Genomic DNA, 288,358 nt, shown 5'->3' on the forward strand with positions numbered 1-288,358 from the left:
CAAATGTTGTTCCATTTGCTTGATTAGTTCTCGAGTTTCGAGGAAATTTGTGTTTCATTTGTACAGGAGCCCCTCCTCTTACGCCATCCTTAGAATTGCTCTCTTACCACCCCATAAAATTGATGGTCATTTTGACGTAGGACTACGTCTTACGGCAAGTTTTGAGATAGGGTGTCATTCCAAAAAATCAAAAAATGCGAGCGTCACGAAAAATGAAAGGTTTTGAGCGCTAATAGCTCAGCGGTTTTCCGACCGATTTTCAATATTCTTACACCAATCGATCGGAAAATCTTCTAAGAATTGACCCAAATGAAGAAAAGTATGGATTCTTGACGTTGAACTATTGAAAAATTGAAAATAATGAACCTATGTTTTACCAGAATTCTCGCTTCGTGATTGGTTGGAAGATTCTTTACGATGATGTAAACCTATACCAATTTGATATCTGTGCTTGGGAAGTAAGCCAAAACAAGTGACAAAGTTTCCTCATTTCAACAAAATTTCTTAACACCGCGGTTCAACCTAGACCATTTTGATGTCCTTGCTTGGGAAGTACGCCAGAGAGAGTGACAAAGGCCCCTCGTGCCAACAGATTTCTTACGAACGCGATTAAACCTAGTCCAATCTGATGTCTGTGTTAGGGAAGTGTGCCAGAAAAAATGACACAAGCTCGTTGTCCCAACAGATCGCAAATTCTTTACTGCGCGACGATTAAACCTCGACGAATTTGATATCTGTGTTGGAAAAATGTGCCACAGCTGTAGTGTTCGGTTAATATACGGCTCTGTATGAATAAGCATGCTTGCCGTTTCATTAGAAGTGTAGTGAAAAGATGTGCTGTTGATAAAATAGGATTAAATTGGTAAAATCCTTTCATCGTGGGAAACCATGGATAATAAAAACAATCTTTAATTTCAGTAAGGTAGTAGGAAAGCAATAGTTTGTGTTCTTGATTTTGTTAAATTGTTTTCAAATGCACAATATTTTGAGAATTGAACGTATGCAATGTTACTACTTTGATAAATGTTACAAACAACACATGTAGCATGTATATATGTTGCATATAGCATGTATACATGAAGAATCGAATGATTACAAGCATGAATACATGCTACTATCGCTACAAAGAGACTTACGTAGTCCTGCGTCACCTATATATGCGGTCGTGTCTTGTACACAACCCCTCTGATTTTTTTTCTATCCAACGACATATAAATTGTTTAGTTTCATTCAGTAGTTCAGTAGTTATTAGCATTTGAAATCTTTCATTCAAACGTTGCACTTCTATTTTCGTTTTCACAAAGTGCTACCCAGTCCCAGTATAATAAACAAAGATGTAGTCCTACGTTAAAAACAATGCCTTGCGTTATAAACCTCTTTAAGACTAGACCCTTCGCTATCGACAAACTTCGCAGCCGGTTATTAGAGTACAGAACAATAAGGGTTATACAAATTTGAAAAAAAGTTTATGTCGCCCCCCCCCCACCTTCCAAAATGTTTGAAAATTGAAGGTGCAAAAAAATAAAGTGTAATACATATTATGTTGCATTCTTTAGTGATAAGCAGATTTTTGCAGTTCACCGAGTTTATATCTCTAAATTACCCAATACGTGCAAAGTAAAAGTAATTGAATCGTTTGTTTGAGAAACTTGACTCATGTCAAATGGCGCTTGTGCGGTTTCTCAAACAAACGATTCAATTACCCGCTTAGTCTCGATCAACTTTCCTTCACCAACTAAGTTTGTTGATTCCTGCTACAGGTCGCAGGTGGTCCCAAAGCCGAAAATTGGATGTGCTTGAAATCAGACTTTTGGCTCCATTTACTATAAATCTTATTCCATTTTATTTTAACTTGTTTTCAAAGAACCGAATTAGATTGAGGCATCAATAAACTAAACAATATATTAGTCAAATTTGGTATCGCTTTTGACGGATATATTCCAAATTGTAGGAGGGTTATTTTATGCTGAAATCGTAGTAGATAGATTAAAATAGAAATACAACAAATTAGATACTCTGGGATATCAGCTTTCGGTGCTTTCGGGGCTCCAATTGGTCGTTTTACTCCGTAGCGTCCAAGAACTTACCCTAATTTTTGATGTTGGGGAAATAAAGCTTACAATTTTACCTTACAAATACAATATTTTCCCATGCATTGAATGCATGCAGAAAGGATGTTACTGAATTGTTCGAAACTTGTCGGACTATTGTCATGTTGTGATTATCATTGGAATCAATGGTGGCCCCGACATTAACATCAAATCAATTCATGTTAAGTTATATTGCTTTTGTACTGTGCATCTTCTTCTGCTTTAAAAATGGAGTTTTAGTATGGATTATGGCAATGCGCGAAACTGGAATTAAATTGGAATAACATTTTCATTGCTAGGCAGTCGTAACGGTTTATCTCTCCAAACATTTCAATGATTGGTTCGGTTTGAACTAAAATTTAAGTACTGTACAACATTTTTATATTAAATATGCATTAATATGGAAAAATAAACACTGGTTTCTACTCCTTTGTTTCGGTTTTGAAGATATTTTTTTCTAATGCAAATGTCAATTTTACACGGGCCCAGACCTGAAGACGCTTCCCGTTTTCTCTATAAAATTGTATGTAGAAATGCTTTCGAAAGGTCGGTGTCCCACCTTCTGTTTAGATCTGGGCACGTCAGTGCACATTCATACACACACAGATACTCGTCGAATCAGTTCGTCGAACCTTACTGATTAATATTTCTAAATGTGTGTTCGTATAATATTACTTATAACAACGGTAGTTTCAGATTTTAGAGCGAATAAATGACTACAGCAATCCACCGAATAAGAACGCTAATAGGGACCGTGTTAATGGAAACCATCTTAATGGAGTCTAGGGAATTGACTTGATTGGTTCCAACATGGAATAACTCGTGATCCTGACCGTATAGAACGTCGGTGTCTTCGACAAAGTTGCTCAGTAGATCAAGGGTTTTTCGTTGGATTCTAGTATTTCAAAATTGTGTCACTACGTAGCGCTAGCGTATATGTAATCCTATTTTGTAGGCTGTATCTCGCGCTGCTGACTATCTAGCAAGTAGCGGTCTTCGGGGAAGTTATTCATATGGTTGCCACATTCAACAAAAGATGAAAAACAGTGCCGAATTGTTTCACTACTACAAAACTATGAGAAATGACTAACTTCAAGGCTCTCTCACTGCGTGCAAAAAAAAACCATCATGCTAATCTACTATCTATTAATGCTACTTCCTCAATGGCCAGAAAGTCCCACCAACTCGCTTATTTCATGTGTCTTAGTCACGTGAACATATTTCCAACTACTTTCCAAACATTCTTAACGATTCGTGAAAAATTATATAAGGCCATTGCAAATTAATTTTAAGATTTTTGTCACCCATACCTCGCCCCTTCGCCCCTTGAAATTCGCATGAAAAATCGAAAGTTATGTGGGATATAAGTCAATTTTTTTTTTTTTAAAGTCAAATATCTGTGGGCTCTACAGCCAAAAGCACTCGCGAAATTGATGTACGGAGTATTAACGATTAACATAAACAGTACTTAATGGAAATTCAAACAATGGAATTTCCGAAAACGGACAAAAAAATTCGATTTTGTGTTTCTTTTAGTCGGTTTTTGCATGGAAAATAATAAGCAAGAACAAATATGGTTGTCACGCTTTAAGTTTAAGAAAAATTGCTTAAAATACATTTTTTCGTCGATTAATAAAATCTACTTGTTCTTTTTTCACCCCCAACCCTTCAAATGCCCAAGACTTCATAACGTTCTATGCAGTCTGGATCACGAGTTTTTCCATGTTGGAACCAATTAAGTCAAATCCCATATACTGCGTAGACTCCGATAAGTACGACCGACCGCCTTAATGGAATCACTCGAGACCGTCCTTATTGAAAACGTTCTTAATCGAAACCGCCTTATTCGGGGGGGCTGCTGTATATCAAAGGCAATTCGGGCGATACCTTTGTAGGGCTTCGAATTACAAACGCTTATGAACAAATAAACACATTAAAATTTCACAATAACTCAGCTATAATTTAATGGTCTAATATTTGTCATACCAATTGCCCTTGTGATTCAGTTATTACCATCAACCACCGATTACAAAGTTTTTATCACATCTGTAAAATATTTTATTTTAAAATCGATCCTTTCAAAACCACGCGTGTGAATCTGGACGTGAACTAATAGGCAATCTGATTGTTGACGGTTTAATGTCAAATATATAAATAAATATTAGCCGACTAAAACACATAATGGTTCACGGCCAATTAAAGCCTTTTACCGGTGACCTTGGTGCTGGTTCAGTAGTTCCTTATTTTTATGGCTTTTGTTACGGTCGATGAGATAGATTGAAATGGAAGTGTTAGCTGGCGAACCATTAAACTTGCTAACATTTTCGTTCAATACCATTGAAAGCTCAACAAATGAATATTTCGGTTCAAAATTAAATACTGCTGTATACTGTTGTCAAATTTTACTTGTATAAGGCTTTTGAATTCGTTTAGGTTAGAGTATTCAACAAATTATAAAACTTTAATTACTATAATAACATTCACTTTCACTTCGGCTTGGAACAATTCCTGCCGTAGAATTTATCCGTCGTTTCCCGTGCGCGCTGCAATCGCTGGATTCGCTCCGTCGCTATGTAGGACTTGTACGTGGTGAGGTCTGCCAGGGCACACTCCCTGCTGATTCCGTTGGTTTCGTGCAGCTTCAGATAGATTTCCTTCAGCTGTTCACTGGAATCAATGGGAAAGCCTTCCAGTGCCAGGAACATCCTAGCGCTGGTGTTTGTCATTCCATCGAAACAAACCGAACTTGTCGGTTGGTTGTGTAAAAACGCTAAATAAACCCGCAATGCGTGCATCACTTTAGTATCACGAAGCCGTGCTTTGTAGGGATCCAGACTGTCGCCTGTTGGGGTGTTATTGACTGCCTGAGCCTTTGGTTGCTGCCCGTTCGGCAGTTGATGAGGTGCTGGGTTACTAGCATTTGAATTAATTTGAGATTTTTGATTTGATGCCATGCCCAAATTACGATCTTCACGGTTTTGTTTGGTATTTTCAACGACTTTAGGTTGGACTAGTTTTGACTCATTTGGGATCACTTTTGACTGTTTAGAACCTTGCGAAATAGATTTAGAGGAACTTGACCGTTTTACGAAAATGCTACCCAACCTTCGGAGGCCTTTCGGCGTAACAGTTTTGCTTTCAACATTTAATGTCCTACAGTCTTTCTCTTCAGCTATCGCTTTGATTTCATTTTCAATGTGATTTAATCGCCGTAGCATTTGATCACACTTCATAACAATTTGGTCAAGTTGAATGTTGTTTTCCTTGTAGCTTTCATTCAAACGTTTCGATACTTGTTGCTTTTCAATTAGGTCTAAATATACTTTGAATTCGCTCAGCTTTGAATCGATTGCTCTAATCATATTGTCAACCGTGTATAAATCTCGTCGAATGCAAACCGACAGTAGTTCAGCTCGATCGTTGAGATCTCCCACACTGGCCGCCTTCCGTGTGCGGTTGCCGGGAAGCGGAGATGAATCACAGAGTATGGAAGAGTCGACGATTACGTCATAAGCGCCACTGTCGATGTTGGAGCTGTTTGGAAGCGTTGCTGGTGCCGCCGGCCATAGCGGATGTTCGCTAAACGAAGGCAGCTGAGGACGGTCACATAGGCACACCGATAGTAAGCTTTCGTTGCGAATCGTTCTCTGGCAGTAGTGGTGGTGGTACTGGTTTCGGCTTGTCATCTCTACTCATTAGCGGACACGCGTTAAAAGTGGCAAGTGAAACGACCCGAACTACCGGCTTTGCTACTCGGAGCCACTCGAAAAACACATCCACTCGCGGCGACGGCACGACTCAACTTTGTCTCAGCTCGGTGCGCCAGCTTTACAGTGCGCCCCTACTGGAACCGATTATATGGCGACTTAAATGCATCATTTGATTGAAACTATTTGAAGGTTTAATGTATGTGTCATGGGTATGTAAGTCCGTATTTGATACGGCTAGGTCTCTTAAAACTGAGCATTTTTGACTAATGGTGTAAACATGTACAATCCCATATTTTGTTTAATAATAATTGTGTGTTGGACTTACTTCATCAACTATATTACGACGTATCATTGAGGTGCATACTAATGATGCGTAATTGAGATATAAAAAGAAATTGTAAGATAGCTATGTCATGAAACAGCAATGATCGGGCATCATGCAGAACACGTTTCAAGGGAAACATTAGTAGGATTGTTTAGTAAGTTCTATAAACTTTAATTTCTTTGTAATTAAGATTCACACTCAATATAGCACATCACTGACATTTTAATTTCAATTAATTATTCAAAGTAAACAACGAACAAGATTGCCTCATATTCTTTGTTTTTCGGTGGGATATCCTGAGTTTATTATGCATCTTTTTAATACTACTGTGTTCTTTTTACTATATCTCTCTTTCTCTTGCTTTTTTTCTGACAATACAGTATATGCTCTCATTTCTTACAATACATACATAGGGAAGGTGTACCAGCTATGGCGAAGGCACCAGTTATTGTTATAGTGTAACAAAAAGTGCAAATATAAGGAAATGAAACATTTTTGGGTGGTCAAATGTAACAAGTTACGAAAAACAATAGAACATTCATTGCTCAAAATAATAATAATGAGTTATTATGAGTGAATAAATAATTAGTTATTGTTTTTCTGTACTCGACTATCACGTTGGTCATATTTTTATCGTTTTGCTAACGCACATGTCTTTTAAAAATAGTCACTTACAACAGAATGTTCGGAATATCTATCAATGAATTTCACGTAAGGCATTAAATAGAGTTGTATTTTTGCATGAACAGTGAAATTCTTTATTATTTTGTCTAATTGTCGAATTTATCGCTATAACTGGTGTAAAAAACTGAATGTTCCATACTTGACATCTTGCAAAGTGGAACATGGCGCACAAAAAAATGTTATAACACCAGTCGTCGCCATAGCGAACATAAGTAAACAATGTTGTCGGTTCAAATCGGGTATTTCAGTTGCATTTTTCCGTTATTCAGGTTTGTAAAATCTATTAGGGTAGACGCACCATTAGTGGTGGTAGTACCAGTAGTGGTGGAAACTTGAATTATTCCATTATTTTTGCATAATTTGGTACAAGTTTGATAAGCATCGAACTACCAGTAACAGTATTATTTGATAAGTATCTAACTTGTACCAAAATCTGCAAAAATAATGAAATAATTCGAGTTTCCACCACTACTGGTACTACCACCACTAATGGTGCGTTTACCCTACCATTCGTAAACAATAACAATAATTTTATTCTTAGGGTGGAAAAAGTGTTCACGTGCACCTTGCTGTAATTGGCTCTTGCAATATCTACGAGGTAGAGTTTCAACGCTCCTGGAGGATCATATCGCTGGGAAAAGGTATGGTGAGATGATGACATACGCTTTTCAATGATAATATATTCAATAGAGATCAAGATGTATTGGCTAGCCAGCTGTCCACTCATAACGAGACCAGCAGCACCACCCAAGTCGATGCCCAGTTAAACACGTCATTACAAACGAGTAAGATTTACAGTGTAAGTTTGAATAATTACATTAAACTCCTATTATTGATCATTCCCATTGCAGGCAGCAGAATTATGGTTCCCAATGGTTTTGACCATTTTAAATATTATGTCTGGCAGCTAACCGTTTCCCGATGATGTCAACTGCAGGAAACAGCTGGATTTAGCTAACAGAAAACTATTCGGAAGTGTTCCATGTTCTACAGTTGTCAGATTTTACAGCTTCATCTGTGCTAACGATCAAGAAAAGATTTTTAGAATCAAATGATAGAATAGTTTTAATATATGTACTTAATATAAACTAATACGACACATTATAATAAGCCAATTTCTTGTGTATTAAATATAAATTAGAATTGACGACCTGCTATTTTTTACTTTTGATTTTCGTTCACTGTGAAAAAGCCTGCACAATTTCTATGAGTCATTAAAATTGCTTAGAGATTTGAACTGATTTACTTGCAACAAGTTTCAGTTGCATGGTACTAATCAGGAACACATTTTATGCGGTCTCTCAGAACTCTTTTAAATTACATTAAAATTTTCAAACAGGTTTCGGAGATATAACCGGAACAACTTCCGGAATCAAAACCGAGATCCAAACCGACTCAAAACCAATCAAGCGTGTTGTCAAACATGTTTGCAAGTTTTTAATTTATTTTTTAGGTCACTTGGACATGTTCCCAATTACATATGTACTACAGAAGAAGTGGCAACTTTTTGGTATGAACCAAATCAAGTCATGCGGAATGTCAAACTTTATATTTTTCTGTATTTATCACTTTGGTGGTAATTTCAGGTGTTTATTTTCACTTTGGAGTTCGCTCGAACATATTCCGGACTAGGGGCAAGCATTAAAAGAAAGGCATGTATATATCTAAGGGTGATTTAAACAGGTTTATTGACCTATTTGCACATCTTCAAGAGTATTCCTTCACTTTATGAGGAAAAATTTACCTTATTTTTACTAATTTCTGGTATAACCATAGCTGGTACACTTTGATGGCGAATAAAAGAACACTATAGCCATAACTGGTACGTTAGAATGAAGTTTTTGGATCGCATTTAAACAATAAATTACGTCCAGATCAAAAGTTTTTCAATATACAACGAATTAAAACCGTTCAAATTTTGCTATAGGTATGCTAAGTAACAAATAACAGCATTTTATCATATTGAAATAGCTTAAAGAGTGACATATCGTGTTAACTATAACCATGACTGGTGCATTTACCCTAACTAGACTGTTAAAGGTCTAGTTTATAAGATTTATGATAATAATATTGAATAATTCATAATTTCCTGTAAAGCCATTCTATTTGATTCATATCAATTAAATTTTTGACGTAGGACTATGTCTTTCAGGAAGGTAGCTGGTATTGGGGGTAATTCCAAAAAAATCTTTCTCGAAAGGTGGTCAGGTTTTGAACGCTAATAGCTTAGTGGTTTCCCCATCGATTTTCAATATTCTTACACCAATCGATTGGAAAATCTTCTAAGAATTGGCCCAAATGAAGAAAAATACGGATTCTTGATGTTGAACTATTGGATTTCCAAGATATTTACGCCAATTAATCGGAAAATCGATTTGGAATATATTGAAAATATAGAAAACTATTGAATTTCAATGCGCGTCATTGAAAAATTTAATTATTTTCATTTTCTGCCTCCCACGTCAGTGCTTCCCTAGCACGGATGACGATATGAGCTATGGGTTAAGCTTCCTTACGCCCAACAGAATCCGATCGAAAATTGTTGAGCTTCAGCTGTTGCTGCTTCCCCGGATAAGGCAACGAAGACATCCAAATTCAGCAAGCGAGACGCCAACAAACCGAAGAATCTATCGACTCATCCGCCAGTGAACGATATGATTTTGGCTGCTATGCCATTTACTGCGCATCGTCAGTCGGTCAGCGGCTTTCGTTGGCAACACATCGGCAAGCAGCTAGCTTGCGATACATCGGGCAGGCAGCTTTCAAGTCACATCCGTGGCATAATTTTAAAAGTTGTATTTGAAACATTGTTTGCTTTACTGCACATCGCCGTCAGTTGGTTGTGTTCATTGGCTGCTGAGGAAAGGAAAGTATGCTGAGTGTGTTGGAGATGGGGCACTCGTCTCACTGCCGTTATGGAATATCTGGCTGCTGAAGTTCTAATATTGGCAGGAAATATGCTGCTCGCGACAACAAAACGACCAGAATTATGCCAGATGCCACGTTTCTTGCAGTTGGCCACCTGGACTGGTATTTCTCCGTGACTCATGACCATACACGAACGGCTTCGTCGATCGCATAGCTGCTGAGGCTTTTCGGCTGGTCCGTTGCAACAAGCCGTGCCTGGTTAGCGGTTATCGATACTCCAATTTACTTAAAAGAGAATTACGTTAGGTGCGTTAGTGCAAGTTTATTGCAAGCTAGAGTTATGATAATCAAATAACCGGTCCTTTTAAGGATCACACAACGATTGAAGAGTTTTTTTTATATTTTCTTGCCCAGTTAATACGATAATAACACAGGCAACGAGGGAAAAGTTGCACATTTCGCCGTTGTGGACGACCAACACATGGCGGGAATACATTTTCTGGTCACGGGCGACATTTTCTGCCACTTCCAAAACGTCTGCAGCTTGTTAATGCTTTATTATCAGTGTTCTTCTTTTGTATACTGCAGAAAAATGTTACGCAAATTTTTCAGCTTTTTGAAAACTCGCGCGTACCGTCTACCGATTACCAGAGGAAAAGCATTATTCAACGTAGAAATAGATCGTGAAAATTTATTTACTGTTTGGTTGTGACTTCAATTCGTTTTAATAAAATAGATTCAATCAATTCATGGATATAACGGGTGACAACTAAAATTTTGGAATTTTTTTCTCAAGCTGTCAAAAAAAAAACAAAGATACATGAAGGAGATCTGATTTACCGAAATTAGAGATACATTATCAATTGTTGAAAAAAATTAGTGTACATTTAAAAACGGTCCGCAATCGACTGTTCGACGAAGCTTCCGTTTGATGTCCGAATAGGAGCGTTGTACGGTCGTCATGTCAACTTTGCGAATGCATCTCTTGATTCTACCAATCAACTGTTTGCAATTCGTGGCTCTCCAGTTATTTTTGTACACCAACGAGCTCAAAATCCGGAAGAATTCTTCGATTGGGCGCACTGAGACAGATTTTTCGGGTCGTGGTTTTTGGGTAGAAATGGGATCGAATGGGTATTCTGGAACGATTGTGTTTTTTTGGCGTAATGCGAGGATGCTTCATCCAGCCAAAGCACGTGTTGTCCATTTGCATGGTGTTTTCCTAGAAACGAGATTAAAATTTTCTTCAAACATTCGTCAGGCACACCTTAATTGATAGCCAAACCAGAGGGCTTGATTTTGAAGGCACGAGAAAGACCACGACGCCCTCCTGTGTCCATAATTTCGGCTGGTCTTGCACTACCTTACCTACGAATAGTTGGTGGGCATCTTAGGATATGGTAAACAGTCGAAGTCGCAACATATTCGCTTTTTAAATGTTGTACCGTATACTTTTTGCCGAGATTTCTGTGACAGTTCGTAGAAGTGAACAACGCGCTCCTGAAATGCTTTTTGTTTCGACGTCATTTTAAGCAAAGCAGGGCATATATAAACAAATAAAAAAATAACGACAAAAAGAGGAGAGAGAGAGAGCTACCACATACATACTTTCATATCTCTCTGAGCTCGTTTGTTGTTGAGCATAGAAGCCTAAAAAAAAATCCAAAATTTTAGTTGTCACCCGTTAATTCCAAAATCGGTTGAGGATTGAACGTACACTATGTTACTACTTTGATAAACGTTGCGTTTGTAGGTTGTATACATGAAGAATCGTATGATTACATACATGGATACATCCCACTATCGCTACAAAGAGGCTTACGTAGTCCTACGTCACCTATGCGGTCGGGTCTTGTGCACAAACCCTCAGATTTTTTATAATCAAGGTTCTACAGTTCCTAAACAAGTAAACATTGAGGTATACTATATTCAGCAAAGTTGTGTATTTTTACTACTTGTACAACTTTGTAATACATTAATATGCAAGGCAGATACGCCTGAAACTCTTCTATCGTGTTGACATAGCTAGGTTTTGAGTGACAACCACTTGCTTCTGGTGCTAGTGTATATGTTCGATTCAATGATACACTAGCGCCAGCAGCAAGCCGTTGTCACTGCAAAACTAGTTAACTTCAATGAGCCGCTATCTAGGCAATGCCGACACGTTATTCATCGGTCTCTCTTTTGATCTGTGTTTGAAAAGCATCTAATCCTTGTGCTGGCTATTTCAGGCGCTCGGATTTAAAAAACACAGACACCACTATAGAAAATGGGCCCAATTTATCCGCAGTGACTACATCATTTCTCGCGACTGTAACTCAAATTCAGTAGCGTTTCATTAAGACCAAAATACACGCCGATATTCTGTAAATATTATTCTATCAACTGGTATAAAAATCTTGTCTCGAATGAATATAGTTTCAACGTAATTCCTGAACATTGTTTAGGCTACCGCTTAATGGGCTGAAAATACCCTCCTGTACCCTAAATAGTTGCTGGCAAGAAACGTGGGAGCCCAACTAGCACTAATGTCAAAACGGAGCTGGATGGGGAGTAATGCTGGGAAATAAGTTTCGCATGGATTACGTAGCCAATTGAAGTCTCGTAATTTACAAATTCTTGCATTTGCATTAATTCTCCCGATGGCCCATTACGGACATGACCCGTGAACGCTGAAACAAACTGATCAATGAGTGCTTTGGGGGTTTTCAGCGTCAATTTCTGCGATAAATACTTGAAGGCACAGAGGAGAATAAAGTGTGACGCAGACGTATGAATGAACCGCGAGCTGCATCAAGTATACAAATATGTTGATATAATAAGGGTAGTACAATGTGGCAGGCTGCGGTGGGCTGACCACGTAGCCAGAATGCCCGATGAATGAGTAGCCAAAATTATTTTCAGCAAACATCTCTGCTGCTGCAGAGCAGAGCAAAGATGTTCTCTTTGCAAACCATTTTGTAGGAAAATTTTGATCTGTAGATGTAAAAATCTGACCAGTTTGGTGATAAATCTGATAAATAAATTATTATCTATTTATATAAGAGGCTTATGTCTGTACCGAAAACCAGGTCTGTGACAGGACGTCCTAAGAGGCTTATCGGTAACTTAAAACAGATCCCTGATAGCTCATGCTTTCGTAGCATTGTGTTGTATTCTCAGTCACCTCACTGGTCGACTGCTGGACTACTCGATTGCTCAACTGATTGACTAGACTGCTCGACTGAACTGTTCGATTCAACTGCTCGACTCAACTGATTGATTGGACAGATCGACTTGACTGTTTGACTGAACAGCTCGATTTAACTGCTTGAGTGGAATACTCGACTTAACTACTCGATTCGGTTGCTTGACATATTTGCTTGACTTACTACTCGACCCGAGTGCTCGACTTAACTGCACGAATGAACTGCTCTACTGGACAGTTCGATTCGACTGCTCGACTGGACTGCTTGACTGGACAGCATGATTTATCTGCTTGACTAGACTGCTCGACTCAACTGTTCAATTCGACGCTCGACTCAACTGCTCGATTCAACTGCTTGATTTCACTGCTCGACTGGACTACTCGACTTAACTGCTCGACTCGATTGCTCGAATGAACTACTTGACTCAACTACTCGTTTGGACTATTCTAATCGGCTGCTCGACTCAAATGCTCAACCCGATTGCTCGACTTGACTGGTCGACTGGACTACTCGACTCGATTTCTCGACTCAGCTGCTCAACTGGACTACTCGACTCAACTGCTCGAATAAACCGTTGGCCTGGACTACTCGACTCAACTGCTCGACTCCACCGCTCGACTCGACTGCTTGACTCGACTGCTCGAATGAACTGCTCGAATGAACTGCTCGACTCGACTGCACGAACGAACTGCTCGACTCAACTGTTTGACTTAACCGCTTGACCCGACTGCTTGACTAAACCATTCGATTCGACTGCTCGACTCAACTGCTCGACCAACTGCTGCTTGACTTAACAGCTTGATTTAACTGCTCGACTAGACTGCTCGATTTGGCTGCTCGACTTGACTGTGCGACTCGACTGCTCGACCCAACTGCTTGACTCAATTGCTTGATTCGACTGCTCGACTCGCCTGCTCAACTCGATTGCTTGTTGCGATACCATATGGTCGGTGTTAAATCAGACCGGACCAAGTCGCAAAATTTTAAAAAATGAGTTAATTATAGCAAGAAACAAGAATCTTCTAAGCAAAATTTTACTCTGATCAGACAACATAAATGTCGCAAACAGCCAGAAGTCTTTATTCAGTTAAATAAAATCCAATACGGTCATAAAACTATTTGTTTCAGTTTCCGGTTATGACTCTTTTATGTACATCTTAGAGCGATAGTATGCAATATAAAAACTCAAAGAACTAATACAAAGATTAAACATCTTCGCAAACACTGGCCAATGGAATGTATCCACCGTTTTCGGAATTCTGAACAGACATTTATATTTTCCGGATGGTAAGATTCGGGCTCAACTAGTATACTATAAACATATTTAGTTTAAACAGTGCCTGGTTTTATAATTTTTGCTTCTCCAAGTTTAAGAGAAAATATTGTTGTTGTTATTTAAGGTGGTTTTAACCAATTGGTCATTCACCACAAACAGAAAATAAAAAATATCAACAATTAATTCTTTCTATGGGTTCATCTCATGCTAGCCGATATAATATTTTTGTTACATCTATAAGCTAGGGTATTTTTATGCACTTCAAAAGGAAATAAGTCGATTTTATGATACTGTAGCCATAGCGGATGCCTTGTATCAATACGGAAAAGTAATTTAATGTAGAACCAAAAGCTGAATTGCTCGTCAATTATAATTAACGCTTCTTTGGTTTCTATGTCGATAAACTTACAAGCACTTAACAGCTTGTATCGGTAGTTCGATTGGAACATTCCGAATCTATCCCGAACTAGCATAAACCTAGTTACCATTCGAACTTAGCACGTACCTACGAATGTGTACAATAAATTTGATTCCAGCTGTTGAATTAAATCTGTTTTTCTCCTATGTGCGTGTGCCAACCGATTCGCGCTGGAGAAGAAGAAGGTCACATTTACGTTACGACAGCAGAAACAGAGTAAGCATCACAAATCCCAATTACGACTGTAGCATAAGCAAGCATAAAACAATCCAATTATTTTCGACTACATTGTTATCCTGAGCGTTTGCTCTATTGAATATACATCGGAGAAAGCAAAACAAACCCATTTATCGATCTTTATTAGTTTTATCTCACATGTCTGTTTATGGAAGTTTCCCCATCGCTTCCTTATCTTCCCAATTGACTCATCAGAAGCAGTGCAGTATAGTGAAGGGGAATTTTCCAGGAAACTACTGTTCCTCGCTACGGCGTACGATAGATACCGTAGCGTAGTGTAGGAAGGTTTCCCATGGAAAACCAAACAAAGCAAGTTCGTCTTTCTGAAGTGGGGTGTTGTTTTGCAGCGATATTATCGCCGGGACCGTTTTTCAATGACTGTATCGAACGGAACCTCACCGTCGTCGTCGTCGTCGTCGTTTCTGTTTGGTTATTGTTGAGGAAAACCGCAGAACCGTCATTCAAGACAAGTGGTGATATGCGGAGATTCCTTTCTCGCGGTAGGTCAGAAGGCAGTCCGTGCAAGCGGTTTGCTGGTGCAATATTGTACTGAAAATAATTTGACAACAGAAGACGGTTTTTGCTTTATTGGCTATTGCCATATGGCCTTTTTATACAGCCGACCGCTCCGGTTTCGATTCTGTTTCTCTAGATTTGTTTACATGTTTTCAAATATCCTCTGATCGTCTCACGTTTTTTCATGACACGCTCGACACTGTTTATTTAAAACTTTTGACCTTTCAAATGAAATCTAAGGTATTTTATTTGTTATAGGTATATCAACAACAAAATAAAACAAATTTGTTGAAGTGTTGCTTTTGCTCAAGAAATCACACATAAAATAACACCTTTATACATATTCTCAATTATTCATATGTCTTTTGTATTCTTATAAACAAAACAGATACAAAGAGTTTTTTTCTGTCAAGAAGACTAGTGAAAAGTAACCGTAAGTACATCATTAAAAAGTTTGCAGCATTTTACTTCATAGGAGAGGGGAGTTGATAGCAGGTGTGTCAAGTTGAACAGTTTGAGCAGGAGTACGGAGTACATGTACCTACTTCGTTGTAAAGTATGGTGCATAACAAAGTCCTTCGCATCACCGGTTGTAACAAAAAGCGACTCCAGTAGCCTATTATGTATATTTCTTTTAGGCACTGTACTCACGTGCTCGTATCAGAAAAGAAAAAATTAACAACAACTAAGTAGCATTTTCTCAGTTCTTGAAAACTGAGTGAAGTGCAAATGCTTGAAAATCACAAGCTCCACAAAAACATAACCAATTATCTTCAAAGAATAAATGAATCTCGAGGCCAACCATCAGATAAATATTTACAGGTTAACAAAATGACCCCGAAGCACCGGTTTCACCTCGGTTGGTTCGCAGTTACAATTACACCTCCAAAGAGTATCGAAATTTTCCAATGCCAGGTTGAAATTTTATCTCATTATTCTACGTGGATTTCCGTGATGGAATCAGACGGACGGTACCTATTGCCTGGGAGAATGTTGAAAAGAAAAAAGTTGAGCAAAGTGCTAGCATTTTTATGGCCACTGTTTTTCAGCGTTTCTAAATGACACACCATTCGTTTTGCCAGCCAGCCAGGCACACAGCCAGCAGGCAAGCACATTGGCGAAAGCAAAAACAGAAACGATGAGCATCTAGCTAGGAGCAAGCAACGGCTATGACGTCGAAGAAAATAACCAACCAAGTAAATGTACATATAAATATTCGCTGGGGTGGTAGCTGCAGGCGTTCGAGGACCCAGCGTGAGGGCGGCCGCGTTAAATCGTGCACATTGTGTGTATGTGTGTGAAAGAAGCAAGGATGCGAGGATCGGAAGTCTCTAACGTGCCTCGGTCAGATGTAGTGAGGCTGGATGCTGGTGAGCCTCGACTGACTGGAGTGCGCTGTATAGTGTCTCTTAACTTCTGCGAACTCGAGTAACATTCTGCACGCACCACACATACATACACACATACACGTACACAATGCAGACATTTATAAGCATTAATTTCATAATGTCGAGTGTATATGAGCCAATTAAAACGGAAAAGCCATAAAAATAGTCATTTTGCTTTGTGCATTTCTCTTTAATTAGAAGTGTGTATACTTTAGTATAACAATGCTTTGATTTGATATGATTTGTGTGGTAAGGGTAACACGACCAATGTGAACGGGGAAATAGACAATAAAAAATTAATTAAGGACAACATTTACTTTGCGGCTAGTGCCGTCGTCAGAGCAAGTGTAAGGGTTTGTTTATGGTGTCTTTGAATTTAGAGGTTAACTATCTTATATCGTTGTAAGAGAAAACAAAATTGATTCATAGCCCTAAGAATTTTCTGATGCAGCCATAATGTTAAGTAATTACATTCTCTATCTCTATACAACCCCAATACGATTTCAAAAGGTCACTTAGGCGACTAATGTTATCTAGGTGATTAGCAGAATCAAGCAAATGTTGCTGATAAATTTCCACTTTGCTTTCGATTTGTGGATTTGCTTCCACCTAATCAAGTGAGGTGATGTGACTGTGACAATAAACCACCGTATCTAAAAGCAGCATATGATCAAATCAGGCGGAATGAGGTATGCCAAATAATGCTAGAACATGGTTTCTTAACAAAACGAAATATTGAGCAGCTATCAATGGTCCCACTTTGCTTAAATAAAGTACATGCTGACTGGTACAAGGCTAGGTAGTCCGTTGGAGAAAACACCGTCGTCCTAGTCACAGATTCCACACTCATTGAATGGTTGTTGTACATGGCATGCGTTAAAGCTTGCTTCAATTAGAATTGGAACAAACTTTTGCTCATATTGTGGCGCTCTTGGTGGGCGAATTTGAAAGTTCTCGGCGCCCACGTGTCGAAAATTTACTTAGCTTCACCTACGTATTTTTGACATTCCGCAAAACGACTGTATTTTGTAAACAAACAACATGGAAGCCGAAAAAAGGGAAAAAATTGTGCACAGTTATTTGGAAAATCCATTATGGTCTGCATCTAGGCTAGCTAAACAGCTGAAATTGCCAGAAATACCGTATGGTGCGTTATCAAACGGTATAAGGAAACATTGACGACGATTCGGAAGCCTCAAGCTAATCATCGGAGTGGAACTGTCGACCGGAAATTGCGTGGTAAGATTTTGAAGACCATCAAGAGGAATCCCAATCTGCCCGACCATGATTTAGCTAGAAAACTCGGTGCTGCCCATAGTACCGTGAGGAGATTTCGATTCCGGGAAGGAATCAAGTCGTATCGAGCTAGCAAACTGCCAAACCGAAAATAAACCAGAATAGTGTGGCCAAAATCCGTGCTAGAAAACTATACGACCGGGTGCTAACCAAGTTCGACGGGTGGCTTCTGATGGACGATGAAACCTATGTCAAGGCTGACTTCGGGCAAATGCCAGGTCGACTTGTTACTTGACAACGGCTCGGGGGGATGTTCCAAACAAATTTAAATTTGTTTTTACCGACAAATTTGCACGAAAATTTATGATTTGGGCAAGGCATTTGCAGCTGTGGCAGAAAAACGAAAGTTTTCGTTACATCGTATTGGTTTCGACTGTGGATGGTATTTGGGTTGGGTATTCGGCTTATGCAGTCTCAAAATAATATCAAATCGATGGTTTGTTGTAAATCCGACGTATCCGCCGTTGTCAAAGACATCGATCAGATGAAGACCTGGTGGAATAAGATAGCCATATTACAGGAAAAGTCCGAGAATTCCTTCCAAACCGTGACGAATGATTTTATCTGTATTTTTTCTTAAAAGTATGAGGAAAATGCTACATTTGTGTAGGAAAAGATCTTGAATTCAATAATTAATAACTGAAATACACGTAATTGTTTTTGTTCCAATACTATCTGAAGCAAGCTTTAAGTATCAGGGTACACTGAAAGCAAAGCTTGAAGCGATGATCCGATGAACGATTTTTAGCAAATGTAGCAAACTCCTAAGCTTCGCATATTATTTTGAAACGGAGGGTAGAAGAAATCGGCTTAATTTTTACTTACTTATGTGTCCATGTCCGCCGGTCCGGCAGAACAAAGGGATGAAATCAGAGAAATCATCTACACTGCTTACGGTTACCCGCCATGGCTTTTACCTGTCGCCAGGACAGGTTCTCGTCTACAGCTCGGATGTCGTGGGCTAAGCTCCGTCGCCATGAGCCTCTGGGTCTGCCTCTTCTACGCTGTCCTTGTGGATTCCAGTCGAATGCTGCTCTGCAAACCTCGTTCGCTCCTTTCCTCAAGGTGTGTCCGATCCACTTCCACCTACGTTCACGAATTTCTGTGGCTATCGGCCGTTGTTGACACCGACGATGGAGTTCCTCATTGGATATCCAATTATCAGGCCACCAGGCACGAATAATGTATCGCAGGCACCGGTTAATGAATACCTGCAGTTTTTGCGTTGTCTCCGCTGAGACGCACCACGTTTCGCAGGCATACAGCAGTACGGATTTAACGTTTAAATTAAAGATTCGGGTTTTCGTACGTAGAGTGATCTGGCTTGAGCGCCAAATGTTTCGCAGACCTGCAAAGGCACCCCTGGCCTTCCTGATCCGTGTGACTATATCAGTCTTGGTACCACCATCGGGTGTTTTTTGGCTACCAAGATATTGAAAGGCGTCTACCTGTTCAACTTGTTGTCCCGCTACTGTGAAGTTGGTGGAATTGTCAGTGTTCACTACCATAGACTTAATTTTCGCTACATCGACTGTGAGATCTGCTGCCTGGGAGCTCTAACTGCTAACTTGCTCTGCATATCGTTTCGGCGTTGTGCGAGCAAGACAATGTCGTCGGCTAAGTCGACGTCATTTAGCTGCTCCATCGTAAGAGGATTTCAAGGCAATCCTCGATTTAGTCTACTGTCAATTGCTCCAACTAATATCTCAGCCATAACGATGAGAAACAGAAGCAATGATAAAATGCAGCCCTGTCTCACGCCAGCAGTAACCCTTATGGGGTCGGACAAGACGCCGTCGTGCAAAACCTTGCACGAGAACGCCTCATACTGAGCCTCGATGAGATGGACTAGCTTATCTGGAACCCCTCTACGCCCAAGTACGCCCCAGATGTTTTCGTGGTTGAGTCGGTCGAACGCCTTTTCGAAGTCAACGAACACCAGCAGAAGAGAGTCCTGGAATTCGTTGATCTGCTCCAATAGAATGCGGAGCGTTGTGATATGGTCTACACATGATCGGCCAGCACGGAATCCAGCTTGCTGCCGCCGGAGAGTAGCGTCGATCTTTTCCTGGATCCGGTTGAGGATTACCTTACAGTGTACCTTGAGAGTAATACAGAGCAACGTGATGCCACGCCAGTTACCGCATTCAGTTAGGTCGCCTTTCTTAGAGACTTTGACCAATATGCCCTGCATCCAGTCCACCGGAAAAGTTGCGGTTTCCCAAATATTTCTGAAAAGCTGATGCATCATCTGGGCTGACAAAGATGGGTCAGCTTTGAGCATTTCGGCTGAAATACGATCTATCCCTGGCGCTCTATTGGATTTTATACTCTTGATGGCTGCTACAATTTCATCCAGCGATGGCGCCTCCGACTTCACGCGATTGATTCGACGAACTGTAGGCGTCACACGCTGCTGGTTTTGTTGGTCTCTGACATTTGAAACTCGGAAGAGTTGTTCAAAATGTTCAGTCCATCGCTTAAGCTGTTCTGTACGGTCAGTCAATAGCTGGTCAGCTCTGTCCTTTAGCGGCATCTTTGTATTCATCCTGGCACCACTAAGGCGGCAAGAAATATCGTACAACAAACGGATATCACCATTAGCGGAGGCGGTTTCTCCTTGTTCGGCTAAGGAGTTAGTCCTGGCTCTCTTGTCCCGCTTACAAGCACGTTTAACAGCCCTCTCCAGTTCGGTGTATCGTTGACGGGCAGCTGTCTTAGCCGATCTGGTCCGCGCTCGTTCAATGTCGGCTTTCGCCTCTCTCCGCTCGTCGATATTCCTCCAAGTTTCATCCGAAATCCACTCCCTTCGCCTGCTGCGCGCTTTGCCGAGGGTTTCATCACTGGTCGTGATGAAGGCATTCTTGATGCCGGTCCATTGCTCTTCGCCGGTTCCACCAGGTGGCAACTCCGAGGCTCGAGATTCAAGTTGTTCGACAAAGGCCCTTTTCACCTCAGAATTCTCCAATCGGCGGACGTTGTAGTCGCTTCCAACTTTTTCCTCCTTTCCTTTTTCCTTTTCGGATGCAATATCAGCGCTGCGTTTGTTGCGTACATCAAGAAGGCTCCTTCTCCATTTCCGGCTGATGCAGATGTGGTTGATTTGGTTTCCTGTTCGGCCGTCGCGGGAAAGCCACGTGACTTTATGTACTGATCTATAGGGGAAGAGCGGTCCACCAATGACCATGTCGTTATTACCACAGAATTATGTAAACAGCTCCCCGTTTTCGCTCATCTCTCCTAAACCATGGCGTCCCATGACGCGTTCAAGGTCCGCGCTGTTTGAGCCAATCTTCGCGTTGAAGTCGCCCATGTGAATTTGGATATCCCCCTTCGGGATTTTCTCAACCACGCTGTTCAGCTGGCTGTAAAAACTCTCTTTCTCCTGCAGGTCGGCAGCATCTGTTGGCGCATAGCACTGGATTTCCGTAAGGTTCCTAACCCGTGTTCCGAATCTGGCAACAATTATGGGCTCAGTAGAAATCCAACTCCTCTTTCTCGAGTAGCGTTTTCACCTCGTATGCCAGAGTAGAGCAAAACTTGCCGGATGATGTCCTGTATTCGCCAGTATCCGGCCAGTGGACCTCGCTCAGCCCCAGGATTTCAAGCTTCAGGCGGCTAGCTTCCCTTGCAAGTTTGCCCTGCTGGGCAAGGGTCAGTATACTCCATGTTCCGATTCGTGTCCGTGTTTTCATGCTAAAGGTCGTTGCTAATAATCCAGAGAGATTTCTTTCATTTTCGGTAACTTTTTTAAGGTTCTGGTACAGCAGGCTGTTAATCTAAGGTCCTTATAACGCTGATGGGGCTGCCATCTTAATGTGGGCGGGAGCCACTGTGCCCCCTTTCCTGTTAGCATACGACAACCGAAGTTCCGTACCCAAGCCGGCACCTCGTGGCTTAATGCTTCCATGAAAATATGAGCTCTACAGGATTTAAGGAGACAAACCTGTGACTCGGACGGACGGCAATCGTAGACGGCGACAAACAAGAAGTCATAGATGAACACGTGTATTTGGTCGGAATGTATTTGGGATTGTTTGTGATCGCGGATAACAACATAAGCGAGAAAATCTAGCGGTGCATTCCAACAGGAAATCGGGCATTCTATTGCTGCTCCGTTGTGTTTGTCGCTCCCCCTCCGATGCGGCTGTCGAGACGTGCTAACCGGCGTCTTTTGTAGCAGCTGCAGCATAATCTGCGCTACCACGCTGTAGATGACATTCCACAGCCTCTTCTCTCGGCACATTTCATCCGCTATGCTGTCCATGTTCAGGAGTAGGATCCCGCTTCATATCGCGGTAAATCTTGGACACTCGCGTACTCCGTTGTTTCTACCGTCCCTTTGCATTCCGGATAGACTGGTGTCGCGGCGTGCCCGAACCGGTGCAGGTATTGCCTAAATCAACCTTGACCCGTTAGAAACTAGGTTAGGTGAAAGCCGATTTCTCCATGTTTCCTGGTCAACCAGATCGACTGAACCTGTATAAGTTGGTGCGTCCATCCACCGTTCTCGGCCGTGTCCCAGTCTTGCTGCCACTCGGTCAACGATTCTTCCCTCACCAGTTTCCGGACTCCTCTAGTACTACTTCGTCCGTTATCTCCTACAAGCATGATGCCAATGGGGATCATTCCAGCGATAATGCATACTGCCTCCGATGATATTACTCTGTACGCACGGATGACTCTCACGGCAATAAGCCCGAACGTCCTATTTAGCTTTTCTCGATTCCGTTTGGTTCGTAACGCTGTGATACAGACTGGACCTCCGTAACATAGTATAGACGATAATACATTAGCCAGCAGTTGCCGGTTGCTACTACTAGCTCCGTAGCAATTCGACATGACTCTAGCCACCTGATTGATAGTCTTCGCTGCCATTTTACAGACGTAGTCGATGTGGCTGTTGAAATTTAACCGGTCGTATATTACTCCCAGATGCTTGAGCACACGTGTGAAGGTTATGACGTGCTCTCCGACGGTGATGACTGCCCGCGGTACCACTTTACGGTTACTAACCAACAGGACCTCCGTTTTATGGTGCACAATTTGCAGTTTCGCCCCCTGCATCCAGTTTCCGATCGTTTCGATGGCCTCGGTCGCGACCATTTCCAGTTTCTCCAGTGTTTCGCCTGTCACCAATAACACGACATCATCAGCAAAACCGGCGATAACAACACCACTAGGCAGCTTCAGCGTTTATACACCGTTATACATACCGCTCCAAAGCGTTGGGCCGAGGATGAAGCCTTGTTCCGCCGCCGTAATATTCATCGTCTTTCGCCTCTTAGAGGTTTTGTACATAAGCGTCCGATTCTTAAAATAGCTCCTCAGAATTCTGCATACCTATTCCGGGACAAACATCCTTTGCAGCGACTTGGCGGTTGCCTCCCAGCTGGCACTGTTCAATGTATTTTTTACGTGGACCGTAGACGGCGCAAAAACGATCTCCCTTTCGTTTCTGTTTCGACTCGTTCGACTACCGTCCGAATAGCATCCACCATGGACGTTCCTTTCCAAAGCCCGAGCTGCATGTTTGACAGGCCATGTACACGTTCCATGAACTACATCAACTTGTTAAGGGTAATCCTCTCCAGGAGCTTACCGCTTGTGAAACGCAGGGATATTGACCTATATGATGCTCAAATCACGGCTGGCTTTCCTGGCTTCGGCAATAGCGCCAGCTTTTGAATTTTCATCTGTCCAGGAAGCTGCCGTCTTCCAAGTATTTCTACAGCACTGTCCTGAACATGTTCGGGTACACTTGTATTTGTATCGCTACCTTTAAGAATACATTAGGTATTCAACCTGGATCGGGTGCCTTGTTGGTCGTCAGCTGTCTTGATATTGCTAGTAGTTCATAGTTAGAGTCTTTCAGACCGTCAGCGTTGTCTTTCTCTTTTTGCACCGTACGGTGGTGGTATGTGTAGGGTCTTGCATAGGCAAAAGCACTTCCACAATAGCCTTCCGCTTATCCGAGCGCAACTCCCTAGCTGTCGCAGGTCCTTTGACCTTTGCCATCACGATGCGGTACGCGTTGTCCCAGGGGTTGGCGTCAGATTCCCGGCACAGCTTCTTGAAGCAGTTATGTTTCCTCAGCTTTATCTCATATTTCAATTTTATGCAGCCCTGACTACTCTGAACACTGCGCTACGCTTTTTCCGATCTGCTGCAGTTCTGGCTCTTTGGACGCGTTTTCTGACTCTAAGACAACTAGCACAAAGGTTGCTAATTGTATCATTCCACCAATATGGTCGCATGGGCATGGTAGCATCACATGCCGTGATCAACGTATCCGTCAACTCGTTCGCATTCAAGATCGTTCTTCTGCCGTCCACCCGGAGTTTTTTTGTATGCCAGAAGGGCATACTATATTTAATCGTTTGGTGATCGCTGTGGGTATAACATTCACAGACCCTCCAATTTATGTTCGGTATCAGCGATAGACTGCCAAAAGTGTTATCAATAATGGATTCGCGATCGGTCTTTACGAAAAGTTCTAACGGTAACTTCGTTGAACAATGCAACTTCCGGCTTAGTTGGGGCTTCTAACAGACTGTACCCTCTGGCGTTAGTGCATCTGCTACCACACTCCGCAGCCCATGCGTTGATGTCTCCCGCAACGAAGATCGCCCTTCGCCCGTTGAATTTCTCAGTTAGCGTGTCCAGCAGCTGGCAGAACTGCTCCATGGTCCATTTTGGGGGTGCATAACACATCGCACTTATGCCCCGCCCTACTCAATAGAATGGTTTCATTGATTGCTTCATTATCTCTGATATCATATTGAATATTTTTGTAACACGAGAAATAACTTCACATTTTGAAGCTTGGCTCAAAACGGGGATTAGCTTCGTTTGTCTAGTTTAGGATAAAACATACAAAAACATGTTTTCTAATAGTTGTATGATGTAGTTAGTCATTAAAAACATTACTATACTCACCCTTTATCCGGCCCTAAACGTTAATGTTTTATGCGAAGATAATAAAATGTCATGTCGTTTAATCTATACTAAAGATCAATCAGTTTAGAAAATTTCACCAAACCTTTTACTTCGGTCAAGATTATATAGCTGAAAAAATAACATATCAAGCCAGAATTCATGCTACATAATAGCACGAACAATAAAGCTGAGAGCACTCGTTATCATTTCCATTGTCAGCTGGCTCCCTGCAAATTACTTTCCTTTTTATTTCCTTCCTGCCACATAGAGAAGAAATTTGCTCCCATTTACGACTATAACTTTGATGGTGGTTTCCTTCCGATTTCGTGCAAGTATCCACCAGTTAGTATCAACCGTAACGGTTTGTGTCCAAAGGAATGTGCCAATGCAGTGTTACAAGAACAGGCAAAGCCAACACCAACAGAATAGTTACAGAAGAAACAAGACAGTCGCTTTATGGCCCGAAAATTTCATCTTCCCGTCGTAAAAAGTTTATCATTTTCGTAGTACGTTATGCTGACAAAAATTTTATTCACGTCAACACACCTACTGCTACTCGGACTTCAGGCTTTATTGACCCTGATCGGCCAGACTAACACCTCCGATTCTAATTTGACGTCGAGAGCCGCTTGAACTCTGGTTACATGGTATCCGTTAGAATACGCCCAACAAATGCAGACTAGTTTTAAAAGAATCATGCACAAACCAGTTTTTCAACTAGGAACTAGGAATAAACACACTAAATTTGAACGAAATTGTAACGCTTTTACAGTTGCTCGTTTTTCCATCAATACTTTCTCAGATTTCGGTACAAGTTGAGGGTAAAACAAGGCAAACATTCCCTTGCCCGACATTTTTGTGAAAAGCTTGATCGTCGTTCGATCTTTTGACTTTTTCAACCATCCCAACAGGCATGCCTTCATGAAGATCTCTGGTAAAAGTATCGAATTGGCATTTCGTCTGTAGCACAACAATCTTGAGTAAAATGGGGCAATACAGAATTTTAGGTTATGTTGTACTCAAATAAAATTGTTCATTTACCTTCTTCCTAACATTCTTCTTCTGTTCCTTACCATATAAGCCCAAATTAGAAAGAGTTTCTACATGATTCTTTCAAAACTAGGGCTTTCAAAAATAGGAGTAAAAGGAGCAAAATAGGCTACTTCCCGTCATTTCCGCGCGTTGAGACCATCACCAATCGATTTGTCGTGATTTTTTACATACAATTTTTTACAAGCCACCTTTTACCCGTTACAAACAGCGGCAACAAAAAGTTCCGTTTTTTCGGTCGGTTTTGCCCACTGTGTATCGCTTCCGGAGAATAATTATGGCTCGCCATTATGCATATTGATTCGAAACTAATAATTGTATTTGATCCTTTTATAGTTTACATGTTAACTCAGCAAAAATCATAAGCTTAGTGATCATTAGGATATAATCATTTTATATTTGTATTGTTTTGCGAATAAAATAGAAACTGTAAGCGACAAATAACCATACGCATTGAGTGTGTGCATACAGTTTGACGAGCAATGTTATTTAAAAAAAACGGGAGTATTGTATAACATATGATGAACATTTCAGCTAAAGTCACGCGAGAGCTTAACACAAAATTCGCTGGTATTCTATACCCAACGTAATGTTGCCATATCTTTCGTTAAATTTCTTCGTTACATGACGAAAAAGCAACAATTTTAGTATTTTGTATGGCACCACTGGCTTACTACGAGCAAGAGGTAAACGAAAGAATACGAAAACCGTCCGTCTTATATGAGTAAAAGTCGCTGAAACGCAAATTTCAAGTGAAAAGTTCGGTGGATGAAAACTGCGCAAGTTTTTACGCCAGTTGTACGTACTAATTTATCATAGTGCTTTTTGCATGCCCAAATGTAGATTAGGTGCTCATGGGCTTTTATATTTTGTGAATTTCTGCCAACTGCGGAGATATATTGACGGAAAGTGAGCCAGATATTGATATGCTACAATTAAATGCTTCTAAATCCTGAATTTCAAGTGAAGTGAAGGGCCGGTTTTGTTTAAAATATTAAAGTAAAATGCGATACGCGATGAGGTTAGCGTTGTGTGTTTTATGCTTTATGTTTTATGTTGAGATGATTTTGAAGTGCATATGCTCATAAGCAGTTTTCTCGCCAGAAAAACATTTTTGTCGATGGAACTGAGTTGCATATTCAAGATTATCGATAATGTAAGACAAACAATTATTTATCCCAACGAATCTACAGTACAGTTGGATTTCGAATTTGGCATGGTTCGATTTTGGCATGCCTCGATTTCGGCAACAAAAGTATTCGTTTTTGGCAACACAAGATATTTCACTTCCAAAAATATGCTGAAATATCAATCAGTTTCCGCATACATGCTTTAAGGGGACATAAACGACTAAATTTTTTTAAAAAGTCATAAATTTTTTATTTCAGATTTTGATTCTGCAGTCTTTTCCGCTTATTTTGATACCAATTTTGTAATGATCCGACCACGGGAAGTGGCCGAAAAACAATCGAACACAAGCATTCCAGTGTGATGTGGAACGACCTCGTCGGAATAAAACGCTGCTCCTGTAAAACTATGATTTTCAAACTTTATGTACCTTTTTCTCAGAAACTACCCACCGTATCGGAACAAACTTTTTTTTTGTTGGTAGAAGTTTGGCAAATACTTTTATAACTTTTAGGCTTTGTAAACGAAACACAGCCAGAGAAATAGAACAAAAAAGACAAATCTTAGTTTTTTCAGTCATCTTTTTTTCTTCTTTTTCTTTTTTCTCAAGCTGTGTGTAGTTTACAAAGCTTAAAAGCTATAAAAGTCTTTGCCAAGCTTCTACCAACAAAACAAAAAAAAAGTTTGTTCCAATACGTTATCTAGTTTTTGAGAAAAAGGTACATAAAGTTTGAAAATCGTGGTTTTACAGGAACGGCGTTTTATTCCGGTGAGGTTGTTCCACATCGCACTGGAATGCCTATGGGTTCGATCGTTTTTCGGCCACTTCCCGTGGTCGGATCATAAAAAAATTAGTATCATAATAAGCGGAAAAGAGTGCAGAATCAAAATCTGGAATAAAAAATTTCCGGTTTTTTCAAAATATTTACTCGTTTATGTCCCCTTAAATGACGAAAAAATGATGCCCAGAGTATGTTCATGAAAAAAGTTATGTGGTTTCGAAAAATAATTTTTTTATTGCCGCAGGACTACGTAGGACTACTACCGCAGGGTGTCAATAACTTATTTGCAGCGGACGGATAGCTCTTGTCGGAGTTTTAAACATAAAATGGTTGTAATCGTTGATTAAAGCGTGTAGGGCGCTATATCTCTGCATATTAGCGTTGATAGGAGCAAATGCTTATCAACTTAGGGACTATATTGGCTCGTTTCGTTATCCCTGATTTTTATTTTCAGGTATAGATAATAAGTTCAAGTTGTCACGTTGTTTTCGAGCCGTAAATCTCGCATGTGCATAGTATTTTTCGACATATGAGTATGAGTATATGAGCACCATTGGTATTATATTAAATTTGTTAAAAGGGTATTCGTTATATCTTAAATTTCGTAATTACTGGCTTTACAAGAGAGTTTTCGAATATCCATGTTGGTCTTATATAACTGGTGCTTACATACTTGCCTTATCCATCTAGCTCCTCCCATCTACTAACAATAATTCCTTTCCCGAAATACTTGTGAAGATGCAGAGGATTCCCTGGTCTTTAGTAGCAACAAGTATTGGACTAACATTCCTTCCCATCCCACCAGGACCCGCATTCGGACGTGGCCGGCGTCGGTATTGATCAGCATGCAGGGACCAGATAAGGTTGCACAATGAGGAATAGCGTGCTATCCCAAGTATGTTTTTTCCAGCCATCATTTTGCAATTTTCATCGGTCCTGGTCAATAACGGAGTAGCAGCACACGGGTGGTATCCTATACTTATGCTTATGCTTATGCTTATAAAATGGTTGTAATCGTTGATTAATGATATTTAGCCAACATCTAAAGCATTTACATTAAATTTTGATTTGATTTTGGTAACATAGGCGACACGCATTTGTTGCCAAATTCGAAATCCTACTGTACTACATTTGTAAAATTGCAACTAAAGAGCTATTACGACCTATTTACTAACACACTCAAAGCAATCATGCTAGTCATGAATACATGATGAGGGCTAATTTCTCGTTAAACACAGGAAGGACAAAAGTTTTTTTGAAGTAATGAACTGCAAAAGAAAGATAAAGGGTGTCCTATATCAAATTGCAACACGGACAAACGCAGTAGAAAATTACTCAACTTTTAAATTGAAAAAAATGGCGTCACCCGAAAAGTAACGTCGCGAATTGATTTTGCGCAAGCACCTGGAAATTCCTCAACTCCCTCATCGGGACATCGGAAAACAACTCGGAATCGTGCAGTCAACGATGAGTCGTGTGACTAAACGTTACTACGAAACTCTGAGCATCGAACGGAAGGAGAAATGCGGTTAGAATGGATGTTTAATTAGTGATCAGGATCACAAGCGTGTCGTGAAAGTGTTTGAACGGAATTCCAATGCTTCGGTCAGGGATATGGGCAAAAATTGAATCTGGCCAAGCCTTTCGTTCAGAGAATCAAGGACCGGGAGGGACTGCATACCTATAAAGCGAAGAAGGTTCCATATCGTGACAAACGGTAAAATACGATGGGAAAGTCACGTCCCCGGAAACTTTACACCAAGATGCTGACGAAACGTCATTGTTTCATTATAGATGATGAGACTTACGTCAAGGCGGACTTCCCGCAGCTTCTGGGGCTGCTGTTCTTCATCGCCCATCACAAATTTGATGTTCCGGAGAAAATAAGGAAGCACAAACTTTCAAAGTTTGCCAACAGATACATGATTTGGCAAGCGATTTGCTCATGTGGCAAACGGAGTGCGCCGTTCGTGACTACCGGGACTGTAAACGCCAGAGCTACCTCAAGGAGTGTCTACAGAAGCGTCTGGTTCCTCTGTTGAAAAAACACGAGGGTGCTACGATTTTCAGGCCGGATCTAGCTTTGTGCCACTATTCAAAGGATGTCCTGGAGTGGTACGAAGCGAACGGGTTCACGTTCGTACCAATGGACATGAACTCCTCCATCCTAATGCACCGGAACTAAGGCCCATCGAAAAATACTGGCCTATTATGAAGCAGGTACTACGGAAAAATCGCAAGGAGGTCAAATCTGAGAAAGATATGAAGAAAAATTGGTTTCCGTACAGAAGCAGCTACAACCAGATGTTGTACAGAACCTTAATAATAGAGTTAAGCGTAAGGTGCGAGCACAGACTAACAGACGTAACACTTCGAACAAATTTTCTAACAAAACACCGTTCCAATAACACCCCTGAAACTTGGAAAAAACACTAAAGCATCACCTGGTGTAGTCTTCGCGCTACGCAGAGTTGATCGCTATAAATTTAGCAATGCTATAAATTTACTTGTATATTATCTCACAACAGCGCCAGCGCAGGCGAGCGGCGTTCTCGCTCTGCGACTGTTGTTTGAGTCTTGGCTTAAGTGAAAATTTGAAATGATCGTTTTTATTGGCGATGGAACGAGACTTCAGTGTTATGTCTGTTAGTCGGTGGTGCGAGCATACAGTTATGGTATTGAAGTTGAATGAAATAAATAAACCAAAAGCTTATTAGTCTATCTTCTGTAACCAAAACCAGGTCTCTGACAGGATATCATAACTGGCATATCGTTAACTAAAACAGGCCCTTGACAGGACATCATGCTTTCGTAGCAATGGGTTGTATTCTCAGTTACCTCATTGGTCGACTGCTGGACTGCTCGATTGCTAGACTGGTCGGTTAAACTGGTCTGGTCAACTGAACTGCTCGACTGGACCGTTCGATTCGACTGCTCGACTTACTACTCGACTCAACTGCTCGATTTAACTGCTCGACTAGACTAGTCGATTTAACTGCTCGACTTGACAGCTCAACTGGGCTGCTTGCCCAGTTGACTGGACTGCTCGTCGACTAGACTACTTGTTTCGACTGCTCGACTCGCCTGCTCGGCTCGATTGCTCGTCGCGATATCAACGTGTTGCTAATTTGAATCGATTCGCGGCAGAAAATGGACTGCTCAGAGCCACTCACACAAAAGAGCCATTCCCAAGCAACAATGTGAGTTTTATTGTATTCTTATGGCGGTTTTCATGACCAATTTTGGTCTTAAATGTCATCATAAGAGTGTAATAAAACCCAAATTGTTACTTAGGTTTTACCCACCTATAGAATCCGCACAATGGAGATGTTTTTATTCAGTTAAATGAAGCCCAATGCGAGCATAAAGACTACTTGTTTCAGTTTCATGCTCTCATGATTCTTTTATGTACAATAGCTTAGAGCTATATTATTGTAATCGTAAGATCTTCGCATGTCGTGAGTCAAATAGATTTAATATAAAGAACTAATACAAAGAACTAATACAAAGAACTAATACAAAGAACTAATGCAAAGATCTCCGCAAGAATCTTCGCAAACACTGGCAAAAGGAATTTATCCGCAGTTTTCTTGACAGACATTTATATTTTCCGGATCGTAAGATTCGGGCTCAACTAGTGGGTTATGATGGATTGTCTGAAAGTTTGAAAAGGATCGGCCAATTCACAATAACATTGCGATTCAGAGGGCGGTATTTTCAGTAGAAGAGTATTTTGTTGTTACGAAGCGCGGTATGAAACACTTGGGTGTGATAATCTGACTAAATTTTAGCAGCAATGTTCAAAGATGTAGAGATGTCTAGGTGCATTATTACGAATCAATGAGACAGTAATAGGTAGTGCGTTTTTCTGACTCGTGTATCTTTATTGAGATTTAGGTATGGGCGCTCAGCCTGGATGCTGGTCTTTGTAGTAGAAACCCTGTGGCACAGACTAATGCTGAACAAAACATTTCCAATATTACCCCCACCCCCGCCCAAATATCGATCTAAAACAAACGTTTCCTTTTAAAACAGTTCATATTATTTATGACGCCGCATGATGTCCATGGCAAACGACGTACAAAACGTATCAATATTAGAATGTAGACAATCAATTAAAAATAAGTTAAGAGTGCATTTTATGTAATTTATGTTATACGTTTTTATGTTAGTGATTTTTATCCTATGGATGAAGGGCAAGACCCATATATCCGGATTCCTGATAATAATAATATTTACCAGCTTTCATATTTTATTTGCAGGTAATGTATTATAAATTGTGACTCTTCTATAAAACAATGAGTTTTGTGAAGATTTTATAAGAGAGGATGTAGACCGAATATCACTTGAACTTCCTGTTCCAAGCTGCTGCATATATCCACCAAATTCTATTCGGTAATGTATGTAGGTATGTCCATTCATCGTCTTATGGATTAATAGAAGGCATAACCGTAGTAAGCGTAACCCTTTTCACACCTCAACTAGGCTAAGTTTTATTGCAGCCGGCGTCGCTAAGAAGCTTGCTAAGAAGGAACATTTCTGGATCACACTTTTCTTCCCACGATGATGTGAAGTTATAATGTTTCTAGGTTGGGATGTGACGCAATATTAGTTAAAAAAATTTGCCTTTTTGATTCACTTACAAATTTAAAAGCTTTTGAAAATATATTCCAATAACAGCTTTAGTTAATAAATCAGAAAATGTAAAGTTTGTAAAATTTTCAAGAACAGTATCGTGAGTTGTTGATATATGTATAAGGCCTTTATATAAGGTTTTGAGGTGTTGTTACAGCTTTACAGGATCTCATTGGTGTTCAAATCAAAGATGTTTATTCATGATAGGATATGTGATTCATTATGTTATGATGATGAAGTTATGAAAAAAAAGTTAGCGAACTCTAGCAAACTAAAGAACTCCACTATTTATTTTACACTAATACGTGGATGGAACTACTAATTTTTTTCTTTTCGTACATGAATAAAACGGAAAAGCAACGTACTGATTCGGAGTGCCATTTCCGGCATTCATCCGTACCGAACACAACGATTACCAGCCAGAGCCCAGCTTCTGCCTTTGATGGTTTCAGTTCGCGCACCTCGACTTCCTCTCACGGTTTGCCCTTAGGTATGGTTGCCTCTCTATGGTGGTGTGACTTCTACGGACACCACCAGTGCAGTATATGTGTCGTACCGTTCCTGTCTGAGTAGCCAGTTTACTTTGCAGACTCGAAGGATCGCAAATCCCTCTAACACTGGCGAGTGGTACGTTCAAGATATATTATTTTCCCTACAAACTAGGTCATTGATAAAAAGCTTAGCAACTTACCATCTTAATCCTTGGTATAATCGTTGCCATAGAGAATCGCACACATACGTATTGCACAGCTCACACCCTATGCTGGCGAAGAACCACTTCGGACCCAGTACGAGTGGTTTCGACTATGGTGGCGTCGGGAAAGACGGGAAAACTATAAACAGTAGCACTTCAAAAAACGATGAAGCTCTGCGGTTTGGAAAAGCGAGAAGCGAGTAAAAATCCGAACAGAAGAACAACAGCAATGGAAATAATTTTGCCGGAATTAAATTATTGAGGATTTTATTAATAAAATAAGATTATCCCTCAGACAATGAAATTAAATTTGCTTCCCTTCTCTCACACCATTAGAAGCTGAGATTCAAGAAGTGCTGAAAATGTCTCGTCGTCCGGATGAAAAAAATAGAAAAAAAAACAAACCAAGGTTCTTTCAGCTTTACCACAACGTCGTCGTGCCTTCTAGCAATCCGCTCACACAGACGCTTTGGTGTGTTTGCTATTATGCATGCCTCTTGCTGGCTGGCTTCTGTCAGGAGGACAAACCGGACGCAACGGCGAAGGACGGAAACGGCCCAACTACTGGTTCGTCTTTCATAGCATTTTAAAGTATACTTTTTATAAGATGCTATTTAGATTATAGGAAACCTTGGTGATGGAAAGCGTCGAGATCAAGACTGTCGGCTGCAATCTGATATCTTTGAAGATGGTTCAGGGTGCACACAAGTCGAGCCTCGTACCAGTCACCAATCCTTTTAACTGCGATGACCGAAAAAAAAGAAAGTAAGAAAGAAAGAAAGAAGAGAAAAGTTCGTAACTGCCGGGCGGACATAGTATAAGCATCAAATGGTGGGCGGAAATGTGCTTCGCCGTTATTTCGAAGCAATTAATTTTACATGCTTTATTTTTATGATTGCCAACTTTTCTGCTGGAAATTGTTTCGACGAACTTCCGGGAAATGTTTCTCTTCTTTTCTGGACTCTTTTGTGGATGCGACGTGTGTAGTAGACTGCACTCTAACCTTTTCTGGAAGTTTTTGACAGACCTGGTATGTGCGAGGATGTTTAAAATTAGATGCAACCTGGAGAATCGAGTTGATCTTGACTCCATGGGTTTGCGACGAGAGAAATTCTTTCGATGATGAATTCGGTACAATAAAAATTAATGCATTATGCAAGATGGTATCAAGTTTGCGTTGGATTTATTTAAGTAGTCTAAAACACAACACAAAACGGAAGAGAAAAAGTAACATGAGCATAAGCATAAGGATAGGATACCGTGTGCTGCTACTCCGTTATTGACCAGGACAGTTGAAAATTGCAAAATGTTGGCTGGAAAAACCATACCTGGGACAGCATGCTATTCCTCATTGTGCAACCTTATCAAATCCCTGCATGCGGGTCCTGGGACAAAACAGAAGAGAAAAAGTGTTGCAGAAGTCGAGAATAATCTGTTAGTTGCGAAAAAACGGCAATCGTAACTAAGATTCGAGCTAGAAGGCGACACAGGTCAATTAGATTATTAAGGTTACATTCCCTTCACTATAAGATTTGTATTAACAAAAAGAAAGACCAGTAATATAGGACCTATGCATCTTAACCGCTGCTCATCGATATCAAATGCATTTTGATTGCTGGACTGCGTTAGGGATAGATGACGAAGGCTAAGGAGACAGCGGTACTGACAGAAACATATTTGACGTTGAAGTGTTCCGAAACTACTGAATTATTCAATCTGTGAACTCCTCCCCAGCGTCTTCGGAGTTTTGTCACATCTGCAAAAAGGGTGATCGGCTTGACTGCTGCAACCGTCGCAGTATAATGCTGGTAAACGCCACCTACAAGGTACTTTCCCAGATCCTGTTACGTTCGCTGTCACCGGTAGCACAAGGTTTCGTAGGGAATTACCAGCCGGGTTTCAAGGGAGTTCGCACAACTACGGACCAGATTTTTACTATTCAAATAATCTTGCAGAAACATCGGAAGCACAACGTGCCAACGTATGACATCTTTATTAATTTCAAAGCAGCATAAGATACAATCTTGCCACAGACCAGCTATGGCAGATAATGCTCGAACACTGTTTTCTGGATAAACTGTCTCAACTGTCTAAACAAGTGCTGCGTTTTGTGCGCATCTCGGGGAGACTCTCGAGTCCCTTTGAGACGGGGCGAGACTTAAGACAAGGTGACGGCTTATTATGCATACTGTTGAACAGTATGTTGTTTGGGGGTGTTATCCGACGAGTGGACATCGAAACGAGAGGCACAATTTCCATCAAGGGTAGCCAACTCCTAGGCTGTGTAGATGACTTTGATAGCATAGCCAAAAACTTTGCGAAGCAGCTTCAATGAAACAAACCTGGGTCTCCCACGGACGGTAACCGTTGACGGCGACGAATTACAACTGGTAGACGAGTTCGCGTATTTGGGTTCGCTAGTGACCGCTGACAACAACACCACTAAGGAGATTCAGTGGCGCATTCAAGCGGAAAAACTCGCTTTACCCTTCGCAAAACGCTGCGATCATGAAGCATACTCCGCCGTACGAAGCTGACAATGTACCAACCGCTTATTAGACCCGTAGTTATTTACGGACTTGAACCCATTTGAACGGCTTGAATTCCACAAATTTGGCATCGTAGCACTGTAGCACATCTGTCACAAGGGAGAAAAGCTATGGAAGGTGGCGAAAAGGCCCAATTTTACTAGAACGACACTACCTCCAAGTATCTTTTTTCCTCGCTGAAAATATCCACAAAAACCACCTCGGATAACCTTACCTACGCAAAATGAACCAAGTTGACCACGTTCTCATAGATGACTAGTATTTCTTTAACATTCCGAACACTACCTGCAGGATGTATATATTTACTGTGACCATTACGTAGTAGAAATACAACTATTTGCGCTCAGAACTATCAATCCGCAACCCAGCTCAACAACTTGCAAGGTACCAGAAACTTTGAGTGAATATTGGATGAGACACTGCCTTTTTCAAAGGAGTTAGGTTCTTTAGCCCTAGAAGATGGTCGCAAAAGAATACATTTGGTCATCGAAGAGACCGCTACCGTAGTGCGTAGTTTTTACGAGTTTGGTTCCCCTTCTCGTAAAACTAGCACGTGTCATTACCCCGGAATAATTAATCTAGTTCTTCACGATCTGTGCCCTCCTTCTGGTAGTTTTTCCTCCCCAGGATCGTGGTCAACTCATTCCGTGCTCGTCGTAGCTTGGCCAAATTCTCCCTCGTGGCAATGCTTAGATAGTTTTTCCAAGCTCTTTTTTTCCTCTTCATCGCTTGTTGGCATTCCCCGTCAAACCAATTATTTGGTGTACTCGAGGTTTCCTCACCTAGCACCGTGGCTGCAACCTCATTGATGGTCGTGCGTACATATCTTAGTCCATCCGTCTTCGAGGGTGAATCATCAGGGTAGCTTCACAGAGGAAGGCAGAGCTTCATCCAGTACGCGCACGTAGTTTTCTGCAACCCGCGGGTTGTCTAATTGCCGAATATTTAACCAAGGACGACAACTTTGTCTCGTGGTATGTCGTACGTTGCCTCCAGCTGCGCATAGAACGCTTCCTCCTCGTCGTCAAGTCTACCTTCGTGTGGACAATGCACGTTTATAATGGTGTAGTTAAGAAACGACCTTTCATCCTCAACATGCACATCCTCTTGTTGACTGCTTTCCAGTCCATTACGCGATCCTCCATTTTGCCCATCACTACGAAGCCCGTTCCCAGCTCGATGGTCGCTCCTCCGCTCTGGTAAAATTGGGCTTTGTCGCTACGAATCCTCCACACCTTCTTGCCTTAGGGCTCGTACAGAGTAAAAGCGACTGCTGCGCGACGCGACTTCGCTCACATGTCGCTAAATGCACCGTCCTGCTTGGGCGAAAAAGGGCTGTGCGTATAACTACAGCAAGAAAGGTCGCGTCGCGTCGCAGGTCGCTTGTACTCTGGCGGTACCCTTAGAAACAGATCTCCTGCAGTGCCACGATGCCAAGCTTTCGGGGTTCTAACTGATCAAGCAGCACCCTGTCGCCACCGACGAAATTTAGCGATCTGCAGTTCCAGGTACCAAGTATCCATTCCATGTTCTCATTTTGTCGCCTTTGTTCATGCCGAATGTTCCGATTAGAATTTTCTGGATTCTTTTCAGTGTGTTGGATTTAGATAGGTGGCCGTACTAGGGCCTACGCTACCGAGTCTCGTTATGGGGCTGCCATCTTGCAGTGTCGAGACAACACTGTGTCTTCTTTCCTATTGGTATACGACCTTAGTTTTTACCCGATCTTCGCTAATGTTGCGCGTATTCGGTCTGGTACCACGTGAAGGTAGGTATAAGACCTACTGAATAAAAGGCTAAAGACCACTATGGAGTTTGTTTTGCGCATTATCCAACCATTTACCAATCTATTTATTTACCATTTACCAATCTAAATCTAAGCTGCAGACAATCACCTAGAAGAAGCGGCTGAAGAAGTTGGTGAAAAACTTCTTTCCGGCGCACAGTGAGGCAGATTGATTGGACGCTCGGACAAAATCTTATAACTTCTTTAATATGCTTCGTAGAGCTTTGTGATCTTCAACAATATTGTTTGTTAATTAATTGTCTTAAATAATGGCTTTACACATTTTGTGTCTTCACAAAAGTTGTTTGTACTATAAAGTTGCGTAAAGTTTGTGAAGACACTAAAATTGTAGGACTTATGGGAATTGAGTTATAAATATTTTAAATACTCACAGAGGCGCTGGACAAAGGTCAAGGACAAGGTTCAAAGGTACACGGGTACCAGTGAGCGACACGCCCTGGCAGGTGTTGTGGGTTCAAATCCGGTTATAATCTCTGATTACAGCTTGGTTCGACCCATGCACCTTCCAGTATTGGACAAAAGATAGGAGTCACAACGACAACTTGTAAAGCATAGGTACCTATTACTCCCCCCTTACTTTCCACCCTTCCCCTTCATTCCCGAAAAAATCCTTCTTCATTACTTTCCCTTACCGTCCCTTCATCAATTGTAGAATCATCGTTTCAAAAAAAATATGAATATATGCCTGACCGCATTTCAAGGTCATGACTAAAGTCACGAGTTTGGTTAATAATTAAAGTTATTTAAATGATTCAATATTTTGATGTTTAAATTTTTAGTTGATAACGACCGCCTACACAAATTGTATCCAAAGAGTTAGTTAGTATTACTATTCTGGCATAGGGCAAATGAACCATTAGTTGTCTTTCATGAATTTCCTTGAACTGGTTATGCTAAATACTCAACAGATGTCACTTACAATATTAGTAACTTTTGATTAAGCCTAAAAAAATATCAGTTTATGTTGTAAATTATTATATTCTACATATTTTTCAAAACAGGTTGGAATGTCCGTTTTCCTTTTATGGACCCTGTGGTTTACAATAGGATGACGACTGGGTCCATTATGGGAATTCTAGTGTATTTTGCAAGGAGAGAATCCACTAATGGAAACATTTTTGCATTATTAACCGTATAATGGACCCTCATTTGTTGAAATTGTTGATTTTTTTCTGCTTGTCTACTTCAATGTACCTCATATCTATAATAACGTCGTGTCTTACATACACAAGCATGGCTATTAGCGTACAGCAGGAATGAACTTCGTACTAGTGCGCGCATTTACTAATTTGTTACCTAAAATGCCAGCAAACATGCAATTCGGAAAACTTGAATATCTCCGAACATTTTTTGCCTATTACTAGTTAACACCTTGAATGTTGAGTTTATGGCAGTGTCAGAACGGAAATGTGTGGAAATCTTTTTCAACACACTATTAAAAATTGACAAAGTAATATATTTTTGGTTCCAAAACACTTAGTCAGAACGAAGCCTGCTAGTAAAAAAACTGTCTCAATATCACCGAAACTATTAGTTTATAATCCCTTTAATGCGTATTAGGCCGTATGAATAAAAGAATTAGAGCAAATGCTCCCATACGATTTAAACGGGAAAAGCAAAGCAAACTGTTTTATTCATACGGCCTATTGTCTTTTAAAAGTATAATATTTTATGCTACTGGTTAGCTAGATACTAAAAGATTGAATGACATTTATTTTTTCATTTTCCAATTTTTTTTACACTGTGTTCTGCCCCATAGTGCGGCGAAGCGCGACGTTATTGTGCTCATAATGGATGATGAAACCTACGGGACGGCAGCGACTGGCAAGGGACCGGGTACTTTCGTTCTACAGCAAGGAGCGATGACGTCAAATGTATCTACCATACCAAGTTCCCGAAGAGAGTCCTTCTGTGGTTGACGAACAACGAGAAGGGAATGTCCAAACCGCTGTTGTTTCCTTTGGACCTAAATGCCGGACCTGGCCTCGGCCAATTAAGTCAAGGTGCACTATTCCAAGATGACTCCGAGATCTCGAATATAATAGACGCGTTGTAATAAATATCCCGATATGTTGTAGCTAAAAGCGATAGGCTTGGTTTTACGGTGAAAAGGGGCAGCGAAGCACTTTGAGATACTGACAGCAGGCATATATCTTCAAATTTGTCTATTAGGCGTTGCAGTTCAATGCAGTAGGAGTCCGTTTTAAAAACCTTAAAGATTTTTACATCGTCAAGATAAAAAGAGCGACAGCCAGGTGGCAGCAGAGCGGACAGTTTATTTTTTAAGAGAGAAGAGAGCAGTGATTCAAGGTTGCTCCCCTGTGGTACGCCAGAGATGTTGCAGAACGAAGTCGGCAAACTCGGACCTGAGTTACGGTGTGTTTGATACGAGGGTAGACACCTGCAAAACGGTGCGGAAACTCCCGGCTTCTCAAGCCTTGAAGGATGTTACCGTGCTTCACACAATCAAATGCTGCTTTCAGATCCGTGTATACACTGTATTAATTTTCACTCCTTCGTTCTTGTTACGTGGGCTGAATGAAACAAAATCAGCAGGACTCATAGAGACCGAGCATTTTGAAAAAAAAAAAACCATGCTGGTCTGATGAAATGTAGTGTTGACAGCTCGCGAACAAAGCGTTGTCCAAGATTATTTGACTATCTCGAGCACTTTAGAGCTCTTTCCGTATGGTAGAGAATTTACCTCGCTGGATTGAAACATTGACCAATAATAAAAGTAAAACATAAGTAAAATAGTAAAACAAGATACTAGATGAAATAGAGTCAGGTTCAGCCATTATCGGGTGCATCGCTAAGATTCGAACATAGGACGACTGGCTTGTTCGATCAACATCGTACCTCGAAGCTAACTGGAAGGTGAAATTCAATGATGCTTCATCAATAGATAATACCGGTTAGTTGTTTTCGAGGTACAATACTTGTCTAATGAGCCAGTCGTCGTATGTTCGGCCGGTTAAGGCCCTAACCCAGCGAGGTTAAGGTGCCGAACAAAGACGCATTCGACTTTGCGCGTCTCTGTATAGCCAATAAGATGGGAGCGGGAACTCTTATCCCTACCTCCACGCGGTACCGGCGCGGACGCAACTGGGTCTAGGGTCGACCAAATACCAGTCTTTGGTTACACCCTCAGTTGTGTGCTAACAGGGAAAGGGGGGCACGTTGTGCTTGAGGGTAGCGTGGCGCAGTGGTGTAAAGAGGCGAGCGGGGCTTAACTCCTATAAGCCAGCTGCGGACGCCGTAGCGTCCTGTTAGAGCTCAGGACTTTAAGCAAAAAAGCCGGGTCAGGAGTGCCATGGGCACATTACGATCGGTTCCAGGAAGATCCTAATTATGGTGTACTGGACGGGCGGGAATAAACGTTTCGATTCGGCGCTATAGGGCTGACGGCTGTGCTATTCTACTACCTTAGGTAAGGAAGGGTGGTACCTTCCCGAAACGGCGAGTAGGCTAATGGTACAGCTGCCTTCCGTCCCGTTAAAACCGTGGCTGGTCTTTATGTACGTTCAAAACTCGTCACTCACGTCAAAGTGCGGTGGTGTAGGCTCAGATGATACATTCCTGACTAACGCTGATCGGATGCTGACATCCCTGCCCCCATGAAGGGTAGGGGGGAGTGTCCCTAGCCATGGCCTCCCTGCTTGCATAGATCACCATGGGATCGTTAAGGCGACTACACAATTACGAGTGGAGATAGCGGCCTAGAGTTGGGACCCATAAGCATGGACAAATTCCTAACTTTCAACGAGGATTCGAATGCGGGTGCTACTAGTGGCAAAGATGATATCTTTGCCAAAAGTAGTAAGTTGGCGAGATCACCAACGCCAAAGACAAGTAGCCCCCCGTTATCGGGGGCGTGACCCGAGAAAGGAAGCTCGCCGAAATCGGGGGCACAGCCCATACAGGGAAGCCCCCCGAAAACGGGGGCGATACTGAAGAGGAAGTTGACTCCACCAAAGTCTAACACCCCAGTTAGAACGCCGGTGGCCATCGCTGCTAGCTCAGCCAAGAGGGCGGGCGACAGCGGTAGGAAAAGGTCAACGGAGGGCGTGGTGCACCCTCTTGAGGCGGAAGTTGGGCTTCCTCCAGCCAGTAGCAAGCTGGAGGAAGCCAAAAGGTTGGTGGACGAGTTGTACTCGTTCATCAACTCTAGGTCAAATGTCCACCTCGACATTGAAAAGCTGGCGGTGAGCCTCCGCTCTACCGTCATAGCTGCCGAGGTGGAGAGGCAGGAGCTTCTGCAGCGATGCGAAATCGCCGAAGCTCTGGTCATAGCCGCTAAGGCTGTGGCCATGCCTAGTCAGGCGCGTACGCCGCTTGCCAAGCGCAAGGCGGCTACGCCCGACCATGAACCAACGTTGGTGGCCAAGAGGCAGCGGACCCTGGCTCGCGCCTCTACCAGCGAACGTGCGGAGGCGGTCCCGGAAGGTGCTGCCGGGACCGGGGAAGAGGAATCCATAAGGTCCATAAGGACGACGCCTTAGTAGTGAAGCTGACAGGTAAGCTGTCGTATGCTGACCTACTGCGTAAGTTTCGGGTGGACCCCAAGCTGCAGGAGCTTGGGGCCAATGTAGTGAAGACCCGCCGAACCCAGGCCGGGGATATGCTCTTCGAACTCAAAAAGGACCCAACGGTCCAGAGTTCGAATTACAGGGAACTGGTTGAGCAGTCCCTGGGTGAAGCGGGTCAAGTAAAGGCGCTGTCGCAGCGTGTTCTTATCGAACATCCTCGTGTTCTTATCGTAAAACCTCGACGAGATTACGACGGCAGTTGACCTGAGGGATACTCTGCGGGATCAGCTTAAAGTTGATGTGGCACCCGCAGACATCCGGTTGCGGAAGGCATATGAAAATATGCAAACCGCAACTTTAAACGTGCCGGAGGAAATCGCCAACAAATTGTTGGCGTCTGGCAAAATAAAGGTGGGGTGGTCAGTATGTACACTGGTGTCGAAACGGCGTATCGAACGCTGTTTCAGGTGTACGGGCTTTGGCCATCTGGCGGCCAAGTGTAAGGCCCCCGATCGGTCTAAGCTGTGCAGGCGGTGCGGCGAAGGTGGCCACTTCGCCAGGGGATGTAGCAACCCCCCCAGATTCTTGCTTTAAACAGCAGAAGCGGGAAATAAGCATGCCACAGGTGGCCCACTGTGTGCGGCTTATAGGCGGACCTTGCAACGATAATGGTGCAGGTTATACAGGTTAACCTAAACCACTGTGAAACGGCACAGGAGTTGCTTTGGCAAACGGCAGCCGAAACGGGGTGCGGTGCCATTATCGCGGATCCCTACCGGGTCCCCCGGGGCGGCGCAAACTGGGTAATCGACAAGGGTCGGATGGCAGCGATTGCCGTGATGGGTAGATACCCGATCCAGGAGGTGGTGTCGTCCAACCAAGAAGGGTTCGTGATTGTTGTGGTCGATGGCGTCTGCATCTGTAGCTGCTACGCTCCACCTAGGTGGTTGCCGGAGCAGTTCGACCGGATGCTAGACGTGCTCACCGACGAACTCACGGGCCGCAAGCCCGTTGTCATTGGAGGAGACTTCAATACTTGGGCTGTCGAATGAGGTAGCAGGTGCACTACCCCGAGGGGACAAAGCTTGCTGGAAGCTCTGTCCAAGCTGGATGTAGGTCTGGCTAACGTGGGATCCGTCAGTACCTTTTGCAGGGGGGTACAACAATCGATCATCGACATCACCTTCTGCAGCCCAACGTTGCTTGCCAACATGGGCTGGAGGGTGTCAGATGAGTACACGCATAGCGATCACCAAGCTATACGGTACACGATTGAACGACGGACGCTACGGCCACGCGGGTTGAAGTCGACAGGGAGGAGGTGGAAAGTGAAGTCCTTCGACAAAGACCTGTTCGTTGAAGCACTCAGTGCAGAGAGCACCCGCTCGAACCTGAGTGCTCGTGAGCTGACCAACGTTCTAGTACGGGCATGTGATACCACTATGCCCAGGACGGGGCAGCCAAGAACGGTCGTCGCTCGGTATACTGTTGGAGTGATACCATTGCCCAGCTTCGCTCCAGGTGCCACAGAGCGAGAAGGTTAGCGCAGAGGGCCCGGACCGATGCAGATGCTGAAGCTCGGGGGGTCGAACTTAGAGTAGCCAGTAGTGATGCCCGTTAATCGTTCGATTAATTCAACTAATCGAATAACTATCAAAATATTCGAATAATTTTTAATCGAATACTGCCAGCACGAGTAGTTGAATTAATCGAATAGTTCAAAGGAAATAATGTGAATGCGAATAATCCCCGAATAATGGCCGCTAATCGTTCATAATCGTTCGATTAATCGAATTAATGAAAAAATATTCGAATATTTCTAATCGAATACCACTAACACGAATAGTTGAATCAATCGATTAGTGCAGACAACGCTCGCCGATTAATCGGTAATCGAATAATTGAAAATTTCGGACATCACTAGTAGCCAGGTCGGTGTTCAAGAAGGAGGTTAGGCGTAGCAAGAAATCCTGTTTTCAGGAGCTAAGAATTACCTAGAGGTATGCGAATTTCCAGACAAATGGAAAGTCCAAAGATTGGTACTGCTGCCAAAGTTGGGGAAACCGCCTGGTGATCCCTCGTCGTACAGGCCAATTTGCTTATTGGACACGCCAGGCAAATTGCTAGAGCGGGTAATCCTAAACAGGCTGACGCCTGTGATGGAAAGTGATGTCGGACTGGCAAACACGCAGTTTGGCTTCCGTAAGGGGAAGTCCACTGTAGATGCCATAAAGTCGATGTCAAAAACGCCTTTAACAGCGCTAACTGGGGTGCAATCGCGTTAGCGCTGCATAGGATGAGGGTACCGGATCATCTATGCAGGTTGCTTAAAAGTTACTTCGAGAACCGGACGGTAGTGTACGACACGGCGGATGGGGCGAAGAGGTACAAAGTGACAGCGGGTGTTCCACAGGGTTCGATTCTCTGCCCGACGCTTTGGAATGCCATGTACGATGGGGTACTGAGGCTCGAACTACCCACTGGGGTCGAGATCACTGGCTTCGCCGATGATATCGTCCTTACAGTGGTAGGCGAGTTTCTAGAGGAGGTGGAAATGCTGGCATCAGACGCCATAAGCATAATAGAGGGTTGGATGGCGGGCGTCAATCTACGATTGGCCCACCATAAGACGGAAGCGGTGATGATCAGTAACCGCAAGTCGGCCCTAGAGGGCAAAATAATCGTTGGGGGACAGGTGATTGTCTCCAAACGAAGTGTGAAGTACCTGGGTGTCATGGCAGACAACAGGCTGAACTTCACCATCCGTGTGGATTATGCTTGTGGCAAAGCGTCAACGGCGGTTACTGCGCTGTCCAAGATCATGCCGGACGGCTACGGTCCTAGCAGCAGTAAGAGACGCCTGATGGCCAGCGTTGCCATGTCGGTGCTACGATACGGTGCACCGGCGTGGGCCCCGGCTTTGGAGAGTAAGCGCAATCAGGCATATCTGAACAAGGTGTTCAGGCTGTTAGCATTGCGCGTTGCGTGCGGCTACCGTACCATATCGTTGGATGCGATTGGGGTTATTGCAGCCATGATCCCCATATGCATACTCCTAGGTGAGGATATCGAGTGCCATAGGCAGAGGAACGTCAGGGGCGCTAGGGACAGAGTTAAGGTGGACTCTATTAGGCGTTGGCAGGCGGAATGGGATCGCACCGACCATGGTAGGTGGACCCATAGGTTGATCCAGAACATATCGTCCTGGATCGGTAGAGGACATGGTGAGGTAAACTTTTTCCTTACCCAGTTTCGGAAGTATCTACATACGCGTGGGCGGGTAGACTCTCCCTTTTGCCCCGTTTGCACGGTAGCCGAGGAAACGGCGGAGCATGTGATTTTTCACTGCCCGCGGTTCACGTCCACTCGCCGGGTGATGCTTGCGGTCGTTGGGGAAGACACCAACGCCGACAACATTGTACAGAGAATGTACGCTGAGTAGCGCGCATGGGGTGCCGTCGATAGGGCGGCAACGGTGGTGATAACGGAGTTGCAACGGCTAGAACGTTTGCAACGACAGGGCCTGACATAGCTTGCTAGGGTCAGTAATGGGCTGATTGGGCAGCCCAAGCCCTAGGTGAAGGGTAGTGGCGGTATGAAATGGCAAGGGTGTTGTGTGAACCCACACACGCAACGGACAAGTCGGAGTGCTTCGGCACGTCCTCCCTCCTGAAGTAAAACCTAACGGTAGTTCCGGGAGGGGTTCAGGAACGGGCAGCAGGATAGTTTTTAGTAGGTAGGCGCATGTTGGCACCATGTGAATCCTATTCGGCACCGTGAAGGTGCTGTCTATGAAGATTTTCTCCCTGCATAAACAATACAAAAAAAAGTCGTCGTATGTTCGAATCTCGGCTAGGTGGTGCAGCTAGATAGAGTCAGTAGGACTGTTGTACTAGCCTTGTAACTGTTCTGAACTCTAATAGCCGGCTGTGTAGTCTGTCGATAAAGACAAGTCCAGTCTTAAAAAGACGTTTGAGCCCACGGCATTGCATCTTCAATAGATTAGTGTCCAATTGTCAAAGTTTTTCAATAATACTTACGTTGTTATAATTCAACTGGGGTCAAAATTCAGTAACAAATATGTTCGGATATTGTCTCAATATTATCATACGCTTGTATTCACGTTTTATTTTTATTTTTCTTTTATATATTTTTCCATAGTTTTGTACATTCATTTATCATATATTGTTTTATGGTATTTCTCATAATTCATTTATAATTTCTCGTGTTACTATTTTGTCGTCATATTTTGTTTTAATATGAAAATATCACTCAATTACCAATACTCCTTTCCGTAACTGTTCAACGTGGCATTAAAAATGAATTCAGTATTCGTGTCTTTGGGCTATTTTTCCCGCGCTTCGATTTAGCTGCTTTCCTTCGGAAATAAATTTGAATTTCATTAACTTATTCATTTGATTCTAGCAATAGATACCTAAATCTTAGTATTAATAATAACAGATGACCTTAGACTAGATTTCATTTAAGTTTTTACTTTTAAGTTTTTCTGACCATATTTTTTTATGCTTATTAAATTTACAGTAACCATCATGATTGATTAACCTACAGCTTAAAATTTTCTCATCTAACTGCGAATCGTTGATTCCACAGGTCATGTAACACAAACTCAAATATGTGATCGTTAATGTTAAGAACCGAACTCGTCGGTTTGACGGCAGCCGTCCGCCGTCGCGGTAAAACGTGTGCTTCCAGTCGTAGTGTCGATATCCGTCGACGGTGATTGTGCTGCCATCGTGCAAGCAGGGATGGAGTGACGTGAATGGGCACCGACAGGACAGACCGCCGTGGTGCCCGTATGCTGCTATCGGGTAAACTGTTACACACTAGGCGAATGGGATTCGTAATTTGATTGATCAGTACTCGACAGATTGTGTGCGTTAAGAACAAAAACCATCTAAGAACTAGGCTCGCGTAGATATCTAGCAAAGCGGCTACGTCGGAATGTTTAGTTCGAGCCCGGTTACCAGCATGGAGCACAGCAGCAATGAGATAAGCACAGACAACAGCACTGACAACTGGTGGCCGTGGGGCGTGCGATGATACGGTTGGCCCGCGCGCTGCATCGCTGCTGGGAACTCCCCTGGAAACAGAATGGGAAACACCTGTCAAATTTTTCCCTCAAGCTGTCCTTTAACAAAGAGATGAACGGATAATTCGCATTCCAAGAGCATGCGACTGAAGTACTACTGGCTGGTAACTGTAGCTTAATACGGCAAGCGAAAAACTAAACTAAACTTACCATTCAGCACATGTACGGTCACACTTCTGCTTTTGGCGTTGGACGGATTGCAGGTATACTGTCCGGAATCCGCTGGATTGGCGCCCGTAATCAGCAAAAAAGATGTTGTCGTGTCACCTTTCTCGGTGACAACAGAGACGCCCCCACGTGTCGAATCATAACTGATAATCTGGAAGTAGTTGAAGAGTGAGGTAAACTGGGTTAGCGATGGAAAAAATTCGAAATCGAGTGGTCGTAAATGCACTAAGGCTAAAAGTTTGGCCTTGCGCTTTGTTGATAGTCTTTGCCAAGATTAGAATTACTAGATATTAACGTCTCTGTAGGAAGCATGGCTAGGCAAAATCGATTAGGGAGAGTTACAGATAATTATCTCACATGTGATGAATGACTCATAAAGAGTTTTAATAACCATTATTGTTCCATCACACAAACCTTTTCCACGGTTTAAGTTGCGTAAGAAAACTACAATTGTTCCTAGTACCAAGCACCAAGAACAAGAGGTAGAACTCCAGAGCACGTAAGTTTGAATAAGTGCAAGTGCATAAAATTGTAAGTTTTTATGGCTTGCATGCTAGTGATAGTGACAGACAGACACTAAGGAATATCTATGTCAAGTATTCATATATTTATTAAGTCCGATACACATCTTATAGTAAAGCAGCGCATGAAATGGTAAATTCTCCTGAAACATATAGATTCATCTTAGTTCATCAATAATTATGGAGAAAATATATGAACATCAGTTTCATTACAATCATAACACAACATAACTAAGAAGGAACTGTTTCCTGTTTATGGTTGCAACTGTCTGTCGACGTACTTCCAAATAAGCTATCAAAGCTGATCACAAACTCGTTGTTTACGCCACTGGAGAATTCCTTATCGTTACATTCTCCAATCGCATCCGAGTGGGGCTTTTATCATCGCCATATTTTGCTTCATATATGAAGGTCCCTATCGTAATATTCTCTAACAGGCGGAGAAAATACTGTTCAACAGTGTCAGATTGAGCTTCTGCAAGGAAGTGGAATACCTCGGAATCATTCTAGGCACAGACTATCAAGCCTCTATCTATAAAGCAACTTGAGCAATCTGGTCTTACAATTCATTGTTCTATCAAGAGTGGTGCGAGCCTGTTCTGTAATTAGTCCTCCCTTCACACACAGTAACTGCTCGGTCAAGAATTATTCACACGTACAGATGAATGGTCATTGAAAATAATTTCCAGTAAATCAGTGCAATATTCTGCGCAGCAATCAACCACTCACTCACTGGCTGACGTTATTCGTCCTTTCTGGAGTAGGTGGATGGGTTCGCTATGGGAATTGAGCGGATGAAAAATCATATCGCTATTGAAATTGAGCTTTGGAAAAACACGACATCGGATATGCACACCAAGGCGCAGTTGGGAGCTTGCTACCACACCGGAATAGATCTCGCATGCCCAGGAAAGTATAACAGAGTGGTTACAAGGCTCCGATGCTGGCAAATATTTACTCATCAATAATTCATGAATCGAAATAACATTACTGATCGGTTGCTCCTAGGTAGCTACCATTGCACTGCTGGGAAGATGCGTATACGTGGGTTCGGTCGTGTTTATGTACCTGTTTGTGCGCTTCTCCGAAGCGACGGTGCTACTGGAATAAATTCCACCAATCAGCCATATAACGAGGCAGCATCGAAGAAATTCTGATGCGTGTAAATGGTTTTCACTGATAGACAACTGCAATCGATCAACCGTTACTGATACGGGACACATATTCTCTCGACCGAATGGGAAACGCAGTAAGTACCCGCCCTTTTCTGTTTTATTCAGTAGCTTGCGCCAGTTGTCGATACAATCCGAATAGTATTGAACTTATTTATAAGCATGCAAAATAAGCACCTGAACGTGGGTCGCTGCGTGCTGTAATTGAACATCGTGAGAACCAAATTAGTTGGTTTTAAAATTAATTTATTTAAACAGGTGCTTTGAATAGTAATATTCGGTTCAATACGGTTCAAATCATTTTCCAGTTGGCCTAGAGGTACGTTACTGGTGCAACAAGCTAGCCGTCGTATGTTCGAATCGCGATTCAAAGTGACCAAGGTCAGAAGCAATAGAATCGTAACTCCAGTTCCCCAATTGTCTTATATACTTACTACTGGCAGTGAAGTCTGTCGAACAAAAGCAGGCATAAAGGGTAGTAGGAATAGCTACAAGTGTTAGTGAGCAAGTACACAACCCAACTGAAACCTCAAACAACAATCGACCGGGTGCTGACGAAAAGCGATGGATGTGTCTTGCTGGACAATAAAATCTACGAGAAAACCGGTTTCAACCAAATCCCGCGGGTCAAATTCTACATCAGGTATTTATTCAGGTTTGTTTTCGCGGATAAGTTCACAAAAATAAGTCATGATTTGGTAAGGGATCTGTTCATGTGGCAAGAAAAGCAATGTTTTGTGACAGATAAGATTAGGAACTCGGAAGTATACCAAAGTGAGTGCCCCAATAAACGGATTTTGCCCTTTATTAAGTCCCCCATTTACGTTTTGTGTAGGTCTATTCAGCTGTCATTACAGCAAGAAAGTGCTACAATACCAAGTTACAATGTGGGTTTTATTAAACTCTTATGGAGTCCCGTTTATCACAAAAAACTGAGTCCACCAAATTGTCTCTGATCCGTCTAATAGAGAAGTATCTGGCGATAATGAAGTGGAAGCTGATTATGAATGGAGTAGTCACAAGCGACATTGGTCGGATGAAGAATTCTTCGGCTGACCAAAATCGTGACTGAGAAGCTATAAATATAAGAATATATTTTACAGTCAAAAGTGGGCACCATAAATTCTTTGTGTACGGCTGCATAATGCGTAGGTAACATCGGTGCTTCGTATATCTGATGGTATAAAATACAGCCCATAGTGGTCTTTTTTGCATCTTATCCAGCAACTCCTCTCTCTATCTTCCCGAAACCGGAGTGGAAACAACCTTAGCGGGGCTCGAGTAACCAACCTCGGTAGAGACTAAGCTCGTTTAGTAAGGGAAGGAGACATTCGTGCGAACGCTGAGCAACGAGGAATAACCTTTTCAGCCTAGAGCGTTTGGTCCCATATCAAGGCGGCACCTTATAACTTAATGATTCTACAACCAAGTGAGCGGTTGGTGCTCCGTAGCCACAAGGTTACTGAGTCTATTTTGACAAGCGAATCGTCGACGAAATTTCTTTCGGAACATGATTGCTTGCTTCAGAGAGTATTTACACCGATTCGGTTACGCAAGGTCACCCTTCTGTCCAGAGTGTGATGGCTTGGAGGAAACACCGGAGCATGTGATCTTTGATGCCCCAGGTTTGAAGCGATGCGCACGGAGATGCCTACACTCAAAGTAGACAACATCATTGAGGAAATGTGAAATAGATGACTCGGAACGTCATAAATAGATCGATTTCATGAATTCTGGCCGAGGTGCAGCGAAGATGGAGGGCAGACCAGCAAGCCGGCAACGCTTAGCTTCGATGGAATGGTGATGAGTATATAGAGGATATTGTGACCCATTGATCGGACGTGTCCAGGCCGCATATGACACACAGATCAAAAGCAATGCGACTCTGGGCGCGGTAAAACTCTGGACGGACGCTTATGTGTGGGGGATGGGATCTTTCCCAAAATGGTCCTTTTACTTAGATGGACAATGTTCAAAGCGGCAGTTGAAGAAATCCTGTGATGGTGGATGTGACGGAGTGCGCGGTTTGTTGGAGGGCACTCTTGATTTGGCCCACATCTCGACGGGTACAGTTGTCGTGAATGCGGTTGCGACGCTATTTACACTCACGCAAAAGAAATCCTGCGATGGTGGCTGTGAAGGGCTGGATGTCAAGTTGGTCGCCATCCCCGTATCGGTATACGTCTCGACAGGTAATGGAGTAGTGCGAAGGCACATCGCAAGCAGTGCCGCTCCGTAGCCGCAAGGTTACCGAGTATGCTTTGATAAGCGGATGGTCGTGGGTTTGAATCTTAGTAGAATAAGACCACGCGTTGTCAAGTGACTTTAGCATGGGTTTATTATCAGGCCCCCTCATTTACCCTACCTTCATGCTGATTTCTATATTACCCACTGAAGCCTCTTGACAGTACAAAAGTACAGTTAAGTGTACTGATTAGAGAAACGAATGAATCCTCGCCAGGGATGGCTATAATATAGGACAGTGCTGGCAGCGAGGAACGAGCGGGTAAAGTAGATCAAGGTTTGAAGGAAGGGTATAACACCAGTACACACAAGCATGCATAAAAATTAATAAACATATCGCTCACTCAATAGCGATTACAATAGCTCAAAGAAGTGCAGTGCGGGTCATACAGCAACTACCCGGGCGTTATCACAATAGCTCAATGATACTGGTCGCAGCGATGAGTCCACACATGGAAAAAGTAGATACACCCATAATAGAGTTACGATCATCAAAAGTTATTGGCATGCGATCACCCGAGCAGGGCCGCCTGTCTGTAGCTGGCCCTGGAATGGGAAGAAGATCATGCAGTCAGTGGTTGGAAGTTGAAGTGCAAGAGCGGGCTTCCAACCGGGTTCAACCCGAAACGAAGAAAGCCTCAGCCATGAAAATCACTTAAACAACACTGAGCCTGTAAGGAATCTTGCGACTCGGAGACGCCAGCCGTACACTCCCACATGTAATCAAAGGCGTCGAATCATGTGGAGAGCGAAAATGACTAGTGATTCGTGCCTACCTCGCGGTCTGCTTCGGGTGCTGGAAATGTTCAACGAGGCTTATCCGCAGTTTTCAGATAACGGATCGTCACCACTAACGTAAACTAAGTGTCTGCTTATATTATTAACCGTTATGTGTACGGGAAATTTAACACCCATAAGTGTTCGGATGGGTACCCGGGTACCCACCGAAATGAAATGCTTCTAACTTTATCAATTCTTGACCGATTTTGGATCTTGAACCGTCAAAAGATTGGAAAATTTGTCTATTTTTAGAGCATGAGACTTACCAAGCCTGGGACCACGTCTGGTTCCCGTAAATCCGGATCTCCAGGACCATGTTCCGGATCCAAAATAAATGTGTACAATTGTCAATAAAACCACACAATATTGGTATCAAAATTCATGAAATCACTCCAGGAGTTGATGTTTATCCATTTTGAGTCCATTCAACTTATAGTCTTTGGAATGGCCACTCCGGAGCAGGTTCCTGTGGGGCCTTACGGGACCGCTAACATATTTGAATAGAAAACCCTAGCAATATGTATATCAAAATTCACGAAATCACTCCAGGAGTTGAGTTTTATCCATTTTGAGTCCATCTGATGATTTGTCCCCGGAATGGCCACTCCAGAGCTTCCTGTGGGGCTCTATGAGACCAGTAACGTGTTTGGATAGAAACCCTAGCAATATGTATATCAAAATTCGTGAAATCACTCCAGGAATTGAAATTTATCCTTTTTGAGTTCAGTTGATGACATGTCCTCGGAATGGCCATTCCGCAACAGGTTCCTCTGGAGCCTTATGAGACCAGTAAAATGTTTGGTTAGAACCCCCAGCAATATGTATGTCAAACTTCATGAAATCACTCCAGGAGTTGATTTTTATTCACTTTGAGTCCATTTGATGAGTGGTTCCCGGAATGGCCACTTCGTAGCAGATTCCCATGGGGCCCTGAGGCCACTAACATGTTTACGTAGAAACCCTAGCAATATGTATGTCAAAATTCATGAAATCCCTCCAGGAATTGATTTTTGTTCATTTAAGTCGATTTGACGAGTTGTCCTCGGAATGGCCACTCCGGGGACAACTTGTCAGATGGACTCAAAATGGATAAAAATGAACTCCTGGCGTGATTTCATGAATTTTGACATACATATTGCTGGGGTTTCTATCCAAACATGTTAATGGTTTCATAAGGCTCCACGGGAACCTGCCGCGGAATGGCCATTCCAAGGACATGTCATCAACTGAACTCAAAAAGGATAAATTTCAATTCCTGGAGTGATTTCACGAATTTTGATATACATATTGCTAGGGTTTCATTCAAACATGTTACTGGTCTCATAGAGTCCCACAGGAACCTGCTCCGGAGTGGCCATTCCAGGGACAGCTTATCAAATGAACTTAAAATGGATAAAACTCAACTCCTGGAGTCATTTCGTGAATTTTGATATACATATTGCTAGGGTTTTCTATCCAAATATGTTAGCGGTCCCGTAAGGCCCCATAGGAACCTGCTCCGGAGTGGCCATTCCAAAGACTATAAGTTGAATGGACTCAAAATGGATAAACATCAACTCCTGGAGTGATTTCATGAATTTTGATACCAATATTGTGTGGTTTTATTGACAATTTTACACATTTGTTTTGGATCCGGAACATGGTTCCGGAGATCCGGATTTACGGAAACCAGACGTGGTCCCAGGCTTGGTAAGTCTCATGCTCTAAAAATAGACAAATTTTCCAATCTTTTGACGGTTCAAGATCCAAAATCGGTCAAGAATTGATAAAGTTAGAAGCATTTCATTACGGTGGGTACCCGGGTACCCATCCGAACACTTATGGGGTAAAAAAATTCGAAGGCCCCCCCTTCAACCCCCCCTGCTGCTACAGGCAATCTGTTGATGACAAATGGTTTATTCCCACTAGTTAGGAGCATTCTACGAGTTTTAGCTGGCTGAGTTGTCGTAAAACTTGTTTTTCGAGGCTATAAAGTCTCAAAAGGTACCCGGGTACCCAGCCGAACACATAACGGTTAACCCATTTCCTCCCAGCGTTGCGAAAACGCAACGCACCTCGATTCTAGAGAAGCCTAGGTTGCATATATCAACCTGGACCCTAAGAAACAAAAAAAGATTGGAAAAAAATCTAATCGACCTGTTTTAGTTCAAAGCTTAGATGTTACATATAACAAAATTACAGCCGTGTAAACATAATAGGTCTTGTTATTTTCAGTCAGCTCAAACTAGTAACTTTGTCCTCGGATGGAAGTGGGAACGTCAATGACAGTATTTTTGGATTCGAATCTAATGTTCTAACCTATCCGCAATGGCAAAGCTATGTAAAACCTGCATACCACCCCTCCACCCTTCTGTAAATCCATACGGTTTCATTTTTTCAGCGTACCGTTGCGGGACATAGAGACAAAATCAAAAATACATCTCTGCGGTTTTTTCTTAGTCGATCTAAAACAAAACTTTCCTGAGAGTTTCAGCTTTTTATCTCTTCTGGAAAAAGTGTGGGGCTTAATGGTTAGCCACTCTTCGCAGATTCAATCGTCAGTAATATCAGTCAGTAGTAGTGGTACCTAGTACCAGTAGTGGTGGAAATATTCCATTATGTTTGCAGATGTTGGTACTTGCCAAATGATATTGGCACTGGTAGTTTGATACATCAAACTTTTATAAAAATCTGCAAAAATAATGGAATATTCAGAGTTTCCAACACTACTGGTACTACCACAACTACTGGAGCATATCCTATATCAAGCATACCACGGATTTACAAAAGTTTAAAACTTGCTTAAATTGTAATGCTTCAACTCTTTTCGTCGGTACAAACGAAAACAATTTCAAAATTTGAACTTTAACATTTAATGTAAACATTTCTGTGTGCAGTTCACAGTTGGTGTGGTGCTCCGCCGACCGGAACTTGTACAGATTAATTTTATGCAGAATATATGTACAAATACGTCCTTCATATATCCTTAGAGCATTACCGTGCCTGGCGTGCATATTAAATAGAAAAACGGTTTTAATACAAACGCTGGCTACAGTCGTTATGCAGCATCAGAGATGCTGCCATCCAATACAGTGACTGCGCTCTGGGGAGACACAACCGGCAAGCTCACTCCGAGAGCGATTTCATGCAGTCAGGACAGGTACAACCGTCCGCACAATATAGATGATGCAGTCTACTGTGCGGTCCCATCCCACGGCAGAATTTATAATTGCATGCATTCTATCCCGTTTCCTCCTGGCTGCCAGCAGCAGTCAGTGCAGTGGCGGCGGGTTTTGCTCAAGTCTTGCCCCGCTTTGACTCGCTGTTGAGCGGATTGGAGGTCGGTAGCACATATTTTCGTTTCCCCACTAGTCTGCGGCAAATTCCCCGCTGGGCCAACGGTACCACAGCTTTGCCCGCTTCAAGTCCTGACCGAGGCAGCTATCCAAGAGTTGACTGCGCTCCGAACACTTAATATTTCAATTTCAAAGTGAACAAGAAATGAATGATGATATTTGCTTGCACAGCATAGTTTTCCCTTTTCACTTGGGCTTTTTTGCCGTTCGAGTAGCAGTATGTTTGAAGCGACTTTCGAGTTGTTATATTAAAGTTTGGGAAATCCTTAGAAACTTTGCTGCAAATAGTCATTCGGTGCTGAAGGAAACAAGCTATGACACGACCGACGTCGTGATGATATCGCTTCACAGTTCTTAGCCTCGTCCGAAGATGAAAACGAGAGCCGAACGGTACCGTACAGTATAGGAAATGGGTTTTCAACTTTGAATCGAGAATCTAGGTTGCACCAGCAAGTGTGCCACTGCTGCCTTGGCTCCGTGAGCTGCACAGTTTCACCAGGCATAAGAACCACACTGGGTTTTGTTTTTGCATTTGTTCCATGAACGGATTGTGCATACATTGCAGCTAGGAGTTCATAAGATAGTTGTTGCTTAAGTTGTGCACAGACGGGTAAACAACTGTTCTGTTCTCTTTATGGCAATTTACTAATGAATCAAGGCAAGCTCAGTCTACCTTCTCTTAATTATAACATTTGATTCTTTTCTTCCGAACTGTGCATCTGTTTTTCGTTGTTTTCCTATGCTTTGTGCCAGTATCAAAACATTTTCGTTTTCAAAAGAAACTAACGTTGACAGACAGAGTAACATCGTTCGTATTTCTGTGTGAAAACATGTTCTCTTATGTAGATTTTTTCATACGATGTCACGACATAATCAGATGTGAATGGGAACACTATTTCTTCTAGAAATATTGAAGAAGTATTCAAGTACTCGAAAGGAGAAAAAATTAACTGTTAATAAACCAGTGCGACCAAACTAATAATGAGCACGCGTCTTTTTGTACAATCTATACCTATAAAGAAGGATTTCTGTCTGTCTGTCTGTCTGTATGTTCCTTATAGAATCGAAAACTACTGAAACAATCGGCATGAAAATATGCATGTAGAGGTTTTTTGGGGCCTGGAAAGGTTTTAGTGATGGTTAGAAACCCCTCCCCCCACTAAGAGGGGGGGGCTCCCATACAAATGATACACAAATTTCTGCATAACTCGACAACTAATCAAGCAAATAGAACAAAATTTGGCATGTGGGTGTTTTCGGTGACAACAATTTATTCTATGGTAAATTGAGACCTCTCCCTTCTTTATAAGGGGAATTATAACTCCTCTCCTCTTTAAAAGGGGGGGCTTCCATACAAATTTCCTCATAACTCGAGAACTAATCAAGCAAATGGAACCAAATTTGGGATGTGAAGGTTTTCGAGGGCAAGAATATTTTCTATAGTAAATTAGGACCCCTCCCCACTTTAAGAGGGGGGACTCTTGTACCAAAGAAACACAATTTTCCTCATAACTCGAGAAGTAATTAAGCAAATGGAACCAAATTTGGCATGTGAGTGTTTTTGGAGACAAAAATTTTTTCTATGATGAATTGGGACCCCTCCCCGTTTTAGGAGGGGGGATCGTATACACATGAAATACAAATTTCCTCATAACTGAAGAACTAATCAAGCAAATGGCACAAAATTTGGCATGTGAAGGTTTTCGAGGGCAAGAATATTTCTATGCTAAATAAGGACCCCTCCCCACTTTAAGAGGGAGGTCTCCTATACCAACGAAATACAAATTTCCTCATAACTCGAGAACTAATCAAGCAAATGGAACAAAATTTGGCATGTGAAGGTTTTCGAGGGCAAGAATATTTCTATGCTAAATAAGGACCCCTCCCCACTTTAAGAGGGGGGTCTCCTATACAAACGAAATACAAATTTCCTCATAACTCGAGAACTAATCAAGCCAATGGAACCAAATTTGGCATGTGGGAGATTTTGGAGTCTAGAATTTATTTTACGATAGTTAGAGACCTCTCACCCCTGTGGCAGGGGGATATGGACTCTCATACAAATAAAACAGAAATTTTTGCGAAACTCAAAAACTAATCGAACTCGAGAAATTCGAGACTCTTCCATAAAACATTAGTCAATACAAGACCACAAAAACTATCTATAGTAACACTAGATCATTCAGGACGAGACGGTCGCGAGTGTTGCCGGTGACCCGCCGTCGGAAGCGCCGCCCACTGGAGGGCTTGCAAAACTCGAGATTGTGACAAAGATCATCCGAGATTCATGATTTATGTACAACACAGGTTAATTTGTGGCAATACGAAGTTTGTCGGGTCAGCTAGTGTAAATATATAGATATATATAAGATCCTTACTCCGTCTGTAAAGAAAACCAGGCCCCTGATAGTATGTCATTTTTTTGGCAAGAATCGCAGAACGCTCTCCAAAGGCTTTACACAAAGCTGAAACTAATACATGTGTCTCCTAAACTACAGCAGGTGATGGCACCTCATGAACACTCCGTCATCCGAAGCAGGCTTTGTTGTGGGTCCGTAAGAGAAGGAGCGCAAATTTTGTGTACAAAAATAAAAATATTTGTGAAACAACTATGTACAAATGTCAGTATCCTGGTTAAACCCCCAGCATCACGGTTGACAATGGCAAATTAGTATATAAAATCATTATGTAAGCACAAACCGATCTTTCATACTCTTATAGAACTACAATATGGAAAGTTTGCGAAGATTTGTGCAAGCATTTCCAGTAATTTTTGCCTTTCCGACTGTTTTCTTCAAGGTCCTGCTAGGCAGCCATGTTTTTGCACTCAACATCTAACCATTTGCGTAAATGAAACAGTATGATACCGCTATACATTCTGTTCGTTTCACTCTGCAAAGCCGGTATGCTGGCAGATGGGTATTACAGTAATGTTCCGGTTTTGTCAGCTCCCGATTTTGTCTGCCCCCGATTTTGTCTACCCCCGATTTTATCAGCCTATAAATTTTGTTCAACTTTTGTGTCTTTAAACATGATTTATAAAGCTTTTTAGCCTGCTTGAAACTATTCTGATTCTCTGGGGAGAGGTTTTGAACTAAATGATGCCTTCTTGCGAGTAATTCGGGGTCAAAAGTAGGGTATTTTTGTAGTAAAAGTTCTAAAGTTCCCAATTAAGCACAGATAGAGGTATACTATATTCAGCAATGTTGTGTATTTTCACTACTTGTACAACTTTCTAAAACAGGAAAAAGTCACACATCAACTACAAAAACAGCTAAAATTGAAAAATTGTTTTTAACGGTTTTTGATTTATGAGAAACAGGATTTTTCTAACTTTGCTAAAGAGATAGAAGGTTACTGTCTTCATCCAAATTTCTTGTAATAATATGCTGTAAAACTGCAGAACACATTAATCTGTTATCACAGACAAACAGACATAACTCTTGGAAGAAAAATCCATAAAAATTATCGTACCTCACATTTAGCCTTAACACTAGCACCATCTATGATCGACATTCCCAACTTTTAATTTTAAGAAACTCTTCCAAAGGTTTCGTAAACCAAAAACCAAGTTTTCCCGCTCAAAGCTAATGCGCACCAAAAAAAATTCGGGACCAGTGTGCTGTGCCCGGTTCATTGAGCTTTCGGTTGACCAATTGAGGGTTAAAATTTGATTATTAGTAGAAGTCTTCGATGTTGCAAGACTCGAATTTTGAAAAAAAAATTCGAAAAAAAATTTCCCGATTTTGTCGAATTCCCCATATTGTCCGCCCAAAATTCAACAGGGGTCTGACAAAATTGGTACATTACTGTTTTTTCAAATCTTAGCCATATTTTTGCAAATAATACTCACGCCGGCAGTAGATGTTGGCTACTGTCAAACACATAGAATAGGGATAGGGTTGCCAGTTCCTTGGTTTTCTTGTCATCTTCTTGTTTTGCTAATTTTCTGTCTTGCTATCTTTCCGTCAAACTTTCTGATTTGCCAAACTTCTGTCTTGCCAACTGTCTGTCTTGCCATCTTTCTGTCTTGCCAATTTTCTTGCCATTTTTTTTTGCTGAATTTCTGTCTTGCAAATTTTCTGTCTTTCAAAATTTCTGTCTTGTAATCTATCTCTATTGCCAACTTTCTGTCTTGCTAATTTTCTGTCTTGCAAAGTTTCTTTCTTGTCATCTTTTTATATTCCAAGCTTTCTGTCTTGCCATCTTGTTTTCTCGGAAAATTTCTGTCTTGCGAACGTTCTGTCTTGCATTCATTTTGTCTTGCCATCTTTCAAACCTGCTAATTTTCTATCTAGCCACCTTTCATTCTTGCAAAATATCTGTCTTCCAGGCTTCCTGTCTTGCTATCTTTCTATCTTAGAAATTTTCTGTATTACAAAATTTCTGTCTTGCAAACTATTTGTCTCGCAAACTTTGTGTCTTGCAAACAATCTCTTTTGCCATCTTTTTGTCATGCTAAGTTTCTGTCTTGTCATCTTTCTATCTTGCCAATTTTCTATCTGGCAACTTTTTATCTTGCAAAATATCTGTTTTCCAAACTTTATATCTTGCAAAGTTTCTGTCTTCCAACTTTCTGTCTTGCCAATTTTATATCTTGCAAACTTTCTGTGTTGCAAAAATTCTGTCTTGTCATTTTTCTGTCTTGCAAAGTTTCTTCCTTGTCATCTTTTCGTCTTCCAATCTTGCAGTCTTGCCGTCTTTATTTCTTGCAGAATTTCTTTCTTGCAAACTTTCTATCTTGAAAAAATTCTGTCTTGCAAAAGCTCTATCTCCCCAATTTTTTGTTTCGCCATCTTTCTGTCTTGTTAATTTTTTGTCTTACAAAGTTTCTTTCTTGTCACCTTTTCGTCTTCCAAACTTTTTGTCTTGCCGTCTTTCTTTCTTGCAAAATTTCTATCTTGCAAACTTTCTGTCTTGCAAACTTTCTATCTTGCAAAGTTTCTGCTTTTCCGTCTTTCTTTCTTGCAAATTTTCTGTATTGCAAAATTTCTGTCTTGCAAACTTTCTGTCTTGCAAAAGCTTTGTCTCCCCAATTTTTTGTTTCGCCATCTTCTTGTCGTGTCATTTTTCTGTCTTACAAAGTTCCTTTCTTGTCACCTTTTCGCCTTTCGAATTTTCTGTCTAGCCGTCTTTCTTTCTTGCAACTTTTCTGTCTTGTTAACCTTCCATCTTGCAAAGTTTTTGTCTTGCCGTCTTTTTTTCTGTCGTGCAAACTTTCTGTCTTTCCATCTTTCTGTCTAGCCGCTAATTTTCTTTCATGTAAAATTTCTGTCTTACAAACTTTCTGTCTTGCAAACATTCTCTCTTACAAATTTTATGTCTTGCAAACTTTCTGTCTTGCAAACATTCTGTCTTGCCTGTCTGCTTTCTTATCATCTTTTTGTCTTCCAAACTTTCTGTCTTGCCATCTTTTTTTTCCAGCAAAATTTCTGTCTTGCGAACTTTCTGTCCTGCAAACTATCTGTATTGTAACCTTTCTGTCTTACTAATTTACTGACTTGCCGTTTTACTTTCTTACAAAGTTTCTGTCCTGGCAGCTTTCTGTCTTGCCATCTTTCTGTCTTGCAAAATCTCCGTCATGCAAACCTTCTGTTTTGCAAATGTTTTGTCTTGCTAATTTTCTGTCTTGTCAAAAAAAACCAAACCAAATCAACAATTATTTACTATCTTGCCAGCTTTCTGTTTTGCCATGCTTCTTTCTTGCCAACTTTCTGCCTTGAATTCTCTGCTTCTCTATCTCACTGTCCTTCCATGTTTCGCTATTGCCAATTGTCTTACCAACTTTCTCACGAAGTTTCTGTCTTGCTGTCTTAAGATTACTACTGATTGAAGTGCACGCTAGTGAAAAATTTTCATGCCATACCTTTTTTATCAGCTTTCCAAGCACAGACGATATAACTTATAGGGTCTGGCGCTTTTGTTACTGGAGTAATTCTCGCTGAAACGGGCCACTACAGACACGAGGTCTTCAAATATTGATACTTTTCCACTTGTTTGGTTGAAAATGGTTGAAAAAATGAGAATTGCTCTTTTAATACCTCGAAACAATGGACCCCTCGTTCGCCAAGGGGCTCGAAAGTATTAAACAAATATGAATTTTAAGCAAACCTTGAGATCTATATGATGTGATATTCCCTAAATTTGCTATGAAACAACTAACAAATGGCATGGTTATGTAAAGAAAAAGAACAAGGCATTCGAATGGAGTAAAAAAATTCTTGGTGGCCATCTTGGATTTGGTTACCATATTGGATTTTATCAAAAAATCGCCATTTTCGCCCACAACCGATTTTCATTTCAAGACCACCGTTGGAAAGCTGATGAAAAGTGCTATAAGAAATATCCATCAAATTAAGTGTGCATTGACATTAACTAAAAGAAACAGTTAAATCTGCGGAAAGGTTTACAATTCTCATGTATTGTTAATTGTTGCTACACAAAATTAATTTTTTACTCGGGGTAATTACGCTGCGCATCAAAATTAATGAATGCTTTATATGACATTTTTTCTCAGCTTTCAAATGGTGATCTTAAAATGGAAATTGGTTGGGGGGCTCATGGCGAAAACGGCTGTTTTTTTTAATAAAATCCAATATGGCGATCAAATCCAAGATGGCCGCCAAGAAATTTTTACTCCATTTGAATACCCTGTTCCCCATACAATTTGTTAGTTGTTTCACTGAAAATTTAGGGAATATCGCATCATATAGATCTCAAGGTTCGCTTGAAATTCAACTTTTTTGAAACTTTGGGGACCCTTGGCGAACGAGGGGTCCACTGTTCCGAGGTATTCAAGGGGTTTCCGACAGCAATGATTACTACGCACCTTCGAAAAAGTTACTTTTGATTACTCTACTGATTACCATTGATTACCTAATTAATTCGTAAATGATTACAAAACTAATCTCTGATTACTACACACTTGTACGCCTTACTGGAAACCCCTAAGAGGTATTCTAAGGCTAAGAGGTAAGAGCAATTCTTATTTATTAACCATTTTCAACCAATCAAGTGCAAAAGTTCCAATATTTGAAGACCTCGGGTCAGTATTGGCCCCGTTTCAGCGAGAATTATGCATTGCAATAAAGTATTATACTCATGATTGTAATATACTAAAATATTGTAGAGCTTGCTTATGCAGTGAAATAGAATGGATAGGTTCGTAATGTGATTTCGAATTCAGAGCTCCTTATTTCCTCGCCACTTTTGTCTCTAGCAAAACTATTCGGGTTTTGTTTTTTTGTCGGTAGGTTTGACCACTGCGACCATATTAACCATGCAGTCGTGTCTATAACACAACCCTTCTAATATTTTATTTCTTTCATCTGATTTCATTCAATATATCCTTATGAAAATTTCATAAATTTTCTAAATTTAACGTAAATTCCTAGCTTATTAGATTTTAGAACTGTACTTCTAAGCCAAATGGCGGTCATACACGAGCACTGCGTCGTCGTTTCTGTAGCAACTAAACAGTAAAACCGCAGGAAATTGGTTGATATGCTATTTTCCAATGTATTAAAGATAAATCACTTTTATTGCTCAATGCTGGCTGAACTGAACTGAGTGGGGAATACGCTAGGTCAAACGTCTATCAATAATTTGCGAGTAAATTGACCGCACAATTCAATCAGGGATTTTTACGATCCACACGATAGTTGATTAGAATCCATCGGCTTGTTGTAGCAATGGAATTGATACATCTGAAATATTTTGCGCACTTGCAACTAGAGCAAATCATAAATTGTTGAAAAAATTCAACCTTTTAGGTTTTGCACGAAATTCCGGTATATGTAGTCATTCCTGTATTAAATTAGTTTAATTAATTACGGACGCAGTTTGAATTAATTAAATCCATTTATTATCACGTTCCTCATCGTTAGTTATAGAGAGCCCCCTGTTTGTGTGGCTCGGGCTCGGGATCAACAATTTAATGCCTGAATGTGTACATTGAAAGAACCACGCTTCCGGTCAAACAAATGAACTTGGTTAGTGCGCGGTCTAAGCCGCTACACTTTTCCCGGAAACTCAAACAGTAATAAGCACTTTCACACTTTGTGCAAATCTATGCGGTACCGCCGCCCTGAACCGCGAATAAATCTCGGCGCAAAACCGCGAAGAATACAAGCGTCTGCTTGTGGCATCCGGCCGGTCGTTCGTGCAGAAGAAGACCGCACGCGAGCGGGAAACGGAGGGAGGGTGCAGCGCCGATTTCAATTCGGTGTCTGTTTTCCTTCCTGTTAGCTGGCCTCGCGTGCGGAACTCTAAGTGAAATTTATGTCTTCTAAGTGCACGTATCTATTCACCGGAAACGACAAAGGCGAGGGACGGGTCGCCCTGATCCTAACGCTCGGTTGGCGGGAGTTCCATTTCGCCATAAAATCCATTACCATATTCATGGCATCCAGTCAGTCAGAACTAGTTCGGGAAACGGTTCTACGATGGAAGTGTGCTATGCTAACCTTTATTGAGTCGCTCCTCTGTAGCGTTGTTGTATAGTGAATTTCCTAGCGGCGACGACTGAGTTGAACTTTTCCATTGAACAACGTATATCGTATGGTACAAGTAGTTGACAGCCAGTCAGAGCACAAGATGAAGATACGGAGGTTTCGCCTGACTCTGTCATTCGTTCCTCAGGAGATTTCAATAGACACCGACTGGCTTGGCTCTGCTGCCTTGTATAGAGTTTCGATCTTTTGCGGAAGAACTTTTTTTTTCAGGAACCCGGCACGTAAGAGTAGTGAAACATGATTCAATTCCGGTCCTTGGGTTGCGGATGAAATTCCCAGCGATGCCCACATGATAAATGTAGTCTGGCATGGCAGCTTTCGTTCCCATGCTAACGTCTTGATTGCACACGCACCAAGTTATGTTGGCAGTGAAAAATATGAACTTTCGAGTAGTAGGTACACGATTCTGGATTGGTTAACTTGAATGCATAATTGATGACATGCTGGAATCGGGTTACTCTAGCTCGTAGAGACCGGGCGGCTTGTCCACTGTCCGTTTTTCAGGAATACGTTTTGCTGTAAGAGTGACAGTTCTAAGATTCATTTGCTCCGGGGGAAGATATTGAACGTACGTAGTTTGGTCTGATTGAAATGGCTCCTTTTGATGTTTGATGTTTTGATGTTGATCGAACCGGATTTTTCTCAGATGGTCTAATGCCGATTATAGCTAAATGCATGTTGAATGTTTAGTTTGTTAGAATTTCATGAATTTTAAAACGCAAACAGAATCTTCGAAATCGAAAATTATTTTGTTTCTGTTTCTAAAAAATTATAGATGACGATGAAATAATGGATATTAAAAATTGTTCCAAGTAAACCATTTAAAATAATTATTTGTAACAATTCACTTGCGCGTTTAAAATTTTCATCTTTATTCACCAAATTTGAAACGTAAAAGTATATGTTTGTATATAACGGGTGGCAACTAAAATTTTGGATTTGGAAAAAAATAGTGTTCATTTGAAAACGGTCCGTAATCGGCTGTTCGGCGAAGCTTTCATTTGACGTCGAAAGAGGAGTGTTATACGGACATCATGTCAACTTTGCGAATGCACCTCTTGATTCTACCAATCAACTGTTTGCAATTCGTGGCTCTCCAGTTATTTTTGTACACTAAGGAACTCAAAATTTCGAAGAAATCTTCGATTGGGCGCACTGAGACGAATTTTTCGGATCGTGGTTTGTGGTAAGAATGGGATCGAATGTGTATTCAGGGACGATTGTGTTTTTTTGGCGAAATGCGTTGATGCCTATCCGGCCAAAACACGTATTGTCCATCTGCATGCTGTTTTTGTAGAAACGGGGTCAAAATTTCAAACATTCGTCTGGAGCATCTAAATTGATAGCCAAACCAGAGGGGTTGTTATTGAAGAAAAGAGAAAGAGAACGATGTCCTTCTGCGTTCAGAATTTTGGCTGGTCTTCCACTACCTTGCTTGCGAATAGTGGTTGGGCATCTTAGGATTTGGTAAACAGTCGAAGCCGCAACATATTTGCTTTTTAAATGTTGTACCGAATACTTTTTGCCGAGATTTCTGTGGCAGTTCGTAGAAGTGTACAACGCGCTCCCGAAATGCTTCTTGTTTCAACGACATTTTTAGAAAACTGGGCAAGCATAAACAAAACAAAAATAAATTAACAAAAAGAGAGAGAGAGAACTAACACATACATACTCTCATTTTTCTCTGAGCTCGTTTGTTGTTGAGTATAGGGGCGAGCAAAAATTTCAAAATTTTAGTTGCCACCCGTTAGCTGAGTTAGAAAATTGTACTAATCAATTCAGGCTATAATTTTTATCCAAAAGAGAGTACTATATTGGACCATACCAAACAAGAACCCTACTATTCCTGTCATTGGCAAAATATTATAGTTTACTACTGTCAAACCGCCCATTTAGTTTCGAGGTACGATGCTGGTCTAACAAGCCAGTCGTCATATGTTCGATTCCCGGCTGGGAGGTGCTGCTAGAGTCAGTAGGATCGATGCGCTAGTCACGGAATTTTCCTGTACTCTAGTAGCCGGCTGCGGAGTCTGTCGATAAAGAAGGGTCAATGGTCTTTAAGTTATCTCAAAGATGTTTATAACCCAAGGCCTTGCTTTTCTAGCTACTATCAAACAAATTTTAATCGTCCTCGTGATTTATGTTCTGCCTAGAAAGTCAAATTTCTTTTTCGAGAAAACTTTTTGGGTTCTGACCAAATTCTACTAAACCTCGGTTCTTTTCAATGACCAAATAACCCAAAGTTTACAACTTGCCTTTGACCCCACCGTAACATTTTGGATTTCGTTTGATATTTTCACCCACTATTTCTCTAAAGTCAACTTGTTTTCCAACACATTAGGTATTTTATGAAATCTAACCTTCATGATGGCTCAAAACCTCTCAATCGGGCAAAATTCCGACAAGTTCGGTGAGTTAACATCTTTTGGTATAAAGGCAACATTGTTACCTCTGTATCAAGCTAACACCGACCGCGCGTAAAACAGCGTCTCGTCTCCTTGAGAGCACAGGAAAGATTTCCGGAGGTACTTCCAGAGGACTGCCTCATCTTGCCACTCCTACAGATGGCCCGCTTTTTGGCGAGTTCACACGCTCCTGCCTCTGTGACTGCTCTGCGTCCGGCTTGATGTAAATCTCGTCGCCCAACACGACGCGCCTCGGTTTCATCAGTAACTCTCGGTACAGCTTCCTGGTACGGGTTTTGAGCATCGTGTTTTGTTTGTCGTTCCAGTTGGGTGCCTTGTGGACGTTGTGGACCTTACATACGAGGCGCCTGGCACTTTTCATCGTTTTTTGGACAAATCAAATGAAAACACCTGCCTTTCTCGCCGCATCGCCAATCGACATTTTCATCCGACACTTGAACAGACTTAAAACCTTCCTGCCCTCCACCAGATCAGCTGTCTTTGCTGTTCCTTTCTGACTGCCGTTGTATCGCCGTTAACTGTGCACTGCCTGGCACACCGTCGAAGATTTGCCCTCGCGTAGAAAATTTCCAAACCGGGCAATGCGTGTCGCTATATCCAAGTACACTCTTTGAAAACTTAGATCATGGAACTTGCAATCTATGAATTTCCTTGGATTTTCCTTGGTGCTTGTAGAATAAGTAAAGACTGGCAAGTATGACATGGTAGCGCTGCAGAAGTTATGTTGGATGAGGATAATAATACGAATATACGTGTAGGGATATTCATACTATCTACAAGACCTGCGGTAACATTCACGGGTAGCTTATTGACTTATTGATCCATATCCACTGCTCCTGTAGAACAAAGGGATGAAATCAAAGAGATGCTATTCGCCGTTGATGACATCGACGATGAAGTTCCTCGATGGAGGTCCAGTTGTCTACCAACTACGCACGAATGATATATCGCAGACAGTGATTAACAAATATCTATAGTTTTTGCGTGTTCTCCCCTGAGACGTACATCTGTGATACGGATTCAACATTGGAGTCGAAAATTCGAATTTTGGTATGTGGAGTACTCTGGTTTGAGTACCAGATGTTCCGCTCACCCCTGGCCTTCGTCATCCGTTTGGCTATATCAGTCTTGGTACCACCGTCGGGCGTTGCCAGATTTTGAAGTGTTTAGTTAGCGCCATTGACTTAGTTTTTGCTTCATTGACTGTGAGACCGATTGCCTGGGATTTCTCAGAGTGATCGTCTAGCTTTCTGTGTATAGCAATTTGGCGTTACGCGAGCACTATAATATCGTCGGCTAGGTCAAGGTCATTCGGCTCTTTCATCACTTGAGGATGACAGGGTAATCTTCGATTAAGGCTACTATTGACTAGCACTAACTAGTATCTCATTTATAACGATAACAAACAGCAGATGTAATAATATGCAGCCCTTTATCATACCAGCAGCAACCTTAGCGGGGTTGGACAAAACACCATTGTGTAACATTTTGCACGTGAATTCCTGGATTACCTACGAATGGTCGTAACACAAATGACCGAATCACGAATGGCCGAAACACAAATGGCCTAAATTACAAATGGCATAATATGTCTAATGGCCGAAACATGAACGGCCGAATCACAAATGGCCGAATCACAAAAGGCTGAAACACGAATGGCCGAACGTCATATTCGGCCGAAAATAATCACGGTATCTGCACAAATGTTGGGTATATGCTGTCCTTACTCGCTACCGCTCGTTCGGACTTAACTAAGAGATAATCCCTAGTAGTCAGTAAACCTAGGAAAATGCATGCACCTAAATAGTAGGCGCTTCCAACGGCAGGTCACCGGCGCAAACTCGCGGCCTGCGGCCGTCTCGCCTTGAATAATCTTATAAATATTTGCTACTAACACGATCAATAGACCTTGCACCCTATAATAAACGTAAAGCATTCGCACTTAGGGAAAGAAACAACTATCAATCATCATACTATATCTACCAAAATAAAAAATAAGACGCAGAGTATGTCTTGTTCTTCTGACACTAAGCTACAGAATTTTACGAAAAGTTTTTTTCCTTCACCTATCAATGACGCGGATCATCACAGAGCTGCGAGTGGAACAAAATGCAACAAAAATTTTGTTGATTTAGGCATTCCGGGAAAATTCGGTCTTTGGTGATTCGGCCACTCGTGATTCAGTCTTCGTGATTCGGTCATTCATGATTCGGCCATTCGTGATTCGGCCTTTCGCGATTCGGCCTTTCGTGATTCGGCCTTCTGTGACTGTTGTTGGAATTCGGCCATTCGTGATTCAGCCATTTGTGTTTCGGCCATTCGGTACCAGCCCGAATTCCTCTTACTGGACTTTGATGAGTTGGAACAACTTTTCTGGAGCTTTTCTCCACCAAAGTGCCTAAGGGTGCCTTAGATGTTTTCGTGGTTGATTTGGTCAAACGCTTTTTCAAAGGTAACGAACATCAACAGAAAAAAGTTCTGTAATTCGCTTTGTGATATCGAGCAGCACGGAGTTCAGGTTTTTGTCTCCGGGGAGTAGCTTTAAACATCTCCGGGAGCAATTTCAGCATTAGGTTACACAGTACCTTAATAATAACATAGAGCAACGTGTTGCCACTACAGTTACCACATTCTTTAGCGACTTTGACTAATTTGCCCTCCCTAGTAACAATTTGAGTTTTATTGCACACTTATCGCGGTTTTTATGTCCAATTTTGGTCACCAGAACCGTCATAAATACGTAATAAAACTGCCCTGGCATTTAGCGGCTTTGATTCTCATCTTGAAGTGATGCCACGATATATAGGCAGCGAAAAATATCGTGCAACAAGCGGATATCACTATTGGCGGTGACAGTTTCTGCTTCGTCGGCTAAGGATTCAGTCCAGGCTCTCTTGTCTCGCCTATAAGGTTATGTAACAACCCTTTCTAGTTCAGCGTATCGTTGACGGGAAGCTGTCTAAGCTGCTCTAGTTCCCGTTCGCTCAAAGCCGGTTTTCATCTCCCGCCACTCGTCGACCGTTGAACGTTCAAGTTGTTCGACCAAGACCCTTTTCTCGACAGAATTCTCAAATCGGCGGACGTTGTAACGACATCCATCGTTAGACACGTGCTACGAATAGTCTTATGTCAGCGACAACAAGGTGATTGTCGGATGCAATATAAGGCCTGCGCTTGTTGCGTACATAAAGAAAGCTCCTTCTCCATTTTCGGTTGATGCAGATGGGCTCAATTTGGTTTGCTGTTCGGCCAGCGTGGGAAACACACGGAACTATATGTGATAGTCTATGGAGGAACTGCGATCCCCTAATGACAAGGGTTGGTGAACGACTGGATAATGTATAACATAGAACCCATAGTGGCCCCTAGCATCTTATCCAACAGCTCCTATCCCTAGATCCTCGTGATACCAGCCGGAATTCGAGCAACTTTAGCAGAGGTCGGGAAACCAATCCCGGTGGAAACTAAACTCGTACATCGGCAGGAAAAAGACACAGATGTGCGCGATTACACTCCAGGTTAGGAGCGGCTCACGACAACGTCTGATTCGGAGCGGGCGGCTGAATTAAGAGAAGTGTTGTCTCAGCACTGCACCTAGGATGGCAGCCCTATCACGAGACTCGATGACGGTGGGCGGTGAGAGGGTGTTACTCGATCAGTTAGAACCCCGAATGTTCGGCATTGTGGCACTGCAGGAGATCTGTCGCAAAAGCGAGAAAATGTGGAGGATCTACAGCGGCAAGGCAAAATTTTACCAAAGCGGTTGAGTGACCAACGAGATGGAGACGGGGTTTGTAGTTATGGGCAGAATGCAGGGTCGCGTAATGAGCTGGAAAGCGATCAGCGAGAGGGTGTACATGTTGAGGATAAAAGGCCGTTTCTTTACGCCATCATAAACGAGCCTTGTCCACACGAAGGTGGACCTGACGACGAGAAAGAAGCGTTCTATGTGCAGCTGGAGGCAACGTACGAGAGTTGTTCGCTACGGAATTTCCAGATCGTCGTCGGGGTAAGAACGCCTAGGTCGGCAGGGAAGCAATGTATAGACTGGTAAACGGGCCCCATAGCCTGCACACCGACACGAACGATAACGGCCAGCCATGCATCAACTTTGCAGCTTCCCGAGGCTTGGTGATCAGAAGCACTTTCTTACCCCACAAAGCCACCTGGACATCACCTGACCAACGAACCTCGAACTAGATCGACCATATTCTCTTCGGAGGCCGATTTTTCTCGAACATCAACAACGTACGCTCTCTACGAGGTGCGGATATCGACTCGGACCAGAAATGCCGACAACTGCGCGCGTACTACATGAAGTTCTGCCTTCCTCGGTGGAGCTAGATGCTTCGACCCTCGAAAATGGATGGAGTATGATACGCTCGGCCGTCAACGAGGCCGCAACCGCGGTGTTAGGTGAGCAAACCACGACCACACGAAATGATTGGTTTGACGTGGAATGCCAACAAGCGATAGAGAAGACAAAAAAGCTTGGAAAAATGATCTAAGCATATCCACGAGAGAGAATTTGGTCAAGTATCGACGAGTGCGGAGTGAGTTGACAATGATCTTGAGGAGGAAAAGCGCCAGAAGGAGGACAGAGATCGTGAGGAACTGGAACAATTATTCCGCGCTAATGACACGCGCAAGTTTTACGAGAAGGTGAACCAAACTCGTAAGTGCTACACACCTAAACCTGACGTGTGCACGGACTAGAGAGGGGATCTAATCACAAACGAGCGCGAGGTGGTCGACAGATGGAAGCAGTTCTTCGATGAGAACCTCAACGGTGATATTGCACAAAGAGACGCAATGGCGGGCTTTATCGGGGCCTGTGCTATTAAGGATCAAATTTTCAGTCGCCGAAAAATCTTCCAGAAATGTCGGGAGTACAACGTTCCCACGCATTTTATTTTCGTGGAGTTTAAGGCAGCTTACGATACAGTTTAACGTGAACAGCTATGGCGGATAATGCACGAATGCGGTTTTCCGGACAAACTGACGCAGATGATCAAAGCTACCGTGGAGCGAGTGATGTGCTACGTGCGACTTTTGGAGTCATTCTCGAGTCATTTCGAATTGCACAGAGGGTTGCAGCAATGTTATGGACTATCCTGTATGTTATACAACATCGCTATTGAAGGTGTGATCCGGCGAGCGGGCATCGAAACGAAAGGAACGATCTTCAGCAAGAGTAGTCAACTCCCAGCCTTCGGAGACGACCTCGAAATCATTACTAAAAACCTTGGGACGGCGGAGGAAATCTTCACCAGACTAAGAACGGAGGCTAGGAAGATTGGGTTACAAATCAATGTTTCGAAAATCAAATATATGGTAGGAAGAGGCTCCAGAGAAAACAACGTTTGCTTCCCACAGACAGTGACTATTGACGGCGATGAACTCCAGGAGCATATGCCACCGCATAAAGCTGACGATGTAGATAGCGTTAATCAAACTGGCAGTCCTCTATGAACTTGAGACAGTAACTTTGCTTACAGAAGACATACGTGCACTTGCGCTATCGGAACGAAAGGGGTTGCGGACTATTTTTGGCGGAGTACAAACGGATAACGAAGAGTGGTTGTTGCTGGCACTACGAGTTGCAGGCACTACTTGGAGAGATTCTCGTCATACATCGGGTGAAATTTGGGATACTACAGTGGGCCGGCGACGTCGTAAGAATGCTGAACGACCGTGCAGCGAAATCCGTACTCTTTAAGAACCCCGCCGGCTCCATGAATAGAGGGGCCTTGCGTGCTAGATGGCTCGACCAGGTTAAATCCGACATGCGTATGTCGAGACGCTCAACGAATTGGCGACGAGTTGCCCAAGACCAAGTGCAGTGGAGAGGAATTCTTAATGTGACAAAAGCCACCCCGGCTCTCTGCTGGAAGAGGTAAGAAGAAGTAGGTAGGTGGTCTCCAGGTGGCCTTATGTGTATCTGGAATGAAGAGCTTTTGACTACAGTACGGAAGCTACAAAGTTGACGCATCGTCGGCCGTTGTCGTTCATGCCTGGGCTTTTGTATCACCGAAGTCGATCTCAAGGTTCCGTGGCGTACAGCTGTCGTACGTTTCCTCCAGCTACGTATAAAACGCAACTTTCTTCTCATCGGGTCTATCTTCGTGTGAACTACAATTACGAAACTGAAAATGTAGGTGTCAAGAAATCCAGTTCTTAAGGGACTGGCTTTGTTATACAAAAGTAATTATGAATAATAGTCATTTAAAGCATGGCTTTATTTTGAAAATCAGGATTTTTGCTGTAAACCAGGTCACCAGGACAACTCACACGAAAACAGAACAAATCCTGGTAAATCAGGACCTATAGTCACCTTATAGGAGAGTACAACAGCACAGAACAGATGTGGAAGTTGCCAGCAAAATACGTACATGCAATCCTTTTACAGATAGATTACTGCCTAATGCTTAGGAAAGCACATAGCTGCTCTGCTAATAAGGCTGTTTTGACGTAGGACTACGTCTTTGTTTACTATCTGGGACTGGGTAGCACTTTGTGAAAACGAAAACAGAAGTGTAATGTTGGAATGAAAGATTTCAAATGCTAATAACTACTAAACTACAGAACGAAACTGAACAATTTATATGTCGTTGGAAAGATAAAATGATCAGCAATTTGATGGAGGGTGCGAGAGAACAATTTTATGGACGGCGTAGGAGAGGGGCTCCTATACAAATGAAACACATATTTCCTTAAAATTCGAGAACTAATCAAGCAAATGGAACCAAACTTGGCATATGAGGGTTTTAGAAGGTAGAAATTTTTTTGTTAGTGTACTGAGATCCCTTCCCCTTCTAAAAGTGGGGGCTCCCATACAAATGAAATACAAATTCCTTCATACCTCTAGAATTAATCAAGCAAATGGAACCAAATTTGGCATGCGGGGGTTTCAGAAGGCAAGATTTTTTTCTATTGTGAATTGAGACCTCTCCTCTCTTTAGGAGGGGGGCTCCCATACAAATAATATACAAATTTTCTCATAACTCTGAAACTAATCAATCAAAAGGAACCGAATTTGGCATGAGGGAGTTTAAGAAGGTAGGATTTTTTTCTATGGTGTACTGAGACCCCTTCCCTTTCTAGGAGGGGGGCTCCCATACAAATGAAATACAAATTTCCTCATAAATCTAGAACTAATCAACCAAATGGAGCCAAATTTGGCATATGGGGGTTTCAAAAGGCAAGAATTTTTTCTATGGTGAATTGAGACCTTTCTCCCTTTAGGAGAGGGGCTCTCATACAAATAATCTACAAATTTCTTCATAACTCGAGAACAAATCAATCAAAAGGAACCAAATTTGGCATGTGGCTTCAGGAGGCAGGAATTCTTTCTATAGTGAATTAGGACCTTTTCTTTCTTTAAGAAGGGGGATCCAATACAAGCGATTTTTTAAAGAAAGGCGTTGTACTTATGAACCACCGTCCATGTATTTTCAAAGCCACCATTGCATTTAATGAAGAATTGAATCTGAATATTTCGTTCTTTTTTAAACATTCACTTTAACGATGGCACTCACAAATTCTTATAAACATACATAAGCCAGAAATGCAGTTTACATTAGTCTTTGATCTAATGATCTGATATAGTCCTACGTCACCATTCGTACAACCGTTAGGGTTGTATACCTTGTAGTTTTTTATTTCTACGCGAAAACAGTCTGAAAGAAAGTGTCTGCTACCACTTTTTAATCGTTTTGTGCTTAGTTGGTTTTGAGGTAGTCTAACAATCCAGTCATAGCCATAGCCGGCTGTGAAATCTGTCGATAAAGAAGGGTCAAGTCTAAGAAAGTCGTTTAAGCCCAAGATTTTGCTTTTTTTGTGGCAACAGTCACGTCTAGTATGTCTTAATTATAACTAAGATCGAATAACTTCACTCTTTAGTTATCGACGAAAATAAACTAAGTCGAGTTTAGATGATTGCACAGCTCATAAGTAGAATAGAACAACTATCAGAGATCCCAGATGACTACTTTGGGGCACACCAAATGGTATCTCGGAACTAGACGAGTCAATACCATTGATGCTGACAAAAGCGGAACGTTCAGTTAGAATGAGTAACCACGCACCTACTCATACTTTTGTTGAATGTTGGAATGAAGAATAGTTTTACAGCATTGAGCTTCTGGTCCCATATAATAGGTGCACTGCAAGGAGTCATGACCAGATGCTGAATAGCTTAAATACCACAAATTCGGCATCGTAGCACTGGAAGACATCTGTCGTAAGCTAGAAATCGATAAGAACGATGGCAGTAAAATCAAATTTTATTAAACATGGTAGCATAAAGAACTTGCTGGGTTTGAGCTTAATCTTGTTAGAAAGAAAAAGAGATCGTGTAATATTTGAATTGAAATATGATTAAGATCTTTCGTGGATTGGAGACCGAGTGGATCTGCTTTCGAACGTTGAAGAACGAGAAATTTTCCCAATTCAATTTAACTGATACCATACCAGCTGGAGAGAAAAATATTTTTTGAGAATTTCTTACCTGCTCACCAAAAATTATTCCATTTTCTGATATAAATAATTTTACTGTTTGTATGCATTACACTCGTGGGATATCGTTTGCACCTTTCGGACTGAAACTCAACACCACAGCTTTGTAAAAGTGTATGCTTTCTAACGGCAGTCAACATCATTGGCATTCCACCACTGACTGACTGGCCCAAACAAACAAAAAACTACTTAAGTATTCCGAAGCAATTTGTATAATATTTCATATCTGCTCTAATAAATGATAACGAATTGTGGCGATAGCAGTTGAAGGAAATAAGAAGACGGCTGTTTTCGTTTAGCTTCTTAAGCCTTTTCACCGTTTACCGGAGAGACTGTTACTGGTATTTATACTTACAACTTCGTTATGGTTCCAGAAGATGTATGCCGGTGGCTCTGGGGAGTCTTTCACTACGCACGTTAAATTTATCGTCGAGCCGCTCTCGATGTAAAGATCCGGGGCTCCAATTATTTCCGTCGAAGGCTCTGTAAGTACAAACAAGCAAAGGAAAGCGGTGAAACCACAGTTCGCCACGTTCGTTGTGGGCGCTGCTGGCCGAAGCGCAAGGATCTGAGAGGGGTTTAAAAATGCGGGCTGTTGTTTGGTTTACAGGTTGTCTATAACATAAATAAAAAGCTTAAAGTTCGGCATGGTTGATTGCGGTCGCTTGTTTAGGATTGATTTTACAGTAAAATCAATTTCTTTAACGTTTCAGTCAAGATTACAAAAAAAAATATTTTCACCAAGAGCATTTCCTATTTTAGTATAGACATTTTTAGAAACTGCCGCGTTCCCGGTTTAAATTCAAACACCATTATTTTGCGGTTCACATATCCTGGCAATAACTCTTCCATTCAAGTTTACTTTATCGGTTCAATATATATCTGCTATGTGGTAGACCTATTGAAAATAACAATCGATCGTTAATAGCGCCCAAAATTTGCTCATATTTTAATGTGTCATACTCATAAGTGCGCCTCGACAACGGATGGCGGGAGCGAATTAAACGGTAATAAATCGATAACTGGTGCTCTTTCATGTGTACACGAATATGGCATCGCTATCCGACGAAGTGCAGGTCAACATTCACGGAATGCATCGCTTTTGCCAATCGAGGACACTCTGTAGTGCACTGCCGCCGGTTATGGTCTCCGTTTCGGTGGGTTTCCGTTTACTCTAAGTAATAAACTTTCCCGATAAAGGCGAATAGATTATTTTCTCCACTGCCGGCAAATGCCGGCACCAGTGCGGTAAATTTTCGACCGGTTCGATATTTTATTGGACTCTAGCAACATTTCGCATAAATTTCACCAGATTTCCCATACCGCCACTTTGCTCACGCTGTCAGTATGTTGTGACGTCCGCTCTATTTGCTTCACGCTTCTCTGATTTGCAGCTGGGATACTCTTTTAAACTGTTTGTGTTTCTTTCGGTGCAGACCTCACCAGCCAGCATTTCCGAGCAGCGGAGCCTTCAATTGGAAAACTTACTCAAGCCAAACGAACCGTGGTGCTTTTCCGTACACTTTATCTATATATGGTCGAACCTATATGGAATCGGCAATAAATGTAAAGTTTTCATTTCCCTGTCGCTCCGAAATGGATGACCGTCTTGCGAACACGCTTCGGTGACGTAGTGGGGTTTACCTTTAATGGTATTATCGTAAAATGCTTCTAAACCACCTCTTTGTAGATATCAACTCCTCCTAATGAGAAAATGGAAACGGTTCCAGTAACGTTCCAGTGTTTGCGATTTATGGTTGGTTGTAGAAATACAAACGTAACGATCTAGCCACTGATTAAAGTTAAATGGCTGATGTGCGGTGTTTTATTCACGACATTCCATTCGTGATTGGTTATCATCAGATGCAAAGTTGTGCAGATAGCGAAATCCTTCTACGTCTCCGTTCGGATTCTCGCGACGCTTCTGACCAACTTAGTGTACAGTTCAACGACTGTGAATGTAATTCCCAGCTTTGTGAAGACTTTCGCATCCATTCGAGTCTGGTGTGCCCTTGCCAGGTACGGTTGCCATGAGTTTGCCGTCTTCGCTGCAAGTTTAGTGGCTACGGGTCAAAAGGGACCAGAAATCTATGTAGTACGCCTAGCACGTTCCGCTGGCTCTGATAGAGCAGCACTAAAGTACGCAGGAAGGACCGTTTGACGATGGCGATGGTTGGTTTTGGTGGGTACATTGAGAGCGCTGTATACATATAGCACAACGCATAAATTTTCCAACAGTTTGCACTCATTGACCCAGAAAATGTTTACCTACACATACGGTGTGTAGGTGGCCTGACCGCTTCTGGTATTGCAGCGGTGAGTTTTATTGTTTCGAAAACTCGTACCGGATTTAGGTACGAGTGACCTTTTTCATACGGTGAATTTGCTTTCGGTCGTCACAGTCGCACATTTCAGGGCAAAAAAATCGATAACCAGGTTGCTTGGTATTGTTGTCGCATTTGCATTATTCTTACTTAAATTAGGTGGTTTTTAACGTTCATTGCACTTATTTACGTAAATTGTGAGTGATAATTAAATGTCTTAAGGTAAAGGTCGTCTAAGTCCAGTTACATTTTTTACTGATTTCAGTACTTTCCCGTCCGGATGCCACTATTGTTTTGTTTATGATATTGCAGGTTTTCTAGGAGAACAGAGTTGCTAGTAGTAGGTAATCTGTTTTGAACAATTATGAAACGTAGAATCACGTATCTATTTTTGCTGTTGAACTAGATCCGACAGTAATTCTGTCACATAAAATGTTGTTTGCGGAAAATTTTATTATCAGTGAATCTTATAAGTGTGTTATCGACACCTAGCACCACTTCATATATACACCCGTTCCCTTGGTAACGTACAGCAACGACGATCGTGGATTCGGAATTACAATCGAAACGAAGAGATGTTTTTCCTATCGATCATCAATCATCAATCTATCAATATCAATCAAAGTGGACAGTTTGGGCAAAACCATTGTAGTATCTTACTAAATAACTGTTCGGGTGGTAAATTAAAGTTTTCTGTGCCTCTAGGTAAGTTTCGCAAGTGATGTGACGAATGGAACGGCCGAAAAAAGTTAATGAAAAATCGACGGCGAAAAAGTGAAAATATAGTGATGAATTTTATTTGAGTATGTAAATGTTTAGTGCCTCGAGTTGCAATCTATCTTCTATCTATCTATATATATAAAAGTGAACGTGAGTATTTTTGTATGTTTGTATGTTCCACCATAACTCCAGAACGCCTTGACCGATCTCCACCAAACTTGGCACACATGTTCCTTGATATAAGAGAATCAGTACTGATGGGTTAACAAAAGAGGGGGGAGATTCACAACGGGGAGGAGCCCATAACTCCGAAATGCCTTGACCGTTCTTCATCAAACTTGGCACACATGTTCCTTGACATAAGAGAACCAGCACTGAAGGCATTGACAACAGGGGGATCGAAATATTTAGACGATTCTCCCATAAGTGACGGTAGGACAAAAGAGGGAGCTGATGACCGGAGGTTGCTGACGAGAAGGGGGGAGTAACGCCCATATGACTGTAACAATTTATCCGTACAATAGAAAAAATCAGAATACGAAACACTAAACTGCAATGCTCGCAGCTGTAGATTTGTCAAGTGTAATTATGTACCGAATCAAAGTGACTTGTGTAAAAAGTGTTCGATCATTAGTGCTAATTGTTGTTGGCCGACTCTGTTTGAGTCACAGGGGCAATCATTCAAACAGCGAGGAGTTCATCTGAGAACACCATGTCTTTCCCATGGTAAACTTTACGTGGCATGCTTCAGAGTGAGCTCAGCCAATAATTTGTTCATATCTGCTCCTGGTGACTAGGGCTGTCTAACCGGTAGTACCGGTAGTACCGAAACCGGTAATACCGGCCAATTTTTGGATACCGAAATACCGGTTTTGAAAAGGCAAAAAACCGGTATTTCCGGTATTTTCTAATCTGCTTGTTTTTTCCAACTCCTTATTCGAATAAGAACTAAATTTTATAAAAGATTATAAAACTCTTAGAAAAACAACTTGGTGTTAATGCCGACGAGATTCTTCGACTATGCTACCGACTGCTTGTCAGCCAGGTGAGCAATGCTCTTCGTTAAACCAAAAGGCCTATTAATGTCTCAGGGTCGGCACGGTTTGGAGATACATATCAAGACTTTTCGTATTTACATGCAATTTATTCTCGGGGTATTCTGACCTGACTTAACCTAACCACGTGGTTCACTTTTCTCTTAAGTACTAATGACATGCGAATTATAGCTTACTCTACTTTCTCACCCTCTCGATGCTGGATCTGTCGTTTCTGGTCGCACACGCGTCCGTGTGGCCAAACTTCCTCCCGTAAGACGTTCACCGCACTATTCGCATTACGAGGTTCTGCCGTACACCTACGAACCGCCGCCACGTGCTAACTGCGGGCCTTGCTCGCCGCCACGTGCATCAACAAGCCTCGGTCGCCTAGATTCCGTCGTCCAACGAGCTCTATGTAGTGGAGCGCGTCCCGCGCGGTAATAAATCTGTCTCGGGCCACCTAGCCGATCGATCGTTCCGTTTCCTCAGCCTCAAGCGCATCGGCGAACGCGTCGTAGAAGAAAATGGCGATCGTCTCGGTCGTTGTTTCAGCCGGTACTTAATAATCGAGAATGTTGGGTCCTGTATTTACCGTATAAAACGGTCAGTTAGTTTTAATGTCCTTTCACCTTTATTTCTGGAGTGGGACCAATGGAGCTGATAAGTCTTACCTGACTCAATATCCATATGGTGTAAAGGATATGGCAAGTAATATGCCCACTCTGCTCTCTAGCAACACGGCTGCACTAGTCAAATGATCGTATTGGAATGGCGGAACATTGGATGTAGATTGCGGATGTTGTCCTCGATCGCTTGCCGTTTAACGTATTGTCTTGATCGACAACGGCCTCTATTAACCTTATCAGGCATATCAGTTGATCGATTATTATGGCACATTCTGCCCTGTGGTAGTTTTGTAACGGGAGCAGGTGATTGCGGCGTTGTTTTAGACAGCTTCTAATTCAAACGGTTACAACTACTAACAATGAAGAGAGTGCAATTGTGGGTCAAATCATTTCAGCTCTTGAACCCGTTTAAGGCACAGTAGAGTAACTTTGGTGTAAAAATGTTTCATTGTATAAGCCAGACGTCGCGTTTCAATTTATTTTTGAACAATTTGTCATTCAAAAGCTACCAAATTATTCCAAACTCTCAAATAACGAATTTAGGAAACAAGATCAGGGCCCAGAAACGTCACTTACAATAGTAAATTACAATGTTGGGCACCGCTAATTCGCTAAGCAATTCAATTTCACTAATCGCAAACTGCAAATTAACAGTCACAGTTTATTTTTGAACATATCACAACAACTTGCATTGTAATCTATCACTGTACAAATTATTACTTTCTTAATATAACTAAGATCAAAACCTATAATAATGGATAAAATCCTCTACAGTTTACTATTTCAAAATTAACAGCGGCACTTCATTTGGAATTACGGATCAGCAACAATTCGGCTAGTCTGAGTATAAATTATGAAGCCTAATTAGCGTTTCGCGATTGCTCGGTTAGCGAACTAACGGTACCCAACACTAGTAAATTGTTATTCAATAATGAAGTAATAAGGCTTCAGTTTTAACAGAAGCAGCGCCGCTTCGTTTCAAAACTGACTTCAATCAGCGTCATTGAAACGATTTTCACTTCATCATGACGATCGGTTTTAAAGTTTCATTTGTATTTCTCTATCAAATATTCAGAAAAAGGTCAGCCTAGACTTTGAATGCAATTGAATTGATTTTGAGTAACATTTCCTACATTAATCTACTCAACATCGACAAATCGTGCATGACTGTCAATCGTCATCATTTGACACAGTCAGTAGCTTCAGCTGAAGCTTGCTGGAAACGTTCTGTTCAACAAATGAAACAAGTCGCTTCATATAGGACAGAAGGACTCTGATCAGAATACGGGGATCTTTGCGCGTTTTGAGCATTCTTGCCAACAAAGGATCTGCCAGGAAAGAATTTGCACACAAGGAGACGAAATCTGCATCCCACTATCTTGGAATAGTGGGTTTGATAACAGAGAAGAGAAGGTATTTGTGAACGATGATGAAGAGGATAACGTTATGCAGGAGTTCCGGTTTGGGGATGCAGAAAAAATTGTTGAGAGGCTGTAGTAGACCGGGCATTAATTATGCTGGAAGCAACAATACAAGATATTTTGTAAATAATTAAAGGCGGGTCTCCCAACTATAAATTTGAACTGTAAGGAAAGTTCGTGATGTGCTTATAGCCGTTCGCTAGACATCGATGAAAGCGGAAGTTTTTTCAATTATTGGAAGTGTTGGCAATAAAATTCATTCTATAGTAAGGGAATTAAATCGCTAAGTGTATTATATCTGCTTCAATTCTATTTTGCTAAGCAACAATACTGAAGCTAATGTTTCAAAATAAAAAGATTTACTGAAAAACATCAATATTTCTATTGATTTCGAATAATCTGCCAATACCGGTATTTTACCGGTATTACCGGTATTTTCTACGCCAATACCGAAATACCGGTTTTCACCAAAAGCCCCCAATACCGACAGCCCTACTGGTGACTGATGACACAAACAGTTTACAAACAATTTTGTCTTGAAGTGAGATGAAAGGAATGTCAGGTTTGTAGTATCCATGGAAAAACACTGTTGCACCTTCTACTTTTTTTTATTCGGATAGCATGTAATACTAAACTAATAAATAAATAAATAAATAAAAAGCTGTATTTAGAAAAGCACTATAACAAAACTATTCATTTCCTATGGGTGGGGTGGCCATTGTTAAAAGCGGAAGGTGCAAATAGAAAAAATGGCTTTGTTTTTCTTTCTTTATAGGGTTTTATAGGGATTTTCGTAAAGAAAACAGATGTGCAGGCGGCCGGGTAGACAAAAGAGGGGAGCTGACAAATGGGGATGAACGTCCGAAAGAGGAACAAGCGTTGTATTTTTGCAGTATAAGCATTTCGGTTACAATAACCGATGTACAAGTGGCTGAGAGACAAAGGCTCCGCGAGTAAGATCGGGCACTCAGCTAGTCTATTTATAGAGTAGAGCAGGGCATAAATGCGATGTTTGAAGTTGTCATCAATTTTCGCGAGATATAAGGAAGGAAATCAACAAAATATATTTTATAGTGATGGAGCTACTCAATGTGTTTACATTCAACTATAAATCATCTGGAATAATAGTGTCATTGAAAATAAATTCTTCATTCTTCTGACCAAGTGCCGATTCGCACTTTTACCCCACTAGCGGGGCAAAAGTACGAATACCGCGGGGCAAAAGTGCGAAGCTCGAATTCATGAAATTAGCACAGCAGTAGCTAACAAAACCATATTATCTTCAATTTGTGGTATGTTTCGGTAAGGAATATTCTCAATTTACACCTTTCCTGTTTTGCGCTGGTGTATTGCAGCTTCTGTCAGATCGAAACTTTCCCAAACGTTTGTTTTTTGTTTCATCAGCGGAAAAACATTGTTTTCCAGTTTTCTGCAGATCTTCCATTTCCAGTATCTGTAATATAGTGCCAAAAGTTGTATATAATTAGCTATACATTTTTGCCTCGTCCATGAATCGCAATTTTGCCCCGTCCGTGAATCGCACTTTTACCCCCCTAAGCGCTTGACGGGATTTGATTAACTTATGGAAAAACGAAATATATTTTGAAAACTCTTTTCACCGTATTTTCAAAACAGATATGCAAGTGATGTAAAACACTGCTACAAATTTTTAACAAGTAATATCCTCCTGTTGATATCGTATTACCCGTATAACGAAAAATTACATCAAAACCGCCCTAAAATAACATTTGCACATAACTCAGCAACTATGCTTCGTAAGCAACCAAAGATTACGTCAGATTCAAGCTGTCAAAGTAGTCACCCATCCATGCCAATGTGGTCAATTTACTCGGAATCTGCACCGAAAAATCATTAAATCGCACTTTTACCCCTCCTTACTCTATAACAAAGCTAAAAATGTAGTTTCAACCACACTTATGGTTGTTTTACGCACAAACAGAAATTTCACTGATATGTATGATTGAAATATTAATTGTTATATCGATGTTAAACTCAATTTGAAAATACTTTACTTTTAATTCAAAAGTGTTATTTTCTTGATTCAAATAGAATTTTGTTTTGAAACAAAAATATTTTTAGGTTATAAAAATTTCGTTTGAAACAAACTGGAATTTTTTCGCTCCGTGATAGCAACGAAACCTTTCCCCGAACAACCCCGTTGAGAATCACGGCTAAAACGCTGAGAGACGAATAGCATCGCTCACGGTAACTTACAAGTCGCAAGGACTTGCACAGTGTTGTCGTCCCGTCAGTAAAATGAGTTAGATTCTCGATCCATGAATCGAACTTTTACCCCGTCAGTAAATCGTACTTTTGCCCCGCTAGGCGTTTGACGGGGTTTTATTAAATTATGGAAAAGCGAAATATATTTTGTAAATTCTTCTCATCGCAATTTCATGAGAGATATCTGAGTGATGTAAAACGCTGCTACAATTTGTCAACAAGTAATATCCTCCTGTTGATATCGTATTTGCCGTACAACGAAATGTAACATCAAAACCGTTCTAAAATAACATTTACTCATAATTCAGCAACTATGCTTCGTAAACAACAAATGTTTATGATAGATTTAAGCTGTCAAAGTACTCACCCATTCATGCCAATGTAGTCAATTTACTCGGAATCTGCACCGATAAATCATTGAATCGCACTTTTACCCCTACTTACTCTATAAGAGGCCAATCGCCAATGCCTGTACCGAAAACCAGGTCTCTGACAGGACGTCATAAGAGACTTATCAGTAACTAAGAACAGGTCCCTGACAGGACGTCATGCTTTCGTAGCAATGGGTTGTATTCTCTGTCACCTCACTGGTCGACTGCTGGACTACTCGATTGCACAACTGGTTGACTAGACTGCTAGATTGCTCGATTTAATTGCTCGACTGGACTGCTTAACTGAACTGCTCGACTGAACTGTTCGATTCGACTGCTCGACTCAACTGCTTGATTGGAGAGATCGACTTAACTGCTCGACTCGACTGCTCGATTAAACCGGTCGACTCGACTGCTCGACTGGACTACTCGTCTCAACTACTCGACTCGACTACTCGACTAGACTGCTCGACTCAGCTGCTCAGCTGCACTACTCGACTCAACTGCTCGAATAAACTGTTCGACTGGACTACTCGACACAACTACTCGACTCGACTTCTCGAATGAACTGCTCGACTCAACTGTTCGACTTAACCGCTTGACCCGAGTCCTTGTCTAAACCATTCGATTCGACTGCTCGACTAGACTACTCGACTTAACTGCTCTTCTAAACTGCTCGATTGGACTGCTCGATTTAACTGGTCGACTTGACTGCTCGACTAGACCACTCGATTCAACCAAGGTTGGTGATCCGCGAGAAAACTGCGAGTGGCATTCAACTTTTTCTCGATATATGAAACGACATCGTCTATCAGTGTATTGCTATATTCATCGTACGATGCTGCTCCGTGTGTGAGCACAATCGGCAATCCTGTGAGTTAGTTCTCTCTGTATTGTATCCTGAGCGTGTACGCGCCATGGGGAATGCGATTCACTCTCTCGTGACTCGCTCTGTGTGTAAATATCACGGAAAAGGATCGCCAGGCGATAATTTTCGCATATGAGAAAGGATTGCGATCATTGGATGATTATCGTTCTTTTTTCGATTGGTAAAAAATGTAAGATTTTTCGGTTATGGATATTTTTGTTGCAATTGTGTTGGCGAATGGAGGATATGATGATGTCTGATATTGTTTTAATATTAATACAAGACAGCAACTTGCTGTTTAATAAAATGTTTACAAAAAATATTGTGGCTGAATTAAAGAAAAGTTGCAGCAAGTTTTGCAATTTAAAAACGCGCAATTTAAGAGTGCGTGGAAAGCAAAGATTTGAATGGCACTGCACGTTTATGAAACCGTTTTGCGTACTCAGTTGTGTTGATACACTGTTATTCTGGTTATCCATATCACAACCTCTGTGAATTTAGGGCCATTATACAGTGGGATTTCACATTTGGCATTTTAGTAACAAAATAATCCGTTTTTGGCAACATAAAATATTTCACTTCAAAAAATATGCTTAAATAAGTCAGTTTCCGCATACAAGCCTTAAATGACGAAAAAATGAATGTTACAGTATTATTTTTATTGCCGTAGGACTACGTCTTACCGCAGGTTGCCAAAAACCTACTTGCACCGGACGGATAACTTTTGGCGGACTTGCAATCGTTGATTAATAATATTTAGTCAATTTCTAACGCATCTACAGTCAATATTTTCATATCCAAAAAGGATCTCGATTTGGCACGGTTTCGATTTTGGCATCATAGGGGACCTGCATTTGTTGCCAAATTCGATTAGAAAAACACGTGAATTCGCGTAAAAACCACGTAACCTTGTAATTTTCAAACCTAGGTACGTATAAAAAAGACGTTTTGAGCACATCCACGTAAATTCCGAACATCACGTAAACCGTGTAAATTCCGAAATTCGTTTAAAAAACCGGATTTAATCCACCTGCTGGTGAAAGGAACCTTTGCTATACCATCTTACATGTTATTTGATACAGAACTCGAAACATCTTGGGAACATAATTCGACTGTTAGTTGACGCTTTACAATTTATTCCATATAACTTGGACTGACATTTAAATATAAAGAATGACAAAACCATTTATTTGGTAGTAAAATCATTAAAATCGATTTGGTTGTCCAAAAGTTATTTGAAAATAAGTTTGGCAAAATAATGATTTTTGGGAGAGAGCCTTAGAAAAAGTCAACCTAAACGCCAAACGAAAAAAATACAAATCTAAAATTGTTTTAAAAACGAAAAAGTTTACTAAATTTGAACATAATCAAAGCACTTTTGAATTTTGATAGATCCTTTTTACAATAAATTGCTGAGTATAGGTAAGTATAGGTAAGTTGTATTTAGTTACGTCCTTTTAAAGTTTTAAAGGGCAGATTGCTCATATAAAGTAAATAAAAATCATCAATTACACTTCCGCAATGAACATAAATCGCAGCCTGTATTGTAATTGTTTTGCAAAATACAGTTGGATTTCGAATTTGGCAACAAATGCGTGTCGCCTATGTTGCCAAAATCGAAACCGTGCCAAAATCGAGACCCTTTTTTAAGATGAAAAAATTTAATGGAAGTGCGTTAGAAATTGACTAAAGGTTATTAATCAACGATTGCAACCTTTTTATGTTTATAAAATCCGCCAAGAGCTTTCCGTGTGGTGCATGTCAGTTTTTGGCGACCTGCGGTTAAACGTAGTCCTACGGCAATAAAAATAATATTGTTCGAAATCGCAAACTTTTTTTTCATGGACACACTTAGGGCAATAATTTTTCGTCATTTAAAGTATGTATCCGGAAATTGATTGATATTAAAGCATATTTTTGGAAGTGAAATATTTTATGTTGCCAAAAATGGATACTTTTGTTGCCAAAATCGAGGCATGCCTAAATCGAACCATGCCAAATTCGAAATCCCACTGTATACCCATTGGCGAGAAATTTTGAGCCGGGTTAAGTTGCCGTCGAGGGAATGACTACTTTACGACCTGAACCGAATCACATCATCCGTGATCTCAAATCACACTAGAAATATTCAAAATTCAATTGTCATCTCTTCTTCTTTTGCATCCGCCAACGCGGTTCAATACAAATCCACCTGCAAAGGCAAATCACACGTTAAGATAGCAATTTCAAATCTAGTAAAATATTTTAAAATGAAGTCTATTATGTTAAAAGACGTAGTCCTACGTCAAAATTATCAAGCTCATTTTTATGTAATAACGGTCATCTTGGTGTTTACACAGCTGTGCTAGTGGTATACGGCTTCTATTTGCCAATTTCAATTCAAAATTATGCGTAGGTACCCGCCGCTCGTGGATTGTTTCCTGTGTTTGCTGCTTGTGATAAAATTTTATTCCGATCGCTGTACTGCATTATCGCCAAGTGATTCGATCGGAAGTTCAAGACTCATCACTCACTCGTATCGGGAAACGATAATTATCGCCGATCCGTTCACTCGGAGAGAATCAAATATGACACACGCAAGCAGCGATACACACACAAAGCTTTATCGGCGATAGAGGTTCACGTGTTGTTTTTTCGCCTCATTCTTTTGCGTCTTTGGTTCTCTTTTCGCAATAAGATACAAGCGTGCCGTGATCTGCATGTATTGAATCGGCAAATGAACGGGGAGTGAGTGAGTTTTGATCCGATTCGAACCAACCTTGGATTCAACTGCTCAACTCGATTACTCGATTCAACTGCTCGACCGTACTGCTTGACTGAACAGCTTGATTTAACTGCTCGACTAGACTACTCGATTTGACTGCTCGACTTGACTGTTCGACTCGACTGCTCGACCCAACTGCTTGACGCAAAATTGCAAAATTTTAAAAAAATGAGTTAATGATAGCAAACGACTAAGAATTTCCTATGCAACATTTTCTCTCAACTGCAATCAGACTACATAAATGTTGCAAACAACCAGAATTAGAAGATGATTTCAAATGCAGCAAACTTTGAATGCGTTTTGCTCGAAGTCAGAATTTTGCCACTCGGTTCTGTCTGACTTAACACCGACCATATGAATCGGTTTGCGGCAGACAATAGACGGTTCAGAGCCACTCACACTAAAGAGCCATATTGCCCACCTATAGAATCAGCACAGTGGGGATAATGTTTTTATTTAGGTAAATAAAATCCAATACGACCATAAAAACTTTAATATTTTTTGAAACGATGGTTCTACAATTGATGAAGGGACGGTAGGGAAAGAAATGAAAATTTTTGGTGAAGGTGGGGAAGAGCGGAAAGGAAGGGGGGGGGGGGTATTGGTAGCTATGCTTGACAAGTAGTCATTTTGACTCCTACCTTTTGTCCAATACTGGAAGGTGCATGAGTCGAACCAAGCTGTAATCTGAGATTACAACCGGATTCGAACCCACAACACCCGCCAGGGTTCGAAGGGAAGGGAAGGGTGATAAAGCTTGTTCACGACAAAATCTGGACACCTCAATTTTGCAAAAAAACAAATTTGTTAGAAGTTTAATCCATGAAACAATGTTATATCATTTATGTGTGTATTGTTAATAATTATCAAACAAATTAACATTACTCATTTGGTCTGCTTGAAAAATTGGCGAACTTTGGAGTTTACCCTTGCCATGAGGGTCAGTGCAGACTTGTTGGCAACCAATTTAGCTGCGTTTGTCCAAGATTTTCGAAATTTGTCTATAGTTGTTGCTTGTTGTTTGTGCTGGGACAGCTCTCGTTCTTCACCAAAGCCCAATACCGCTCGATGTGGCTTAACTCTGGACAGTAAGGTGGATTCGCCTCCTTCGGTATAGTACAATATGGACTCTATTAGCATCATACCATTCCAAAACATCTTTGGCGTAGTGACAGGATGCCAAATCAGGCCAAAACAGCGAGGGTACATCATGGTTGTGTAGGAACGGTAACAATCGTTTCTGCAGGGATTCTTCACGGTATATTTCCTTGTTAATCGTTCCCGCAGTGATGTAACTTTTGCTTGCTCGACCACAGTTGCATATGGCCCGCCTTTCTAAATATTTTTTGGGGAACTTGGCTTTCTTGTTTGTCCTAAAATGCTCTGCAACGCCATTCCGTTTCATGGCAGTGTAAAAAGACATACCTGGAAGCTGTTTACAGTTTTCTAGGACATACGTTTCATCGTCCATTATAACACATGGAAATTTCGTTAAATATTCGCGATAAAGCTTAAGAGCGCGTGTTTTGGTCGTCGTGTTTTGCTTATCATTACGGGTTTTCACAGTCCTCACCTTGAGAAACTTCATGCCTTGTCGTTGCTTAGAAGTGTGCACGAATGTAGGCGACATTTTTATTTTACGAGCAATGGTACGTACAAAAAGATCTGGTCTCCTCCGTAATATTTGGTTTACCTTCGCATCCTTGTAGTGGTTCCTCAGATCCGTTTTTGTTCCACTTGCCTTCTTCCTAGCTGTTGTCAAGCGAGTATCGAACGATTTTAAAACACTGTGAACAGTGCTTGGAGGAAATCCAAACTTTTTGGCAAGTTTTCTTAACGAGAGATCCGGATTTTCATTGCAACCGCATACAATTGCTTTTCGCATCTGCTCTTCTTTCGACGCCATTTTACGCTGAGCGCTTGTAATATAAATAAGTGGCATATTTTCAGAAAGAACAGACCCAGCAAACACCAACTTGTATATCAATGTACGAAAATTATCGTTATTGACTTAATTGATAAATTCAGTATCGTAAATATAGCGTAATGAAATGCATACAAGTTTATATTCTGTCGTATTTGACGATAGCAAGTGATTAACCTACGACTTCCAGTACAGAATTGTATAGCATTATAAAACTAATCGCTTTGAGTCGGATCTAATTTCATACAAAGTCTTATAAAGTTGAATTGTTAATGTATATTTCGAAGTACGTATATGGCCTCCAAATTAGTACGCATATGCTAGTTTACTGCATCAGATACGATTTTTCAGGGTATATATGGGTAGATATAACTCATTTGTTATTCTGATATGCATATGAAAATGTTTACTGGGGACATACATCTACCACTCTGCAAAATATTTCACTCATTGTTAATGTATTTCCGAAGCTGTGTGTATTTAGGGGTGTCCAAATTGTACTCAGTTTTTGTGAAGTTAAATTAAATCATTCCAGGAGAAAAAAAAGAAACTAGACAGAGTCAAAAAATAGTCAGGTCTAACATAGTGTTATACTTCTAAAAGTGCTAAACTGGCCATGACTTCCAGATTAAATCCAAATAACTTATTTTCTATAGGTCTTCTATAGTAAACGAAAATATATTGAAAAATCATATTTTGTTCGTCGAATTTCAATTCTGGTAATGGCACAATAAGTTTATCTTAACAAATCAACTTAAAGACTCTTTCTCTAGATATATTAGAAGTAAAATCGTCATAAATTCACATGCTTGGTGCAATTATTATAGTCATCTTTCATGTGACTAATAGCATATCTTTTTGCATAGCTTTTATGTTTTTGTATTAAAAATACTTACCAAAAAATTTACTCTGAAATTAAACAAAAATGGAAAATTCCGAAAGAGCCGAAAATATTGATGCCACCGTACTTCCACAAACGGAATGCGGGCTCAGTGACGTATCTGACGTGTACGACCGGGTACCGGATTATCACCGGCTAAATGAATACGGAATCCAATCAACTAGAAAATGGTTCCAATAAAGCGCTGCAATCCTATTCGAATTGAGATCCATCCAGGCTCGAATAATACTATGCCCAAATCATGCAATTTGCAGCAAAACACATGGCATTGACCATTTGCGAAAATCATCACATCGAGTGGGTACACCATTCAGCGGGCCACCACGGTCCAACCGAGAATGCTGGAACTGGTGGCAAGGAAGCATGTTTGTGAAACCGACATCGCTAAAACGTTGTCGTCACTTCTATGGCCGGTGTTACGTCGGATTGCCAGGGCCGCGACGGTTGCTGCCGGATACATGAAACGGGAGCAAAAATTTCGCCATGGAAACCTCTGCCGGACAACTCTACTGTCTTTCGATGTGTGTCTTGTATTAACCGGGTAGGAAAACATTCCCTCTGCAGCGTTCATTCACTCGCACGCCCAGTATCATGCTTTCGAACCGTTTCAGTGATTTCAATAGGTCGCCAAATCGGGTTCCATTCAGCTGGCATGAATTGCTTACGACATACGTAGCAGAATTGTAAACCATGATGACTAGAGGCTACGCAAATACGCCTTCAGTGAGGTCTTCTTTTGCGAAAGGTAAACAGACACGCCGGTTCACAATATAGTAACACAAGGTACATCCCATGAGGAGCCATGAAGCCTTCTTGCTGGTTGGCTGACTGGAATGCCCCAGGACACAAGAAATGTGTTCAATCTCCCATCCGGGTTTGTAGGTCATCTGTCACCTTCATCCGGGACTACCGGTGGTCTGCTAGTGCGTACGGTTTGGCTTCGGAGTCCTACTGACCGATGGCGACACATTGCATGTGCCCTTTTGTCTCGTCTCGTTCCTCTATTTCCGCTTGGGACTGGCATTTTCTAATTTCCCATAATATTTTTTTCATGCCCTTTATTTGCTTTGAAATGCGGAGCACCTACCTATTATAAACACATTCAATAACGAATGAAGCTGAAATGGCCGTTTTAATGGCGTGCCTATAGACACTGCTCTTTGTGATTAAATGTCTTGCGTCTCTTGGTTGATGAGGATCCTTGTTTTCAATGAGGATGCGGAGATTTTGTGGCAATTTTGAGGTGCGAGCAAATCAATTCGATTTGAGCTTATTATCCTCGTCCGCACATAGTTATATTAGCAGAACTCGACGGTTAAAATCATCATCTTATTTATAAAGATTTCTATTTAAAAGATAATGCATGCAAAATACAACTGAGTTCTTTAATTTTAAATTATTTAAGGATATTTACAGCTTTTTAACGAAATCAAGATCACCTGGCCACTGTTCAGATTGAAACGTCCTACAAAACGAATGGTTAAGTTCCTACCTGTGCGGTAGAGTCTTAAACGTTAAGTTCGGTACTTGTTTATCTTCGCAGTTTGCGTATAATTGAGGAGTTCCACAAGAAAGCCACATGGGACCATTATTATTCATGCTATTTTTAATGACGTGAATCTGTTACTACTATCTGGTTGCAAATTGGTATATGCTGATAATGTAAACTTGTATTTAGGCATTCGCACTACAGGAGAATACCGTCGTCTGCAAATTTTAAGTGATAATTTTGTTGGCTGGTATTGGTTCGTAATCAGCAATGCCGAGTGTGGGGTTATGACGTTTTACGCTATAAGTCAGTTCTATTTGATTAACATATCGACCGATTGCAAAGAGAATCGCCCATGCAGGTGACCTCAGTGTTCTTCTGGATTCTAAGCTCCGCACCGCACAATGCGGGATGGATTCAGAAAAAGGCGAACATCAACTCTTGCGGGGAAACTGTTTAGCTTTCCGCACTGTGCCTGCACAAAAGTCTCGTTGGTTTTTGAAGTACTTTATTGTTATTTTAAAAAAAAAACATCAAAGGGGTGAGTCAACAAAAAGAAAATATAACTTTATTGAGTTAATTTTAACCAAAAATAAACAATCCGATGTCAATCAATAATTATCCGATTCCGAAAAATAAACGTTAGGTCTAAACCGCCTTAGATCAAAACCGTGTGTGGAAACTGCAATGGCGCATAACAGCGATGGCAGTCAGCTCGTTAAAGAAAAGAGCACAGACACAAAAAAGCGACAGACAGACAGACAGACAGACAGACAGACAGACAGACAGACAGACAGACAGACAGACAGACAGACAGACAGACAGACAGACAGACAGACAGACAGACAGACAGACAGACAGACAGACAGACAGACAGACAGACAGACAGACAGACAGACAGACAGACAGACAGACAGACAGACAGACAGACAGACAGACAGACAGACAGACAGACAGACAGACAGACAGACAGACAGACAGACAGACAGACAGACAGACAGACAGACAGACAGACAGACAGACAGACAGACAGACAGACAGACAGACAGACAGACAGACAGACAGACAGACAGACAGACAGACAGACAGACAGACAGACAGACAGACAGACAGACAGACAGACAGACAGACAGACAGACAGACAGACAGACAGACAGACAGACAGACAGACAGACAGACAGACAGACAGACAGACAGACAGACAGACAGACAGACAGACAGACAGACAGACAGACAGACAGACAGACAGACAGACAGACAGACAGACAGACAGACAGACAGACAGACAGACAGACAGACAGACAGACAGACAGACAGACAGACAGACAGACAGACAGACAGACAGACAGACAGACAGACAGACAGACAGACAGACAGACAGACAGACAGACAGACAGACAGACAGACAGACAGACAGACAGACAGACAGACAGACAGACAGACAGACAGACAGACAGACAGACAGACAGACAGACAGACAGACAGACAGACAGACAGACAGACAGACAGACAGACAGACAGACAGACAGACAGACAGACAGACAGACAGACAGACAGACAGACAGACAGACAGACAGACAGACAGACAGACAGACAGACAGACAGACAGACAGACAGACAGACAGACAGACAGACAGACAGACAGACAGACAGACAGACAGACAGACAGACAGACAGACAGACAGACAGACAGACAGACAGACAGACAGACAGACAGACAGACAGACAGACAGACAGACAGACAGACAGACAGACAGACAGACAGACAGACAGACAGACAGACAGACAGACAGACAGACAGACAGACAGACAGACAGACAGACAGACAGACAGACAGACAGACAGACAGACAGACAGACAGACAGACAGACAGACAGACAGACAGACAGACAGACAGACAGACAGACAGACAGACAGACAGACAGACAGACAGACAGACAGACAGACAGACAGACAGACAGACAGACAGACAGACAGACAGACAGACAGACAGACAGACAGACAGACAGACAGACAGACAGACAGACAGACAGACAGACAGACAGACAGACAGACAGACAGACAGACAGACAGACAGACAGACAGACAGACAGACAGACAGACAGACAGACAGACAGACAGACAGACAGACAGACAGACAGACAGACAGACAGACAGACAGACAGACAGACAGACAGACAGACAGACAGACAGACAGACAGACAGACAGACAGACAGACAGACAGACAGACAGACAGACAGACAGACAGACAGACAGACAGACAGACAGACAGACAGACAGACAGACAGACAGACAGACAGACAGACAGACAGACAGACAGACAGACAGACAGACAGACAGACAGACAGACAGACAGACAGACAGACAGACAGACAGACAGACAGACAGACAGACAGACAGACAGACAGACAGACAGACAGACAGACAGACAGACAGACAGACAGACAGACAGACAGACAGACAGACAGACAGACAGACAGACAGACAGACAGACAGACAGACAGACAGACAGACAGACAGACAGACAGACAGACAGACAGACAGACAGACAGACAGACAGACAGACAGACAGACAGACAGACAGACAGACAGACAGACAGACAGACAGACAGACAGACAGACAGACAGACAGACAGACAGACAGACAGACAGACAGACAGACAGACAGACAGACAGACAGACAGACAGACAGACAGACAGACAGACAGACAGACAGACAGACAGACAGACAGACAGACAGACAGACAGACAGACAGACAGACAGACAGACAGACAGACAGACAGACAGACAGACAGACAGACAGACAGACAGACAGACAGACAGACAGACAGACAGACAGACAGACAGACAGACAGACAGACAGACAGACAGACAGACAGACAGACAGACAGACAGACAGACAGACAGACAGACAGACAGACAGACAGACAGACAGACAGACAGACAGACAGACAGACAGACAGACAGACAGACAGACAGACAGACAGACAGACAGACAGACAGACAGACAGACAGACAGACAGACAGACAGACAGACAGACAGACAGACAGACAGACAGACAGACAGACAGACAGACAGACAGACAGACAGACAGACAGACAGACAGACAGACAGACAGACAGACAGACAGACAGACAGACAGACAGACAGACAGACAGACAGACAGACAGACAGACAGACAGACAGACAGACAGACAGACAGACAGACAGACAGACAGACAGACAGACAGACAGACAGACAGACAGACAGACAGACAGACAGACAGACAGACAGACAGACAGACAGACAGACAGACAGACAGACAGACAGACAGACAGACAGACAGACAGACAGACAGACAGACAGACAGACAGACAGACAGACAGACAGACAGACAGACAGACAGACAGACAGACAGACAGACAGACAGACAGACAGACAGACAGACAGACAGACAGACAGACAGACAGACAGACAGACAGACAGACAGACAGACAGACAGACAGACAGACAGACAGACAGACAGACAGACAGACAGACAGACAGACAGACAGACAGACAGACAGACAGACAGACAGACAGACAGACAGACAGACAGACAGACAGACAGACAGACAGACAGACAGACTGTTGGAAATTGCCAACGGGATCGAAGGGGTTATTTTCCGAAATAATAATCTCCCGCAGAAAGAAGACACAACCGTTTACTCAGTGGGATGATTATTATTCTCCTGCAATATGTATACAGGTATCTTAGTTAACTAATTATAATTATCAATGATAAATTGCAAATAATTGAATTGATTTAGCATGAACAAATAGGCAATAAATGGAACTTACGTTTAGTCCCGCTTTCTACTCAGTCTACCGTATAATAGAATGGATCCAGCCGTTAGAATGTCTGCCGTACTATAAATATTCGATTTTAACCAAATTTTAACCTTATTGTAAGTTGCATGTTATAATATAATTTACCGTAGCACTAGTTTGTAAGAAATCACTATAGTAGTTTTAGTTAGGGTTATGCTCATGAATTCACTTAGGCACCTAGAGTAAATAATTAGGCTAAGTTTACTTAAGTTGTACATTTAAGTAAATAAGTAGATTTAAGCTAGTTTTCACTTTACCGCTGCATATAAGATTGGCAATAGTTTATGATTTTAATTATAACTTAGGGATATATTGGCTGTAGTTATAAAAGCACTGTTCACTTGCAGATATCAAATTTGCATACTCATTGTAAGGAACTGTTGATGCTTAATGATTTGTTTATTTATTGGACTGACAGCGATGCCTGTCAAACCTAGCTCGAATGTGCACCAGTGAGTATTTACACGGGTGTAGAAGAAGACTCGTAACTGCGTTACGGAATGCATTGCGACAGTGTTGATGTACGGTGGCGGTGCGTTGGCATGGGGGCACGCCAACACTCCCCCCAGGTACGCCGAACTCCAGGACGGTTTACTACTTGCCGCACCGAACGTCTAGGACAGCTAGCTTGACGACCGGTCGCTCGTAGACGCCATTCACTGTCTTCACCGTCGCTGATCGGGGTTGGCCGTCCTTACCGGGGCAAACTTCAATAACTTTTCCCTTGGGCCAGCAGTTTCGTGGGTACTTTGAGTCAGCAATTACTACTACGTCGCCGACCTCAATCGGCTTCACGTTGTCGAACCATTTTGTTCTGCGGGTAATAACGGGCAGATAGTCATGCAGCCAACGTTGCCAAAATCGATTGGCGAGGACCTGCGACGTTCGCCAATTCTGTCGCAAGGTAGTGCCGCTGTCGTCCAGGGTATACAAGGGTTTGGTTCCATCAGATGATCCAAGCAGGAAGTCGTTTGGCGTCAGGGCTGGGCTGGAATCATTGTCCACCGGGACGTGAGTAAGGGGTCTTGAATTTACCACATTCTCGATCTCGGTTAGCGTGTTACGCAACACCTCGTCCGACAGTTTCGTTGATGCCACAATGGCTGTCAAATTTCGCTTCACAATGCCGATTAGTCTTTCCCAGCAGCCGCCCATGTGGGGTGATAGCGGGGGAAGAAAGATCCATTCGGTGTTTGGGGAAACAAACCCCTTCACCATTTCGTCGACGTTAACGGACACCTCCGCTTGCTTCATCTCCTGACACGCTCCAATAAAATTTGTACCGCGATCGCTATAAATTGTGCGGGGTGTGCCTCGACGTGAAATAAAATTGCGCAGGGCCATTACACATGAATTAGTGCTTAACGAATGAACGACCTCGAGATGGATTGCTCGAACTGTTAGACAGGTAGCCAGCATTCCCCAACGTTTCTCCACCCGCCTTGCTAGCAGGACATCGATGGGTCCGAAGTAATCAATGCCCACGTGAGTAAACGGCCTTGTGAAGGCATCAAGCCTTGCCGGTGGAAAGTCCGCCATTATAGGAGGCCTTGGGATAGCCCGGTCATTTTTGCATCGTTGACAACTATTACGTACCCGAGAAAATGTCGCGCGAAGTCGAGGAATAGAATAACGTTGACGTAATTCATTGATAACACTTTCGTGATTTCGGTGGTGAAATTTCTGATGGTAGTGTGAAATGATAAGTGTAGTGGTGTGGTGGGTACGAGGCAAAATAATCGGATTCTTGGCGTCCGCGGTAGCATAGTCACACGCAGCAATCCGTCCTCGCATCCGCATGATACCGTGTTCGTCGATCCGCGGTGTGAGCTGGTACAAGGGGCTAGTTTTGCTCAAAGTAACTTCGTCAGAACCATTCGGTCTCTTTCGAAGCAATGCGATTTCGTCAGGGTAACCGCCCTTTTGTGCTTGTCGGATCAAATAATGCTCTGCGGCGGCCAGTTCTCTCATTGTCAGTGGACCATTCGTCGTCAGCTGTTTTTTGATTCTCAAGATGCTGTTACGGGAGAACCGAATAACGTACGCTACCGTGTTCCTTAGCTTCTTCCAGCTACTGAAATCACTTACATTGACGAGCGGATCGGTTTTCGGGGCATGCAGTAGCAGATATGGGCGAAGCTCCGTTTCTGTGGTAGAAACCATGGATGGTTGACATTAGGGCTGTCGGTATTGGGGGCTTTTGGTGAAAACCGGTATTTCGGTATTGGCGTAGAAAATACCGGTAATACCGGTAAAATACCGGTATTGGCAGATTATTCGAAATCAATAGAAATATTGATGTTTTTCAGTAAATCTTTTTATTTTGAAACATTAGCTTCAGTATTGTTGCTTAGCAAAATAGAATTGAAGCAGATATAATACACTTAGCGATTTAATTCCCTTACTATAGAATGAATTTTATTGCCAACACTTCCAATAATTGAAAAAACTTCCGCTTTCATCGATGTCTAGCGAACGGCTATAAGCACATCACGAACTTTCCTTACAGTTCAAATTTATAGTTGGGAGACCCGCCTTTAATTATTTACAAAATATCTTGTATTGTTGCTTCCAGCATAATTAATGCCCGGTCTACTACAGCCTCTCAACAATTTTTTCTGCATCCCCAAACCGGAACTCCTGCATAACGTTATCCTCTTCATCATCGTTCACAAATACCTTCTCTTCTCTGTTATCAAACCCACTATTCCAAGATAGTGGGATGCAGATTTCGTCTCCTTGTGTGCAAATTCTTTCCTGGCAGATCCTTTGTTGGCAAGAATGCTCAAAACGCGCAAAGATCCCCGTATTCTGATCAGAGTCCTTCTGTCCTATATGAAGCGACTTGTTTCATTTGTTGAACAGAACGTTTCCAGCAAGCTTCAGCTGAAGCTACTGACTGTGTCAAATGATGACGATTGACAGTCATGCACGATTTGTCGATGTTGAGTAGATTAATGTAGGAAATGTTACTCAAAATCAATTCAATTGCATTCAAAGTCTAGGCTGACCTTTTTCTGAATATTTGATAGAGAAATACAAATGAAACTTTAAAACCGATCGTCATGATGAAGTGAAAATCGTTTCAATGACGCTGATTGAAGTCAGTTTTGAAACGAAGCGGCGCTGCTTCTGTTAAAACTGAAGCCTTATTACTTCATTATTGAATAACAATTTACTAGTGTTGGGTACCGTTAGTTCGCTAACCGAGCAATCGCGAAACGCTAATTAGGCTTCATAATTTATACTCAGACTAGCCGAATTGTTGCTGATCCGTAATTCCAAATGAAGTGCCGCTGTTAATTTTGAAATAGTAAACTGTAGAGGATTTTATCCATTATTATAGGTTTTGATCTTAGTTATATTAAGAAAGTAATAATTTGTACAGTGATAGATTACAATGCAAGTTGTTGTGATATGTTCAAAAATAAACTGTGACTGTTAATTTGCAGTTTGCGATTAGTGAAATTGAATTGCTTAGCGAATTAGCGGTGCCCAACATTGTAATTTACTATTGTAAGTGACGTTTCTGGGCCCTGATCTTGTTTCCTAAATTCGTTATTTGAGAGTTTGGAATAATTTGGTGGCTTTTGAATGACAAATTGTTCAAAAATAAATTGAAACGCGACGTCTGGCTTATACAATGAAACATTTTTACACCAAAGTTACTCTACTGTGCCTTAAACGGGTTCAAGAGCTGAAATGATTTGACCCACAATTGCACTCTCTTCATTGTTAGTAGTTGTAACCGTTTGAATTAGAAGCTGTCTAAAACAACGCCGCAATCACCTGCTCCCGTTACAAAACTACCACAGGGCAGAATGTGCCATAATAATCGATCAACTGATATGCCTGATAAGGTTAATAGAGGCCGTTGTCGATCAAGACAATACGTTAAACGGCAAGCGATCGAGGACAACATCCGCAATCTACATCCAATGTTCCGCCATTCCAATACGATCATTTGACTAGTGCAGCCGTGTTGCTAGAGAGCAGAGTGGGCATATTACTTGCCATATCCTTTACACCATATGGATATTGAGTCAGGTAAGACTTATCAGCTCCATTGGTCCCACTCCAGAAATAAAGGTGAAAGGACATTAAAACTAACTGACCGTTTTATACGGTAAATACAGGACCCAACATTCTCGATTATTAAGTACCGGCTGAAACAACGACCGAGACGATCGCCATCTTCTTCTACGACGCGTTCGCCGATGCGCTTGAGGCTGAGGAAACGGAACGATCGATCGGCTAGGTGGCCCGAGACAGATTTATTACCGCGCGGGACGCGCTCCACTACATAGAGCTCGTTGGACGACGGAATCTAGGCGACCGAGGCTTGTTGATGCACGTGGCGGCGAGCAAGGCCCGCAGTTAGCACGTGGCGGCGGTTCGTAGGTGTACGGCAGAACCTCGTAATGCGAATAGTGCGGTGAACGTCTTACGGGAGGAAGTTTGGCCACACGGACGCGTGTGCGACCAGAAACGACAGATCCAGCATCGAGAGGGTGAGAAAGTAGAGTAAGCTATAATTCGCATGTCATTAGTACTTAAGAGAAAAGTGAACCACGTGGTTAGGTTAAGTCAGGTCAGAATACCCCGAGAATAAATTGCATGTAAATACGAAAAGTCTTGATATGTATCTCCAAACCGTGCCGACCCTGAGACATTAATAGGCCTTTTGGTTTAACGAAGAGCATTGCTCACCTGGCTGACAAGCAGTCGGTAGCATAGTCGAAGAATCTCGTCGGCATTAACACCAAGTTGTTTTTCTAAGAGTTTTATAATCTTTTATAAAATTTAGTTCTTATTCGAATAAGGAGTTGGAAAAAACAAGCAGATTAGAAAATACCGGAAATACCGGTTTTTTGCCTTTTCAAAACCGGTATTTCGGTATCCAAAAATTGGCCGGTATTACCGGTTTCGGTACTACCGGTACTACCGGTTAGACAGCCCTAGTTGACATGACCAATGTGTTTCTGGTTGCCATAGGAAATCTGGTCCTGTATACCAACGTGCTTCTGTGGACATGTCCGGACCTGTCACCCATTTTGTACCGTCGTCTGCGACATTTAGCTTGCTTGGAACCCAGCGCCAGTCTACTGGTTCCGTTGAATCCAAAATCTCGCTAACTCGATGTGCGACAAATTGAGTAAAACGCCGGTGATCCGAATTAATCCAGCAGATAACGTCCCGTGAGTCTGACCAATAGATCCGGCGATCGATGTAACACGACAAGGATTCGGAAACGGATTGACTTAATCTCACACCTAGTACAGCTGCTTGAAGCTCTAGCCTAGGAATCGAATGGAACTTTAGAGGAGCAACCCTGGTTTTAGCAGCCACTAAACTACATTCGATGCTGTCTTTCTGGGAGAATCGAAGATAACAGGAAGCGGCCATTCCGTTTTCACTCGCATCTACAAACGTATGTAGCTCTACTTTGGTACAGCTACGGTACGGTACATCTGGAAGTCGAGTATGATAACGTCGGGGAATTCTTAGTGTTTCAACCTGTGGGAGAACTTGAAGCCATATCTGCCACTTACTGAAGAGAGGTTCGCTGATTTTTTCATCCCATCCAATTCCAGACCGCCAAACTTCTTGCAAGAGTACCTTAAGGTACATTAGAAAGTGTGCGATCAGTCCCAAAGGGTCGAACATAGACATGAGGATTCGAAGCATTTCACGTTTGGTAGGACGTCGAGAACCTTCTAGCAGAGAGCGTTCGTATCGGTTCCATCCAACCTTGTAAGTGAAAACATCCGACGCAGTGCACCACCACATTCCTAGCACCTTTTCTGTGGCCAACTCTGGTGAGAGGTCCAGGTTTTTCTGATCAGTGTTGTGCCCATCTAGCGCTGCCAGTACACGTGGAGAGTTACTAATCCAGTTTCTGATTTCGAAGCCTCCCTGTCCGTGTACGAATCGCACCTGCTGCGCCAATTGTATTGCCTCATCTTCCGTATCGACACTCACCAGCATGTCGTCCACGTAATGCTGTTTCTGGATAACATCAGCTGCTGCTGGATAGAGTTCTCTAAAACGCTCTGCGTTCGTATTCTTCGCGTATTGTGCACTGCTTGGTGAACAACACGCACCGAAAGTCATCACGCGCATCACGTACACCGATAACTGACCATCAGCTTCTCTCCACAAGAAACGCTGGCACTGCTGATCTTCGTCCCGGATTAAAACTTGGTGAAACATTTCACGCAGATCGCTTGTTAGACCAATTGCTCTCTCGCGAAACTGGACGAGGATAGAGAACAGTGAAACTAGTTGATCGACTCCTTTTAAGAGAAAGGAGTTCAACGACTTCCCGAAAGCGGTGGCTGCAGCGTCCCATACAATGCGGATTTTGCCTGGTTTGTTTGGATTTGTAACCGGAAACACTGGTAGATACCAGATACGAGGATGTGAGTGAGTTAGCTCCTGATCCGAAAGCCTTCTTATATAGCCCTTTTCTAAGTAATCGGCTATTTTCTGGTTCAGAGTCTCGGCAAGCTTGGTGTCCTTTAACATGCGTCTTTCTAAGCAAAGAAATCGGCGCTGGGCCATTGACCGGCTATCAGGCAGGCGGACATCATCGTAACGCCAGAGAAGGCCCGTCTCGTACCGAGCTCCTGTAAATTTGGTAAGGGTTTTGAGAAGGGATTGTGCTCTCTGGTCTTCCTTAGAGAGAAGAGTGTCTGCCGACCTGGTTACTCCTAAGCTATCCAAAGCAAAGTACGTCTTCATGGCCTGGTGTAAATCCTCGTCTAATTGCTTATCGCAGGTACAGATATGAAAGATGGAGTGCACCAGGTTGGGTGCGTCATCTGTGTATCCTCCACCACAAATTGTCCAGCCTAGGCGGGTCTTTACGGCAAGTGGATGGTTTCGATCACCTTCGCGGCTTTTCAAGACTAGCGTAAGGTGCTGATCTTTCATCCCGATGAGGATTCTCGGTCGTACTGCTTCGTAGGAAGTAATCGGCAAGTTTCGAAGGTGCGGGTATAAACGGGATAGCTCTTCTACGTTCAACGTTTGCGACGGAAGCAACAAATTGCCAACTGTCCTTACTCCGTTTAGGCTGAACTTCTTAGATCCTTCCCATATTCCAGCGATTTCAAAATTCACGGTACGTGATGCATCTTCTTGACGCTGTGTTCCCCCAGTCCAATGCAAGCAGAGTGGCTTCACTTCCCCTTCGAGATTCAGCTCGTCCGCCAAATCACTGTCCATTAGGGTCAAGGCTGATCCATCATCCAGGAAGGCAAAGGTGCGCACAGAGCCGTTCCTTCCGTGTAGTACGATTGGCAAGTAGCGGAATAACGATCTGCTGGACTTCACTTGATGCGTGTGACATCCCTGGTCAGATGAGCGTGAACTTGTAGGACTTGCGGAGCTGTTCAAATTGGCCTGGACACTGACCCCAGCGAGATTTTGATTCTTGTCGTTATTATGCAGCAATTCATGGTGCTTGAATTGGCACCCATCTTTTCCACATACCTTCGTTTGACAGCCACCTTTGTGTCGCCGCAAACATCTGCGACAAAGTCCTAACTCCCTCACAGCTGCCCAGCGCGAATCCCTGGAGAGTTTTAAAAAGTCTTTGCATTTGCTAATGGATATGCAATCTCCCTCGCAGACTAAGCAAAGTTGTGTTGGAGAATCAGTTACAGAAGAGGATTGCTCACAGTGCGCGTTCACGAAGACGTTACCCTTTTTGTTTCCACGAAGTTCACTGCGCGCTGGCCTTGCATCTCCGGTAATACTTGGAATGGTTACTGTACTGGCAGCCTCCGCCAGAGAATAGAGCCAATGACTAAAGGAGGCCAAGTTGACTGTTGATAATTTTTGCCTGTATTGAGCCCAACTCAGCCTTATCGTCGGAGGCAGCTTGTTCACCAGTTGATGCAGCAAGGATACATCGTAAAGGTACTCCTCTATACCGCATGCATCCACGGTTGCGCAGAAATTGTCCACACTAACAGCAAAGTCTACTAGCGTCTCCAATTTATCTTCTCTCGGCGCTGATAAACAATTAATCTTTCCAATTAGTGTATGTATGATAGCTTCTGGTTGACCGAACAACATTTTCAGAGTCGCCATCACACCACTGACATTAGCCGGATGCATCAACCGACATTTCACTGCTTCATACGCACGCCCTTTCAAGCTCTTTTGCAGACGGATAATGTTCTCCGCATCAGAGAAACCGCACATGTCCGTTGTGTTGTTGAAGGACGATAGGAAAAGAGGCCACTCTTCAGGATTGCCGGAAAACATTGGGAGTTCCTTAGAGATGGCCTGTCGTGTCGCTAGTTGTTGACGTGTCAAGGAACAAGCCGCTACTTCGCTGTCCGAAGGCGCACGGGTGCGATCGCAGTGCAGCCGAGGGTCTGGAACAGTATTCTGCTTCGGCCTATTGTGTGGCATCAGTGATTCTGCGATATGGCTGCCTTGTTGTGAACCATGGCAACTCGAGAGGCCATCGACCCATTCGCTAACACGGCTTCGCATTGACCTTACGCTAGAACCTCTTTCAGTTGCCATATCTTCAAGCAAACGATACTTTTTCTCTAAAAACGCCTTCTGTTTAGCCAATTCTACCGCAGCTTGCTGACGCTCGAGCTCCCGCTCTTCTTCCAGCTGCTGCAGCTTAAGCTTCAGGAGCACCTGTGATGATCGGCTTGACGATCCGGACACATTCGAGACTGCTTTTTTTGGCAGCCTTTTATCAGCTGCTGTATCTGGCTCAGTATGTAGAACTGCGTTTGTTTCTTCGTCCGGTGGACCGGACATGGACTTCGGAACATCGCTGGTTGACGGTATCACTCCGGTTGACGTGGCTGTCTCGGCTTGCTTCGATTTTATATGTGGGACGTCTACTGAAGATTTGACTTCGGTTGCTGGTTGCTTTTGGCGTTTACTACCATTTTTCGGAAGAGGTTTCTCAGCAATTGATCTGGGCTCCTGGACACCAGTTGCAGCTTCGCATTTAGTACAGCTCCACGGATAGTTCTCAATTTCCTGCGTGACCCCAACGCACTGGTAGTGATGCCATTTTTCACACGTATCACAGCTCACCATCTCATTTGTATCTTCTCCACAGCATACCTGGCATGATCTTCCAGCAACAGTATTATTTGGATCATCCACTGTTTGCACACCACTACGACTACCAATTTCAGAATTACTAGTTATTTTCGAACGTAAACTTCGACTCGACATGACCGGGCTTGACTGACTCGTATATAAACGAGAATAATAAATTGTTGGAAATTGCCAACGGGATCGAAGGGGTTATTTTCCGAAATAATAATCTCCCGCAGAAAGAAGACACAACCGTTTACTCAGTGGGATGATTATTATTCTCCTGCAATATGTATACAGGTATCTTAGTTAACTAATTATAATTATCAATGATAAATTGCAAATAATTGAATTGATTTAGCATGAACAAATAGGCAATAAATGGAACTTACGTTTAGTCCCGCTTTCTACTCAGTCTACCGTATAATAGAATGGATCCAGCCGTTAGAATGTCTGCCGTACTATAAATATTCGATTTTAACCAAATTTTAACCTTATTGTAAGTTGCATGTTATAATATAATTTACCGTAGCACTAGTTTGTAAGAAATCACTATAGTAGTTTTAGTTAGGGTTATGCTCATGAATTCACTTAGGCACCTAGAGTAAATAATTAGGCTAAGTTTACTTAAGTTGTACATTTAAGTAAATAAGTAGATTTAAGCTAGTTTTCACTTTACCGCTGCATATAAGATTGGCAATAGTTTATGATTTTAATTATAACTTAGGGATATATTGGCTATAGTTATAAAAGCACTGTTCACTTGCAGATATCAAATTTGCATACTCATTGTAAGGAACTGTCGATGCTTAATGATTTGTTTATTTATTGGACTGACAGCGATGCCTGTCAAACCTAGCTCGAATGTGCACCAGTGAGTATTTACACGGGTGTAGAAGAAGACTCGTAACTGCGTTACGGAATGCGTTGCGACAGTGTTGATGTACGGTGGCGGTGCGTTGGCATGGGGGCACGTCAACACAGACAGACAGACAGACAGACAGACAGACAGACAGACAGACAGACAGACAGACAGACAGACAGACAGACAGACAGACAGACAGACAGACAGACAGACAGACAGACAGACAGACAGACAGACAGACAGACAGACAGACAGACAGACAGACAGACAGACAGACAGACAGACAGACAGACAGACAGACAGACAGACAGACAGACAGACAGACAGACAGACAGACAGACAGACAGACAGACAGACAGACAGACAGACAGACAGACAGACAGACAGACAGACAGACAGACAGACAGACAGACAGACAGACAGACAGACAGACAGACAGACAGACAGACAGACAGACAGACAGACAGACAGACAGACAGACAGACAGACAGACAGACAGACAGACAGACAGACAGACAGACAGACAGACAGACAGACAGACAGACAGACAGACAGACAGACAGACAGACAGACAGACAGACAGACAGACAGACAGACAGACAGACAGACAGACAGACAGACAGACAGACAGACAGACAGACAGACAGACAGACAGACAGACAGACAGACAGACAGACAGACAGACAGACAGACAGACAGACAGACAGACAGACAGACAGACAGACAGACAGACAGACAGACAGACAGACAGACAGACAGACAGACAGACAGACAGACAGACAGACAGACAGACAGACAGACAGACAGACAGACAGACAGACAGACAGACAGACAGACAGACAGACAGACAGACAGACAGACAGACAGACAGACAGACAGACAGACAGACAGACAGACAGACAGACAGACAGACAGACAGACAGACAGACAGACAGACAGACAGACAGACAGACAGACAGACAGACAGACAGACAGACAGACAGACAGACAGACAGACAGACAGACAGACAGACAGACAGACAGACAGACAGACAGACAGACAGACAGACAGACAGACAGACAGACAGACAGACAGACAGACAGACAGACAGACAGACAGACAGACAGACAGACAGACAGACAGACAGACAGACAGACAGACAGACAGACAGACAGACAGACAGACAGACAGACAGACAGACAGACAGACAGACAGACAGACAGACAGACAGACAGACAGACAGACAGACAGACAGACAGACAGACAGACAGACAGACAGACAGACAGACAGACAGACAGACAGACAGACAGACAGACAGACAGACAGACAGACAGACAGACAGACAGACAGACAGACAGACAGACAGACAGACAGACAGACAGACAGACAGACAGACAGACAGACAGACAGACAGACAGACAGACAGACAGACAGACAGACAGACAGACAGACAGACAGACAGACAGACAGACAGACAGACAGACAGACAGACAGACAGACAGACAGACAGACAGACAGACAGACAGACAGACAGACAGACAGACAGACAGACAGACAGACAGACAGACAGACAGACAGACAGACAGACAGACAGACAGACAGACAGACAGACAGACAGACAGACAGACAGACAGACAGACAGACAGACAGACAGACAGACAGACAGACAGACAGACAGACAGACAGACAGACAGACAGACAGACAGACAGACAGACAGACAGACAGACAGACAGACAGACAGACAGACAGACAGACAGACAGACAGACAGACAGACAGACAGACAGACAGACAGACAGACAGACAGACAGACAGACAGACAGACAGACAGACAGACAGACAGACAGACAGACAGACAGACAGACAGACAGACAGACAGACAGACAGACAGACAGACAGACAGACAGACAGACAGACAGACAGACAGACAGACAGACAGACAGACAGACAGACAGACAGACAGACAGACAGACAGACAGACAGACAGACAGACAGACAGACAGACAGACAGACAGACAGACAGACAGACAGACAGACAGACAGACAGACAGACAGACAGACAGACAGACAGACAGACAGACAGACAGACAGACAGACAGACAGACAGACAGACAGACAGACAGACAGACAGACAGACAGACAGACAGACAGACAGACAGACAGACAGACAGACAGACAGACAGACAGACAGACAGACAGACAGACAGACAGACAGACAGACAGACAGACAGACAGACAGACAGACAGACAGACAGACAGACAGACAGACAGACAGACAGACAGACAGACAGACAGACAGACAGACAGACAGACAGACAGACAGACAGACAGACAGACAGACAGACAGACAGACAGACAGACAGACAGACAGACAGACAGACAGACAGACAGACAGACAGACAGACAGACAGACAGACAGACAGACAGACAGACAGACAGACAGACAGACAGACAGACAGACAGACAGACAGACAGACAGACAGACAGACAGACAGACAGACAGACAGACAGACAGACAGACAGACAGACAGACAGACAGACAGACAGACAGACAGACAGACAGACAGACAGACAGACAGACAGACAGACAGACAGACAGACAGACAGACAGACAGACAGACAGACAGACAGACAGACAGACAGACAGACAGACAGACAGACAGACAGACAGACAGACAGACAGACAGACAGACAGACAGACAGACAGACAGACAGACAGACAGACAGACAGACAGACAGACAGACAGACAGACAGACAGACAGACAGACAGACAGACAGACAGACAGACAGACAGACAGACAGACAGACAGACAGACAGACAGACAGACAGACAGACAGACAGACAGACAGACAGACAGACAGACAGACAGACAGACAGACAGACAGACAGACAGACAGACAGACAGACAGACAGACAGACAGACAGACAGACAGACAGACAGACAGACAGACAGACAGACAGACAGACAGACAGACAGACAGACAGACAGACAGACAGACAGACAGACAGACAGACAGACAGACAGACAGACAGACAGACAGACAGACAGACAGACAGACAGACAGACAGACAGACAGACAGACAGACAGACAGACAGACAGACAGACAGACAGACAGACAGACAGACAGACAGACAGACAGACAGACAGACAGACAGACAGACAGACAGACAGACAGACAGACAGACAGACAGACAGACAGACAGACAGACAGACATTTTTTTTTTTTTTTTTTTTTTTTTTTTTCGAATGTTTGGATCACCGTTCAATTATATGTTTGGGTTTGGTCACCGAAAAAAATCAACCAAACCCAAACAGACAGACAGACAGACAGACAGACAGACAGACAGACAGACAGACAGACAGACAGACAGACAGACAGACAGACAGACAGACAGACAGACAGACAGACAGACAGACAGACAGACAGACAGACAGACAGACAGACAGACAGACAGACAGACAGACAGACAGACAGACAGACAGACAGACAGACAGACAGACAGACAGACAGACAGACAGACAGACAGACAGACAGACAGACAGACAGACAGACAGACAGACAGACAGACAGACAGACAGACAGACAGACAGACAGACAGACAGACAGACAGACAGACAGACAGACAGACAGACAGACAAACAGAGTGGCCGAGGTGTACGACAGAACGCTTCCAATGCCCAGCGTATAAAGATATGGAGATGCACTAACGCCAGAGGCTACAATCTGTTAGAAGCCCTGGATAAGCTGAAAGTTGCATTGTTCAATGAAGGTGCCGTTGCGCCAAGCTTATTGTTGAAATGAGACAATTATAAGGAATACAAATGACAAATGAGGTATACTCTTGACCGTCTGCAATTCTCTAATAACTCACTACTAGCAGTGCCTAGACGGCTGAAGACCAAGAAGACGCTCGGTCTGGATGGAATTCCTAAAGTGGCCCTAAGGGGAGCGATACAAGTTTTCACGGACAGGACAATACAGTTCTGTAGAAATACTTGGAAGATGGTGCTTTTCGGATGGGTGGAAGATTTAACAGTTGGCGCTATTGCCAAAGCCAGGGAAACCAACCGGCGATCCGACGTAATATAGCCCGAAATGCCTACTGGACACAACTCCTGGAGAGGATTATCTTTAGCAGGTTGACGAGGCTTACGTTTAGCGACCATGGGCTGCCAAACATGCAGTTCGGGTTCCGGAAAGGAAATCCACGATGGATGCTATTTGTACGGTAGTCGAGCGAGCCGAGAAGTCGTCCAAACAGAAACGAAAAGGGGCTCGTTCTTGCGCCGTTATAACGATCGACGTAAAAACGCATTTAACACCCACCCAAATTGCCATAAAACGGAGATCCTGTTGGTCCGTAACTGGAAAGTGGTACAGTGGGCAATCATCGCCGTTAAAGAGCACGTGATTACCTCAACGCGTGTGCTCAAGCATGTGGGAGTAATGATAGACGACCGGTTAAATTTCAACATCCACGTCGACTACGCCGCGAAGGCTATTAATGCGATAGCTAGAATCATGCCAAATAGCTACGGGCCTAGTAGTAGCGAGCGGCGTCTGCTGGTTAATATATCAACGTTGATACTTCGATACGGAGGTCCAGCCTGGATCACAGCGCTACGAACTTAGCGGAATCGAGAAAAGCCAAATAGTACGTTCCGGCTCATGGCCGTGAGAGTCGCCAGTGCATACATAACAATATCAACGGAGGCAGTATGCGTTATCGCTGGAATGATCCCCATTCATTGGCATTATGCTTGTGGAAGATAACGAGTGTTACGGACGAAGAAGCACCAGAGGCGTTCGGAAGCTGATGAGGGAAGAATCATTGACCAAATGGCAGCAAGACTGGGATACGGCCGCCCAAGTAATACACCTTAGGTTCATTTAGTTTAAGCAACCGGATTACGACTGAAATTAGTCATATTTCGGTTACCACAACAACTATGTAACAACCGTGCTAGTAGGGCGGGAACGGTAGATGGACGCACCGACTCATACCGGCTCTGTCACCTTGGTTGAACAGGAAACTTGCAGAAGTCGGCTTTTACCTGACCCAGTTTCTGTCTGGTCACGGTTGCTTCAGGCAATGCTTGTACCAGTTCAGGAACGCTGCGACACAAGTCTGTCAGGAATACAGAGGACAGTAAAAAATACCACGGTGCGTGGTCTTCGATTGTCCAATATTTGCCGTGATGCAGAGCGACATGACCCCCCCCCCCCTTCCCCTGAGTGAGAATATATTTTTGATCTGTATATCGAAATTTTCGAGTTAATCCAATTAATCATTCTTTGCATCAGACCTCAAAAAACACCCATCGAAAGTTTCACGATTCTTTAATTTTCACAGTACTCAATGATGCAAACAATATCCAGGAAATCGCTTACATTTCAAGATTTCTATCATTAATTTTTCATGTCATGCTGTTCAACATTATACAAAAATGCATAAAACCACTAACCACACCAGCTTAAATCAATATTCATTTGCTATGTTTGCCAAATAGTGAAACCCGCTGTGGATTATCTGGTTAATGCACTCAATGTATGCACTGCCACTTTACTATTACAATTATATTTATGCATGACTGTCTATTCGATATCGATTTTAAATATTCCATGAGGCATGAATTATGTTCTCTTGAAAATAAAAACGATCATCGACATATGATTCGCTTTGGGCGGTTTATTTTCCATGCAATCCGGTGCCGGCAGCCACCACGGTATGGCGGCGTGTGAAACCGCTGACAAGATTTGCTCCTGTTGTAAAACCAAAACCGGGCTCATCTATTTGACATACGTGTTATCCTGCGGGCTCTAGGTATTGGACCGCGGCGGTTGCGATTTACTTACAAACCGGGATGATGTGTGCTAATGTGGCAAAATAGGCACAGCGGGAAATCATCATTAATCAGTTCTGGTGCGATGGTTGTTAATTTCAAATAATTTAGCACCAACAGCGGGTTCATTCGTCACATGAAACAATACACAATGGAAGTGTCAGTCGATTTCACACATCGATTGCTGTGCACCCATTTGGACGCGTTTTAGACGAATGGTCTATTCCGTAAATCCTATGTTCGTCATTCGGTTTGCCGGTACTTCCTAGACAGCCGGTGATGTGCAATAGCAGCACATTTCAGATAAAACACGAGTTATTGTTGAGAATGAATTCAAAGCTAGTGACAGCGCATTGTTCGTCGATAAAATTAATTAAACTTGGGCGATTTTGGGTGCATTGTAATACTAGTGCGTAGCATTTTGTACGAATATTTAGTACCTACATGATTCGGCCAATTCTATTCAATATAATATTAATTGCGTAACATTGTCTGATGTAATTACAAAACATCATTACCTGGAGTCGGTTCTCTCAGCTGAACTCTTCAATTTAAATAATTACCGCTTGCAACGGGTACATTGCCCGTGGAGGTAAAATTATCTTTTGTTGTAACTGGTGCGATCATTTTATACCGAATTACATTTGCAATACTCCACTTTCAGTTTATCCATCAGCCCGGTTCGCACCGTATAACACCATCCGCACGAGGAGTGTAATTAATTTCAAACGTTCACGCGGCGGAAATTTGCAATTACCAGCGCAAGCTCGCACGCATAGGACATCAAGAAAGATGGGAGCGCGTGAAGAATGTCGGTAATATATTTCCAACATGGTATATAAGAGAATGAAATGGTTTATTATCAGCCAGCAGTTTCGGGCTTTCGGGCTCGTAAAAATGGGACACTCGTTATCATCGGAGGAGAACAACCATACATCACACCGCACTTACCTATTACGTTCAGATGTATGTTATGGCTCATGTGCGGCGTTGTCGAGATCTGACACTCGTAGATGCCAGAATCTCGGTGCTGCGGATACTTGATCTGCAGGCTCCAGTCTTCTGAGTGGGGATGATGTATCGCCCGAAATCGCTGATCGGAGGTGTACGTGTAACGGCCGACGGTAAGCAAGTGGATGTCCCGGTGCCGCACCCAGGACACTTGCAGCATTATCTGTAACGAGAGAAATAGATAGAACGGTCAAAGATACGCCAGCAGGGTTAAACATAGTACAGCATCGGTGCATGTGGCGAGGAGGAGATGAAATTTATGTAAGCTACATGATGTCATTAGGGTCACCACCGCCACAGCAGTGATGGTATCGCTCGTAAAAAGAATCCATTATCTGGTTGGTCGAAAATTCGGTCTTCAGTTGGGAAAACAAAATGCTCCTGGCGTGGTGAACCAAAAATATTCCGCCTGTACGTGGAAGTATTTTGGGTAGGCTTCATCCAAGTACGAGATGCTATGTAGATATCAATGAACATATACGGGCCATTCCTTTTCAGACATAGGAACTAGTTACAATCAATATTCTTCTATTTTGACTACCATTTGCAAAATTAAACATGATGTTATACCAAATTAAAAAGTAAGTTTATCTTAGCATTTCAAACCACTTGTAAGCAATTAAAATATTCCTGCGATTTGTCTCTATAATTCTTAGGCATTTTAAATAAAAGATATATTTAAAACACAATCATATTCTTCAGTAGGAATATTTTTGGAGAAGAACGAAATTTTAATCAACTGAACAATATGATACAGACTGTGAGAAAAAAAAACATTAGCTAGGCACAACTCTCAATTGCCGGCCGAATGCGTTTCCAATTACACCACCGCGCAGACAGTTTGTCCCATAGTCTAAAGTGTGTCCCACACCAAATTGTATCACGGAAAAAATGCCGTAGAAAATTACGACTTTCAGACAATAAAATATAACCCATTAGTAAGCTTTTGACTTATTTATTTCACTCAGCTTCAATACCATATAACCATATGCTCGCACCTTACGCTTAACTCCACTGATAAGATTTTGTACAATATCTGACTGCAGCTTCTTCTGTACGGAAATCCACTTTTCTTCATTGTCTTCCTCAGATTTGATCTCCTTGAGATTGGTTCTGGAGTACCTGCTTCATAATAGCCTTGTATTATTCGATGGCCCTTAATTCCGTTGCGTTGGTGGGGGGGGGGGAGTGGTCTTGGCCATCAGTACGGAGACTACGGAGCAATCTAACGACAACAAGGTATCCACCAAACGTGCAAGGCAGTCCCCTGGGCCCGAAAAAGCGCTTGACCGCAAAGGGTCGCACGCCAACCGAACATCAGTGAGAAATCAGTGAGAAATAGTCAAAAAGAAGAAGGCTAGGAAGAAAGAGGAGAACCGAGCTCCACCGAAAGTGATCAGAAAAAAGAGGAGCAAGGCGATGCCCTTATCCTCAAAACTCAGGGGCCAAAATATTTGGAAGTTTGGAAGGCTATGAGAAGGGACGATCAGTTGAAAGGTCTTGGCGCGGATGTGCGGAGTACCCGCCGCTCTCGCACGGGCAACATTATCCTTAAGCTCATAAAGAATACCACTGAGAAGGGTTCTGCCTCGGTTCTGCCGAGATGACTCTCCAGCTTAAAAACCTAGACGAGATCACTGAAGCGGGCACGAGCTCTCAGGGAGCAATGTAACGTGGTGGTGGCTAACGATGCATTTCGTCTGCGCAAGGAACCGGCGGCGGCAACCCAGGTAGCAACTGTAAGACTTCCACTGGTAGACGGAAATGCAGCCCCAAAACTGGCTAAGCTGAAGGTGGGATGGTCCGTATGCCCACTGAGCGTGTATCAGTAGCCGGAGGCCTGCTTCTGCTGCTTTGAGCGAGGCCACAAGTCCTGGAGCTGTAAGGGGCCAGAGAGATGCCTCCTGTGTAGGAGATATGGCGGTGCAGGCCATATAGGGAGGGACTGTACTGCGCCGCCTAGGTGCCTGATATGAACCAGCCAACGGACCAACGCACGCAACAGGAGGCCCGAAGTGCCCGGCAGGCGCGTCGGCGAATAATACACGGGCGTAGTGCAGGTAACGCAACTAAACTTCCCGGTTCAAGAGGTTGTGTCAATCGCAGACGAGGGATTTGCGGTTGCCAAAGTAGGTGGAGGGTTCTACTGCAGCTGTTATGCTCGGCCGAGTTGGTCAATCGAGCAGTTTACGGGGATGGTAGACCGAGTGTCAGTTGTGCTGACTGGTCTAAGGCCGGTGATTGTGGCGGGCGACTTTACGCGTGGGCGGTTGAGTGGGGAAATTGACGCACGAACCATAGGGGTCGGATTCTGCTTGAGGCTCTGGCGAAGCTCAACGTAGACCAGGCCAACGTCTGTGCCTCAAGTGTAGTACCTTCAGTAGCAATGATGCGGAGTCTATCATCGACGTGACAATCGGCAGTCCTGGTCTAAAAGGAAACCGGAGGGTAGACAATGGCTACACTCACAGTGACCATCAGGCGGTCCGCTATGGGGTCGGTCAGATAATGAGGCGGCAGGCGGCGGGTAGAGCCAACACTCCAACCACCCGTGGATGGAAGACATCATACTTCGATTCCGAAGTATTTGTGGAAGCGATCCGAAGAGAGTGCGGTGATTGCGATATGCCCGATCCGAACGCTCATCATTTCGTTGAGGTACTGTCGCGAGCGTGTGACGCCACCATGCCTAGGAAAAGCTGACCTATGTATGATAAGTCACCGGCTACTGGTGAACAGAAAAAATTGTGGAACTCCGTGGAAAGTGCTTTCATGCGAGGAGAATTATGCAAAGAGCTCGTTCGGACGAAGGCAGGGCAGAATGTCGAGCAGCAATTGTTGCTGCACGCGCAGCGCTCAAGAGTGGGATAAAAGCTAGCAAACGAGCCTGCTTTGAAAGGTTATGTGCTAGTGCCAATGCGAACCCGTGGGGTGCCTACAGGGTCGTAATAGCAAAGACCAAGAGCGATCGCCAGGCTGGCCTCAGGCCGCCGAGTCGTCCGACGGCCGACGTTCCAGTATCTTAAACCATAGCGTAAGATGATCGGCCTCCATGCCGAACATCCAAACTAACGTGGGCGACGGCAGCTTACAGGTCGGTTAGGAAGCGACGGTTACGAACGAGGAACTCATTGAGATCGCTAAATCCTTAAAGGTGAGCAAGGCACCGGGACCAGACGGAATCCCGAATATGGCCTTCCTAATTATTATTATTGGGCTTCCAAATTATTCGGTGCAGTAATGAGTAGATGCCTGGAAGATGGCCACTTCCCGGATAGATGGAAGCGACAGAACCTGGTCCAATTGCCGAAGCCGGGAAAACCTCCGGGTGTCCCCTCGTCATATAGACCGATCTGTCTGCTCGATACTGCTGGCAAGTTGCTGAAGAAGGTTATCCTTAACAGACTCGTACAGTACACTGATGGTACAAACGGTCTATCAAAGAACCATTTTGGGTTCCGAAAAAGCAAATCTACGGTGGATGCTATCTTGTCTGTCACTAAGACAGCCGAGGTGGTAATCCGGTGCAAGAGAACAGGTATCCGCTATTGCGCAGTTGTCACACTCGACGTGAGAAATGCGTTTAATAGCGCTAGTTGGGTCTCCATAGCCAACACGCTTCGGAACGTCCAAGTGCCAGAATCGTGTGATGAAGCTAAAGTTCCCGGTAGGGGTAGTGATTGTCGGCTTTGCGGACATCATCACCTTGGAAGTCTACAGTGAATCTATCAGAGAGGATGAGTTGACGGCTGCTCACTCTATAAGCATTGTGGAAGATTGGATCAAACGGAGATTATCGTGGTGAACAACCGCAAGTCGGTGCAGCAAGCAAATATCATCGTCGGGGACTGCACTATTTCGTCAACGTGACCCTTAAAATTCCTGGGAGTCATGGTCGACGACAAGCTCAATTTCGGGAGCCACGTCGACTATGCCTGCAAGAAGGCTTCCACAGCTATTTCGGCATTGTCTCGTATGATGTCTAACAGCCATGCGGTATATGGCAGCGAGCAAAGGCTGTTAGCCAACGTGGTCCAGTCCATACTCAGGTATGGCGGGCCGGTGTGGTCTTCGGCGTTAGGTACCAAAAGCTATCTAGCTAAGCAGGTAAGCACCTATCGCTTCATGTGCTTGAGAGTGGCGAGTGCGTATCGCACAGTCTCAAATCGCAATCTGCGTCTTAGCGGGTATGTTGGCATCATCGCCAGCAAGGACGTAGCGTGCTTCAACCAACGTGGAACTAGAGGCATATGGAGTACCACAAGATCGGCCTGGATGACCATATGGCAGCGGTCATGGTCTGATTCCACAAAAGGCCGGTGGACACATCGACTTATCGTTTCGCGGGCACGACAGGTAATATGATGGCTGTGAGTGGATAGGACACTACTCCGGATAACTTAGTCCATAGGATGTTTTCCAGCTCGGACGTCTGGGGAGCGGTCAATGCGGCTGCTACCGAGATTGTACTTGAGCTACAAAACCGCTGGAGAGCCGATCAACGGCGAATGAACAGCCTAACTACCATAGTCCAGTAGTTATCTATGAGGGTGCGTTTAGCACAATAGCCCCTCCCTGAAGTAATACCGATAACGTGGTGCCAGGGAGGATTGAGGCTGGAGACTCGAGTAGGGCTTTTGGTGGGTCAGGATAACCAACCCCACACTACCTGATTTGCCTTCTCAGGAGTCCGATAGCAAATTTCCCTACTCGTAAAAAAACATATGTCCATCAGTACGAAAGTGACCCCGTTAGCTTCGTGTGCCGGTTTCCACTCCCGGTAGTCACGAACGGCGTACTCCGTTTGCCACATGAACATTTCCCTTTTCAAATCATGTATTTCTTGGCAAACTTTGAAAGTTTCTACTTCCTTACTTCGCCCGGAACATCATACTTGTGCTTCGCGGTGAAGAACAGTAGCCCCGGAAGCTGCCGGAAATCCGCCTTGACGTAAACCTCATCATCCATGATGAGATAATGATACTGGGTGTATAGTTTCCTGACCCGTGACTTTCCCACCATATTTTACCATTCGTCACAATTTGGAGCCTTCTGCACTTTATACGTATGCAGTCCCTCGCGGTTCTTGGCTCTCTGAATGAAAGACTTGGACAGATTCAACTTTTTCTTCTTCCGTTCGATGCTCAGAGTTTCGTAGCAATGTTTAATTACACGACTCATCGTAGACTGCACGATTCCGAGTTGTTTTCCGATGGTCCGATGAGAGAGTTGAGGATTTTTCAGGCGCTTTCGCAAAATTAATTCACAATGTTGCTTTTCGGGTAACGCCATTTTTTTCAATTTTCGAAAAACTGACAGCGATAACAATGCAGTGTAAACAATACACTCTAAACTACTTCTACTCAAATTTTCAAGAGAAAATACCCTATGGGTGATTTTCTTCAGCGTTTTTTCCGTGATGCAATTCGATGTGGAACACCCTTTAATGTTAAATTTTGTTTCACCCTTGCAGTTTGATCATTCTTGACAAATATTTTTGAAATACGTTGTTTCGGAAAAGCACAGCGCTCCATATTTGTGTAGCCAACACTGACGACATTTGATGGTAGAACTCATATAAGAAAAGTTAGGTTATTTAATTTATCAAGCAGGTTGCGACGTCCGAAATGAGCACATGTGTGAAATGATAGCTGTTTTCAACGATTGTCAATTCTTTCTTTCAACTGATGTCTCAAGTGTTCGGCAATAAATTAGTTTTTAGGGATTATTTCAATAACTGCACGTTCATATGTTTATTATTTGTTATTTGTTATTTATTTTGTATACCTTCATCGGACAAACAGTCTACATGAACACTTATAAACTAGGATATCACATAATAATTTGTTACACGGTCACGAAAAACGCTAGCACTAACATTGAAGCCAAACAAATGGTAACACTGGTTAAATAAAAAACACATCGGTCGAATGGGCTCATTTTGTGCATAATCCGTTCTGTACTGCTGAAATCTCGTGAAATCCCGGCGTCGAAGGGGTCTTGGTAATGCATTTATGTTTATTCTGGAGAGAATCCAAGGCGCGTCGATTTTCCCCAACAACAGTTTGCCGACAAAGGCCGTCCTCTGAACGTTTTTTCCGCTTTTGGAAGGTATCCATTCCCAGAAGTCTACATCTTGTCCACATCACAGATTGTCCAGAAGATTTTAAGATCGTCAGCATATGAAAGTTTGCAATCTCTCATTAAAGAATATGATATAAATTGCTGCCTTGTGGGACACCTATGTGGGATTATGAAATTCATCTGATTCTGTTGATCCCAATTTGACGTACAGTCGGCGATTAGTCAGATACGACTCGAACCAGCGAACTAGATTTGATGACGCACCCAGTCGATTGAGTTTGGCAAGCAGAATATGGTGGTTGACTTTATCATAGGATGCTTTAAGGTCGGTGTATATCGCGTGGAATTGAAGTCCTTGATCCATGGAGGTGAGGCACAATGATGAGAACTGAACTAGGTTGGTAACGGTAGATCTACCAGGAAAGAATTCGTGTTGCTCCGAGGAAATGTAAGACTTCGCAGTTTTAAAAAGTTCTTTGTTTACCAATATTTCAAAAAGCTTAGATGCGGCACATAAAGAGTTTACACCACGGTAGTTAGAAATATTGCATTTCTCACCCGTTTTCAACCCCGGGAACATCACTGATTTTTTTTAGCATTCTGGGAAAACTGGTTGTGTAAGGGACAGATTAAAAATTATTCTTAAAGGCGCGCAGAGAACATCGGCGCACTTTATTAAAATAATTGCAGGAATTCCGTCATGTCCGGGCGAGGTTGAAGACTTCATTTTCCTAAAACCAGCAATAATATCTGCATCATCAAATACACAGCTTCTCATTGGCATCGCTCCAGTGGAGACATCTCTTAGCGCGTCTTCAATTTGTTGTTGGGTAGGCATTACATCGTCGAAAACACTGCTGAAGCGTATGATTAAATTGCAACGGTTACACAATAACGAAGACAACTCTAATCAAATCTGTATAATAAAATAAAAATTATGTTAAGACTGTTTTTATAGATACATGGAATTTTAGATTAAAATAAAACATAAATGAATGGTATTAGTTGCTTTGAATTTGGCTTTATTCGAGAGACAATTTTTTGAAATTTTTACTTGAATAAATTGCAGCAAATGGCTAAATCGCTCGGCTGGATCGGATTAGGTCGGGAGGGTTAATCAGGAAGGTAAATTTTCGATCATTTTTTGCAGCAATAGATGCCGTATATCCATATTAACGTTGCGGAATGACTTTCATCATCTGCGTAGATTACTTCAACAAATCGATTGCGTGGCATGTTGCACCATCTTGTTGAAACCACAGTTTCTTGGAACGATGATAATGGGACTGTAGTCATGTTCTGGCTGGTATCATTTTTGATACAAAACGGACCAATAATTCCGTTAGCCTATGATGCAGCTTTTTCAGGATATAATCGTGTTTGGACAATGAAAGAATGATTCTCTTCACTTAAAATACGGGAGTTTTTCTTATTGACGTATTTAAAGCAAAGCCCTGTTTTATAGTTTACGACTGCGTCTTTAAGACTTGATCCTTCTTTATCGACACTCTTTGCAACTGGTTATTAGAGTACAGGACGATTACGAACTAGTGCAACGATCCTACTGACTCTGGCGGCACCATCCAGCCGAGATTCAAATATACGACGACTAGCTTGTTAGACTAGCATAGTACCTCAAAGCTAACTGGGCGGATGATATTGACGTGTCCGTCCGCATTGACATATCCATCAAACCTAAAATTGGGTTGAGATACAAATAAAAATGTATCAAATACCAATTACATGGTAAGAAGAGGTTCCAGAGAAAGCAGCGTTCACCTTTGGCAACCAGTACCCTAGTAAGTACTGAGTACAGCGAAAAGAAATTCTTGATACAGCACGAACCACCTCAGCTTTACGCTGCTAGAAGTAAGTAAGTAGGGAAAATGCTCCAGTAATGGTGGACTTATGTGTAATTCGTTAACTGAGTTTAAATACGTAAAATCCCAATTAACATTTTGGGTTTTATTACACTCTTATGATGGCACTTAAGACCAAAATTAGTCATGAAGACCACCATAAGAGTACAGTAAAACTTACATTGTTGCTTAAGATGTTACACTTTAAAATTATTACTTTTGTCGACTATGATGCAAATCAAGTATGGAAAAAGTAAATTTATTCGTGGATCGGAAGAAACAAGATAGCCTCAAGAAAGAGTCTTCGGAGTGTAAATTTGTAAAGTACGAACTAGCTGAGTCTGCAGAGAGAGAACGGGATGTCAAACCCTTCATCTAACAACTTCTCTGTAGTGTAATTGGAAACGTACTCGACCGGCAATCTGCGTTGTTGTGAGTTATGGGTTCAGGAGCATATTTTTACATTTGATCCAAATTTAGCTAACTTAGACGTAGTGTTAAATCGATATTGTCGTTCTACAGTGATAATTTCAAATCATTTTCGAGCTCAGTTTTTTATCCTATACACAAAATTTGACAGATTTGCTCTATGAAAAGATCATATCTTCGCCATAAATTTATTACGCAAGGAGTGCTATATTCTCCGTGCACATGAAATTATTCCATTTAATTAGAACAACTGTTTTCGCGGTATGTCATTAAACTTTAGAAAAACAAAAGCAAATACTTTAATGTTTTCATTACATTTCGTTCATATTAATAATGGGATAGTAAAAAATTCAATTGCCAATAAACAATGAACAATCACAAACAGCAGTTTTATCGTACTCAATTTACTATGTTCCTGATCCGCGCCAAACCTGTAGACGTATAATCCTCCCCACATTTCAAACCAAACTGAATTGTTTTTACCACACGTTACCTACTTTATATCCATTCCACCTCCCGAGTATGTTTTGCAGCAACTAAATTTATCTGCACCCATTGCAATGGGTTATCGAATGCAATAAGCTATCTCACCAGTTTTCCAGCTTGGTTACCGTGCTTTGGAAGCAACCCAAATGGTTCTTGCAGTTCAATTGGGAATGGTCCATGCCCGTGATGCCTTGGCTAGTGACTATTCAGCCGGCTTCGGCACTGGTCTTGGTCTTAGTCATTTGTTCGGAAGATGAAAGTACAAAAATATGCACTGAATGCTTAGAGTATGTGCACATACGACTGCTGCTCTGACAATTCTGCACGTATTTCCACGCTCACTCTCTCCCTCGCTTCCCTAGACGGCAGATAATAAAACAATTTGGAAAATGTTGCACATATAAATCATCTCACTTCAATCAGAACTCGGTGGGACGACAAAAAATGCCCTGAGAGTGAATGATATTTCGTGACCCAATATATAACAGCAATATGCAGATGCACATATGTGCTTTTTTTCGTTTCAGATGAATGTTTTGCGAAATATGCAATACGCTGTAGTGATGACACTAATCCGTAACAGTGATTTATCAGCACAAACTGTACCATAAGTCTCGATACTTTTATTCACCATTTGACAAAGGTTTTGTTGGAAACTAGAACAACAATTTGAATGCTGGAATTATTGTAGCTAGTTCCTATTTTAATATCGATAAAAACAATGAAAAACGAATCAATCCCGCACGATCCACCGCAATCAGAACCGTCACATATATAAATATAAAAATAATTGAAACATTAACATCCGCTTACGCAAACCATTATTTTTATACCGCTGGGAAAAATCCACTCGGCAAGGGACCGATCATTTGGAAAATATTAGCAATAAGCCAGTCATGGATGGCTGAACGAACCACACAGCGGAATATTTTGAGCGTAAAAATGGACGCTTCTCTTTGCAGGAAATTAATGGCAATAACCAACAGGAAACAGGAAAGTGTTTGGACTGTTGGCTAAAATTGCACTTCTTTTCTTAGCAGGGTTTTGAGACTACTTGATGATTAACTGGGGTTGGACTTTTATGAAGTGGCAAACTGTTAAAAGGTCATCTCCAACTGTTGAGATAAGCTTTTAAAGCGTGCTTTTATATAAAACATATTGACTAATATTCTGAAAATTATTCAAAAGTAAAGTACTGACAATGATGCTGATACGAGAGTGACTCAACCCACATATGACTGGTAAAAAAGGATAAAAGTATTTGAATTTCCAGACGAGCAGCTCCTGTCCAGTCATTTGTCTGGTGTCGGTCTTGATGTAAGTTTCATCATTTATCACAATGCAGAACGATTTTGTGAGTCACTTCCTGTACAGCTTATTGGCGCGATTTTTGGCCGCCGTGTTCCGTTTATCACTACATATATTTTTTTCATACCATACCATAGACATAATTTTGTAGCAATCAATAGATACACATAAGTAAGGTTTAAGCGAAATATAAAAGGTAAATACCAAGAACAAGAAAAGCTGCATCATGCATCTCGAGTCAGTGCACCATAACGGATAGACGCTTTATCGTCGGTAAACCAGAGTTCAACACAAAGGGAGGGAGTACATGTCTGTATGTGTTTTTTCCTCACTACTTTGCATCATCATTTGCATCTAGTTCCTAGAACCATAAAGTGAAACAAGCTATGATTTGACTATAGACGAGCGGCTTCATTACGCAGTGCTCGAGCCAGAACCACTTTTAACGGGTGACAACTAAAATTTTGGAATTTTTTTGAGGCCCCTATACTCCACAACAAACGAGCTCAGAGAGAAATGAGAGTATGTATGTGTTAGCTCTTTTTCTCCTCTTTTTGTCAATATTTTTTATTTTGTTTTGTTTATGCTTGCCTTGTTTTGCTTAAAATGACGTCGAAACAAGAAGCATTTCGGGAGCGCGTTGCACACTTCTACGAACTGTCACAGAAATTTTGGCAAAAAGTATACGGTACAACATTTAAAGAGCGAATATGTTGCGGCTTCGACTGTTTAACATATTCTAAGATGCCCAACAACTATTCGCAAGCAAGGTATTGGAAGACCAGCCAAAATTATGCACGCAGAAAGACATCGTTCTCTTTCTCGTATGGTATGGCTATCAATTAAGATGCACCAAACGAATGTTTGAAGAAAATTTTGATCTTGTTTCTACAAAAACATCATGCAGATGGACAATACGTGTTTTGGCCGGACAGAGCATCATCGCATTACGCCAAAAAAACACAATCGTTCCTGAATACCCATTCGATCCCATTTTTATCCAAAACCCACGATCCGAAAAATCTGTCTCAGTGCGCCCAATCGAAGATTTCTTCGGGATTTTGAGTTCCTTGGTGTACAAAAATAACTGAAGAACCACGAATTGCAAACAGTTGATTGGTAGAAACAAGAGATGCATTCGCAACGTTAACATGACGGCCGTACAACGCTCCTGTTTCGACGTCAAACGAAAGCTTCGCCGAACAGCCGATTACGGACCATTTTCAAATGTACACTAATTTTTTTTTTCAAAAATGGATAATGTATCTTTAATTTCGGTGAATCAGATCTTCTTCATGTATCTTTGTCTTTTTTGACAGCTTGAGAAAATTTTTTAAAATTTTAGTTGTCACCCGTTTTAACATGCCCTGGCAAAGTGCTTCACTGTTGGTAAATGGAGAACTCAGTATGAAGGAAGAATGCAGAGTCCTGAGAATAAACTCATGCTAAAGTCACTTAACTGTGATCTGATTCTACTGAGGTTTCGAACCCACGATCACTTACTTGTCAAGGTAGACTCGATAACCTTGCCGTTACAGACCCCGGCCTGATCTTTCTCACCTGCTGTTCAAACTGGCGCTACCGATCGAGTGTTATGAACCGAGTGGGCACGATCTTCAATAAATCTAGTCAAGTTGTTTATTATGCCATTGACATGGATATTGTCGGCAGAACATCTATGACAGTGACAGAACAGCGGTCCAGACGCAAGCGCAGCGCAGTGCATCCAGACTAAAGCGCATTGTGTATATAGTTATATCTAGTGGGAACCAGAGCAGAAGGTCCAAAACCCCCAAAACGAGTATGGCTGTAATAACTGTTATCCATGGCTATTTTGTAAAGACTTCGATGGATAAAATCGTAAGCGAAGGTGTCATGCGACTCGAGCCTTGGAATGAATGGCGGGGTGGGGCAGGGGTTGGGGTTCACAAAAATAAAGGGTGTCCCACATCAAATTGTACCACGGAAGAAACCCTGTAGAAAATTAACAATTGGGTATTTTCTCTTGAAAATTTGAGTAGAAGTAGTTTAAAGTGTATTGTTTACACTATTTTTTTTATCGCGATCAGTTTTTCGAAAATTGGAAAAAATGGCGTCACCCGAAAAGCAACGACGCGAATTTATTTTGCGCAACCACCTGGAAAATCCTCAATTCTCTCATCATGAATGATGAGACTTACGTCAAGGTGGATTTCCGGCAGCTTCCGGGGCTACTGTACTTCACCGCCCAGCATTAGTCTGATGTTCCGGAGGAAGTAAGGATGCAGATACTTACATAGTTTGCCAAGAAATACATGGTTTGGCCAAGAAATACATCATGTGGCGAACGGAGTCCGCCGTTCGTGACTACCGGGACTGTAAACGGGTAGATCCACCTCACGGAGTGTTTACAAAAGCATCTGCCTTCTCTGTCGAAGCAACATCCTACGATCTTCTGGCCGGATCTATCTTCGTGCCAATATTCAAAGGATGTATTGGAGTGGTACGAAGCCAACGGAGTCACTTTCGTACCCAAGGACATGAACGCCTCCAGCGCACCGGAACTAAGGCCCATCGAAAAATACTAGACTATTATGAAGCAGGCACTACGGAAGTATCCCAAGGAGGTCAAGTCTGAGGAAGACACGAAGAAAAAGTGGATTTCCGTACAGATGAAGTTAAGCGTAAGGGGCGAGCATACGGTTATGGAATTGGCATTGAATGAAATAAATATGCCAAAAGCTTACTAATGGGTTATTTTTTGTTGCCTGAAAGTTTGAAAAGAGTCGGTCAATTAGGTAGTTTTCTACAGCGTTTCTTCCGTGGTGCAATTTTATGTGGGACACCCTTTATTATCTACAATATTGCTGAAGAAAGTATAGTTTTTTTTTATTTACGGCGCTATGGGGCTGCTACCGCGAAATATTTTTGCACAAACTTCAGTTTATGTGTCTGTATAATGTCGCTCGCTAGACGAGCTCCAATAATTGCTGCCTGCAGTTCTAGTCTAGGAATCGACACGAATCGCAACGGAACTTTCCTCGTTTTCGCGCGGATGAGCGCACATTCTACTTCACCGTCTTCTTCGAACCGAAGATATGCGACTGCAGTAAAACCATTCTTCGACGCATCTACGAAGCAGCTGCAGCTGGACCACATTCTGCTCACGTCTGCTCGTCTTCGTCCGATAACATCTTGGCACACTGACCGATTCCACTTGCGGAAGAACGCGTAACCACGTCTGCCACTTCTCAAACTGTTCGTTCTGGATAGGACCGTCCCAACTTACACCACTGCGCCAAATTTCTTGTTGCAGTATCTTCGCCAGTAGTCCTAACGGATCGTAGATTGTCATCAGCGTGCTTAGAATCTGCCTTTTCGTTGGAACGATGTTACCTTGTTCGGCGTTGATTCCCAGAGGTACCTTGAAGGTGAACGTATCGGCCGCAGTACACCACCACAAACCGAGAACTTTCTCCGTCGCCATCTCATTTGACAGGTTCAAGCTCTTTTCGCCAGCAGTTGCTTCCAATTCCCGCAGCACTCGATTCGAGTTCGACAGCCAGTTCCGTATCTCGAAGCTCGCTTCCGCGTGGACATGCCGAACATCTTTCGTCAGCTGTATCGCCTCTTCTTCTGTCTCTACACTGGAAAGCATGTCGTCGACGTAATGCTCGTTCACTATCGCTTCGACTGCCCTCGTGAACTGTTCCTGGAACCGCTGCGTATTGTAGGTTTTAACATATTGCGCACTGCTTGGTGAACACGTCGCTCCAAATGTCATTAGTTTCGTAACGTAGACATCTGGACTGCGGTTCTGCTCTCCGTTCCGCCATAGAAATCTCAAACACTGTTGATCGAACCGGTTCATCAAGATCTGAAGAAACATTTCTCGAATATCGCCTGAAATGGCAATGCGGAACTCCACTTGGTGACTTGATCCGGTCCCGTTAGCAGGAATGAATTTGGTAAAACCAAACTAAGCGCATCTTTTTTGGTTTGTTGGGATTGACTACCGGAAAAATTGGAAGATACCAAACCCGATCGAATTTCTCGGCCAATTGGTTTGCCGTCAGCTTCTCTATTTATCCGGATCGTTCATAACCCCGGATCTTCTCCTTCACCGATTCAGTCAGCTCAAGGTCTCGCCGCATACGCTTCTCGAAGCAGACCAGTCGTCTCATCGCCATCGATTTGCTGTCTGGTGGACGAACATCATCACACCGCCAAAGCAACCCGGTTTCCACTCTCTTCTCTTTTACACGCGTTAAGGATTTCAGCAGCTGTTCGGCTCGCTCATCATTTTTTGAAAGAAGCGATTTAGGTGAACGCACTATTCCAAGTTGGTAGGGATGGGAGCTATCATTAAAAATCGTTACTGATAACTATCAGTAGTTTCAGTACGTAACTGATAACTATCAGTAAATATCAGTAATTTTACCCCTCACGGCATTGTAGCAAAAAAATAGGCAATAGTAATAACTACATTACTTATTATAATTTTACATTGTAATTTATCAGGTGGACATCTGGGGGCTCGCGCAACTACCGACCAGATTTTTTCCATCCGACAGATCTTGCAGAAATGTGGAGGATACATCGTGTCCTTGGATCACATCTTTATTGATTTCAAAGCAACATACGATACAGTCCATCGCGACCAGCTATGGTACATAATGCACGAAACCGGTTTGCCGGATAAACTGACCCGACTAATCAGAGCTATATTGGAACGAGTGATGTGCTTCGCACGTCTCCGAGACACATTCGAGTCCCTTCGAGAATCGTCCAGGGTTGGGACAAGGTGACAGCTTATCCAGTATACCTGAGGCGGTGTTCCGATCAGCGAGTATCGAAACGAGAGGCATGATTTTCATCAAGGGTAGGGTATATGAATCACGACATACTTTCACTGCTTGAGATTCCCAGAGACCCCCATCTACATCTGACGAAAGTCGGTAGGCTAGGGTGGGCCGGGCACGTCGTAAGGATGCCGAACGACAGAGTAACGACAATAGTTCTTTTCAACAACCCTACCGGCACCGGAAACACGAAGACTCAACATGCAAGATGGCTTGACCAAGTCGAAAGTGATTTATGACTTTTGAGACGACTGGGAAACTTGCGACGAATGGCCCAAGATTTAGTTAAATAGAGACGACTGCTTGAAACAGCACGAGGCTGCTGACGACAACGACGATAGATTGTGTCACTCTCGTCTATCGTACGCAACTACCTGCCATTTATTTAATCTAACTGATTTTTCTAACGGGACGACGTAACTGTATCAGTAAGCATCAATAACTGCGAAACCTTACTGATACTTAGTGATATTATTGCTTACTGATAATTATCAGTAATTAATGATAGTTTTCCCATCCCTAATTCCAAGGCTATCTAACGAGAAATAAGCCTTTATTGTGTTATGCAGCTCTGTGTCGCTTCGCTCACAACACGGGCAAGCATGAAGGCTGTGATGGCCTGTAAAGTTTGATATTGACGGAACAAGGCCCGAAGATTGTCCATCCTAGACGGGTTCTAGTAGCTATTGGCTCATGTTTTGCGCCTTCTCTGCTAACCAAAGCATGTCCCAGATGACAGTTATCTATTCCTTTGAGGAGTCTAGGCCGAGCATTGTATCGGCGAATCACCCGGCAGCTCTCTTAAATTTAGATGATTATATTTAAGTGTTTATTCATCCATCTTGAGAGTCTGTTGAGGTAAAGCGAGGTTTTCAACCGTATGCACCTTTGGGATCCAATACGTTTTCGCGTCATGTATTCCAGAGATCTCCCGCCACATGCCCGATGGAGCTCTCCGCTACACTGCTGATGGCTGTTTTGATAGTGTTCCAACAGTCCTCGAGAGGGGTTTCGTCCAGCTCGTCCTCTTCAGGCAGCGCAGCTTCGAGTGAATGCGCGTAGTTTGCGGCGACGTCTGGTTGCTTCAGCCGCGCGAGATCTAACCGAGACTGGCGTCGGTACCGAATGTTGTTCACAACGTAGAGTCTTGGGCGCATCTTAACCATCACTAGGTAGTGGTCCGAGTCAACGTTAGCGCTTCGATAGGATCTGACGTCGATAATGGTCTGAGAAGTGCCGACTGTCGATCAAAACGTGGTCGATCTGTGATTCTGTCTGATTGGGTGACTTCCAGGTGTACTTGTGATGGATTTTGTGCTGGAAAAAGGTACTACGTACGGCTATACTCTTGGAGGCGGCAAAGTCGATAAGTCTTAGGCCCATTTCATTGGTCCGCTGGTGTGCACTGAAATTGTGAGCATTGAAATTCCCGATGACGATCTTGATATCATGTTTTGGGCAACGGTCGTATTCACTCTTCAACTGCGCGTAGAATTCATCCTTGTCGTCATCGGTACTTCTGAGGCGAGGGCTGTGCACGTTGATGATGTTTATGTTGAAGAATCGGCCCTTGATTCTCAACTTGCACATTCGAGGATTGATTGGCCACCACCCAATCACCCGTTTCCGCATCTCGCCCATCACTATGAAAGCTGTACCCAGCTCGTGTGTGTTGCCGCAGCTCTGGTAGATGATATGTCCATCTCTGAACGTACGCACCATTGCGCTCTTCCAGCACACCTCTTGCAGCGCTACGACGTCGAATTTGCGGCTCTTCAATACGTCGAAGAGCACTCGAGTGCTCTCTCTTGGAAGTTAAGAGATCGGCAGTTCCGCGGCCCGAGTTTCCAATCCATAGTCCTTTTTCGTCGCGTGGGTCTATTCCGATTGTTCCAGTAAGAATTTATTTGTTCTTCGTTCTGTGCTTTAGTATTTTTCATGGTGACGGCTTGCAAAGCCTGCTACACCAACCCCCTGTTTCGCCGGAGGGCCAACGACGCTCGAAAGAGCCCTCCTTTCCTGTCAGCATACGATCTTGGCTTCCACCGGGGTTGGTTACCCGATCTCCACCAAAGATGCTCGTATCCCGGGTGGTACCACGAGGAGGTAGGAATAGGAGTTGCTGAATAAGAGGCTATGAACCACTGTTGGGTCTATTTTATGCCTACACGTGCACATGGCACCGACGGTACGCATTATTCAGCCGTTTACCAGCCATCTTCACATCAGGATCTTCACATATTCCACAACTTACACCCGGCCCTTTAGTGCGACGATTTTTTGACATACTGAAGCTTCCCCGATCGCAAAGCAACGGATTTTTTAAAATGTTGCGAACGCAACAGATGGACGATTTTCCGGTTCTTTAACAACGTAACTCTTTTCATTTACTACAGCTATAGACGCTGTTAAAAAATCCCTATCGTGTATAATATAACAATAATTAGTTTACCATGTAATTATACAATATTCTTTTATGTTTTACTATTGATTTTTATTTCATAATAAGGTAATTTTTATATCACTGACGTTTAGTGTCTTTTTCCAATTTGTTATTTTTAATTAGTTTAACTCGATTCCGCTTAATTATTTTTAAAGATCCTGACCGTTCTCTTTCCGTACTGTAGGATTAGTATCTGTTTAGATGATAATTAGGATATAAATTTTTACCAAACCTCGCATGCATTTTAGCAATGCAATCACCTTTGAGAAACAACGATGTACGAAACAACGTATCGTTTGTAGCACAGAACGGTTCTAGAAAACTATCTTGTAAATCAACTAATTAATAGTTTTAAGCAAAATTTTAGTTTTAGTAATTTTAAGGCAAAAGATCATTAATTTTACTAGTTTTAAGGTTCACTTTTTTTCTCGCTATCGAAACGCTCTTTTCTTTGTTTACTTCTGGCCTGTCATTTTCTCTGCTTCAGCTCGATCCTACTGGTTCGCTGATGTTATGGAATAATTACGGCTTCAACGTAATGTTGACGAAGGTGCGTCGCAACGAAAGATTGTGACAGTATTCATATCTAGGGCAGATTAAAACATAAACCCTTGCCTACACGTCTCAAGTTGATGGAAAAAATCACGAATAATCACATGAAATATTGCATAGTCTCTGGGCAACCAGCCACTTTGAAATAAATTAGTATATTTGAATCCACGAGTTTATGTTCTTTCATAGGTACGTCTTACTGTATACTGAACATTGCTGGCCTAAGATTTGCGCAAAAATTCGTTTCAATTTACGTTTCCAGTAGTGTTTCTTAAAGGTGTATTTGTATTTTTGAAAGGCTCATACCTTCAGAAATGTCATACCCAAAAGATTTTTTGATCCCGTTTAAAAGTTACAGTAAAAACCATGGAGTCATCTCAAGAGAAATGCATCGCAGTAAGAAACTTTAAAGGCGTTTTTCTCGAAACCATGTATTATCAGCTGGCGGTACGTGTATATCAGAATCTAGTGGTCCGATTTAGCTGAATTTTTTCCAACATGTAAAAATGAATTATCTAATTTTTTTTGTTAGATTATAGTCACTTTAACCAGCTTGGGTCATTCGTGACTTCTGCGGGGTTGGGATTTGAACCCGGGTCCTCGGCGTGAGAGGCGTGAATGCTAACCACTACGCCAGGACTGACCCCTGAATTAACTAAATTGTTATGTAGCCGTTTTTGAAAATCTAATGTTTTCAATCTTTTATACACTCGCAATTGGCCATTTATAATAAACAAACACCTCTATTTTGTCAAAATAGCCTCCATTCTGGTAATTTTTCGAATTTTCAAAAACCGCTACGTAATAATTTAGGTATTGACCTAAAGCTTCAAAATCATCCTTGAAATCCGTTCTCCGATAACTATCGGAGTCCCGGCACGTACTGCCCGCAAGGAACTGTTTTCTAGCTAACCATCCGAGCGCCTTGCTGCCTCCAGCATAATAATCACTATTTTGGCGCATTTCCAGGATACGAAATTTTTTTAAGAAAATTCATTGCTTTTCGACCTTCAGGAGTAGGGTCCTCCCTTAAACATAAATACACATGCTAGTCATGTAAATTGAGGGACTAATGTTATTTTGGAAAAGTTCAACAAAATTAGCTATAACAACAACAAAGTATTGTTGTCTCGAAACTTGAACTTGAATGCGCTTGGTAGACCCACCGTGCGACCTACAGCACCACTATATATCATTTAATCAGACGGTTACGGAAAAATCGCAATCAGCTTTTCCGGGAGTATCACTTTTCGCCTTCGTTGGTTTGGTGCCAGTTTTTGCACGCCACAGGATGCACAACGTTGCGTTGCGTTGGCAAAGTGACTGTGAGGAACAGTACCCCCGGGATTGTAGGTTTTTCTCGTTCCAATATTGCAGTAGCGGCAGGCATCATCGCAACGCAGCAGCCAGCGGTGGTCCCCAGTAGTGGGAGCAAAAGGACAATTCCAACAGTTTGTCCCTTAACCCGGTCGGAGGAGCAGGAAGCAGTAGGGCTGGCTGGAGCCCAAAATATGCGAAACTTTGGAAAAATACTGCAGCCTATACGGACGACGGGGACCGTCCAACATCCGTACCAGTTTCATATTTTCCCACATTTAAATTAATATGTCAACTTACTTGATGACCGGTTGGGTCGGAAAGGGAAGCGAATAAAACAAATATGGGAAAACGAACTGCTGCGTAAATAAGGGCGTTCGAAATGAAATGCTTTTCCATGAAGTAGGTACCAATAATGTTGTGCCAGAATCAGATGGAATATTGAGAAGGTGTAACTAATGGAATAAAATGGCTTTATTAAATCACAGTGAAACGATTCTGAATTGAATGTTGTTTATCATCGTTGAACTTCCAGGTATGCAAGATAGCTATTTGAACGGAACATTTCTGCATCAGGGTATGTGTATGAATCGTAAATTTGATTTTCTATTCTCGTTTGTTTCTCGGACAATCTGGCATCTAAAAATTGTTTGATATAATAAAGCGTAGACAAACATTTGCAAAGCAACATTTGTCCGGTCACAGCGTGGTCATGAATGCTCCACGGGATGACACAATGTTGGCGACGGCTTAAAGGTTCCACCTCTTCATGTACGAGGGCAAGCAGCTTCGGGTCAGAGAGAAAGCAGCCAATTTTTGAAAACATGGGAAAAATAATAAAATATATTTATTGCTAGTATGCTGCAGGAATAAATTATCCACGAAAATGCGAAAAGGCACAGCGGGTCAGCTCAGCGAGAGATGAACGAGAGACGACCACAGCATGATGCTACGAACCTGGAGGCGATGTTGATGTTCCGCATCCAATGATGCTGTGGTGTGCTGTGTAGTGCATGATGAAGTTGTAGGATAAAATTGGCTCGGTTTGAAACATCGAGATTATCTTCGGCGTACTTTTTCGGTAGAGGAGCAGCAAAGAGTTGAAACAATCTACATTGCGCTGAATCATGTTGCAGATACGCAACAACTAGGTACGGTACCTACACAGAAAATTATTTTTGATGGCAAAGTTTGTATGTCCACCATGTACCGAAGGTACTAGCAAGTTAGTTAGCCGAGTTCGTAGAATTTTTTTCGATATTGGTAGTTATATTCTGTAATAAACCATCCCGGTATTAATTAATTGACAACCAACCGGCATTAATTAAATGTGAAATTGTAATAAACATATAGTTCAAGATTAAATTATGTTAGTTAACACATATTCTTTGAAAAAGCAATCAATCACATAGGTACCTAGTTCAGTTTATAATATTCATTTGAAAACTGAGGATTGAGACCAATACCAATCCACCATGTAGAATACTATGGATCCCTCCTGCCTTGTCTTGTCCATCATTTTCGAAAGAAATTAATTTAAGTATAATGCTTGACTGTTGAAACTATCTGGAAATAAATAAAAAGAAAACTTATCCAATTTAATTCTACTATGTATTTTTGACAGATACGTATTTCGCCTACGGCTTGTAGGCTTCCTCAGTGTCTGTCTTAGTAGAATAAATTGGATAAGTTTTGTTTGTATTTAATTCCAGGTTTCGTATTCTACTAAGACGCTCCAAAAACTTCAGTATTGAACCCAAGTAGCACTTGTAACTAATTATAAAAATAAAAAAATACAAAAAGGTTGCACAGCAGTTACATTTAGGATACTTGTAACGAGTTAGGTTACATAAAATTAAAAATAGTTACTTTTTAGTTTTGTGGTGACAAAAATCTCAAAAAGTTACCAGGTAGTTACCAAATGACCAAATTGAAACCTTTTTTTCGAACTGACAACACCTTGGCCGTCGAAAAACAGTCACCTTTCAGTTACGAGTTACCAAATAGTTATCAAGTGACATAAATGAAACCTTTTTCCAAACTGTCTTCAACTTGCTGGTCGCAAAACAGTTAATTTTCCGTTACGAGCAGTTACGAAGTCAAAAAAAGGCGGCTAGTAACATTTTCGCAACGACTTGTTGACTGTTGTAAACACAACGGATTAAGCAAAGACTAGATCTCAAGAATTTTACTAATGGTAAAGATAAACAATTGGTACACGGGTTGTAAATGCTCTTGTAAATGCGTTTATTTACTTAATTGATGGTACTTGGAATCTTCTCCGCACAGACATTGGTATTAAGTAAACAAATTTTGATTATTCTCAAACGTCAAAACGATCAAGTTACATCGAAACGAACCCGGCAATGAAAATAGGTTACAGTGTAACTTAGAAATGACGACATAAGAAATAAGTGACCACAACAGATTTGATACCGTAACCGATAGCGTAACCAGGTCGAAGGCTAAGGTTACGTGCATCTAGAATGTAACTGAAATGTAACCTTCTATGATTAACACTGCTGGTAAACTGTTTTATTCAAACTGAAACTATTCTTTGATATTAAATTAACACTTCTTTTCACAACAATCACTAAAAAATACCTTTTCCCGATATCTATGAACAATGTCTGCTTAAAATCATTTCATGTAATATACCGAAAACGATACAAAACTTCAAGGACGATGGTGTAGTAGTTAAAACCAAAGGCAAAATGGCTATGAATTTTACTAAGTGATAGCGAAAACAATTTGTTTTTTAATGATTTCTAGGTGAATGCTTCACTAATCCATTATTGCTAAGAATAAATTTAAAAAATCAGAAAATTAAAATTAAAGCTTTTATATTTGTACATATTTCTTTTACAAAAAATCAATTTTTCAAAGAAGTAAGTAACGAAAAGCTAGATTGAATAAAAGCGCGTGAATTTTTCAAAGCTAGAATCATGCATTTCACCATAAATTTGAAACTGCATTAAAATTTGTGTTGAAATAACAAGCGAAATTTATACACTCTTCTATATTCAACAGTTAAATTTACTGCTTGACGTTAACAGCCATAGATTGAAATAATAAACCTGCTGCATTGTTTTCGCTATGCAATAAAAGTTTCGAGATAACTAATTTGCCACCAATTGAAAGTCAATTCACAGTTTATGTGTAACTTCAATAGTAACCATTTTGTAACTATACATGTTACATATTGGTTATTGAGTAACTGTTAATGTAACCATATTTAGATACATAAGTTGCGCTATTTCGGTTACACAACTGTTATATTTTAGGTTTCTGTAACCGAAGTTTTACATTTAAATTTGTCGCATATCAGCCGCTGCGACTCAATTGTGACAACGTGTGCTACTTGAGAAACTATGTAAAGAATTGCAACCAATTAACTGATGCAAGGCATCAAAAGAAACATTCAAAACTATTCTCGAATAAGAGAGTCGCTGATTTTACTCCATCACGTCACATGCATAAATATCCCTTCCGTGCCCAACAGTACCGAACAAATTATTGCAGTACCGGTCTGGCTGCAGGATCTGGCAAAAGTAAAGGATGACTGCTCACTTTTCTATGACGTTTTATTTTCAGGGCATTAATTTGGACTAGATTTAATGTTTAAAGATGAACTAGGTTGAAGAAAAGGGGTGGTTTTATATTTTCACAAAATGGGTTACTTTAAGGACATAAAATTGCACTAGGTTTAATATACAAACCATAACATCGGTTAAAGAAAAGGGGTGGTCTTACATTTTGGCGTACTTCTCAAGCACAGATGCCAATTGGTATAGGTCGTAAAGCATCTTCGACCTGTTGGGATTTATTGAAATGACACCCTATTTAACCAAACCTTGCCGCAAGACGTAGTCCTACGTCAAAAACGGCGATTTTTTTATAGAATCCAACATGGCGGCCAAATCTAAGATGGTCGCTGATTTGGTTTTCAATTCATTTGAAAGCCCTATCCTTCTTCTTTGCAAAACCATATCGTTTGTTGCTTATTTCATATATGAACTATAGTCTTAAAATGAAAATCGGTTAGGGAACTAATGGTGAAAATGGTGATTTTTTGATACAATACAATATACCGACCAATTCCAAGATGTCCGCTAAGAATTCCGTCAGACTACGTCTTACGCCAAGGTTTGGCTGGGTAGGGTGCCGTTTCAAAAAATCTTTCTCGAAAAGTGGTCAGGTTTTGAACGTTAATAGTATAGCGGTTTCCCGATCGATTTTCAATATTTTTGCACCAATCGATCGGAACATCTTCTAAGAATTGGCTCAAATGAAGAACGCTATTACTTCGTAAGTATGCACCATTGAAAAACTAAAAATAATGAAGCATTGTCCAACTAGAAATCCTCGCATCCTGATTGGTCGAAGAAAAGTCGTCATCATGGTTTGCACGTGTTTTTTGCAAAAAAGTGATAGAAACTCCTCGTTCCAATAGGTCGAAGATTCCGTACGGCGCTTAAACCTATACCAATTTGATATCTGTGCTTGGGAAGTACCTCAGATTGCAAAACCACCCCTCTTCTTCAACCGATGTTATCGTTTCAGCATTAAACCTAGTCCAATGTGATGTCCTTAAGGTAAACAATTTATAAAGATCCATTGAATTGTGGACTGAATAAAGTCCAAGTCGTAGTGGGATTTGAAAGCCGAATCCAATCCTTCCGCCAGGCTACTGCCAGCTGGGGTCTTTCAACGACATCGTGTAGTTTTTCGATGATGAAATGATTTTTGGCAGCGAAATATAACGATACTGGCACTAAACACTGGTATTCGCACTGATAAAGAGAAAATGGCGTCTTAAGTAACGCCGAAAATACTACTGGTACAGCTGCGAGAAAAATGGCGCCTCTATTGACGCTATAGACACGCACTAAAACACTAAAGCTTGCTTCAGATAGTATTGGAACAAAAACAATTGCGTGTATTTCAGTTGTTTATTCTTGAATTCAAGAATACACAAATGTAGCATTTTCTTCATACTTTTAAGAAAAAATATGGATAAAATTATTCGTCACGGTTTCGAAGGAATTCTCGAACTTTTCCAGTAATATGGCTCATTAGGCGCCGTACACTTTCTTCGTCCATCGTTTTGGCTATCTTATTCCACCAGTTCTTCATCTGATTGATGTCTTTGACAACTTTTCGCTTTGCCTTGAGTCTCCTCTTCATGATTACCCAGTATTTCTCAATAGGGCGGAACTGGGGGCAATTGAGTGGGTTAAGGTCTTTCGGAAAAAACTGGACCCCTTGCTCTGCACACTATTTTTGTACGACTTTGCTGTAAGGATAGTATGCCACATCTGACCAAAACATCACGGGATGGTGGTGGGATCGACTTACTTACTTACTTAATTGGCCTAACGTCTTATGACAAGGCCTGCGCAGTATAGTTTCTCCATCTGTTTCGGTCCATGGCAACTGATCTCCAGTTCCGCGGGCACCCAGTGCTCGCCAGATCTCGCTCCACCTGGTCTTGCCACCTCGCTCGCTGTGCCCCTCTTCGTCTTGTTCCTACCGGATTTGATGCGAAAACCATTTTTGCAGGATAGTTGTCCGGCGTTCTAGCAACATGTCCTGCCCAACGTATCCGTCCAGCTTTAACCACTTTCTGAATACTTGGTTCGCCGTAGAGACGCGCGAGCTCGTGGTTCATTCTTCGCCTCCATACACCGTTCTCTTGCACTCCGCCAAAGATGGTTCTTAGCACCCGCCGTTTGAAAACTCCGAGTGCTCGTAGGTCCTCTTCTAGCAATGTCCACGTTTCGTGCCCGTAGAGGACAACCGGTCTAATTAGCGTTTTGTACAATGTGCACTTTGTACGGGGGCTCAAATTGTTCGACCGCAAGTGTTTGTGGAGTCCGTAGTAGGCCCGACTTCCGCTGATAATACGTCTTTTAATCTCACGGCTGGTATTGTTGTCCTCTGTTGCTAGCGAGCCAAGGTATACGAACTCGTCGACTACCTCGAACTCATCCCCGTCGATTACCACGGTGCTGCCCAAGCGAGCCCTGTCGCGCTCGGTCCCGCCCGCCAGCATATACTTCGTTTTAGACGTATTTATCTGCAATCCAATCTTCTCTGCTTCGCGTTTCAGTCTGGTGTACTGATCTTCCACCGCCACAAATGTTCTGCCGACAGCATCCACGTCGTCAGCAAAGCAGATAAATTGATTGGATTTATCGTGGATAAATCGTGCCCCGCATTTCGATCGCCGCTCGCCTTATAACACCTTCAAGCGCAATGTTGAATAGCAGGCAGGAAAGACCATCTCCTTGTCGAAGTCCCCTGCGAGATTCGAATGGGTCCGACAATCCACCCGAGAATCTCACACAGCACTGGATCCCATCCATCGTAGCCATAATAAGTCTAGTAAGCTTACCCGGAAAGCCGTTTTCGTCCAAAATTTTCCATAGCTCTAGCGGTTTACGCTATCATATGCGGCTTTGAAATCGATGAACAGGTGGTGCATGGGGACTCGGAATTCGCGGCACTTCTGGAGGATCTGCCGCAGGGTGAAGATTTGGTCTGTTGTAGACCGACCCTCCATGAAGCCGGCCTGGTAACTTCCTACAAATCTATTGGCTATTGGCGATAGTCGATGAAAGAGGACTTGGGACAGCACTTTGTAGGCGGCATTCAGGATAGTGATGGCTCGGTAGTTCTCACAATCCAGTTTATCACCTTTCTTGTAGATAGGGCAGATAACCCCGTCTTTCCACTCCTCCGGTAGTCGTTCCGTATCCCAAATCTTGACAATCAATTGATGCAGACAGCCGGCCAACTTGTCCGGGCCCATTTTAATAAGTTCCGCTCCAATGCCATCCTTTCCCGCTGCTTTGTTGTTCTTCAGCCGCTGGATGGCTTCTTTAACTTCCCTTATCGGCACATCTTCGTCGCTTGCTGCACCAATGTGGTCACTTCCTCCGCTATCATGGTCTTCCGCCTGCACGCCATTCAGGTGTTCATCGTAGTGCTGCTTCCACCTTTCGATCACCGCACGGTCATCAGTCAAGATACCTCCATCTTTATCTCTGCACATTTCGGCCCGCGGCACGAAGCCTTTGCGAGATCCGTTGAGTTTCTGATAGAACATCCGTGTGTCGTGAAAGCGGTACAGCTGTTCGAGTTCTTCGCACTCTTTCTCCTCTTGGTGGCGCTTCTTTTCCTTGAAGAGTCGGGTTTGCTGCCTCCGCTTCTGTTTGTATCGCTCCACATTCTGACGGGTGGCTCTACGCAGCATTTGTACCCGCGCTGCGTTCTTCTCATCCAATATCTGCTGGCATTCCTCGTCAAACCATTCGTTACGTCGATTCGGTGCCACACTGCCTAGGACGTTCTCCGCTACGCTGTTAAGGGCTGTTTTCACGGCATTCCAACAGTCCTAAAGAGGGGCTTCATCCAGCTCTCCCTCTTCCGGCAGCGCGGTTTCGAGAGATAACGCGTAGTTTTCGGCGACCTCTGGTTGCTTCAGTCGCGCTAGATTATACCGTGGCGGGCGGCGGTATCGTATGTTGTTCACAACAGATAGTTTTTGACGTATCCTTACCATCACTAGGTAGTGATCCGAATCAATGTTAGCGCCCGGATAGGTTCTGACGTCGATAATGTCTGAAAAGTGCCGACCATCTATCAGAACGTGGTCGATTTGTGATTCTGTCTGGTTGGGTGATCTCCAGGTGTACCGATGGTAGAGGTTATGCTGGAAGAAGGTACTACGTATGGCCATGTTCTTGGAGGCGGCGAAGTCGACAAGTCTTAGGCCGTTTTCGTTCGTTTGCGGGTGAGCGCTGAACCGTCCAATCACCGGTTTGAATTCCTCCTCCTGACCAACCTGAGCATTACAGTCCCCGATGATAATTTTGACATTATGTTTTGGGCAGCGGTCGTATTCACGCTCCAACTGCGCGTAGAATTCGTCTTTGTCATCATCGGTACTTCCGAGGTGAGGGCTGTGCACGTTAATTATGCTTATATTGAAGAATCGGCCCTTGATTCTTAATCTGCACATTCGGGGGTTGATCGGCCACCACCCGATCACCCGCTTCTGCATCTCGCCCATCACTATAAATGCTGTGCCCAGCTCGTGTGTATTGCCGCAGCTCTGGTAGATGGTATGACCATCTCTATACGTACGTACCATCGTTCCTTTCCAGCATACCTCCTGCAGCGCTACGATGTCGAACTTGCGGCTCTTCACTTCTTTAGAAAGCACGTGGGTACTTCCGAGGAAATTTAGAGACCGACAGTTCCATGTTCCTAATTTCCAATCGTTAGTCCGTTTTCGTCGCCTGGGTCTTTGCCGATTGTTCCGATTAGAGTTATTATTATTACTTACGGAGTCCATTGCTTTGGTTTTTTTTTAGTGGTTCAGGCTTGCAAAGCCCGCAACCAACCCCACAGTATCGCCGGAGGGCCAACGTAGCTCGAAGGAGCCCTCCTCCCCTGTCAGCATACGACCTTGGTTTCCACCGGGGTTGGTTACCCGATCTCCACCCGAGGTTGCTCGTATCCCGGCTGGTACCACGAGGAGGTTCGGGTAGGAGTTGCTAGGTAAGAGGCTGTGAACCACTGTGGGGTCTATTTTATGCCCAGTGCACAAGGCACCGATGGTACGCATTACCTAGCCATTTACCAGCCTGGGATGGGTGGTGGGATCGAATGAACGGCAAAATTCGTTTTTGGAGACACTCCTTTTGGTACAGTTCCGACGTCATTGTCTTACATGTAACGAAAACTTTTGTTTTTCTGCTACAGCTACAAATGCCCTGCCAAATCATAAATTTTCGTGCAAATTTGTTGGCCAAAAGAAAATTAAATTTGCTTGGAACATCCCCCCGAGCCGTTGCCAAGTTAAATTTTTGACCTGGCATTTGCCCGAAGTTCATCGTCCATCAGAAGAGACCCGTCGAACTTGATTAGCACCCGGTCGTATAGCTTTCGAGCACGGATTTTGGCCACACTATTCTGTTTTATGGTACGGGTTTTCTGTTTGCTAGCTCGATACGACTTGATTCTTTCCCAGAGTCGAATTCTGCTCACGGTACTATGGGCAGCACCGAATTTTCTGGCTAAATCACGGTCCGATAGTTTGGAATTTCTCTGGATGGTCTTCAAAATCTAACCACGCAGTTTCCGGTCGACCGTTCTACTCAGATGGTTAGTTTGAGTTTTCCGAATCGTCGTCAATGTTTCCTGATACCGTTTGATAACGCGCCATACGGTATTCCTGGGCAATTTTAGCTGCTTACTTCTCCTGCACTATAAAAAATTTACATTACTTCCTTCTACCGTCCCTTCGTCAATTGTAAAAGAACTACCGTTCCAAAAAATATTAATTATATATGCCTGACCTCATTTCAAGGTCAAGTCAAAAAACACGTGATTGGCAAATTCCAAAATTTTATTTCCCACCCGTTTCAACCTTACTTTTCAAGAGATCATGAAAACTTGAAACTGGAATTGATATTGGTCTTCAAACTTAATTGGTGACAGATTCAATTTTTACACAGACAGTTTATTTATCACAAAACTCCCGGGTTATTAAACTATGATCTCCGTATTTCCTGCTTACACCTTAGAGAATTACTATTTTACATTAAATGTTTTAGAAAAGGTGGCACACGTGCTCCAGTGTGCATTAATAATCGTTTACCAACATGTCTTACCGTTTTTTCGGAGATACTCTTTGCAGCAACAGCAATCTGTAAATGGAGAAAAACACATTCATTAATTTCTGTAGCTTCTGTGCTGCCGGTAGAGCACCACACTATTATAGCTAACATTATTGGTAGACCAGACACAACGCTTATTACTCTGACATAGTTTCCGTCCGAGCGATAAGCGTTGTGTTTGGTCTAATGCATGCAATACGTAATTTGAAAGTCCATTATCAATGCCAATTTTGTGTATCGTCCAAACCGTATAAATTTTGCTTTCGACCACCCCTATGATATAATTTTGATAATTTTGAGTTGTCCAAAAGAAAGAGATGGCCGAAACTAACAGAATGCTGTTTCAATAGATTCGGCTTACCTGCAAGACCGTAACACGTAACAGTTAGATTATACCTTTTGATCCTATCGTTTTCCGTATACCAAATTTATGACTGTTCACGTTGGCCGTATCGAACTGAACACGACGAGCTTCTTTCTGTGCACTTTCATGATTGGCAATCACTGAATGAACTAGATGAAAACTTTCGAAGCAAATTCTTACCTCATCTGAGAAGAAGTAGATTTTTACACGTTTTATTTTTCACAACAAAATAAACATATATTTTGACAGAGCTTTTAGTTGAGCCCAGTTGCGCTGTGGGCTTAAACTGAGAAGTGGTCCAAAATGTGAGTCACAGACAAACTCAGTGGAGATCAATCTAGGCACGTAATTAGAGAAACTCAATTAGAAAATGGCCAAGTAACTCAATGACTCGCATAAAAACCAACGACACTCATTGATGCCGGAAATTCCAGCAACACTGTCATCAAAGAGTGTCGTTGGTTTAATGATGACAAATACTCGCGAGTTAGTGAGCTGCTTTTGTCTTTCTCTTATTCCAGATGCTTTATGCCCCGGATAAGAGAGTGTTCGTGAGGTGCGCGCACCAGCTGTAGTATAGGTGCACATGTATTAGTCTTTCCGCCTGTCAAGGGTCTGGTTTTCTCTACAGAGGGAATAAGGCTCTTATATCATTAGATTGTTTTTTGTCATACCCACTGCACGGTTGCTATCGTGTCAGATAAGATTGGACTTCACTGGAATTCAGATCTGAAAATCTTCCGGATGCTTAAGAATGTGCCAGAGTTTGATTTGATACTGAAAGAATACTGATCAACAAGGTGAAAATTAATCAGTGAGCTCTAATAAATAATCCAAGTCCTTTAGAGCGGTAATTGATTTATCAGTCTAGGTATTTTGTATCCAAATAAAAGAATTTCAAAAACCTCGAGCAAAAATTTTTGACGAACAGGTCTTTCTCGCATGGCAAATTGTAACCTGATGTAGCAAATTGTCCAAATCAGGCTTATTTCTATTATTTCCATATTTATGCGCTCAACGGGAGGCTTTCCGTCCGATAACCATCACACCGTCCAACGGAACTACTTATTTACCACTGGAAGCTACAAAACGGAAGCATGCCGCCGCAGTGACTTTTTCATTCCTTCGGGTGATGAAATAATGGCAAGGGAAATTTCGCTTGCCAGCCCAGCTATATCATCACGAGTTCACAAAATATGAGCAGAAAAAATTGAAGGAGACAGAAACTAGGTTTAATAAATGGGACAACGTCAGGCAATCGAAAAAGACACAAGTTTTTTTATTCACTTCCGGATTGGTAATGCTTTGTTAACAATTGTAGTGCTGCAATGCATTCAATAAAGTCCTAAGATGAGTTGTTCAATAGTTGCGTATAAACACATGTTTCTAATGAAGGGTTGACTACCTGACATTGACGTTTCAGTAATTTGTGAAATACTTACTTCCGATTTCATGCCATTTAGAATTTACCTCTCGGTGTAAACACAACTATTTGATAAAATACGAAACTCTAGAAGAAAGTCCTCAATTTACCGTTGGATGAATTTAAGTAATCTTCAGTTTTCTCTTTGACGGCCATCTCGTAACAATGATTTCGCAAAGAAATCTATTTGAAAAGTAGGTTTACCTTGACAAAAGCTTTTCTGGGGTAGTCACCGCTGTTGAATATTCAAGCAAAGTTCAAAGTGACAACCTCGCTACTCGTCAGCACACTGCTTGCTATACAACTGGATCCGAGGACGAATTTATTCATGTTCAATCGAACTGAAGTGAACTGTCCTGCCTGTTGGCCATGGTGCTTCTCAAAACTACGAAAAATTACAACTGTGGAAATCAATTGCAGCGATGTTTGACGAATGACCGGAACGCATGGTCAGACGGATTGAATAATCAATCCAAAAGATCGAAGCATTTATCAAGCAGGACAAAGGAAAGCAAGTAACAGATTGAACAAAGATTTAATAAATCTAAAATCTACTGCCGATCCGAAACGATAGACATAATACATAGTCATGAGATATCCAAGGCAACAAAATAGGTTACGACAGCAGAGCAACGCCATGAATTATGAATGAACCATAATTCTGAGACAATAAGTTGTATCAATTTCCACGCTAGCTGGCTGTTCAATTGAGTGTGCTGCAGATTTATTGATATTGCTTAAACACATGTTATGAGTAGAGCAGAAAATGTCTCGCCGGCAAAATTTTCCTCGGTGGTGGAACGAGAAAGAGAGACCGTTTGACTGGATTCTAGCCATGTTAGGAAAGGTCGCTTCAAAATACTGTGATCATAACTTTTAACTATTCGGTTTTAATTAAGTTGCGTTGCGTTTATTTGTACAATCAGCAATTTTGTACTTAATAGACATTCCGGTAGTTTGAATGATTATATTTTCCAGAATATCAGTTCATTGCTTAGAAAAATGAGCAGAGAAAATTTAAAATCTCAATAATATTGCCTCAAAATAGTTTCGAAGTCAAAACTAGAGGGCAACCTAATTTAAGATAAACTAGTAAATGTATTTTTATATTTTTTGACATTCATCCAAGTCTATAAAAAGTTACAATATACCGCATAACGCATATGGAATTTCACACTCTTTCTCTTCATCTTACTCTCTCTTTATCTCTCTCTCTCCTGCTCTCTCTCATACACACTCTGACACTCTCTCTCTCTCGCACTCTGATGCTGACTCTCGCACTCTGACGCTGACTCTCGCTTTGATTTTCTCTTTCTCTCTCTCTCTTTTCTTGTTTCTTTCATTCTCTCTTTCTACTCCACTCCCAAGTAACAATTCTAAAGCCACTTGGTTTTACTTGAATTTTATAAAGGTTTTATTGCGGTATTAATCATTACCTCTGGGTTTATTGTGGTACAGCCCGGACTCGATTATCCGGGTGTTCATTTTTATTTTCAGCCCGGATAATCGAATTACCCGGATAATCGAATTTTTGGAACAAAATTTTTTTGGTATGTCAAGTTTTTTGATTTTTAGGTATTATGAATGTTTTATTTATTATTGATCTATCTTCCCAAAAGTCAGAAAATTCCTTTCTTACGATTTTTCCCACTAATGATTTTTTTGGTACCGCCATCCGGGGTGACATTGTGCCACGGGGGTGAGATTGCGCCAAAAACCAAAAATGTTTATTTGTGAAAATTTATTATATCTATAGAAACTGGTGACCTAAATTCAAAAGGTTATTATGCGTTGGCAAAGGTTTTGATTATAAAAATAATATTTTTCGAAACTTTGTACTTTTCGAGCTTCACGGGGGTGAGATTGTGCCAAGCCATAATGATCGATCCAATTTGTGGATTTCACATAAACAATAAAAATACGTCAGTATACACCAGCACACTCACTTTCTTTACTATTGAGCACAATATTTTGACAGATTAGATTGCATCATCCATTTTGGAGCAAACAGCATCATACACACTTAAAAAAAAGTACAAAGGTCCATGCCTAGTGGCACGGGCGCAGGCTTGAAGTAGGACTACGAATGTAGCGCAATTCGTCTCCCAATGCTAAAGCCGGTGATTTTTGTATGAATTTCATATATAGATGCTCAAGTTGCGCATTAAAAAATTGTGTTCTTACATGTGAGAAATTCATAATTTCAACTCTTCAGCTAATTTATATGGTGGACCTGAAAAGGACCGTTTGTTAATCTCTAATTCTCAAATTTCTGACTCGTAGTGTCCATTGTCAACTTTCGTCCTTCAGATGGGCATAGTGATGTCCGTTAATCGTTCGATTAATTCAACTAATCGAATAACACAAGGAATATTCGAATAATTTTTAATCGAATAATGCCAGCACGAGTAGTTGAATTAATCGAATAGTTTAATTAATCGATTAGTGCAGACAAGGCTCACCGATTAATCGGTAATCGAATAATTGAAAATTTCGGACATCACTATTCCCACCCATTTGAACCCTTCTGCTTCCGCGACCAAAATTTGGGTTTTCTAGCTTATTTAATATTCTATTATAGCAGCTTATTGTCAATTGCAAGTAAAATTGTACCATCCAAAGTGCGATATCGCTCATAAAGTGCTATTTTGCATTAAATCGTTTCGATCTTCGGCGCACTTTTTCGTTATCTGCCAAGCAATAAGTGCGCCGAAGAGACCGAAACGATTTAAGCTAAAATAGCACTTTTATGAGCGATTGCGTACTTATTGATTGGACAATTTTCCTTGCAATTGACAATAATAGATCGATGTTTCGAATTCAACACGGTCGGCGTAATTTCCACTCCACACCAAACAATAATTGGCTGCTGCCGAGTTTTACCACCTTTGCCGCGTCCGGATCCGGACAGGGAGATAAAATCGTAACTCTCATTATTATTTGTAACCCAAACAACGCGAAAATGATGCCGTTCGCAAAATAAATTCAACTGCTTCATATACTCATATATTCAGTAGTTCTTAAAAGAACTGATTGTTTTCTACCAGCTGTTAATAATACAAATCGAAGAAATTTACTGCTTGGCAGCAGCTTTTTTCGGACCGCATTCTCCGTTAAACAACTTCTTTTGGCTTTGGAGTTTTCGGTGCCTTTGTTATAGTCTTCTTGAACTCTTCGGTTTATTGGCGTCTCGCTTAGTGAATTTGGATGTCTTCGTTGCCTTATTCCGGGGAAGTAGCAACAGCTGAAGCTCAACGATTTTCGAGCGGATTTTATAGAGCGTAAATTAAATACAATCAAACTTTGATCCCTTTGATTCAAAGGGAATTTAATCCATAGCTCTTCTCCTATATATTTCTGTCATCCGTGTTAGGGAAGCACTGGCGTGAGAAGGCAAAATTTTTTAGCAAAAATAAAATTAAAGCAACGTCATGAGTTAGAAGATCGCATGGTGAGTCACCACATATTTAACGTTTTATAGATCAAATCAGAAGAAATTCTTCATGATTTAAGGAATCAGCGACATTTGGAAATTTAATTAAAGAAATTTAGTATACAGAAAATTTTCATCTCTTCATAAACAAATTCGTTTGTCCTAAAAAGGACGGGTTGTGGTAAATTATGTGGTTGAAAATTCGGCCAGCCGAATGGCTTGAATGTTTGAAACAACACCTCCCAGGGCAATGGTGACAATGGTTACCGAACAGAGCATTTTCCATTGATTCAAGCTCTTCCGCTCCCGCAACCAAATATTCTAATACAGCTGATAATAGATCAATGCTCCTGTACCAACGCGTTCGACGCACTCTACACCAAACAATGATCCGCTGCTGCTGCTGCCGCTGCGCTGCGTTTTACCAGTTTGCCGAGTCCAGTGAGGGAGATATAACCGCAACTCTCTGCTGTCTGCTCTAGTGCTCTGTACCGTACCGATGCCAATGCGAAAATGATGCCGTTCGCAGGCTTACTTCTGATTATATACCAGAGCAAACGGCAGCAAGTTATAACAAAGGCGGATCAACGTAGGGCAGAGAATCATAGACACGAAAGAAAGGCGGTACAACGAAACCGTACTTCGTACATTGTTTGAACGAAACCGGTGTCCGGTGCTTCCTTAATGAAGAGCTACCAGTTTCTGCAGAGCAACCTAATATGAAGCATCGTCTTCATGCCACCGAAAACCAGTGGAAAGGCCGCAAAGCGCGATAGGAAAAAGAAGAAGAAGCCACGCCACTAGGAGAGCAACGCTATTTTCTTTCATTTATTGCCGACAGGGATGGCACGGCAACGGGCATGGCAGACGTGCACTCACAGTTGTGTGTGGTTGTGCCGGGTGAGTTTTCCAAGCGCGCCGTCTCGGAAGTAGGGATGGGAATCGAAAGCCAAAGTATCGATATTTGGTATCGCAATATATCGGACCGATCCGATACTGAGTAATGAGTATATCGCAACCCAAATATCGATACTTCGATATTCACCGATATTGGAATCCGAAATATTCAGAAAGTTTTCCGATACGATCCGGCACGGGCTTGCGATGCGGCCACCTGCCTCGTTACGTTACCGGCATCTCCGCACCTCCAAGATACCGTATACGTTCCACTTAGAGATGCCAATACCGGGCGGTATTTCGAAAACCGGTTTTTCGGTATTGATAAATTCAATACCGGTAAAACCGGTAAAAAACCGGTAAAAGTGAACACATGAAAAATTAATTTAAAAAATTCAAAAACTGTATGATTTCAATAATTTAATTTCTTTTGATATAACTAGTTGTCAAGTTTATTTAAAAAATAATATCTGCTACCGCAAAGAGTGTTATTTATCATGTCATCTCTTAAACAAGAACAAATTTTACTGAATAAGCTTCCGGATTCAATGAATCTTCAATCGGCGTCCACCGGAAAAGACGTACCGACCGAGCGGTAAATTATCTATATGGTAGGAAAACCGTGTTCAAGCACTTTTAAACCGCTTAGGACATTTAAGTTAAACTAATATTGAAAATCCAGTTGATTTGGTTCCTCTGTCTGTTCAGCTTTTGAATTTATTACATTAACTTTGATGCTAGTAAAGCATCACAGAAGTTCGCTTATCTGATCAAAACATGCTTGATGTCTTGATAAATAGTGATCATTTGTTATTATATCACTAAGAGTGCAGTTAATTATAAAACGAATAAAGTTAAATATACGAACTCTTCTTGAAATTCGTCCAATACAGTGAATCGAACAGTGGTTGTGCGATAGATGAAGTATGTTCCGAGAGCAGCTCTAGAGTCGTAGAGTCAGTTTAGTAGAGTTTGCAATTTTTCCGGTACAGCAATTCGACAGCAGCCAAAATTTTTCATGAATTTCTCATCGATTAAGTTAAGCGCATGCTTGCTTTTAGGATTGGTCAAAGACGTGTGAACTGAAGATTAGAGCTCGTAGAATTGGCGTAGCACTGCTATTCCAATTTGTACTAGTAATCGAAGGAATTCCTCTTCCGAGGTGTGTTCTGACATTTATCAAGAGCACTCCGTTTTTACTGAAGATTTTCTGAAGAGCTTCACGGTATAACACACAGTTTTATTCGTGACTACGAAACTAAAAGAGATCTTCTAGTCAAGCAAAATAACTTTCTTCTGATTTTTCCTCGCAAAAACTAAACACCTATCTTCAACTTTATAGTCGCCGATTGTCACACAATATTCTTAATTGCATTTACAATTACATTTTCGTGAAATTGGATACCATAGGTATTCCGAGGTTTCTCCTATGGAAGAATTAAATAAGTGAGTTATTATTTTTAGAACTTTCAATCTTAAAACTGAATTCTCCCTATATGCTTAAAAATTTTAACAGCAATGTAGGTTTCTTCAGTTGTTATTTGAAAATTGATCATGTAAAAAACAAATACCGAAAATACCGGTTTTTGGTCGTGAGAAAACCGGTATTTCGGTAATGGAAAATAGCACGGTAATACCGGTAAAACCGGTTTCGGTAATACCGGTATAGCATCCCTAGTTCCACTCGACAGTGTTGGCATCAGATTTATCGGTCAGGCGGGCGCTTTTTAACCCTCTAACGGGTAAGACCGTCTGTAGACGGCCTTCGCTTTTGGTGTTCCAGAGTTGCATACGAAATTTGTTTTGAATTGACAATACGCAAAATGTGTTCAGAATTGGATTCTTGACATTTTGATATTAATATCACAACATTCTGCCTATGCATTCAAAAGTTATCATCTTTCAAAAACAAAAATTCCGAAAAATTTCGAAAATAATTAATGCGCGAATATTCCCTTCTTTACTTTTGGAGAAAAAGGATATCTTGAACAAAATGATTGACCTTAAAATCTTTCTATGAGTAAATTTCATGCTTTATTTCAATTTTGTAATGTATTTGAATTGAAAAAATATCTGGGTAGAGCGTTAGACATGAAAAACGAAAAAGAGAAATTGGACTTTTTGTAACCTAGCGCTTCTCCAGATAATTATTTTTGCATGAAAATCCGAATTTATGGTTCTTTTGAGTGCACTTTTATGATAAAATAGTCATTAGCTTGATCGCATCGTTTTTACGATGTTGCCCGTTAGAGGGTTAACTGGAAGCCAGCGGGGTGCTATCCCTATCTTAACGAACGGTGTTTGACAGTCGACTTAACGAAGGGCGCTATTGCAGGAAAAGCGCCCGTCTGACAGGTAAATTTGCTGCCAACCTTGTCGAGATGTGCTGAGATGTTGGCAACAAAAACATGGCACCCATCGCAAGCCCCTGCTGGAAGCAGCAGGACTAAAACTAATCAGTTTCAAACAACTTTTTGTTCAATATTGTCAATTGCAAGAAAAATTTTCCAATCAATACGTGCGCAATCGCTCATAAAAGTGCTATTTCAGCTTAAATCGTTTCGGTCTCTTCGGCGCACTTATTGCTTGGAAGATAACGAAAAAGTGCGCCGAAGATACTGAAACGATTTAATGCAAAATAGCACTTTTATTAGCGATATCGCACTTGGATGGTACAATTTTTCTTGCAATTGACAATAGATTGGTCTAAATTGCAACAAAATATCCTGGCAAGACTTTGTTGAAAAACCCGGTGATTTGCTGCATAGTTTGTTATATTTCAACAGAAGCAGCATAAATGCTTACATTAACTCCTATAATCAGAAAAGTGTTAGATGTAATTTAGATTCGCATAAGTTAACCTTCTCACATTATTCATTCACATTGTGTTATTCTAGGGGGGAAAATATTAAAGATAATCTACATCTCAAGAAATGAAATTCAAAATTAGAATCAGGCATTGGCAAAACACCGAACGTAGCGTATACGGTCGTTACCATTTCCTAAAACGACGCAACCAAGTTCATCTCTTTTTCAAACAAACACGAATTGCTAGCAATTTATCGGTGGTGTTGAATTTGTAATACTTCTAGCGCCAGTTTTCAATGCACCCGGTTCACACATTTCCGGAAACATCTAATAAACTGATGTTAAAAAAAAGTTTTTCGATTTTTTGAAGTATTTTGAGTGACACAAGGCATGGCTGGATTTATGAGATACGCATTTTTAGGCAGAGAATACATAATTAATCAGGAGCAGGATCGGTTTAAAGCAAGCAATCATACGTAACTCGCTTCACAGTTCACAGTATGAATGGTTCTTGCAAATCAATCAGCGCTTGCAGCGATACGATGTTCGGTGGCGGCTTTAGGAAACAATTAACCCAACAGTCCGATGATATCAGCATCCACCGTATTCAAGAGTATTCTCAAGTTTGCAAAAACACACCTGGAGGCGCTTCATATTCATTTCAGTTGGCCGTGTGAGTGAATTTTTTTTTTTTTTTTTTTTTTTTGTTTTTATTAGAGACGCTTTAACCTGTTGTGGTCATTCGCGTCTTTGATATTATACGCATTTTACATTAGTTACAAAATATTGGTTAATCCTATCTTATTTATAAATTTAATTAACCTGTCTTCCTCCTTTTTGTCATTTTTGAGTATTTCTATAAGTAGTTCATTTTTGTAGTATTTTTTCCTAGGTTTTTCAAATTGCTTACAGTCTAGCAAAATGTGAGAAATTGTCAGATTAATAAGGCCGTGTGAGTGAATGAAATAGATAAGGGAATACGAAAACCTAACGCTAGCAAAGAGACACACATCCAGCATAGGGGACTGTAGGGTATTTTCAGCAGGTTTCTAAATTCAGCATGTTTACCTTTTCTTTCGCCAATAAAAATACTTTGCCGACATACAATTTTAATATGTTATAACTTTTTTCTCAAGACTGTAAGTAATCTATTATTTTTTATTCAAAGAACGTCAAAATCACCTGTTCTTGCACTATAACTAGGCCATAGGCCGAAAAAATAGATGCCATCGCTTAATGGGCTGAAAATACCCTCCTGTGCCCTATATCCGAGGATCTTTTACGAAGCTAGTACACGCAATCCTGAGTGTTACCGAAGTGTTAAAAATCGAAGTCTGAAAGACAACGGTTGCGGTTGCTTTTTTGAGCGTGCAGTTTATTTCATCAGGCACGGCAGCAGCGTATCGACTCAAATTTTTAAATGCGGCATGCAGTATGGTTCAGCTTTTAGACATGCCTGTTTGGAATGCTTGAGAATTACCCCAACGACATCTCTAACAAGCTGTAGTGAACGTCAGCGACAGCATGTCCTGGGCTCAAAATTTGACAGCGGGCCCAAATCAGACTGCTGGCAGTTGAGTGAAGCGCAGTGCTGACATGCTATCTCATTTTCGCACACACGAGATGTTAGCGGCGAAAACATGGTTGCCTGCCGATGGGGTAAGTTGAGAACTGAAAAACGTGAGTTTGATGATTTGGCAAAAAGTTATGCGTGAAGAGCCGGCATTTTTGCAGCTTTCGATACCTATAATATCGGATGAAAAGGTATCGATATCCGATAATATCGCAAGGCAAAATATCGATGCCAGATACTCGATATATCGAATAAAAATATCGATACCTCCGGTATCGATAAAATATCGCACAACCCTACTCGGAAGGTACCAAAGTATAGCGGCCTATAGTAAATGTATCTGGTCAGGCTTCTGTAACTATACAACAATTAGCCCTTTTTAGGGCCTAATATATAAATGAAGATGCAATTCGATTTTCTCACTAAACGCTTAGTCTCGAATTACGAAATGGCGCAGTTTTCTTTTACCAGATAATGTGGCTTACTCGTTTCATGCTTTTAGAAAGAATCTTAAATTCGTATTATTTTGCATGTGTAGGTATATGAACAATTTTGTTCAGAAATATTCTTCGGAAGGTTTGTCTTAATACAGTTTAAACATGTAATTTCTGACGTTCTCATACTTCGAACGCTCATACTAAACTGCCAACATCACTTTAAAATGTGAGAAAAATCAATTTAACTGCTTCGTATACTTTTATTCAGTAGTTCTTAAAAGAACTGATTGTTTTCTACCAGATATTAGTAATGCAAATCAAGGAAATTTACATCTAGGCAACAGTTTTTTTCGGGCACCTTCTCTGCTGGAACGACTTCGTTTGACTGGGGCTTTCGGTGCCTTTGCTACGGTTTTCATTGGCTTAGTAGATTTTTGTTCGGGGGCACCCGCATATTTACTCCAGTAGTACAGCTTTAATCGGAGCCGCCTTTGCAGCAGTTAGCAAAGATATTGTTTTCGTCCGTTTTATCAACCTTGAACAAATCGGAAGCGCCTGTTCTTTTTGTTTGAACCAGCTTTTCGACAGCTAATTTCAAAACCTTTTGACGTAGGACTACGTCTTTGTTTACTATACTAGGACTGGGTAGCACTTTGTAAAAACGAAAAATAGAAGTGTAACGTTTGAATGAAATATTTCAAACGTTAATACCTACTATACTACTGAACGAAACATAACAGTTAATATGTCGTTGGATAGATAAAATGTCCAGCAATTTTATAGTAATATATTGATAACAATTTTTTATACGCTAAATAGTGAAAATGTGTGTAAAGTTTTAAGGTCCAATTTTCCCACACATTTCCCTTGTGATCGCCTAGCTTCACAGGCACGGACGACAATTAGATACACCAAAGGATTTGGAACCAAATGATAACCTTTGAGACCACTTTGTAAGCCACACTCCTTTTCCAATCCAATTGGCAACATCGATGGCTATTGACGGCAACACCGACCCCGAAGACAAGCGGAATCAGCGGGCAATGGCCAACGTGAATCCCACACGATACACTTTACGTTAAATTTTACATTATCCCCATCGCAGACATGCGAAATTGTTCGATAGCTTGCTCAATCAGTGTCGGACAATCATTTAAGCAGCAGCAGCCGATATGGTTTCCTCCACCACCTACACTGCGACTTTTGCGGCAATTAATGGCTATTAAAGGCATATCCGATATCATTTTGGCGGCAGTTTCAATGGCAATTATCGCAAACCAACACTGAAGGCAAATGGAAACGAATCGACTGACGGGCAGCAAATTCAGCAGCAGGCCATTGTGGTCTTAAACAGTTCTTATAAGAACTATAGTAACTGAAGAATGGAAAGATTTTTCTACACTTTCTAAATGGTTAACGTTCCATTTTGCGTTGTACCATGGTAAACATCGGAAGTGCTTGCTCAATCAGCGTCGGATAATCATTTGAGCAGCAGCAGCAGTCGATCTGGTTTACCCAACACCTACACTAGCTTACAAGTAGCAGTGGCAGTGCCAGTGACTATAAAATAGCACACTAGGTTCGCCATCTGCTCATTTATCGCACGATCGCACTGACGGACGGTCAGCATTTTGATAAAACTAATCCATTTCTACTTTACAGTGATTTGGTATTTCCTATCACTCCTGTATTAGCGGGCAACCATCATCCTAGAGTCTAAAGGGCCGAATAGCGACATCCATCTATATATTGGCAACAGTAATTATAGTACTGATTTTTAAGAGTTAGATGCCGAGGCTGCATCCGAATGTGTACCGCTTGACCTGATTGATTTGGACACTTTTGAAATAACTACGGACATGATAGTAAACGCTGCAAAAAAACTGAAAACTTCTTTTTCTGCTGGTCCGGATGGGATTCCTGCAGTAGTTTATACTCGCTGCGCTGAAGTTCTGGCGGAACCTTTATGTCGCATCTTTAACAGATCGTTTGAGCAAAGAAAATTTCCAGCAATTTGGAAGCAATCTTATATGTTTCCGGTTTTCAAAAGTGGTGACCGAAACAATATAAGAAACTATCGCGGCATAACCAGCCTTTCAGCGTCGTGTAAGCTATTCGAAATAATAGTAAGCTCTGTTGTTCTTTCGCATACGAAAAGGTATATTTCGGTTGACCAACACGGATTCATGCCAGGACGATCCGTTAGCACTAATCTGCTGGATTTCACGTCGACTTGCATCCTGCATCTAGAGCAGAAAGCTCAAATTGATGTAATTTACACCGACTTAAAAGCTGCATTTGACCGAATAGACCATCGAATACTCTTACGAAAACTTTCTCGACTTGGTGCATCACAACATTTTATAGAATGGCTGAGTTCCTATTTATGCGATCGAACACTTTGCGTACAGCTCAATTCATGCTTTTCCACCCCATTCTCAAACAAATCAGGTGTACCACAAGGCAGTATTATGGGGCCATTGCTGTTCTCGCTGTACTTCAACGACGTGGCATTACTTCTTGGTGATGGATGTAAGTTGGTGTACGCCGACGATCTGAAATTATTTCTAGCTGTACGATCCATTGAAGACTGTCGTTATTTGCAAAAACTACTGGATATTTTTGTTAACTGGTGTCACAAGAACTGGCTCACTGTTAGTACTGCAAAATGTCAGTTTATGACTTTCCATCGTATTGTCAACCCAATACTGTTTGAATACAACATTGATGGTCATGTTCTCAAAAGAGTCGAGCATGTCAACGATCTGGGTGTTATTTTGGATGCAGAGCTTAATTTCAATATAAAACGCTCGTCTATCATCTCGAAGGCTACCCGACAACTAGGTTTTATCTCCAAAATTGGACGGGATTTTAAGGATCCATACTGCCTAAAAGCACTGTACTGCTCTCTGGTTAGACCACTGTTAGAAAATGCATGTCTGATTTGGACACCTTTCCAACTTGCCTGGACTTTGAGAATTGAACGAGTACAGAAGAGGTTTATTCGACTGGCATTACGTGATCTACCCTGGCATGATCCTGTGAACTTACCACCTTATCCTGATCGGTGTAAGCTTATTGCCCTTGATACACTTGAACGTCGGAGAAAAATCCAGCAAGCCATGTTTGTTGCCAAGATGCTGAATGGGGAAATTGATTCGCCGAGCATTCTTTCGTCGTTGGACTTTCGTGCTCCTCAACGTTCGCTTCGTTCTGCTGGATTACTACAATCTCGACTGCACCGTACAACATTCGGTTTCAATGGTCCTATCGCTGCGTGTATTCGTACGTTCACTTCAGTTGAGCACCTATTCGAATTCGGTGAACCGTCGCATAAATTTTACCAAAAAATTTATAACTCTAGAATTTTATAGGTTGACCATGAATTTTAGTTCTATTATATGTATTTTAGTTTATGACAATTATTTATATGACGAAAATTAGTTAAGTGTGGTGATATTCCGACTGTTGTAACTTATTTGTATGTTCTGTGAAAAAGATGATGGGGTTTTTATGCCCACATGAGGATGGCCTCAATTGGGCTTTTCCCCATCCAGTTCAATCCATTGAGACCATTCAGGTCGGATGGAAATAAATAAATAAATAAATAAATAAATATGTAGCTGCAACATAGTTCTTTTCAGGACCACCAAACAATTTCAAACGGTTTTTTTTTCAAAACCACCATTGATTCAATAAAGAATTAAATCAGAATGTTTCGCTCTTCTTTTACAAATAAACACTCAAACAATGATACTCACAGATACTCAAATATGCATATGCCATAAATGCAGTTTGCATTAGTCTTTGATCTAATGATCAGACATAAAGTTATACTTCATCGATTAAAACATGTTATTAATGTAATGAGTATTATATGACACAGTTCTACGTCACCCTTTCGTACAACCCTTAGGGTTGTATACCTTGTAGTTTTTCACAAATGTGTCCAACCTTGGAACGTCACAATTGTGGCTAGCGGCGATTTACTTCTAACGGCTTGCAGCGAGGATCCATTGATTTTACTGGGTATTGATAGCAGCTAAAACCATACCGTTCGCTGGCGGGCGAGTCGGTTACTTCTTCGGTTTGTTGGCGTCTTGCTTGGTGAATTTGAATGTCTTCGATGCCTTATTCCGAGCAAGCAGCACCCACTGAAGCAACAATTTTCGCGCGGATTCTATAGAGCGTAAATTAAATACAATCAAAGGTCAGCTTAACCCATAGCTCATCTCGTATATATTTCTGTCATCTGTGCTAGGGAAGCATTGGCGTGGGAAGGCAAAAACATGAAAATAATGAAATAATGAATATACGTATAATATTTTCTCAATTATTAAACGTCTGTTTGGGAAACATGGAATCTATTGTATTGTTATGGATTTTTTGAAAAATTTCCAATCGATTGATACCAATACCTCTAGAATCTGTTGACGGATGACTGAGTTATAAGCGTGCAAACCATAACCACTTTTCGTTACATGTTCCCTTTTCGTTTTTCTAAAGTGCACCCCAATATAGAAATCAAAGAAGTAGTCCTACTTCAATAGCACCGAGTTCGGTAAAAGTTTGCCGAAATCTCAACAGCCGAACCATCGGTAAAATGTCGATGGTGTATATCGACGCTTGCGGATCTTTAGAAACGTTTGGCAACATAAAAAATTTTACCGAACGGTCGGCTGTTGAGATTTCGGCAAAATTTTGTCGAGCTCGGTGCTTTTATTTAAGTGTGTAGGTCTGCTAAATAATTTCAACTAATTTTTACTTTTTCTCTGGAAATTTCAGATACTTGGAATAAGCACTCTAATATAAGACGAATATATTATACCGTGTATAAACTGCCAGTTTTAAGGAGGGGGTGGGGGTGGGATAGGCCACATGTTCTGCGGCCGCCGATTTTATCGACCTATCATATCAAAATGCACGCTGAAATTATATGCCCAACACCAACAATATGCAAACAAACGAAATTGCTTAAAATTTAATTTCTGGTCGCTATAATCGCTATAACCAAATCGTTCAGAATGACCTGTCAGTAAAATTTAAACTTTCCTGCTCACGGATATATTTTCAAGTTATCAAAGCTAGCGAATAATATTTAGCGAATTTATAACAAAATCATGAATCAATTTTGTCTTATGCTGACCGTTGTCGACTGCTCGGAATCGACACACTGGCAAAGAGGCGAAATATTTTTCAAGCAATTTTCGTGGGAAAGCTTTTAATAGATGCTACAAATATACTATCCGAAATCGATTTGAATATTCTGAGTGTCCCACACTTCCTAGAACTTGCTCCACTTGGTCTAACCACCTAGCACGTTGCGCACCTCTGCATTTAGTACCAACCGGATTCTAGTCGAGGTTGTTGGCCCGCATTTTAACCGTTATGTGTTCGACAAAAAAAACACCTTTAAGTGCTCGACAAGGGTACCCGGGTACCCACAAATTGAAACGCTTGTAACTTTGGCAATTTTTGACCGATTCGGACACTTTTACCACCAAAAGATTCAGGAACTTATCCACTTCTAGTGTGGTTATAACAGAGCCGAAAGTGGCTCATCTGGTTCCCGGAAATCCGGCAGTCCAAGGATGTGTTCCGGAATTAAAGCACTTTTTATATTTTTGGATGTAATTATAGTAATATGGGTGTCCAAAGTTCTTCCAATTACTCCGAAAGGTCATTCTTCATTGTTTTAAGACAATACAATGATATATCCTTGGAATGGCCATTCTGCGACAAGTTCCCGTGGGACCTCCTGTGGCCATAAAACTGTTTGGTTTGCAACACTGGAAATATGGGTGTCTAAATTCATGAAATTACTCCAGAAGGTCAGTTTTCATTATTTTGATTCTATCTGATGATTTTGCCACGGCACGGTCATTCCGGAACATATTCCCGTGGGGCTTCACAGTTGTCCAAAACCAAAAATATGTGCGCATTAGAGTTTTGAGTGGGAAAACTTGATTTTAGGTTTATGAAACCTTTGGGAGAGTTTCTTGAAATTAAAAGTTCTATCGTATGGTGTAATTCAAATTTTGAATAATCCCCCCAAAAAGTGAAATAAAAAATTTATTTTTTTGCAACTTCAATATAACACATTGATGAGTTCTGCAAAGTTTTAGAGCATATTATTACAAGAAATTTTGCTGAAGACTGTAACCTTCTATCTCTTCAGTGGAGATAGAAAAGTCCTATTTCTTATATGTGAATCTTCAAAATCAGTTTTTCTATTTTAGCTTTTTTTGTAGTTGTTGTATGATTTTTTCATGTTCTATAAAGTTGTACAAATAGTAAAAATAAACAACTTTGCCGAATGTAGTATACCTCTATCTTTGCTTATTTAGGAGCTGTAAAACTTTTGTTATAATAAATACCCTAATTTTGATCTCCAATTACGCGACTATGCGCAGACGGATACAAATGAAACTTCCTGACTTTTTGTAGTTTTTTATTTAGTTTCAGATTCATGTAATGGAATTTGTATCTGTTTGTGCATAGTTGAGTAATTCGGGGTCAGATTTAGGGTATTTATTATAACAAAAGTTTTACAGCTCCTAAATAAGCAAAGATAGAGGTATACTACATTCGGCAAAGTTGTTTATTTTTACTATTTGTACAAGTTTATAGAACATGAAAAAATCATACAACAACTACAAAAAAAGCTAAAATAGAAAAACTGATTTTGAAGATTCACATATAAGAAATAGGACTTTTCTATCTCCACTGAAGAGATAGAAGGTTACAGTCTTCAGCAAAATTTCTTGTAATAATATGCTCTAAAACTTTGCAGAACTCATCAATGTGTTATATTGAAGTTGCAAAAAAATAAATTTTTTATTTCACTTTTTGGGGGGATTATTCAAAATTTGAATTACACCATACGATAGAACTTTTAATTTCAAGAAACTCTCCCAAAGGTTTCATAAATCTAAAATCAAGTTTTCCCACTCAAAACTAATACGCACATATTTTTGGTTTTGGACAACTGTGAAGCCCCACGGGAATATGTTCCGGAATGGCCGTGCCGTGGCAAAATCATCAGATAGAATCAAAATAATGAAAACTGACCTTCTGGAGTAATTTCATGAATTTAGACACCCATATTGCCAGTGTTGCAAACCAAACAGTTTTATGGCCACAGGAGGTCCCACGGGAACTTGTCGCAGAATGGCCATTCCGAGGATATATCATTGTATTGTCTCAAAACAATGAAGAATGACCTGTCGGAGTAATTGGAAGAACTTTGGACTCTCATATTATTATAATTACATCCAAAAATATAAAAAGTGCTTTAATTCCGGAACACATCCTCGGACTGCCGGATTTCCGGGAACCAGATGAACCACTTCCGGCTCTGTTACAACCACACTGGAAGTGGATAAGTTCCTGAATCTTTTGGTGATAAAAGTGTCCGAATCGGTCAAAAATTGCCAAAGTTACAAGCGTTTCAATTTGTGGGTACCCGGGTACCCTTGTCGAGCACTTAAGGGGTAAAAAAATTCGAAGCCCCCCCATTTCACCCCCTTAAGTGCTACATGAAAACTTATTTTATGAAAAGTTGCAATTCAACTAGTTCTTAGATGTCACAGAGTTTCAGTATCCTTGATCGAAGAAAACTTTAGAATTTCGTACTTTGAAAGCTGAAAAGGTACCCGGGTACCCTGTCGAACACATAACGGTTAACATCGCAGCATATCTTCATTCACTTCAAAGCAGCATACGATACAGTTGATGGAAACAGGTTATGGACACGAACATAATACCGTTCGAGACACGGTGAGGGTTGAGATAAGCTGACCGCTTTCTAGCATGCTTTTCAGCACTGCGCTTGACGGGATGATCCGAAAAGCGAGCATCGAAACGCGAGGTACGATTTAAAAAAAAATGGTAAAGTCAGAGCCTTTGCAAATGACTTTGTTATCATAACCAGCAGTTTCGCGAAAGCGCAATCAGTCAAGTCGGCAGGTCAGTAGAAAGTCAGTAGGATACAGTGCACTGGACACGTTGTCATGATGCCGGGCGACAGTGACGCGAAAAGAGTTCCCTTCAAGACATCCAACAGTACGAAGCATAGTAGAGGGAGATGGCTTGACCAAGTCGAAAGTGACTTGCGATTCCTGGGGCGTCTGGGAAATTGGCGGCAAGTCGTCCAAGATCGAGTTGATTGGAGACAACTGGTTGAAACAGCACGAGTCACTCCGTCACTATGCTAACGACAATTATCCTTGAGGGATGTGAAATTGTATATTTGATGGGGACTAGTAAGAGTGCGACAGATGTACGCATGACAAGTTCCATATTGGTACACTTGGAGATGCCCATTTACCGGGGCAAGTGAGACCGATATTCAAATTTGATTAAAAGCATACAATAACAGAAAATTGTGTATGTTAATATATATCAACGATAAAGCATTGCAAGAAGCAAGCAAAGACAATGTTTCTACGAATGGTTCATCCAAAAATGCCGTAACGAAATCAGATCACAACAGGCGACTTTATAATTAATATGAAATAGATCGTAAGCAATTACGTTGTAATGCATTATTATAATGGAGTTTAGGTGCAACACAAATGTGACCAAACTGTTTGTTCCCTAATAAACTGTACTAATGGACTTCTTTTTTGGGTCAGCTTGGTTCAGTCCTTTTCGGTTTTATTTCAAAGTTTTACTGAAAATGTTCAGTAGTACATCTAAAAATGTATTAAGGCAGGAAGTTTTGCGCTGAAACACTTTGTTTTTAATAGGTCCCACTTGCCCCGGACGCTCTGAAATGCCGACCTTATTTTGACCTATTTATTGATTGCTGTTTTTCAATATAAACAATTAGTTTTCGGGTGTAACTTGTGAATTCACTCATTATGTTTACCTATTGTTAGAAAAACATGTACTTTTACGAAAGCCTGTGGCCAAAATATCATTTATAGAAGAGTGCGTCAAGCTTACAACGCAAATTGAAAATAACGCTCAAATTTAAAGTACAATTGTGGTGTTTGGAAAGCCAATTATAAATCTATACCTATAAAGAAGGATTTCTGTCTGTCTGTCTGTCTGTCTGTCTGTCTGTCTGTCTGTCCGTATGTTCCTTATAGAATCGAAAACTACTGAACCAATCGGCATGAAAGTATGCATGTAGAGGTTTTTTGGGACCAGGAAAGGTTTTAGTGATAGTTAGAAACCCCTCCCCCCACTAAGAGGGGGGGCTCCCATACAAATGAAACACAAATTTCTGCATAACTCGACAGCTAATCAAGCAAATAGAACAAAATTTGGCACGTGGGTGTTTTCGGTAACAAGAATTTATTCTATGGTAAATTGAGACCCCTCCCCTCTTTATAAGGGGAATTATAATTCCTCTCCTCTTTAAAAGGGGGGGCTTCCATATAAATTTCCTCATAACTCGAGAACTAATCAAGCAAATGGAACCAAATTTGGCATGTGAAGGTTTTCGAGGGCAAGAATATTTTCTATAGTAAATTAGGACCCCTCCCCACTTTAAGAGGGGGGGCTCCTGTACCAAAGAAACACAATTTTCCTCATAACTCGAGATGTAATTAAGCAAATGGAACCAAATTTGGCATGTGGGTGTTTTTGGAGACAAAAATTTTTTCTATGATGAATTGGGACCCCTCCCCGTTTTAGGAGGGGGGATTCTATACACATGAAATACAAATTTCCTCATAACTGAAGAACTAATCAAGCAAATGGAACAAAATTTGGCATGTGAAAGTTTTCGAGGGCAAGAATATTTTCTATGGTGAATAAGGACCCCTCCCCACTTTAAGAGGGGGGCTCCTATACAAACGAAATACAAATTTCCTCATAACTCGAGAACTAATCAAGCAAATGGAACAAAATTTGGCACGTGGGTGTTTTTGGAGACAAAATTTTTTTCTATGATGAATTGGGACCCCTCCCCACTTTAGGAAGGGGGCTCCTATACAAATGAAATTCAAATTTCCTCATAACTCGAGAACTAATCAAGCAAATAGAACCAAATTTGGCATGTGGAGGTTTCTGAAGGCAAAAATATTTTCTATGGTGAATTAGGACCCCTCCCAACTTTAAGAGGGGGTGCTTCTACACAAATGAAATACAAATTTTCTCATAATTCGAGAACTAATCAAGCAAATGGAACCAAATTTGGCATGTGGGAGAATTTGGAGTCTTGAATTTATTTTACGATAGTTAGAGACCTCTCACCCCTGTGGTAGGGGGATATGGACTCTCATACAAATAAAACAGAAATTTTTGCGAAACTCAAAAACTAATCGAACTCGAGAAATTCGAGACTGTTCCATAAAACATTAGTCAATACAAAACCACAAAAACTATCTATAGTAACACTAGATCATTCAGGACGAGACGGTCGCGAGTGTTGCCGGTGACCCGCCGTCGGAAGCACCGCCCACTGGGGGGCTTGTAAAACTCGAGATTGTGACAAAGATCATCCGAGATTCATGATTTATGTACAACACAGGTTAATTTGTGGCAATACGAAGTTTGTCGGGTCAGCTAGTCTTATATATAAAAATGAATTTCTGTCTGTCTGTCTGCCGGGATGTTCCTTATAGAATCGAAAACTACTGAACCAATCGGTGTGAAAATTTGCATGTAGAGGTTTTTGGGGCCAGGAAAGGTTTTAGTGATGGTTAGAGACCCCTCCCCCCACTAAGAGGGGTGGCTCCCATACAAATGAAAGCCAAATTTCTGCATAACTCGAGAACTAATCAAGCAAATAGAACCAAATTTGGCATGTGGGTGTTTTTGGTGACAAGAATTTATTCTATGGTAAATTGAGGAATTGAGAAGGGGAATTATGACTCCTCTCCCCTTTAAGAGGGGGGGCTTCCATACAAATGAAATACAAATTTCCTTATAACTCGAGAACTAATCAAGCAAATGGAACCAAAATTAGCATGTGAAGGTTATCGAGGGCAAAAATATTTTCTATGGTGAATTAGGACCCCCCCTTTAAGAGGGGGGGCTCCTGTACAAATGAAAAACAAATTTCCTCAGAACTCGAGAACTAATCAAGCATATGGAACAAAATTTGGCATGTGAAAGTTTTCGAGGGCAAGAATATTTTCTATGGTTTCCACTTTAAGAGGGGTGGGGGCTCCCACAAAAACGAAATACAAATTTCCTCATAACTCGAGAACTAATCAAGCAAATGGAACCAAATGTGGCATGTAGGTGTTTTTGGAGGTAAGAATTTTTTCTATGATGAATTAGGACCCCTCCCCACTTTAGGAGGGCTACTATAGGATGGGCTACTATACAAATGAAATCCAAATTTCCTCATAACTCGAGAACTAATCAAGCAAATGGAACCATATTTGGCATGTGGGTGTTTTTGGAGGCAACCATTTTTTCTATGATGAATTAGGACCCCTTACCTTTTTAGGAGGGGGGGCTCCCATACAAACGGAATGCAAATTTCCTCAGAACTCGAGAACTAATCAAGCAAATGGAACCAAATTTGGCATGTGGGTGATTTTGGGGTCTTGAATTTATTTTATGATAGTTAGAGACCTCTCACCCCTGTGGTAGAGGGATATGGACTATCATACAAATAAAACAGAAATTTTTGCGAAACTCAAAAACTAATCGAACTCGAGAAATTCGAGACTCTTCCATAAAAAATTGGTCAATAACAAGACCACAAAAACTATCTATAGTAACTCTAGATCATTCAGGACGAGACGGCCGCGAGTGTTGCCGGCGACCCGCCGTCGGACGCGCCGCCCACTGGGGGAGGCAACTCTCCGCAGAAATCCCTACTGTCTAGGTTTATTTGTTTTCCTAGGTCTACCAGGGTTTTCAGGAACGAGCGACAGCGAGTAAGGAGAGGATCGCGAAATGGTAATTTCCACAAAAAAGTTTTCCGTGAAATGGTACATTCCGCTTAAGGTTTTTCGCAAAATGATATTCGGCGAAATGTTGTGCAATCATGGCGAATATTACTATCCGCTTTCTGGCTATGCAATGAGGGGACAGGGGAGTTGTTTTCTACTTTTCTGTGAGGAAAAATTGCAAATTTGTATATTAAACTACCCATTCCTGGTAACTAAGCATTAACATTAAATAAGCATTAACATAAGCAGCAAATCAGCGAATCTGGCATTTTATACTGCACGCTGTTGTATATTAGCTTTTTGACTGCATAGGTGTTGTAAGTTGGCATCGAAAATTGTATTCAAATTCTTCGAGTCGGCATTGTCAGCACTATAAGAAGGTTAACTGTAAAGTAGCTGTATATTATGCCAAAATAGCATTTAAGTAGCATTTAAGGCGGCTTAAATGCTTATTGGCCTACATTTGAATAGCATTGGTGATGCTTATTGGTTACCTGGGATGCTTTCATAGTTACGTAACTGCCAAAATGAATCATCTAAGGTTGAACTCCTCAGAAACTTGCAAAACTCGAGATTGTGACAAAGATCATCCGAGATTCATGATTTATGTACAACTTAATTTGTTGCAATACGAAGTTTGTCGGGTCAGCTAGTAATCTATAATTTTAATGCTTGCGATTGAGTTGTATCTTTCATTTCTAGAAAGGTTCGGTTGGAGAAAATGAGGTCAAAGAGAGTTATGAGCTCCGTTCCCACTTACCCTGTATTCCCACTTGCCCCGGGATACCTTATATGGTTTTTGACGCATTGATTTATAATCCAATCCTCCTAACCTCCGTTTTTAGTCTGGTGTAGATTATCTCCGAAATCTCAAGGTTTATTGTAATGATTTCCTCTGCGAAGGCTAGGAGTTGACTTTTATTGCTGAATATCGTACCTCTCGTTTCTACGGCCGTACTAACTTTCTAGGAGAAGTTAATTTGTCTACGTAAGCGGGATAAATAGCCCTCTGCGTCCATTGACGGTTGGCGGTTTACAAGGTAGCAATTTTGAGCCGTTGATATTATTTCTCTACGTAAATGGTTTACCTAGACTCGATCTACATAGAAGGCCCCGATTATTTGCCCCGTTATATAATTCCATCAATGCCATCAACGCAATAAGGTCATTTTGGTCCTGTAGTCGGAGTCGGAGCAGGGATACATTAGCTTGTAGCTCAAGGGAAGTATGCGCGAGAATCCCGGATCTACCTGACCTTGAAATATTTTTGCTCACAGAGACATGTTAAAGAATCTGCGTTAGAGTCCAGTAGCTTAAAGTTAATCGGTCAACTGTCGGAGTTCAATTGGGACGCACACAACAAGGGACTACGAGAGCCTCATAAAAATCCAGCAAAAATTCAGATGGCAGGAAAGTTTCATCTAGAAACTTTCATACATTCTGAAACAGCCCAAGCGACAATGAAGGTTTTATTACACTGTTATAGGGTAGTTGATCCAGTAGTTGTGGTAGTACCAATAGTTGCGCTACTATTCATTATTAATGCATATTTTCGTCACCGTAGCATTTTAGATAAAACAATTATATTCATTATATAAAACAGGTTTTTAGAAGTATTTGTAGTTGGTACTACACCATTTAAAATTAAAGCATTATTTGCTAAAATGCCAATTTTCCAAAATCTAACGCGCAGTTGGAGCTCACAACTATAGGCGCTCATCTATAGTTTTGCTACGATGTTTTTTCACTTAGCAACCTAGCAATGTATATGGAATAACACAATTAAAGGAACATCATACTTAATTAAGGAAACATTAGCGCAACTGTTGGTACAATATAATTGAATCGGAAAATTCATTTTTTCTTTATAAAGCTTCTCGTACAACGAAAGCAATTGTCTTGCCTTGTGACAAATACCTTGTATTTGATAAATTTATATCCCACAAGCATTAATTGAAGCATATACCTCAATAAACAAGCAAAATGAAGGTATAGTGGCGTAACTAATGGATCATCTACCCTAATGGTTTTTATGAACGACAGATCTGAAACTTATTATTTGTCAAAATAGTGGACTGGAAGTATACTTCCCTTCACTTTGCTAGTGCACCGGAAATCACCTTTCCCTGCACTTTAGTATATGGCGGACCGGAAGTTTGATTCCCTGCGCCTTAGTCCATCAGACCGGAATTAAATTTCCTATGTTGGTCTTCTCTTTCAACTTCAGATGAACTAGATAGTCTTCATTCCTCTACATTATTTCATTGCAATGTACCAGGAATGGAAAACAATAACTTTCCATCAACTTGATATTTGTTTTTTTTTCATTTAATATAAGAATATTTACCATTACAATACAGGAAAATGGTATTTTTTTCATCTCCTGAGTTCTTGAGATCCCATCCTCGTCGCTAATGTAGTATTTGAAACTAATCGATGACAACGTCTGATCTTGCCAACTGCGAAAAGTGATTTATTATTTTTATACTCATGGTAACGGTCCATGCTTCGCCTACTATACTACAATGTCCTTGGAGTTTTTTTTTAAAATTATCTTACAAAATGGGCCAAAGAGGTCTAAAATTTCATTACTTATATGATATGTAATTTAAAAATTACATATACAAAAAGGCGGAGATATAGAATTTTTTGGCTCGCTTTAGATGAAAGCTCAGAAATTATAATGGAGGCGAATGGTGTTTTGTTCTAACCTTCAAGGAAACGCCTTTCATTCTGTTGGTAATTCTTCGAAGAACACTTGTGAAGTCTTTCGTGCACATAGAAACTTCGCTGTCTCTCACCAACATACCAGAGCATTCGGCTAGCCGCCAATATTAATTAAAACTAACTTAATCTAAACGAAGTAATCACACCAAATGAACTGAATAAACTAGGTCGCTTTATCGTGGCAGATTAAACCGGCAAATTCTCCTAATCGTTTCAAATCTACCGTAGGGTAGTAGATGGTATGTTGTTAAAGCTAATCTCTTCCCAATATTTTTGCAGTATTTCTACAGTTTTGGAATAAATGCTCAATAAAAGTTAGATTGCAGGATTCTGGATAATTAAGCTAGAAACTTTGACATCATCGGAACTACAATTACTAAATTACCCTACGTACGATAGCGAATAGATCGAAAAATGTGCACAGCATATCCCCCCGTGCAGCATCCACCATTATCGATGCAGTTTGAAAGGAGCGACACTTTCACTCATTCGGGGTACAACAAAGTAAATCCATTCCGCCAAATCTCCGCTGCTCAATCGACGATGGTTGTCACTTAATTTTATTATCGACTTAATGGCGGGGCACCACTTCAGCTTAGCACGGAATCACTTGCCAGTTGCCACTTGCCATGCCAGAGTCCCGGTAATGCACAAATTGGAGCCCGGTTCAGTTCATTCGCGCTGCCATTCAATTTACGAATCCACCACCGTCAGCCCGGGGAACCGTGCTTTTAAAGAACGTTTTCCTCGAATGAATCAAGTTGAATGCTTGTAGAAGATGTAATTTGCTAACGACGCAGATTTTGATTCAATTTTAGTTAATTACTGAAATTCCTAGTCCTACAAGCGAGAGCGACTGCCGGAGAAACCGTTTCGTGTTTCGTTTACGGCTGAAGTTTCAATCTGTGTCTCTGACGTTGAACTCGCGAAGAAATTTTCCTTTCATTAAACGGACTATTCAAGAGGTAATAAATTTTTCAGGAAAGATTGAGTTTTCTACCAGCCAGGACTGGACTGGCAAGTTTGGACAATTTTCGAAATTTTGTTTGTTTTTGTTGAAGGTTTTAATGGGGCAGTAAATTAGTGCTGCGCTTTATTGTTTTTAATTGAAAATAGGCTTTATTAATTGCAATGACCCGTTTTATTTATAGTAACAATCCAGAAACGTCTAGTTTAAACAAATTATATAAAGCGGTTTAATTTGATCAGATCATTACGTTTCATTACCTTTTGAGAGGACGCTTTTATTATTGTAAAGAAGGTAATGTGAAATTGGCAAGCAAATCCATTTCTAGTTTAGTAAGGCAGTAAATTTTATTATTAATTTGTAAACAGTATTGAAGTATATTAGTATTTATTTGAATTTATAATTAGCCATTTTCACAGAGAAATAATACCATTACAGCAGTAAACGGCGTTCGCGTGTTCCCACATGGAATAAAAAGTAATATTTTTCTAGCATTGCTCAGCAAAAGCGAAACATACGTCGCGTCGTCAACTGAAAAAAAAATGAGATTTCGGATTGCCTTTACCAACCGAGCGAACAGGAAACAATATTCGTCTGTGCATATCGGCTTAAAATCTGCCTTATGTAAACATGAAGTGGGTCCATAAAAGGTCTCCTTGAATGCCATATTTCCGTACGTCAAGAACTGCGCTACTGATATCTTGCAAACTACTATAATACATGCCGGTTTACGGTCCTGAATTAGTGCGGATTTTATGTTCGTCTTACGTTGCTATTTATATTTTCTGCTGAACCCGGTCAGCCGCACCCAAGGATTGAGCAAAAATATCCTGTCAACGTACATATACAGGCTGGAACGTGGTTCATTCATGAATAAAACATGCCGAAAGCAACAGCGGTGGATAATCTGGACTTCAGTGCGAACTATTCACCTATTGGTGAGAACCGCAATACAAGTTGCATGACTCCAAAAAACTTTGATACTATAGAAGTTTTTAAATGAATAATGTACTTCTGAACAATTTCATGTTCGTATATAATATATGAGTATAGCATGAACGCAAAAAGAAAACTAAACGAACAACGATTAATAAAATTTATACAGCCAAAAACATAATTTAAAAAAAAATAATTTGCTACAAAACCGTGCAGTGTTTCTTGAACCAAGAAACACTACCAATTGCAAACACACGACAGCAGCAAAGCATGAAACCGGCAAGAAGTCTGGTCGGGTGGGCGTAAAAAAGTGCATAAAGGTTCATACATCATAAATGGAGTACCGATGCTGTACAACAGCGGGCAAAAAACGGGTTGTTGTATATGTTTTATTCGGCCACTCGAGAGAGCAAAAATGCAAGCACGAGAAAACAGTACGGTTCCTTTCAGTCCGTTTCCTTATCGCTTGTTTGTGGGCTCCTTCGGTTCAAAGTTTTTATTCACTCGGAACTGCTTCACCCGTCCGACCAGAGCGCAGCGCAGTGTTGCAGCAGCGCACCGGAAACCCTGCTTGGCGATAGTGTTCGCCCGTGAGGTCGATTTAAGGTGAAACCCCGGGCCGGAAGATTGTTGACTGCTGGCCAAACGACCGCTCTGCTCGCTGAAGCGTGTAACAGTGAGCACCAATCGAACCAGTCAGTAGGCGCCCTCCGCCTCTCTCTATGCAATGTTTCAACACACAATAAATAAAACAAAACTTCAACGATATAATGACCTACCGTAGCCGGAGCAACGGAAAGGAAAACTACACTCTATCAGCGAGGAAGGCCACAGGAAGGAAGGGAGGAAACTGGACAAACTGTGTGCACTACGGCCAATCAATTTGCTTGATTAGATATTTTCACAGTTCGTTGTGCTCAATCGAGTACTGATGGAGGCAATCAGTATGAGATGGCAGATAAATTAGAATGATTTTGTTTTATATATATTGAAAACTAATAGGTCTGTTTTTCACTCGAAAAACTGGAACGGAGTTAAGTGAACAGCGGTGAACGGAGCTAGATAAGAAATGATGAAGCTTAGACAATCGTGTATTTGATCATGCATGTTAAACCATTTCTAGCGTATCCGAGCTTTTCGTATACCACGAGCTGGGAACGGCGGATAGTGCCAGCATGCTGTCAGTTGATTTTGACATTATAGTCCGACGGTTGACAAAGAGTGAAGATGTGCAAACCTGCCACCTCTGTTCACTAACTCCTATCCCTATTTCCACGTGGTGCCGGCTGGGGTACGCAACCTTGGTTGTCGTATGTAGACGGGGATATCGTCAACGACCAATAACATGAAAACACAGCCACGAATCGCAGCATGGAATATACTGGTCTATGCCCAGCAGAATACGCTAACACAACTTCAAGGGAAACTAGCCGTCTGCTAAAATATCCTGGAGCAGTACGAGGTTCGTTGACCAGATACTGGCGAATGCAAATCGTCGTCCGGCCAATTCTTGCTCTAAATGTTGAAATGAAAATGTTACTCGAGAGAGGAGTTGGATTCCTACTGAACCCGGGGGCACAAGCGGCAGTGATGAAGTGGGCACCGATAAACGGAAGAATAATCGGGAACAGATTTAGAAAACGGGTTAGAAAACTTACTGAAATCCAGTGCTACGCGCCGACAGATGCTGCCGATCTGCAGGAGAAAAAGAGTTTCCAAAGCCAGCTGAACAGTGTGATTGAGGAAACCTCGAGGGGTACATTCAGATCCACTTGGGCAACTTCAACGCAAAGAATGGATTAAACAGCGCAAACCTTGAACGCGTCATGGGACGCCATAGCCTGGCAGAGATTAACGAAACCGAGGAGCTGTTCACGGAGTGTTTACCGACCATTACCTTATGTTCATTCATTCACACGTGTTCAGTGACGAGAGGAGAATGTTGGGTGTCGTTCCCAAGTAACACACAAAACAAGTTAGAAAATAATACTCGTGGAAATCAGTCGCTTAAGAGTACTATAAACGTACTTTGAAAACATATGTCGTTATTATTAAGGTTTTGAGATGTTTTGTGATAACATGAATTTATTTGACAGCTCATTTCAAATGAATAATGTTTGTTTTGTCAACACGCTAACACGAAGTTTTTATTATGTCTTCCTTACTAAATTTAAACTACTGGAAGAACAAGTTGTAGCTTATGCTATAATAACGTTTTAAATTGGTATGAAATAACCTGATACATACTTCTTTCAATACTTGTTTCATTAGACTTCAATTTTTTGCGCTTTTCAGGTAATAGAGAAGTTCTGATATATGTAATATTATACTGTTCTATAACAAGCTGTGTTGCTTGGGTTACGACGTCCTCACTTACTTACTTACTTATTCAGCCGAGAGCCGCGGTGGCTCTTGCCGTATCAAGAATTCCTCTCCATTGTACTCGGTCCTGGGCTACTCGTCACCAATTCGTTGCGCGTCTCGTCACACGCAAGTCGGCTTCAACCTGGTCGAGCTATCTATCACGTTGAGCCCCTCTATTCCCTATTGGATCTTGAAGAAATCGGATTTCACTATACAGTCGTCCGGCATACTTGCGACGTGGCCGGCCCACCATGTTCTCCTAAATTTCGCCAGGTGTACGATGGGAATCTCTCCAATCAGTGCCTGTAGCTCGTGATTCATACGTCTCCGCCACTCTCCGCTTTCCGTTTGTACTCCGCCAAAAATAGTCCGCAACACCTTTCGTTCAAAAACGGCAAGTGCACGTATGTCTTCCGTAAGCAAAGTTACTGTCTCAAGTCCGTAGAGGACTACCGGTCTTATTAGCGTTTTGTACATCGTCAGCTTTGTGCGGCGGCATATGCTTCTTGATCGAAACGTCTTGCGGAGAGAAAAATAGGCTCGATTTCTAGCTTAAATGCGTCGTTGGATCTCCTTACTCGTATTATTGTTGGCGGTGACCAGAGACCCCAAATATACGAACTCATCAACCACTTCCAGATCATCGCCGTCAATAGTCACTGTCGGTGGGAGGCAAACGTTACTTTCTCTGGAGCCTCTTCCTACCACATATTTGGTTTTCGACGCATTAAGTTGTAACCCAATCCTCCTAGCCTCCGTTTTTAGTCTGGCGTAGATTGCCTCCGCCGTTTCACGGTTTCTAGTAATGATGTCGAGGTCGTCTACAAAGCCTAGGAGTTCGCTACTCTTGCTGAAGATCGTTCCTCTCGTTTCGATGCCCGCTCGCCGGATCATACCTCCAATAGGGATATTGAAAAACATACAGGACAGTACATCCGCTTGCCGTAGCCCTCTGCGCGATTGGAAAGGACTTGATAGTGTCCCCGAAACGCGCACGTAGCACATCACTCGTTCCAGAGTAGCTTTGATCAGCCGCGTCAGTTTGTCCGGAAAATCGTACTCGTGCATTATCTGCCATAGCTGTTCGCGTTCAACGGTACCGTATGCTGCTCTGAAATCCACTAAAATATGATGCGTGGGCACGTTGTTCTCTCGACATTTCTGAAGGTTTTGTAGGAGAGTAAAAATTTGATCCGTAGCAACACGGGCCCCCATGAAGCCCGCCTGATACTGCCCTACGAATTCTTTTGCTGTTGGGGATAGACGACGCAACAAAATCTGGGAGAGCACCTTGTAGGCGGCATTGACCAGCGTAATGCCGCGGTAGTTACGGCAGTCTAGCCGGTCGCCTTTTTTGTAGATGGGACAGACTACGCCTTCCATCCACTCCTCCAGTAGTTTCTCTTCTTCCCAAATCCTTAAAATCAGCCAGCGTAGTGCCGTTGCAAGCGGTTCTTGGCCATTTTTGTAGAGTTCTGCCGGGAGTCGGTCCTTTCCGGCGGCTCTATTATTCTTCAGCAGACCGTTTCTCGCCGGATCTCTTCGAGATCGGGAGCCGGTACGCTGTTGTCGTTTGTAGGTACTCAGAGGTTAGCTTCCATTGCGTCTCCTGCTGCTAAATCGCCATTGAGGTGCTCATCGAAGAACTACTTCCACCTGTCGACCACCTCGCGTTCGTTTGTGATTAGATCCCCTCCCTCGTCCCTACACATGTCAGGTTTTGGTGTGTGGGCCTTGCGATTTTGGATCACTTTCTCGTAAAACTTGCGGGTGTGATTAGCCCGGAATAGTTGTTCTAGCTCCTCACGATCTCTGTCCTCCTTCTGGCTCTTTTTCCTCCTCAGGATCGTGGTCAACTCATTGCTCGCTCGTCGATACTAGGCCAAATTCTCTCTCGTGTCGTGGATATGCTCAGATAGTTTTCCCAAACTCTTTTTTCTCTCTATCGCTTCTTGACATTCCCCGTCAAACCAATCATTTCGTGCGATTTGGGCGTTCATGTCCCCGATGACGATCTTGATGTCTCGTGGTAAGCAGCTGTCGTACGTTGCTTCCAGCGGCGCATAAAACGCTTCCTTCTCGTCGTCCGGTCTACCTTCGTGAGGACAATGCACGTTTATGATGGTGTGATTGAAGAAACGTCCTTTTATCCTCAACACGCACATTCTTTCATTGATCGCTTTCCAGTCCATTAAGCGATTTTGCATTTTGCCCAACACTACGAAGCCCGTTCCCAGCTCGTTGGTTGCTCCACCACTCTGGAAAAGTTGGGCTTTGCCGCCACGGATCTTCCACACATTCTCGCCTTTGCGACAGATATTCTGCATTGCCACGATGCCAAACTTTCGGGGTTCTAGCTGATCGAGTAGTACGCTGTGGCCACCAACGAAATTTAGCGATCTGCAGTTCCAGGTACCAAGTCTCCATTCCATGTCCTTATTTCGTCGCCTTGGTCCATGCCGAATGTTCCGAGGAGATATTTCTTGACTCTGGTTGTTAGTTTTTTGGGTTTAGATAGGTAGCCTACAAGGGCTTACGCTACCGAGTCTCGGGATGGGGCTGCCATTTTTCAGTGTCGAGACAACACTGTGACTCCTCCCTTGTTAGTATACGACCTTAGTTTCCATCGGGGTTGCTTACCCGATTTCCGCTAAGGTTGCTCATATTCAGACTGGTACCACGTGGAGGTAGGGGTAGGAGTTGCTTGATAAGAGGATAGGGACCACTATGGGGTCTGTTTTACGCATTATCCAACCATTTACCAACCACGACGACGGCGACGTCCGCCGATTGGAAAATTCCGAGGAGAAAAGGGTCGAACAACTTGAATCCCGTGTCTCGGAGTTGTCACCTGGTGGAATCTTCAATAAGCAATAGACAGAAAACAAGAACGCCTTCATGACGAATAGTAACCGCCTTATCGGTAATACTTCAGGAAGGGGCTATTGTGCTTATGCACCCGCTTATCTAACTACTTGTAGACTTTAATAGTTAGTTACTCCTGACCCGTCGCTGCAGTTCTAAGACGATCTTTGTAGCGACTGTACTATCCGCTCTCTAGATGGTCGAGGTTGAGCACATCCTCTGAACCAAGTTGTCTGGAGTAGTGTCCCACCCAACAGTGTTAGCAAAACGAGGACAAGCGAAGAAGACATGTTCTGCGCGCTCTACTTCGTTTACGCATTCGGGACACTCGGTGGTGTCCGCATGCCCGAACTTATGTAGATACTGCCTAAAGCAGCCATGACCTGACAGGATCTGTGACAGGTAAAATTGATATCGCCGTGACACCTATCGAGCCATCCGGATAACTCCGGAATTAGTCGATGTGTCCATTTGCCCTTCGTGAAGTTAGACCATGCCCGTTGCCATTTGACCAACGAGGCCTGCCTAATAGTACTCCGTATGTCTATCATGCTACGTAGACCGTAGCACTGAACATCCTCCTCGATAATGATGTCAATACGCATCATACCCGCCAGGAAGAAGATTACGTCATACGACGATTGTATAACATTTCGCCGAATACCATTTCGCGGAAAACCAATTCGCGGATGACCATAACGCGGAATATACTGTTTCGCGGAAAACCATTTCGCGGAAAACACTTTCGCGGAAAGTACCATTTCGCGGAAAACATTTTTGCGGAAAGTACTATTTCGCGGAAAAAATTTTCGCCGAAAGTACTATTTGGCAGAGAACCACCGCTCATTCAGTTTGGAAGCCGCAAAAAGCGGCTTCGCCGCTTTGTATTCAACGAAAGTTAAATCGATGCGAGAACTAGGGAAAACTAACTAGAGGTCAGTAGACCTAGGAAAACGAATAGACCTAAACAGATGTGATCTCTGCAGGGGGGCTGCCCCCCCGCAGTGGCCGGCGCTTCCGACGGCGGGTCACCGGCGAACACTCGCCGTTGCCTGCGGCCGGCTCGCCCTGAATCATCTAGGAAACGTTGGCTACTAACATGGTTTTCCGCGAAACAATATTTTCCGCCAAATGGTTTTCCGCGAAATGTTTCTTTCCGCCAAACGGTTTTCCGCGGAATAGTCCTTTCCGCGAAAGGGTTTTCGGCGTTTTGGTACATTCCGCGAAATAGTACTTTCCGCGAAAATGTTTTCCGCGAAATGGTATTCCGCGAAACGGTACTCCGCGATATGGTCTTCGGCGAAATGTTATACAACCCATACGACATGGTGCGGTACGCACTAGCGATTCTCAGGCACATGAGGCGATGAGTGCTTTCCAGCTTGTATAGGTAGCTGTTCTTTCTTAACACCGATGACCACCATACCTAAGTATTGATAAGGCCACATTGGCAAGAAGTTTGCGCTTGCTGCCATATACTGCCGAGCTATTGGATATCATTAAAGATAGTGCAGAAACAGCTTCGGAAACCCTCTTGCATGCATAATCTACGTGTCTCCCGAAAGTGAGCTTACCATCAACCATAACCCCGTAACCCCTAAGAGTTTCAGAAACTGCGTTGACGGGATAGCACAGTTTCCGACGCTGATCGTTACGTGCCGTTCTGTCTTACGATTATTTGTCACGATAACTTCTGTCTTGTGCTGCGCTAACTCCAGTTTCCAGGAGCGCCTCCAGTCTTCGGCGATGCTGATAGGGTGTGTAGCCGTCAACTCAACCTCTTCAATTGATTCGTCGTAAACTTCCAGGGAAATGCCGGCTGCGAAACCGACAGTCACAACCTCTATAGGGAAATTTAGCTTCAACATCTCGTCGTACATAATATTCTACAACACCGGACCCAGGATGGAACCCCGCGTAACCCTTGCGGTTATTGTGACGCATTTCTGACCCTCTTAAGTGTTGTAGCATAGCACTCGGTTCTGGAAATAATTTTTTAGAATCTTGTACAGCGAAACCGGTACGTGGAGGCTCCCTCGCAAGTTGACTATATGGAGTTCCAGAAACGCACTTCTCACATCGAGAGTGACCAATCCGCAATAACGTATACCACACTTCTTACGTTGAGGTGCTACATCTGCTGTCTTAGTGACAGTCAAGATTGCATCCAACGTAGACTTGCCTTTACGGAACCTGAACTGGTTACTTGATAGGCCGTTTGCATCCTCGGTGTGCTTCACCAGCCTGTTGAGGATAACCCTCTCAAGCACCTTGCCCCCGGTATCAGACAGATCGGCCTGTATGACGACGGGAGACCCGGAGGCTTTCCCGCCTTTGGCAAAAGAACCATCCTCTGTCGCTTCCATCTATCTGGGAAAAAACCTTCGTCCGTCCTTTCTGTATTACTGCTCTGAATAATTCGGGGGCCTCCTTGATAGGCGCTTTAACGACCATGTTTGGGTCCAGTTCCAGTCCAGTACCAGTGCCTTGCTCACCTTTAGGGATTGAGCGATCTCAATGAGTTCTTCATTCGTGACACTCGCCTGCACCCCAGCCTCTAAGCCGCCTTCACTCGCGCAATTTTAAATGTTTACGACGTGTCTGACCCACCGTGACCTGCCAACTGTTACTAGATCTACATTGTGAAATGGTATGAAAGGGGGAGAGCTCCAATCGGTATCAGACACGGTAAAGAACACCTCAACGATTGATGTATTGAGATTGGAAACTCGGTACTTGGAATGTTGGCTTGAGCGCTAAACCGACCAACAATGGACATCACTATTCTTCAGAAAGTTAAGTGGGTAATTCAACTTCAACTTTGCTCTTGGGTCACTCATCGCCAATATCACAGGCAAAATTTCCGTCAAATAGCTTCCGCAGCACCTTCTACTTGGGCACGACGTCCTCACTGAGCCGCATTACAGTTTCAAGTTCATAAAGAACTACCGGTAATGAGGATTTTGTACATTGTGAGTTTCGTACGGAGGCATATGCTTCTTTATCGTAGTGTTTCGCAAGATGCAAAGTAGACGCGATTTCTCACTTGAATGCGTCGCTGGTTCTCTCTTGAAAATAATCCTGCTTGGGGCCATTGTCAGCGTTTCTTCGTCATATTTGTACAACTCAGTTGGTAGGCGGTTATTTCCGGCGGCTTTGTTGGTCTTCAGCAAACTTGAGATGCGACCATTTCCGAAGAGTAGGTACTGAGACATTGCTACCTTCTCGAAGCATAGCGTTGCTCCATTCCCCCAATAAGGTACTTTTCCACATCCTGCTCTGTAGACTGAGGCCGTTAGTGGAATCCTTCATCGGTGAGTACCAAGCTGGTTTTTTCGAGGATCCCTTCACAACGGATGTAATGTTCATCTTGCTTCAGTTACTAGACATGTTCCGGGAATACAATTTGAATCTATTTGTCAATTTTAAGGCAGCGTGCGATTTAGTCAAACGAAATGAGCTATGGAAGATAATGCTGGAACATAGTTTTCCATCAAAACTAATTAAGCTAATTCATACGATGCTGGATGGGTTAAAATAGTGGGCGAGACCTTAACCGCTTTCGCGACGTTAGATGAGCTGAAGCAAAGGGGTGCCCTTTCTAACCTGCTCCGCAAACGATTCAGTGCGAAATCTCACATGCTTCTTGATTTTGCGGACGACGTTGATATCATTAGAATCAACTGCAAGGCAGTGGAAGAAGCCTTTGGGCCTTTTAACGGGTGGTAACTAAAATTTTGGAATTCTGGGATTACTGTAATGTTGATTTAATAATGAAAATAAAAAACATTTCACAAATAAACTATATTATTACCTTGTTTGTACATAAAACAAATCTTTAATGTATGGGTTGTGATACACTATCTTATGCTAGTTATGCGAATCTTATGCTAGTTCATTTGACAAAGAAATTTCAAATTCGACATTGAAAGTTAGTATTTTTCACAGTTCGAAATATCATAATTTTTCAGCTAATTTTCATAACCATTATTCCAACATGGAAGGATAAATTCTTAAAAATAAAAAATAAGAAAACTTATCCAATTTAATTCTACTATGTGTATTTTATTCACGACAGATACGTATTTCGTACGAACTTCGAAAACAGACACTGAGGAAGCCTGCAAGTCGTAGGCGAAATACGTATCTGTCGTGAATAAAATACACATAGTAGAATTAAATTGGATAAGTTTTCTTATTTTTTATTTTTAGGTTTCGTATTCTATTAATAAATTCTGTCGAACTAAATTTCAGTGAACACTGCTCATTCCATTGCAGCTAATTTTTACAATACAACATTCCAACGGGCTCAATCTAAAATGTGCCACATTGCCGCACATCATCCAACAAAACAGAAAAGCCAGAAAATTCTTTGATATTACGAGTTCCACCGGGTACGGGCAACTTCCTGCCGTTTTGCCCGTCCACGAACACGAACCGTGCCAGACGATTCGCCCGACTCATGTGTTCTTGTAATGATGAAAACGGATGGGTTACCACGGGTCCGCTTCGCCCTCTCGTGTTTCCCTCTCTCTCCGATGAGGAAGGTTCAGCCTGTCATAAGTTTCAAATCGAGCTCACTGCCGACCGGTAAGTGAACGAGCGTGACGTATAAATACAAGCTCCATAATTTCGGTGCCTGATTTCCAAATTATATTCTCCAGTCATAAACGACAGTTGGTTGTGCAATGAAATTCGTAGCAGGTCCTATTAAGATGTACTAGGGGACCTTCCGGGCGCCGGAAACGTGAAAGCAGTCCTGCCTGTGCTAGAAAAAGGTATCCCAGCTAGCCGAACCAGTAAACTTCTCCGGACATGGCAACAGGGTAGCACAATTCACTGCTCAAAGCGATATAATTGGTGGTGCTGGTGGCAATTTATTCTCGATAACGAGGGTCACATCATCATAATGGTTGGTGGTGGCAATGTGATTTTCATTTTTCGTGCGTTGCTGTAGAAATAAACAAACCTTGAAGCCTGGTCGCTTACGGAGCTATTGGGAACCTGAGGGCTCGGAATACTGTTAGAAGAAAGCTTCTCGTCGGTCTCGGACGTTAATTACACTGCCATTATACGTTCTGCCTGGTGAACGTCAGCCTGCCTGGTGCGAAACTTCGAAGCTTGCCTGCTTCTGCCATAATTATCGAAACATAAATAACCTCTGCCACACGTTAATCATGTTTCGGTGATTTGATGAGAACTGGGAGACAATCAGTCGAGCAGTGGTTACTAATTTACGACGAAGGAGTTATTGGGTGCGGTAACAACGGGGTCGCGGAGTAATGTAATTTGTCAAGCTCAAAGCTTCAAAATAAATGTTCATCTCCGGTGACTGACGTGAGAGGCTATTTTGTGTTGTTTGATGAGGTCAACGCCAGAGAAAAGTTATTTTTTATCGAAGTACAAACAACTACTTTTTGACAAGACTCTAAGGTCAAATGGTGAGACACTCGCCGTTTCTAGAATGAATATATACTAGATTTGACGAAAGTGAAATTTGATTGAAATCAAACACTTAGTTCTCGTCGATTACATAAATATTTTTATTAGCTGTCGATGGTTTTTTTTATTGAAACTTTTGATTCTAGAAGAAAAAGTTTATCCAAATTACTTTTACGGCTTCGAGCATTTCAGGTGGTATTTCAACAACGAAAGGTTGCTGAAAATATACAATGTCTTGCTTGATTGGGGCAAGGTAAACGCGATCATTCAATTAATTTGATTATCCAATATTTATCTACGCCCGATATATTTTTCATTACCATAAAAACACCAATCAGCAGTGAGTAGCTCTCGTCCTGAGAGACGGTTGAATGTTGACCGTAATTTTCGAGCCTGTCATCAAGAGTCGCATGTTGATTTCCACTGTGTCATACCGACATGCGAAACGAAACAATTTTGACGTCGTTTAAATATTTCGAAGAAATAATGCATCTAATGGGCTTCTTATTTCATTTTAATTTGCCTTGTATTGGAAGAAAATAGTAAAGAGTAAATATTGCAATTTAGATCTAATGACAAACGTTGATAGTCGCAGAAGCATTTTCAGTTTAATCTTAAAATTAGATGCTATAAATTTACCATGCACTATATTTAAAGCAAAAAAAAAGTTTGAAGATCTGTGCCTGGGAACACGAGCACTAGGTTGACGTAGAACTACAGATAAAAATACAATTCAATAATGTTGGTAATTTTAGAAATGTTTATTAGTTTGTTACCCAAATTCATAATGTCTGTTAGATAAGGTCAAGATTAAGAGCCTTATTTTGTATCCAGAAATAGGTTGGTTATAGGTCGAACGAAATTAAGATCAATCGAAATACAGAATGGAGGTGTAAACTTTCCAAATGGCTGTACTCTGTATATGATGTTTATCAGTTTCTAAGGAGTTTGTAGCTCCATCAACAGTTACACCACCAAGTCAAAATTACCAATTACCGCCAAAGTATGTGGCGGTGATATCCCGTTTTAAAGATTTTTCCGTGACATGTAGCCTCACATAACTTTAGATAACCTACTTGAAACTACACACCGGTTGACAAACGATATACGTTTATTGGTTTAATGAATTTGTTCAAAAATCAAACGCACAACTGTATTAATTAAATTAATTAATTGTATTAATTGTCAGTATACACAACATTAACCTGCTGTCGTCAATTTCTTTGAAAATAGTTGAAAGTACCTTTAATTATTAAAATTTATGCCATTTAAAATGCCAGATGATCAATTATTATTATCGTTCTTTGTATCTTGCAAGTTTCCTTGCACTTTTATATATTTTTATACTTGACAGCAATACAACCAAAAGTGGCTAAAGAATCTCGTCACTCGTCTTGGAGTGCAGTTCTTCACTCTGAATTGATAAAATCGTTCAAAGGAAAGAGACGGTTTTGCGGTTTTACATAACTATGTACTGTCAGGACTTCAGTTTGATCATAGTTTTATCGAAATATATGGTGTCCGATCTATGAGCCCTATTCTGTAAGTTACGTCGAGCAACTCGGCTCGACTTAGTCACTGTCGAGTGTCGAGTGCAAGAAGAACGGGCAGCATAGCGGTTCATTGCACGACCAAAATAAAGCTAGCTCAGGCGTCACTTGCTAACCTTTTAGTCGCTAGCTTTTTAGCGGTGGACTCAGTCGAGTTACTCGACAAAACCGGGTCGCGTGTGACTTACATAATACCAAAAGTCGACTAGTCGAGCAAAGTGACACTCGACGTGACTTACAGAATAGGGCCAGTATTCTCTAAATAAAAGATACGAAGAATATATCTAAAATCAATTCTCGATCAACATGTCAAAAGATCCAAAGGCGTCTCTCCCTCCCTCCATATCTCTCTCTCTCTCTCTCTCTCTCTCTCTCTCTCTCTCTCTCTCTCTCTCTCTCTCTCTCTCTCTCTTTCTTTCTCTCTCTTTCTCTCTTTCTCTCTCTCTCTCTCTCTCTCTCTCTCTTTCTCTCTCTCTCTCTCTTTCTCTCTCTCTCTTTCTCTCTCTCTCTCTCTCCGTCTCACATCACCATCCAGGTCATGTGGCTCGCTGGTACTCATGTACCTTTGAACCCGAAGAAGTGCTGGACGGAATCCGGTTATCTCCGATTTTAGCTTGGTTCGACTCATCCTTCCAGCATTGGACAAAAGGTAGGAGTCTTTTTTTTTTGTATGCCAGAAGGGCATTGGGTTAAAAGGCCACTGCGACAGTCTTAATGATCGTCTTTTGTGGCAGGCCCCGATTGCTGTACACAGTTTACGGATCGCTCATACCCATTGATGGAGTTGAGCGGAATAGTTGTAATCCTGTGCCCCAATTCGGTACTACATGGTTTATAAAGCCAATGACCGTTTTGCGATTTAGGCTCCATACCTGATATGGAGTAAGAAGGAAACTTCCTAAGAAGTTGTGCCTTGATAATGCAAGAGCTCCGCAATAGCAGAGCAGATGCGCTGAACTTTCAGGTTCAGAGTTACAAAAGCGGCAGGTGTCAGATGATACCTTGCCGATATTCTTTAAATGATAAAGAGCGGGGCTGTGTCCTGTTAGGAGTCCCGTGATCGTGAGTAGTTCACTACGAGTTAAATGGAGTAGTTTTTTAGCTACTGCAGGGTTTGGGTAGATAAACTGTTTAGCTTGTCTACAACCCTGTGTTTGATTCCAACGGGATGCTATTTCTAGCTTTTCCCATGTCATCAGTTCGCCTGGTAGGAGTCACAACGACTACTTGTTAAATGTAGCTACCAAAAACCTTTCCGGCTTTCCCCACCATTCCAAAAATTACTCCAAATTTATTACTTTCTCCTACAGTCCCTTAATCAATTCTAGAACCACTGGTTCAAAATAATATTAATATATATGCTTGACCGCATTTCAAGGTCAAGACTAAAAACACGGGGTTGGTCCATGTCACATTTTAAGTTGAAACGTGAAACAACGACGTAGTCCTACGTCAAAAGGTCATCGGCAGCAAAGGAAACAAAAATGTGTCATTCGCGGAAACATCTTGCAGCAAATCTAATGTTACAGTAATGTTTTCTCTGTTGTTGACGGTTCCGTTGTACCTCCAGATGTTATATTATCCAAAAAGCGATTCAGTCGCGACTTGTATAGGTTATTCCCCGCAGATTGGAGACTGGGATCATCAGAGAATGGGTGGATGGATACGCATAATTTCGTAACGTATATCAAATATGTTCTACATCTTGCGCTGGTCAATAAAGGAATAGAATTCCCTGTTGTTTATTTTGTCGATAGCCATAAAAGTCATACCGCTTTGGAGGCTACCGACATCGGTAATCAACAAGAAACAATCTTAATCGGATAGTTTCCTAATTCAACGCCGATTATGCGACAGACGGATGTGGGCACATTTCGGGCTGCTTAAGACCGCCAAGTCCAAGTATCTTGAAAAATAGCAAGCTTCAACGAAAATTTAGTCCCACTAATCTATTTCTTTTAGAGTATGATGTCTGTGATAGGAAACTGGTCGCGAACCATGAGTATGCCGTTGTAGTTTTCAAAATTTAGTATCCTATTATGTAAGTCACGTTGAGTATCACGTTGCACGGCTGGTCTACTTTTCCCAAGCAGCACTTGCAACATCTTCCATGTGGCTATTAAGTCTTGTTTAAATTGCAAAAAACTTCACCGGTTACAGTATTGAAACACGCAACAAATAAGCAACTTCATGCTATTAATATGTTGGATTCAGGTTATCCAATACTTATACTGGCTGTCACAAATATATTAGTCTATATCTAGTAACATGAAACTTCATCGCAACATCGTGTTATTATAATGCCATTGCTAAACAATAATATCACATGATGTTGCATCATGTTGATTACGGCATATTGTTGAATAAAATGTAACCAAACAAATACAACCAATGTAACATCATATTCTGCCATATTTTCATGAAAAAATATTTTTCAACGAAGGAATGTTTTTATTTCAACAATAATTACACGAACATTCATCAGGAATCCATGGCATTTACTAAAATATTATTTGATTGCAGTATCTAGTTCGATTTTACACCGCATTTTTCCATCGTAAACGAATTCTTAATCTGGCTGGGTTAATTCTTTAAACTTGAAAATAAATAAATTAATAACTTTCACGAGGCGCATCAAATAATACAAAGCAAAATTATATTTTGCACGATAAATTTTGAATGGCATGGAGATTAGCTCATAATAGGCCCAAAAAACTAAAGTCGCATTAAGAATATTAATATAAATAATTTTCGTCTTGGAGCCCTGAGAGGAAATCCCGGTTCCCGCTAAACATAATTCGTGATGAAGTTGCTCATAATTGTTTGGTTTTTGTGCGAGGAAAAAAGAGAAGAAAGTATTTTTGTTTTTGTTTTCACGCAAGTTTTGACAACGCGGCATAGGATTTCGTGTGAGTGCGAACAGGCATAAAATCTCTTTTAGTATCGTAGTCGCGATTACCTGCTTGTATTTAGATAACGCGCATTGGTTTTTGTGCGAGAAAAAAAGAGAAGGAAGTATTTTTGTTTATGTTTTCACGCAAGTTTTGACAACGCGGCATAGGATTTCGTGGGAGTGCGAACAGGCTTAAAATCTCTTTTAGTATCGTAGTCGCGAATGGATAGATAACGCGCATTGATGTTCCATAAAACATCTGTGTAACAATTGGTTGCATATAGGCTCCACCTCTTGCGCTTTTTCAATCACATAACAGTTCGATAAAGGTAACTGATGCGAACTTTTACCATATTTGAATGTTTCAATTGGAGTTGCGTAACCCTTCATGCAACAAATGGTGCTGCTTGGGTTGTATATTAGTCACACGCGACACAATTTTGTCGAGTAACTCGACGAGTCAAAACTAGCCAAAAAGCTAGTAACTCAACTGTCAGCAAATGACATCTAAACTTGCTTTGTTTTGGTCGTACATTCTACATTGAGCCACTCTGCTGTCCTTTCTCCCCGCACTTGACACTTGATAGTGACTGAGTGCAGTCGATTGGCTCGACATAACTTACATAATAGGGCTCATAATTTAATTCAACATATTTTATTCTTGAAACACTTCCATTCTAGCGCTATTTTGCATATTTCTCGGGTACTTTTTCATTTCGACGTATCTGACAATCAGAGATTCTGTTCGTGTCCCCTCTCTTCTACTTTTTACGGCGATACTAAAGCATTTTAGCAAATCAGCTTTGCACGAATCGGTTGCCGGAGTCACTAGCTAGCTAAATGTTTTGAAAATTTTCGCCGTAAAAAGCGGAAGAGAGGAGACACGAAGAGAATCTCTCATTGTCAGATACGTCGAAATGAAAAAAGTACTCGAGATTTTGCAAATGCTATTGGCAATCATCCTCATCATCAGGAAAATTAAATGATTGCAATGATTGCGATCTATTGGGAATTTGTGTCATTATTCCTGGCACACTATCCTAACACAGACATCAAATTAGTCTAGGTTTAACCGGGAACGATGAGTCTGAAGGAGGAGGAGGTCGCCCAGGTGAAGGAGAGTTCTGGTTCTTGTTTATTAGGAATTCCCGTTACGAAAGCAGATATACAAGTGGCTAGGAGCAGCTATGTCAACCTTCCAGACATTTATGCATGCATAAATTTGGGATCCACCAATTATTGTAGTCCCTGTGATCTCTGATTTTACTAAAGTTACTGAAGTTTGAAGTATGTATTCCACAAACTAGTTTTATTATACAAAAGATTGGACTGAGAAAATAAATACTGCGGAGAAAACGACAGGGTCCCAAATTTATACATGTACAAATATCTGGAAGGTTGGCATCACTGGCCGGGAGACAAAGGGGGCCCGAGTAAGATCGGGCACTCGGCTAATGGGTAATAAAACGTTCTGCATACTATGTACTGCTCTTTTACGATAGGGATTTCCTTTTCGTAATCAATTATGCATTCGATTACTACAGCGGCATGTTCTCCGTAATCGTGATCGGCTGTATACGTTTTGGAAGTTTTGCTGCTGTACTCAGTTGATTTCAAACGGTGACCAGGGCGATAGCCTGAAAATTCCATCATGTGCGTTTTATGCCATTCATATCCTTCGTTATGATGTAGCGCCGTGATCCACACACGACGCTGATATGAACCACGACCCGTTAGGTTAAGCCTTTTGCCTGCATTGTATTTACCTAATATTGTAAATATGTTTTCAGCTCTGGCATAGTGAATTAAACAGTGTATGAAGAATATTATCTCAATGAATTACCACTAAGCACACTAGATATCAAATGTCTGCTAAGTTTTTTTTACTGGCAAACAAGAGAATGTTTATTAGGGTGATTTGTCTATTTCGGACAGGCGTTACGCGAACTTTATTTTGGACATTAGCATTTGATTTTGCCGTAAATGTCCAAAATGGCGAACGCGTAACGCCTATCCAAATTAGATAAATCACCCTTTAACGTCACAATCTGCTATAATTTCTTACTAATCAGTTTAAAAAACAGCTCTGTACAAATAAAATCACGGAGCAGAAATAAAAATAATCTCGTTTTGTTGTACTTCAAAAACTCAATCTTAGCCGCTGCTAAAATAATGTATCGCATTTTCACATTTTGCGAAAAAAAAACTTGAAACACGGGCAAAGTGCTTTAATCAAACACCTTAGAAGGCACTGTAAAGTCTCGTAACAAATCAATATTCGATAGCAAACCTCGACTTCGACAAAATTCTGCACCAGCATATAAGGCAAAACCGACTATGGTGTACTGAGACCCCTACCCTTCTAAGATGGAGGGCTCCTATACAAATGAAATTCAAATTTCCTCATAACTCTAGAACTAATCAAACAAATGGAACCAAATTTTGTATGTAGGGATTTCAGAAAGCAAGGATTTTTTCTATGGTCAATTGACACACCTCCCTTCTTTAGGAGGGGGGGGGCTTCTATACAAATGAAATACAAATTTCCTCATAACTCGAGAACTAATCAAGCAAATGAAACTAAGTTAGGTATATGGAGGTTTTTGGATGCATGAATTTATTTTATGATGGTTTGAGACCCCTCACCCCTGTGGTAGAAGGATAGGACTTTCATTCAAATAAAACAGAAATTTACAGTACAATAGTAAAACCTTCTCGGAGCAAAAGATAGTGAATCGACGCCAGTAACTTACGTGCCTGTTGTCATTCATGTCAAAAGAGGACATTCGAATAGCACGTCATATTTGCGATGAACGTGCTTTGGCTTTAAAGTTATTTGTCCGCAATGGACCTTTTAAAGGCCACAAGCGAGTTAAAGTAAGATTATTGAAACTAGTCAAGCTACGCATAATCATATTTAATACAATAATCTGTGGGCTAGTCATTCATTACTATTTCAACATTTAAGATGCACACTAGTGATTTTTAAAATAAATCTCTATTTCTGAGAAATCAGAGATTTTCAAAATAAATCTCTAATTTCTCAGACGTTGTACTTATGAACCCTCATGCAAGTATTTTCAAGGCCACCATTGCATTAAATGAAGAATTGAATCTGAATATTTCGTTCTTCTCTTTTAAACATTCACTTAAACAATGGTACTCACAGATTCTTACAAACATACGTATGCCAGAAATGCACATTAGTCTTTGTTGTAATGATCAGGTATAGTCCTACGTCACCCTTTCGTACAGCCCTTAGGGCTGTATACTTTGTAGTTTTTGTTTCATCAGCGGAAAAACATTGTTTTCCTTCGGCCAACATCTGTAGAGCACACAGTTTTCTGCAGATCTTCCATTTCTAGTATCTGTAATATAGTGCCTAAAGCTGTATATAATTAGCTATACATTTTTGCCTCGTCCGCAGAGGTTGGAAAACTCGCAAAACGAATAGATGCGCCGAGCATCGGCAAACGGTTTTAATCATGATAAAACAGCTACGCGAGTGGTTCAATTCGCTTATAACAATGAGCAACATACACTCACGCTTCATAGCATCGCTGAATATACGAATATCGTGAGCAACGCAAAAGTGCAAATTACTGCTTTCTGCTGCTTGTAAAGCCACTAACACTACTTTAAACTATTCCCTTTTCGTGGTAATATTATTTTGAATACTTTCCGGCGTCCCCGGGCATTCTATATCCGATAAATCGAACACACTCAATGTTCAATATTCAATTTTTGACCGAATTCTGATGTTCACATTGAGGTTCTGTTCGTGATAAAATTCAAAGCTGATGCGTGCATTATCGGCGAGGCAGGCGAATAGTGTGTGTTCATGAGGGATGTTCATCGATTCAAACGATCACTTTTTCGCGAATTCCCCAACCACTGCTCGTCCGTGAATCGCACTTTTGCCTCGTTCGTGAATCGCACTTTTACCCCGCTAAGCGCTTGCCGGGGTTAGAATAAATTACGGAAAAGCGAAATATATTTTGCAAATTCTTTTCGCCGTATTTTCAAAACACATATGTGAGTGATGTAAAACCCTGCTACAAATTTTCAACAAGTAATTTCCTCCTGTTGATATCGTATTTGCCGTATATCGAAAAATTACATCAAAACCGCTCTAAAATAACATTTGCACATAACTCAGCAACTATGCTTCGTAAGCAACCAAAGTTTACGTTAGATTCAAGTTGTCAAAGTAGTCACCCATCCATGCCAATGTAGTCAATTTACTCGGAATCTGCACCGATAAATCATTGAATCGCACTTTTACCCGCATCGCACTTTTACCCCTGCTTAGTCTATATATCAAAAGGACATGAGACCAGTGCCTTTCACATTTTGTTGACTCTGACGATAGACGTCTGATATTTTTAGTGAGAATATAATATTGAATTGCAATTCAATTCGAACAACAAAAAAGCATCCACTTGATTAGGCATAAATTTTTCAATGCCCTAGATTACTGTTTTAAACAGCATCAAACTGTTGAGTTCCCGCAACCTTGATTCGTTAACCGTTATGTGTTCGGCTGGGTACCCGGGTACCTTTTGAGACTTTATAGCCTCGAAAAACAAGGTTTACGACAACTCAGCCAGCTAAAACTCGTAGAATGCTCCTAACTAGTGGGAATAAACCATTTGTCATCAACAGATTGCCTGTAGCAGCAGGGGGGGTCGAAGGGGGGGCCATTGAATTTTTTTACCCCATAAGTGTTCGGATGGGTACCCGGGTACCCACCGAAATGAAATGCTTCTAACTTTATCAATTCTTGACCGATTTTGGATCTTGAACCGTCAAAAGATTGGAAAATTTGTCTATTTTTAGAGCGTGAGGCTTACCAAGCCTGGGACCATGTCTGGTTCCCGTAAATCCGGATCTCCGGGACCAAGTTCCGGATCCAAAACAAATATGTACAATTGGCAATAAAACCACACAATATTGGTATCAAAATTCATGAAATCACTCCAGGAGTTGATGTTTATCCATTTTGAGTCCATTCAACTTATAGTCTTTGGAATGGCCACTCCGGAGCAAATTCCTATGGGGCCTTATGGTACCGCTAACATATTTGGATAGCAAACCCTAGCAATATGTATATCAAAATTCACGAAATCACTCCAGGAGTTGAGTTTTATCTATTTTAAGTTCATTTGATAAGCTGTCCCTGGAATGGCCACTCCGGAGCAGGTTCCTGTGGGGCTCTATGAGACCAGTAACATGTTTGGTTAGAAACCCTAGCAATATGTATATCAAAATTCGTGAAATCACTCCAGGAATTGAAATTTATCCTTTTTGAGTTCAGTTGATGACATGTCCTCGAAATGGCCATTCCGCGGCAGGTTCCCGTGGAGCCTTATGAAACCATTAACATGTTTGGATAGAAACCCCAGCAATATGTATGTCAAACTTCATGAAATCACTCCAGGAGTTGATTTTTATCCACTTTGAGTCCATTTGATGAATTGTCTCCAGAATGGCTATTCCGGAGCAGATTCCCGTGGGGTCCTATGAGGCCACTAGTATGTTTGGATTGAAACCCTAGCAATATGTATGTCAAAATTCATGAAATCACGCCAGGAGCTCATGTTTATCCATTTTGAGTCCATCTGACAAGTTGTCCCCGGAGTGGCCATTCCGAGGACAACTCATCAAATGGACTCAATATGGATAAAAATCAAATTCTGGAGTGATTTCATGAAGTTTGATATACAACTTGCCGAGGTTTCTTTTTATATCAAACAAGCTAGTGACCATATCGGACCCCTCGGTAAGTTACTCCGGAATGGTCATTCCTAGGACAACTCGTCAAATCGACTTAGATGGACTAAAATCAATTCCTGGAGGGATTTCATGAATTTTGACATACATATTGCTAGGGTTTATACCCAAACATGTTAGTGGCCTCAGGGCCCCATGGGAATCTGCTACGAAGTGGCCATTCCGGGAACAACTCATCAAATGGACTCAAAGTGAACAAAAATCAACTCCTGGAGTGATTTCATGAAGTTTGACATACATATTGCTAGGGGTTCTAACCAAACATGTTACTGGTCTCATAGAGTCCCACAGGAACCTGCTCCGGAATGGCCATTCCGGGGACAGCTTATCAAATGAACTCAAAATGGATAAACCTCAACTCCTGGAGTGATTTCACGAATTTTGAAATACATATTGCTAGGGTTTCTATCCAAACATGTTACTGGTCTCATAGGGCCCCACAGGAATCTGCTCCGGAATGGCCATTCCAAAGACAACTCGTTAAATGGACTCAAAATGGATAAACATCAACTCCTGGAGTGATTTCATGAATTTTGATACCAATATTGTGTGGTTTTATTGACAATTGTACACATTTGTTTTGGATCCGGAGCATGGTCCTGTAGATCCGGATTTACGGGAACCAGACGTGGTCCCAGGCTTGGTAAGTCTCATGCTCTAAAACTAGACAAATTTTCCAATCTTTTGACGGTTCAAGATCCAAAATCGGTCAAGAATTGATAAAGTTAGAAGCATTTCATTTCGGTGGGTACCCGGGTACCCATCCGAACACTTATGGGTGTTAAATTTCCCGTACACATAACGGTTAAACCGGCTGCCAAAATTTTACGATCAATTGCCGGCCTGAAACGTTTATGGCGCAAAGCATATTCTTTTCTCGAATGTTGAACTCTTATGGCAGCATTTGCCCAACCTCTTTGTTTTATTGGAGTTCAATGATTATTTGGTTTTTCTCCTGAAATTTAAACATAAAGTTTATGACTGACAGTTTGATGAAATTGAATATCATTTATTGCGGTGTTCACGATTTCTTTTCTCTGATGAATAAATGATAGTACTTACTGAAAATTTATGCTACTCCCTCTTTAAAGAAAAAGAAAGGACGATACACAGTAGTTATATAGATACAAGTTTGACATACTTTGACAAATTTTTAAGTAAATCTATTTAGCAACAACTAATTAAAATGGAACAATTTTAATCCATTTTATTACTTATAATTTAAACCAATTAGGTCGAATTGAACTCAACCAGAATATTCTCCAGCACATATTAGCAAGGTATTTTGCAGGACTTCCCCTAAAAATCCCACGGGATTGTTTGGTTTATCTAAATCTTCGCGGATATCAGGAAATTGCTTGTTAGGATAGTCCCTAGATAATCGTATCACAAAACCTTATTTTTCGTTATTTTACTATCTCCCATTTCCTTAATCTTTGATAATCATATTATTTCTTCCAGCAGATCCCCATCTCTTTAATCCACCATTTGCACATTTTCTGTACGCTTTGCTTCCGTTTGTGCTGTTTTCGTCCGTTTTTCTCTGCCGATAATTTTTCGTTCCGTACCGATTGACGCTCTGCGGTCTTTGCCACCACTAATTCCAGCTGCGGGTGGAAATGTTGTCTTTAAACGAGAGTATGGCCAGCAGTGACGTTCCCTGACGGCGTGGGAAATGGTCTACGAGGCGGAACACAGTGATGCGATGGTAACGTTTTGCCTTTCCAACAGAGGAAAAAGTAATATAACGCGGTGTTAAATCACACAATCTGGTAGGTCATAACACGGCATTACAAGAAATGATGTTATCGCCGAACTTTGATATCAAAAAATGCGATTGTTTCGGAGGTAGCAGCGCTTAACGCGAGTTCATGAAAAGGTTTAACTATTATTAGATGAAGTTACGCAGGTTGAATCTGATATTTAAGCCAAAACGAAAACTGTCTAACATCCGAAAAAAACTTGCCCAACAAGACTTATTATGAAGCATTGAAGTTGCTTGCACATGTTGTTTTCCTGACCGTTCGCCAGCGGCGTTTATCCTGGTCTAAATGAAAATTTCCGCACAAAGCGACCACCGCCAATAACTACCAACAGGAAAAGATTAACCACTAGCCACACCGAACTGTGTAAAGCGATGCAAATGAGCAGCGAACTAACTTCGGTGCTCTTACTTTTCCAACCGACAAAAGTCAAATCGCATTACGCCCAGATGGTTGTGTAATTAAGGAAGCGCAGCTTTTTGCAACGCTCATTAACTGCTTCGGTTGTTCCTCCTGGCCACCAACCGGCGGGCGCAGGGAGAAAGCAATTGCAAGAAGTATTCCGTCTCGCTTGTCGACTTACACTTACCTACTTTCTTGCAACACCAACTATCTTTCGCCGAGCTTTTGTATCTAAAGTTTCGCCCTCTTCCGTTCTCGATCCGCTGGCCCGGTTCTGATGACGGTCGGTCGCCGGAGCCGGCGATAGCTGAGCATTTTCGGGCTAATTCAGGAGACGGGCCAGTTGCCAACGCTGCAGGACAATGAAGCATTCAGGGAAAACTTTTTGCATTCCGATTATTCACGAGTCGGATTACTGTGCGCCATGACCACCGCCGCTTGGTCCCGGGGCTACTCAGTTTGGATGCTAGTAGCTGAGTGGAGAAAGTTACACAAACAGTATAGTTTCCCATCCATTGGTTAATTATCGGACAGAAGAGAACCCGGAACGAGTGAGTGAATCATATAGTCGAGTTGCCATGAAATGAACCGTATAACACAGGCTATGTAGAGTATAATATACATCATTCTGACATTGTTGGGAGAACACTAGACGTTTAATCCCTATTGGGTGTGTGTGTGTAGCTTATATTCTGGTGCCTTATCGGGGGTATATTGATATAATTAAGTAAACCAGTTGATTTTTGAAGAGAAACTTGTTTTGCCAAAGCGATTGGGAAAAATAATATTTGCTTTCAACACCAGGTGGAATGAACACCAAATTTATAAAAGCGTAAGCATAGTATTAAACTACGGATACAGATATAATTTTCGAATGCTTTGAGTTTTGAGATTTTTTTTATTAGAAGCTTTAATATGACTTTTATGTAAGAATTAGGCTTTATCTTGTTCTTGTATGGTTGAAAGATATTCCATAGCAAAACTGTTATAAATGTTTGAAATCTTTTAATTGTTCAGAGTAGAACCTCTTTCAATAAACTTAATCGGTTAATACAAAATGCACAACACAGTAACGAGACCATGCGAGAAAAAAATAATAGAAATATTTTGAAAAGAGTAAGAGTAGACTCGTTGGTGAACGACGGAATAATGCGTAACATATCAAATGATACCAGAACCAGACCGGCTAAGACAGCTGCCCGTTAACGATACGGCAAACTGGAGTTAAATGAGCTTGTAAGCGTGACAAGAGAGTCTGGACTAACTTCCTAGCCGAACAAGGAGAAACCGCCGTCGCCAATAATGATACCCGTTTGTTGAACGATATTTCTCGCCGCCTTACTGGTGTTATGATGAATACAAAGATGCCACTAAAGGACAGCTGACTGACCGCTTAAAACAGCCTAAGCAATGGATTAAACATTTTGAACAACTTTTTCGAGTTTCAAATATCAGAGACCAACAAAAACAGCAGCGTATGAAGCTAGTAGTTCGACACATTAATCGTGTCAACTCAGAGGGCCCAGCACTGGATGAAATTGAAGCCACCAAGAGTATGTAATCCAATAGAGCTAGATCAGAGATAGGTTTTTTCAGCCAAAAGATCCAGGAGAAGATCGACGCTACTCTCCGGCGGCAGCAAGCTGGATTCCGTTCTGGCCGATTTTGTGTAGACCATATCACAACACTATGCATTATATTCGAGCAGATCAACGAGTTCCAGGACTCTCTTCTGCTAGTGTTCATTGACTTCGACAAAGTGTTTGACTCAACCATAGGCGTATAGGAGTTTCGGATAAATTGGTCCATCTCACTGAGGCTCAATACGATTCATTCTCGGGTAAGCTTTGCACAACGGCGTCTTGTCTGATCTTATAACTGGTTACCGGTGTGAGACATGGCTGCATTTTATCACCACTGCTGTTTCTCATCGTTATGGAGGAGATATTAGTTAGAGTGATTGACAATAAACCAAATCGAGGATTGCCTTGGAATCCTTTAACGATGGAGCAGCTATATGACCTCGACCTAGCTGACGACATTAGGCCGTATGAATAAAACAGTTTACTTTGTTATTCCCGTTTAAATGGTATGGGAGCATTTGCTCTAACTCTTTTATTCATACGGCCTATTGTCTTGCTCGCATAACGCCGAAACGATATGCAAAGCAAGTTAGATGACCTCTCCGAGAGCTCCCAGGCAGCAGGTCTCACAGTCAATGAAGTAAAACTTAAGTCTATGGCAGGGTTGGTGATCCGCGAGAAAACTGCGAGTGGCATTCAACTTTTTCTCGGTATATGAAACGACATCGTCTATCAGTGTATTGCTATATTCATCGTACGATACTGCTCCGTGTGAGAGCACAATCGACAATCCTGTGAGTTAGTTCTCTCTGTATTGCATCCTGAACGTATACGCGCCATGGGGAATGCGATTTACTCTCTCGTGATTCGCTCTGTGTGTAAATATCACGGAAAAGGATCGCCAGGCGATAATTTTCGCAGATGAGAAAGGATTGCGATCATTGGATGATTATCGTTCTTTTTTCGATTGGTAAAAAATGTAAGATTTTTCAGTTATGGATATTTTTGTTGCGATTGTGTTGGCGAATGGAGGATATGGTGATGTCTGATATTGTTTTAATATAAATACAAGGCAGCAACTTGCTGTTTAGTAAAATGTTTGCAAAAAATATTATGGCTGAATTAAAGAAATGTTCAGCAAGTTTTGCAATTTAAGAACAAGGTAGCGCGTGGAAAGCAAAGATTTGAATGGCACTGCAACCGTTTTGCGTACTCAGTTGTGTTGATACACTGTTATTCTGGTTATCCATATCACCACCTCTGTGAATTTAGGGCCATTATACAGTGGGATTTCATTTGGCATTTTAGTAACAAAATAATCCGTTTTTGGCAACATAAAATATTTCACTTCAAAAAATATGCTTAAAATATGCGGAAACAGTCAGTTTCCGCATACAAGCCTTAAATGACGAAACAATGAATGTTACGAACAGTATTATTTTTATTGCCGTACGACTACGTCTTACCGCAGGTTGCCAAACACTTACTTGCACCGGACGGATAACTCTTGGCGGACTTGCAATCGTTGATTAATAATATTTAGTCAATTTCTAATGCATCTACAGTCAATATTTTCATATCCAACAAGGGTCTCGATTGGCAACATAGGGGACCTGCATTTGTTGCCAAATTCGATTAGAAAAACGCGTGAATTCGCGTAAAAACCACGTAAACCTTGTAATTTTCAAACCTAGGTACGTATAAAAAAGACGTTTTGAGCCATAATAAAATATTTCCATAGAGAAAAGTAATATATTTTCAACAGTGTCTTGCCCCTCGTTTTGAGCACATCCACGTAAATTCCGAAAATCACGTAAACCGCGTAAATTCCGAAATTCGTTTAAAAAACCGGATTTAATCCACCTGCTGGTGAAAGGAACCTTTGCTATACCATCTTACATGTTATTTGATACAGAACTCGAAACATCTTGGGAACATAATTCAACTGTTAGTTGACGCTTTACAATTTATTCCATATAACTTGGACTGACATTTAAATATAAAGAATGACAAAACCATTTATTTGGTAGTAAAATCATTAAAATCGATTTGGTTGTCCAAAAGTTATTTGAAAATAAGTTTGGCAAAACAATGATTTTTGGGAGAGGGCCTTAGAAAAGCCAACCTAAACGCCAAACGAAAAAAATACAAATCTAAAATTGTTTTAAAAACGAAAAAGATTCCTAAATTTGAACATAATCAAAGCACTTTTGAACTTTGATAGATCCTTTTTACAATAAATTGCTGAGTAAGTAAGTTGTATTTAGTTACGTCCTTTTAAAGTTTTAAGGGGCAGATTGCTCATATAAAGTAAATAAAAATCATCAATTACACTTCCGCAATGAACATAAATCGCAGCCTGTATTGTATGTAATTGTTTTGCAAAATACAGTTGGATTTCGAATTTGGCAACAAATGCGTGTCGCCTATGTTGCCAAAATCGAAACCGTGCCAAAATCGAGACCCTTTTTTAAGATGAAAAAATTTAATGGAAGTGCGTTAGAAATTGACTAAAGGTTATTAATCAACGATTGCAACCTTTTTATGTTTATAAAATCCGCCAAGAGCTATCCGTGTGGTGCATGTCAGTTTTTGGCGACCTGCGGTTAAACGTAGTCCTACGGCAATAAAAATATTATTGTTCGAAATCGCAAACTTTTTGCCATGGACACACTTAGGGCAATAATTTTTCGTCATTTAAAGTTTGTATGCGGAAATTGATTGATATTTAAGCATATTTTTGGAAGTAAAATATTTTATGCTGCCAAAAATGGATACTTTTGTTGCCAAAATCGAGGCATGCCAAAATCGAACCATGCCAAATTCGAAATCCCGCTGTATGCCCATTGGCAAGAAATTTTGAGCCGGGTTAAGTTGCCGTCGAGGGAATGACTACTTTACGACCTGAACCGAATCACATGACCCGTGATCTCAAATCACACTAGAAATATTCAAAATTCAATTGTCATCTCTTCTTCTTTTGCATCCGCCAACGCGGTTCGATACAAATCCACCTGCAAAGGCAAATCACACGTTAAGATAGCAATTTCAAACCTAGTAAAATATTTTAAAATGAAGTCTATTATGTTAAAGACGTAGTCCTACGTCAAAATTATCAAGCTCATTTTTATGTAATAACGGTCATCTTAGTGTTTACACAGCTGTGCTAGTGGTATACGGCTTCTATTTGCCAATTTCATTTCAAAATTATGCGTAGGTACCCGCCGCTCGTGGATTGTTTCCTGTGTTTGCTGCTTGCGATAAAATTTTCTTCCGATCGCTGTACTGCATTATCGCCAAGTGATTCGATCGGAAGTTCAAGACTCATCACTCACTCGTATCGGGAAACGATAATTATCGCCGATCAGTTCACTCGGAGAGAATCAAATATGACACACGCAAGCAGCGATACACACACAAAGCTTTATCGGCGATAGAGGTTCACGTGTTGTTTTTTCGCCTCATTCTTATGCGTCTTTGGTTCTCTTTTCGCAAGAAGATACAAGCGTGCCGTGATCTGCATGTATTGAATCGGCAAATGAATGGGGAGTGAGTGAGTTTTGATCCGATTCGAACCAACCTTGGTCTATGGTAATGAACATCAACAATCCCAGCAACGCGACAGTAGCGGGACAAAAAGTTGAACAAAAAGTTTCAATATCTTGGCAGCCAGACAACGCCCGTTGGTGTTACCAAGACTGATATAACCAGAAAAGACAGGAAAGCCAGGGGTGCCTTTGCAGGACTGCGAAACATTTTACGCTCAAACCAGGTCAGTTTACTTATGAAAATCCAAATTTTCAATTCAGACGTTAAATTCGTTCTGCTGTACACCTACGAAACGTGGTACGTCTAAGCGGGAATAATGCAAAAACTGCAGGTGTTCATTAATCGCTGCCTGCGATATCATTCGTGCCTGGTGGTCTGATACCTCCATCGTCGATGTCATCAGCGACCGAGAGAAACAGAAATTCGTGAACGTAGGTGGAAGTGGATCGTACACACCTTAAGGAGAGGAGCTAATGAGAATTGCATAGAAGAACTCGATTGGAATCCGCATCCGGAACGGCGGACATGGACTAATAAGTAAGATAGTAAATAGAACACGTGAGTTCAATCACTTGCCTCAGACTTGAGCTTGGGCTTGGCCTTAAATAAGGACTTGTACTGAGACTTGGACTTGGACTTGGACCTGGACTCGGACTCGGACTTGGACCTGGACTTGGACTTGGACTTGTACTTGGACTTGGACTTGGACTTGGACTTGGACTTGGGCTTGGGCTTGGACTTGGGCTTGGGCTTGGACTTGGACTTGGACTTGGACTTGGACTTGGACTTGGACTTGGACTTGGACTTGGACTTGGACTTGGACTTGGACTTGGACTTGGACTTGGACTTGGACTTGGACTTGGACTTGGACTTGGACTTGGACTTGGACTTGGACTTGGACTTGGACTTGGACTTGGACTTGGACTTGGACTTGGACTTGGACTTGGACTTGGACTTGGACTTGGACTTGGACTTGGACTTGGACTTGGACTTGGACTTGGACTTGGACTTGGACTTGGACTTGGACTTGGACTTGGACTTGGACTTGGACTTGGACTTGGACTTGGACTTGGACTTGGACTTGGACTTGGACTTGGACTTGGACTTGGACTTGGACTTGGACTTGGACTTGGACTTGGACTTGGACTTGGACTTGGACTTGGACTTGGACTTGGACTTGGACTTGGACTTGGACTTGGACTTGGACTTGGACTTGGACTTGGACTTGGACTTGGACTTGAACTTGGATTTGAAATTGGACTTGGACTTGGACTTAGACTTGGACTTGGACTTGGACTTAGACTCGTAAGTTCAATACTTGGAACAACGTACGACACTTCCAATTTTATTACACACCTGTTTTTCTTGTTCTAACCCATGTGTTTTGCAACGCGCACTTGACAGTTCAATGCTCTGCGGTGGTGCTTTTTATTCAGCAACGAAAGCGGTGGGAGGCGCAGTTTTCCGTATCGCGATTTTTCACCGTTTATTGCACGGTTTCCAGGTCCGTAATGAACGCTAAGGTATGCCTAAAGTATGTATATGTAAGTGATTTTTTCCACAAATAAAACTACTTGGCAATAATGGCAATGACTTGCCAATATAATGAGGGAAGTCAAAACAAAAGCTGTGGAACAATTGGGCGTGAGATGTTCAATCATAAGATTTGAAGGTTATTTTGGTGTGCAATAATTGGGTGCAGAGTTGCTTCGCAAAAAACGTATTTACCACGATTTTTGTAAGAGATTCCACACAGGTGGCTATAGGAACTTATGTTATACTAGTTGAGCTCGAATCTTACGATCCGGCAAATATAAATGTCGGTTCAAAAAAATGCGGATACATTTCATTGGACAGTGTTGACGAAGATGGCTTATCTTTGTATTAGTTCTTCGAGTTCTTATATTGCATACTATAGCTCTAAGATGTACATAAAAGAGCCTTAACGGAAAACTGAAACAAACAATTTTATGCTCGCACTGTATTTTATTTAACTGGAATAAAAACAATATCTCCACCAGGGTTGATTTGCTCTTTTTACTTCGTTTTTGCTCTTTTGACTGCAGCGCTCAGCCAAACTGAATCCGAAGAAAGTGATTTATAGGACAAGTGTAGAGTTACTTATTATCTACAATATTATTAAAAAATGTATAGTTTAATCTTTTGTATTTATAGCATTACAGAGCTGCAATGCCATTGGTAGCAAAATGAGTGCTCTTTTGGTTACCAGCGGGGTATCAGCCCCATAGCGCCATAAACATAAAAGATAAAACTATACTTTCTTCAACAATATTGTAGATAATAATTAACTCTACAATTAATCTCTGCATTACTGTTTCGAGTTTTGCTTGACTGGGACGCTGTAGTCAAAAGAGCAAAAATAAAGTAAAGAGAGCAAATTAAGCGTGATCTCCACTGTGCTGATTCTATAGGTAGGCAAAATGTTTCTTTTGTGTAAGTGGCTTTGAACTGTCCATTTACTGCCGCGAACTGATTCATATGGTCGGTCGTCGGTGTTGTCAGGTAGATCCAAGTGACAAAATTCTGACTTCGAGAAAAACGCATTCAAAATTTGCTGCTCTGTATGGTTCATAGCAATCAATCGTTCTAAATCATCTTATAACTCTGGCTGTTTGCAACACTTATGTAGTCCGATTAGAGGAAAATGTTGCATAGAAAATTGTTGACCGTTTGCTGTCATTAACTAATTTTTTAAAATTTTGCGACTTGGTCCGGACTAATTTAACACCGACCATATGATATCGCGACAAGTAATCGAGTTGAGCAGGCGAGTCGAGCAGCCGAATCAAACAGCCGAGTCGAGTAATCCAGTTGAGCAGTTACGTTGAGTACTCCCATCGAGCAGTTGAGTCGAGTAGTCCAGTCGAGCAGCTGAATCGAGCAGTTAAGTCGAGCTGTCGAATCAAACAGAAGTGAAGCAGTTGAGTCGACCAGTACAGTCGAGGAGCTAAAGCAAGCTGTTTAGTCAAGCAGTCCCGCCGAGCAGTTGAGTCGAGCAGTCGAGTTGGACAGTTGAACTAAGCAGTCGAGTCGAGCAGTTTAATCGAGTAGTTAAGCCGCGTAGTCCAGTCGAGCAGTTGAATCGAGTAGTCCGGTCTTGCAGTTAAATCGAGTAGTCCAGTCGAGCAGCTGAATCGAGTAGTCTAGTCGAGCACTTGAGTCGAGCAGTCCAATCGAATGGTTTAGTTAAGCAGTCGGGTCATGCGGTTAAGTCGAACAGTTGAGTCGAGCAGTACATTCGAGCAGTCGAGTCGAGCAGTTGAGTCAAGTAGTCCAGTCGAACTGTTTATTCGAACAGTTGAGTCGAGTAGTCCAGTTGAGCAGCTGAGTCGAGCAGTCGAGTCGAGCAGTTGAGTTGAGTAGCCCAGTCGAGCAATTGAGTCGAGTAGTCCAGTCGAGCAGTTGAGTCGAGTAGTTCAGTCAAGCAGTTGAATCGAGCTGTCTAGTCGAGCAGCTAAAACAAGCTGTTTAGTCAAACAGTCCCGCCGAGCAGTTGAGTTGAGCACTCGAATCGAAGAAATCGGATCAAGTGGTTCAGTCGAGCAGTTAAATCGAACAGTTGAGTCGAGCAGTTCAGTCGAGTAGAGTCCAGTAGAATAGTTGAATCGAGCAGTTAAGTCGAGCTATCGAATCAAACAGTTAAGCCATGCAGTTGAGTCAAGCAGTCGGGATGAGTGGCTAAGTCGAGCAGTTGAGCCAAGCAGTTGTATCAAGCTGTCAGTTGAGTCGAGCAATCAAATCGAGTAGTCTAGTCGAGCAGTTGAATCGAGCAATCCGGTTTAGCAGTTGATTCGAGCAGCCGATTCGAATAGTCCTATCAAGTAGTTGAGTCAAGCAGTTCATTCGAGCAGTTGAGTTGAGTAGCCCAGTCGAGCAGTGGAATCAAGCAGTTGAATCGAGCAGTTGAGTTGAGCGTCGAATCGAACCGTTGAGTCGAGCAGTCTAGTCGAGCAGATGAATCATGCTGTCTAGTCAAGCAGTCAAGTCGAGCAGTCGAATCGAACAATCCAGTCGAGCAGTTCAATCGTGCAGTGAAGCCGAGCAGTCTGGTCGAGTAGTAAGTCAAGCAAATGTGTCAAGCAGTCAAATCGAGTAGTTAAGTCGAGTAGTCCACTCGAGCAGTTAATCGAGCTGTTCATTCAAGCATTCAAGTCGATCTGTCCAATCAAGCAGTTGAGTCGAGCAGGCGAAACGAACAGTTCAGTCGAGCAGTTCAGTTAAGCAGTCCAGTCGAGCAATCAAAGACAGTTTTTCACAATACACAGGTGTTTTTGTCATTTTTTCTGTTTCAAACCTGGAACAGGAGGAACGCACTGACGTCGGTGTGTTCAGTGTGAGTATTAATAACTGTAAGTATTTTTTGGACGCGTTTAATTAAAAATGGGTTAATCACAGACGTGTCTGCTGATTGTTCGTTTATAGTGTATTCAAATGTCAACACAGCTTGTTTTGAACTTTTATTCATTTAAAAGTCTTGGCAATCCTGGACGCAAAAAGGGAACTTGTGCTAAGTCTGTTTTTAAAATAAAATCGACCGTGATATTTCGAAGAAGCTGAGGCCATTCGGAATAAACGGATGTTTCATCTTTCGTACCATCAATCAAAAACCGATTCTTGGAAAATATTTCCCAAGCCTGGCCGTAAAGTAACAGAGTGACAGAGTAACAGAGTGAATTCGACGGGAACTAGATCGGTCTGGACGTAAGTTGTCCACGAACTGGGAGTGTCGCGATCAACCATGAAGAATATTTTGAAAGATGATCTATGATTCCATACAAAACACAACGGGTGTACGGTTTCACTGAAAAGCAAATGGTTGCAAGTGTCGAAAGAAGTCGGTAGCTGCTCAAACGGCACGGTGATTGTAAAATTCTGTTTTCGGAAGAAAAGAGTGTTCCTGCTCAGGATCACCGCAACCAATAAAATAATCGGATATGTGCAGCACATCTTACCTACATTCTTCGGGTCAAACTGGCGGTTCAAAGGTTCCAGAATGTTTCCAGGGTATGGTATTGCTGTTCATTGACCTGGTGTTAAAATCAACACTATTTGCTTATCGGTAATAAACACTACAAAAATGCACCATACTGCCTTCAACAAGATTCTGCACCGTCTCAGCAGGCAAAAGCTCACAAGCTTAGTGTGAGGACAATTTTCCGCATTTTATTTCTTCGAAAAAGTGTCCTAACTCTTTGTCTGTTTTGAATCCTCACGATTTCTTCGCATGGAATTACATGCTTGGTAAACTAGGGAAGACCAAAGGATTGACTGTGGATACTTTCAAGCAACGTTTGGAGAAGATTTGGGATGAAATGCCTCAGAATATCAGAATAATAGGAGAAAGATTTGAATTGGACTAATTTAAGACAAATGTTATAGATATATTTTTTTTTTTGGGTTCTGTTTTTCGGCTATGTAGTCTGTATTTAGCAGTCAAAACGATGTTTTGCTTCTATATCCGACGTTTCGGTGGTTTTATTCCACCTTTTTCAAGGAAACTAAAATATTATTACAAATAAATTCGTTTTTTTCCGTCTTAGAAGAAGGACTTATTTTTAACTTACAGAGGCTGTACGTTTTGTTGTCTGGTGTATGTGTGTATCTACTTTGTGATCGTCCATGTAATTTACAAATGGCGTCCTCTTTATATTGCTGTGTGAATACTGATAGTGATTGTTTGGTCTTCATTTTAACTGTTTTTTTACTTACTACATTTAATATAATAATTTGTTGTAATTGTGTCACTTTTTTCTATTTTTAGTAGTCCGGTAAAACGAGCTTTTACGGTAAACGTCTGTTAGTGTCTCTAGCAACGGTTTGTGTGCCGTCTGTTTTTGCTGTTGGTCACTTTGATTGTACTGACTGTTTGAGATTTGACAATTGTGTGTTGACGGTATAGCGTCACTCTGATCTGTGTTTGTTTACATTTTTTTTAGTGTGTGTGTGATACTTCTGCATATATAATACTTAACCCTTGTGTATCTGTGCGTTTGTTTATGCTGTTTTCATTTGATACTATGTGACACATTTCAAGATACGGAAGAGAGTGTTGTTTGTTATGTTTGTCTATGATTTTTGTGCTGTTAAAGTCGAATCTATGATTTAGTGTTATGGTGTGATCCATTAGTGCTGTCTTTTCCTTTAGTGCGGCTATTTGTGTTTCTACGGGTATGCATTCGGTGTTATCCTGTGGTGTTAACAGTTTTTCCAGTGCGTTATAGTGTGTTTTGTGTCCACTTAATCTTGTTTTTAATCTGTTGGTGGTTAATCCTATATAACAAGCATCACAATCTTTGCATGGTATGCTGTAAATTACGTTGCTATGGTGATCCGTGGGAATGGGATCTTTTATGTTAGAGAACAATTTTTTAACTGTGTTTGTATTGTATGTGGCTAATTTTATGTTGGGATATTCCTTTTTCAGCTGCTTGTCGATCTTGTTCGACAGGTTTGGTATGTATGCGATTGAATGGTAAGTATATTGTAGATTTTCTGCTGTTGTTCTGCTGTCATTTGGTTCACTGGTAGGTATGATGCTGCTATGCTCGTCCATGCGATTTATGAGTCTGCGTCGTAGGGCTTTTGGGTAGCTGTTTAGGCTAAGTTGTTTTTCGACGATGGCTATTACTTCTGCCTTATCTAGATTGGTTGAAAGTTTGTTTACCCTGTTTATAAAGTTTTTCGCCACATTAAGCTTCTGATGTAAGGGGTGTTGTGAGTTGTAATCTAAGAACCGGCCGCTTGATATGGGCTTTATATACCACTGCGTTTTTACGCTTTGGTCTGCAGTTCTGATCAGCAACATGTCCAGGAATGGTAAGCGTCGATCAACTTCCAATTCGTATGTGAATTGAATATTTGGATGGTGGCTATTGAAGGTGTTTAAAACGTGCTGGATCTTGTCGGGCGGGATAGTCAGGATTAAATCATCTACATATTTTCGTATGAATGGTGGTTTGAAATCCAGTAAACGGCAGACTGAATCTAGCAAGTTTTCCATTACTAGGTCTGCTAATGCTGGCGAGAGAGGATTTCCCATAGCGGTGCCGTCTAACTGTTGGTAGTGTTGGTTGTTGTAGCCATCGTCGAAAAACAACTTAGCCTAAACAGCTACCCAAAAGCCCTACGACGCAGACTCATAAATCGCATGGACGAGCAGCATCATACCTACCAGTGAACCAAATGACAGCAGAACAACAGCAGAAAATCTACAATATACTTACCATTCAATCGCATACATACCAAACCTGTCGAACAAGATCGACAAGCAGCTGAAAAAGGAATATCCCAACATAAAATTAGCCACATACAATACAAACACAGTTAAAAAATTGTTCTCTAACATAAAAGATCCCATTCCCACGGATCACCATAGCAACGTAATTTACAGCATACCATGCAAAGATTGTGATGCTTGTTATATAGGATTAACCACCAACAGATTAAAAACAAGATTAAGTGGACACAAAACACACTATAACGCACTGGAAAAACTGTTAACACCACAGGATAACACCGAATGCATACCCGTAGAAACACAAATAGCCGCACTAAAGGAAAAGACAGCACTAATGGATCACACCATAACACTAAATCATAGATTCGACTTTAACAGCACAAAAATCATAGACAAACATAACAAACAACACTCTCTTCCGTATCTTGAAATGTGTCACATAGTATCAAATGAAAACAGCATAAACAAACGCACAGATACACAAGGGTTAAGTATTATATATGCAGAAGTATTACACACACTAAAAAAAATGTAAACAAACACAGATCAGAGTGACGCTATACCGTCAACACACAATTGTCAAATCTCAAACAGTCAGTACAATCAAAGTGACCAACAGCAAAAACAGACGGCACACAAACCGTTGCTAGAGACACTAACAGACGTTTACCGTAAAAGCTCGTTTTACCGGACTACTAAAAATAGAAAAAAGTGACACAATTACAACAAATTATTATATTAAATGTAGTAAGTAAAAACCCGAATTAATCCACCTAGCGGCGTGACCTAGCCTTTCTACTGCCACAATAATCACTATTTAATTTCTCAGGAACATCTCTAATTAACTTGACTATATTTTGAAATATCCGTTCTGTATTCCTCAAAATTCTTATTTGCCAGTCAAATTCTCAACGTATTGCGTACAATAATTATATTTTCTTTCCTTGGGTGCAGAAATACTTGTAAGCGTCATTTATGTTACTTGATGAACATATTATTTAGTTTTATAACATTTACGTGATTTATAGAAACATAATGTAAACACAAAAGATAATTTTTGCAGACTTGAATGAATATATATATAGACAGCCTTAACATTCAGGCCTTAGAGCCACATACGAAACTTGTTTTGAATTGACAATATGAAATATGTGTTCATAGCAGATTTTTTGATATTTTGATATTAATACCATGCGCTCAAAAGTTAGCATCTTTGGAAAACAAGAGTTCAGAAAAATTATTATCATATTTCGATTTTGAAGAAAAAGGATATCTACAACAAAATGGTTGATCTCAAAATTTTACTATTAGTTTGCTTGGCTTCAATTTTGCAATATATCTGAATTAGAAAAAATAACTGAATAGAGCATTAGATATAAAAAAAGAGAAATGGAAATATTTCTTAGCTGACGCTCCTTCAGATAATTATTTTTGCATGAAAATCAAAACTTAAGCTTCTTTTGAATGTACTTTCATGAAAAGATAGTCATTAGCTTGATCGCATCGTTTGTACAATGTATCCCGTTAGAGGGTTAGGAAAACAAGATGAGGTCGAATAGTGCAAAAGCTGTGCCATAAACATGCTTGAGAATGGGAAATATGATCGATGTGATTTCCAGTGCTTGTCAATTCGATTTATTTATTGAAATATGATGCATGACATAAGATTTCTGTCTTTTAAAGTGTCACTAACGAAAACAAATCGTACAAAATTACTACCGTACAATGTTTTGCTCCTATTTTTATATAAAATTTCTAAGCTCTAGTATTTATTGATTGGAAACAGCATCTATTGATGCGCAAAAATTGTTTGCAATTTATATAAGGTTATCTGGAAAAATCAATCCATTAGTATATTAAATCCTATACACCACTATATCTAAATGCTTAAATTAATGCTTTTCTTCGCTTTTTGCTTTTCTTGTCTAATTGCGAGTTACAGCAAGTGAAGAAAATTTATTTATTATTTATTTATTAAAATGACAATCGAAATCTTAAATTAAAGAAAAGAAAAAACTTTTTCCGATTGAATCCCACTACAGTGGGATTTCGAATTTGGCAATGTTCGATTTTGGCAACAAAAGTATCCGTTTTTGGCAACACAAAATATTTTACTTCCAAAAGTATGCTTAAATATCGAAACGTGCCGCTCGAGCCAAAAATGCTGATGCTTAAATATCAGTCAGTTTCCGCATTACTTTAAATGACGAAAAAATATTGCCCTAAGTGTGTACATGAAAAAAAGTTTGCGATCATAGAATGTTTCGAACAATAATATTTTTATTGCCGTAGGATTATGTCTTACCGTAGGTCACCAAAAACTTACTTACACCGCATGGATAGGTCTTGGCGGATTTTGTGAAAAAGGTTGCAATCGTTGATTAATAACATTTAGTTAATTTCCAATGCATTTACATTCAATTTTGTCATATCAAAAAGGGTCTCGATTTTGGCACGGTTTCGATTTTAGCAACATAGGCGACACGCATTTTTTTGCCAAATTCGAAATCCTACTGTATTTAATATTTATTTGCGACAGATGCATAGTTCGCCTACAACGTGCAGGCTTCATCAGTGTCTTATTTCGAAGTGTATACGTATCTGTCGCGAATAAATTTTAAATATTGGAATTCAGTCGGAAAAAGTTTTTTCTTTTCTTTAATTTCAGAGTTCATATTCCACATTCCACTAAGAGGCTTCGAAAACTTCAGACAATTGACATGTTTCACACTCTCCTTGAATTTCAATGCAAATTTCAAAATTGCAAATCGTCATCACAAACACACATATACATACATACACACATACATACACACATACATACATACATACATACATACATACATACATACACACATACATCACACACATTGAATACAATCAACATTTGATTGAAATGTTTTGGTTTTACACGTTTTAACGGTTTAATATACGGTGCTTAAGTGTTAAAGTTTGAATAACTTTTGAATGAACCGTCCGATTTTCAATAACTCGGTTTCGTTTGATAGATCTCAACAGTAATTTTCAAATGATAATAAATCTGGTGATGCTTTACATTGAATTAATGCTTATATGTTACAAAAATATGTTTTAAATACAATTTTTTCACATTTCTTTATGTAACTTTCAAACTACAAGTCCAATCGTCATGAAATTCTGAAGTTAAGGGTTTGTAAGGCTCCTCTTTCATATGCAATCAATTTGGTTCAAATCGGTTGAAGTACTTATGAGATAATGAAGCCCCATATTTTTCGTATTTTTATACATAACTTTTGAACTAAAAGTCCGATCAGTATGAAATTCAATAGCGACCTATGGGACACCTAGACCTTTCATTTGACACTAAGATCATAAAAATCGGTACAGCCATCTCCGAGAAAAGTGAGTGAGATTGAAAAGCGTCACATACACACACACACACATACACACACACACACATACATACACACACACAGAAAATGCTCAGTTTTCGAAACGAAGTCGAATGGTATATGACATTCGGCCCGCAGGACCTTCTTTCCATTTCCGGTTTTTCGAGTGATTTCTATACCTTTATACTATATATTTATATAGTAGAAAGGCAAAAACAGTTAAAATGAAGACCAAACAATCACTATCAGTATTCACACAGCAATATAAAGAGGACGCCATTTGTAAATTACATGGACGATCACAAAGTAAATACACACATACACCAGACAACAAAACGTACAGCCTCTGTAAGTTAAAAATAAGTCCTTCTTCTAAGACGGAAAAAAACGAATTTATTTGTAATAATATTTTAGTTTCCTTGAAAAAGGTGGAATAAAACCACCGAAACGTCGGATATAGAAGCAAAACATCGTTTTGACTGCTAAATACAGACTACATAGCCGAAAAACAGAACCTGAAAATTGCATATTACAGTCGGAAAGCATACGTTAAAGTTATAGATATAGTTTCACGAAATGCACTCAAAATTAAAATTTATGCAAACGTCACATTTTTGTGATCATTTACTATACAGTTATTGTTTCTCATCCAGTGTTGGTCTATTAGTTATTGGACTAATTGGATAGTATTATCATTATTTATTTCAACTAATAGATAAGTCGAAAATAGGTCTTCTGCCTTACATTATGGAAGTGATAAGTTCTAATAACATGAACACAATGCCTAACGCACGCATTCTGATGGGCGAGCGGTGGTTTCCCATGTTGAATAAATGAATGGCTTTATTTCCTGACGGATTGTCTCGGCCAACCTACCCGCGAGAGAGCATTTGAGTATGCACTGCACGCGTGCACACTAATGGATTCTGTGTACATTTGCGGATTTAGCACTTACCGTTTTGTTGCCCAAATTTTTCACCCTGCAATTCAGATAGGTGGTCTTCCCCAGCAGTGCGGTAACGTTTTTCGAGTAAGACAGGTCAAAGTACGGATCCGCCGCCCGACTGGCGTCCGTGGGCTCGATGTTGCCATTTCTGCTGCTTCCGGGAAGATTTACGGGGCTCGCGCTATCCTTGGTGGTTGTTGACTGGGGCTGTTTGCTGACTTCACGTTGCGATCCGTTTACTGTGGAAGAGCGAGACAGAGAGTATGCAACGAGATGAGAATAGGTAATAGGAAAAACGTGGCTTTTAGCAGAGTGTTGTAAAGTTATGTGCTTATGTTAAATTCAACTACCATTTTTGTTATACATACAAGGGAACACTCTGAGTTTTAGATGCTAAACTTTGTGCCCAGTAATATGAAGAATGAAAGGTTAGTAAACGAAAAAAACTTTTAACAAAACTGATATATCGCTAAACCAGTGGGAGGCAGAAGTTTTTCAATAAAATAAAATCAACGTCAACAGAAAATAGTTGACAATAATTTATTATATCCATGCAAAATAAGTCAAGAAGGAGTTTTCCGGCAAGATTCGCGTTCTGAGTGTGTAACCATTACAAGATTAAATTCCATGTTGGCGCTGATTCAAATTTTTCCAACATTTACCTATTGGCGTGGCGCCTACCGAACTACCATCGAACCAAAATGGCCTGGAAATTACGCAGCCTCAGACAGTCGGTTGAGCCGGGCCAAATTCATTCTGAAGAGCCTGCCAAGCAGCAAAATTTTGGCTTGATATGTACCAGGGATTGTGTTGTACGATGGTAGAACAGCGCTGTGTCTGACATAAAGTTGTTTAGCAATGGTAGCCTGAATAAAATCTGATCAAAAGAATACCACAATGTGCTCTGCTTATATTTAAAAAATCATAAAATAATATAAGGACTGGTATAATATCAAAAAAAACTTGAAATATTCACAAAATAAATTACACCGACCAAGGTATTAGCTCCTAGTTGAATAGCCCCTCCCTCCGTTCGTCAAATATTTTGCCAATCTGTTCAGGTGTGTCTTCGAATAAGTCTGTTTTATACCATCACCGCTACTGTATGGATACTTTGTGGCCAAATAGTCGCACTGTTGCCGTCGTCTAGGTATGACTGGAGGCGCGTCGAAAAACGTATCAACCATAATAAGAAACGCAAACAAAAATCCAAATGAAAGAAGAATCTCTCCCCATGCCGAGATAATGTTTACCATGAATTCCCCACACAATCTCTCCGCTGTCGGTTGATAGGCGTCTACGAAGGCAACCACCATTCCGGGCACACATATGTTTCTCCGGAGGAACACAATCTTGTCTATGCTGCATGCCAATACCAGCAGCACCGTTATGTTCCTATATTTCGAGAGAAATTGGAACGATACACTACAAGAATGACGAATTGTTGTCTTGTGCGATTCCAGCAACGAAGCCTAACTCGTACCACACTGAGTGTGGTTCCCACATTTTTTGGAAATGTAATATATACCGTAACGTTATCTATATTGAACACTTCGAACTCACTGTGCAAAAATCAACGCAAAGATCAGAGCGCCATGGCCAGGAAAATTTCCTTTGGCGGTTTCATTTTTGCTTGGCGCGCGTTGGCAAATATTATATTTTCCCATCAGCAAATGAAAACAAACAAACCAAAAAGCAAGTAATAAATTTGATCAAAATATCTTGTACTGCGCATATAACCGCCGCCTCCCACCGCTTCCAACATTCATTCTCGTTATTGTCCTCTTACATGGTAATATTATCTGGAAGCTGCAAAAATCTGTGGCGTTTCGAGTTGACAGACGATAAAATTCTTATCTCGTCGCTCACCGTGGTGGCGTGTAGTTACTCTGTAGACGGTTCCATTGATTACTGGGAATGAGTTTTTTCTAAGCACTTCTGGTTGTAACGAATATCATGCGGTTATTAGAAATAATAAACAAAACTTAATGTTGCTTGGTGGAATATTTATTTAGTAGCCCAAAATAACGATTTCCCAGGAGAATTACCGCAACAGCCTGGTGATATTTCGCCCGTGGTACGAAACGTGAGAGATCAACGAACCCAAATAAAAGTTTTATTTTTGTTTGAGAAACCTAGCCTCAGTGTATTATTACAAGAGATATATTTTTATAAACAATGAGTTTATTTTCGAAGGAGTGGGTTAAGCATCTTTCTAAGACTTGAACCTTCTTTATCGACAGACTTCACAGTTAGAGTAAAGAAAAATTGCGGGGCTGGTGCAAAGATCCTACTGACTCTATCTAGCAGGACCGTCTACTTTTCTGATACATCTATTCGAGATCTGCAAGGTAATGAAATGTATTATAGTAATGTACGATCTATCCTCCTTCTTATCTAGAAGTTCAGAATCGCCAAGCAGTTAAAAACTTGTCAGCATAGTATTCGGTCCTGAGCTATTCGTCGCCGATTCAGTGAGCATCTCGGTAGAGCCAATTAGCACGTTGGATCCCTGGCAGAAATGGCAGAAAGGTGCTAGCATGATTCTTGAAAAAAAAAACGGATTCCACTGCACTGTAATCTGGCATATTTGAGACATGGCAGGCCCACCGTACTCTCCCAACTTTCTCCAGGTATATGACGGTTATCACTCTAAATAGTGTTTGTGACTCGTGGTTTATACACCTGCGTCATTCTGCGCTTTTCGTTCATTACATACTTTACTTTAGTAGAGATGGTATGTTACCGATCCTGCCCTAAATGAATTATGGTCCTCCAGTACTGACAGTGTTGGGCTGCCGTTCTCCAGTCTCCTCGGACACCAGCTAAACGTGCATCGCCCTCGACAGCGCACATCCATCGGGACCGGGGTCTGCCCCGGAGTCTACGGCCTCTTTCTGGTTATCTGCTGTAAATAGTTTGGCTACTCTTTCGTAGGGCATTCTGGTCACGTGCCTAGCGCACCGTAGCATGCCGCATTGTAGTACCTTCACAATATCAGTAACAGTAGCGTGATTAGTTTCGTCGGTAAACTATATTCAATCTGCCACAGTTCAGCTCGCCCAGTTAGCTCCGGGTTACATTGCTGGCCTAACAAGCCAATCGTCGTATGTTCGAATCTCGACTGGGCGGTGCCGCTATTGAGTTAATAGGATCTTTGCACTGGTTCCGTAATTTACTTATACTCTAACAACCGGCTGCGGAGTCTGTCGATTAAGAAAGGTTAAGTTCTAAGAAACGTTTATACCCATGGCTTTGCTTTGCCACAGTTCATTTCGTTTGACTGAATCGTACGTCACCTTAAAGTCCATAATCAGATAAACCTGCTAGTTATAGTGCCGGGACTTGTCTAGTAGCTGACGCAGGGTAAACATCTAAACCGTCGTAGAGTCTAAGAAAAACTAGTTTTGTACTCACCGACGAAGTACTTCGCTAACAGTTTCAGTCTACAGAACTGATTACGGAAGAGCACCTTATCGGCTGAATTGAGCTATGTAATCTCTTGACAGCTTTCACACGAGTTTTTTTAATCATCCGATCAACCACGCAAAACGCAACGCTGCCACGACGCGTTGCTAAGCCACCGTAAGCAGTTTCGGTACAGACGGCCCATCCGGCATGGATATTGCGGAGTAGACATTTTTAGTTTTACGATAGGAGTTCGATCGCGAATCGAGTTAGTAGGAAAATCAGAATTAATCTAGAGTTAGAACAGTGTACACGTATCATAAGAAGTGAATAAATCGTATTTTTTAAGTGACGTTCGTCTGGCACTTATAATTATATATCTTCTTCACTTTCTTCTGTTTCTACTGTTTCTGAAATATTCCGCTGTCACGCCATCTGTCATCAATCGTTGGGTTCAAAAACCTTGCGCGAATGTTACATATGACGAGATAGTGGTCAGGGCCGATATTCGGTCCCCGAAAAGACCATACTTCGATGATATCCAAAAAGTGTCGCCCATCAATCAGGGTTTCCAGTTTGGTGTAGATTTCCTTTGCCGTCCCACAGTTTTAGTAGAGTTCTGCCAAGGCTAGGAGATGGCTACTTTTGCTGCTCGCTCACCGGATCGTACCTCCAACAGCGCTGTTAAATAGCACCCAGGATAGTTATATCACTTACTCCAGGGTAACTTCGATCAACGGCGTCAGTTTATTCGTAAAACCGTTCTTTTGTGTATTATCTTCCGTAGCTCTTTGCTCTCGACTGTATCGTATGCTGCCCTGTAAACCTCGAAAATATGATGTGTGGGCACGTTATACTGCCGACTTTTCTGGAGATTTTTTCGTATATATGGTTTTTAAAGTATATGGTTCGGTACGATCGTTTATTAGTAAAATGATTCCATTCGATGGTTGTTAAATGAACTACTTGGTACGGTACAACCAAAGATGAATTAAATGATTCGGTACGATCATTGTTGAATGAACTATATGGTTCGGTATGACCTTAGATTAATTACTTGATTCAGTACGATCATATATGGTTCGGTACAACTATAGACTATTTAAACGGTTCAGTACGATCATTTATAAGTAAATTGATTCAATGCCATTATTATTAAACGATGTATATGGTCGGTACGGCCATTTATAAGTAAAATAATTCGGTACGATCATTGTAAAATTAACTACATGGTTTAAGATTGATGATGATGATGGTCCCACCTCATACCTCTACAACGGTTTGAGCGGGACGATTTATCTAATTAAGATATTTATGATATAACAAAGTAGCCAGGTGATAAAAACAAATAGCGAACTGGCTTCTAATACAGACATATCAAACTTTCAAGTGAATATCAAAATTTCAAAAAATGTCCAAGGCTAGTCCAAAACGTTTCCAACCCGAAAATTATCTGGACTTGATTAGGAATCGAACCTAATATTTTGAGCTACAGCTGGTCAGAATTGGTTCTAGATAACGATCTAGAACTACGAGGGAGATCCTGCAGTCTTTTGGTACTCGGTACCAGGGATGCCAGGTGATTTTTTGAAAAGTCTTCACGAATCAAGGAAAAATGTCTTCATTTGTCTTCCTTCGGCTTTCCGCCCATTTAAACTGCATGGTGAAGACATGTCTTCACATGTCTTCAAGTGAAGACATTTCACTTTTTTGTAACAAAAATGTCTTCAAAATGAAGACATGTCTTCTCTTCTGGCATCTCTGCTCGGTACCGCCGTGAGCGATGGTATACGAGTTCCAAAGTCCACAAGCGAACCCAAGCCTGTCCAGCTGCTGCTCCGAACCCTTTGTTCAGGACTTTAACCTGATCATTCAATTTCAAGATTATCTATGTCTGTTCTCGCGCGCGTGGCTCAAACATGTGTAGTCTTCTCTATACTTTTTAAATTAATAATAATAACAATTTTAAATCCATCATCATCAGTGAACATGATAACTTAATATATCCAAAAAATATACAAAAATTAAAAAAATATACAATCTTCTTGAATCAATACAAAAAATAAATCAAATTACGTCTATAAAGTAGCTTTAATGTGTAAATACATAGCCTTTTGAATTCTGCCATTGTTGCTGCACGTTTTATTTGTCGCGGCATCGAATTAAAAAAGTTAATTCCTTTGTACAACAGAGAGTTCTGTGATCTTCCAAACAGTTTCTAGTGTTGTACGTATGCAAATCACTTCCCCTTTCAATTCGATCACACAAATATCGAGGCAGCATTCCATTAAGAATTTTATAAAGAAACACCATTGTCAAAAAATAAACTCTTTGCTTCACAGAAAGCCATTGCAATGCGTCCAGCATAATATGTGAGGAAGTGTATCTATTGCATCTTAAAATTAATCGCATAACTTTATTTTGTAAGCGCTGCAACTTCAATATTTGTGTTTCGTTTGCAAGGAACAAGATGGATGAACAAAAATCTATATGCGGTGAAATGATTGACTTATATAAAAGAATTTTACTACTAATTGTCAATTCATTTTTTAAGCGGCACAAAACACCGTACTTTTTCGCCATTTTCTTGATGACATTATCGATGTGAGACTTAAAATTTAACTTGTCATCAATGATTACTCCAAGATACTTTAGTTCATTTACGCGATCAATTGCCTCACCATCAATTACAACGTTTACGTCTGGTCTGGAGTTGGCTGAAATAATCATATATTTTGTCTTGGTAATGTTGAGTTTAAGCTGTTTAAACTTTAACCAATCCGAAAGATAATGTAAATCTTGGTTCAGAAGTGTTACAATTTCATTGGGATCCTTAGCCGCAATGAATAGAACAGTGTCGTCAGCAAATAAATTCATGTCGCAGAACCGTAAAACTCGTTTCATGTCATTTATATAAATTATGAACAAAAGCGGCCCTAATACACTCCCTTGCGGTACACCAAGTGTATTAGCTATGGACTCAGAATTAAAATTATCAAAGCGAGTCTTCTGAGTTCTATCACATAAATAGCTTTCAAACCATTTATATGCTAGCCCTCCAATACCAAATCGCTTCAAGGTTTGTAACAATAAGGGCCTAGAGATTGTCTCAAACGCGCGTTTTAGATCCAAAAATACAGCAAGAATAGTTTCTTTAGCTTCGATTTTTTCTTTCCATTTTGCTAGTACCAGATTTAATGCAGTTTCGCAAGAGTGTCCCTCTCGATACCCTGATTGCTCTGGAATTAACAAATGATGACTGTTTAAATAATTCATTAGCTGGCCTTTGACAACAAGTTCTAGGATTTTCTCTCATGTGTGCAATATGTTAATAGGACGGTACTCTTCGGCTTTATCCGTTCCATTAACTTTGGGAATAGGAATTACAAGCGATTCTTTCCAAACTTTAGGCACGTGCCCAGTTTGCAACGATTCATTAACAAGATCCAGCAAGTCGCGTCCGATGACATGAAAGCAATCTTGTATTACTTTTGCGTTGACATTGTCGATACCAGCCGATTTCTCTAAAGAAAAACAAATATCCTTCAACTCTGCAAAAGTAATAGGGCGAAATCCATCAAATCTGATATTAGAAATCGGCTGTATTATTTCGTGAGGTTCACTGACCAAATCAATACTTTGATTGATCAGCTGAACACTATCAACGAAATAACTGTTAAATTTATTCGCTATTACTCGACTCGATTGTTCTTCAGTGCCATTGAAAGTTATGGAGCGCGGGGAGTTATCTTTACATTTTATTAACTGTTTTAAAAATTTCCATAACTCTTTGCTGTTGTTTTGATGGTGATTAATCTTCCGTTGTATATAATCACATCGAGCCTTTTTCAAGGCTCGTGAATATACGTTACGCGCGACTGTGTATCTACTCCAATCATCACTACTATTACTTCTACGAAACTTCTTGTACTTTTTATCTCTTTTCCGTTTCAAACGTGTCAGATCTAAAGAGTACCAGTTGTTAGTATTATGTAGTTCCACATATTTTTCAATAACAAGCTTATTGGTACACTCTTTCAGCGTGTTGGTAAGAACAGCTGCCTTGTGGTCCACATCACCAGTTATTGGAAGAAAATCCAAGCTTCTCGAAACAAGCTGAGACACTGCCTGTTTCGAATATCTATTCCAGCACTTTATCTTTACTTTATCATCACGGGTTTGGTCATTCTTGATCAAAATAAAAATTGTCTCATGATCTGAAATTTTGTAATCGGCCTCTGTAACAGAATGTACCATGTCAAAGTTCGAAAACACGTGATCAATTAACGTTCGACTGTGTCTGGAAATTCTTGTAAATTGGCAAACTGTTTGTCTAAAGTTGTAAAAATTTGCTAACTGCTTTAATTGATTCGAATTTTGTCCACTAAGCCAATCAATATTAAAATCACCAGCAATAATATTTAGTTTATTTAAGTCTATAAAATTATCCCACCAGTTGTCTAAAATTTCTAAAAAGCGCTGGTCACTTGAGCTAGGGGAATGATATATTATTCCATAATTTCCAATCGTCATGCCTCTTTCAACTGAAATCCCTAGAAACCAATTATTCTCAACAGATTCGTTTGTACGAATGTTGAATTTAATTGATTCCCTGGCGTAAATAGCAACACCACCAGTATGCCTGGAATGCGAAAGGCAAAAAGCAACTTTATAACCCGGTATACTATATTGGTTAAAGGCATTAGCATCCACTATATGAGTTTCAGCTAGTGCTACCAACATTGGACGTTTTATTTCTACAAGATGTCGCAAAGCAACATAATTTGTAGATAAGGTGTTGTAGGTTCGGTACGACCATAGATGAATTAAATGATTTAGTACAATAATTATTGAATGAACTAGATGGTTCGGTGCGACAAGCGAAGAATTAAATAATTCGGAACAATCATTGTTGATTGTAGTTTAGGGCTTGGTAAACGGCTGGATAATGCGGAATATAGACCCCATAGTGGTCGTTAGCCTCTTATCCAGCCACTCCGATCCCGACCTCCTCGTGGTACTAGCCGGAATACGAGCAACCTTAGCGGAGATCGGGTAACCAACCCCGGTGGAAACTAAGGTCGTATACTAACCGGGAAGGAGGTATAGTGAGTCTCGGCACTATAAGATGGCAGCTCCATCGCGAGACTCGGTAGTGTTGCCCCAGTACGGCTACACACCTAAATTAAACTTAAACTAACAACATTCAAGCATATTCGGAGCGGAATATTCGGCATTGACCTAGGCGACGGAATAAGGACGACGAATGGAGACTCGGGACTTGGAACTGCAGATCGCTAAATTTCGTAGGTTGCGAGCGGGTGCTGATTGAACAGCTGGAACCCCGCAAACTCGGCATCGTAGCTCTGCAGGAAATCTGTCGCAAAGGAGAGAAGGTATGGAAGATCAGTGGCGGAAAGGCCCAGTTTTACCAGAGCGGTAGCGCTACCAACGAACTGGGAACGGGCTTTGTAGTGCTGGGCGGAATGCAGGATCGCGTGATAGATTGGAAGGCGATCAACGAGAGAATCTGTGTATTGAAGATAAAGGGCCGTTTCTTCAATTATAGCATCATTAACGTGCACTGCCCGCACGAAGGTAGTCCCGACGATGAGAAAGAAGCGTTCTACGCGAGGCTGGAGGAAACGTACGACAGCTGCTCGTCACGGGACATCAAGATCGTCATCGGGGATATGAACGCCCAGGTCGGTAGGGAAGAAATGTATAGACCGGTGGTAGGACCCCATAGCCTGCACATCGACACAAACGATAACGGCCAACGATGTATAAACTTCGCAGCTTCCCGAGGCTTGGTGATCCGAAGCACCTTTTTCCCGCGCAAGGATATCCACAAAGCCACCTGGAGATCACCTGATCAACGTACAATGAACCAGATGGACCACGTTCTCATAGAGGGCCGGTTCTTCTCTAACATCACGAACTTACGCTCCTGTCGGGGTGCGGATATTGATTCTGACCATTACCTAGTAGCAGTACATGTGCGCTCAAAGCTGTCCACCGTATACCGGACACGTCAAAGCCGCCCTCCTCGGCTGAACATCAGGAAGCTAGATAACCCACAAGCTGCCGAGAACTACGCGCGAGTACTGAATGAGGCACTGCCTTCTTCCGAGGAGTTAGGTGCTTCAAACCTCGAAGACGGTTGGGGCAGAATACGCTCGGCCATCGGAGAGGCCGCTACCGCGGCACCAGGTATTGAGCCTCGGAGTACACAAAATGATTGGTTTGATGGGGAATGCCAACAAGCGGTGGAGGAGAAAAAAAATGCTTGGAAAAATTATCTAAGTATTGCCACTAGAGAGAACCTGGCCAAGTACCGACGAGCTAGGAACCAGTTGACCACGATCCTGAGGAGAAAAACGCGCCAAAAGGATGATAGAGTTCGTGAAGAATTAGAGCAACTATTCCGAGCTAATGACACGCGCAAGTTTTATGATAAGGTGAACCAGACTCGGAAGGGCTACACACCGAAACCTGACATGTGTAGGGACGAGGGAGGGAATCTAATTACAAACGAGCGCGAGGTGGTTGACAGGTGGAAGCAGTTCTTCGATGAACACCTCAATGGTGAAGTCGCAGAAGGAGGCGGAACGGAAATTAACCTAGGAGCGCCCATGGAAGGTACTCTCCCAGATCCTGTTACGCCGGCTGTCACCGATAGCACAAGGTTTCGTAGGGAATTATCAGGCGGGTTTCATGGGGGCTCGCGCAACTACGGACCAAAATTTTACTATCCGACAGATCTAACGACCGCACCACATCTTTATTGATTTCAAAGCAGCATACGATACAGTCGATCGAGACAAGCTATGGCAGATAATGCACGAATACGGTTTTTCGGACAAACTGACGCGACTGATCAGAGCTACATTGGATCGAGTGATGTGTTTCGTACGCATCTCTGGAACACTCTCGAGTCCCTTCGAGACGCGACGAGGGTTGAGACAAGGTGACTGTCTATCCTGCATGCTGTTCAACATCGCTCTTGAGGGGGTGATCCGACGAGCGGGCATCGAAACGAGAGGCACGATTTTTACCAAGAGTAGCCAACTTCTAGGCTTTGCAGATGACTTCGATATCATTGCCAGGAACTTTGCGACGGCGGAGGCAATCTATGCCAGACTGAAAGCGGAGTCTAGGAGAATTGGGCTAAAAATAAATGCGTCGAAGGCCAAATACATGAAAGGAAGAGGCTCAAAGGAAACAAACGCGCGCCTCCCACGTACGGTAACCGTTGACGGCGACGAACTAGAAGTGGTAGAGGAGTTCGTGTATTTAGGATCGCTGGTGACCGCGGACAACAACACTAGTAAGGAGATCCAGCGGCGCATCCAAGCGGGAAATCGGGCCTACTTTGCCCTTAGTAAATCGCTACGATCAGGAAGCATACGCCGCCGCACGAAGCTAACAATGTACAAAACCATTATTAGACCAGTAGTTCTTTATGGACTTGAAGCCGTGACGCTGCTTACGGAGGACATGCGCGCCCTTGCGGTGTTTGAGCGGAAAGTGCTGCGGACGATATTTGGCGGAGTACAAACTGAAAGCGGAGAGTGGCGGAGGCGTATGAATCACGAGCTACAGGCACTGCTTGGGGAGACTCCCACCGTATATCTAGCGAAAGTTAGCAGGCTACGGTGAGCCGGACACGTCGTAAGGATGCCGGACGACAGTGCGACGAAAATAGTCCTCTTCAACAACCCCATCGGCACCAGGAACAGGTGGGCCCAACGTACACGATGGATCGACCAGGTCGAAAGCGATTTGCTACTTCTGAGACGACTAGGAAATTGGCGACGAGTGGCCCAAGACCGAGTTGAATGGAGACGAGTGCTTGAAACAGCACGAGCCACCCCGGCTCTATGCTGCAGAAGAAGAAGAAGTATAAGACAATAATTGATGAAGGAACTGCATGGTTCGGTACGACCATAGATAAATTAAATGATTCGGTGCGATCATTGTTGAATGAAGTATATTTTTTCTTTTTCTGGTAACACGGCATTTAGTATGACAGGGTGCGAATATATACGGGCCATCATGGATATCAACGAAAACTCTTATATTGAAAAGAGAGACACAGAAGAAGAGTAATATGCTAACTAGAAAGGAGTAAACCCAAGCAACAACGTGAGTTTTATTGTACTCTTATGACGGTTTTCAAGACCAATTTTGGTCTTTAGTGCCATCATAAGACTGTAATAAAACCCAAATTGTTAGTTGGGAGACGATCCTTGACTGGAAAATTTAGCAACAAAATCCCCAGGCAGAGAATCCTGTGGGTCCAGAAAAACACAGTGAAGCGCGTGAAAAAATATTTACTTGACAGACTGACAGATAGACTGGAAAGACAAACGCAGCAGTTACATGAGGTCTAAGTCAATCAATATCAATCAAAACCGAACTGCACTCTATTAGTATTCAGGGGCCGTGCAATAATTACGTAAGGGCTTTTTCCTCATTTTTGAACCCCCCATCCCCCCTATATAAGATTTTTTAAGATTTTGGCCAATCCCCCCTCCCCTATAAAAAAATCTTAGTAAGATATTTTGAAACATCAAAACTCAATTTTTATTTAAAAAGTTAGACATTGAAAGAATATTCAAACAGTTAACAAAGTTTAAACAAGTTTATGAAAACCAAAGTTCAAAAAAATTAATAAAAAAACAATATCCATTATCTGTTGTAAATCCCTTTATGGCTCACTCACGAACAGAACGTATTTCAGCATTGAGGTTGTCAATAAATGTTGGTGTATGCTCAAAAACTCACTAGCGTTCACTTAATTCGCATTGATCCACTCTAAATCGTCTAAACACGTGTCCTGGTCAAGTAGCGTACAAAGAGCTTCTTTGCCTCTTCTAGATGACACGCGACATGGTCTTATGTTGGAATTGGCACTCCGTTGCGTCTAATGTACAGATCTGTAATGATTATAGTTACTATATACATAGTTCGGCGGATAGAAAACCAGGCGAATTGGCATCCCTGATTTTTGAAATTAAATTTGAAATTATGGAGAAATGTGCAGGTTTTTACGGTAAATAATCGCTAGCGGGTGTTGAAAATGACTAGTTCTATGAAAATAAAGTATGTTTATTAACATTAGTCCCACTATTCGAATTCGAAAAAACGTTTGGCTCCGCTTTTGACGTTTCTTTGGCTCCCGATTTTTGTATCCGCCGAACTATATATATAGTAACTATAGTAATGATCACCAGCGGTTTCCTTTGAAGCAAAATACTGACCCCACGCTGGTCACATGCGGCATTCAAGATCTTTAGGAACAGTAGAACAATACATCCCAAGAAACATTTTTGTTGTATAGTAGCTTGACACTAGTTCCATTCGTACAGCTATACATTAGTTGAATAAGCTACTTTTAAACAAAAATGTTTCTCGTTATAGCATAAGGGATTTTGCGGCTGCCTTGCGGGATTGAGATAAGCAATTGCAACGAAATATGTTGGAATAATCCAGCTTTCCACGAGCGATAATGGCGGCTGATGGGTACAACTTTCTGAAGGGCACAGCTCGGTTTTGACATTCAATGCAGGAGCGGTTACTGCGGTTACTTGGAAGCCAATACGGTTGTTTGGTGATTGGTAAACATTGTTTAGTTTTCGCAGACCAACCGAAGAGGAATTTAGTTGAAGAGAATCGAATTTTTGTGCTTTCTTAGCTATCATTTTGCGAAATAGTCTTTGCATTGGGTCAATGTGACAATATTTCAGCAAAGAATGGTTACAAAACTGCGCTTCCGTATAACTAAATTCCTTTTCGGCTGGTCTGCGAAAACTAAACAATGTTTACATTTTTTCACTCAACCAGCAAACAACCGTAGTGGTTTCCATAGTAACCGCAGTAACCGCTCCTGCATTGAATGTCAAAACCGAGCTGTGCCCTTCAGAAAGTTGTACCCATCAGCCACCCTTATCGCTCGTGGAAAGCTGGATAGCATAAACCGATGACATCAGATGGCTCAAGAACAAGTAGCCCAACTGTTGTTTCCCTGAGTGGGCAAGGCTAAAATATTCAGCAGTTGCTATGCCTTTCCTAGCAGTATGAAGGATTTCGACACTTCAAAACTTATCTATTTGAAATTTTTTAGTAACAAGTAATATGGGTTGCTATTAAAAATGTGAATTTTTCATAATTTTTTCGTGTGTGAAAATCTTACGTAAGAAATGATTAAACCCCCCTCCCCCCCCAAATAAGATTTTGTAAGATTTCGCGGAACACCCCCTCCCCCCATTATGCCTTACGTAATTAGTGCACGGCCCCTTAGTTCATTTTTTCATATAAAACACGATTTTATCGTCATTTGAACGTTTTCCAGTGGAAATAAATAAATTTTCATGCTGCTTCACTGCTTTTTAAGATGAAATTATAATACCTTTGAACATTTCGCTTGGGACAAAGTTCCAGCATAGCTTAAGTGTCCGAAGTTTGAATCGGAACGGTATCTATTTAGAGACTAATTGATACGAAATTTAGTAATTAGACTTGAAGTTATTATTAATTATGTTGATCTTTGTGAGAAGATATGACAGCAAAAGCCATTGTAAGGTTGTATTCAACCGCTTAGTTGGTTGCTGGCCTAACAAGCCAATCTTCGTATATTCGAATCTCGGCTAGACGGTGCTGCTAGATAGAGAAAGACGAAGAAAGACGTTTAAGCGCAAGGCTTTGCTTTTTTTTGTGGGGTTGTATGTCAAAATTTCCAAAAAGAAGAAGGATATTCATATTTGTTGTCGTTGGTTTCATAATTCGTCATCGTTATCTTTGGTATTTCCTTACCTAATAGCAAGAGCACATTCGTGTGTTCAGTCCGAATATTTCATCTTTAATTGCATGACATTCTTTCTTCACCAAAAATGTTCCGACTAAATTCCGTCCAGCAACGCTTGACCACACCTGAAATTGAGCAACGCGCTTTCACGCCAAATGGTTGCACCGTTGATTTCGTCCGTCTATTTAATACAACTGACTGAATTCCAGCTCAATCGGACAGTTTCATACATATTCAGCCGAGGAAATTATGTCGCGTCGCCACCGTCGCTTTGTTTCCTGGCTTCGACCGCAAAACGAAGAGAAGGAAAACCCGTAGCAAAGCGAAAAGAAAGGTAAAATGCGGAAACCACGTAGAAATACTTTCCGGCAAATATTCCAAGCCATTTAGCTTTAAATTATCCCGCAAGCTGCGATAAAAACGCTCGGAAGATTGGCCGCTCTTCGGTTCACGGCTTGAAAAGGTGGCAGCTAGTCTGGCAAAAAGGACCACCGACAGGAATGCTACGTTGTGTGCCACGGAACAGGCAGCCGACCAGGCTCCAAAGTCAACATCGAAATGTGTGTAATGGACCTCGGGCATGGTTCGCTGCTTGACTGGATTTTGATTTGCTGAAGCGAAAGATTTTTCCGAAATTTCTCTCGCAACATCTTATTACAGCCAATGTGATAAATCCGTGGCTGAAATAAATGGTAACATAATTTCAGACATAAAGAGAAAAAATGATTCTAGTTGAATGGCTTGCCCCATAGCTGCCATTGCATTGACATGTTTCGCTAGTAAATATCATTGCTTGGCACATTTTTACTCGGATTTACCATTCAAAAGTTAATTTGGTCATTTGAATGGCTCTAAAGATTGATATAAAAAAATATATTTCCGCAAAAAATTATTATTAGAGTTCATGCTAAAGTTGAGAATCCCTTTAAAAACTGTAAGCAATAATCGTGTAAAATTCTTGTACTTTTGTGCAATTTATCTATTGTGCTGTAATAACTTTGCAATGATAACAACGCAACAATTTTTACTAGCGAATTCTTGCGGGTCTAACATAAGAACTGCCTCGAGCGAGCTTTTCATCCACTTTAAAGTAGCTTACGTGGCCGGCGAAGCATTATGCTGAGGTCGTTGACGTTGCCAAAGTGGATGACAGTATTACCGGGCAGGACAGAAAAAAAAACGAGCCTACACAAATCCTCGGTGATGGTTCGGTATAGCTACCCCATTGGAAGGAAAATGTTTCGCATGACAGCAATTGGAAAAGCAGCGCCAGACAAATGTTCCCCAACCGAGAATTGTTTCCGCCGTTTCCGTGAAATTGTTGTCTCCTTTGCATTGCAGTAGCTATACCGTTTGTTCAGCACACAGCTCAAAACGCTAGATGTTGCTGCAGGTTATTAGGATTTTCAGGTTGTGATGCGGAAAGAGATCATAAGCCATTATTATATTTTCCTGCGACAGAGAACCATGGCAAGAGAGCACAGACAGACATTGCTACTTTCGTGCAATTATGAAACTGTCTGCTACACAAATGTCAAAGTAATTTTGCCACGGTTCCACACAGAAAATGTCACGATGCAATCTTCGATGTGAACGATATGAAACGACAGATACGACGGTGGCTTCTTTATCTGAGATATTTGACCAATCAAAAACGGAGTTCTTTCAACTAATAGGTGGCTTAAAGCTAATATAATATAGAATGTGTCTAGATATTTGTAGATTAGTGTATTTTGCAAAAGGAAACCCAGAAACAAATCGATTATACAGATTTTAAAGCGGCATTTGATTGAATTGACCATACAATGCTCTTACGAAAATAATCTCGGTTTACGGTATCTTCCCGATAAATGATCGAATGGTTGAACTTATACTTCAGTTATAGAGCACTGCGTGCAAAATTTGGATCTAGTGTTTCGTCGGTGTTCCTTAATAAGTCGGGAGCTCCTCAAGGTAGCAACATGAGACCTTTTGAGGATTTTTTAACGACTTCACTTTATTGTTAGGTATTGGCTGCAAATTAATGTACGCTGACGACCTCCAATACACAATATAGACCCCTGCCGCCGCTTGCAAGAGTTGCTCGATTTGGTTGGCGATTGGTGCAAACTGAACTGGCTCATTGTGAGCATTACCAAAGGCGAGGTAATGAGTTTTTATATCATCAAAAATCCGATTTGCTTTAGAAGCACGATGCTATTGAGTTACTTAAAGTGGACTGAGTTAGTAACCTTTGCATCTTACTGGGCACAAAACTAACGTTTAGCTTACTTATCGTGAGCTTATTATCACTAAAGCATCTCGGCAGCTTGGATTCATTTTTAAGATTGGACGAAATTTTGAGGATCTCCATTGTTTAAAATCACTGTATGTTCGTCCTCTGTTGGAGAATCGTAGTTTGACTATGATATTATGTTATTAAGACAACGACGTTCCAAAGACTATGACTTAGTTTGGCAAACGTTAATCAAAACTATCGTATTTATATAATATTACAATTACAATTCTTCGATTGTAAAAAGTAGTGAAACCAATTGAAATTTAACGTCTCTGTCAGTAACGGATGCTGAAGGTAATATTTCATTCGTCGTCTCTAATAGAGAAAACACTTCAAAACGTCCAGAACAGCAAAATTTCTGCTGGAAAAAACTCTAATTCTCCCATAGACTGATAGACCTCCGCCAAGGGACGCCTTTGTAAGAAATTTCATTAGCCGCTAATCTTTAGCTGCCGAAAATTAAAACTCTTGTCTATCGCAAACGGCTCCCTATCTAAGGATAATTAATTCAATACGTCAATGATTAACCGCAGTAATCCGTACAGTTAATTTTGCATGAGTCAAGACTGCCTCGTTCGGAATAATTAATTATCTTCGCTGCGGACAGTTCTCGAACTTCCCTCTCCAAGCTTAAAAAATGATCTGCGTATCGAATTTGACGCTAATAGAGGCAGAACTGGTGGAACAACGGGCAAAAAAGATAAATCGCCACATTCCGATGGGAGTTTCAATTAATCTAACAAGAAAAAATTTAAACCGGCGACAGTTAAGCACCGCTGAAAGATGGGATACGTTTACGCTTCCCCCGTAGCCGTTTCCTGACGAATTCATGTCATCCGCACGGAATACGAACGAACGAGGGCATTTATTGCATGGAATTGAAATTGAATTGAAGCAATTTTTTGGCTTTCATTTATCAACCGTCCTCCCCGTTCACGATTCTGACCGGTGGGAATTGACAAGGCGGCCAAGCAAAGCACGCTCGATGCGAATAGTGGCGCCTTTGTGGAATAGTTTTCAGTATGATTGCACAAACAAGGACAGCCAGCGCCAGCGCCAGGATGCTGATTGACGGCCTCCACGGGGCAGCATGTACGTATGCACTGGACAGCGAATGGCAGCGCCAAGCGAAGAATGGCGCATAGAACATTCGCCAAACATACTGACTAATCCACGGAAATTCAATCGTTTGAAAGTTTACCAGCGAAATGTTTCATTCATTTCATTTAAAGTTCTCACTGCGATGGAACTGATACCGTTGCCGTTTATTGTAAACGGTAACAATTTGTTGGCCATAAAATTGCACTAAAATTACTTTGTACTCGCAAATAGTTGTTTCGTCACGAGTGAAACAGTTTCAGTATTGCGATGGTACAAAAACCATAAAATTCAAGAGTTTGTATTGCCAACCTTCGCATCATAATTTGTACTTTTCTATTTCCCTTGAACCTTCGTTCAAAACTGAATTAGAAGCTTCGACTCTAAACTTTAATCAGATGCATAACCGTAAACATACCTTAATGTTCAAATAAAAATCAATAACTTGCTGAATTTCCAGAATGATTTGGATTGTGGGCTTACATCACCAACTAGGACGAAATAAAACAAACCAGCAGATCTGCATACGAGTAACTATTAACAGTTACTACCAATTAGATCAAGTTTTCTAGACAGCACCATCATGTCAAAACTTACTCACCGGCGCGGGACAGTTATTAGCTATAACCAATTGGAATGAATATCAAACGCGTCCGTTTGCCAACTACCTACTAGTCAGTCCTTCGGCCGCAGAGCCTACACCAAAAACGCGGTGGTTCACTGATACATGGGTAGGTAAATATCATGCAGCAAATGTGAACAGTCAGGTTCCTGTGCGAGTTCATGCGAACTGTACTGCACATATTGGCATTTATTTTAATTAAATTTTCACAAAGCTGACAGCTTCATATGGTAAAGGACTCAGCTGGGCGCAGCTTGGGGCGGCATCGGATAGCCGGTTTCCGCGATGTTCGCACGTTAAGCTGATATTCCGGAGCGTACAGATCAACTGGAAAAGAGGACAAAATTAATTATCAATCGTGATGATTGAAATATATAATTGCTCTCGTTTTTCTTCCGAGTGCCTTTTTTCGCCGACTGGTTTCGGCTCCAACCGAGTGGGTACACTTTTACCACCGTGGGGAAAGTCAATTAATTTGTTTCTGATTCGAATCATTCGACACGACGAAGCGATTCTAAGCCCAAAACAGTGCCCACGGGTCGCGGCCAAATTGTTCGCAACGGAAATGTTTGCACTCTATTATGTTTGCCTTTTCTATGCGTGTGCACACACATTGTACAAATATTTGGTTCACGAGCTAGTTAACGAACCAAATTGGGGTTTGTTTTTGCGACAGAATTGAATTCAAATTAGGAGCAATTTAAAAGCAAAATTGAAGCTATGAAAATGAAATCATTCCAATTGTAAATTCAGTTTAGTTTAGTCAAAAAGTTGGCCAAACAAGCCGATAGTTGCCAAATGGCGACAGGATATGCCCACTATACTGTGGTACCTAACCTAGGCTGACCAGACGTCCCGGATTGTGCGGGACTGTCCCGGATTACCAATCGTACCGGAAAATGTCCCACGTTGATTAATTTTTAAATCGTGCCAATCTAATGCTGAAACGCTCAGAGGATCGCTACAGATGAGTTCTAAGAGCTTTTCAAGAAGTTCCCTATTTATGAATTATTTTTGAGACAAGTGCATTCAACTGAAAAATTTAAGTTATTTTGTAATATTTGCCTCTAAATAACTTTGTTCTGTCGCCCGGCATCCTTACGACGTGTCCGGCTCATTGTAGCCTACCGACTTTCGTCAGATGTACGATGGGAATCTACCCAAGCAATGCTTTATGATTTATACGCATCCGCCACTCTTGGATTTCTCTTTGTGCTCCACCAAATATGGTTCGCAGCACATGCCGCTCAAACACGGCAAGGGTACGTATGTCCACCGTAAGCAATCTGGGTCTGTGGTGAGGTCTTATAAGAGTTTTGTACATTGTCAGTTTCGTACGGTGGCAGATGCTTCTTGATCGTAGCGTTTTGCAAAGAGCAAAATAAGCCCGAATTCCCGCGTGCATGCGGTGCTGGATCTTTTTACTAGTACTGTTGTCCACGGTCACCAGTTATGCCAAATATGCGAACTCACTACCACTTCTAGTACGCCGTACCAGGTTACCGTCCGTGAGATTTGTGCACTTGTCAGTTTGAGCCTTTTCTTTTCATGTATTTGGCCTCCGTTGCATTTATTTTTAGCCTAAAGTCCTCACTTTCAATCTGGGGGTCCAAAAAAAATCTGGTCACTTTAACCTAACCTGACCTGACTGTGATATTCAGCCAACGATCTGTACTAAATCACGTCACTCACAAAGCTCTTCTACGCGGGAAACTCTCAGTCACTGGACAACTCATCTCTCGCAGAACCAGTTTCACGTTGCCAGAAACTCTCCAAGTATAATGTAAATATCCTTTAGCACATCTCAGTAAACCTTTCAATCTATACCTATAAAAATGGATTTCTGTCTGCATGTCAGCGATGGTTCGATCACTTTGACTCAAGTTTGATTCATTTGACTGTACCGTCTTAACGGGGCTAAATATGACAAAGGTATATATGGGACATTGGTAGAACAGGTTATTATATATAATTTTGCTGAACAAAGTTTTGCTGTATCTTTTGTAGTTATAGCGCTACAATGCTAGTATCTTATTAGTGACTGAAACGTTCATTTAGTCACTGATGAGTGACTAACGTTGTAGCATCGTAACTACAAAAGATACAGCAACACTTTTTTCAGAAGAATTGTAGATTAAAACTAGTTCTACAAATGTCCCATATATAATACTGTCATATTTGGCTCGGCTGAGACGGTACTATCAAATGAATCAAAATTGAGTCAAAGTGATCAAACCATCCCTGCTGCATGTTCATTATAGAATCGAAAACTACCGCACTACCGATCGGCGTGAAAATTTGCATGTAGGGGTTTTGGGGCCAGAGAAGGTTCTTATGATGGTTAGAGACCCCTCCCATACAAATGAAACACAAATATCTGCATAACTCGAGAACTAATCAAGCAAATGGAACAAAATTTGGCATGTGGGTGTGTTTCGAGACAAGAATTTCTTCTATGGTGACTGGAAACCCTCCCCTCTTTCGGAGGGGAATTATGATTCCTCCCCCTTTTAAGGGGGGGGAAGGGGCTCCCATACAAATGAAATAAAAATTTCTTGCTTTCCTATTAACATTGTGTAACAGCAAGATTAGTATTCCGTTTGATATTTCTGATAACAAAAGTATCATTCAATTTAATTTCACGGCGTGGAATTTTTGCAATCAATTTTGATATTTTAACTGCTAAGTCGACCAAAATGAAATCACACCGAGTATTAAAAATCCATTACATCAAGATATCAAATTTTGTTTTCAATTTGCTCGGGTAGGTTTATTTGTTTTCTTAGGTCTACTGACGTCTATTACTTTCTTTCAGTTGGGTCCAAACGAGAGAAAGCGAGTGAGGAGAGGATCACCTCTGCAAAATGGTATTTTTCACCAAAAAGTTTTCCGTGAAATGGTACATTCCGCTTAGGACTTTTCGCGAAATAGTATTCGGCAAAATGTTATACAATCACAATACAATGCTATCCGCTTTCTGGCTAACCAATGGGGAGAGCTGTTTTCTACTTTACTTTCTACTTTACGCCAATTTTGAAATAAATAAGTCGTTTTTCTGCAGTAACAATAAATAATTTTTGTTTCTGTAGAGAATTCATAAAGGTTTTCATCAATTAAAAAAATCGCTTTGTTATGTGACCTCTTTTGCCCCGCATTTTGACCCATCTTGCCCCGTACTTTTTGAGAGCTTAAAATAACATATCTTTTAAATGTATTCACGAAAAAATATGATCCTCGAAAAATCGGTCTTGTAGATTTTTTTCGGAAGAGATTATTAGTGATTCCATCTAAGTAAATGATAAATGGGTTAAAATTGAATGCGTAGAAAAACGCATCGGGTACTTTCCTTGGGTCACCTGACCCTACTACCAGATAACTGAAACACGATCTGCTACTCATCAAAATTTATGTTGTATTTTGCCTTCATCCGATCTAATTCTTTTTGTTTTTTGTCTACATACATACTCATCAAAATTTATGTTGTATTTTGCCTTCATCCGATCTAATTCTTTTTGTTTTTTGTCTACATCCAGCCTCTTGAAAGCTTTCGTCGACTGGTAGTACAGAACTACCAAGTACCGATTACACACGTTTAATCCGGAAAGGTGGTCACAAGCGTTTTTTGCGTCCAAAATATCCTCATACACCACGAAAGCCGTACCCCGAGTATTACCACTGTAATAAGCAGAAAGCGATGAATAAAATTGAGTTTAAAAAAAAACAAAACTTATACTTACATCCGAATTTGACGGATAGCACCGTATTTTCCAAAAATGTCATACATTTCGTCGGAAGTGATTTTGTACGGAAGATTACGAACATATAGTACGCGATTGACTTCTGGAGGCAGCCTCACGTTATTCCGTTTTTTCATTGCTAATGCCATTCTAGTGCGATATTTAGCGGACGATAGAAATAATTACGGATGTGCAAGGTCTGATAATAATAAATCTGCAAGAACAGTTTTATGAAGTGAATCGACACAGTCTGTTTTGTTGATACTAGCTACTTTGCAGCTCTGCTGGTTATATATATATATATGATGGTGAGTTACCTACATACTTAACGAAAAGCATCGGGGTTGGTAAAATTTTACCTACATAAACGACCAACGTTCGGTAAAAATTTTTATATTGCCAAGGGGTTTCCAGTAAGGCATATAACTGCGTAGTAATCAGAGATTACTTTTGTAATCATCTACCAAGGGGTTTCCAGTAAGGCGTATAAGTGCGTAGTAATCAGAGATTACTTTTGTAATCATTTACGAAATAATCGGTTATCAATGGTAATCAGTAGAGTGCAGTACCACCCCGCTAATTTTCAACAAATTTCTAAAAAGCTAAATTTCGACAAATTCATGACCGGATTAACGAATTTAGACTCGATAATCCGGCAGTCAAACTAATGTCAGTGGTGCTTTGAAATGTCGTGTTGTTTACATCCAGACTTAAACAACTTCTGAAATTTTCGAAAAAAATTGTCGTAAATACGCAATTAAGTTGTGTTATGTTAAGCAATGCACAATTTAAACTAGAAAATATTTTTCAATTCATGGTGTGCTTCGAAATAAGCACAAGAACGTTAATCTATTGATAAGAGTGATGAATAAATAGAGCTCTTGGCAAAACTGAAGGCAGTTATAAGGAGCACCATTTACCATGTCAATTTAGTTGGAATGAGTAACATCTTGACTCAAATTTCGACCCCCAATGAAGGTAATGTTCGACTGAAAGGAGCTCAGTACTCTGCTTTTTAATTCGGTGGTCGGATTATTGAGTGTCGGATTAGCGGGGGGATACTGTAATCAATGATAATCTTAAGTAATCGTTGGTAATCATTATTAATTTATAGTAATCATAAGAGGTTGATTACTGGTAATCAGTAAAGTATTGCGGAGATTACACCTATTTAGACTACCACGCGAAAATTATTAGCGTGGTTATTTTCTGCGTATCCCATACGGATTACCTACGAATTGCCGAAACACAAATGGCCGATATATATATATATATATATATATATATATATATATATATATATATATATATATATATATATATATACTAGCTGACCCGACAAACTTCGTAATGCCACAAATTAACCTGTGTTGTACATAAATCGTGAATCTCGGATGACCTTTGTCACAATCACGAGTTTTGCAAGCCCCCCAGTGTTCGAATCAGTCTCGAATTTCTCGAGTTCGATTAGTTTTTGAGTTTCGCAAAAATTTCTGTTTTATTTGTATGAGAGTCTGGGAGAGGGGTCCCAGTTCATCATAGAAAAAATTTTTGTCTCCAAAAACATCCACGTGTCAAATTTGGTTCCATTTGCTTGATTAGTTCTCGAGTTATGAGGAAATTTGTATTTCGTTTGTATAGGAGCCCCCCCTCTTAAAGTGGGGGGGGGGGTTCTAATTCACCATAGAAAATATTCATGCCCTAAAAAACTTTCACATGCCAAATTTGGTTCCATTTACTTAATTAATTCTCGAGTTATGAGGAAATTTGCATTTCATTTGTATAGGAGCCCCCCTTCCTAAAGTGGGAAGTGGTCCTAATTCATCATAAAAAAAGTTTTGTCTCCAAAAACACCCACGTGCCAAATTTTGTTCCATTTGCTTGATTAGTTCTCGAGTTATGAGGAAATTTGTATTTCGTTTGTATAGGAGCCCCCCCTCTTAAAGTGGGAAGGGGTCCTTATTTACCATAGAAAATATTCTTGCCCTCGAAAACTTTCACATGCCAAATTTTGTTCCATTTGCTTGATTAGTTCTTCAGTTATGAGGAAATTTGTATTTCATGTGTATAGGATCCCCCCTCCTAAAACGGGGAGGGGTCCCAATTCATCATAGAAAAAATTTTTGTCTCCAAAAGCACCCACTTGCCAAATTTGGTTCCATTTGCTTAATTACTTCTCGAGTTATGAGGAAAATTGTGTTTCTTTGGTACAGGAGCCCCCCCTCTTAAAGTGGGGAGGGGTCCTAATTTACTATAGAAAATATTCTTGCCCTCGAAAACCTTCACATGCCAAATTTGGTTCCATTTGCTTGATTAGTTCTCGAGTTATGAGGAAATTTGTATGGAAGCCCCCCCTTTTAAAGAGGAGAGGAGTTATAATTCCCCTTATAAAGAGGGGAGGGGTCTCAATTTACCATAGAATAAATTCTTGTCACCGAAAACACCCACATGCCAAATTTTGTTCTATTTGCTTGATTAGTTGTCGAGTTATGCAGAAATTTGTGTTCCATTTGTATGGGAGCCCCCCCTCTTAGTGGGGGGAGGGGTTTCTAACCATCACTAAAACCTTTCCTGGCCCCAAAAAACCTCTACATGCATATTTTCATGCCGATTGGTTCAGTAGTTTTCGATTCTATAAGGAACATACGGACAGACAGACAGACAGACAGACAGACAGACAGAAATCCTTCTTTATATGTATAGATATATATATTATTCTACTTATTACCTTTGTTATACTATATAACAAAGGTTTAGAAATTGGTCGAAAAACACGAAATTGATCCAAGGCCCGGAGGGCCGAGTCACATATACCAATCGATAGGGTTCGACGAACTGAGCAATGTCTGTGTGTGTGTGTATGTATGTATGTGTGTATGTGTGTTCGCTGCGAATTTTCTATCGCCTGTTACTCGGAGATGGCTGAACCGATTTCACCGCTATTACTTTTGTTTGAAAGGTATTATTGCCTAGTATATCACTATTTAATTGTTTCGTGGTCTGACTTTTCGTTTGAAAGTTATAAGCAAAAATGTGAAAACTACGTGACACGGTTTTCTCCGGAACCACGCAACCAATTTTAACAATCTTAGTACCAAACGAAAGCTCTTACTATTACTGAACATTTTGCTAAGTTTTATTGAAAACGGACAAGCAGTTTAAAAGTTAGCCTTGGAAAACCTGTTTTGACTAGGTACAAACGAACGCCTGTTTCTCAGAGATGGTCAAACCGATTTACACGCTATTAGTTTCATTTGGCAGGTAATATAGCCGGATAGATCACTATTGAATGGTTTTTTGATTGGACGTTTAATTTGAAAGTTATGAGCAATCGAATACACCACACCAAAATTAACAATAATTTATAATGATTTTAAACAAGATAATTTACCTAATTTCAATTATTTAAATATCAAACGAGAGGTTTTCACACAACGAATATATATGCAAAATTTCATAAGAGTTGGTTTTACCGGTCAAAAGATATTAACCCTCGAACACTCGCGCCCACTTTTATAACACGGTTACTTGCGCGCATAAGAGCCCAAAACCAAAGAAAACGTGCGCACTAGAGTTTTGACTAAGAAAACTTAGTTTTAAGTTTATTAAACCTTTGGAAGAGTTTCCTAAAATTGGAAGCTCTATCGTCTGGTAGAATTTGAATTTTGATTAAACCCCCTAAAAGTGAAATAAAAAAATTATTTTCCTTTAGTTTCAATATAACACATTGATGTGTTCTGCAAACTTTTAGAGCATATTATTGCAAGAAATTTTGCTAAAGACAGTAACCTTCTATCTCTTCAGTGAAGATAGAAAAATCTTATTTATTGTATATGAATTTGTAAAGTCAGTTTTTCTATTCTAACTCTTTTTGTAATTATTGTATGACTTTTTCATGTATTACAAAGTTGTACAAATAATAAAAATACATAACTTTGCTGAATTTATTATACCTCTATGTTTGCTTGTTTAGGAACTGTAGAACTTGGATTGTGAAAAATACCCTGATTTTGACCCCGAATTACTCGACTACCAACAGACGGATACATCTTAAACATTTTACATTTGCTGGTAGTTTTGCTGCATACAGACACCATTTTTCCATATGAAGAAACGAGAGAAAATTCCAGTTGGGTCAATTGCGGTACACCTCACATGCTACTTGCTTCGTTTCTGTGATGTCGGTTTATGCTAATCTTGCTTCCTAACAATTTAAAGTATTAGTGCCTTATATAATTCTGACATTTTGCTCATAACAAGTTTACTGAAGAATATACGTTAGTATATAGGTAATATACGATTTGTAACTTTATAACAATATGGCATTCAAAAACACATGTTGTACAAAATACAACAGCGTGAGTAACCGAAAGTTAATAAAAATTGATGAAATTTATTCAAGAAAACTTTATTGTTGTGAATCAAATAGAATGGCATTATAGGAAATTATGCATAATTCAAAAACTTATAAACTAGACCTTTACTACTCAATGTATATGTTAAAAAATAATATTTCATCTTACAACTTACTTTTACTTGCACTTACCCTCATTAGTAACAACTTACTCAGCAATTTCATGAGAAAAGGAACTATCAAAATTTATAAGTGCTTGTATTTGGTTCAAATTTTGTAAACTTATTCAATTTCCAAAAATTTCATGTAAGCCAAACGTGTCGATTTCTATCTCAAATAGCAAGTAAGATCGTATAACAAAGGTTCCTTTCACCACTAGGTGGATTAAATCAGGTTTTATTCTATATATTCTACTTATTATGCCTATCCAATGTCTTAAGGGTTTCAAAACATTGGCCGTAGACACATCTCGACTCAACTTGCTTAGTTGTTGACCTTGGGCTTTTCCTGACTCAACTCTAACAAGTGTGCCAAAGGCTTTTCCCAACTCAACCTAAACATGCTTTGGCCATCGACTTTTCCGGACTAACCTTAATATAATCTGACCATGGACATTCCCTCTCTCAATTCTCATTTTCGTTGACCATAACCTTTTCTTGGCTCGGTTGGCTTGGTTATTTTTCTTTGTCCTTGGTTAGCAAATTTTTACTACCTACACCTTTTCACACCCCACAACCATCCAGAGATGTACGCTGATCGCTCGAACAACGAAATAACGCATCGAATAACACATGACAAAAATAAACGATTCCTAGTCGAACACCAGCAGCACGAATAAACGAACCAATCGACTAGCGAAGGCATCCTTCAACGATCACTCGAGAAGCGAACACCTAAAATTCTGTACATCCATACCCACCCTCCAGTCAGGGCAACTGAAGGGTTAGATTAGGTGAAAACGATTTTGCATTCCATTGTAAATTGCACTAAAAATACATATTTCATTTTTCTCATCTCAACAACATCGAAGGTTCAATTTGGCAGTAGATCGCCAATGTGTTATTGCATGATTTATTACCCTGCACAACTGATTCGCAACTCCAGTGATCGCAGGAAGCTGTCAGCCAAACTCCTGTCACTTTGTCTGTGGTAGTTATACGCTACCGGCAACGATTCTAGGTAAATTCTCTAATATGGTTAAAGCACCACGATGCTATATTATGAATAATGTAATAGCAGCATACTGTTAAATTGTAGATTTGAACAGTTGTTAGCCATGCTGCGTCATTCAACTACAAAATATGCTTCTCTAAGATTCAAGCACAGCTTTATAACAAATGCTTGCGTACGCTTAGTCATTGAGAAAAAAAAATCGCTAGCAAAACAATCCCATCGAGACTGCAGTTTTACAAACAACTACACACGATAGATGCATGCAGATTTGGTTATCCCGGTCACGTGCCTGGAACTACGAACGAACAACATTATCATCTCCTGGAAACTCACACTTCAGTGCAAATCATGTTCCTTCGAAAAGCACTGTGTAGCTTCGAAGAAAGAAACACGCAGCCTCGCCTCATCGTTTATGCGAGTAGACTAACGTGCTAGTATTATCCGCAAACTTCGCTCCTGACGGCGCATTTCACATAGTCTGAGAAAAAAAAGCTACAGGGTTCAATCAAACAAGCTGTCCATAAGTTAAAATAACGAAAACTTTAGTGTTAGAAAGTTCAATACATCCCTGAACTGCGTCTGTTGGGTGTCAGCGGTGACATCTTCACTAACTATACTGGTTTCACGCTCTGTATTCCAGCATAAAGCGAGAAGAAAGATGAACTAGACCTGATTAAGGAATCAATAGCTTTATTAGCCGCCTCCTTCTCGTTGGTGCCGAAGTCATTTTGGCTTGAAATACTTCGTTTTCAATCTTTTTATCTATTCAACACTGACGACGCGACGTCCCGGCGTTCTCCGGCGTTCAGCATAGCTCTAGCTGATCCTTCAGTTTGTTCCACTACGAAGCTCTTTGTTTGGTTTTATCTAAGCCACGGCGGTGAAACGGTACCGGGCGAAATTCATTGACATAAATTTTTTTTTCTTTCTTCCTTCAGCTTAGAAAAGTGCTCCCACGGGCCTTTCCCGAATTTCGTTTTGGACGGTTGTTGGAATTTTCTCGCAATGCTACCGTAATCGGGTTGATAAGCCAGACCACTTGTAGTGGTGTTCCTAATCCGATTCCATCGGCCATTGAAATGGAAAACAATTCCATACAATTGAGTCGACTTAATGCAGTGCGGCCCAATGATTGGTAGGGAATTTTCGATAAATGAGGCAATTTTAGGAGAGAAAAATTTGTGGATTGTAGAAATATAAATGTTATTTGTTTTCCTCGCTCTCATAATTCCACTTCATAATATTTATGCAAAATAGTTTAGGGTGCAATACCAGGATGAAATGAATTTCATATTTGGTTTGAGATACAGGGGTATGAAACGTTCTTTATTACTTCTATGTGTTTAGTTTTAATAAATCTAGCTGAGGAACCACATTCACTGGAATTACCTTGCAGTTTTTTAATGTTGTTTTGATTATCGTCGAATGAACCAAAACCAGGGCTGTTGGCAGTTTGTAAACACAATAAAATAGTAGTAAAATTGCATTACGACTTATTTTATTTTATGGTTTATGACAGTCGTCTCGTTGAGAATGATTTCAGTCGGTTTTCACAGTGATCACTATATTCTTTCACTAAAAAATTAAATTACATTTGGAAGCATTCGTTACGTAACAAGCAGCTGTCTGCTAATTCCAAAATTCTGTTCATTAGATTACTAATTGAAAAACTTTTAAAGTTCAAACAGCAATACTAAGGCACAACAACTGCACACTCTTGAAAAGTAAAAAAACACTTAGTCTGCTACTTTGGGTCGCAGATAGCGCAGATTGCCCTCCCTGTAATTGATATAATTCATTCCAAATGGAAAAGAACGCCCCAACCCAAGCTCTCAAACTGGCTGTTATTTTTGAGATACAATCTTAATGACGAAGCTGAAAGCATACAAATTAAATCGAGCACGGAAGATCCAATTATGCGGTACCTATCGTGGTGAGGGTCCCGTTCTATGGCAGGTGTGCCAAAGAGCATTTAATCTCGACGAAAATAATTCGTTCCGCCCGGGCCCAATTGCCATCGCCCAAAAACCACACTCGGTAATGAAAACAAATGGGGTTTAATTTTAAATGAGAGTACGAAATAAATTACAAACATTTGCACATATAAGCACAATCCGGTACTTATTCGTATTTTTTTCCTCTTTTTGCCTTCAGTCCTGCGGTAACTATGTACTGAACTGTCGGAATGCGAATAAAGTTATACGGTCTGCTGGAGGCAATGTGCACTGTGGCGGATAGGAAGAAAAATGCTTCACCCAAAGGAGTTCCCACTGCTCGTCGGGGGCCAGATTTCATATGCATTTGGAGTTGCGTTGCTCAATTCACGTGCATACAGTTTGGACATTTTTCGTCCTTTGTCATCCAAAGCTTGCAATCGCTTCCGATTCGCTGACTGTGCCTGGGACCGTGTGTGCGGCTGCATCCCCGTGCCGGGCACCTATCCTGCTCGCCGGTTGTGATAGTCCGGAAAATGCACATCTATTATATTTATGTTTGCAGTGCCTTTTACCTGAACCCCCAAAATCTACGTCTGCTCTAGAATGGAGCTTCAGGCTGTGGCGAGAGAGTATGTGCAGTGCACCTTTCCTGAGCCAGTAGGTACACAGATCACCTAGCCAGAGGAATTGCTTCACTGATGCTTGCAAGTGTAGCAACATTTATTTTTCTGGGTACCTGAGAGGGTTGATCGAAACACAACGAGATGAAAAAGCTTTATTTCAGTTAAAGAAGAGTACTGTTTCGACAAACGATTGCTTTTGCAACGGACAGGACTAACGGTCTGTGACTGTGGAAGAGGACGGTGGGGAGCGGTGGTGTCCACTGTCTCCGTGCAGTATGCAACTTGAATACGATTGTCTGGAAAGTGCAATTTGTGTTGGGGATTGTGACCAGAAAAGGGGGTTCTTCCCCATTTTTCCTAACAAATGTTGATGTTAGTTTAGGTATAAAAGTCATAATTGTGTCTAGTTTAATGGTTTCACATTGATGGAGTGATGTAATGGATTGCAAACTGGTATTCAAACAAAAGGGAGAGTCATAAAAACAAAAGCCTATCGGCCAAAACGACTGGCACAGCGGAGAAAACTCTTTGTTTCTGAACAGTCGTTGTTATCAATGACAGCATAATGTTTACTGCTTCCCTCTCAGTTTTGTGTCATATTTATTTATTATTATTGCTGCAGTTTTTATTCTAGCAACACGCAAAAGTTGAGTGGTATGAAAGAGTAGCAATACTGTGCGGAATTAGCGTGATTTTTGATTGAGCTGTCCACCTGGATTATGATCGAGCTGGCGCACAATTATTGTCCGGGTCATATTCATGTTTTGCAATCAATGCATTGGACAGCATAAGCTATGATCCTGTATTCGAAAGGCTGATGAACAATGAAAATATATATGTTTGGTGGCTACTCACTGCGCTTTATTCACGAAAATTTTTCCACAGTACGAACACATGCGAGGCATTTCATGATAAATAATAAACTAAACATTTTTTTAAATTTATCATTTTTGAATTAGGAGCATAGCTAAGCATAACGTCCCTGCTCGCATACTTAACCATGGGATCATAAAAAAAGTCTGCAAACGACAAGTGAAGATAGCGGTCAGATGGGAAGCCCAAAAGCATGGACAAGGCAACCACAAGTATCACAACGACTAGGAGGAAAAGGAGAGGAACCGTTCGCCCGAAGCGCGAAATTACAGCGTTCGCCAAGGACAAGGACTAGCGTAAGGTAGATCGAAGCTGGAGGTGGCTAAAAAAACAGCAAAAAATGCTCAAGAAAGCAGTTTTGAAGATTTTTTCTTGCGCTGCTCTCTTTTGCCGCGAAAAATTTGGCCAAGCATCGACGAGTGCGGAATAAGTTTACCATGACCCTGGAGAGCAAAAAGTGCCAGAAGGAGGGCAGAGATCGTGAAGAGCTAGAATCAGAAAGGACCCACTCTCGGCAGAGCCAAGAACCGGTAGCAACAGCACTTTAACGAATAATTTCAAGGATTTAGTAGTTTAAACTTCTGGAGGAGTGGATGGAAGATGTGGTTTTTCCCAACTACAAAAAGGGCGATCGGCCTTTTCGGGATTACTGTAATTACTGCGGCAACTGGTCAAAACCATTAACAAGGTGCTCTCCCAGACTTTGTAGTGTCATCTATCCCCAATAGCAAGAGAATTCGTAGGGCAGTTCCAGGCGGGTTTTATGGGAGCCCGTACTAAGCTTTTATTCTCTGATAAATCCTCCAAAAACGTCGGCAGAACAACGTGCCCACGCATCATATTTCCGTGGATTACAGGACAGCATACGATTCAGCCGAACGTGACCAGCTATGGCAGATAATGGACGAGTACGGCTTTCCGGACAAACTAACTCGGCTGAAACATAGTTAACCTGGAACGAGTGATGTGTTACGTGTGTTTCGGGTCACTGTCGAGTCCTTTCGAATCGCACAGAGAGTTGCGGTAAGGAGATTGTCCTGTATGTTATTCAACATCGCTTTTGAAGGTGTGATCCGACGAGCGGGCATCAAAATGAGAGGAACGATCTCCAGCAAGCGTAGCCAACTCCTAGTCTTCGCAGACGACCTCGACATCATTAATAGAAACCTTAAGAAGGCGGAGGCAATTTACGCCAGGCTTAAGACAAAGGCCTTCCACGATCAGTGACTATTGACGGCGACGAACTGGAAGTGGTTGATGAGCTTGTATATTTGGGATCTCTGTCACCGCGGATTATAACAACAGTAAGGAGATTCAACGACGACTAGCATAGCCTAGCGTTGGGCTCAAACGTCTTTATAAGACTTAACCCTTCTTTGTCAACAGACTTCACAGCCGGCTGGTAGAATACAGGACAGCTTCGGCTAGTGCAACATTCCTACTGACTTTATCTAGCAACGCCGCCTAGCTGAGATTCGAACATACGACCACTGACTTGTTAGACCAGCATCGTACCTCGAAGCTAACTGGGCGGTTAGATTCAACGACGAATTGAAGCTGGAAGTCGAACCTACTTTCCCTCCGCAAGACGCTTCGATCAAGAAGCATACGCCGCCGCACAAAGCTAAAGATATACAAGACGCTAATCAGACCGGTAGTCCTCTACGGACTGGAGCCAGTAAATTCCCTTTTTCTATTTAGCATTTTCAAATCCCAGAATGCCGCCCTAAACAGTATCGATAAAGCTAATATCGATACTTCACGAGCGATATATGGACGATATCGATAAAGCTACAGATTCAGTATCGATACTCAATTATTGATACTGTCGGGAATTTTGGCCAATGCTACTTCGGTCAAGAGCTCTACCTTTCACCTATAAGCAGGTGGTAAAGAACCCCAAAGGTGAAGGTGAATGTGAAGGTGAGTGCTTTGTCCCAGGAGATGACACTGGGAGTGTAGCAATTTGGGCAAAATCACCACAGAGGGTGAGCTAGTATCTGCTCTGAAGGAGCAAGCACATCTAGGAGATGCAGGTTTGCGAAAATCTGCCAAAGACAACACCTCCACAGTGTTGTGCAGGATTCGCAAGGTGCCAACTTGCGCCTACCTGCTAACAACTCTTCTGCTCCCCTTTTCCTGAGCCCCTCCTGGAACTACCGTTAGGTTTTACATCAGGAGGGAGCAAGTGCAAAAGCATTCCATCGTTGCCATTGTCGGTGCAGGTTCAAACAACACCTCCTGTCATGCCATACCGCTTGCATCTGTCACATAGGGTCTGGGATGCCCACTCTGCTCTTTATCTGACCCTAGCTAAGCTATGTCAGGCCCTGTCGTTGCACCCGTTCTAGCTGTCAGTAGTGCCCCACGCGCACTCATTCTCTGCACGATGTTGTCGGAGTTAGTGTCTACTCCAACGACCGCAAGCATCTCACGCCGGGAGGCCTCGAAACGCGGGCAGTGCTCCGGAGTTTCCTCGGCTATCGTACTTCTTATAGCATCCATGACCTGACAAAAATTGAATAAGATACAAGTTTACCTCACCGTGCCTTCTACCGATCCAAGACGAGATGTTATGGATCAGCCTATGGCTCAACCTGCCATATTCATCGTGGTCCCATTTCGACTGCTACCTCCTAAGAGAGCTCAGTCTAACTCTGTCCCGAACGCCCCTGACGTTCCTCTGCCTATAGCACTTGATATCCCCAACTAAAAGCATGCATATGGGAATCATGGTTGCAATGATATCGATATCGATCGCATCCAGCGATATAGTACGGTAACTGCACGCTACGCACAGCGCCATCAGTCTGAACACTCAGACAATCCGATATGCCTGCTTGCGCTTACTACCGAAAACCGAGTCCCACACCGCTGCACCATACCTCAGCACCGACATGGCAACGCTGGCCATCAGACGTCTCTTACTGTTGCTAGGTCCATAACCGTTAGGCTTAATCTTGGACAGCGCAGTTGACGCCTTACCACAAGCATAATGCACATTTCTGGTGAATTTCAGCATGTTGTCTGCCATTACACTAGGCTGACCAGACGTCCCGGATTATGCGGGACTGTCCCGCATTTGGATGGCTTGTCCCGGAAAGTGTCCCGCATTGAATAACTTTTTAATCGAAACAGTTTTTAATGACACATAGGAAATTATGTTACATTGCGTGATAAAACCTACTGCTGACACCGCTCGTCAGCCGGTACACTCCCTCCCAAGTCACGGCCGCGGCCAGCCGGTACCTCGAACTCCTCATCTGACCAATGTCGTTGGTGACTGTTCTCTTCACCTCCAGCTTTCGCTTCATCATCCCGTAGTATTTCAATACTGGACGAACCTAGGAACAATCAGCTCTTTTGAGATGAACAGAACTTCATTGTCCATTGTAGCATGCATACTGAAACTGCGGCAGGCTATCATGGATCTTAATGAAGGGCAAAATACGCCTGGTGAGGCACCTACCCCTGTGTATCTTTGAATTCTTATCCGATACAAAGCACTGGTTTTCACACGGATGCCAATAAAACAGATCCGTTGCCAAGTCATACCGTTTTATCACGAACCCATCCCCAAAACCAATCTCGAATCTGTTGCAAATCCTACCGCGAGCCATGAAGCATGAAGAATATAACCCTCGGTTTGGCTGATATCGGCCTTCTCTGAGGCTTATTCATCATCGAGTCAGACACATGCATCGCGTTCCGTCTCCACCCGACCGCACAGCCCACGAGACCGGATTCTAGCCTTTGTTTGTTGTTTGAGGCTTCTGTTGGGTTCCCCACTTGCTCGGTAACACTTGTATCCATTCCGAGACGGATTCACTGTACAGTACAGCGGTCAGTATTCAGTTTTTTCGCCAAAGCACAATCCGTGAAGCTGAGATCAGCCTTGACTTTCCGAATGACCCTCAACCGCAGTTGACGATCAAGAGTTCAACTCCAATATCTGACCTGCGCCTTACGAACAACCCTGCGAGTTTCCTTGCACCCTTCAATTACTTACACCACGGGTCTTTTAGGATAATCCGTCAGTCCCGCCAGCTACCGAGCCGACGCTGATGGATTCTGCAGGTGACTGCACACAATTACTTTCATTTCTCCTCCTGCATGATGAACATCTCGAAACCATGTTACCTTTAAACTGCGAAAAAATATACCGAGTAGAACTATTTACAAATAACACAACGCTACCAAAACTAGCACCCACGGCCACTGGGAGCGCCGCTATCGCCAAAATGAAGTGCCCAATTTCTAAATGATCCCATCTTTACTACCGAACCGATTTAGCAAATAAGCCATTCAATATGTCCCGCATTACACCCAGATACTTCACATTACGTTTAGAGACAATCACTTGACCCCTCCGAGAATTTTGATCTTTAGCCAGCGTTTCCACCTCTTCGAGAAACTCGCCTGTCACTGTTAGGACGATTTCGTCGGCGAAGTCTATGATCTCGATCTCAGTGGGCGGCTCGAGCCTTGACAGCCACTCGTAATCCAAACTGCGTCCTTGCCAGCCCGGTATTACTTATCACAATGGGCGTTAGCCTGTTTAGGATTACCCGCTTCAGTGACTTACCTACGTGTTAAGTAGGCAAATCGGCCTGTACGATGAGGGATTCCCTAGTGGTTTCTCCAACTTCGGTGGCAGTACCAGTCGTTGGATTTTCCATTTCGCATACTTCTAGACAGCTCTGAAGCGTCTCTCTAAATACTTGGATCGCTGCTCTCAATGCCTCGTTCTGAATTTCGTCATGACCGGGTACTTTCTTCGTTTTTAGACCCCTGACAACCATAATGAGCTCCTCATTCGTGACCGGAATGAGGGTGTGATTCGCTTGACCTTACGGGGTCAGAGGTAGGGTTGTTGATATCCTGAAAAAAATATCGATATCAGTCATATCAATATTTGAATGCTCCTCGATATTAGCATCGATATTTAGGCTGGTTATCGATATTTATATCGATATTGCGAAAAACACGATTCTTTAAAACTGCGTAATCGCTCGAAATAGTGTGGTTTTATTTTTATGATCTTGATGCAGTATGCACACGTTTTCGTTGTAATCCATGGAATAAGTGTACCAAACTTTTGGCAGCCAAAGACATCAAAACTCGTTAACGAGAATTGCACTTTTATCTCGTAACATTTAACTCTGCAAGAAGCACCTATAAGGTGTTATCACATTAAACTCAACATGCATTACATTGATCCCCTCGAACAAATTAATGGGTAGGTCCTACATCGGGTGAAAAATATCAGAAAAATATCAAAACAGCGATATTCATTGAAAAAATTTCGTTTTGCTAAAAAAATCAAATCATGCGTTACCCGATAAATTATAACTGTCGCGGATGACATCGTCGCAAGTGCAAATTTCATTTATTTTGTAAAGTAAACCAACAGCTTATTCGCTAGCCAAACAAGATATATTCGTTTAACTCACTCATAGCCATTTTTGCCTGCGACGATTTTGCAGCGCGTTTTGTTAAAAATGGTAAGGACAATATCGTGGCCGCAAATATCAAAATATTGATAATATCGGTCAGCTCAATATCGGCCTCAAATATTGATATTTTGGAGGCGGAAAATCGATAATATCAAATATCGATATAATATCAACAACCCTAGTCAGAGGCCATCTCATTGGATCGTGTTGCGAAAACAGCTCTTCCACGATGATTTTCAGGAGAGGTACATTTCAACTGAAGAAAGGGTCACTAAGCCACCAAAATGTATGCTGTGTACTAAGGTGGAAGAAAATGGCTACAATTATTTTGTTGGGTAGATACCATATCCAGGAAGTGGTCGCAAGTTGAAATAACGGCTGTGCTATTGCCAAGATCAGCGGTGTATTCATGAGTAGTTGCTATGCATCCCCAAGGTAAACGGAACAGTTTCACCAGATATTGGACGAACTTACCGAACAGCTTTCCAATCGGAGACCAGCCGTGATTGGCGGAGATTTCAATGCGTGGGCAGTGGATTGGAGTTGTAGATGTACCAATGCAAAAGGCTAGAGTCTACTATAGTTCGCTTCGGAACGTCCAAGTGCCGGTGTCGCTGTACAAGATCCTAGAAAATTATTTCCAGAATCGTGTGCTATGCTACAACACGGAGGAGGGTTGAAGTGCGTCCCAATCACCGCAGGGGTTCCGCAAGGTTCCATACTGGGCCCAGTGTTGTGGAACGTCATGTATGACGAGGTGTTGAAGCAAAAGTTCCCGATAGGGATTGTGATTGTCGGTTTTGCGGACGACATCACCTTGGAAGTCTACAGTGAATCTATCAGAGAGGTTGAGTTGACGGCTGCCCACTCTATTAGCATTGTCGAAGATTGGATGCGCTCCAGGTTTTAGTGGGTTTGGATCCTCACGCCCCAATATGGGGGTCGGGATACCAGACCCCACTCCCTGAGTTCTCTTCTCAGGTGTCTGATAGTACCGTATCTTCTAAGGTGCTGAGCAGATTTCCCTACTCTTAAAAAAAAGAGTCTGCTATAAGCTCTCGGGATATTGGATGTCAACCTAATAAACGAATGGACCACCAGGATCTTCCGCAGAAATGGGCGGGAATTCGTTATCGACGTCACCTTTAGCATTCCAACACTGGAGGTAAAGACAAAGTTTGTTAATATTTTTTGAAGCGGTTGTTCTACAATTGATGGAGGGACGGCAGGGGGAAAGTAATGAAAATTTTGTTGGAGTAGAGGCGAAAGAGCAGAAAGGTGAAAACGTTTAACTAGCTACGTTTAACAAGTAGTCATTATGACTCCTGCCTTTTGTCCAATGCTGGAAGGTGCATGGGTCGAACCAAGCTATAATCTAAGCTTATAACCGGATTTGAACCCACAATACCCGCCAGGGCATGTGGCTCGCTGGTACCCGTGTGCCTTTGAACCGTAGAGGCGCTTGACAAAAGGAGACTGCAAAACTCCCTTATTAAGGTAGCGACGTATCTGGTTGGATTATTTTTAGACACAAATTGTGCCTCTTCCTCTGTCTGCTGTAGAAACCACCGACCGAGAAGTTTTAATTTAACTTAATTTTACTGTCAGGACGACGACACTACGCAGGCCCTTACGACTTGCAAGGTACTGCGCGTGACACTGTTCGTCTGGCAGCGTGTTAGCCGCGATTCTCAGCGCGGGTTTTCGGAGATAGGCTCCATTCCTATGAAATAGACCAAACTCGTGTTTTTAGTCTGACCTTGAAATGCGGTCAGGCATTAATATTAATATTTTTTTGAAACAGTGGTTCTACAATTGATGGAGAGACGGTAGGGGGCAAGCAATGAAATTTTTTGGAGTGCAGGCGAAAGAGCCTGAAGGTATTAAAGCGGGAAGGTGTTCCATTTTACGTTTTTCGAGCAGTTTCTATACGTTTGCTATATAACATAACAAAGGTAAAAAGTTGATTATTAATTTCGATTGAACAAAACCTTTCGGAATCCGATCTGTTTTACAAAACCATAACAAATCAAGTGCGTAGTAAATCTTGCCTTCGACTAAGTCTGGTACGTGGAATTTAAATTAATCTTACTCGAGTAACGGCAATCAATAATTCGATTGGACACACGCTTTGAGATTTTGCAACTTTTGCCCTTGTAATGTGGCAAGGCGAAGGCATGCTTGTCAGGATTTATAGATTAGCTGCCTTGTGCCTTATAGTGTAACTCAAGCTCGGACTAGCGAAACGAATAAATTTCTCTCCTAGCCACAGCTCACAGTTTGATGATATTGCTGCTGCTGCCCGGATGGACCTGTACTAGGCAGTCCGGCACTAAAAGTTCCTCTGTTGCAGTGTGAAACGGCTCTGAAGAGCAGCTACGATTCGAATACTAATGCCGGTGCAGACAACTCCGAATGACTTGACCGAAAGTGTCCGGAAAGGGAAAGGAAGCCAAGAAAGAAACGAAACGAAGTAACGGATGCTCTCCCGGGAAAGCTTTGCAGCAAATTATACGATATAGCTGTTGTGAGTTATTGGGCAGACCAGAATTGAATTTCCGGTTTGTTGATTAATCTTTTTAGAAACATTCATATTTTATCAACCCTTAAGGCGAAGATAAATCGACTGGCAGACGAAAATGGGGATGACAGGTGCTCTGTGTGCAGTTTGATAGTTTCTAGATTTTTGCTTTTGTAGTTCAAAAGCAATGGAAACACAGTTTTGCTGTGGTAACATAAAGTTTCCGCTTCGATCGATTTATATGTGAAAGTAAAGGAGTTTCGCACATGTATTTATGATGGATTGATAGAGGTAAATAGTTTCCTTACAGCAATCGTAAATAATACGTACTAATTGAGTCACAAAATGGAAAGTTTTTGTTTTCGGTCGGATTATATTAAACTGTCCCTTGTACTGATTGTTTTTATCCGAGCTGCTGCTCTGCTGATATAACGGAATAAATCAATAAAGCGTTTTTTTTCACAAGAGCTTTACCCGAAGCTGCCTGAAGCAGGAGATCGACGGCTTATCCTCGTTTCATATTTGATCAAAGTTGACAAATAAATCACGGGGTAACTTTGCTGTAAATATTTCTGGAGCAAATTTCCTCCACTGTGTCAGTGATTGTTCTGCGCTAGAATACTCGAGTGCCGGAAGGCATCAATGCTTGCCGATTCACCTTCATTTTTCACAATATCCAGATTTAAATTGTTTTCGCACATCAGAGTGACACTGCCGGAAGGTCCTCAGTCACAGTAAGTCGCATCCTTTCCCGACGTTCTTGCTTGTCCCAACCATTGGCATTGATGGGAAAAAGTTGCAACCGAGTTGGTATCGTGAAAGTATCTCGGAGCAGTAAATTTTACAACAAAGAAAAAGCTTCAAATTTCCTTATATTCTCCACTTCCAGCGGGGCATAAATCAGGATGGAATAAAGTTGCTTCATCGTTGTTTTCGTCAGAGCCTCTAGAACTTATATTTTCTAGAAATAGTCTGAGCTCGTAGTTTGTTATTGCTCGGAAGAATTCAGTATGGGATGAAAAGTTTCAGCAAGAATGAAACGGATATGTCGAAACTTCGACCATGGGATTTCGTTCTCGTTGGCTGGAGCTTGTCGCTTCCGTAAACAATCTGCTGAGAGTTTGATAATTCTACAACATTGTGATATTTTGTATTGCTGTATGTATGGCTGCCAACGGAGCAGTTTTGTGAAATACTGATGTTGTCTGTTTCAAAATTCATAACATTTTTTACGAGAAAACATTGCAGATAGCTACCGGAGCGCGTTATTGTTCTTTGCTATTTGCTGAAACAGGTCTCTGATGAATCAGCGTGCTTTGGGAAGACAACTGAGGCAGCAAAGTTGTATCCTGCTTTTGCTTCGCATTTGGAAAATCTTATTTAATCCACTTAGAGTCAGAAGACACTTTCGGTATATTATCAAATTACTTTTAAAGTTAGACATTCACTGCATTCTTGGGAATGGAGAATGCACAATGCACATATTAGCAGTCAATGTTACGCTTTCTCATGAAGTCAGCACATATCATTTGATTAAAACACAAATTGAGAATAAACTTCATTAGTAAGTATTTATTCTTTCCCAGAATAGAGTAAATAAATTTGACTACTATAGAGTCATTAAAAATGAAAAATACTTGCGAAATCATACGCCGTGCTGCTATCGTTGGCGATGTAACAGACTATTGTTTGCCTGCGCAAACCGAATAGTTATGTCTACCAAACTGTCTGTCTGCAACAAAAATGATCATAAAAGTATACTTTCGCTGAGTGAATGAGTGGCGAATGACAAAAGTGGAAAAACGTAACAAAACTTGATATTAAACCATGGGTCGGTGGTGTAATTGGACAACACACTCGACCGGATATTGAGAGCTGAGAGCGCGAGTTCCTTGTTCGTTTAAATATTTTCAGTGTATCTAAAAAACAACAAAGTCTTGGGCCTTACGTCCTTACCCAAGTAACAATTCTAAAGCTGTTTGGTTTTATTTGAAATTTATATTATAGCATTATTTTAGTTTGAATGCCAAATTCATCAGAACAAACTGTGATTTGCAGAAAGAAATCTATTATAAATCGGTTTCCTTGTCACAGAAAGCAACTAGAATGATTTACACTCAAGTCTTTTTTTACGCGGTTTGTTTTTTTCGATTACTAGAAAACGGTGCAGCTAAGGAACTATTTACAATCTACGTGAGGAATGTCGAGCTACCCCGAAATGTATTGAGAAATAAATGAATGATCTCTAAGTTACCCCGTTCTTAATACTCAAAAAACTAAACTGTGTAAAAAAAGTACTTGAGTGTAGCTAGAAATTGAAATTGAATAATTGAATATATTTATTTTGTTTAAACACCTGGTTTTCAAACATTGCAAAATTTCGATGGCGCGTTGATTTTATCCACATATTATGCCCATATGCATCGTACAATTTAATGCGCATATGCTATTCAACTACGGAAATTGTTGAAAATTTATTATTTATTCTATTGAATATTTAATTATGGTCGTCATAAACCAAACCAAATAATTACCGTCGACGGGTGGAACATATGGTATCAACACAGATACGCTGAGTCAGCCATGAGCATTTATTCCCATATCAGGGCTGCTCTTGATAGCTTGATGATTCCGCAAGCAACTACGCGGTTTTACTCCAGATTAGAAGCGGCTTACGACAGGGTCTTATCCAGAGCTTGCAGCTGAGTTAGAAAACGTGGTCTCAAGGCACTAAAGGTAAGTTGCTTCGAGAGCCCCATCGCAAGTCTCGGTAGCGTGGACCTAGTAAAGCAACTTTCCTAGTAAGATAAATTACTATGCACGTTCAAGTAAATATGGATCGGAATATTCGGCATCGGTCTAAGTGACAAAACAAGGCCGATGAATAGAAACATGGTACTTGGAACTGCAGATCGCTGAATTTCACAGGTGGTGACCAGGGTACCGCTGTGCGAACAGCTTGAACCCCGCAAAATCGGCATTGGAGGATAAAGGCTCGTATCTTCAAATACAGCATCATCACCGTGGACTGCCCACTCGAATGTAGAACCGACGATTAGAAGGAAATATTCTATCCGTGCGCGGAGGCGATAGCTGTTCACCACGGAACATAAAGATCGTCATTAGGGATAAGAACGCCCAGCTCGGTATGGAAAAATTGTGTAGACCGGCGACCTCATCGGTATGCACACCGACACCAACAATAACAGTTATCGATGTATAAACTTCGCAGCTTCCCGAGAATTGGTGATCCGAACCACCTTTTTCCCAAATAAATATATCCACAAAGCCACCTGGAGATCCCTTGACCAACGTAAAAAGAATCAGATCAACCACGTTCTCAGAGATGGCCGATTCTTCTCTAACATCACGAACAGATTTCCCTACGGGGAGCGGATATTAACTATGACCAACACTTAGTAGCGGTATATGTACATTAAAAAATGTCAACCATCCTCCTCGGCTGAATATAACGCAACTAGATAGCCCGCAATCTATCAAGAATTACGCTTGAAAACTAGATGAAGCCTTCTTCTGAGGCTCGGTATTCGGAGAGGTCGCTGCCGCACCATTAGGTGACGACCCCCGGAGTGTACGAAATGATTGGTTTGAGGGGGGATGCCAACAAGCGGTGAATAGGAAAAAATGGCTTGGAAAAATTATCTGAGGGAGAACTTGACCAAATACCGACGAGCAAAGAACCTTCTACCCACGATACTAAGCATTAAAAAGCGTCAAAAGGAGGACAGACATTGTGAAGAATGTGAACAACTATTCCGATCAAATGGCACACGCAAGTTTTACGACTAGATAAACCAAACTCGTAAGCGCTACTCACTGACACCTGACATGTGTAGGGACATATCCCAAATGAGCGCGAGGTGGTCGATAGATGGAAGCAGTTCTTCGATGAACATATCAATAGCGAAGTTGCGCAAGGAGGTGAAAAGGAAATGTCAACCTATCAGGTATCAGTAATCAGTAAGGGTGGCTCAGGCGGCACGTTCTACTCTTATATTGGAAGATTTGTGCCTCGCCAAAAATATAATCGCCAGCGCCTTTTCATCATCTACCCGTTTAGAAAAAGAGGGAGGGGAAAAAGGAAGTAGAGAAAACTTGGATTAAGACTTGGGAAGGAATGCGTAAGGAAGACTAGAAAATAAGACTAGAAAAAAATGCTATTGGACAAGGAGAGGGAGAAGGGCAGGAGTGTAAAAAGAATTCGCTGAACAAAACCCAAACTAAATGAGAATGTCCGACGATCCAACTTTATTGTTGATTATTGAGATCTGAATATAAAACATTGAACTCATTTCTGTACTTATTTATGTACATGATCATTGAGGTTAACTCAAAGAATTAACGCTGTCGCGAAGAACACAGTTGTAAGTCGGAACCACTAATGGAACCACAAACTTTTCGTTTCACGACGAAAATATGGGATGTCACAATGTCACAATGATGGCTTTCGCTTAAAAGGAAAATAAATCAAAGCATCAGTTGCTTGAAGTTATTTATTTATACAATAAGTTATCTCTAAGAATTATTTTCTTTTCTCGTGAATCTTAAGCTTCAGGTAGGAAAACCTATAAAAAAAATTCATACCATTTTTCACTAGATCTCGTACTGAATTTTCATCCATTCCAAAAACTAAATTTTTACGGCCACTAGAATCATTTGTGACGGCCAAAATACACCAACCATCCGTATGAATTCCTGGATTGAGACGCTGGATATTATTTATGATTTCAGCGTAGTTCAGCCTTTTTGGACCACAAGGTGGAAGGGTTGCTACCACTCGTCGCAGCGGTGGCGGTGGTGTATAAGGTTTTACAAGAAATTTTTTACCCGCGGAAGCTGCGTTCAGCGTGTCAATTGCAGCTTTAAGCCATTCATAGCTAAACTGTTCAATTGCTTCAATCCACAATGCTTTCTGCTGGAGCCCGTAGCCGGTGAACCTAGGCCAGAACCAGAACTTTCAATCGGAACGTTGTCTTGGAGCACCGAAAGTTTCCTGAACAAAAATGAAGCCACATTTTAGTTCATAACCTCATCATTGCGGGCAATGATTGCCTTATAAACTGGCCTGCCTCAGAGTTTTTTATCCATGTTGGACTTCGGCGTGGTAGCTACGCATTTGCGATGTGCACTCAGTGCATCATCAGCGGCCAAGTTTTGCAATCTACAAACTTGACCGGAAAGATTTATAAGACTTTTTGCTGCTTCTACGGCTGCTACATTCACCGCACCATCCGTGACATGTCGTTGTTATTGCCTGGCACCGAATCTAGCATTTTAGCATTACCAATAAACTATTACTTGATAATAAAAGCGCATCTTCTTGCAGCATTTTTCGCCAAAACTGATTTAAATAGCTAAACCGAACACTCGAAAAATGTACACGATAGAACAGATTACGGTATGTGCCGAGCTTTGTTCGCGGACAATAGACTGAACGATTCCAGGCTAGACTGGATGCGTGTGCGCAATAGACAATGTGCGATATAGCTAACACGATCGAATGTGTGGGTATATGTACTCTAATAGCAAAAAACACTACTCCAACATGATCTGAATAGGCTTCTACTGTGTAGCGAAGTAGAACACATATATTGTATCGTAATAAGGTGAACAAATTCAATTGGCCAATACTTATCTGAAATATGGCGTCCGCTCTTGAGCCTTTTAGCCCAAGGTAAATTTTAACTGTTTTTGCCTTTTAATACAAGTTTTGTCACCGAAAACTTCACTTGGTAGCACTTGGTAACGAGAAATATATGAATTTATGCAATCGCGTCACAAAGATATCACGTATTTATTTCCTTAAATTGAAATTAATCAGAGCTCATAACTAAGCTGAACCGTCTCGTAGGAGTGTCTGTGTAAGTCAACCTAAGAGTACCCATGGAAGATAGTAATGTTCCAGCACCTGATATTCAAGAAATCAAACTCGAAATCGGGTTGCAGAAGACCAACAAAGCTGCCGGTAAGGACCGTCTAACGACAGAGCTTTATGAACATGGCCGGAAAACGCTGGCAACGGCTTTAAATCGGCTTATTTCCAAGATTTGAAAGAAGGATAAGTTACCGGGGGATGGAAGGAAGGAGTGGTTTATCCCATCTACAAAAAGAGTGATCTGCTCGACTGGCCTCACATAATATCTTTATTGATTTTAAAGCAGCATACGGTACAGTCGATCGAGACCAGCTATAGATAATGCACGAACACGGTTTTCCAGTTAAATTGATGGAATGATCAGAGCTACATCACATCGAGTGATGTGTTTCGTGCGCATCTCGGGGACACTCTCGAGTCCCTTTGAGAGGCGCCGATGGTGGAGACAAGGTGACGGCATCATACGCTGTTCAACACCACTCTTGAGGGGGTGATCCGACAAGCGGGCATCGAAACGAGAGGATGGATTTTCAGCAAGAGTAACCTACTCCTCGGCACTGCAGATGACTTTGATAGCTAGAAACTGCGACGGAGGAGGCAATCTACGCCAGACTGAATGTGAAGTCTAGGAGGATTGGGCTAAAAATAAATGCGTCGAAAACCAAATACATGACAGGCAGAAACTCAAAGCAGCCAAACGCGTGCTTCCTATGAACGGTAACCGTTGACGGTGACGAACTAGAAGTGGTAGATGAGTTCGTGTATTTAAGATCGCTGGGGACCATGAACAACAACACTAGTCAGGAGTCCCAATGGCGCGTTCAAGCGAGAAATTGGGTTTACTTTGCCCTTTGAGCCCCGACCCAAAACGCTACGATTAAGAAGCATACGCCGCTGCACGAAGCTGACAATGTACAAAATCCTTAGTAGAGCGGTAGTTCTTTATGGCCCTGACGCTGCTCACGGAGGACATACGCGTCCTTGTCGTCTTCGAGCGGAAGTTACTGCGGACGATATTTGGCGATAATTGAAAGCGGAGAGTGGCGGAGGCGTATCAATCACGAGCTACAGACACTGCTTAGAGAGATTCCCATCGTCACCTGGTGAAAGTCGGTAGGCTACGGTGGGCCGGACACATCGTAAGGATGCCGAAATACTGTTCGATGAAAACAGTTCTTTTCAAAAATCCCGCCGGCATCAGAAACAGGGGAGTTCAACATGCAATATGGCTCGATCAGTTCGAAAATGATTTACGACTTCTGAGACGACTGTAAAATTGACGGCGAGTGGTCCAAAATCGAGTTGAATGGATATCTCTGTTTCTAACGCCACGAGCCACCCTAGTTCTATGCTGCTGATGACGAAATACCTCAAGGCCAACTAGGAGCTGGAGAAAAGCGAACAAACAATGAATGGATTCAGTTTCTGAGAAAACCGTACCACATCCATATTGATCCATGATAGATAAACCAAAGAAAACCAACTTGGGAAGGTTGCTCATGCGAAGGCTGAAGTGTAAACTCTCCGCCTGCAGGACGGTTCTCTTGACTCCCAGGAACCAAAGCAGAGGGTCCAAAGCCCCTAAAGGAGATGGTTGTAATAGTTGTTATCCATGGCTATTATGTAAAAATTTGAATAAATAAACCCCTAATCCAAGGTGTGACGCGACCCGTGCCGAGGGATGAATGGTGGAGGGGGTTCTATAAATTCTCTCGCCGCAACGGAGCCTGTGGAGTACCAGGGCGCCCTCCACAGCAATTTGCCCTTGCTGCATCAAGCCGGTCACTAATGCAGTGGACGATTTTTTACCGTGCAAGCTCTCTCTGCCGAAAAACCAAGAAACGAATGAAGTGGAGAGGAGAGTAGGGGATGAGCAGGACTTGAACGATGCGCTAGCAGCAGGGCTTGAAAAGGGATCGCAAGTTGAATGTGACTGCCGTGAATGCGAACTTTCCGCATTCAAACTCCGCTTTTTGAACGATCATTTGACTGTTTTTCTTATCCAGTAAATATGCCGCTTGCGCTGCTGCCGTCTTACAATTCATGCGGCATCTCAGCAAAAGCAAACAGTCAATCTCCCGTTTTGCCTTGCGCTTTGAGAATATAAACTGCAAACTGACTGGAAGCATACGGTGACGTATTTTTTCGTTTCTCTTTTTGTCTCCAAATCGGCTGCTCACAGTAATAGTTTGTCACCCGGACGTCGGTCCGACGCAAGCAAAATATTCGTTTGTATTGGACGGAGTCCGACCGACTTCTTCCATGCACATGTAGTGGTTGTTTTTTTGTAGTATTGAATCATACGATTGTGCGGTTGCTTTTCGTTAGCGTGGTGATTGCCAGTCATTTGACTGTTTTGCAGTCATTCGCTGCTCCAAACGGTAAAGGCAACTTGATCGAAAAGAAAATGTCAAAAAGCATTAGAACGCATTCATACTGTTGCGTGCATTCGGCGTTTGACTGAGCAAACTGCCAGTTGTGTTATGCATAGCGTTCGTATTCCACCTCTAAACGGACGGTGTGAACTTGAATGCGCGTTGGTGTGACTGCGGTAGAAAAAAAGGATCGGTCGAAGCCCTGGCTAGCAGAAGTTAAGTCCTGATCCTCGTCTATCCTCAACACGTCGACTCGTTGTGAGTCGACAAACGAAGATATGGCTCCAAAACTTTCTACTCACGGGTCGAGATTCACTCTACCTGATCTCTGACTGTGTGCTGGAGGGTGGGCTGAAACAAAAGGAGAGCCGAACAGTTATGGCCAGTAGGATGGCTGTACAATCGCTCAAACAATCTATAAAAGAATATATAACGTCGAGTATCCACCCCTAGGTTACTGAAAAGTTGCTGAGTCTCAATAAAAGAGATCTCAGCAAGCTTACCGCACAGAGAACAGATTAACAGGCTCGAAGGAAGTAATCGATTTTTTGTGTGTAAAATCTGTCGGTAGCGCCCTCCAGAAATAGTTTGCCAAACGCATCAAAAAATATTCATGTACCTTTATCAATATTTCTTTGTGCTGGAGTTACATAGCAGCGACGACAGCGACATCAAGATTTAGTTTGCCACTTACTGCTCGAGGGGTGCTCTATTGAAGAATTACTCGTAGATTACATGAAAACCTTTTACACACTTTTTGTCAATTACCTGGTAATCTGTTCTCTGTGCTTACCGGTCTTGTGACAGGACATTATCCGAGTAAATACCATCTTCGGAATCTCAGTTTTGTCCAGGATGATATTTAACCCCGGAACACTTGCTCTGCTATTGTGAAGCACAAATAGTACGCAGACTGCAGTATCTCAAAAAGGGGAGATCTGGTTGGCGTCGCCGATCAGGATACTAGGTTCATAAACCTAGTCATCCCTGATTAGCACATGGTTCGCTCCAGCTACCAGCCTGTCACTTTCTCAATAAGTGATAGGTAAGCTTAAAGCGTATAGTAAAATAATAAAACGGGGCATTCCACAATAGTTCAAAATAATGGACGCAGTAGTAAGAGTACCCAACAGAGGAGAAGAAGAAGAAGAAGAACTTGGGAAGGTGGCGTCAAACAATCACGAAGCACCTACCGGCTAACTGCTTGGTAAAGGTTGTCCCACATCAAATTGCATCACGGAAAAAATGCTTTAGAAAATTACCTGTTTCATATTTTCTCTTGAAAATTTGAGAAGAAGTAGTTTAGAGTGCATTGTTTACACTGTATTTTCATCGCGGTCAGTTTTTCGAAAATTGGAAAAATGGCGTCACCCGAAAAGCAAGCACCTGGAAAATTCTCAACTCTCTCATCATGGATAATGAGACTAACGTAAAGGCGGACTTCCGGCAGCTTCTGGGGCTACTGTACTTCACCGCCCAGCACAAGTTTGATGTTCCAAAGGAAGTAAGGATGCAGAAACTTTCAAAGTTTGCCAAGAAATACATGATTTGGCAAGTGATCTGCTAACGTGGCAAACAGAGTGCGTCGTTCGTGACTACCGGGACTTTAAACGACCAGATCTACTACAAGGAGTGTCTACAGAAGCGTCTGCTTCCTATGTTGAAGCAAAACGGGGGTCCTACGATCTTCTGGCTGGATCTAGCTTCGTACCACTATTCAAAGGATGTCCTGGAGTGGCATGATGCTAACGGGGTTACTTTCATGCTCAAGGACATAAGCCCCCCCAACGCACCGGTACTAAGGCCTAACGAAAAATACTGGCTTATGAAGCAGGCACTACGGCAGCATCCTAAGGAGGTCAAATCTGAGAAAGACATGAAGAAAAGTGGGTTACCGTACAGAAGAAGCCGCTGCGAGATTTTGCATAAAACTTTTTGAGTGGAGTTAAACGTAAGGTGCGAGCATACGGTTATGATATTGAAGTTGAATGAAATAAAAATGCCAAAAGCTTACTAATGGGTTATATTTTATTGTCTGAAAGTTTGAAAAGGATCGGTCAATTAGATAGTTTTCTACAGCATTTCTTCCGTGATGCAATTTGATGTGGGACACCTTCTCTAGGTCTCATATTCCTCCTTACAAAATGGTCCATCGGCTGGAATTCAATAATAATCGGGGTATAACTCTCCTCAACTCAACATACAAAATTGTATCCCGCATGCTGTTTCATAGACTAAAAATCAGAATTAGAATAGAATTCGATAGAAAATAGTGGGCATTTCAAAGAATGCTTCACAATGGACTGAATATGTTAACCTTGCAACAAATACTCAACTTGCAGACTCACCATCTATTCGGGAACTTCAAACTGACGTAAGATACAGTTGAATGACGATGCTAAACCAACAGCGGATGCTGGGGGCAATTGGAACCCAAGACCGAGCAATGTGGAAGTATTTCCTAAATGTGGTCTGCATCGATATTCGGAGAGTATTACAATCGAATTACTGCTCAAAAAGCAATGTACGTACTTTATGTACATATTTTTACCATTGTTCTGGTTGTGTACGACCTCTTATACGCAACTGTCTCACTGGAACGGTTCCATTTGAAATGATTGTAAATTTAACGGGTGACAACTAAAATTTTGGAATTTTTTTTCTCAAGCTGTCAAAAAACGGCAAAGATACATGAAGAAGATCTGATTTACCGAAATTAAAGATACATTGTCCATTGTTGAAAAAAAATTAGTGTACATTTGAAAACGGTCCGTAATCAGCTTTCATTTGACGTCGAAACAGGAGCGGCCGTCATGTCAACTTTGCGAATGCATCTCCTGATTCTACCAATCAACTGTTTGCAATTCGTGGCTCTCTAGTTATTTTTGTACACCAAGGAACTCAAAATGACAGTGTTGTTGAAGATACGAGAAAAAGAACGATGTCTTTCTGCGTCCATAATTTTGGCTAGTCTTCCACTACCTTGCTTGTGAATAGTTGTTGGGCATCTGGTTGGGATATGGTAAACAGTCAAAGCCGCAACATATTTGCTTTTTAAGTGTTGTACCGTATACTTTTTGCCGAGATTTCGGTGGAAGTTTGTAGAAGTGCACAACGCGCTCGCGGAATGCTTCTTTTTTATGCTAACGACTACGCTGGGACTGACCCCGGAATGCTTCTTGTTTTGACGCCATTTAAGCAAAACTTGACCAGCATAAACAAAACAAAAAATACTGGGAGAAAGAGGAGAGAAAGAGCTAACACATACACACTCTCATTTCTCCCTGAGCCTCGAAAAAATTCTAAAATTTTAGTTGTCACCCGTTATCTGCGCTGCCTTTTGTCTGAATTGAATTCAGCTTGAAGACCGTGATCCCTCTCTCAAAAATTTTTCAATCTAGTATCTGTAAATCGATTGAAATGACGGTAGCAGTAATCATTATGATTCGACGGCTCATGGTTCGAATCGAACCGGCTGCCGTACTTCTTCCTGGCGCAATGGCGTTTGTTCTACCGATCTATTTTTGAGAAAATTAGATTTGCCAGAACCCCACTCAATTTGTTGCTTTATGAAAATTTCCAACCATTCCACCTGTGCACGGTTTCCTGCGAACGAACCGTATCCGTCCATCATACGCCAGCATGCCATCACTTTTACCCGGTGCGGTGCCTTATTTCCTTCGAAGTCGATGAACGCCTGGAACGCGCCGCGCCGGAAAATAGAAACCTGCCGCTCAAATATTCAATCACTCGAGCTGGGAAAATCTAATTCTTCTGATTAAATTCTCTGACTTCGGCTTATATCTGCCATGGAAATATTGAACATCGACCCGGCGATAATCGTCTTCGCAAAGTATCACGTACAGTGAAGTGATAATCTCTGGCTGATGTTGGCTCAACTTCATCCTACGGTGTTCGGGAGCATCTGTTTTTCCAACCAACGCAGCAGCGGTCTTGTAGGGACAACTTTTCGGTAAAACAAACTATCGTTGGTAGTTAGATACACGCACACTTCATGCGGTAGACAAGACACGCGATATCGATGTGAATGAGCCACAACAGATTAGATAGCAATCTCAATATCTTTCTCAACGACACGAACCCTGGGCGAGGAAATGAATAAAAGATGCCTAAAAATAAGCTTCAACCCCGCTGGCCGGAAACCTTTTTTCTCGCCATTTTCCATCCAGAACTCTGCCGTGCTAGTTATTCGAACAAACGAGATAGGTACATAAACAGGAACCTACACACAACATTGGCACCTGATACTACTGCCGCCATAGTTGGAGCCTATCGAAGCCTGTATGCTGCTCATCGAAGGTTGCCCTGTTTGTTGGCATGAGTACCACCTATATGTGTGTATATGTGTATGTGTATGTGTATGTGTATGTGTGGTAAGTGTGAGACCACACACTATGGCGAGCTGTAGCCTTCCTAGGACACAGTATAACAAAGCAGGCTTGTTAGGATAGCTGCATATTTCATCTACTTAAGTGGATGTAAATTTCCTTGTGAATAATTATTTAAAAGAAAACGAAAAGTCATAATAATAACGTGGCTTATGTTAAAAGAATGAAACTGAATTTTCTAGCTAGCGAACAGTAAATTAGTTTCAGGCAGCGTAGTCCTACATCAAAATATTTGGATCAGATTTGGAACAGGATCGTAAATGCGTATGAAATTTGAAATAGATGTAATCGGCCACTGATAAAATCAAAGTAACATTATACATTATTCCAATTACTAATGCACGTGTTCATCATACTGCAAGGACACAGCAGTAAAACGCAACAGTTTGGTTACGATTGTAGTTTGCTAATTAATGGATGAATAAGTGATAAGCACACCCAGAGGGAAACTGTACATATAGCGGAGTTTCTATTCGCCGCGGAGTCGATAATAATACATTCGGATATGGGGAGCACTACAGTCAACTGTCGGAAATTAGTTCATCACACATGACGACAATAAATTAATCGATATTATGCAGCACTATGGGTAGAACTACACTTTTTAGTGGGTCAACTGGCTAATTTATGAATCCTAGTAAATACGAATAGGTCATCACGACGCACAGTGGGCAATTTTTCGAAAAAAATCCTTTTTCTCTATATCTCAAAATGCCACTTAACTAAACCTTTTGACGTCGAAAGAAAGATATTTTATAATGGTTCCAATAGTATGGTGCTTGTGTTTTATTAAATTAATGTTTTATCGTAAACCCATCGGAGGAGAAAAGTTATCAATCACTGGGCATTTACGTCTTCCAAACTCGCTGTTTACAGTTCGGTAGTATCAGGGAAACAGCCTTTAGTTGATGGTTTTCGAATCATTGCTTATAAAGATCATAGCATGCATTGGATTTGTAGTTTTAAATCGCGCTTGTTTAAGACTTAATGCATAAAGATTAGTTAACCGTTCAGTTAGATTCGAGGTACCATGCGAGTCTAACAAACCAGTCGTCATGTTTTTGGTCGACTCTTAAACGGAGGGTCTACTCCAATTATTTCGTGGCCAAAATGGAGAATCAGCTGATCACCAAGGCCACGAAAGATTTGAAGAACATGTTGACATTCATCTTTGCATCGGTAATGGTTTATTACCGTTACGACGCACAGTGGGACGGCTTGAAAAATAGGCGGACATCAGCTTTTGCGGCGAAACTATTAAGTTTTCCGCATTAGCGTCTTCGCAAAAGTTTCTTGGTTTTTATTGTATTTTTTTATTAGATAAAAAAAAATTACATTAAGGGAGTGGGTCAATATATAGAGAAAATAACTTTTTTATTTTAGGTCCAAAATAAACAGTCTCTAAGGAAAAGAGGACGTTATTTAAAGAGTATTTGGTGAAGGAAGAAAGTTTCTATCCCGTAAGGGAAAAAGATATTGAGCTACACAATAACAAACCACCTTAATATCAGTTTTCCTAATTTTACTTGCTTATTTCCATTTTTACGTAGTTTTGATGTTCAGTAAAGTTTAAGATATAGTAAAAATACATCTTTTTGTTGAAGAGAGCGAAGCTTTAACCTTATGGGATTTTGAGCTGTTACAGTTTTCATATAATTTTATAGACAATTTTAAGGTGATTTATTTCAAAAAGGCGCAAGTATGCACAGCTTAATCTTGCAAAAAAAAAACAAATAAAAAATACAAATAAATATTTTTGTTTTTTAATCCATCTTATTACCGTAAAAATTGTGATTTTGGTAAGTAAAACGGTAATTTTTAATACATATTCAATACGGTCTAGCAAAAAAGGACCGACCTGGACCGATGCGATCTCAATTAATTTCGGTGGCCAATATATTACTAAACATCCATACGAAATTTCATGTGCTGCTTTTGAGCAGTTTTTATGTTATTGACATTTCAAAAAAAGTATATTTTTTTAGAAAAACTGTCTGTAGCCTCAGAACCGAAGGAGATAGCTACCTGATTCCTTCAAACAAAATGTGCGTTTTTAATGGATGTGAAAGTGCTCAGAAGGCATGATTTGTGAGAAATGAACACGAAAGGAAATATTAAACAAAAACGGATTTTTTAGGTCCACCCCGACCAAAAAACTTTAAATTACCCCAGTCCATCAACCATAAAAGATAGGGCTTTCATTTTTTTAGTAAAGTTACTCAAAATTTAATGTTCTTCAACTTTGCAGAACATTTTATTCAGCTAACTTCAACTATAAAAAAGTTTATATTTTGCACACGCCTACTATGATGATTACCCTAATGCCATATACAGCAAAAAATGCGGAAGTTAAAATAACAAATTTTCTCTGAAGATACTTTATACCTAGGACTAACGGTTTAAGCGTAATTACTTTTCTCCACCTAGATTTGGGTTTCATCCCACGGTGCGACGTCCAGTGGGACTTCAAAGCATTTTTGTAGTAGATTTAAGGAAAATGTATTTCAATTAATGTGTTTCATAATGCACAAAACTGACCCTATAGCGATCAGTCAAAGTGAACTGAGATCTATCTAAATGCTTTTTATCATTAAAGAAGTCCTATCAGCCAAATTTTCTGCATTTTTTCGTGCGACGAAGAAGAAAATGTCGATTAATCGTTTTAATTTCCGTCATTCATAAATGAAAATAACTCACGCAAAGCATTGTCGTTATTCTACAGCCAGGAAAACTTGCCTGACCTGCAGAAATTTTGTAGAACAACATTTTTCTTGCCGTCCTACATAAATACATGCCCGTTAGTTTCGTAAAAATTGTTGTAATTTTTAGTTCAGACGATGAAAAATTTTGATGGATGGATTTTAAAACGATACGACGAATTTTAGAAATAAAGTTAGTTGCGTAATTTCAATAATATGGTTTAATAGTCGTTTTTCAGTGATTGCAAAGTTCACGGATCGGAAGGTAAGTGTGTTTTACTCAAATCAGTACAAGAACTTTTCGAGTATTCATTAAATCCATCCAACAAATGATGAGAATTAGAATGGCTTTCCCTATTACGACGGGTATTAGACAAAAAAAACCCTACTAAACTACTGAACGAAACTGAACAATTTGTATCAACTTTGCAGATTCCCGAGGCTTGGCGAACAGAAGCATCCGCATAGATATCCACAAAGCCACTTGAAGATGACCTGGCCAATGACGAACCTTGAACCAAATCGACCATACTCTCATCGAGAGCCGGTTTTTTTTCGAACTTCACCAACGTACGCTCTCTACGGAGACTCAACTCGGACCATTATCTAGTAGCAGCACATGTGCGCTCAAAACTAACGACAGTTTATGCCTCGCGACAACGCCGCCTTCCTCGGTTTAATATTCGGCAATTAGACAACCCGCCAGTTGCCAAAAACTAGGCGCTTACTGGATTAAGCTCTGCCTTCCTCTGGGGAGCAAGATGCTTCGACCATCGAAGATGGATGATACACTCGGTCGTCAGGCCGAGGCCGCAACCGCGGTGCTAGGCGAGGAAACTTCGAGCGCACGAAATGATTGGTTTGACGGAGAATGCCAACAAGCAATAGAGATAAAAAAAAGAGTTTAGAAAAACTATCTAAGCATAACTTAGAGACAGAATTGGGCCAAGCATCGACGAGCACAGAATGAGTTGACCACGATCTTGAAGAGGAAAAAGCGCCAGAAGGAGGACAGAGATCGTGAGGAGCTAGAACATCAACTATTGCAGGTTAACTACATGCGCAAGTTTTACGAGAAGGTGAACCAAACTCGTAAGGACTCACACCTAAATCTGATGAGGGAGGGGATCTAATCACAAACGAGCGCGAGGTGGTCGACAGGTGGAAGCAGTTCTTCGATGAGCATCTCAATGGCGATAGAACAGAAGGAAACGCAACGGAAGCTAACCTAGGAGTGCCGACAAATGACAACAGCGTGCTGGCTCTCGACTTCTAAGAGATCCAGCGAGAAATCGGTCAGGTGAAGAAAACTAGACCTACCGGAAAAAGCCGACTGCAGGCAGAACTCTACAAAATCGCTAGCGAGTGTATGGAAGATGCTGTTTGACCCATCTACAAAAGGGGCGATCGTAATTATCACGACATTACGCTGGTCAACTCCGTCTATAAGATTTTCTCTCAGATTTTGTTATGTCGTCTTTCCCCAATAGCAAGAGAATTCGGAGGGCAGTGTCAGGCGAGCTTGATGGGGTCCGTGCTACTACGGAACAAATTGGCACTCTCCGACAAATCTTCCAGAAATGTTGAGAGTGCAACGTGCCCACTCATCATATTTTCGTGGATTTCAGGGCAGCACACGATACAATCGAGCGCAAACAGTCATAGTAGATAATGCACGAGTATGGTTTCCCGAACAAACTGATGCGGCTGGTCAAAGCTACCCTGGAGCGAGTTATGTGCTACGTGCCTGTTTCAGGGGCACTCGAGTTATTTCGAATCGCGCAGAGGATTGCGACAACGGGATGTACTGTCCTGTATGGTATTCAACATCACTATTGAAAGTGTGATGCTGCGAGTGGACATCGAAACGAGTGGAACGATCTTGCAAGAGCAGCCAACTCATAGCCTTCGCAGACGACCTTGACTCTTTATTAGAAACGTTGGAAAGGCGAAAGCAATCAACGTCAGACTAAAACAAGGAGGCAAGTAGGATTGGATTACAAATTAATGCGCCAAAAGCCAAATATATGGTAGGAAGAGGCTCCATAGAAAGCAACGTTTACCTCCCACGGACAGTGACTATTGACGACGATGAACTGGAAGTCATTGATGAATTCGTATATTTGGGATCTCCGCCGGGTCACCGCCAACAATAATTCGAGTAAGGAAATTCAACGACGCTTTCAAGACGCTTCGATCAAGGAGTATACGTCGCCGCACAAGGCTAATGACGTACAATATGTTAATCAGACCGTTAAATAGTTCTCTACAGACTTGAGACAGTAACTTTGCTTTCAGAAGATACATGAACAAAAGGTGTTGCGAACTATTTTTGGTGAAGTACTAAAAGAAAGTGGAGAGTGGCGTAGGCGAATGAAACATGAGCTGAAGGCACTACTTGGAGACAATGTTGCTATTCATCGATAAAAGTACTGATTCGGTTCGAAACACACTCAAAGGTGATTCCATAATGTCAAATTCTCTGGCAATGCTTTTCTAGCTGAGAATTATTTAATGCGAGTGAGAGAAAACCGAATTACTACTCACTCTTTTTCATGCAATGATTTGATCGCTAGTGATGCCAATCAAAAACGAATACCTCGCGTTTTGACTCATCGCGATGAGTAGCTTTGATTTATCAGTTTTGGAAAACAGGCAAAAGCGCTATCGGATATTGAATTATACCGTCAAAAAAACATGTACCTAACATTTATGTTGGTTTTTCAGTTCGACTATTAGCACCTGAGATACTTGGAATATACATTTTTGCGACATAATACATAAGTGCACTTCAAAACATCAACGTTCTTCTACACCAGAAGACTTTTAATCTCATAAACTTATTTTAGCATGCTATTCAAAATTTTTCAACATTCACGTTGAGTGCACCAGGTTCAAATTTTAAACAGTAGCCGTCGATATTTTTATAATCAGCCTTCATCGTTAGTCACACAAGAAGATGTATTATTTTTCATAGCTTCGAACCTTCGAGACACCAATTAATAATAATATTGCACCAGGTTTGCATTCCATTGAAACTAAATCTTGAAACCATTTTATTTGTCCGTGTGCCGCTTGAAGTTATTGGTTGTGTATGGCGTCGCAAGTATATGTTGACGTTTGACGAGTTCATAATTATTATATGTGATACGAATAACGTTTTATATTTGAACAAGCAAATTTTTTTTTGTAATTTGCCAAAAAAATATGCTTGTTTACGTTTCATCGCAAAATACATTCTCGGTTGGATGACCGCGATTAACGATGATTATAGCGATGAGTGTGAGACAGAGATACCGAGTGAGTATTTTCAAGCGTAATCAATTCATATTTTGCTCACCAGTTTTTGCGTCGGCGATTCATCGCGAGCAATCAGGATACGATAGAGTTGCCAGTTGGTAAGATTTAAATCGCTGACGAGCAGATGATGAGCCTTCATCGTGATGCAAATTTGCAACATTGCTTGGAGAGATTCCCATCATACACCTGGCGAAAGTTGAGAGGCTACGGTGGTCCGGCCACATCGCAACGATGCCGCACGACAGTGCGGTGAAATCCGTACAGTATTCAAAAGTATTCAAAAGGTTAAAGATCAACCGGCTGTTTTTTTTCCTGTAAGGACTTTTTTTTAAGTACATTTATTTGTCGTGCGTCTTAGTATGTGTAAAATTGAATTTAACTTATTTATATGTCGATTTTAAAATTAAATTTCAGCGCATCTACACTGGTAACGATCCTGGTAACTGGTAACCACCGCAAGAGCGGGTGCAGGTAGAGTACGAATAAATGCATGGAGAGAGGGTCCCCTTGCCGGACCGAACGTTGTATTGGAAATGGTTGAGAGAGGTGCCCATTGATCAGTAATCGAGACGATGACACTGCTGCAATATTGGCTAGCAAATCCACGAGAGCCGTGTTGTAGCCAAGCGCTCGCATCGTTTTATACAAATATCTCTGATTCACACGATCGAATGCGTGATCTAGATCAAAAGAGATCAGTTTGCCCTTTTGCTGGAACGCTTTTAATTTAGCAATTTTGTCTTTAAGTGCTAACGTAGCCTGGAAGATATTTCTTCCATCGTTAGAGCATTTTTGTGAGCCACTCAAAACGCTATGCGTACGAAGCACATTTTCGAGGCGCTGCTTGAGAATGCGAGAGAGAATTTTGTAGTCCACATTGATCAAGCTGATTGGTCTATATGAGCGTGCGTATTCCCCCGCACCACGCTTTTTGACCAACACAATCACTCCGTCGACGAACTGGGGCGGTAAATTTGACCTGAGTGCTTCGTTCAAGATCAGGTTCAGTTCGCGATGAATTATACCAAAAGTACGCATTAAGAATTCTTTCGGCAGGCCATCAGGGCCTGGCGATTTTCTCGATGCGCTTGTACAGATGGCGTTGAAGATTTCAGTTGTTGTAATCTCGTTCATAGTGGACTCATCACTGGGACCCGTATCGTTGATCTATTGTGATATCGCCCTAATGTTGCACTGCATTTCTTTTTGCTATAATCGCTATAGAGTGAGCGATATGCTTATTAAATTTTATGCGTACTTGTGTGTAGTTGGCTTTACCCTTCCTTCAATGTTTTCTCTACTTTACCCACCTCGTTCCACATAACGGCACCGTCCCCAATTATAGCCATCCCTGGCGCAGCTAACCAGTGCATTTAACTATAAGAGTCCTTTTTGCACTGTCAATAGGTCTTATCGGGATAATATTGAATTCTGCATAATGGAAGGGTGGATAAGGGGTCTGAGAATAAACCCATGCTAAGGTCACTTTGACATCCAATGGCCTAATTCTACTAAGATTCGAACCCACGACCATTCGCTTTTCAAAGCAGACTCGGTAACCTTGCGGCTACTGAGCCCCCCTCTCAACCAGCTGTTGGTTTACAAGATGAGTCCATAGGATCGTAGCTGTTGAGTCTACCTCTGAATCTTCAGTCAAGATTCGAACAGATGACAACCCGCTTGTTAGTACCTTGACACCAGCAGGAAAGCCTGTTCGATGTTTCAATAAAGAACTAAAGAAGGTTGTCAATTACCATACTGTAACCTGTGGTCAATGAAAAATAAATTCAGCTCTGAACCTTATACTAAAAATGCTGGAAATGCCTGTTTTATGTATCTGCTGCGATGTTTCTATTTTATTGTTTTTTTACGTTATTTTATTTCAAAACATAACTTTATTGTCCTATGCTAGCACTCTCCACAATTTCTCAACCTTGGAGGATATTTTGTAGGTTTTCTTTCAAAACACTGTGCACTCTAACTTCTTATAAATAGTTAAATGTTTGCTCTCCAATAACAAAGTACGTTGGAGTACAAGTTGGTCGGTGCGATATAGCAAATGAAACGTGAGTCGACCATTACAAGATGAAATCATCGCATTATTTTTAAACAAAAGTTCAGGCTTGAATATATTTTCATAGTAATTCGAGCAGCATTAATCGAGAAGGGAAAATGACAACAGGCTTTATCTACGTAACTAAACATAACCCCGTGAAAAATCAACCCCCTATCAAGCCTGGATACTAGGAAAAACATTATCTGAAACTTGCCTCCTGGAACCGGTGTTGTATTATGTTGTGCTCCAGCTTGAACAACGTGTCGATAAAGTGACGAAGAGCGGCCAAGAGGAAGGCAAACAGGCAGGCACTGCCGGAAGGGTTGTACAGTGCCGAAGTCGGATAGTCAGCAGGACCCTGATGAAGCTATCAATTATTCATAACTGGGACTAGCTGATTTCTATTCAGTAGTGCAGTGAATAAATTGGAACTGATCGCAGGACATCAAAATTTAAGTTCATCTGGATCGATCCCCCGATGGGGGCGGTACACCGCCTCGCTACTCGTCGGCGGATGCGTCACGTTGGGTCGTAATTTAATTTTATGACTTTCCCACGGGGCGAATGGTGTAATGTTTGAGGAAAGTGTACTGCATTAATCCCGAATGGTGGGTGGGCTGAAAGCGGTTGTACTTGCATTTCCGAACGAAGATTGAAATTGTAACGTAGGTGTATTAAAATATTACAAGCATTGCAATATTTGGCCATCGATATGAAATTTATGATGTTTTTAGCAAATTTATTTTTTATAAAAACCCGAGCATAGTAAAGAGTACTCGTTTTCTGATCCTGTGCTAACTGCGATAGCTTTCGATTTCCCCCCTCTGGGAAGAGTTACCCCAAAATGCTATCAACTACTGTAACCGGTGTGTTTTCCATCAGAATGCCCATTTCTACACGGAAAACTACTCCGGCAAATGAAGCCATCGCGAAGGTGCATGTGAAGATACGTATGAAAAGTTTACTCTTGGCAGAAATGCCGAACCACCACACTGCCGTCAGAATATAATCAAGAAAGCTTCCTTTATTGGTTCTTAGAACTAGGGGAGCCGAAGCTGAGATGAACAATCTAGCAAATGAAAGCTAAGTCAGCTCGTTGGGATGCTCGAGAAAACAAATTTTTCAATTTATTTTATGTGTTATCATGGATATTAATGTGTGTTTAAAAGGTTTCAGTAGCAAATCGAAATAAATTGATTGAATATATATCATATATTGAAAATGTTGATGAAAAACTGGTACCCTAGTTAACATACGTACGATGTGCATGCTGTGTAAACAGAATCCTTTAAATGTTTCCGCTCAAGAAGAGCAACCGAGGTGTTCGATTCGAACCGTCTTAAAAAGCAGATGTGGCATGCATGTCTAGAAGGCAGTAAAGCGATGCTCTCGTTTGATAAAACCAATGGGGCGATTTCGTGCTTGCAAACAGTAGGTAGCAGTTGACATATTTACCATCTACCGGTACAGCATGTCGCTTGCTCGCGTTGAAAGTTTTCCCATTTGCTGAAAAGGATTGTCGCCATTCGCCAGACTGCTGCTGACGAAGATCTGCTACTGCAAGGCACATAATACGTGTTTGATGATTACCCGCTCGTGAGACGACTATTGACCTGACTTTCGAAATCCCGTTGCGTTATCCGGTTTGTTATTGGCTTTGGGTCTGTTTGTTCCAGTTGATACAATCATGAAGGATCGAGGTTTATTTCGAAATAATTGTGCAGTTGTTATAAGTAATACTGACTATCACTGTTTAATCATTACTATGCTATTGGCACAGTATGAAATGGAACAAAAGAATAGCACAGAGAGTGGTCCACATCAAATTGCATCACGAAAATAAAGTTGTTTTCTCTTGAAAATTTAAGTAGAAGTGGTTTAGAGTGTATTGTTTACACAGATTTTTATCACTGTTAGTTTTTCGAAAATTGGAAAAAATGGCGTCACCCGAAAAGCAACGTCGCGAATTGATTTTGCGCAAGCACCTGGAGAATCCTCAACTCTCTCATAGGGACAGCGGAAAACAACTTGGAATTATGCAGACAACGGTGAGCCGTGTGATTAAACGTGTGAGCATCGAGCGAAAGGAAAAATGCGGTCAAAATAGATGTTCTATTGGTGATCAGGATCACCAGCGTGTCGTGAAAGCATTTAGACGGAATCCCAATGGTTAGATCAGGGATGTGGCAAAAAAAAGATCATCTGTCCAAGTATTCCGTTCAGAGAGCCAACGACCGGGAGGGACTGCATATGTACAAAGTGTAGAAGGCTTCCAATCGTGACGAACGGCAAATTACCGGTGAGTCACGGGCCCAGAAACTGCACACTCAGATGCTGAGGAAACCTCATTCCCAAGCAGCACACATTTGGTACTTTTAGTTGCAGCAACTCATTTATGACTAAAATTAGTCACATATCGGTTGCTGCAACTAGTTTGTATCAACTGTGCTACTAGGGTTGTCTCATCATGGGTGCTAAAACTTACGTCAAGGCGGACTTCCAGTAGCTTCCGGGCTACTGTTCTTCACCGCCCAAAACAAGTGTGATGTTCAGGAGGAAGTAAGGAAACGGAAACTTTCAACGTTTGCCAAGAAATACATGATTTGGCAAGCGATCTTTAGACGGGCAGATATACCACAAGAAGCGTCTACAGAAGTGTCTGCCGGAAGCCACTCGAGAGCCCTATCATCTTCTGGTCGGATGTCGCTTCATGCCACTATTCAAAGGATGTTTTGGAGTGGTACGAAGCCAGCAGGGTCACTTTCGTACCCAAGGACATGATTCCCAACGCACCGGAACTAAGGTCTACCGAAAAATACTGGGCTATTATAAATCAGGCACTACGAAAGCATCCCAAGGAGGTCAAATCTGAGGAAGACATGTGGGTCACGCTGGTCAAACATGTTCATGTTAGTCATGAAAAACGGAAAAAATGACAAAGAATGGTGATGGTTACTGGTAGTAACTTACTATTCGCTACTATGATAACTTCTCGGAAGTACCCTGCAATCTTGAAATATATAACCTAAGCTGTCACTATAAAGTCAGAAAAATTTTCACAGCAGCCGTAAATAATTATCCTTGGTAGTATAAATAATGTCTTGAAACCAACTCCTACTACAAACTCATTCACACTACGGTTTTTTGTTGCCTTCTTAGTCATTCGTATTCAGCATTCTGCTTTATGGATTGAAAATTGACATTAGCATTTTCTTTCTTCAGACTGACAAACAGCACCCATCGCAGCTCCTGGTAGCGTTTACTGTACCTGCATAATAGATACTCAATTTTCCGCTCATCTCAATTTCCCGGAACGTGAAAAGATTGTCGTAAACAGAATCATCCAGTAAACAGCAAATAGAATAGCAGTATTTTTTATATATATTTGGCAGCTACATTTCAGTCCCCAAACGGGAGCATAACAAGTTATATAGCCTGTCGGTGGATTACGAATTGAATTTACTATCCTGGAAACACCATCCGATTTTGACCAACAACCCGAAACCGAATTTTAACTCCTTCTTTACATTTATCGATTACTGTAAACTCTTTTCGAAACTTTGTAGTTTTCAAGCTTCACGGGGGTGAGATTGTGCCAAGCCATAATGATCGATCCAATTTGTGGATTTCACATACACAATAAAAATACGTCAATATACACCGGTACACTCACATTCTTTACTATTGAGCACAATATTTTGACAGATTAGATTGCATCATTCATTTTGGAGCAAACAGCATCATAGGTCTGCTAAATAATTTAAACTAATTTTTACTTTTTCTCTGGAAATTTCAGATGCTTTGATTAAACACTCTAATATGAGACGAATACATTATACCGTGTATAAACTGCCCGTTTTAAGGAGGGGAAAGGGGGTGGGATGGGCCACATGTTCTGCGGCCGCGGGTTCTCGAACGAAGTAATGGTTACTTTTGTTAAATGATCAAATAAGTATGCTCCAGCTCCTGAATTCGGCATGGATTCGATAAGCGGATTGTCGCCGAAAAACAAAACAAACAACAAGTATGCTCCCTTAGGATACACCCCTTCATATATCTTCCCCTTGTTAACCCTAGAAACGCTACTGGCTATATAAAGGCTGTCCATTGACTACGAACTCATTTTTAGTTATTTCAGACCTTCCCGGGTTATTTTCGTTCATACTTTTTGTATGATGAGTTGTTTTTGGCCGACCCCCTGCCCCTAATAGTCCACTTAGTTGATGGACGACCCCATATGAACTACTTTATACTGATATTTATGTGTATTGTTTATAAACATGATAATGTTCACTGTTTAGGTATTTACCTCAACTTTATGTTTTTGGCACATTGTGCCAAAGTTCATAAACGTCCAGTAAAATTACGTTTCATTGTAACTAAACCATCTCTACGGTAGTTGTTAATTAAACAATTTAGTATATATTGACAGGTTTGAAATCAACTTAGTTCTTAAATTGTGTATATACCGAGCTAAAGAACAAAAACATATGCTTTTTTGGCACAATCTCGCCCCGGATGACGGCACACACAAATAGAACATAAAGAGAAAACAAGACAATGCGAATCAAGCCAACAGGTAAAAATATCGTGCTCAGTAACTGCGCTTACAAATGAGTGAAATTGTGACACAATCAACATGTTTTAAAGCTTATAGACAAATGAGTGAGATCAAATATTATAAATTACATCTATAATATAGTCATTAAATACAACATTTACCAAACCATTATACATCTAAACCCAAAGACAGACAACACCATAGGCTAAAACTTACAAAGGCTTGTTCGCGATAAAATTTGGACACGCCTAAACACACACAGCTTCGGAAATACATTAACAATGAGTGAAATATTTTGTAGAGTGGTAGACTTATGTCTTTCTCAAAGATTCTTTTTGAAAATATAACACTTGTTTATATTACAGGTGCTCAGCGTAAAATGGCGTCGAAAGAAGAGCAGGTGCGAAAAGCAATTGTGTGCGGTCGCAATGAAACTCCGGATTTCTCGTTAAGAAAACTTGCCAAAAAGCTTGGATTTCCTCCAAGCACTATTCACAGTGTTTTAATATCATTCGATACTCGCTGGACAACAGCTAGGAAGAAGGGAAGTGGAACAAAAACGGATCTGAGGAACCACCACAAGGATGCGAAGGTAAAATAAATATTACGGAGGAGACCAGATCTTTCAGTACGTACCATTGCTCGTAAAATAAAAAGGTCGCCAACATTCGTGCACACTTCTAAGCAACGTCAAGGCATGAAGTCTTCCAAGGTGAGGACTGTGCCAAACCGTAATGATAAGCAAAATACGACGACCAAAACACGGGCTCGTAAGCTTTATCGCGAATATTTAACGAAGTTGCCATGCGTTATAATAGACGATGAAACGTATATCCTAGAAGACATTAAAAAGCTTCCTGGTATGATTTTTTACACTGCTTTGAAACGGAATGGCGTTGCAGAGTATTTTTGGACAAAGAAGAAAGCCAAGTTCCCCAAAAAATATTTAGAATGGCAGGCCATATGCAGCTGTGGTTGAGCAAGCAAAAGTTACATCACTACGGGAACGGTTAACAAGGAGATATACCGTGAAGAATGCCTGCAGAAACGATTGTTACCGTTCCTACACAGCCATGATTTACCCTCGCTGTTTTGGCCTGATTTGGCATCCCATACAAATACAAATACAAATGAAATGCAAATTTCCTCTTATCTCGAGAACTAATCAATCAAATGGAACCAAATTTGGCATGTGGGAGTTTTAGATGGCAGAATTTTTTTCTATGGTGAATTACGGCTCCTTCCCCTTTTAAGAGGGGAGCTCCCATACAAATGAAATTCAAATTTCCTTATAACTTGAGAACTAATCAAGCAAATGGAACCAAATTTGGCATGTGGGAGATTTTGGAGTCTTGAATTCATTTTACGATAGTTAGAGACCTCTCACCCCTGTGGTAGGGGGATATGGACTCCCATACAAATGAAACACAAATTTCTGTATAACTCAAGAACTAATCAATCAAATGGAACCAAATTTGGCGTGTGGGGGGTTTTGGAGGCAGGAATTTTTTTAATGATGGTTTGAGACCCCTCACCCCTGTGGTAGGGGGATAAGGACTCCCATACAAATAAAACAGAATTTTTTATGTAACTCAAAAACTAATCGAACTCGAGAAATTTTAGACTCTTTCATAAAACATTAATCAATAACAAGACCACCAAAAACAATCAATAGTAACATTAGATAATTCAGCGCGAGACGGCCACAGTCCGCGACCTGCCCCGCAGCCCCCCCCCCCCCCCCCCCCCCCCCCCGATTATGGTCAACCGAGAATTGGTGTTCCGCAAAATGGTATTCGGCGAAATGGTTTGTAATGATGGCGAATATTTAAATGCTATCCGCTTTATTTTAGCAGGCTAAGCAATGGTGGGGAGTTGTTTTCTACTTTACTACGAGGAAAATTTGTATATTAAAACACCCATGAACTACCCAGAAGCTTGCAAAACTCAAGATTGTGACAAAGGTCATCCGAGATTCACGATTTATGTACAACACAGCTTAATTTGTGGCAATACGAAGTTTGTCGGGTCAGCTAGTTAACTAATAAAAAACATATATTATAGAAGCCCTGAAGAAGATCTAAACCAAAGATCGAAACGTTGGCGTAAAAGACAACAAATCGTCTAATTCATCCAAAGACTGAACAGCCAATCCCCTACTTTATAATTAATATCATTTTATATTTATTACAATAAACAGTTTGCAGAATAACTCAATTATGCTTTTAGATGATGAGAAATAAAAGTTGGAAGTTGGAACAGTTTTTCATGGAAGTAAATTATCGGCTGGTTTGTTTTTAAACAAAGCTCAATTCCAAGTTACCACGTCGTATTTGAATCGAATTCGACCGTAACATTTTTGGTAGTTTGTTCGTTTCGTGCTCCTATCAAAGCGATTAATTCTTGTTAATCGCGTAGGAATATACTTATTTACGCTACTGTTTACTTTGAAACTGTATGTCGAAACCAAGCCCAATCTTTATTCCTACTTTATCCCGCGCAACAAGTTAGCTGATTGACAGTTTAATTTCACCTATGCTACAGGCTAAACTAAGTCATTTTCAATTATTGTGTAACTATTCCATTCCAGCGCTGATAACAACACATTTCACCGAATAAAGATGTAAAGACGATAACCTGGAACCGTTTGTTCATAAGTCATAAAGTAGGGTCCCGAGGGAAACGTTTCCATAGGTAACGATGATTGACACTGAAGTGCTGAAACGGACGCCAACGGAAATAAATCAGAAATAATAGAATAAATCTCAGAAGTGCGCCAGGAAGCTAGACGATGAAGAGACTGTATATTTCCCCATTTCTTTCGTTGCATTATTGGTTTCGATTACTCCCACCCAGAGCAAAATCATAATTCATATCAATCACCCTAACATGTAAAAAGTAGAGATTTTCTCGGATACGGTATTAACGTGACGAAATTCCTATGAGTTAAGCGCAAATTTTCATAACTTTATTATAAAAGTTATCCCGAATTTTTTGATATGTGGTCGAAACATGGAAATAAAATTTTTATTTGCTAATATAGTTGAATTTGTTCGTAAACGAACAATGGTGTGGAACCCTGATATCGTCTTTCGCATATTACTACCTATATTTTACTTTGCAGTCAACTACAAATATACGACATTACCAATCCAGTGAAAATGTACGTTCAAATTATTCATTTTCATTGAACTTCATCATGGCGCCCTCCAAACGCTGCACACTGACGTCTATAAAATCACAATCGATTATCCTTTTAACCTCTATCAGCGCTTGTTGCGGCAAAATTCGAACACTTTATTTCTGCCATATAATCAGGTGAACCAACCAAGCATGCGAATTTGGACGGAATCGTTTCCCCGGATCCGTCCGTTCGTTCCCCGGGCAGTCGGAGTATGTTCGCCGGATTATGTTTACGATAAATAACATCGTTATTATTATATCCTTTCCGTCGTTTGCGCGTAGGCGCAGGTAGTGAAGAGCCATCATTCAGCCATAGAATTTCATTGGCGTGACATCATTGAAGGCAGTCACCAAGAAGACCGGATTCGCTCTCGCTGATGATGATGGCAGCAACCGAGTGACCGAGACGGCAAGTAAGCAAGAGATAAGCATAACGATGGCGATTCGACCTGTTTTTATGGCCAGCCTATATCTGTAATCTGGGGGGATTGCCAATGGAAATATACCGCGCTAATAACCGAAGGCGTGCGATAGGATAATTATTGTTCACAATTGCTAACAACGCGGCTTGCTGACTAACAGAAAGTTATGCAGTCGTTATCGTTCCGTTACTGCTCGGATGAATTCGAAGAACTTCAATTACAAAAGAAGACTGAACCTACGCCTCAGGCAGAAGTAGACCGAAATAAAATGATATTGCATGTGTTAATACCGATCCGTAAAATAAAAATAAAATAATTAAGAACGCAGCCGGGGCTGGCAAATACAGCGGTTTTTTCTCAGCAAAAATCGTTAAGATTAGTATATATCTAAAAGTCATAGAGTGAGATTATTATAACGTACAGTTCGACTAAATTGTAAACAAGGATTTGCTACAAACTGCAGACTTCTATTGGAGTACGGTGGATTCATATTTAAACTATTAAAATTAACTAATGTTATTAAAAGTTGAATCTAATCTAATTAAAAGTTGAATCTGAATCGTGCCGTTCCAGGATATCCTTTAAATAGTAGCACGAGCTAGATTCGGCAAGAAGACCGTATGGCCCTCATGTTGCTCCAACAAAGGAAGCAGACGCAGACGAAGCAGACATCCCTGACCGAGGCATTGGAATTCCGCTAAAATGCATTCACGACACGCTTGTGATCATGATCACTAATGGAACATTCATTCTGACCGCATTTCATTTCTCCTTCCATTCGATGCTCAGTGTTTCGTAGTAACGTTTAATCACACGACTCACCGTTGACTACACGATGCCGAGTTGTTCTCCGATGTCCCGATGAGAGAGTTGTAGATTTTCCAGGTGCTTGCGCAAAATCAATTCGCGACGTTGCTTTTCGGGTGATGCCATTTTTTCCAATTATTAGTTTTTCGATAAAAACAGCGATAAAAATACAGTGTAAACAATACACTCCAAACTACTACTAACCAAATTTTAAAGAGAAACTACCCAATAGATAATTTTCTACAGCTTTTTTTCCGTGATGCAATTCGATGTGTGACACCCTTTAGTGCCTTTTGAAGAGTTCATGTAGGTCCTCGTTCGTTATTGCTTGGTAGTAACAGATGATATTACCAGTTCAAACAGTAGCAGCCACGTAGCCAGGCGGGGGCCCACGATCCTTGCCCCTAGCGCCCCCCCTCCCCTACGAAATATTTTGGCTTACATTTAAAACAAAAATTCAATGTGGAATAACAATACACCAAGCTAAAACTGTAGCACAAGTATACATATTTTTGATGAGTGTGCCTTTGAATAACAATATAACCGACAACGTTTTGTATTTCTCATAGTCTATGCAGTTCTCCGTTACTCGGAACAGTCGACTTGGACAAAGGCGACGAAATAAGGACATGAAGTGGAGACTTGATACCTGGAACTGCAGATCGCTAAATTTCGTTGATGGCGCCTGGGTGCTATTCGATCAGTTAGAACCCCGAAAGTTTGGCATCGTAGCACTCCAGGAGATCTGTCGCAAAAGCGAGAATGGGTAGAGGATCCGTGGTATCCCCCATAGCCTTCACACTGACACACGACAACGGCCAGCAATGCATCAACTTTGCAGCTTCCAGAGACTTGCTGATCAGAAGCACTTTTTTCCACAAAGATATCCACAAAGCCACCTGGAGATCACCAGACCAACAATCTTCGAACCAAATCGACCATATTTTCATCGAGGGCCGATTTTTCTCCAATATCATCAACGTACGCTCCCTACGGGGAGCGGATATGGACTCGACCCTTACATTGTAGCAGTAAATGTGCGCATAAAATTATCGACGGTTTATACCTCGCGACAAAGCCGCCCTTCTCGGTTAAACATTCGGCAGTTAAACAACCCGACAGTTGCCAAAAACTACGCGCGCGTACTGGATGAAGCTCTGCCTTCTTCTGAGGACCTAGATGCTTCGACTCTCGAAAACGGATGGAGTATGATACGCTCGTCTGTCAACGAGGCCGCAACCTCAGTGCTAGGAGTGGAAACCTCGAATGCACGAAATGATTGGTTTGACGGGGAATGCCAACAAGCGATAGAGAGAAAAAAGAGTTTGGAAAAACTATCTAAGTTTAGCCCCGAGAGAGAATTTGGCCAAGTATCGACGAGCGCGGAATGAGTTAACCATTATCCTGAGGTGGAAAAAGCGAGTACGAGGAAATTTGTATTTCACTTGTATGGGAGCCCCCCCCCCTGTCTCAGAAAGGGAAGGGGTCTCGGTACATCATAAAAAAATTCCTTCCTTTTAGAACCCTCAATTGCCAAAGTTGGTTCCATTTGCTTGATTAGTTCTCGAGTGGCATCAACCGTTCGGACACTATGCAACAACAGCTGTTTGTTGATACCGCCAGTGATTCTCGATGCCCAAAGGTTCATCCGCCGAGATTTCTTTTTTTCGCGCATGACATCGGTAGTCCATTTAACCGTCAGTCGCTCTTGTGTACCAGTATCTAGTCGGTTGCGTCCGCTCCATTAACGTAACGGAAGTACCCTCGTCCAGGAGCGCCAGCACTGTGATCAAGGTTTCACTACAGTGAAGCTATGCCGCTACCATCCGAAACATGGCGGTACGATTGGATTGGATGTTTGCATTCAACCCGACTGCGTTTCCTACCAGATGCATTAGAAAGCTGTGGTATTTCTTGAAATCTCCGACATTACAGCGAATTTTATATACAGCGCAATGACGACAATGTGGCAACTACCTGGAAAAACCTGGAAAACCTGGAATTGTTAGGGAATTTGAAATTACCTGCAAAAACCTGGAATAATCAGGGAATTTTTAAAAAAAATCAGGGAATTTTCAAACAACCCGAATGATCGATTCATTGAGTAGTCAAGAACACTTAGAAATAGATAAAGAAGTACGGCACAAGCGATAGATTGGGTTATCGATAATTAGCTCAGTGTTTTGCAAAGGGCCTTATTCTGCGAGGCAAGTGAAGTGATATAACAAATTTAGTTTGCACACACTTTGCGCGTTTCGTTTCGCGTTAGTCAAGTCGAATCGAATGACATTGAAGTTTCAGGACGAACATTTTGCGGCATGTAACACAATTCGCAGAACATCGAAGTAAATACCAATGCACTGGCACCGCAGCGAAATTCGGTGTTCGAGAAAAATGTTCCACGAGAAATTCCACTGACTCACGGCAATACATAAACTTGCCATACTGTTGTAACAAATTGTAACCGAAATGCGGGTGTAGCGACCTTACCTTCCACGTTACGAATTTTTGACTCTATCTTGGACTCGGAAGAGTCAATCCCGATCAATCCATGCAAAGTGAAATAAGCCGCGTTGGTCAGAAAGCAGAACAGCCACCAGTGGTACAGCGAAAGTAAAAATTAGCTCAATTAAACTGCCTTTTTGCATGGCTTATGGCTTGAAGAACGAAAATTAAACATACGAACATTTCCGCGTGGCTGAAGAATTCGCCTAGGGAAATAGAGTAGGTGGGGAAATTTTTCTCAATACCTCGTAGATTGATAAACAATTCAAATATCAATGATCGAAACACATTTTCAATTAAAATTATATCGCAATATGAAACCTAGAATTTTATTAAACACCGGGAAAAACCTGGAAAATCAGGGAATTTGGTTTTTCGTATCCAGTTGCCCACGAAGATGGTGATCTGTGTTTTGGTACATTTTGCAAGTCTTCCTTCAACTTCTTTTGAACGTTGCAACTAGGCGATGTACTGTTCTCTGCGTAGCAATACAACGCACCCTTTTTGCTCCGGTTTCTTCTTTCCGAATGACGACGATACTCTTTTGGACTGACATGTAGGTTTTAAATCAATGCCGATATTTGCCTCACAGGTGTCTTCGACAATCTCCATGAGAAACTCCTTCAAAATTCGAGCCGTTGGCTCTTCTTTGCTCTATTTTCGATGTTTGTTCTTCCGATAAAACACCCCTTCTTGTTTTTCTCGATCAGGAAGGTTGGCGACCAAAGACTTGGTGAGGCTTCTTAGTGTCCGCAGAGTTGTTCCACAGCATTCCTGGAAGGATAAAGCTACGCAGATTATCCGGCTTTGGTGACTCCAGGTGGCTTCAGGTGGTTAACCCTGTCCTGGAGATTCTATAGCACTTATTCTGAACGTCCATAATGACGACGCAGCTTCTCGATAACTCGCGGAATCGACTCAGAGAGGAGTAGTTGATCAATTCGTCTAATAGTTAACCGTTCGAATACTTTGTTGACTGCATTTTTTGGGCAATTTAAACTATACGTACGTAATCTTGCAAAGCTGGCAAAGGGTGAACATGTGCATTCCATAACCTCTGTTCATTAACTCCTATTCCTACCTCCACGAGGTGCCGGCTGGGGTACGCAACTTCGGTTGTCGTATGCTAACAGGAAAGGGGGCACAGTGGCTCCCGCCCACATTAAGATGGCAGCCCCATCAGCGGGATAAGGACCTTAGGTTAACAGCCTACTGTACCAGAACACACAAAAAGTTAATGAAAATGAAAGAAGAAATCTCTCCGGATTATTGGCAACGACCTTTAGCATGAAAACACGGACACGAATCGGAACATGGAATATACTGACCCTTGCCCAGCAGGGCAAGCTGGCTCAACTTGCAAGGGAAGCTAGCCGCCTGAAGCTTGAAATCCTGGGGCTGAGCGAGGTCCGCTGGCCGGATACTGGCGAACACAGGACATCATCCGGGCAAGTCTTGCTCTACTCTGGCATACGAGGTGAAAATGCTACTCGAGAAAGAGGAGTTGGATTCCTACTGAGCCCAGGGGCACGTGCGGCCCTGATGAAGTGGGAACCAATAAATGAGCGAATAATCGTTGCCAGATTTAGAACACGGGTTAGGAACCTTACGGCAATCCAGTGCTATGCGCCAACAGATGCTGCCGACCTGCAGGAGAAAGAGAGCTTTTACAGCCAGCTGAACAGCGTGGTTGAGAAAATCCCGAAGGGGGACATCCAAATTCACATGGGCGACTTCAACGCGAAGATTGGCCCAAACAACGTGGACCTTGAACGCGTCATGGGACGCCATGGCCTAGGAGAGATGAGCGAAAACGGGGAGCTGTTTACAGAATTCTGTGGTAATAACGACATGGTTATTGGTGGATCGCTCTTCCCCCATAGACCAGTACATAAAGTCACGTGGGTTTCCCGTGACGGCCGAACAGAAAACCAAATCGACCACATCTGCATCAGCCGGAAATGGAGAAGGAGCCTTCTTGATGTACGCAACAAACGCAGCGCTGACATTGCATCCGACCATCATCTTGTTATCGCTGAGATACGTCTGCGCGTCGCACGTGTCCAACGACGGGAGGAGAAAGTTGGGTGCCGCTACGACGTCCGCCGATTGGAGAATCCTGAGGTGAAAAGGGCCTTTGTTGAACAACTTGAATCTCGAGCCTCGGAGTTGCCATCTGGTGGAACCGTCGAAGAGCAATGGACCGGCATCAAGAACGCCTTCATCACGACCAGTGATGAAACCCTCGGCAAAGCGCGCAGTGGGCGGAGGGAGTGGATTTCGGATGAAACTTGGAGGAAGATCGACGAGCGGAGAGAGGCGAAAGCCGGCATTGAGCGAGCGCGGACCAGATCGGCTAAGACAGCTGCCCGTCAACGATACGCCGAACTGGAGAGGGCTGTTAAACGTGCTTGTAGGCGGGACAAGAGAGCCTGGACTAACTCCCTAGCCGAACAAGGAGAAACCGCCGCCGCCAATGGTGATATCCGTTTGTTGTACGATATTTCTCGCCGCCTTAGTGGTGCCAGGATGATTACAAAGATGCCGCTAAAGGACAGAGCTGGTCAGCTATTGACTGACCGTACAGAACAGCTTAAGCGATGGACTGAACATTTTGAACAACTCTTCCGAGTTTCAAATGTCAGAGACCAACAAAACCAGCAGCGTACGACGCCTACAGTTCGTCGAATAAATCGCGTGAACTCGGAGGCGCCATCGCTGGATGAAATTGTAGCAGCCATCAAGAGTATGAAATCCAATAGAGCGCCAGGGATAGATCGTATTTCAGCTGAAATGCTCAAAGCTGACCCATCTTTGTCAGCCCAGATGATGCATCAGCTTTTCAGCAATATATGGGAAACCGCAACTTTTCCGGTAGACTGGATGCAGGGCATATTGGCCAAAGTCCCTAAGAAAGGAGACCTAACGGAATGCGGTAACTGGCGTGGCATCACGTTGCTCTGTATTACTCTCAACCGGATCCAGGAGAAGATCGACGCTACTCTCCGGCGGCAGCAAGCTGGATTCCGTGCTGGCCGATCATGTGTAGACCATATCACAACGCTCCGCATTATATTGGAGCAGATCAACAAATTCCAGGACTCTCTTCTGCTGGTGTTCGTTGACTTCGAAAAGGCGTTCGACCGACTCAATCACGAAAACATCTGGGGCGCACTTAGGCGTAGAGGAGTTCCAGATAAGCTAGTCCATCTCATCGAGGCTCAGTACGAGGCGTTCTCGTGCAAGGTTTTGCACGACGGCGTCTTGTCCGACCCCATAAGGGTTACTGCTGGCGTGAGACAGGGCTGCATTTTATCACCGCTTCTGTTTCTCATCGTTATGGATGAGATATTAGTTGAAGCAATTGACAGTAGACCAAATCGAGGATTGCCTTGGAATCCTCTAACGATGGAGCAGCTAAATGACCTCGACCTAGCCGACGACATCGTCTTGCTCGCACAACGCCGAAACGATATGCAGAGCAAGTTAGACGACCTCTCCGAGAGCTCCCAGGCAGCAGGTCTCACAGTCAATGTAGCGAAAACTAAGTCTATGGTAGTGAACACTGACAATTCCACCAACTTTACAGTAGCGGGACAACAAGTTGAGCAGGTAGCCGTCTTTCAATATCTTGGTAGCCAAACAACGCCCGATGGTGGTACCAAGACTGATATAGCCACACGGATCAGGAAGGCCAGGGGTGCCTTTGCAGGTCTGCGAAACATTTGGCGCTCAAACCAGATCACTCTACGTACGAAAACCCGAATCTTTAATTCAAACGTTAAATCCGTACTGCTGTATGCCTGCGAAACGTGGTGCGTCTCAGCGGAGACAACGCAAAAACTGCAGGTATTCATTAACCGGTGCCTGCGATATATTATTCGTGCCTGGTGGCCTGATAACTGGATATCCAATGAGGAACTCCATCGTCGGTGTCATCAACGGCCGATAGCCACAGAAATTCGTGAGTGTAGGTGGAAGTGGATCGGACACACCTTGAGGAAAGGAGCGAACGAGGTTTGCAGAGCAGCACTCGACTGGAATCCACAAGGACAGCGTAGAAGAGGCAGACCCAGAGGCTCATGGCGACGGAGCTTAGCCAACGACATCTGGGCTGTAGACGAGAACCTGTCCTGGCGACAGGTAAAAGCCATGGCGGGTAACCGTCAGCAGTGGAGATCTCTGATTTCATCCCTTTGTTCTGCCGGACCGGCGGACATGGACACATAAGTAAGTAAGTAAGTACGTAATCTTTACAAGGTGAAATTTTTCCCCTATACATTGCCCTGCATTCAAATATGCTTTAGAAATACAGCTGTTACTATTCGTTGCAAAAATGCTGAGCAATATTATTAAAAGATAAATTTATGCGTTGCTGTCCGAATACTTGTTTGGCTGACTGTAGCTATTTCTCTTCACTATCTTCTACTTCTAGGTCTCGGAACAGGATTAAGGAACGATTTTTCACACACAGCACTATTTTCCTCGAAAAGTCTTTTAAACTTTTACTTTCGGCAATATTGCTTTACTACTACTGCAACCTCTACGCCTATTCCATCCTCTTGTTTCTTAACTGCGGCACTTAGTTGACGTACCGCAGTGCAGTGTTGCCAGCAGATCCCTGTCACGACAGCTGTCATCTGAAGCCGCTTCCGATAGTGGACGTAATAGAGTTGGACAACAAATTTTCAAGCAAGATTTTTACTGGACACTGCATGTATTTAATGCTGCGCAGTATGACGAAGGCAGCGTGTTTCCCCTCTTTCGTTTATCGTAAAAAATAAGACCATCACAAGTCAGAATTTTTCCTATCTTACGTTGCAGATAACACAAAAAATGAACATCTGCCGCTATCTACATCCCACATGCAACAAATTTTCTGAAGCATATAACCGTATGATTGCGTAATTCTTAGAACTGCTGTCAAATTTGACGTAAAATCGAGCCAGCAAGCCTGGCTCAAACGACTTCAAGAAAAGTGTCTGAGAATGACGTTCATGCCAGGGATGTGGTTGCCAGGGTTGCTTCTGTGCTATTGCAACAACAGTGGCTTTACAGGTAATTGCGGTCGAATAGACTTAGCCATAGTACAAAATGTATTTTCTACAAAACGTTCATTAGACCTGTTGATCTCTGCGGGCACGAAACGTGAACAATGCTCGAGGAGGATCTTGGAGAGTTTTCGAGGAACGAGTGCTAAAAATAATCTTCGGCGCGTAAAGAGGAACGAAATATGTTTATTTGTTTATTTGAGAAGGGAAAAGCCCGCTGGAGTGGAACAGCTTTGACATTCCTTCTCCAGTAGGCACAAAACCTCCTATCTTTTTGTATCAACAGTTTCCACCAAATGATACATAGCTTTTTTAACACTTAAAACTAGGAATACATTGCATTAAATACTAATGGTACAAAAGTTTGAGCTTAGGAGTAATAATCTACTTATAACATGATTAACAATAGTTACATTTATTTCAAGGCACGACGATTTTTTTCTTTTAAAACGGTACGAGATAAATTAAAATCGAACACATTGTAACATTGATTAAAAACACGACACAAGCTACTGATAGGCTCGTTTCTACCGTAGTTGGTACGTGAGACAGGCAGGTAGAGAAAAGCATGGGATCGAAGAGTTCTACGGCGGATGTTTATGTTCAGCAGTTGTAGAATGTCGGGGCAGTCAATATATGATGTTAGGATATCGGAGATAAAGGTAGCCTTGGCAACCTCACGCCGTAGTACCAAGGTATCAAGACTAATAAGGTTACACCGATCTTCATAACTTGAAAATTTAGAGGATCATTCCAAGGTAGAAGTCGTAGGGCGAAACGCACAAATTTACGTTGAATGGCCTCAATCCGTTGAATGCTATTTTGATAGTACGGTGCCCATACATTTGAAGCGTATTCTAGTACAGATCGCACTAAAGAACAGTACAAAATTTTTAAACATGGAATGCTCGTAAACTGTTTAGTGACTCTGAATAAGAAACCAAGATTTTTAGAAGCTTTAGAACAGATAAAAGCTATGTGATCCTTAAATGTCAATTTGGAATCTAATAAAACTCCTAAGTCTTTTACAACGTTTTCCCGCGTAAGAACAATGTCCGAGATTTTATAATCAAATGATACGACTGATCGTTTGCGTGTAAAGGAGATACAAGAGCACTTTGAAGCATTTAACACCATTCTGTTGATATTGCACCAATCAGCAAAGATCTCCAACTGCGATTGTAAAAATTGGGTGTCCGAGATATTCTTAATTATGGAGAAGAGTTTGAAATCATCGGCATACGATAATTTCATGCATTTAAGGGTAAGATGAATGTCATTAAGGTACAGCAGAAAAATGTAAGGCCCTAGATGACTTCCTTGTGGCACACCAGATGTGACAGAAAAAGGTAGAGAAATAGTATTTCCAATTTTAACGGACATAGTCCTACCGGTAAGATATGATTCAAACCAGTTAAGGATATTGTCACTTAATCCAAGCCTCTGAAGTTTCGAGACGGCGATCTGATAATTTATTTTGTCGAAAGCTGCTGATAAATCCGTATAGATTGCGTCGACCTGAAGATGGTTTTGCATTGAGCGAGCAACGAAGGACGTGTAGGAAATCAGGTTAGTACAGGTTGGTATCAGGTATCAGCATCTTTGGCTCGAGCAGCACTTATTACAGGTACAGGTTATAGTACAGGTTGACCGTTTGGATACGAAACCGTGCTGACTTTTATCAATGTAGCTAGAGAAATTGTAAGTAAGGAATTTCAGAACAACCAGCTCGAAAAGCTTTGCAATGGCACAGAGTGATGCTATTCCACGATAGTTTGAAACGATTTGTTTTGGACCTTTTTCGTAGACTGGAAAGACATATGAAGTTTTCCATGCGGTAGGGAAACTACCCGAAAGCAGAGATATGTTGAAAGTGCGGACCAGAGGAGTCTTCAGTATGATTGAGGGAATCCCGTCTGGACCAGGATTTGTTGAGCTTTTCAGTTTCAAGCACGCATTGAGTACATCTTGAGTTGTTAAAGTTGGAAGTGATCCAACAGTTGCCATACACGGAACGTTGCGCACAGCATTCCAGACTTGTTGGTCGTCGAGAGTTTCACTAGCGAAAACAGCACTAAACTGTTTGCGGAAAAGCTCACATATGTCGTGAGTAGTTGTTGCTTCAGCACTTCCAAGATTCATCGTAGTGGGTAAGCCGTTTTCATTTCGCTGCTGGTTGATGTAGTGCCAGAATTTTTTTGGATTATTACGAAGGTTCAGTTGAATTTGAGTTTGATATGAATTAAACAGTAACTTGTTTAAACGCTTATAACGGTTATTTAAAGATATGTAATGATACTTAAGCTGAGTTGTACGAAACTTTGAAAGTTTTTTGAGTGCTGATCTCTTGGCAGTTTATAAAGTTTTAAGAGTGTGATTTGACCAAGGAGGAAAAGTAGACTGTCGTTTGATTTTTTTTGGAGTAAATTGATCGATAGCGTACAACAGAATGTTGGATACATTTAGAGCTGCTGACTCGCCATCACAGCCGTCGAGTATTGAGCTCCAGTTAAGGTTGGAAAGAAACTCGTTCATTCTCAAGAAATCAGTTTTGCCGTAGTTATAAGCTGGATCGTCAGCAGTGTCTTCGTAAGTGAGTGGTGTTAATTTATGGAAAAAGACATGGAGTGCTGGATGATGACGGGTATGCTTAACAAGTGGACTGGGTACACGATTTACAGAAATTTGCTCATTTACTAGTTCAGAACTGACAAAACAAAGGTCCAACAAGCGACCGTTTTCATTTCGAACGTGATTGATTTGAACGAGCTCAGCTGTACTATATCCATCCAGTAGTTCAGTAAAAAAAGCAAAGTCGTGGGCTTAAACCGTCACTAGACATTACCCTTCTTTATCGACAGACTTCGCAGCCGGCTGTTTAGAGTACAGGAAAATTACGGGGCCAGATCCTACTGACTCTATCAAGCAAGCACCGTCTAGCCGAGATTCGAACATGCGACGACTGGCTTGTTAGACCAGCATCGTACCTCGAAGCTAAGTAGGCGGTATTAGTTCAGTAGTTCAGTAACGCATGCATTCATAGTGGAAAACGAGGGGTCAGCAAAAAGAAAATTATCACTGGTTGCAGTCCAATTAATACCACTAAGATTAAAGTCGCCTATCACAATGATTTTGTCCTTAATTCCCATTTGCGAAGTTATCCACGAGAGTGAATTGAGATGTTGGCCAATAAGGACTGATTCATTCGCACGATCAGGCGGAATATATATGACGCAAAAGTATAGGGTATTGTTGTCCAAGGCAAACGAAATCCATAATTGCTCCACGCCGGTGCAATTCGGTGGTGATAGTAAGCGAGTTCGATATTTTGAGCGAGCAGCTAAAAGAACACCTCCTCCAGATTTTTTGTCACTATTTTGCGGCGTTCGATCTTGACGGAAGACGGAGTACTGATCACCAAAAATCTGATTAGAAAGCGTATTGCTATTGAGCCAGGTTTTAGTAAAAATGCATATATCGTATGTTGTATCAGAAACAGCAATAGCGTAATCGGAAATGCTGGTGTTAATGCCTCCTAAATTCTGATAATAGACAATTAGTTCATTCCTTAAACCAAAGTTGCTTGGAACAACCGGGGGTCTAGCAACTGATGGACCGGCACACGGTAGAATGGCCGAGCCTGCATAGGCTTGAGTGGTATTTGTGTCCGTTGTAAATACTGTCGGTTTGGAGAATTCATCGGAGTCTGGTGGGAGCGAAGGCGTTGTGATACGGCGTTTGGTATACGCCTCTATTCTACATACCG

The 288,358-nt window shown here is 41.5% G+C and overlaps 3 protein-coding genes across 3 annotated transcripts; 1 reads left to right on the forward strand and 2 right to left on the reverse strand.

Moving 5' to 3' along the window:
• Positions 1-6,224: 6,224 nt before the first annotated feature.
• LOC128743678 (uncharacterized) lies at positions 6,225-7,916 on the forward strand. Its single transcript, XM_053840300.1, has 4 exons — positions 6,225-6,279; positions 7,351-7,450; positions 7,500-7,608; positions 7,661-7,916. The coding sequence occupies exons 1-4, from the start codon at positions 6,225-6,227 to the stop codon at positions 7,718-7,720; spliced, it is 324 nt and encodes a 107-aa protein (XP_053696275.1). The 3' UTR covers positions 7,721-7,916.
• Positions 7,917-47,061: 39,145 nt separating this feature from the next.
• On the reverse strand, positions 47,062-211,380 carry LOC128739863 (zwei Ig domain protein zig-8-like). Its single transcript, XM_053835364.1, has 6 exons — positions 211,293-211,380; positions 208,448-208,677; positions 112,166-112,388; positions 75,251-75,378; positions 47,370-47,538; positions 47,062-47,210 (listed from the first exon to the last, which is right to left on the reverse strand). Exons 1-6 carry the CDS (start codon positions 211,378-211,380, stop codon positions 47,062-47,064), a joined length of 987 nt encoding a protein of 328 aa, XP_053691339.1.
• Positions 211,381-226,852: 15,472 nt separating this feature from the next.
• On the reverse strand, positions 226,853-230,540 carry LOC128739864 (splicing factor 3B subunit 6-like). Its single transcript, XM_053835365.1, has 3 exons — positions 230,392-230,540; positions 230,116-230,329; positions 226,853-226,981 (listed from the first exon to the last, which is right to left on the reverse strand). The coding sequence occupies exons 1-3, from the start codon at positions 230,538-230,540 to the stop codon at positions 226,853-226,855; spliced, it is 492 nt and encodes a 163-aa protein (XP_053691340.1).
• Positions 230,541-288,358: the final 57,818 nt, after the last annotated feature.

This window comes from Sabethes cyaneus, chromosome 3, assembly GCF_943734655.1.
Source record: "Sabethes cyaneus chromosome 3, idSabCyanKW18_F2, whole genome shotgun sequence".
Classification (NCBI taxonomy): Eukaryota; Metazoa; Arthropoda; class Insecta; order Diptera; family Culicidae; genus Sabethes; species Sabethes cyaneus.

Excerpts from the sequence above, each read along its gene's own strand:
- LOC128743678 (XM_053840300.1), top strand. The coding sequence starts at position 6,225 with ATGATCGGGCATCATGCAGAACACGTTTCAAGGGAAACATTAGTAGGA. Across the intron at positions 7,451-7,499 it reads GATCATATCGCTGGGAAAAG|AGATCAAGATGTATTGGCTA; the intron begins GTATGGTGAGAT and ends TATATTCAATAG. Across the intron at positions 7,609-7,660 it reads AAACGAGTAAGATTTACAGT|GCAGCAGAATTATGGTTCCC; the intron begins GTAAGTTTGAAT and ends TTCCCATTGCAG.
- LOC128739863 (XM_053835364.1), bottom strand. The coding sequence starts at position 211,380 with ATGCCCTACGAAAGAGTAGCCAAACTATTTACAGCAGATAACCAGAAA. Across the intron at positions 47,539-75,250 it reads TCTGGAACCATAACGAAGTT|ATTATCAGTTATGATTCGAC; the intron begins GTAAGTATAAAT and ends AACTACTTCCAG. Across the intron at positions 47,211-47,369 it reads GACCGTACATGTGCTGAATG|GGGAGTTCCCAGCAGCGATG; the intron begins GTAAGTTTAGTT and ends TTCTGTTTCCAG.
- LOC128739864 (XM_053835365.1), bottom strand. The coding sequence starts at position 230,540 with ATGGCATTAGCAATGAAAAAACGGAATAACGTGAGGCTGCCTCCAGAA. Across the intron at positions 230,330-230,391 it reads GCTATCCGTCAAATTCGGAT|TGGTAATACTCGGGGTACGG; the intron begins GTAAGTATAAGT and ends TGCTTATTACAG. Across the intron at positions 226,982-230,115 it reads ACATAAATTTTGATGAGTAT|TTGATCTGTACGCTCCGGAA; the intron begins GTATGTAGACAA and ends CCTCTTTTCCAG.